The 258,052-nt window shown below is 43.2% G+C and overlaps 9 protein-coding genes and 6 gene segments (V, D, J or C); 8 read left to right on the top strand and 7 right to left on the bottom strand.

Moving 5' to 3' along the window:
- Nucleotides 1–21,868: 21,868 nt before the first annotated feature.
- Nucleotides 21,869–22,996, top strand: LOC117594970 (vegetative cell wall protein gp1-like; the record flags this gene model as incomplete). The annotated part of the gene is made up of 1 exon (XM_034294717.1): nt 21,869–22,996. A coding segment is annotated over one exon (1,128 nt), but the record flags the coding sequence as incomplete, so codon positions are not given.
- An 18,779-nt stretch (nt 22,997–41,775) lies between these two features.
- LOC105006979 (F-actin-uncapping protein LRRC16A) lies at nt 41,776–64,079 on the top strand. 3 transcript variants are annotated; one of them, XM_010865727.5, is made up of 38 exons: nt 41,776–42,152; nt 43,427–43,524; nt 46,931–46,981; nt 48,786–48,845; nt 48,943–49,064; nt 50,493–50,587; nt 50,674–50,744; nt 51,155–51,228; nt 51,631–51,706; nt 52,190–52,278; nt 52,500–52,594; nt 52,864–52,950; nt 53,030–53,133; nt 53,356–53,433; nt 53,994–54,070; nt 54,211–54,315; nt 54,809–54,878; nt 55,135–55,216; nt 55,300–55,399; nt 55,498–55,552; nt 55,664–55,836; nt 55,964–56,032; nt 56,147–56,240; nt 56,380–56,478; nt 56,689–56,817; nt 57,098–57,226; nt 57,643–57,818; nt 58,162–58,249; nt 58,541–58,687; nt 58,785–58,851; nt 58,980–59,170; nt 59,323–59,435; nt 59,632–60,043; nt 60,413–60,473; nt 61,042–61,209; nt 61,375–61,491; nt 61,667–61,819; nt 63,283–64,079. In XM_010865727.5, exons 1-38 carry the CDS (start codon nt 42,113–42,115, stop codon nt 63,483–63,485), a joined length of 4,218 nt encoding a protein of 1,405 aa, XP_010864029.1. In that variant the 5' UTR covers nt 41,776–42,112; the 3' UTR covers nt 63,486–64,079. The 3 variants fall into 3 exon arrangements, with proteins under 3 accessions (XP_010864029.1, XP_010864028.1, XP_010864030.1); XM_010865726.5 differs by having other exon boundaries at nt 60,413–60,482; nt 63,283–64,078; XM_010865728.5 differs by lacking the exons at nt 41,776–42,152; nt 43,427–43,524; nt 46,931–46,981 and adding an exon at nt 48,433–48,555 and having other exon boundaries at nt 60,413–60,482; nt 63,283–64,078.
- A 122-nt stretch (nt 64,080–64,201) lies between these two features.
- scgn (secretagogin, EF-hand calcium binding protein) lies at nt 64,202–68,748 on the top strand. The gene is made up of 11 exons (XM_010865735.3): nt 64,202–64,551; nt 64,704–64,774; nt 65,017–65,109; nt 65,396–65,485; nt 65,597–65,653; nt 65,987–66,064; nt 66,656–66,711; nt 66,806–66,851; nt 67,153–67,212; nt 67,727–67,795; nt 68,058–68,748. Exons 1-11 carry the CDS (start codon nt 64,482–64,484, stop codon nt 68,184–68,186), a joined length of 819 nt encoding a protein of 272 aa, XP_010864037.2. The 5' UTR covers nt 64,202–64,481; the 3' UTR covers nt 68,187–68,748.
- A 9,842-nt stretch (nt 68,749–78,590) lies between these two features.
- Nucleotides 78,591–122,757, top strand: LOC105006983 (MTSS I-BAR domain containing 1). 10 transcript variants are annotated; one of them, XM_013132691.4, is made up of 16 exons: nt 78,591–79,072; nt 82,247–82,308; nt 83,938–84,011; nt 111,452–111,536; nt 111,797–111,888; nt 112,710–112,784; nt 113,046–113,057; nt 115,021–115,178; nt 115,667–115,774; nt 116,125–116,222; nt 116,757–116,967; nt 118,249–118,374; nt 118,797–119,057; nt 119,335–119,487; nt 119,835–119,988; nt 120,142–122,757. In XM_013132691.4, the coding sequence occupies exons 1-16, from the start codon at nt 79,001–79,003 to the stop codon at nt 120,774–120,776; spliced, it is 2,376 nt and encodes a 791-aa protein (XP_012988145.2). In that variant the 5' UTR covers nt 78,591–79,000; the 3' UTR covers nt 120,777–122,757. The 10 variants fall into 10 exon arrangements, with proteins under 10 accessions (XP_012988145.2, XP_012988146.2, XP_012988144.2 ...); XM_013132692.4 differs by having other exon boundaries at nt 116,754–116,967; nt 119,838–119,988; XM_013132690.4 differs by having other exon boundaries at nt 116,754–116,967.
- A 121-nt stretch (nt 122,758–122,878) lies between these two features.
- On the bottom strand, nt 122,879–127,096 carry ndufb9 (NADH:ubiquinone oxidoreductase subunit B9). Its single transcript, XM_010865731.5, has 4 exons — nt 126,958–127,096; nt 126,382–126,574; nt 123,361–123,474; nt 122,879–123,290 (listed from the first exon to the last, which is right to left on the bottom strand). Exons 1-4 carry the CDS (start codon nt 127,044–127,046, stop codon nt 123,159–123,161), a joined length of 528 nt encoding a protein of 175 aa, XP_010864033.1. The 5' UTR covers nt 127,047–127,096; the 3' UTR covers nt 122,879–123,158.
- On the top strand, nt 127,074–134,048 carry tatdn1 (TatD DNase domain containing 1). Its single transcript, XM_010865730.3, has 12 exons — nt 127,074–127,411; nt 128,246–128,311; nt 128,480–128,529; nt 128,672–128,735; nt 129,491–129,634; nt 129,799–129,841; nt 129,947–130,032; nt 130,115–130,155; nt 130,269–130,345; nt 130,627–130,697; nt 130,793–130,919; nt 133,931–134,048. The coding sequence occupies exons 1-12, from the start codon at nt 127,345–127,347 to the stop codon at nt 134,031–134,033; spliced, it is 939 nt and encodes a 312-aa protein (XP_010864032.1). The 5' UTR covers nt 127,074–127,344; the 3' UTR covers nt 134,034–134,048.
- A 1,110-nt stretch (nt 134,049–135,158) lies between these two features.
- Nucleotides 135,159–139,686, bottom strand: LOC105006980 (calponin homology domain-containing protein DDB_G0272472-like). The gene is made up of 4 exons (XM_034294817.1): nt 138,931–139,686; nt 135,967–137,602; nt 135,510–135,630; nt 135,159–135,351 (listed from the first exon to the last, which is right to left on the bottom strand). The coding sequence occupies exons 2-4, from the start codon at nt 137,547–137,549 to the stop codon at nt 135,250–135,252; spliced, it is 1,806 nt and encodes a 601-aa protein (XP_034150708.1). The 5' UTR covers nt 137,550–137,602; nt 138,931–139,686; the 3' UTR covers nt 135,159–135,249.
- A 5,886-nt stretch (nt 139,687–145,572) lies between these two features.
- rnf139 (ring finger protein 139) lies at nt 145,573–149,129 on the top strand. The gene is made up of 2 exons (XM_010865733.4): nt 145,573–145,912; nt 146,665–149,129. Exons 1-2 carry the CDS (start codon nt 145,750–145,752, stop codon nt 148,509–148,511), a joined length of 2,010 nt encoding a protein of 669 aa, XP_010864035.2. The 5' UTR covers nt 145,573–145,749; the 3' UTR covers nt 148,512–149,129.
- Nucleotides 149,130–150,334: 1,205 nt separating this feature from the next.
- Nucleotides 150,335–165,650, top strand: tmem65 (transmembrane protein 65). Its single transcript, XM_010865734.5, has 7 exons — nt 150,335–151,759; nt 160,375–160,419; nt 160,939–161,006; nt 161,214–161,268; nt 161,549–161,591; nt 161,784–161,889; nt 163,397–165,650. The coding sequence occupies exons 1-7, from the start codon at nt 151,501–151,503 to the stop codon at nt 163,517–163,519; spliced, it is 699 nt and encodes a 232-aa protein (XP_010864036.1). The 5' UTR covers nt 150,335–151,500; the 3' UTR covers nt 163,520–165,650.
- An 11,970-nt stretch (nt 165,651–177,620) lies between these two features.
- LOC114839985 lies at nt 177,621–180,330 on the bottom strand. The segment is given in 3 exon segments: nt 177,621–178,135; nt 179,169–179,252; nt 180,324–180,330. Coding segments are annotated over 3 exon segments (411 nt in total).
- Nucleotides 180,331–190,018: 9,688 nt separating this feature from the next.
- LOC109616179 lies at nt 190,019–191,396 on the bottom strand. The segment is given in 2 exon segments: nt 190,019–190,470; nt 191,291–191,396. A coding segment is annotated over 1 exon segment (249 nt).
- Nucleotides 191,397–199,843: 8,447 nt separating this feature from the next.
- On the bottom strand, nt 199,844–201,449 carry LOC105010135. The segment is given in 3 exon segments: nt 199,844–200,465; nt 201,040–201,076; nt 201,406–201,449. Coding segments are annotated over 3 exon segments (366 nt in total).
- Nucleotides 201,450–210,804: 9,355 nt separating this feature from the next.
- On the bottom strand, nt 210,805–212,496 carry LOC114839961. The segment is given in 4 exon segments: nt 210,805–211,158; nt 211,941–212,035; nt 212,365–212,375; nt 212,464–212,496. Coding segments are annotated over 4 exon segments (459 nt in total).
- A 5,156-nt stretch (nt 212,497–217,652) lies between these two features.
- On the bottom strand, nt 217,653–257,847 carry LOC106024155. The segment is given in 4 exon segments: nt 217,653–218,145; nt 218,970–219,007; nt 257,319–257,613; nt 257,758–257,847. Coding segments are annotated over 4 exon segments (705 nt in total).
- Nucleotides 223,714–224,453, top strand: LOC117594980. The segment is given in 2 exon segments: nt 223,714–223,824; nt 224,001–224,453. Coding segments are annotated over 2 exon segments (363 nt in total).
- Nucleotides 257,848–258,052: the final 205 nt, after the last annotated feature.

Here is a 258,052-nt window from a genome sequence, read left to right as displayed (position 1 = left end):
CACACTCAATCAAACAGACTCCAACTTCTCCACAATGGCCAAGACCAGAGAACTGTGTAATGACATCAGGGATAAAATTGTAGACCTGCACAAGGCTGGGATGGGCTACAGGACAAGAGGCAAGCAGCATAGTGAGAAGGCAACAACTGTTGGCACAATTATTAGAAAATGGAAGAAGTTCAAAATGACGGTCAATCTCCCTCGGTCTGGGGCTCCATGCAAGATCTCACCTTGTGGGGCATCAATGATCATGATCTGCCCAGAACTACACAGCAGGACCTGGTCAATGACCTGAAGAGAGCTGGGACCACAGTCTCAAAGAAAACCATTAGTAACACACTACGCCGTCATGGATTTAAATCCTGCTCAAGCCAGCGCATGTCCAGGCCCATCTGAAGTTAGCCAATTACCATCTGGATGATCCAGAGGAGGAATGGGAGAAGGTCATGTGGTCTGATGAGACAAAAATAGAGCTTTTTGGTCTAAACTCCACTCGCCGTGTTTGAAGGAAGAAGAAGAATGAGTACAACCCCAAGAACACCATCCCAACCATGAAGCATGGAGGCGGAAACATCATTCTTTGGGGATGCTTTTCTGCAAAGGGGACAGGACGACTGCACCGTATTGAGGGGAGGATGGATGGGGCCATGTATCGCGAGATCTTGGCCAACAACCTCCTTCCCTCAGTAAGAGCATTGAAGATGGATCATGGCTGGGTCTTCCAGCATGACAACGACTTGAAACACACCGCCAGGTGTGGCCTAGCCAGTCTCCAGACCTGAACCCAATAGAAAATCTTTGGAGGGAGCTGAAAGTCCGTACAGCCCCGAAACCTGAAGGATCTGGAGAAGGTCTGTATGGAGGAGTGGGCCAAAATCCCTGATGCAGTGTGTGCAAACCTGGTCAAGAACTACAGGAAATGTATGATCTCTGTAATTGCAAAGGTTTCTGTACCAAATATTAAGTTCTGCTTTTCTGATGTATCAAATACTTATGTCATGCAATAAAATGCTAATTAATAACTTAAAAATCCTACAATGTGATTTTCTGGATTTTTGTTTTAGATTCCGTCACTCACAGTTGAAGAGTACCTATGATAAAAATTACACAGTTCTACATGCTTTGTAAGTGGGAAAACCTGCAAAATGGGCAGTGTATCAAATACTTGTTCTCCCCGCTGGATATCACAATCCAACTTATGTTGCTTTCTCCCTAACATGGTCCCATTATTGCTATGCAGATGACTCTCAACATTTATTTATATTTCCTTGACACCCTGGTGGCAACGTGCATTTCTGTTCCAACTTTGGGCCAGAAAATCAAGCTAAACCTTGTTGTTCATCATCCAGGGGAAGGCCTGTAAAACAACCTGCAGCTCTTTCATTGGTGAAAGCCTAGAAAACACCCCATTTTTCTCTGCAAAACAATCCAGGTGTTCATTACCCATGTTTGGACTAATGCAACTCACTTTGGGTACGGCTCCCTTCTTGTCCTATTAAAACTCCTACAGACTAGCCTGAATACTGCAGACCCTCTGGTGTTCAACCTTCCCATGTGAAATGTCACCAACTGTGAATTTTGGTCAACTAATGCTTGCATGATTACTTTATTTATCTTCCTTATATCACTAACATTGCTGATAAATAATTCACTAATATAGGTTTCTGCATTAGATACATTTATAGCACAGGCTACAACACGTTACAGCAACAATGTTAACTCCCAAATGAACATAAATGTGAATATTTTAATATTACCAAGTAAATTTAATTTCTAGAACATTTAAAATTCAAAAGATTGGTATAACTGTATAAACGCATAATTCTACTCTGATTACCGTCACTAGTGGTCAAAACCTTAAAGTGTGTTTCTTTAGGTTGGTCTGAAAGCCCATTGAACAACCTAACTACATGTCAGCCCATCAGCCGTCCCCTGAGTAGTAAACAGAGATGGAGCTGTCTTCGCCCTCTTCCTGTCACGGTTGAGGAATTCATTGACTCTTCCTCGCGCTGTGTTTATGTGTGTGAATGAGCGCGTGCGTGGGCGTGGTCGCTGATCATCATCAGGAAGAATCAGCCGCAGCTGTTTCTCATTATTTTGCCTATTTATACTCACCTCTCGCGCCTTGTGTTTGTCAGACTGTTGTTTGTGGATGTCTCCCGTGCTGTTTAGTTCCTTGTGTTCCTGTTTTCGTTGCCTTGTCTTCACTTCTGGATCATTCCCATACTCATCATCCTGTACTGACTGATTCGTCTGCTGTATACCTGCGCTGCCAGGCCGCCTGCATCCCAACGTGCCTTCCAGAGACTTTGTTCAGCTCTGTGATGTCTCATTGTCTTCATTAAATACCAGTTTTACTTGCAATTGCCTCTGCCTTATTTTCCTGTAAGAGAACGGTCTGACCATTATGGAGGCAGCAAGAGAACCCAAGCTCACGCAGTATCTCGCCCACAACGCGGCTCGCATGGAGAAACCGGAAGAGAATCTCGCCGTGACGGGTCGCGCGGTTCAGGCACTGGTAGCGCAGGTGTCCGGGCTCACCCAGCAGATCCAACGCCCCCACCCACTCCACTCGCACCCAGCCGTTCAAACGAACCACGATTGCCCACGCCAGAGAGTTATTCGGGTGAGCCTAATTATTGTAGAGCTTTCTTGACCAAATGCTCTATGTTTTTTGCTCTTCAACCACAGACCTTTGCCACGGAGGCTTCTAAGGTGGCTCTGGTGCTTACATTGCTGACTGGACGTGCAGCTCTGTGGGGGACGGCGGTGTGGGAGAACCATGATCCCTGTTGTTCCTCGTTCACGACACTCTCAGAAGAAATGAAGCAAGTCTTCGATCGGGCGGTCGCAGGAAGAGAGGCGGCACGACAACTCGCCGATATCAACCAAGGGGACAGATCTGTGACCGACTACTCCATTGAGTTCCGTACCCTCGCTGCTGAGTGCCATTGGAATGAGGAGGCGCAGTGGGACATGTTCCTGCATGGGCTGGATGACCGTATCCAACAGGAGATTTACACTCTGGATCTGCCCACAACCCTCAACAACCTCATCAAACTGGCGCTCAAGGTGGATGCCCGTTTGCGTCACCGGGAACAGCGAAGTCGCACTGTGCCGGTTCCCAGGGTTTTCGGACTTCCTCAGGCCAGCGGTAATGGCGCGGTCAGCCTCATCGACGTTCACGAGCCCATGCAGGTGGGTCGAGCCCGGCTCTCCCGGGAGGAGAGGGAGAGAAGGAGATCCCGAGGACTTTGCCTCTATTGTGGTGAGGCTGGTCATTTCCTCAATAACTGCCCGGTAAAAGACCGGGCTCGACACTAAAGAAGAGGATTCTGTCGGGCGGGGTCTCCATTCAAAAACCCTCTTCCACCCTCCTCACGGTGAGACTGCAGTGGGCGACTCGGTCACATCACTGCCAAGCGCTGCTCGACTCTGGTGCCGAAGGTAATTTTATGGACTTTAGCACGCAAGCTACGGATACCCACCATGCCGCTGGCTAACAAGATTTTTGTCAACGCCCTTAATGGTCAGGAGCTTCCCACCATATCTTCCACCACCATTCCGCTGACACTAATCTCTTCTGGCAACCACTCCGAGGACCTTTCCTTTTATTTACTGGACTCCCCACATGCACCCGTTGTCCTCGATCATCCCTGGCTCGTGCATCACAACCCCAGGGTTGACTGGGGACGTAATTCTGTTTCGGCCTGGAGCAAGCAGTGCTATGCTTCTTGTTTGGTGTCTGCTGGTTCGTCTCTGTCTTGTCCTGTGTTGCAGGAGGAGCCGGTGAATTTGTCAAACGTGCCCGCTGAGTACCTCGACCTGAGGGAAGTGTTCAGTAAGTCCAGAGCTGCTTCTCTTCCTCCGCATCGTCCCTATGACTGTGCTATAGACTTGCTGCCAGGTACGTCTCTGCCTAAGGGCAAGTTATACTCTCTTTCTGTTCCCGAGAGGGAGGCCATGGAGAAATACATTTCTGATTCTCTGGCATCCAAGTTCATCCGCCCTTCCTCCTCTCCAGCGGGGGCGGGGTTCTTTTTTATGGGGAAGAAGGATGGGTCCCTGCGACCATGTATTGACTACCGATGGGCTGAACGACATCACGGTAAAGAATACTTATCCTTTGCCGTTGATGTCTTCAGCCTTCGAGCGGTTGCAGGGAGCCTCTGTCTTCACAAAATTGGATTTACGTAATGCTTATCATTTGGTTCGCATCAGGAAGGGGGATGAATGGAAAACCGCTTTTAATACCCCCAGGGGGCACTTTGAATATTTAACTAGCCGCGCCTCTGACAGCCTTGACCTCCCCCAGAACGACGTTCAGGTGGTCCGAAGCAGCCGAGACTGCATTCGCCAACCTGAAAAGCCGCTTAGTTTCGGCTCACATTCTCACCACCCCTGACCTTTGACGTCAGTTCGTGGTGGAGGTCGATGCGTCAGAGGTGGGGGTAGGTGCAGTGCTCTCTCAGCGCTCTTCCACAGACGACAAGATGCATCCCTGCGCGTTTCTTTCTCATCGTTTATCGCCTACCGAACGTAACTATGACATTGGTAACAGAGAGTTCTTGGCGGTCAAGTTGGCGTTGGAGGAATGGCGACATTGGTTAGAAGGGTCGGGGGTACCTTTTATCGTTTGGACTGACCATAAGAATCTAGAATACATTCAATCTGCCAAAAGACTCAACTCCAGGCAGGCTCTTTTTTTCGGTCGTTTTGATTTTACTCTTTCGTACCGCCGGGGTTCCAAAAACATCAAACCCGATTCTTTATCTCGTCTTTTTGATCAATCCGGACGCCCGTCTACTCCCGAGTGCATTTTACCAGAGACTTGATTCGTCTCCTCACTCCGATGGGTGGTTGAATCGAAGGTCATGACTGCCTTAGAAGGGGTAACGCCTCCGTCCCGGTGCCCACCAAACCGTTTATTTGTGCCGGAGGAATTACGGTCCGACGTCATTCAATGGGGTCATTGTTCTAACGTAGCCTGTCACCCAGGAGTACACCGTACCAGGTTTCTGGTCAAGCAACGTTTCTGGTGGCCGTCGATGGCTCACGACGCTCACGAAGATTTTGTTTTGGCCTGCTCAATCTGTGCCATTGGTAAGACTTCCAATCGGCCCCCAGATGGGCTACTCCAACCGCTGTCTGTCCCTTCGAGACCCTGGTCCCACATAGCGCTAGATTTTATCACCGCCCTCCCGCCTTCCCAAGGCAATACGGTTGTTTTGACCTTAGTGGACCGGTTCTCGAAGGCGGCCCATTTAATTCCCTTGCCTAAATTACCCTCAGCCAAGGAGACAGCGGTGACTGTCGTTGATCACGTCTTTCGGTTACATGGCCTCCCGATGGACGTGGTCTCTGACAGGGGTCCCCAATTTATGTCCAGATTTTGGCAGGAATTTTGTAGGTTACTGGGGGCCACTGTAAGTCTATCCTCGGGTTACCACCCCCAGAACAATTATTAGTCCGGTATCAGTCCGACTCAAACTTCATCCCGCGTACAGGAGACTTCATCCCGTGTTCCATGTCTCCCATTTGAAACCCGTATTTTATACACCCATTAATCCGCCTACCCCGGTTCCCCCACCGCCGCTACTCGTAGATGGGGAACCTGCGTATTCAGTGAATCGTATTCTGGACTCGAGACGGAGGGGGCGCAGATTCCAGTATTTGGTGGACTGGGAAGGTTACGGTCCGGAGGAGAGAAGTTGGGTTCCTGCTGGGGACATTCTGGATTGTTCCCTTATTGATGATTTCCTTCGGCAGGTGGGTTCTCCTGGGAGCGCCAGGGGGCGCTCCTAGGGGGAGAGTCATCGACTCTTCCTCGCGCTGTGTTTATGTGTGTGAATGAGCGCGTGAATGGGTGTGGTCGCTGATCATCATCAGGAAGATTCAGCGGCAGCTGTTTCTCATTATTTTGCCTATTTATACTCACCTCTCACGCCTTGTGTTTGTCTGACCGTTGTTTGTGGATGTCTCCCGTGCTGTTTAGTTCCTTGTGTTCCTGTTTTCGTCGCCTTGTCTTCACTTCTGGATCATTCCCGTACTCATCATCCTGTACTGACCGAGTCGTCTGCTGTATACCTGCGCTGCCAGGCCGCCTGTATCCCAACATGCCTTCCAGAGACTTTGTTCAGCTCCGTGATGTCTCTGATGTTGATTCTGGTTATCTGATCACTTCATTAAATACCAGTTTTACTTGCAATTGCCTCTGCCTTATTTTCCCATAACACTTCCACTAACCCTCACACAACATGACAGAACAGTACAAACTGTTATGTGGACTGTTTTGTCTGTACTTTGTTTTTGAAAGAAGAACTGGGATGTTTTCAGCTTCCAAGAATTGGGTACAGATCCTTGCAACATGGGGCCGTGCATTATCATGCTGCAACATGAGGTTATGGTCATGGATGAATGGCACAACAATGAGCCTCAGGATCTCGTCACAGTATCTCTGTGCATTAAAAATGACATCATTAAAATGCACCTGTGTTCGTTGTCCATAACACACGCCTGCCCATACCATAACCCCACTGCCACCATGGCCCACTCGATCCACAACGTTGACGTCAGCAAACCGCATCACATCAGCAAACCAGCAAACCGCACCATACAAGCTGTCTGCCAACTGCCCTGTACAGTCAAGAGAACACCTCTCCAAAGTGCCAGATGCCATCGAATGTGAGCATTTTCCCACTCAAGTCGGTTATGACGACGAACTGCAGTCAGGTCGAGACCCTGATGAGGACGGCGAGCATGCCGATGAGCTTCCCTGAGACGGTTTCTGACAGTTTTCTTTGGTTACGCAAACCGATTGTTGCAGCAGCTGTCCGGGTGGCTGGTCTCAGACAATCTTGGAGGTGAAGATGCTGGATGTGGAGGTCCTGGGCTGGTGTGGTTACACGTGGTCTGCGGTTGTGAGGCTGGTTGGATGTACTGTCAAATTCTCTGAAATGCCTTTGGAAACGGCTTATGGTAGAGAAATGAACATTCAATTCACGAGCAACAACTCTGGTGGACATTCCTGTAGTCAGCATGCCAATTCCACTCTCCTTCAAAACATGCGACATCTGTGGCATTGTGCTGTGTGATGGAACTGCACATTTTAGAGTGGCCTTTTATTGTGGCCAGCCTAAGGCACACCTGTGCAATAATAATGCTGTCTAATCAGCATCTTGATATGCCATAACTGTGAGCTGGATGGATTATCCCGGCAAAGGAGAAGTGCTCACTAACACAGATTTAGACAGATTTGTGAACAATATTTGAGAGAAATAGGCCTTTTGTGTACATAGAAAAAGTCTTAGAGTTCAGCTCATGATAAATGGGGGCAGAAACAAAAATGTTGCGTTTATAATTTTGTTCAGTGTATATATACAGTTTTTCAGTGAGTACACCCCTCACATTTTTGTAAATATTTGATTATATCTTTTCATGTGACAACACTGAAGAAATTACACGTTGCTACCATGTTAAGTAGTCAGTGCACAGCAGCTTGCTGTCCCCTCAAAATAACTCAACACACAGCCATTCATGTCTAAACCACTGGCAACAAAAGTGAACATTTTAAAATTGGGCCCAATTAGCAATTTACTCTCCCCAGTGTCATGTGACTCGTAAGTGTTACAAGGTCTCAGGTGTGAATGGGGAGCAGATGTGTTAAATATGGTGATATCGCTCTTACACTCCCTCATACTGGTCACTGGAAGTTCAAAATGGCACCTCATGGCAAATAACTCTCTGAGGATCTGAAAAAAAGTTGAAGGGGTGGGAGAGTCAGCCTGTCAGTGCTCAGACCATACGCCGCACCCTGCATCAAATTGGTCTGCATGGCTGTCGTCCAAAAAGATGAGGCCCAAGAAAGCCTGCAAACAGTTTGCTGAAGACAAGCAGACTAAGGACATGGATTACTGAAACCATGTCCTGTGGTCTCATGAGACCAAGATAAACTTTGATTCAGACTGTGTCAAGCGTGTGTGGTGGCAACCAGGTGAGGAGTACAAAGACAAGTGTGTCTTGCCTACAGTCAAGAATGTTGGTGGGAGTGTCAGGGTCTGGGGCTGCATGAGTGCTGCTGGCAATGGGGAGCTACAGTTCATTGAGGGAACCATGAATGCCAACATGTACTGTAACATACTGGATCATAGCATGATCCCCTCCCTTCGGAGACTGGGCCGCAGGGCAGTATTCCAACATGATAATGACCCCAAACACACCTCCAAAACGACCACTGCCTTGTTAAAGAAGCTGAGGGTAAAGGAGATGGACCGGCCAAGCATGTCTCCAGACCTAAACCCTATTGAGCATCTGTGGGGCATCCTCAAACGGAAGGTGGAGCGCAAGGTCTCTAACATTCACCAGCTCTGTGATGTCATCATGGAGTAGTGGAAGAGGACTCCAGAGGCAACCTGTGAACTCCATGCCCAAGAGGGTTAAGGCAGTGCTGGAAAATGATGGTGGCCACACAAAATATTGACACTGGGACAAATATGGAAATTTTCACTTAGGGGTGTACTCACTTTTGTTACCAGCAGTTTAGACATTAATGGCTGTGTTGACTTATTTTGAGGGAACAGCACATTTTATACAAGCTGTACACTCACTACTTTATATTGTAGCAAAGTGTCATTTCTTCAGTGTTGTCACATGAAAAGATATACTCAAACATATACAAAAATGTGAGGGGTGTACTCACTTTTGTGAGATAATATTTTACCACAAATTTCACCCCCTCCCAATTTTGTGTTTGTGAGATTATGGCTTTGCTTTTTTTGCGACACCACACCAGGTGCAGGCAAAATTACAAGGTTGTTTAACTAAGCAGTTGTCTTACTTATCACACTGTTTCCTCAACCAGGAAGTGCAAAGACCACAATTCCCAGCTAACGTGACAAGGTGGCCTTGTCCAACATTCTGTTGCTGACTAAGCTCTGAGTCAAAACATATTCAAACACCTGGCCACAATGACGCACTTGCAGCCTAATGCGAGGCACTGATGAATTTGGTTTTCAGCAGCTTACGTCTGATCAAATGCCATTGTAATGTCATTGTTTAGAAAATATAAACACCGCCACTTCTTGTTCCAAACACTGTCTGCACTGGATTAATATGGTGTAATGTAAAACCAGTATGTGTAATGTTGTCAATGACCAGGCACGTGTACTCCATGGCTAGAGAGGGCTGTAGTCATGTCACAAATCTGCGTAGCCCCGGTTCAGCCTCCTCAAGCATTTTTGCTTTCTAAAAATGAACACTTCCTTATAACTCTTATAAAGTCAGGGAAATCAGCTATTTTTCTCCCACGTGTTGGCCAAGCTCCCCCCAAGAAATCCTGGCACCGTGCCTGTCAATGATGTAAAGGAAAAATATGAAAACTACTAATCACTGTAAATTTAACACATGGGTATCCTGTCACCACCTTCATCTGAGCTCTTCATTTCACTACTGTACCAGAGAGACCTTTGGTAGCTACGTGCCACCTCGCATAGTGCCTCACAGGCAGATGTTTACAATTCAACCCAAGTTTAAGTAACTACACCCATTCTTCTATATCTCCAAAATCTAACTAAAATAAAATAAAGTTGCTGGGGCTTGCTTCACTTTTTTTTTTTATATATAAAATTGGTGTGTCCCTTTATCTTAAATAGTTTCAAAGATGCTATTTTAGGATTTATTGATGCTAATTATGGAAATGTGTAGACGCTTAGACTGTATGTTTATTTAAGTATTTTAACTTGAGATAGACTAAACATGTGACATGAAGTTGGTTTGGTATCTTTAGCTTGAAAGCTTCAGGACATGGTCTAAAGGTTAATTAAATGTCAGGTTTTGAGCATATTAGACCTCATTTCCCCTTTCAGTGTTAAAGCACCATCCACACAGAAGTTCCATTTATGACATTTATTTAGTTGCAAGGTCACATGCATGAGCCATACACTGTAGTGGTCTGACTCAAATGTCTAAAATGCCTGCAAATACATTTCAAAGGGAAATAAAACGACGGGGGGTGGGACTACATATTTTAGCCATTGTACATTCAGCATTGTTCTCTGTACTGATGAAAGGAAATAAGCTTGTCATCTCGGGCTTGCCTACACAGGCTATGTGGGGGGCACATGTTGGATCATGGGTTAAATGGTGTAATGCTGGATTTAGAAATGAGCACTAAGACAAGGGCAAAGAATGAACTTAGCATTGTTTGAGCGATACTCATGAACATAAGAGTGGAAATAACCAAATGTTTTTACACTAACGTGCCTTAATAAATCTCAAAGACAGAAGACGATTGTGCTCATAAATCAAACTTAGACAACTGTAAGGATGACGCTTTAACATTAAATGTATCTGGATTATAAAAATGTACACACATTTATATCTTCATAGTTGATGCCCATCTAAGCATTTTGAGTTGGGATAGCCACATGTTTAGGCTATCCTAACTCAAATGTATGCGGTTATTGTCAGTGCACGTTCAGGTACTTTAACTTGGGATAGCGTAAACATATATATATAAAAAAAAACTTGGTTTGGTCTCTCTAGCTTGAACTGTTCAAAATATACTGTTTTAGGGTTAATTCACACTAACTACGCATATGTATTCAAATGTATACCGTTATAATTGGAAGTAGATAAGAATATGCTATATTTTTGTAATTTGAAACAGGTAATTTGTATCAAAAGTGGCTTCTCTGCATTCAACATTGATCCAAGTGTTAGAGCTGATACGGTAGAGTTATATCATGCTCAGGTATCTCATTGAAGTCACTGTAAACTTTTTTTTAATGCTATATCTTTACCTTTCCCCACTTTTCTGCCATTCAAAATGGCTGAAAAATACATGTAAAAAAAAGACATTCACAGCTAGGGCATCCAAAAGGTTTGGCACATGGCATCCCAGAACACCAACTTAGGCTAAGCTGCTTTCCTGCTTTTCGATTACATGAGCTGACCTTGGGCTAAGGTTATGGTTAGTATTTGAATTTATGATTTATGTTACGGAACAATGTGCAGAGTTTCTTGAACAGCAGCCTTGGCAGCACGCAACTCCTATGTGCATTTCAGGGCACTCTTGTTACTAGCGCTGCAACCACCAGCTCTGGAACTTGATGATGCTCTTCAACATAATAAGTATCTGTTGCCATCTTGTGGCCACATAATGAACAAAAATCGAACAACCAGGGCTTGAAATTGGCAGCCGCCCACCAGCCAAATGCGGGTAGAAATGCAGTCACTCTTACTAGCCACTTTGGCGGATGACATTCTATCTAAACACAGGGTTTTTCCTGTATTCAAAGCTCAAAGGCAACACCTTTCCCAAAACCTTACTCCGCCTCTGTGTGTTGGCATGGTAGATAAACAGGTCCCTGGTTATGTCCAAGAAACTAAAGACCAGACAAGCCTAGTTCAGCCGGCCGCAATAGAAAACTTTCCCACCTCGAGATTCGCCCACGTAAAAGGCTGTGTCATTAACCACAGAGCTGTACATTTAGGGGTGTCAGTATTGCATCTTGTCTCTATCCTGAACAAATCCTCTTTTGCCACTGTTTTAATAGTTATTTTTGACATTCGTGAATGACAGTGATACAGTTTAACTGACTAACGTTTCTAACTAAGTTTATCTCCACCACAAATAGCGGCAATGTATTGCATTTGCCTCTGACCGTTTTAAAACAGCTTATTAGCCAGTAATAAACTTTACCGGTATCTACTCACTTACTGGAATTGTCATAAGAATTGAGCAATTGTTAACGAGTCTGCCAAAGCTATTTCATTTCATGGCATATTGTATTTTTTTCTTTAGTGGCAAAACAACATACCTTTTTCTTTCATTCGTGAATGACATTTATACAATAACTATCAATTACCTCCACCATAGCGTCTATGAACTGTATTGCTTTTGCCCCTGGTCGTTTTAACAGCTTATTATCTAGTAATAGGCTTACTAGTATCTAATAACTTCCTAGGAATAATCATAGGAATTGAGTAATTGCTAGCGAGACGGAAGATGAACTATTCCATGCTAGATACCGTCCCAATACAACCGTATAGGCTACAGTTTCAGGTTTCAGACAGTGACGTTTTTATCAATATGTTTGGAGTAGTAGTTAGCACGCCATGACTGTGGAACAATGGTTACTTTCGCAACCCAAGTTCTATGAGTGGCGCGCCGCCCATAGGGGCTTCGCTCCTATTGGTTTGCCCTCTCTGCCAATAGTCACTGAAAATTTTTATCCTTTGGCGTGTACGATCACACCGGTGTGATCAATCTAGATCACACACTGGTGTGATTAGAATGTCATGTTTAGAACGCACCATTAGCATGCCTAGCTACAAGTAACGTAACAATGGCTGGTCAGACCGCGCTGTTATTTACTCACATTTAGCTCAAACAGTGTTTATAACTTTATTTACTGATTGTAATTGTTTCAAGACCATACTATGATATTAACCAGGTAGAAAGCATTCAAAAAAACTCACGCTGGGGGGTCGGTAAAGAATATTTGAAACTCACGCGTGAAAAGATTAATATGCAAATCGCACCTCTCATGGCCATCTGCCCCATGGCTATAAAAGAGGTCGTCACACCCCAATCTGCCTCCCGACATACTTTTCTTCACGAGAAAAGCAGTCAGTGACAGGTCAAGGCATGAACCCTATGGGCGACACTCCACTCATAGAACTTGGGTTACGAAAGTAACCATCGTTCTATGTCGTGAAGCTTTGCCCATAGGGGCTTCGCTCCTATTGGTTTAGGGCAAAGCGAGCGAGCCCAAGATGTACTCCTTGCCTGTCACACAACTCACAGAAGAGATAAGTGTCAAACAGGACGGCCCAGGCATGGAAAAACCACGACAATGAGCCTCTTCCAGAGCAGCAGATGGACCCAAGTCAATAGTGCCGTCCCTGTAGCTCAACGGACCCAACTCACATCCCAGACTCAGTCACACTGAGCACAGAGTGAGCCAACGTGCCTGTGGCCATGTCACGTAAGTAGAACCGGACAAACGGCGACAGCGTCCCTCAAGACGCGGCAGCACAAATGTCCTCCACCCCCACGCCCCTGAACAGCGCGGCCAAGGCCACCACCCCACGTGTGGAGTGGGCCCCAAACCCACCGGGCGTAGAAGTACCATGTGACTTGTAGGCAAGATCAATCACCTCACACAACCATTGAGACAGACGCTGTTTCGACAAAGGCTGGCCCACCTTGGGGCCACCGTGACACACAAAGAGCTGGGGCACGGTCCGCACCGCGGCCGTGCACTGCACATAAGTAGTTAGTGTAGGGTATAATGTGTCAGAATGGAGAATTTTTGGCACTGGGGGGCGGGACTTCCATATTGATGTGACAGGTGGGCGGGACATCCGGTTTGTGGGGTGGGACTTCCGTTATGACGTATGTTAGGGTGGGACTTCCTGTATGACGTGTGTTAGGGCGGGACTTCAGGAGTGACATATGCATGTCCGGTGACTTTGTAATTTATGATTACATTGATGTGTCAGTGTTTGATGTTTTACAATGCCTGATGAGCAAAACAGACTATTGTTATAACAGGTGGGTTATGATTGATGATTAACAAATGGGGCTTAGGGTTCCGGAATGTTAAATTCCCAGGCAATAAATAAGTGTTGTGTCTGCGGTCAGATGATTTGGTGTTCAACAAATGGTGTTCAGCAAATCTAAAACCCAGGTGTTTTATCTTCTGACAAGTGGTGCAACAGCTGGCATACAGCCGGTGGTTGTTAACCATTCATGTTTTATGGGGTGATTGGTGTGTTCTGTGTATTTAAATCACGCAGACATCGGTGATGGTCATTCAGTCTTGCCTGAGCGAACGTACCTACACATTACAAAACATGGAGGATTGTGCTGTGATCAATGTTTTGGATGAAACACCGGTGAAAGCTAACAGCTTAAACGCTGCTCAGCGATTTGGTAAGAAATTACAAATGGACCGCAGAGATGCAATCAACATGCCAGCCCCGAAGAAACCGATGCAGAGTTTAACCCGAATCCATCAACTACACCAGGATGTTGACACAGGAGTGGAAATTGGACGATGGTCGGATCGGTAGATACATCTTCAACCCAGAGCTACCGGAGGTGGCATTTTATGAATTACCCGAAGGCTATGTGTTTAAGGCTGGTGTGACTGATCAAATGGTTTTTAATGCCAGTTTATGGGTCACCTTTCGAAAAGTGTTTTATTTGGGGCCAAAACAAGGCCCACATAATACAGTAGATGTACTGTTTAAAGTTGTCGAGGGGCTGAAAGAGTATGACTGTTAGATTGGAGTTATTTCCGGAAAATGTCAGTGGGTTAGATTGTGACTGTGGACGGATCGACTGACCTAAGATCCTGAAGCCCAGCCTTAAGCTAACACCGTCCTCAGCACAGCATAAAAACCGACAGACCGCCTATGACTATCAAGCAGTCGGAAGAATTTACAAAACATGTCTCAAGATTACAACCAAGCGGTGACTGAAGAACCCAAGGCTGAGGACTGGCTGTGTGACGCCTGGGATGACAACGCTGAAGCCTTCTACGGAACCCCTGACCCAGACAGCTCGATTCCACCGGCATACCCCGCAAGAAACTACCACTGGATTGACAGGGTTGGTGATCAGCTAGGTCCTCTTAACCTGTCATACCTTTCAAATGCTAACAAGAGTTATCACAAAATGGACACCTTGCACCAAAAATTTTAAAGATCATCAAAGCAACAATGGGTATGATTCTAGAAAATGTTGTTGGGGCTATTCTACACAAAGCATGCATCGGATGTGAAGTGGACCGCCCGAGCCAGACAAGACATTCATGTCTCGTACCGCCTGAGTATTTTTTTGAGACCCATTATGATGACATTGTGGCGACCGTTTTAACACCGCGAATGAAACGTGTTGGTCAAGACTTTGAACGCATCAGGTTTTCACACACACCGATGACTGATGTTCACAAGGCCGCTGAGAAATTTCTGCATGAGCTCAAGTTGGAGCCGAACATCACACAGACTCAGTGAGAATAGGGATGAATACATGGACAAATTTAATGAGGATGCTGTATGTGACGCAGCGGCGTCATGGTGTGACGAAAGCAAAGAGTCTGTTGTCTAAGAACAGGGTAACTTCAGTTCTCATGTTAACATGAATATAAACAAAGACTATGAGAAATCTGAATGTTTGTGTAACTTTTCTGAATATCTTGGTTGTGTAATTTCGAAAACTCAAATAAAATATTGTTAAACATGTATTAATTCTCCTTATTGCTTGAACACTCTACGATGTCTGAACAGGTTATGAATAGTATTTACAATGACCCGGCAAACCCTGGTACTTATGTGGGTAGAGAGGGTTTGAAAAGAGCATACTTGGAAAAAACCGGGGAGATCCTCAAAAATGGTGAGGCCGATGACTGGCTGCTCGCCCAGGATACATACACGCTACACAGGCCTGTAGCTATACATTTTAAAAGAAATAGAGTTATTGTTCATGATATAAATTAGCAATTTCAGCTGGTTTTGGTTGACATGAGTGCTAACAGTGTGGAAAACGATAACATGAAATTTATGTTAACATGCTTGCGTGCTGAGAAATAAAAGCGCTATAGAGGTAAAGAGAACACCGCAAAAAGTCCAAACGGACAAGGGGAAGGAGTTTTTTAATTCACATTTTGAAATGTTGATTAAGAAGTACAACATAAAACATTTTGCTACAGGAAATGATGTCAAAGCGAGTATCGTTGAGAGGTTTAATAAATCAATTAAATCACGAATGTGGAGGTATCTGACAGCTGCCAACACTCATCGCTATGTTAAGGTTATTCAAGATTTAGTTCGTGGGTACAACCATAGCTACCATCGGTCTATTAAGATGAAGCCTGCTGACGTTTGTGAAGAAAATGTTAGATTACTTCTCAAGAACCTGTATGGCACAACATTAACGAGTAAAATGGTAATGGTAATCAAAGCTACAAGTTCCAGGTTGGGGATACTGTGAGACTCTCAAAGCTGAGACGTGTGTTTACAAAAGGCTATGAAAAAGGGTACATAGATGAATATTTTACAATAACAGAATGCATTCCTCGGGTACCTCCTGTATATAGAATAAAAGATTACGATGGTGATGTGATAGTTGGGACCTTTTATGAACAGGAATTGCTGAAAATAATTGTGGCTAAGGATAAAACTTTTAAAGTGGAAGCAGTTTTGAATGAGAAAGTACAGAAAGGGAGGAAAATGTGTATTGTGAAATGGCTTGGTTGGCCTGAGAAATTCAACAGCTGGATACCATCGGAACAAGTGATTGACCTAGAAACTGGATAAAACTCCAGGATTTTCAGGATCACGTCATTTACATTGACTGCGATCACTTCTACATAACGCTCCCCAGTAACTCATCGAGACATGTCTATCCAAGCAACACGAGTTTGAACTATACCACTAAATTTGCCAAAGGTATAGATTTAAAAGGCGATTGGGAAGTATCTTTGATAGAGTTCCAATACCCGCATACGTGGAAGACTTTTACATGGGGTGAAAACGCATTTGAACTACAAGACTTGAATAATGACCAAACTTGGAAATATGAACTCAACACCGGTTATTACAGCAGCATATTAAAACTAGTGATAGAGCTCAACAGTTATATAAAAACACATGGTATATCGGTGGGGTACGATGAATTTAAAAATAGAATGTTTCTAAAAGGTGAGCCCCAGTTTAGTTTGAAATTTAGTGCAAAACTGGAACAGATATTGGGGTTAAAACCAGGCAAGTGGTGGTACGCCCCATGGTACGGAACATACCCCACAGATATTCTGGCGGGGTTTAACACCCTATACATTTACACAGATATAATTGATTATCAACGCGTTGGTGACAGTCATGTCCCACTGCTGCGAACTGTACATATTGCAGGGAGAAAGAACGAAGTTGTCACAGTGACGTACGACAAGCCACACTACGTACCTCTTAGTAAGAGTCAATTTGATGAGATCTGTATTGAAGTAAAATCTGATCAAAACCAACTGGTTTCATTTTTAGTGGGGAAGGTGATTGCAAAATTACACTTCAGACCCGTCAAACAATCTTTTAGAATTTAAGATGCAGCCGCAGAAGCTCTATGATGATCCTCGAAGGTATGTTGAATACTACACAACACAGGCCGGTAACGGTTTACCGGGGTATTGTCACGTCCTGGCTGTGCCCCTAGCCATCTCTGCGCTGGGCTCGGGGCATAGCCAGGACAGGACAGGAGGTGGCCTTTAGCCACCTCTACTCCTTTTTTTGGTTTCCCCAATTGGAGGCAGGTGTTAGTCATTGCCTCCAATTGGGGACCCTATTTAAGTTTAGTTTGTAGGCCCCAAGGCGTGGTTCATTTTGGTAGTGTTTATCCTGTGTAAGGAATACCCACGTCACTGGTTGCTGCTTTTTGTTTTGTTGGAGTCCTGCATTCTTTATTTTGTATTAAATGGATTACCTTACCTACCTCTACTCTGCGCCTGTGTCCTCTTCATCCCACAACCGTGACAGAATGAACCACCACCAAGAGACACAGCAGAAATGGACGGTAGGGGAACTCCTCGGTTGGCCGGACAGCGACACCGAGGAGGAGGAGAACCCCTACTGTCCTCTGCGGCACACCGGGCCTCCACAGCATCCACCCCGGAGGAGACGTCGACGGAGGCGACGTAAGCAAACCTCCGTGTGTCCGCCCCAAGAATTTCTTGGCGGGGTGCTGTGGGGGCAGGCGGAATGGAAGGACGCGGCCGTGCCACCCGTGCTCACGTGTGGGGTAGTCCAGGTGCCCCAGCCCTGCCCGGTGCCAGCTCCTAGGCGTCGGGCAACAACGCCGGGGGGGCCTATGAGGGCTTTCCCTGATGTTGGGAGATGTGAGGACTGGTGGGGCTATCGGGACCCGCCGTACCGGTTCTCGCAGCCAGCGCCCCCTGCTGCCCGGGAGCCGCAGCCGGCGCCGCCAGCGCCCCACACTGCCCGGGAGCCGCAGCCAGCGCCCCCCGCTGCCCGGGAGCCGCAGCCAGCGCCCCCCGCTGCCCGGAAGCCGCAGCCTGCGCCCCCCGCTGCCCGGAAGCCGCAGCCTGCGCCCCCCGCTGCCCGGAAGCCGCAGCCTGCGCCCCCCGCTGCCCGGAAGCCGCAGCCAGCGCCCCCCGCTGCCTGGGAGCCGCAGCCAGCGCCCCCTGCTGCCCGGGAGCCGCAGCCAGCGCTCCCCGCTCCCTGGGAGCCGCAGCCAGCGCCGCCAGCAACCCCTGCTGCTTGGGAGCCGCAGCCAGCGCCCCCCGCTGCTTGGGAGCTGCAGCCAGCGTCCCCCGCTGCTTGGGAGCTGCAGCCAGCGTCCCCCGCTGCCTGGGAGCCGCAGCCAGCGCCACCAGCGCCGCTGAGGCCGGGAGCCGCCACACTGCCCGGGAGCCGCAGCCAGCGCCCCCCGCTGCCCGGGAGCCGCAGCCAGCGCCCCCCGCTGCCCGGAAGCCGCAGCCTGCGCCCCCCGCTGCCCGGAAGCCGCAGCCTGCGCCCCCCGCTGCCCGGAAGCCGCAGCCTGCGCCCCCCGCTGCCCGGAAGCCGCAGCCAGCGCCCCCCGCTGCCTGGGAGCCGCAGCCAGCGCCCCCTGCTGCCCGGGAGCCGCAGCCAGCGCTCCCCGCTCCCTGGGAGCCGCAGCCAGCGCCGCCAGCAACCCCCGCTGCTTGGGAGCCGCAGCCAGCGCCCCCCGCTGCTTGGGAGCTGCAGCCAGCGTCCCCCGCTGCTTGGGAGCTGCAGCCAGCGTCCCCCGCTGCCTGGGAGCCGCAGCCAGCGCCACCAGCGCCCCCTGCTGCCCGGGAGCCGCAGCCAGCGCCCCCCACTGCCTGGGAGCCGCAGCCAGCGCCCCCCGCTGCCTGGGAGCCGCAGCCAGCGCCCCCCGCTGCCTGGGAGCCGCAGCCAGCGCCGCCAGCGCCCCCCGCTGCCCAGTGGCCGCAGCCGCCAGCTCCACCCGCTGCCCAGTGGCCTCAGCCGCCAGCTCCTCCCGCTGCCCTGTTTTCGCCGCTGCCAGGACCCGCCGTGGACTGGCCGCCGCCCGGGCCTGCGGATGACTGGCCGCCGCCGCCCGGGCCCGCGGATGACTGGCCGCCGCCGCCCGGGCCCGCGGATGACTGGCCGCCGACTGGCCACCTTGTCCCGCAGCGCCTTCACCTGCCCAGGAGCCCCCGCATCGTCCTACGGCGCCCTCGCCTGTCCCGGCCTCAGCGGCGCCCTCGCCTGTCCCGGCCTCAGCGGCGCCCTCGCCTGTCCCGGCTCTCCCTGACCCTCCGCCGGCTCTCCCTGACCCTCCCCCGGCTCCTACTCCTCCGCCGGCTCTTCCGCCGGCTCCGGACCCTCCGCCGGCTCCCCCGGCTCCTGCTCCTCCACCGGCTCCTATTCCCCCGCCGGCTCCCCCGTCTCCTGCTCCTCCGCCGGCTCCTACTCCTCCGCCGGCTCTTCCGCCGGCTCCTGACCCTCCGCCGGTTTCCCCATCTCCTGCTCCTCCGCCGGCTCTTCCGCCGGCTCTGGACCCTCCGCCGCCTCCCCCGGCTCCTGCTCCTCCGCCGGCTCCTATTCCCCCGCCGGCTCCCCCGTCTCCTACTCCTCCGCCGGCTCTCCCGCCGGCTCCGGACCCTCCGCCGCCTCCCCCGGCTCCTGCTCCTCCGCCGGCTCCTATTCCCCCGCCGGCTCCCCCGTCTCCTGCTCCTCCGCCGGCTCTTCCGCCGGCTCCTGACCCTCCGCCGGTTTCCCCGTCTCCTATTCCTCCACCGGCTCCCCCGGCTCCTGCTCCCCCGGCTCCTCCCCCGGCTCCTGTCGACCCTCCGCCGGTTCCCCCGGCTCCTGCTTCTCCGCCGGCTGTCGACCCGCCGCCGGCTCTCCTGCCGGTTCCTGTCCCTCCGCCGGCTCTCCCGTCTCCTGACCCTCTGCCTCCCTGGCCTGTCCCTGCGGCTCCGCCTCCCCGGCCTGTGCCGGCGGCTCCGGGCGCTGAGCCTCCGCCGGTCCGGGTGTGGTCGTCCCGGTCTTGCGGTCGGGAGCCCGCGCCTTTGGGGGGGGGTACTGTCACGTCCTGGCTGTGCCCCTAGCCATCTCTGCGCTGGGCTCGGGGCATAGCCAGGACAGGACAGGAGGTGGCCTTTAGCCACCTCTACTCCTTTTTTTGGTTTCCCCAATTGGAGGCAGGTGTTAGTCATTGCCTCCAATTGGGGACCCTATTTAAGTTTAGTTTGTAGGCCCCAAGGCGTGGTTCATTTTGGTAGTGTTTATCCTGTGTAAGGAATACCCACGTCACTGGTTGCTGCTTTTTGTTTTGTTGGAGTCCTGCATTCTTTATTTTGTATTAAATGGATTACCTTACCTACCTCTACTCTGCGCCTGTGTCCTCTTCATCCCACAACCGTGACAGAATGAACCACCACCAAGAGACACAGCAGAAATGGACGGTAGGGGAACTCCTCGGTTGGCCAGACAGCGACACCGAGGAGGAGGAGAACCCCTACTGTCCTCTGCGGCACACCGGGCCTCCACAGCATCCACCCCGGAGGAGACGTCGACGGAGGCGACGTAAGCAAACCTCCGTGTGTCCGCCCCAAGAATTTCTTGGCGGGGTGCTGTGGGGGCAGGCGGAATGGAAGGACGCGGCCGTGCCACCCGTGCTCACGTGTGGGGTAGTCCAGGTGCCCCAGCCCTGCCCGGTGCCAGCTCCTAGGCGTCGGGCAACAACGCCGGGGGGGCCTATGAGGGCTTTCCCTGATGTTGGGAGATGTGAGGACTGGTGGGGCTATCGGGACCCGCCGTACCGGTTCTCGCAGCCAGCGCCCCCTGCTGCCCGGGAGCCGCAGCCGGCGCCGCCAGCGCCCCACACTGCCCGGGAGCCGCAGCCAGCGCCCCCCGCTGCCCGGGAGCCGCAGCCAGCGCCCCCCGCTGCCCGGGAGCCGCAGCCTGCGCCCCCCGCTGCCCGGAAGCCGCAGCCTGCGCCCCCCGCTGCCCGGAAGCCGCAGCCTGCGCCCCCCGCTGCCCGGAAGCCGCAGCCTGCGCCCCCCGCTGCCCGGAAGCCGCAGCCAGCGCCCCCCGCTGCCTGGGAGCCGCAGCCAGCGCCCCCCGCTGCCCGGGAGCCGCAGCCAGCGCTCCCCGCTCCCTGGGAGCCGCAGCCAGCGCCGCCAGCAACCCCTGCTGCTTGGGAGCCGCAGCCAGCGCCCCCCGCTGCTTGGGAGCTGCAGCCAGCGTCCCCCGCTGCTTGGGAGCTGCAGCCAGCGTCCCCCGCTGCCTGGGAGCTGCAGCCAGCGCCACCAGCGCCCCCTGCTGCCCGGGAGCCGCAGCCAGCGCCCCCCACTGCCTGGGAGCCGCAGCCAGCGCCCCCCGCTGCCTGGGAGCCGCAGCCAGCGCCCCCCGCTGCCTGGGAGCCGCAGCCAGCGCCGCCAGCGCCCCCCGCTGCCCAGTGGCCGCAGCCGCCAGCTCCACCCGCTGCCCAGTGGCCTCAGCCGCCAGCTCCTCCCGCTGCCCTGTTTTCGCCGCTGCCAGGACCCGCCGTGGACTGGCCGCCGCCCGGGCCTGCGGATGACTGGCCGCCGCCGCCCGGGCCCGCGGATGACTGGCCGCCGCCGCCCGGGCCCGCGGATGACTGGCCGCCGACTGGCCACCTTGTCCCGCAGCGCCTTCACCTGCCCAGGAGCCCCCGCATCGTCCTACGGCGCCCTCGCCTGTCCCGGCCTCAGCGGCGCCCTCGCCTGTCCCGGCCTCAGCGGCGCCCTCGCCTGTCCCGGCTCTCCCTGACCCTCCGCCGGCTCTCCCTGACCCTCCGCCGGCTTCCCTGTCTCCGGCTCCTTCGCCGGCTCTCCCACAGGGTTCTGACCCTCCGCCGGCTCCCCCGGCTCCTGCTCCTCCACCGGCTCCTATTCCCCCGCCGGCTCCCCCGTCTCCTGCTCCTCCGCCGGCTCCTGCTCCCCCGCCGGCCGTCAACCCTCCGCCGGCTCCCCCGGCTCCTGCTCCTCCGCCGGCTGCCGACCTGCTGCCGGCTCCTATTCCTCCGCCGGCTCCCCCGGCTCCTACTCCTCCGCCGGCTGCCGACCTGCCGCCGGCTCCTATTCCTCCGCCGGCTCCCCCGTCTCCTATTCCTCTGCCGGCTCCTATTCCTCCGCCGGCTCCCCCGGCTCCTACTCCTCCGCCGGCTCTCCCGCCGGCTCCGGACCCTCCGCCGGCTTCCCCGGCTCCTGCTCCTCCACCGGCTCCTATTCCCCCGCCGGCTCCCCCGTCTCCTATTCCTCTGCCTGCTCCTATTCCTCCGCCAGCTCCCCCGGCTCCTACTCCTCCGCCGGCTCTTCCGCCGGCTCCGGACCCTCCGCCGGCTCTTCCGCCGACTCTTCCGCCGGCTCCGGACCCACCGCCGGCCCTTCCGCCGGCTCCGGACCCTCCGCCGGCTCCCCCGGCTCCTGCTCCTCCACCGGCTCCTGCTCCTCCGCCGGCTCCTACTCCTCCGCCGGCTCTTCCGCCGGCTCCTGACCCTCCACCGGTTTCCCCGTCTCCTACTCCTCCGCCGGCTCTTCCGCAGGCTCCTGACCCTCCGCCGGCTCCGGCTCCGCCGGCTCCCCCGTCTCCTATTCCTCCGCCGGCTCCCCCGGCTCCTACTCCTCCACCGGCTCCTATTCCCCCGCCGGCTCCCCCGTCTCCTGCTCCTCCGCCGGCTCCTACTCCTCCGCCGGCTCTTCCGCAGGCTCCTGACCCTCCGCCGGCTCCGGCTCCGCCGGCTCCCCCGTCTCCTATTCCTCCGCCGGCTCCCCCGGCTCCTACTCCTCCGCCGGCTCCTATTCCCCCGCCGGCTCCCCCGTCTCCTACTCCTCCGCCAGCTCTCCCGCCGGCTCCGGACCCTCCGCCGCCTCCCCCGGCTCCTGCTCCTCCGCCGGCTCCTATTCCCCCGCCGGCTCCCCCGTCTCCTGCTCCTCCGCCGGCTCTTCCGCCGGCTCCTGACCCTCCGCCGGTTTCCCCGTCTCCTATTCCTCCACCGGCTCCCCCGGCTCCTGCTCCCCCGGCTCCTCCCCCGGCTCCTGTCGACCCTCCGCCGGTTCCCCCGGCTCCTGCTTCTCCGCCGGCTGTCGACCCGCCGCCGGCTCTCCTGCCGGTTCCTGTCCCTCCGCCGGCTCTCCCGTCTCCTGACCCTCTGCCTCCCTGGCCTGTCCCTGCGGCTCCGCCTCCCCGGCCTGTGCCGGCGGCTCCGGGCGCTGAGCCTCCGCCGGTCCGGGTGTGGTCGTCCCGGTCTTGCGGTCGGGAGCCCGCGCCTTTGGGGGGGGGTACTGTCACGTCCTGGCTGTGCCCCTAGCCATCTCTGCGCTGGGCTCGGGGCATAGCCAGGACAGGACAGGAGGTGGCCTTTAGCCACCTCTACTCCTTTTTTTGGTTTCCCCAATTGGAGGCAGGTGTTAGTCATTGCCTCCAATTGGGGACCCTATTTAAGTTTAGTTTGTAGGCCCCAAGGCGTGGTTCATTTTGGTTTTGTTTATCCTGTGTAAGGAATACCCACGTCACTGGTTGCTGCTTTTTGTTTTGTTGGAGTCCTGCATTCTTTATTTTGTATTAAATGGATTACCTTACCTACCTCTACTCTGCGCCTGTGTCCTCTTCATCCCACAACCGTGACAGGTATCATGGTAGCTCAGCAATGTATGGGGCTGGTCTAGGGGGCCTTTTCCGAGGGATTTTCCGGATGGCAATACCTTTGTTGAAGCGCGGATTCTCCATAGCAAAACCACATCTGAAGAGTGCAGCTAGGAATATAGTTGGCGATGTTGTCAACAGTGTTATGTCACGACAAACAAAACAGCAGGATGGTTCTGGATTGATGGTTATGTCTCGAGGTGTTAGAAAGAGACCACCTGGTAGGCGGAGCCTACCCAAGAGTAAAAAACGCAAGAATGAGACAAAAACAAGAGCCAAGGTTAAAAGAGGACATACACCCCGGAGGACACTCAAAGGGAACACGGCAAAGCTGATTAAGAATATATTTTAGAAAGATGGCACTCCTACACCGTATGTCTGGCGAATGTATGAAGACAGAGTTGAATTTATTCAGTCCCCTTCACACAGACATCTATTGAGAAAAATACATACATTGAAATACCGACCCTATCAGCAATATCAGACGCAGCCCCTCTGGAGTTCTTTATTGCCGGGAATGGCGAAGACTACGTTGATCTAAACAATACTTTGTTGTACCTACATGTAAAAGTCACTAAACCGGATGGAACTAAAATTGATGCCGGAGCACGTGTTGGGGTTATCAACTATCCGATAGCCACCCTATTTTCACAAGTGGATGTCTCCTTGGGTGATTGTTTAATTAGCCAGAGTAGCAACACATACCCCTACAGAGCTGTTATAGAGAGCATTCTGAATAATGGATGTGATACATTAAAGACACAGTTTTCAGCTGGGTTGTTTTACAAGGATGCCGCAGGTCAGATGGATGTTACGGAACCTGCAGGCGAGAACGATGGATTTACGAAAAGGGCAGCCTATTCAGAAGATAGCACAACATTTGAAATGATCAGCCCTGTTCATAGCGATATCTTCTTTCAAGAGAAACTTATGTTAAACGGCGTTGACATAAAGGTTAGGATGGTGCGCAGTAAAGATGAGTTCTGCCTTATGGGTGTCAGGGATGTGCGTTATCGTTTGCATATATTATCAGCGTCACTATTTGTCAAGAAAGTGTCTGTTTCGCCTGCTGTGAAACTTGGACACGCTCAAGCGCTACTCTCAACCAATGCCAAGTACCCGATTGAAAGAGTGTGTATGAAGACTTTAGTTTACCGGCTGGGGGTCATGTTTGCAACCAGGAAAACCAATTTTTAGGACCTCTGCCAAAATGTATTGTAATCGGATTGGTGGACAATGACAGTTTTACCGGAAGTTACACAAAAAATCTATTCAATTTCAAACATTATAATTTGGAGTTTATGGCTATGTATGTAGATGGTCAGCAATTTCCTAGCAAACCATTCCAACCAAATTACACAACAGGGTCAGCAGTGCGTGCATTTTACCAATTGGCTTTAGCTTCAGGAAAACACCTAAAGGACCAAGCCTTGGCTATTGACAGGTCGGACTTCTTACATGGCCATGCTTATGCATTCAACTGCGCGCCAGACGAGGAATGTGGTCAGCACATATCCTTGATCAAGTCAGGGAATGTACGACTTGAGAAGAGGTTCAGACAACCACTACCCCACACAATTAATTTAGTTGTTTATTCAATCTTTGACTCCATTTTCGAAGTGTCAAACCGGCGACAAGTCATGGTTGATTACTATTAGGAAAACTGTGTGGAAATGAATACAGCAGAGTTGACCAGTGTGGTGAACCAATTTTCATTTTCTATGGTGTGCTGGCAAGCGACCAACTACCTAGGGTGCCTGTCCGAGATGTTGCATCAATGATGATTGTTAATACACACCCAAGCCATCACCCTGGGGAGCACTGGCTGGCTATTTACATAACGGATGATGGCATTGGAAGGTTTTATGACAGTTTTGGAAACCCCCGAGATTTTACATATTTTCCCAAGTCAATCAATGCCTTTCTGAAAACCTGTGAGAATGTGGAATACAGTTCAAAACAAGTACAGGACCTGGTTTCAACCACGTGTGGACAGCATTGTGTGTTCTTTTTTATTTCTAATGACAAAAGGTTTGAGTTATATAGATTTTATGTCTTTTTATGTTGATGATTTACAAGAAAATTATGCCCTAGTCTCAAAGTTTGTAGCTAAGATGTACCAGAGTAAGCTTGATAAGCAAATGTTTAATTGCATACAACATGGTCAATCTTGTGAAATGTTTAATTTGTGCCATGGTTGTTGAAGAAATAGAAAAGCCAATCATGTGTATGTCAACTTTATTATTCAAAAATAAAAACATTTGTAAAACCACATCAATGTTTACAAAGTATTTTTCATACAACATTTATTCAAGGTAAAACAAACATACAATGAATCACAAATGATTAAAAAAGCATAAAATAAAAACATTAAAATGGAAGCCATTTTGTGGGGTCCGTGGTAGGGGGTTCAAAGAAAGCTTTGGTTGGTTGAAAACCAGTTGCTGGTGGTGTGGCTAAATCATCCATTGTGTCACCAGACGTTTGTTTATACAAATAGATTTTACGTCTTACATGCGCATTTGGAATAGTTGTAAAAGGCATGTTGAGACATGCCATGGCCTCTAAAAACACCCCCCACCCCAACGGTCTTCTATCGTCAGCAATTTTATTGGTTGCTGTCACACTTTTAACAAGATCCAACCGGTGCAAGCCCTTGATTAGCTCTCCTTTGAAAACGAATTCACCATTTGAATTCCATGAAGTCAAATCTTTAGACCTGTGCATTCTATTAAGAATATATTAAACATTCTTTCTACGCTTCACAGGCACATTATCCAAAAGTTCATCAACAAAGGTCAACATTTCAGTCAACAGTTTGCTTAGTCTCAGTCACGTTTACTACATCAGACCCTGTCTCAGACACGGGGAGACTTAAAGTCAGGGTGTTTGTATCAAGCTCCCCCTGTCGCACAACAGCCAAAAATCTTTGTCAAATGGCAGAGTATCTTTTAGCTTTCTCATTTAAATCCATATCAGGCTTCAACAGTATATTGCGAATCGATGAGTCCAAATAATTTTCAACAGATTGTCTTACATCGGTGCTAGTCGTTTTGGATTCTCGCAGTTTTTCTAACTGATGTTGTGGCACCAGAAACATTTTCTGAGCATGCTCCATGTTGTTTAACCCTGTCTCGATGCAATTAGACTGGTTAAGAATGGAACTGCAATGCTTAGTAACGGCAGTAGAAAACCTCCAGATTGGTTGATGGTTTTTCTTTTCCTTGCGACTGAAGTGTTCTTTCTAGACATGTATATAATTTTGGCTTTTTGTCTCTTTACTTTTCGGAGCTGCAATTCTGTTAAGGGTATATTTCCGCGCCTTAGATTAAGCGCTATTTCACAGGTTATGGTGGGATGAATATTGTGTGAAAACTCTCTCCATCTCCAAACTCTCTGATGCACTTTTCATTAAATCGTCAATAATTAAAAGGTTGTTTTTCTGAATCGGTAGCAGATTGTCATCACACAGCGATGTTGGTAGACCTTCTATAAAATGTATCTCCCTTACCTTCAACATTTCATCATACAGCGGTTGCCAACATGAATAACCCAGACGATATTTTGAATTTCTTTGGACAAAACAACCTCAGCTTTATCCAACAACATCTTCACAAAATATGTTTTACCAGAGTTACTGGGGCCACTAATGACACAGCTGAGCAGGTGTTGTAGTCGTGGGTCAAAACCGCTATCCATCCTAGACTGTGGTTTAGTACCCGTAAGGCCTTTTGCTGTATTCAGGGAGCAGTACACGCTTGTTGTACACAACTCTGAAACGCTTAGACACTACTCGGTTTTTCAACGTGAATGTTCTTTTATCTCTAGCAATTGTGTCTGCATTAGCAAGGACATGATCATCATCACCGCCCTCACCCCATACTAAGTAATCAACCAGTCCTGTCAGCGTCTCCAAATTAACAATGGTTGTGTTGTAGCTGTTGAGCGTAATGCCTTTTGCTTTGAGACAGGTCAGACCTTTAACGGTTTTGTAACCGTATGTCTTTGGCCCACCACTAACAAATTGAGCTATGCTGTCATCATCCGGTAACTCATTGGTCAAGTCACCCAAGAACGGGCCCAGTGGGGGCACCCAATCCCCATGGCATGTGACAAAGATCACGGAATCAGTGTCTGTGTAGAGTACACGTCTATCTAACTTCTCCAAGAGTGAATACAACTCGAGTCTAGCATAAGCGGTTGTGAACACAGCAATAAAAATGTTGCCGTTACGTAGTTTGATTGGTGTCTGTTTTGTGTAACGCCACTGTACCATCGCAACAGTGTCTGAGATAAACAAGAAATAACCAAGGTAGAGGCTAAACTCCTCCGGATCTGTAATTAAACATTGTGTTCATAAGGTTAGTCCGCTCACCCATCTTACCCCAAAGACTATTCATTGCCAATTTAGCTAAAGATCGCCTAGCACTGTTTAAAACAATGTTTTCCTTGTCAAGCTGCACACCCTCCTTTTCATGATATTCACGGATATACCGGTCTTTAGCCTCATCGTCAACCACAGTTGGTGGGAAGCCACTAGCTTCCTGCTTGTGCTTCAGGAATGTTCTCATGTAATCTGCAAAAAGATCATCTGATGTCCTGGTGAAATCCCAGACTTCAAATACTTCCACAATGCGATAACCTCTCAACAGCCTTAACCAGCTCAACAGAAACCCAGGTACCGGTTAAAGATCTTTCAGAATCAGTATGGGAACAATCTGTTACCTGGTTTTCAGACTCTGCACATAATCTACACAATGGAAAGAACAGCTTACCGCCAAATCGCAACTTCAGATGAATCACATTAGTACGACCGCCAAAAAGAGCATCAAGAGGGTCAAGGCGCTCTGGAGCACCAAAGGTCTTCAAGAAAGCTTTGACATCTGCGGATGTGTTTTTAAGCTGATTCCACTTACACTCCCATATGTATTGAACATGTACGTTGTGTTGTTCTTTTAAAGCCTCTAGCTTTGTCAACCATTGCTGGTGCATCAACCCATACTGAATCTTTGTCATTGGATTGATGCTTGTTGAACAATGACACTTTGGGGGACCATGCCAGAAACAACATAGAAATTCATAGACCGTGCTAAACCCATCACGTTCAGCATATCCATCAACGTAGTAGGTGCCGATTTTCTCTTCACCCCTGTTCAGGGTGTGCTGTATTGATATATTCTCATCGGAGGCCACATATTCAAGCCACTGGATTGAGCGGTTTGAGAATGTCTTCTGATAACAGTTGTAGTTGTCTGAGGGGACCAATGCAATGGTGTCCTTGGTGAGGAATCTGTTGCAAAAGACTTTCATGCAAGCCAAAGCAATCGTAATTGACCGGAATGGGTCAACACCACCACACTCCAGGAACTCGAGTCTGTAGTGCATACAACCCTCTCTCAAGATGACCACATCATTCACACAGTAAGCCTTTATTTCATCCTGCATGACAAAGGGGTCTGCGGAAACAGTTGCATACCATTGCAAAAACTCATCTTTTTCTTTAGCCATCATGGTATTCACACCATAGTAATGCGGTTCCGGATGGGGGCCAACATAGTTCTCATTCTCCTTGATGTTAAACTTGTAAGGAAAGTAGGCTTTTTTCGAATCCTTAAAACCCATAGCACGTGGCAAGTCTGACAGCTTCATAGGTAGAAAGCAATTACTATCAATGTATCTCTGATTGAATGTGCTGTCTGTAAAAATCATGAGCTTGCTACCATTAGCAATAAGTGTCATGCCAATTAGCAAGGTACTGCATCAAGATGTAACCATCGAAACCTTTAGAGTTGTGTGCTATAAATGTGTAGTCATTATATTTCGGTTGCCTAAACTTTTGAAAAAAAGCAGTGACACAACCATCTCTGGCTGAACACCACGTCTTGTGATCAAAGCTTATTGTGCACACAAAATTTGCAGTGTGTACACCATTAACCGGATTGGCAATAGTTTCAAAATCATAAAATATGTAGCGCTCACTGGGGTCCTCGGGCTTGGAGGGTTTTATAAAACACTGATGATTCATTTCAACCGCCAGATCCACATTACAATTGTGACATATGTTAGCCATGCACCTGTGCGCTTTATAGTTGGTAACACTAACATTGTAATAACGGCCGCAATCGACACAGTATTTCTTCTGGTCACAACTGCTAGCACAACGATCCACACTTTTGTGGTGCTTCAAACGTTTATGCTGGCTATAACAAAAATCTGAATAACATATCCGTTTACAGTCAGGGCACTGCTTTGTGTTACGGGGTTGGGTATGACAATCTTCATGAAGACAGACACTACAGCTTATGTTTACAACCATGATCACCACGTGTGTTTAAACCGGTATAGCACCAGTCACAGACATAAGACACACCCAGAAAACCCTTCAGATTCATGATGCCATAGAAATGGTTATCGTGTAAGTAGATAAAGACAGTTCTAGGGTGGGTGTCCTCGCTGTTTTGAAACATGGTAAAGTGACCATCTCGTGTTCGGTGAAAGACAACAATTTTACACCCTGTCATTTCTTCAAACCGAACAATATCTGTGAATGCCACACAATCAGCTAATGCTAAACCAGCGCTCTTATGTAACTCACGACCACTAACCAGGGCCTCAGGATATGTGTACTGCGGGTTCAACATACCCATCAAACAAACAGAAAAACACGTAGAATCTTTATTCACAGCCACATATAAATGTCTTCTTTTTTTATTGATAATCGGATCTATCAACAATGTTTGAGCTTTACGTCGCGGGGCACCACCCTCACGGTTTTTGACAATTTGTACCACCAGTTCTAGTGATTCATCAATCATAATCTCGGCATTACTCTGCATAACACTTTCAAGTAAATTACCAAACGTGCGTTCATTATATTCATCCGCTCTCATGGTCACATGTACGGGGTCTATCAGAGATTCACCAATCAACTCAATCTGCAGACGATCACCAGGCCCGTGTACAAAGTCTGAAGCTCTAACAATCAAAGTATCCAAGCCTGCCATAATCCTTGCGTAGAATGTGCCAAAATTTTGCCCTATAATGCAACTTAGATGTTAATGCTGACTTAAACAACCATTTTTATTATAAAACTCACCATTGCTCATACATACACTTGTTTTTATTTATAACAATATTTTAAAACCCAAATTGCGACACAATCCACCTATGCGTAATGTGTGGTTGGCCCGGGCCATGGATGCTCCTTCAAAATAATAGCATTGCTCATGCGATGTTAGTTTGCTGTAGTGCTGTGTTGAACTACAAACCGTGAGACACGGGATGATTTCTAACCTGCATATACTACAGTTTGTATTAGTGGTTATTAAGGGACCATTACTACAGGGCAGATATCACCTTAAGGCCCATCTCTTGTTAAAATGAAAGATGGGCTGAAACTATCCTAAATCGTAAGTCCCTACCCCCCCTTCTTTATATCTTACAGAAAAAGCATGTCTCTCACGTGTAACTCTGTGCTTGTGGAAAAACACCATGTTACAACCGCATTGTAAAACATGGAAGTTTACATCTGTACCACATTTATTGCCTGGGAATTTAACATTAATCTTCAAACATAACCCACCTGTTATAACACTAGTCTGGTTTGCTCATCAGGCGTGGTAAAACATCAAACACTGACACATCAATGTAATCATAAATCACAAAGTCACCGGACATGCATAGGTCACTCCTGATGTCCCGCCCTAACACACGTCATACAGGAAGTCCCACCCTAACATACGTCATAACGGAAGTCCCACCCTACAAACCGGATGTCCTGACAACCTGTCACATCAATATGGAAGTCCCGCCCCCCAGGGCCATAAATCAACGCACCCACATGGGGAGGGGGAGAAAACGCCCACAACACCATCGTCATGGAACGAAAAGACGCCTTGATCACCTTGGGCAGAAAAGCCGGGTTAGGGAGCAACACGGCCAGGCTGCGTCGACAGCGCACAAAGTTCACTGACCCTCTTAGCAGAGGTCAGAGCCAGAAACCGTCCAACCGTCCACGCGTTTTGCGCTCGAAGAGAATACCACAGGGGGCAGTGCACAGATCCACCTGCGCCTTCCCAAAGCATCTCCAGATCTCGTACACAATGTCGGGATGAAGACGCCACTTGTCGTCCCGGGGACCTCCCCAAGACAGCAAGTCCGCGCCTACATTGAGTTCTCCGGGAATGTGAAGGGCCCTCAGAGACCTGAGGTACACCTGCGCCCATTCCCAAATCAGCACCACCAACAGGTGGAGGGGCAGAGACCTGACCCCGCCCTGCCTGTTCACGTAAGCAACCGCCGTGCAGTTGTCTGACCACACCAACACGTCCTGGCCCCAACTCCAGCCAGTTGATGTGGCGCTCCGAAGGCACGTTCCACTCCAGCCCGTCAGGGTCGCGTCCGTAAACACGGGGACTCAAACCAACACTCTGCCCATGGGAACCCCACGCAGCAGAGTGCGCGGGTCTCTCCAGAAAGCCAAATCCCGCGCCAGAAAGACCGGGATCTCGACCAACTGTGGCGTACCGGATCCAAACGGAGGCGGGCAAACCAGCGTTGAAGGCCCCTCATGTGTAGCAGACCCAGCGGGACCTCCGCATGGGCAGACGACATCAGGCCCAGGAGAGACATGACCGCGTACACCGACACCGTGCGTGACGACCGGACATGAGCCAAGGCCAGCAGAATGGCCTTTCTCCGCACCTCGGATATCCAAGCCCTCATAGAGACTGTGGATAACTGGAGCCCCAGAAATACCACCAGTTGACTGGGCTGGGGGGCACTCTTGTTTCGCCGAATGCGCCAGAACCAACAGGTCGTCCAGGTAGGCCAGAACCCTGACCCCCTGGCACCTCAGCGGACCCAACGCAGCCTCTACACACTTAGTGAAAGTGCGGGGGGCCAAAGCGTACCCGAACGGAATCCTCGTGTACTCGTATGCTTGACCCTGAAAGGCAAAACGCAGGAACTTCCTGTGGCGCGGCAGAACAGGAACATGAAAGTAAGCATTCTTCAGATCAATGCAGACGCAAAAATTCCCGGGATGCACACACTCCAGGAGATGTTTCGTTGTGAGCATGCGAAACGGCCGCTTTGACACACATTTGTTTAAAACACGCAAGTCCAGAATCGGTCGCATGCCCCCCATCTTTTTGGGCACCCTTCTGCCCCAACGGGACTAGGGACACAGCCCCCTTTTCTAGAAGGTCCGCAATCTCCCCCTCGACCTCCGCGAGGCCTCAGCAGGAGTAGAAGACGCCGCCGACGAAGAAGGGACGGGTAGGAGGGGACCCAAATGGAGACGCTCCTCTCTGTCCTTTTTCTGGTGTATCAGAGTCTCTGTGACCGCGGCACCGAACAGCGCGTCCTCCTGAAGCGGAGCATTCAGGAACTGGACCTTTTCCGGCTCTTTCAGGGAGGTCAACGCCAGCCAGAGGTGCCAAACCTGCACCACCGACGTTGCCATCACCCGACCCGCCGAGAGGGAATTGGCCTGCGTCAACTTCAAAATGGCCGCCGACGCACATGCCACCTCGCTCACCTCAGCCGGGTTCAGAGAGGTGCGGCCCTCCGTCATTCCGGCCACAGCTGCAGCCAGAAGGCCCACATTATTGCAGGCCGCGAGGGACTGCACCGACAGGGCGTATTGTTTCTCTGCCAGGCTGGCAGAGAGACGGTCCCTCACCGAAGGCAGGGCAGGGCGCTTGTCGGACCAGGTACTCAGGCCCGGAACCAGGGAAGACGCCAGAGCTGTTTCCAGGGGCGGAATGCCCCAGCCCAGCACCTCCAACCTCCCCTCCACAGTAGTGAAGGCGAGGTGCGACTTCACGGTCACCCTGGTCATGAAAGGCGCACCCCATGCCTCCTCTGCGTATTTACGTCTTTGGGCCGGTCCCCTCAGCCAGCGCCTCAAACTCCTGCCAGGAGTCCTCCTCAGAGAGGAGAGAGAGGACGTCGGCGAGAGGGACCTCCTCAGTGAAAAATGCAAGCCACTCCATCCTCACCGGTAAAGGGAGGACGGCGCAGGCGGTGCACACAGGCTCCTCAGTAGCACCCTCACGAGCGTGCAGCGGCCCAAGACACGCACAGCACAATGTATGTGTGTCTTCAGCCGGGTCCAGCTCGCTACAGAGGCAGACTGACAGAGAAGTCAGAGGCCGGGGTGCTACTGCTGATGAAGCCGCTCCAGCGGCTGAAGAAGGTGAAGCCATCCTTGGCTATTGTAGAATCACCAAATTGCATAAATCTAAACTTTCTCGTGAAGAAAGAAGGGAGGTAGATTGGGGTGTGACGACCTCTTTCATAGCCATGGGGCAGATGGCCATGAGAGGTGCGATTTGCATATTTAAATTTTCAGTGACTGCCTATTGGCAGAGAGGGTAAACCAATAGGAGCGAAGCCCTTATGGGCAAAGCTTCACGACATAGAACGTAAGGTCATAGAATCGAAACACCACCTTGCCCATTGTCCATTTTATTTAGAAATGCATAAAATAGTTTTCACTAATATATTTAAGCGGCCAATTTCAAACATTTTGACATACATTTTGAGGGTGGGTCTTTAAATTTGATTTAAAATTGTCAATGGTGGAACGGGACATAATTTGGATGGGGGACTATGACGGAGCATGGGAACAGCAACAGACAAAACTATGTTACCCCATCCTTCCTGGAAGGTGGGTTCTTGCTTCTTCCAAATATACCAAATAGTTTATTTTGATAAACCAAATATCTTGCCAATGTGTATGATCTGATGTTTTAATCCTTAATATAATTGATGCAACTTTTCTTTACTAATATTTACTCTATTTCCATTACATTAATGTTCACAGTACCAGAGCACTTTGAAAATGATGCTTAAAAGAACAAATTGGTGCATAAAAATTCACTAGAATGCAGGAAATGAAGCATCTAACCTTCTGATTTGGGGGGACCCCCAGACCCCGCTTCATTTGTGTCCCTCAGGTTTGGGGCCGTTGGCAATGTGTCCCTTAGTTTTCCACTTTGAAGGTGGCAACCCTAATCCCAGTTTTCTTTTACACCCAAACATGTCAAAATATTCCATTAAAACATTATAACCTCAAACTACATCTAATCCGCATAACATTTAAAAAAAAAATTCATGTGACTTCTAGTAGCCTGAAATGACAGATTTGTTTTTCAAGAGAGATCGCAAGACAAATGAGGATGACTGGTGAAAAGACCACCAGATTAGGGTATGTACTATTACCAAAAACATATATGCAATATATAGAGTAAAAATATATATAATTAACATATTTAAGTTACTAACAATATAAACATATGAACGTGAAGACGCTGGATAAGCGACAGCAGCAGAGCCAAGTACAGCTGATGGAAGTCGAGGAAGATTAACGATGTGGCGTCAAGGCAAGGATGGGGAATTTTGTTCTTGACAAGGCTTTAATAAATACCGCGGTTTTGTTTTTTATGCAAGTCTATATTAACAAGAACATAGCATAACAAAAATAGATAACAATAATATTGACTGCGATTAATTATAAAGCTGATGGGTGATTTCATATTTCTTTTTAAATAACATCTGAATATATCTAGGTCATGTTAAGAATAAATATATAGCTTGCATATTTTGGTTGATTAGGGAGGACATTGTACTGTGCATTAGCTGCTAAAGTGGACATGGACAACAGGGCAGATTTAACACTATAATAGTTGTCTTTTTCAAGTGTGTAACCACGTTATATAAAGTATTTCACAGGGGTGGTGGGGTGTCCGGTAGAGTAGGGTACCACCTTTGCCTAATAGTGACTGAACCAGTGAACAAGTCAGGCAAAGATGTAGCACACCATAGTCAGATTTATCAGCATGATGCATTCAGTGGAATTCACTATTTGATGCAAGACTGATAACCTCTATACCCTCTGCTAAAGGCCATCTTTTATAGTCTAAATGTAATTTGAATGGTATAAGTCTTGAATGGAAAATGATCAACATTGATTAATAACTTCTATCACTTATACAGACTGAGTCACTCAATGCTTCAAACTGTCCAGCATCCAATACAGTCAATTGGCTGTTTTTGTTTCATATAATGATCATTGCGTGGAAAAATAATTAGTGTTTGAATTCTTATCATTGAAAAGGATTTAATATTTTTTATTTTATTCCAGATACATTTGTTTTATTATTAAAAAAAGTATACAAAAATAAAGAACCCCTGCCATTATGCCAACTGACATGTCATTCAACACAATGCTGCTCAACTCCTTATTTGGTTGGGAGTAGGGCTGGTTCAGGGGAATGGGGATAGGCAAACAGGGCTGCTGAGCCTGAAGTTTCATCTGTTGGGTCTGGTAACAGGCAGGGACAGGGACAACTGATTTAGTATCAATAGCTTGCTGAAATTTTCCTGCATTGATTAGATGTTAACAAAAAGAGGAACGAAATATAAACACTTATTCTTTGAAGATATTGAGTAACTAATAGGGGAGCAAAAGAAGCCTATTTTACTATGGACTAAGCTAACAGGTTCATTTCCACCACTCATGGACTATGCCCACCTTCCTTTTTGAAACCCTTTTCTTTTCTCTCTCCTGTCTTTCTTTTCATTTTAGGAAACCAGATTTGTCTTTAGTAAACTGAAACATTTACTGAACCATTTTGTCAGTTTAGTAAGTTTGGAGACAGGACTGAAACATTTACTGAACCATTTAGTCAGTTTAGTAAGTTTGGAGACAGGACTGAAACATTTACTGAACCATTTAGTCAGTTTAGTAAGTTTGGAGACAGGACTGAAACATTTACTGAACCATTTAGTCAGTTTAGTAAGTTTGGAGACAGGACTGAAACATTTACTGAACCATTTAGTCAGTTTTGTAAGTATGGAGACAGGAGTGAAACATTTACTGAACCATTTAGTCAGTTTAGTAAGTTTGGAGACAGGACTGAAACATTTAATGTGGGCAAAATATAAGAAAATAGGATTGTGGATAGGTTAATAATTTAATGTCGATTTTTTTTTAACCTAATGTTCTAATAATGTTTGAGTGTTGGATTGCTAAGAAAATTGAAAATTGGGTTTAATTGATGTCCATCATTTCCTAAAAAAACACAACAGTATTCTTTCCTTGCAAAACAGTAAGTTGTCATTAATTTCACACACATTCCATGTAAGTAGATTATACTCTATTGACTAGTTCCAGGGAAGAAAAGAAGACAATACAAATAATAAACAATAAAAATAAAAATGTATTCACAAAACAAGCATTAGTTCATGAGTTATTTGAGGAACTTGTTGAAATGTTTTTGAATTATTTCCTAAAAATGTTTAGAGACACCAGCATCTTCACCCCAAGGGGAAGCTGGTTCCACCACTGGGGTGCAAGGAGCGAAAATAGTTTTGACGGCAGATCGGGGGCAGAACGGCCAGAACAAAGAGGGTTGTGATGTTGGGTTTGAGCATTGCCTGCTTTAACCTGGGTACCTGAAAAAGCACTTGACTGATGTAAAAAGGGCTTAGTAAAATAAATGTGACCATGGCCTTGTAGCAAAGGCAAGCTTGAACTGGAAGCCAGTGGATTAAGCAGAGGAGCAATCAATCAATCACATTTTTTTATAAAGCCCTTTTTACAACAGCAGTTGTCACAAAGTGCTTTACATTGACACCCGGCCTTAAACCCCAAGAAACCTAGAGAGGACCCAGGCTCAGAGGGGTGACCAGTCCTCTTCTGGCTGTGCCGGGTGAGATATTAAGAGTCCAATTGGAATAATAAATACATTTTTCTGGACTAAATCCAGACTAGGTCAGAAGTATGACCAGGTGGACAAGGACAGGGACAGCAACGGGCCCCCCAAACCAGGTAATCCGTAGGTGTGGACCAGGACCTCATCTCCTCCTAAAATTTAAAACTGGAGGAGACTGAGAAAAGTTAGTAATACATCCCTCATATCCCCCAGCACAATAATATAGCAGCGTAACACCTTGGAACTGAGGGTTGGGGCATGTGACAACTTGGGAAGATTAAAAACCAGGCAGGCTCCAAGATTTTGGCAGCTCCGTTTGAGCTGGTGGGCCATCATCCAAGCGGAAATACCAGCCAGGCATGCAGAGGTGTTGCCCCTCAGTATGGGGAGAAGAGAAAACAGTTGAGTGTCATCCGGATAACAATGACAGGAACAACCAGGTGAGGATATGACAGAGACATGTGACTTATTGCATAGAGACCTAGAACCAAGCCTTGGGGAATGCCAGTAGTAAGTGGTCGCTGGGCAGATACAAATCCTCTCCATGTTACTGGGTAGGAGCCGCCTAGCAGGTAGGAATCAATCCAAAAGTAGGCTGAGGCATGGACACTCAGATCCAGGGCAATGGAGTGTTGGATGGGAAGGAATGGGAAGAGGTCTCTGGTGATGATCTGGAGAAGGCAGGATCCAGGGCGATGGTGTGTTGGATGGGAAGGAATGGGAAGAGGTCTCTGATGATGATCTGGAGAAGGCAGGATCCAGGGCGATGGAGTGTTGGATGGGAAGGAATGGGAAAAGATCTCTGATGATGATCTGGAGAAGGCAGGATCCAGGGCGATGGAGTGTTGGATGGGAAGGAATGGGAAAAGATCTCTGATGATGATCTGGAGAAGGCAGGATCCAGGGCAAAAGAGTGTTGGATGGGAAGGAATGGGAAGAGGTCTCTGATGATGATCTGGAGAAGGCAGGAGGTGATAAGTTCAAGTGGGCAACCAGATATCACTAGCTGCAGGGTATCATTGGAGAGTACAGGATAAATTGTCTGTTTTTTATGTTATGCTATTCTTGCTATTTTCTTGCTATTGCTATTCATCTTGTAATTTTGGTCAAATGCGTTTTAGTTTGGCCTAGATATTAATTGTTTTAGAAAAGTTCATTCCGCTTAGACAAATTTGCTCAAGCAATCAAGAAAAACTGCAACATAAGATGGTTAATAGGCTTAGTCAGTAGACATCGACTTTCAGGCCTAGACACAAATACAACTAGACACTGACATTTAGGGCTTCCACCATAATTAAATTGTCAACTGGTTTGGACTTGGTTTGGAGCAGGGTTTCCAGAACCTCTCCTCAGGCCCACAAGATGTTTACCTTTTGGTTTTAACCCTGAAATGTTACACATTTAATCAAAGGCTTGATAATCTCATCTCATCTTCATCCGCTTATCCGGTATCGGGTCGCGGGGGCAGCAGCTCCAGCAGGGGACCCCAAACTTCCCTTTCCCGAGCCACATTTGCCAGCTCTGACTGGGGGATCCCAAGGCGTTCCCAGGCCAGTGTCGAAATATAATCTCTCCACCTAGTCCTGGGCCTACCCCGAGGTGTCCTCCCAGCTGGACGTGCCTGGAACACCTCCCTAGGGAGACGTCCTGGGGGCATCCTTACCAGATGCCCGAACCACCTCAACTGGCTCCTTTCGATACAAAGGAGCAGCGGCTCTACTCCGAGTTCCTTACGGATGGCTGAGCTTATCACCCTATCCCTAAGGGAAAAGCCAGCCACCCTTCTGAGAAAACCAATTTCAGCTGCTTGTACTCATGATCTTGTTCTTTCGGTCATGACCCAGCCTTCATGACCATAGGTGAGGGTAGGAAGGAAAATTGACCGGTGTATCGAGAGCTTTGCCTTCCGGCTCAGCTCTCTTTTCGTCACAACGGTGCGGTAAAGCGAATGAAATACCGCCCCTGCTGCTCTGATTCTCCGGCCAACCTCCCGCTCCATTGTCCCCTCACTCGCGAACAAGACCCTGAGATACTTGAACTCCTTTACTTGGGGTAACATCTCATTCCCTACCCGGAGGAGGCACTCCATTGATTTCCTGCTGAGAACCATGGCCTCAGATTTAGAGGTGCTAATCCTCATCCCAACCGCTTCGCACTCTGCTGCGAACCGGTCCAGTGAGTGCTGAAGGTCACAGACCGATAATAAGATGACTAGGCTTGATAATAAGATGACTAATTAAATCAGGTTTGCTAGTTTCCTTTTACAGGTACACGTCCTTCTACAGATACCAGTCCGTCTAAGGGAGTTGCAAAGAGACAAGTAATCTCTGATGACGATAGCACCGCCACATCTCATTGTCCACCACCTCCTTCCTGTCCGTCGCCTCCTGCTTGTCCGCCACCACCTTCCTGTCCGTCGCCTCCTTCCTGTCCGCTGCCTCCTGGTCCTAGTCCTGAATCTCCACCTTCTCTAGCTCCTCGCCTCCACCTGCTTCTGTTGCCCGTTCCTGTCACGCCTGCCCCTGGTGCCGTCTTGTCATCCTGACCCCACCCCTCCCTTGTTCTGCACCTGGAGCCACGCCTTCAGGGAGGGTACTGTGCTGGCTGTTGCTTTTCTATGTTCTGTGTCTTGTCGTTCTAGTTGTTTTGTTTCTTTGTTCTCTGGTGTTGATTGCGTTCACCAGTGTCTCGTTTGCCCCTCGTTGTCTCTCTATATTGGTTCCCTTATTCCCTGTGTTGGGTGTCAATCATTGTGTGTTTCATGTACATCTCAGTCATGTCCTTGTTCAGTCCTTGTAAATACATTTTGTTGGTGATACCCAGCACCTGTGTCCTGCAACTCCACTAGCAGACGTTTTGTTCTATGGAGCTCCCAGCCAAGCATGAGCTTTACTTTTCTCGAATGCGGTGGATAGTGTGCAAATGTGTCAGGAAACATAATCTTCAGTTTTTCTCAGCATAGACTCAAGATTAATGCATTTTTCTTTGGATTTGTTTGGGGGAACTGGTGTTCTTTTGATAAATGTAGCAGTTGTGAAAGGATTATTTAGCTTTGTTTTGAGAAGGCAACAAGTTTGAAAATGTACTCATTATTTTCAATAAAGGCCAGAGAGTTCTTTATCTTGAGCACACTTTTTAGAAAAAACCTTGTTTCAATATATGCTTTACAAGATATAATAAATATGTTGAAAAATATAGGGTAAAGATGGCAGCCCCCATCACTTTAACATTGCCATCTAGGATTGAAAATGATCATGTTTATGCTAACTATGTGCCAACTAATCATAGGGTTATACTGTTATTATGTTAGCTAATGGTCCATCCTTTCTTCATTAAACGGTAGTATAAAAATATAGTAGCACATTTCCTCTTTACGCTTTTAAGTGTGAACAATAAATTCTCTATTAACATGTAGTTAATATGTAAAGTTACCTTGCTATTTGCCCAGTCAAACCATCGTATGCTGCATTCTTTATTACCTATTTAAGTCAGTTGGAAACCATTCTGGGCCAGGGACACACTGTATCTGTAACACTGTATGTTAGTGCTGATTACGTTCTGTACGGCGCCATGGCCAGACACTGCTGTTGGAACGGTAGCCTCTTACAATCTCTGTAATATCCGTGCACACTGAAAATAGATACATAGTATACTGATGGTCATGTCCTGGGTAACAGAACCTGGTTCTACCCAACACCCTCAAATTTCATCTCCAAGGTCTAGTACTGTACACTTTGACCAGAAAAGGTCTCGATAACCAACCTGATTAACCCGTAAAGGACAATAACTGCACTGCTCTCTCGTTAAGTCTTACTGCTATTTGTTCTTATTGCCATTATAGTACATTACCCTATTACCCTATTAGCTTACCACCATCATACCAGCAGGCGTAGTCTGTTATTACACTGCTCACCATCATACCAGCAGGCGTAGTCTCTGTTATTACACTGCTCACCATCATACCAACAGGCGTAGTCTCTGTTATTACACTGCTCACCATCATACCAACAGGCGTTGTCTCTGTTATTACACTGCTCTTCCTATTAGCTACCACTCGGCTATTGTCACATTGTGGCCATTGCAATATTGCTGCATCTCATTCTACACCACTGTGTAACGTGCCGCCTTCTTATAGAAAAAATATCACTCTCACTTTTTTCTACTAACATTTAGCAACCTCTTACTGGGTGTTGCCAGCTGCACAATATAGAAACCACCTGCACAATATCACTCTCACTTTTTTCTACTAACATTTAGCAACCTCTTACTGGGTGTTGCTCTCTCACACATACTCGTAACTGTTACGACAAAACTAAAATACCTGCACCGAAATGTTATGTTGCATTATGATGCCACCAGGTGTCTCATTTCCCCTTAGTTTACTATGGCGAGTAGCATACCTTTTTAGAAGGGAGGGATTATTCACTAGTTGAAGTTCGTGATACTTTCTGCAGGAGCCCCATACAGTATGCCAGTCCTTGAAAAACGTAATATACAATATCCTCTTGTATAATTAGTTTTGCCACCTCCGCGCTTGAATTATGTTGTATTGCGTCGATATACGTAGGTCCTCTGATGCGCTCGAAGAGTAATGGAGAAAGTAAACGAAACGACCCCAGGTGGCCAGGACGCTGGACTACCCGTCTTTGGATACATTTTTAATTAATGTGGTGTTTGGTCTTAGTTGTTTTGACTTTTTGAATACAAAACGACCCTCCTAATTCTCAAAAATGACTGAAGAAAATACGGAATTTCCTAACGATTTGCTGGGTGAGATAAACTTATTAATAATTTTGCAATGTCAGTTTGTTTGGTCTAAAATGACTGGTGTTATTCGAATTGTTAGAATTAATAAACGACAATGATAAACAGTTATATATATTATCAAATTAATTATGTTTTCGAGGTGCATCTATAATTGCCATATACCTCACTACAGAGAAGAGAGGTGTGTCTTGCGAAATTCCCCGTGTGATGACGCCAATGGAATGGCAGTGTTCTCCGCTAGAATTGCCCATAATAAATGCAAGTGTAATGCAACGCACAGGACATTGAACAGCCTTAATAGACATCTATACCCTTTCTTTTTGAGTTTTCCTTAAAGTTTTTTAAGTTATTTAAATAAACCGACACCAAAACAATATTACTAAATTTACATGTGGATACATAAAAAAGCAATCCGAAGCAGTCTGGGAAATCTTTGGAAATGTCCTTGTCTGTAAATGTTTTGCTAAGTTTATGACCTCATGTCCAGAGAGTGGAGAATTCCAGAGGGATATAGTTATTCCCACCATGCTCTTCTGCCAGAAAAACAAGACAAAAACCAGGCCCAGTCCCACCCTCAGCTGGTTTCCTGGTTGGCATTTGTAATAAGAGATTTGACAACAGTGTGACTCATGAAATCTGTGAGAGGTCTAAAGCTGGTTAAAGCTCAGTTGGGTTCAAAATAAAGCAATACTCTCATTCTGTTGTTGTACAATATCCAGTTCAATATTAATCTCTAACCTCTCTGTCACTCTTTAGTTAGTGTGATGCCCCCCCCCCCCCCCCCTGTATAGGAAATACAGGGTTTTGAATGTAAACACTGGAGGAAAGTTTTGATGTACATGCTAGCAGCCTACAAGTCTACATTGTCACGGAATTATAAATTAATAGATATGGGGCTATATTTTATAAATGTTTTGTGGGTCAATTTGAGATCCAGGGCTTTCATTAAAGATCCGGCTATAGCCCCGGACACCCAGGCCCAACAATGCCACTGGTGTTGTGCTTACAAACCAGACATTAGGATCACACCTGATACAACATCTTTTTTAAAAGCACTACAATTAAGGCAACATGCATTCCAATTCATTTTTTTTTCCCGTCAGAAGATATCCCAGATCAAGCAGACTGAACATGGGCTGTTTAGGAATTAGTAAAATCATCCAAAAACCTAGCTTTGACAATACCATGTGTTAAAGGAAGTTTTGTGAGTGCACAAGATAGACAATTGCTGGATAGTATTAATCTTTCAGTGTTAATCTTTCCGTTTCTCCTTCTAGAGAGTGTGAGAGATGCTCTGGAAAGAAAGATCAAGCTCACCCTGAAGAAAATGGTGAAGCTGGAGGTCAAAGGTGACAAAGTGGAGAACAGAGTTCTGGTAAGAAACCAGGGCTGTATTTCTGACCTGTGTAATCGGTTCCATATTGTGCCATACCTGGTCATTTTGAGCGTTCTAGATCCAGACCTTTTAAGTTGGCTTCCTGACATCCTGATGTCATGTGTCATTTAAATAATATATTGCTTTCTATAGAGAATAGTGACTTTTTAATGTTAAGCTACAACGCTGTTTCCAAAAAAGTTGGGACGCTGCATAAAATGCAAATAAAAACAGAATGCAATAATGTGCAAATCATTTAATCCCTATATTTAATTGAAAATAGTACAAAGACAATATATCAAATGTTGAATCAGAGAAATGCCAATGTTTTTGGAAAAATACTTGCCCATTTTGAATTGGATGCCAGGAACACGTTTAAAAAAGATGGGACCGGGGTATGTTTATTACTGTGTTGCATCTCCTTTTATTTTAAAAACACTGTAATTGTATGGGAACTGAGGAGACCAATTGCTGTAGTTTTAAAGGTAAAATGTTTTCCCATTTATACTTGATATGGGATTTCAGATGCTCAACAGTTCGGCTTCTCCTTTGTCATATTTTTTGTTTCATAATGCACCAAATGTTTTCAATGGGTGACAGGTCTGGACTCCATGCAGGACAGTTTAAAACCCAGACTCTTTTACTACAGAGCCATGCTGTTGTAATACGTGCAGAATGAGGTTTGGCATTCTCTCGCTGAAATAATCAAAGCCTTCCCTGAAAAAGACGTTCTCTGGATGGCAGCATATGTTGCTCCAAAACTTGTATCTATTGTTCAGCATTAATGGTGCTTGCACAGATGTGCAAGCCAGGTGCACTGATACACCCCCATACCATCCCAGATGTTGTCTTTTGCACTGTGCGCTGAGGTTCCCTCTCCTCTTTAGCCCAGAGGACGCAGCATCCATGATTCCCAAAAAACATTTTACATTTTGATTTGTCAGACTACAGGACAGTTTTCCTCAGTTCATCTTAGATGAGCTCGGGCCCAGAGAACATGGCAGCGTTTCTGGATCTTGTTTATGTATAGTTTTTTCTTTGTATTGTAGAGTTTTAACTTGCATTTGTGGATGCAGGGACAAACTGTGTTCACAGACAGATGTTATTGGGAGTGTTCCATGCAAGGATTTCTACTACGGAATCGTACCTGTTGCAGTGCCACCAGAAGGCCAGAAGAACACGACCATCCAATATTGTTTTTTGGCCTTGTCCCAGAAATCAAGTTTTCTCTTTTAATGATATCATGTACCGCAGATGATAATATCCCCAAAATCTTAAAAATTATTCTGAAATTGTTGCACTATTTGCCTGCGCAGTGTTTCCCAGAGTGGTGATACCCTCCCCATCTTTACTTCAATTAATCTAATTAGTTGTGAGATTTTCCATCAGGTTTTTGTTTTTTAGCATTACATAACATTTCCAGCCTTTTGTGACCCCTGTCCCAGCTTTTTTTAAATGTGTTGTAGGCATCAAATACAAAGTGGGCATATATTTTTCAAGAAACAATAACATTTCTAATTTTCTACATTTGATATGTTGTCTTTGTACAATTTTCTATTGAATATAGGGTTTAAATGGTTTGCATATCATTACATTCTGCTTTTCTTTACATTTTAAACAGCATCCCAACTTTTATGGAAATGGGGTTGTACATTGGAATTGCTACAAAATGACCTTTTGCAACTGTCCATTTATTTTGAAACTTTAAAAGGTAGCCAAAACATAGTGTGTTTTAACCAGAATAGCAGTTGCATCTTTGCATTTTTAGAGGATCTAAGTAAAACAGAAACAATTCTGCTGTTTTCATTTTAAACAAACAAAAAGTTTTTACAGAGTTGCAAGCTGGTCCTCTTCAACCCTAAATCCTGAATATCGTTCGTTAGGCACTGAGTGAAAGAGAAAAGACTGAATTGAGTAGGGACTACAAACAAGAAACACTCTTTTTAGTTTTCCGTTGTGAAATGTTTTCCAATGTACTGTATACCCAAATGAGCACATCCCTGTATACAACTGCTATTCAGTCTAACTTCATAATTCTTTATAACTACAACATCCTTTAACCCTTTCCTCTAATCCCTGGGCATGCAAAGACATGAACGGCCTCTGACCAGCTTCCAAAAGACATTTGAGCCCTCAGTCTCAGTGAATCATTGTGATAGAGGAAGAACAATGGATTAGAGAGGGTGGGGGAGCTCTACTGGATTTGGGCCTATCTCGTTTCATGCTGTTACACGTCTTTCAACCCCCAGACGCACGTGTGTGTCTGTCTGTCTTTTACCACATCGTTGTTTGAGTAGAGATGAGAAAAATGAAGATTGTTGAACAGTCAGCCACCCTGAAGAGTAAACAGACACAAACACGTTTTAAAACATATGCAGCTGACGAACTTAAGACAATGCTGATGGAAAACAAAGCTTTTAGGACTGATAACACGTTGTATAATGAAAGTATAATGGGACGTCCCCTGGTCAACTCGTGAAACAGTGTGCCATTTTCCATGTACTTTTCTGAAAGTTTTATTTTCAGATTAATTTGAAAATGGGATTGAAATGGACACACTGTAGGTTTTGGGCAGCAGCTCACACTGCCAGTGTGGCGGTATGTATTTTCTCTGTTTCCACCTGCCTTGACTTGACATAGCTCCTCCCCGCAGGTCCCTGACTTTGAGAATCAGACACTGATGAACACAGCCCACCACCATTTCGTGGACTTGCCTGTAGAGATGTAATCGCCTTTTTCTAATTGGCCGAAGTGAATCATAATCTTGTTGGTCCCTTTTTATCTAGGATTTGTCTTAAATTTGTCTTAAATGTCTTAAAGATTTTCCGTCTGTCTGTGTATGTGTGTACAGGTGTTTGGGTGAGCGTACCGTGCACCTCCCCTCTCCTTTCACATTAAATACAGTCAGACCTTAAAGGAGGAACTAATCAGGCAAGAGAAAAGAGGGGAGGGGTCTCCTCCCTCACACCTTTCCACTGGCTCACTTCACCACAGTCAATGCTCATATTTGGCCTAAAATGACCTCTCTCCAAAACCCCACATACCACAGCTATCTGATCCACAGTCACTCTTCTCTTTCTCCGTGTATTGAACTGTTCCATAAGTCACCATGATGCTGTTGTGTGCCTATTTGAACAGTCAAAAGTACAACCGCTGTGGGATTGCAGTTTAGCTTAGAAAGGTAGAAAGGTTCTAAAAGGTAGAAAGATTTAAACCATTCAAAACCTCATTACACATGCCTTGGCCCATTTCTCCGTCACTTGCCTTTGCATTTCGTATGTATGTTTCCTCTATATACAATAACGGCTGACGGAAAGACAAACTTACTCTGTCCAGTTTGATTTGGACCCAACTGTACTTCCTTTGTTAGTTCCGGTTGCTGATTTTTTTATGTCTTCTTCCGCAGGCTTTGGCAACCCATCGAGTCTATCTGCTTACTGCAAGGGTCCCCTGCAAGGTAACGAGAAGTGGTTGCGGTTGTGGGTAACCTTCCTATGAAACCAAATGTGAACAACAGGTATAGACTGACAGTGAAATGCTTACTGTTCTGACCACGCAAAGTTCAAAGGGCAAGAGATAGGAATAGACAGCAGGCAAAATAAAACTCTATTTATTAATACACAAATATTTAAACAAACGTAAAAAAAGGAGTAGAATTCCCACAATCCAGGGCAGCTTAAACCTTTACTGGATGGTTCCGCTTTTGTGACACCCTGAAAACAGAACAAGAACAGTATGGTGAGAGTTGCTATCAGTATGACTCAAGGTCAGTTCAGTTCTTGTGGAGTTTAAATGTCTGCGACTCCCTGATATGTGCTCTCTTGCGATGAGGACAGGGAATTGACCCCGTTACAAGAGTGAAGCTGAGGTTTGAGTGACATAACGTCTGTCAGTATGTGTTGAGGAAATTCAATTAGACCATCGTCCTCAAGCCACGATAATTCCAGATGGTCTTTCTTGGGAATGTTTGCTTAGTGAATCTCTGGGCGTGTTCTCTCTTGTTTTTGAGGAGCGCTTTTGGAATTCTTCGTGGTACAGTGGCTGGCCCAATGAGCAAGTCCCTACAGATTCTCTCACATCTATTTCTGTTTGCCTTCTCTTTCTGTGTCACATTGTCTCAGTTTCCCCCAATGTCTTTCTATCCCCCTCTCTCTCACTCTCTCTGTCTCACTCTATCCCTCTCATTTTAATCCCCTCTCTCTCTCTCTCTCTCTCTCTCTCTCTCTCTCTCTCTCTCTCCCTCTCTTTCACTGTCCCTCTTTCCCCCCTCTATCCACTCTCTCTCTTTTTCATTCTCTCTTAAGGTTGAAATTCTTCTGAAAACCTTGAAAGTGTTTCTCACGGGCTGTATATGTTCACAGCTGCATTGTGGGTATAAATATCCGATGTCATGACATATGGTGTTTTTTTTTATATTTGTTCTGGGCTGTAATGTGCTCACGATTGCATACCAACTGCAATTCAATGCAATCCTTGGATTTTGTATTTCATGAATGTCGTCAATTAAAAATAGTTCCTCAGATGGTTGTTAAACCATGTTCTTTAAAAATACAGAGTGAAGCAACACACTAAATACTGAGCCTTAAAGTATTCATGCTATTTCCTGTTTCAGGTGAGTTTTAGTGCAAGACACATAGCCTCAGGAAAGATAATATACATGTTTAGAAACACTAGGCCTCTGTGCTTGTTAGAAATTCTACCCATTTTCATGTGAAGCATTATACAGGTGAAAGTATTCCAAGTATCTGTATCCTGGAAAGAAGGAAATGCAAAGTAACCTTTTAACACGATTATACACTCTGGTCTTTGGAAGACAGAGGCTCAGTTGTTCCTGGGAGTAAATCTTGACCGAGGAGTTTTGAGTGCCGGGCAAAGACAAAGGAGGGATTCAGCAGCTGAAGGGGGAGGTTCTCTCTTACACCCCGAGTCTCTGGCGTCAGGGAGATAGAAGTTCTGGATAGGTTTGACCTCCTTCACTCCCTCTCTCACCCCTGTCTCCCTGCCAGCTGTGTCCATGAGAAGGCCAAGGCTGTATGTATGTGTGTGTGTGTGTGTGTGTACGACTTTCTATGTGTGTGCATTTCTACGTTACAGGTGCAGAAGATAACGTGGCCATGTGTCACCCATGTTTTTGATTTTATCAGAACGGTTTGCAATAGGTTCAAAGTTAAAAAACATCCCGAGTTTTGTGATTCAGTACCATTTATGTGCATTTTAAACGGAGTGTATAGTTCAGATGTGATTTTATTGTGTGATTTCAGATTGAACAAACCTTCAATTACCTAGATATACAAGGGATCACCAGTAACAAGCCCACTCAGGTAAGATACCTCTGGCTTCAAAACAGACTCTACTCGAGCCAGTCGTTTCACAGCAGAATATGCTATCAGTTGACACTGTGTGCTGCGCCCCCTATAGTTGTTGCTGGAGTATGACCGCGGCCAGCTTCCCCTGAAACTCGGCTCCGTGGAGGATGCGGATGAAGTGGTGGCTCACATCGGAGCCTGTCTCCACAGGATCTGTCCGGGCCTGTCCCCTGTGTAGGTTTCCCGCCACCTTTTTCACTTCACTCATCCTTCGCTCATCCAGTCATATGCATTGCTTTAATCAGCCGGTCCGTGGGTCAGCCAATCAGTTAGGTACTTATCATTCAGTTTAATCGCAGTCAGACGTTGTGAAATGGCAATGTTATGGGTTCCGGGCGGTGACCTTTTTGCGACCTTTTACCCTGGGTTGTTTGTATTAGGCTGCGGTAGTGTGAGCTACATGTGGAACCTTGATCAAATTGTCCTCTTTTTATGAGGTTAAAATCTGGATTTTGGACAAACATTATTCCTGTAATAAAAGTGTCTGGCCGTCCCAGTACTCGTTTCACTGTGAGGAGCCTGTGGCTGTGTGTCTAGCAAGAACACTCTCCTCCATCTTTCCCGGTGGACAATAATCTCTCTGGGAGAAAACGTGCACTGTGATTGTGTAACATTTTCTTTTAACCCAACTGGTAAGAGAACAAATCTATTTTTTACCATAGTTAAGGAGATTCTGAGCTTTGTGCCAATATGAGTTCCACAGCAACTGTTTAACAACATGTATTTGATATGCCTTTGAAATGGAGTGTGTGAAATGAGTATTGATGATTGGAATTGCCTAGGCTTCTTTGAGTAGTAATCTGTTTAGACTACAGTTTTTAAATTAGTTTGGTCCTGTTGACTAACATGATAAAGTGACAGTGTTCTGTTGACTGACATAGTAAAGTGACAGTATTCTGTTGACTGACAGTAAAGTGACAGTGTTCTGTTGACTGACATAGTAAACTGACAGTGTTCTGTTGACTGACAGTAAAGTGACAGTGTTCTGTTGACTGACAGTAAAGTGACAGTGTTCTGTTGACTGACATAGTAAAGTGACAGTGTTCTCTTGACTGACAGTAAAGTGACAGTGTTCTGTTGACTGACAGTAAAGTGACAGTGTTCTGTTGACTGACAGTAAAGTGACAGTGTTCTGTTGACTGACAGTAAAGTGACAGTGTTCTGTTGACTGACAGTAAAGTGACAGTGTTCTGTTGACTGACAGTAAAGTGACAGTGTTCTGTTGACTGACAGTAAAGTGACAGTGTTCTGTTGACTGACAGTAAAGTGACAGTGTTCTGTTGACTGACAGTAAAGTGACAGTGTTCTGTTGACTGACAGTAAAGTGACAGTGTTCTGTTGACTGACATAGTAAAGTGACAGTGTTCTGTTGACTGACAGTAAAGTGACAGTGTTCTGTTGACTGACAGTAAAGTGACAGTGTTCTGTTGACTGACAGTAAAGTAACAGTGTGTTCTGTTGACTGACATAGTAAAGTGACAGTGTTCTGTTGACTGACAGTAAAGTAACAGTGTGTTTTGTTGACTGACAGTAAAGTAACAGTGTGTTCTGTTGACTGACGAGGTAAAGTAACAGTGTGTCCTGTCCTCTACGCTGTGAAAGGAAGGTGATGAAAAAGTTGATCCTGAAGCCTCCGGAGAGGATGGCCACTCTACAGTCCCTGTGGGAGGACCAGGTCACAGACATGGGGCCATGTGGTAATGTTCTAACTTTATAATCAAGATCCAGGACAGAAAAACCAAGTATAACTCTGTATTCATCCCTCTCATTCTCCATCCATTAGGTGGTTTCTCTCACCAATACTGGTGTCTCTGTGACCATCTAGGTCTACCGTTCAAAGAGGAGGTGCAGTGGGTAAGTTCCTTCTTCCATTTCAGCTGAGATTGCAAATTAAAGTGTAGGTGTGTTAAAGATATGGTCAACTGTAGCTCTTTGTACTACCCCTGCTAGTTAGAGCTGCAGTAACTGTTTTACATTTACATTATAGTTTTTTGGAAGATGCTTTGAACTCCCGAGAAACAGATTTGTCACAGTGACATCTCAATGACTGAAACCAGCAGCCTTGAGCTACCAGTCCAATGTTCTAACCGCTAAGTGTATTTGCTGCCCCTTTTCATGTATACTGTAATTTGAGCACAGATTACTAAGAAGGTCTTTCTTGAAAGATGACCTGGATTGATGTTTATTACTTTGACTATTACACCCCTGCCATTGCAATTCTTTGAATTATTCTAACTTCCCATCCATCCCAACCATCCCAATAGGATGTGGACACAATCTATCAAACGCAGGACACGAGAGAACTGAACATACAGGATTTTGTACATCTTGAGAACAGGTACCCTCACTTTTAAAATGAACTAACCCTTTGCTGCACATCATATCTAGGGCCCTGTGCCTTTGCAACAACTCGCAATGGATTTGGGAGAGTTGAAGATCATGTAAAAACTTTCCTCATCGGCATCTGTGTTTACACACCAGGAAGTCACGTGGGTCAACGCGAGGGCACGCTCTGATGACCTCAGTTAGCTTAGTAGGTGTCCTAGCTGTTTTGTGGAGTTGCAAGAGCACAATACCTCCCCATCCCTGGGCGATACCGGCTAGTTTTAGAAGAATGTCTTTGATTGCTGCACCACCTGGGAGGAGTCCTTTTTTTGTGTTAATGGTACCACCTATGTTTGCTAATTATTGCTTGTTTTCCCTTTTATATATATATATATATATTGTAATTTTTTTACAGAGACTTGGTGGCCATCATTGGGGTCCTGGAGTATAACCAATGGTTCACTAAGCTCTCCACAAAGGACTACAAACTGGTACATTCCCATTGTTCTTTTTACGTTAAGGCTCTTGAGGGAAAACATTATGCCTGTGTCAGTTGCAGAAGGGGTTAGTTGGTGAAACGTGCACTCAGAAATCTGCGCGTCACCTGGAAAGGGCAGTAACACCTCACTACAGCCCTTAGAGAAGCGTTAAAAGACTTCCAAGGATGCGTGTGTACTTGTATTTGAATTGAATCCGCTGTTATCCCAGAATGTGTGAAGACCCTGCAAAGGGCCCACTGGCAGCGGACAGCTGTGTGCATTAAGCAGTGTGTTTCTGTGGGGTGGGGGGGGTGGGTACAGGCAGCGAGGAGGTATGGCGATGATAACAAGTCAACAAGCCCTGTATTTGCCAGAGATTGCTGCCGATCGAACACAGTGGATCAATGCACTGATCATTTCTTACGCTTTTTTGTACAGTACGTTATGCATCTGGGTTTACACAGGCTGAGCTTGCTGCTTTTTTTTGTCTTGCAGCCCACAGATGTGTGCGAACAAATCTTGCGAGTGGTGGCCTGCTCTACTCGCTTAGAGGAGCTGGTTTTAGAGAATGCAGGTCTCAGGAGGTATGCACTGATCACTGGTACTGAGCTACACTGGCTTCATTATGTCCAGCATTCACCGCGCACACACAGACTCTCCCCTAATGAATTGTGCTCTCGACTGCAACCGCATTCCAGACATGCGGTCACACCATAGTTAAACACATGACCGTGACCATAATCAGAAATGTACTTCATCCAGACGTGTTGTGTAGCAGTGTCTTTTCTATATGCTTTTCTTTCAGTGATTTTGCACAGAAACTAGCCAACACACTGGCCCAAAACCCTGCTACTGCCCTTCACACACTAAACCTCACAAACAACACCCTGGAGGACAAGGGTAAACCTCACTTTTGAAGCAGAGATATTCGATGTTACCCAGTGATTAGATATACACAATGCTCTGCTAATTTAGAATGATATCTTGTATTATGTGGCAAACATTTTAATGGATTATCTCAATGGCTGGCCTTTGTGTCATATTTTTGTCTCAAAAGTTTCAATGCTTCAAACGTTCAGGGCTTTATAACGCCATAAGTGGTTGTTAATGTGTTGTAACATCCACGTAATGTTAATTGTTTTGTTACAAAAAAAAATGTTTTCTCCCAGGTGTGTCTGCTCTCAGCACACAGCTAGCGAAGCTCCCACTGGGTCTCAAGCATTTGAACCTCTCGAAGACCTCCATGTCACAGAAAGGTATTGTAAATTCATAGCCAATGTTTATCTGACCATGTGTGATGTCACTTCCTCTGAACGTCTTGTTTTTGTGTTCCAGGCATTAACAGTCTGGCCCAGGCACTGAGTGCAAACCCAGCCATACTGACTACTCTTACACACCTTGACCTCTGTGGGAACTCTCTCAGAGGAGAGGACCTCCCTGTATGTGTCACTCATGGTAGAAGTTTCTAGTCACAAATGAGAGATCAGACAGCCCTGTGAAAAGTCTAATCCTAATGATAAAAGTGGGATTGTAAAACTGTTCTCAGATCTGTGTTGTACTGGCTAATAAATATCTTAAACAAAGCTTTAGTATGTTTTTCAAATACCTAATAACCTGCTCAATGTTTTCTTTTGTGGTTTTTATCATTTCTCTTTTCTCAGAATTTGTACAATTTCCTGGGTCAGCCTAACAGCCTAGTAACTCTGGATCTGTCCAACAGTGACTGCTCTCTTGATCAGGTGAGTGAACATTCTAATTTAGGGCGGCTCCACCCTGTTCCTGGAGATCTAGTGTATGTAGGTTTTCTCCAAACCTAGTTCTGATTAATCTGCTTCATCATCTATCTTATTATTTGAATCAGCTGAGCTAATTCAGGGTCGGAAAAAACTTACAGGGGAGTAGCTTTCCAGGAACAGGGTTGGGTACGTGATCTAATCTCAAACCTCAACCACACCTCAATCACACTGCCATTGCTAGGAAATTATTGCACACTTGGAATTTAACCCTTTTTATGGGTTAACTGAACCTAATCAAATGGTATAGTAATGAAAATGGTTCAGTTGTATTAATAACCAACAAAAGTTAACATTTGATGTGGATGACTGAGCACTGTTTATAAGTAGCATATAACTTTGGGGAAAAAGTCATTTGAAAATTATTTGTCAATCTTGTAGTTCTTTTTCTTGTTATGCAAATGACCAGTGCCGTCTGAAACATGTTGGGTGTAGTTCACTGGACCGTGAGTCTGGTTAAGAGCTACGATGCAACTTGGCTGAGCTGCGTGACTCCTTGCTTTCAGGTCTGTACTTCACTTCTGCGAGGTTCTGTGAAGAACCTCTCGGTGCTCAACATGTCCAAGTGTGTTTTCTCCTACAAGTAAGCCGTACAACAACAAAATAACTCGCCCACACTTGATCAATAGTTGCAGCCCCTTGCTATGTCCAAGCTTCCTTTACTACTCAAAGTGGTTTCCATGTAAACCTCTAGCAGGAATAACCGATATTGTCTCCCCACAGGAGAAATAAAGAAGTGCAGCCTTCCTTCAAGCAGTTCTTTGGCACCTCCGTGGCCCTGAGCAGTGTCAATCTCTCTGGAACCAGACTCCCTCTGGAGGCACTCAAGTGAGCGTGCAGTCAGCTCCACCTATCTCATTGACCCCATGGAAGTATATGTGTTCCACCTGGCGATGAATATGTATTTGACCAAAGAGAATCCCTGTGGAGTTTCTAGTGGTCTGTGTTGCTGCCTCTGGTGCACGTGCACCGCTACGTTGTGGATTTGAATCCACAGCTATTTCAGGACGAACTCTCTCCTCTACCTTTCCACACTGTTTCTTTTCATTGGAACGTGAAAATGCCAGAATAAATATAGACCTTTCAACTGTAGAAAAGAAACAGTGGGGAAAGGTTTTCTTCTTTTTGACAGGATGTTATACTCATTTAGTGTTTTATGGAATGTATTTTGGCTTCAATTTTAAAAGGGAAAAGCAAATAGTAAAGAAATAACTCAAAGCGGCCGTAAACAGAAAGCAGACGAACCACACCTAGTGTTTATTGCCAGCATACATAAGGCGCCTTTGTATGTTTAACTGAGATTGAATGATTTTCCCCTCAGGGCACTTTTACTAGGCCTTGGTTGCAATCCTAATCTCAGCGAAGTGTCACTGGATCTTAGCAGCTGTGAGGTAAGAGATTAAGGCCTTGGCTTCGGCACATTTATCTCTGAGGGTGAAATTAAAGGGAGACTAAGTCTAGACTAAAATGAAATGTTATCCTGACACCCCTTTATTACCTGGGGCTGGTGTTTTGACCATACTGATTTAATTATTTTATTTATCCCGCATAGAAACAAAATACATAATTTAACTACACATATGGTTATGATCCTCATTGCTGTTCTTTCTTTCCTTATTTCCTCCTTGTTTTTCAACATTACCTCAGCTAAGATCCGGAGGCTCTCAGATTCTGGAAGGCTGTATCGCCGAGATTCCCAATATCTCCAGCTTGGACATCTCGGACAACGGTGAAGCCGGAGCAGACACTGTATGTGCATGGATCTTAAATGTTTTCTACCTCTCGACTCACTACGTGTTATATGATCCCCAGGTTTGGATTCAGACCTCTCCACTCTGCTAGTGTGGCTGGCTAAAAATCGCTCCATCCGCCACCTGTCACTGGGCAAAAACTTCAACAACATCAAGTCCAAGTATGGGACTCCCTCACCTTGGAGTTAGAAATCCACCAGTCAATGAATTACACATTCTCCTGTATGGAATGTCATGAAACGTGTCTGTCTTCCTTCAGGAATATGTCTCAGGTCTTGGACAACCTGGTGCACATGATACAGGAGGAGGAATCGGTGAGTCAGCCGGAACGGCGGTAAACAGCTCAGCGTTTGAGAGCTGAGCATGAGCACAAAACGTGTCTGACTGTTGGCTACCGATGTTAAACCGCCATCTTCATCACACAGCCGCTGACGTCTCTCTCCCTGGCCGACTCCAAGCTGAAGGCTGACCTGTCCATCGTGCTGAACGCCCTGGGCAGCAACACCAGCCTGACCCGGCTGGACATCAGCGGAAATGCCATGGGAGACATGGGGGCCAAGATGCTGGCGAAGGCCCTACAGATCAACACCAAGCTTAGGTCAGAGGTCAAGGGCCACGGAGAGGCCCATTAGGTTAAACTGCTCCGGGTTTCAGTCCCGCAAAACATTGATTCTGCTGTCTTCCGCTGGTCTTTTATTTCCATTTCGTGTGCGTATTGTTTACAGGACGGTACTCTGGGACAAAAACAATGTCAGCCTACAAGGTCTCCAGGACGTGGCCACCGCTCTAGAAAAGTATGTCGCGGTTCAGTCTGTTCAGTTAGACTTGTATACTGTATGTCTTCACATGGATATCATGGTTAGGATATGAGAGGATACTACAGATTTTTGTTCTGTCTCCTCTTACAGGAACCACACCATCCGTTTTATGCCGGTCCCCATCATTGACGCTGCCCAGGCCCTCAAGGCCAACCCTGAGAAAACCGAGGATGCCCTACTGAAGGTTAAAGTTCACATTTGGCTTAGCGAGGGCAGATTTCTTATAAACATTCCCATAACAAGGCTTCAGTAGCCATGTTGACTGCCAAAAACGACATTTTTTAATTTGTTTTTTTAAATCTCTTTGAAATGTATCCCTGCAGATGGAGCAGTATCTACTTAGGAACCATGAGACTCGAAAGTACCTCCAAGAGCAAGCCTACCGGCTGCAGCAAGGCATTGTCACAACAACCACACAACAGGTGACCCGCCCAATCATTTTTTTTGATCTTTAACATTTTCTTCAACATTTTCTTTGTGTGGATTAATTTTAGTTCCGTTTGCACTGGGGTCATGAAAGTTCCACACTACGTACATGACCATTAACTATTACTTGACCTCTTTAATTGAATGATGAATGACCTCTCAGTGCTGTCTGGTGATCTGATCCTCGCTGCCTTCTGCTTCTTCAGATGATGGACAGGATCTGTGTGAAGGTGCAGGACCACCTGAACTCTCTGAGGTACACAGAGACAAATGTCATCCAGGAAGACATGAAGGTAGCCAGGAACCTAATGAAGGATGCCAGGAACTCTAAGAGGGTGAGCTGAGAGTCAGGCCTAGTTTTCATAGTACTGCTATAACAAGTGGTTCAGTGTGGACATCAAATTCTGGGCAAGAGAGACAAAATGACGAGACCAACAAAAATCGCAGTGTATGTGTGACTTCCTGGTTGAATCACATTTTGGAAAACTGAAAGCAACAATAACCTCAAGGCCAAATGTTAAGAGGAAGAGAAAACAGTCACATGTTTTACATTTAGCCTCTCACACATTTTTGGTTTTGCCTGACTTTCCCCACAACCCCTGTTTATCTTTCTAGCTGCTACCTAACCTGTACCACCTGAAGGGATCTCTGGGGGGCGTGGGTGGCCCCTGCATCGGCCCGATCCAGGAAAAGCTGGAGTCCATGGCAGGGGAGCTGGCCAGGGTCATGGATGAGCAGCTGAAGGTACAATGACAGTGTCTTCATCAGTATCTTTTTGAAGCAAAGATGTTTCACATTGATTTATCTTTGTGAACAGCGTGGTCTAATGCTAGACTTCTCAGCTCCAATCTTCAAGGTTATGTTTTCGTTCTTGTGATGTTAAGCAGTCATTTGTTTTTTTTGGTGTTTAAACAGAAAATTAGGTAATGAGAGGGGAATCACTATTCCATGCTTTTTCAGAACACCCACTGACACATCAAGGCTTTAATACTGTGAATTATTCCCGGACGCATGAACACATATTTAATAGTTGTTGTGTTTGTGTGTGGCTTCAAACAAAACTGGGCAAGTGGAGAAACACGGCTCGAGTCAATTTCAAGACAACACAGCAAAATGAAATAGGATCCATCCCCTTGTACCCAACCCTCTCTACGGTCCAGACTTTATTACAGCTGATGGTGGAGACCGCAGAGGGGGTCTGTCCCCACGTGATGAAGAGGAGCAACCTGCATCAGGAGCTGGTAAAGGGGAGCACAGCCCGGATTACCGTTCCACGTAGCTTTATCACCAAGACACTTCTAGAGCAGTCTGGAGTCGACATCATCAACAAGATCAGGTGATCATTACTGGGCCAGGTCAAGATACTGTAGCCAGCTGATGTCATCCAGAGTGACTTACAATACATATGTTCACCTATGGGAAGCAAAACAACCCATAAAACAACAATATCCCCAAAAAGTCAAAGGTGAATTGGGCTTTGGTGGTGTTCAATGACTACAAATGCAATCTGTGTAACAGTCTGTAAATGTATACAGTCTTGACTTGGGTTTCTTTCCCAGAAACAGATTTTACTTGTTGTAAGATTCAGGATTTTCCTTCTGATTCTGGGAATTTGGGAAAGTACTGTGCAGGTAGTAGACAGGCAGTGTCTGACCCATTTTCTGCTCTGTGTCATGCAGTGAGGTGAAGCTCAATATGGCGTCCTTCCTGTCAGACCGTATAGTGGATGAGATCTTGGAATCTCTGTCCTGTTCTCAGAACACTCTGGTCAGTACTGTGTACACTACATCAAAACATGTCTTTACTTCTCTCTCTGTCAGTTGATTGTTGTCAGGTTTAGGTCAATTCCATTTTATTTCCAGTCAAGTTAGTCAAAATCTACTAAAATTCCAATTATTTTCAAGGCATTTGCATTGAGTAATACTTGCAATTTAAAGTTTGGTTGGCTTTTTGATTTGACTGGAATTGAAATGGAGTCGACTCCAACCCTGGTTGTCATGCACGTCCGTGGCATATCCAAGTAAAACATGACACTTGTATGCCGGCTCAACACCCTAGGCAGAGCATCTGGCCAGGAAAGGTCAGCCTCTTCTCCACCAGGAGCCCCAGCCAATTGAGGTGCTGCAGGAGACAGTCCTTCAACCTGAGGCCCAGCAGCAGGACCTGAACCTTGCTGAGAGGCTGGAGGAGATGGACACCTGTGTGGTAAATGTGACTACTCACTGCTGCTACAATACCTTTCTGATGCCGTCTCTGAGAAGCTCTGACAGATTTCTTTCTTCACTGTTTTTGTGACCTTCAGATGACCCCCAAGTCAAAGAGGAAGAGCATTCTCTGCAGGATGCAGCGGCCTGTATCTGCTGCCTTCGGTGAGTTGATGTTCCACACCCAGTTAAAGGATATCCGGTCGTGTAGATTTACACCAGTCGCAGAAGTAATTTAATATTTCCGCACTGGAATGAGGGGTTTGCCTTGTCTATTCATGGTTGTCCATCAGAACTGGAATTTGACCTAGACAAGGCCCTGGAAGAAGTGCCCATACATGAGGAGGACCCGCCTCCTTCTCCCCCCTTGGACAAGAAGCAGATGTACTTTGGCGAGCTGCCCAATGTGGAGGCCCAAAAGCTAGAGCACCACACCAAGCTCCGCCCCAAACCAAAAAAGAGGAGTAAACCTAGCCGTGCAGCAGTAAGAGGCTGCCCACTCTCTTTTAATTCCTCCATATTCCCTCGCTCTCTCTCTTTCTCCCTCTCTTTCTGCCTCCACTTAATAAACTGTATAATTATTTTGTGATATTGAGTATGGTTTGATGGAGGCCTCCATATTTCTTTGATTTTCAGAGGGAATCAATCTGCACCTCTCCACTACCAGAAGTGGAGCAGAACATCCTGGTAAAAGTTGATGAGGGTGTTGATGAATTTTTCTACAAAAAAATCACCAAACTTAGTTTCAAGTGAGTCACATATTCCCTTTTGGTGAACACTTTAAAATGTTTTCTGTATGAAAAAATATGATTCCGGTTTCATCAGTTGCTATTTTGTTTTTAGGATTAATCGTTAACTCAATACATGTACTGTATGTGAAGGTTATTATTCATAGATGTTGTGAGCGTGCACTGTTCAGTCAAACCATTTCTCTAACATTTCCAGACGACCCACTCTGAGAGGCTTCTCGAACATCCAGGAGGGGTCGGAAAAGAAACGTGAATCACGGAAGAGCGGCTTCCTTAACCTCATCAAGTCTCGCACCTCCAGGTCAGAGAAGAGCCACGCAGCAGGTGCCGTCGCCACACCGGCTTCTCCAACGGTCCCTACGGTCACCACTGTGACAGAGGAGCCCCTGTCCCCCAAGTCTCCATTGCCTGACCACCATGAAACTCCCCCTGCTCATTCAGAAAAGCCCCCAACCCCTGAACCCACTGTGGAGCACCATTCTGAGAGTGAGCATAAGAGTAGTCCTCACGGTGTCCGGCACTTTGGAGTCCCCGTAATGGGCGCCGTAATGGGCCGGGACCTCTTGGCGGAGATAAGAGCCAAGCAGGAGAGAATGGCTGCCCATAAGGTGGGTAAACTGAACAAAAGTCTGCTTGTTTAAATCAGTTGGCCGGTGGCACCACTTAGCATTACCCCTTAGCATCCTCAGACACCACTGAATAGTTACAATCTTCCAGAAAAACACACAACCTCCCGTGAGAAAAGAAAGAGTGGAATAAACAGTGAGACAGTTGATAATATTTATTCTTTTTAAGCTGAATGGACACTATATGTGCTGTAGCTTTGCAAATTATTCGGACAACTGAAGTGCATCATGAGATGATAACTGTTTGACTGTGCTGCCCACTAGTGGCTCTAGAGGAAAACCAATCAATGTGCTGGAATACAGATTTGTGCTTCTAAAGCAGGTTTGGGACTCACAATTGTATTTTTACAGGCGGATTCATCTTCCTCCAATCTGACTCATCTTCATCACATTCCTCCAGACAAGCCTTACGGTAAACAAGGTGAATGGGCCTCTAAATCTTAGTCATATAATTATATTTAATCTATGTACACAAGGATGGCTCAACTTAATTGTGCCACATTGTCTGTTTTGCCATTCAACTAATTGTTTTCAGTGCGGAACAATAAAGTTAAGGTGTTTCCCTACTGGATCGACGCAGGATTCTCTACACTGTTTAGCAGAACATTCTGGAAATCTGTTCACCTCCTTACTATTTCTCAATGGCTATTTGATGTTATGTCTTTTTTTAGATCTGTGTTCCTTCAGGGGCTCCAGTGCTGTTTTTTCACACAAATGGCGTCCTTTTATTGAATAAGTTCATACGTTGCTGAGGCTCCCTCCTGATGTTGTGCTATAATGATTTTTAATGAAATGTATTATTGTAATTTTTTATTATTTTTTTGTGTTTGTGTGTTTTATAAAAAGGAAAAAAAGGTGTTTCATTGAATTAGCGCGCAAGGTGACACTAGGATTCGACTTGTAAAAGCTCGACCTGCCATCCACGCGTCTGGAACAAGTGTCAAATGTGGGTGTTTTTTGTTATGTCTGACTCTCTGCAGGCAAGCCAGAGAGTCAGACAGCGTCTGGAAACGTATCAGTAGCAGCCAAGTCTAAACCCACCGGCGCTGTAACTCTCAGCCCCCCAGCCCCCCGAAGGATCGAGCACCAGCTTGGACCACGCTCCCCAGGAGCACTGAGCCCTCACACTAGCAGCAGCCACAACCCAGGTAGGCTTATGTCTGAGGGCACTGTGGTGAACGTGACACTCAGTATTGAAAATATGGTCTGTCGCCAAAAAAACGAACACAGTTGAATTTTTTTTTTTTAAACTGTGATGTAGCTTTATTTGCCCTCTTGTCTGTAACTATTATCTGTTTCCTTTTCACCTTCAGATGAAACCCTTGACTGCCATTTTGGCAACTTATCCCCAAAAGTTCCAATGCCAGCGCCTCGCCTGAAGAGGGCGCCCTCAGACTATGAGAAGGAGGGGGAAAGTAGCCTCATTGTTGGTGGGTGTACAGTATGTCTGAGTGACCTAGGAACAGCCAACCATTGTTCAAAATGTGTATTTTGAGAGTCGCTTTGTTAAACGTAAAGCCAAAGGCATTAATCTAAGCTTGTCACTATGTGGGTTTAGTAGATTTGAATAGAGGCACTAAAGCATCAACCATCTCTCCCTGTCAGTTGAGGTCACAGTAGACTCCAGCCCATCTGATGTGGACCATGTGACGGACAGGTCTGCTGCTGGCGGGAGACAGTGGTCCTCCCTGGACAGATCCGCTTCCCTTGAAACGGAAGTAGAGGTTCGCGAGAGAACCAAGTCCCTCCCTGCATCTGGTTAGACCAATTACTTTCTCTCCTTCTGCTTTAGAACTTATCAATAATGAATGGTGCTGGCATTGTAAGTAGACAGTTTTGACAGGTCCAGTTGTGGCAGTACCTTTTTGAACAGCATGCAGTTGTAGTGACAAGTTGTTGTTGGGGTTTGTGATTGGTCTGTGTTATGTATCTAGCTGTTGCCGTATGTATTTATGAAATCCCATTTTCCTATGGGGAAAATGAAGTCCATGATGGTTATATACAGTGGCTTCTGAAAGTATTCCGATACTCCTCTTTCTCCACATTTTATCATGTTATAGACTTAATTTATAAAATACCATCAATTTACACACCATTCTCCATAAATACAAAAGCAAAAACCCTTTTTTTACATGAAGTCCAGGCTTTGGCTGGGTCACTCAGAATTTTCACAGACTTGTTCCAAAGCCGCTCCAGTGTTGTTTTAGATGTGTGTTTTGGGTTCTTGTCTGGCTAAAAGATTAATCTTGACCCCATCTGAGTTCCTGTCTACTATGGACCAAGTTTTCTTCAAGGACCTCTCTATTTTTGACTGTTCATTCTTCCCTCAATCCTTACCAATCTCCAGGTCTCTGACGTGGAGAAGCATCCCCATAGCATGATGCTCCCCCCACTATGTTTCACCATTGTGATGGTATTAGTCAGGTGATAAGTGGTACAATGTTTTTGCAAGGCGTATTGCTTGGCATTCAGGCTTAATGAGTCGTTTAAAAATATTTTTCAGGTGGCATGTCATGTCATATGCCGTTTATTCAGGAGTTGTTTCCGTCCAACCATTCTACCATAAAGGCCTGATTGATGGAGCACTGAAGAGAAAGCTGTCCTTTTGGCAGATACTCCCATTTTTAGTGACATTGCGTTCTTGGTCACTTCCCTAACTTTTTCCATTTCACAATAATGGAGGCCACTGTGCTCCTGTGAACTTTTAGTGTTATAGCATTTTATAACCATCCGCAGGTGATATACAGTACAGAGAGTTCCTTGGACATCATGCCATGGTTTTTACACTGACATGAACTGGGAAATGTGGGACCTTGTATAGACAGGTGTGTGACTTTCTAAATAATGTCCAATCAATTGAATTTGATACAGGTAGACTCCCAGCAAGTTCTAGAGAAATCTCAATGATAATCTAAGGACACAGGGTCTATCTGAGCTTAATTTGGAGGTTAATGGAAAAGTGTCTGAACACTTATGTGAGATATTAGTTTTTTTTCAGTAAATTGGCACATATTATTTGTCATTATTGGGTATTGCGTGCAGTTTATTGGCTCAAAAAAAATTTTAATTAATCATAAATGTAGTCTATTACACAACACAATGTGTGTATAGTGAAGAGGTCCGGATATTTTCTGAAGCCATCGTCAGCCACCGTTCACAGCTGACTCACAGGATATCCCCATATCAGCTCACACAGTGCTTTGTTGTCACTATCCCTACAGTGAGACCTCCATCTATGGTGGACACCACCCACTGCCAAAGCCCTGTGTTTGATCCAGACGACGGCAATGAGGAGGGCCTGCTTCCACGGTGTTATTCCCTTGACGTGGATGACCCTCCACCCCCACCCACTCCTGACCCAAGACCAGACCTCGGGCCTGACGACATGGAGGAAGACACCATGGATGAGATCAGCCCTGTGTAGAGAGAGATTCTACGTTTGGATTCTCCCTACTGTACCAAAAGTGTTCCACAGAGTGTGCAAGTGCACACTTTGGACAAACGCAGCCAATTAATAAATGAAATCTTATGGTGAAAATCGTGCCAGTATCGTAGGCTTTCATTCACCCAGAAATACTCTTGATTGGCTTATTCAATTAACAAATAAGGATTGCTGTCTTCTATGTAATTGGATGTAGTTTTTGTTTATGTAAATATGTATTAACATACTGAAATAGATATATATATGTCTTGTAAAATTATTATGGGATAGAAAATGTACCAGGGGCACATTGATCTAGTAAAAAAGGTTTATTACGTTTATTTGAATATGGACAGATACAATGACCAGAACACATTGCGTGCACTAATTTAAAGTGCCTTTTCCCAATCTTGAAGTGAAACACATAAAAGACAAAAAAAAACACAATTACAAGCATAATGCAGCCTTCATATAGCTTTGTTTAAGTTAAATACATGCATTGAGGGGCTTGGTGATGGTTCCAGTAGGGTAGTTGTACTACAGCTATATTGAATTATACTGAAAACATTTAATTATGTATCTTTTTTTACTACTCAGGTTTGTATATTTGTACCAATAAATATCATTTTTACTGATAATGTCATACATGATCTATTTATGCCTTACAAATTCATTCAAATGTATCATGATGCATATGTAACTAACTGTTTGATTGGATGTATTTGACCGTGCTTTCTTTGCGGTTGTCTCCAATTGTTTTGGGCAACCCCTATCGTGCATCTATTTTCAGCATCGTGCTCGAGTTGGTCTACGTCAATTAGATTTGGTGGTGTTTCGAATGAACTACAGTGAACGAAACATCATCAATACTAGTCTAGATAACCTAATATAGCTGTATCCGCGAAGAAAACCTATTTGAAATCCAAACGGATACAACTTTGATATTGATAAAACTTTTAAAATTTTGGATTCGAACTGCTGTGTTGGGCACAATATACCATGGACAGCGCTTTTGACAATCTAGATGCTGAAGGATTCCTACAAATTTGGCAACACTTTGATGCTGACGGTAAGGTTTTAATAAATGTCGTCTTTTGCTTACCTTTGATATCCGTGTTAGTATTTCCATTGCAAACCGCCTTTGAACTTGGCACCATCTCGTTGACTTAATTCTGAAATATATTTTATTTAATGCTTCCAATTCCATGTATTTGTTGTTAGATAATGGATATATAGAAGGAAAGGAGTTAGACGACTTTTTTCGACACATGATGAAGAAACTTGGGATGAGTGTAAGTAGGCTACTACAGGACTCTGCTCCTCTTCCTTGTCATGTCTGAGGCATTATAACACTATGTGCACATTAATAAAAGAAACTGATGTATCCTTAGGCTACAAAGTTAGTTAACCTCTGATTCCAATAATGAATCCACATTTCATCTTTCAAAAGTCAGAATTTGTGTTCATTTGCAATAGCATTCAAGGACATTTACATAAACCCAGAAGTTTACTCATACTTTTGCTTTACCTAAAGGATGAACTATCAGACGATAAAGTCAGAAGAATAAAGGAAAGGTTCATGTCAGCTTATGACACCACACCGGATGGTCGCCTGCAAATACAAGAGGTATGTTTGCTTGTGTTCACTACTGCTGTCCTCCTTCCCATTCTATTTGTATAGAACATTTACTTAGAACCCAACAGGTGTGTTCACCTGAGAAACTGTTTAATCAGTAGAGGTAATTCAGTTTGGTTCAATTGACAACTCCTTTGTGCGTGAAGCAGCCTTGAAACTCCCTATAAAAGTATATTTCTATTTTAATTGAAACAAATTACAATTATTTATCTCTGAGCGAGTAATGGCTGTGTATATTTCTATTATTAACAAATTTGATTGAACATAAATAATCCAGTTGGCCACCATGATGCTGCCGGAGGAAGAGAACTTCTTGCTACTGTTCCGCAAAGAGACGCCATTGGACAACAGTGTAGAGTTCATGAGGGTAAGGTTAAATTGAATGTATTATTAGATCAATGTTATTGGTTGGGTACTCTGCCTACCTCTATTATCTATAGCAAGGTAATCAAAAGATTTGCTTGTCACTACCACACAGATCTGGAGAAACTATGATGCTGACAGCAGTGGATACATTTCAGCCATAGAGCTCAAGGTACAGTCAAGAAATGCCCTTCTACCAATTTCTTTACTTTTAGACAAAAGGTGGCTATGCAAATTGGGTGAGTAACACCCAGGTAGTTGGGTGTGCCACCCTGGTGGATGTTGGACGTGGTTGCCATGCTCTAATGAGTCCTTGTAGTAGGTCAGGAGCCTGCAGGCTTAATAATGGTAAAACATCACGAAAATCGGCCTGTTATATATTGGGTTGAATTGACCAATACATTATAATTTAACCTCATATCAATTGTAAATCAGGATTAGAAACCTCTTTGTAAATGTCGGCCCAGGTTATCGTATTGGCCGTCTTCCTCTATGTCCTCAACAGGGCTTCCTACAGGACCTGTTCCTACAGCACAAGAAGACCATCTCCCCCAACAAACTGGAGAAGTACACTGACACCATGGTAACAACTAGCCCCTGCTATCTCTGTTAATCCCTCATGAGGACTCTTGAACCCCTATCACTGTTGGTCAATTGCCAAGAAGCGTTAATGTTTGTGACCTAATTGCAATTGCAGATGGCCTTTGAAGAGGTTGGAAATAATCAAATAGGAGGAGACATTGATCTGTTGTCTCATATGAGTGGATTAAACCAAGTACAATGGTTTATTCAATTTGAATGCAAAGCAGATTGTAATTCATGTTTATTTTCCTTAAAAGGATGATGTACGTGAGCCCATATGCATAAATGGTATCCTATCGATTTGGCGTACAGACAATGAGAAATACAATGTAGATATTTGATTTAGATTTTCTTTGTTGGTGTTGTAAGGTTATATAGGACATTAGTCTGTTATACTTGAGATTTGACACCATTTTTACTACTGTATTTTCTTTAGTGGACAGTCACCCTACTGTCATTTTTATTATCGATAGTAGAAATCAGAGGGACACAGGTGAAGTGGAGAGAAAGAGGTGAAGGATGAAATGGCTCTGCACACAATTTCTATTTATTCTGATGCTCTGTTCTGCCTCTCTGTTTTCTGTCTCAACAGATGAAGATTTTTGATAAAAACAAGGATGGAAGATTGGAGTTGAATGACCTTGCCAGGTACTAATTAACAGTTTTCCTTGCATTGTTAGGCACCTCTATGTGTGTCTCAAGCTGGTTTCCAATCTGCCACTAACTGTTTTTGTCCTCACAGAATATTGGCTCTTAAAGAGAACTTCTTGCTGAAGTTTGATATGGATGTAAGTAGAAAAACTACTGATGATTCTTACAACTCACAATCAGATACGACCAAAGGTATTCAATTCTCTCCTCAGGGACAACGAGATATTTAGGAAATTTGCTGCCCCAAACAAGTGCACCTGATAAGTCTAATCATGTGTTCTTGCTCTGGAAAAAATACAATACATATTAGGGCTGAGGGACTGTGAGGGAAGATTCCTACTGAGATAAGACTATAGTACATTGTCAAAATATGCTCAGATACTTATTGGCTTAAAAGAGAGGAAGTAAACGGTGCGTTTTGACACAACTTTTTTTCAGGCTTGCAGCCAAGAGGATCGAAAGAGGGACTTTGAGAAGATATTTGCTCACTATGATGTCGTAAGTCATTATACATTAAGCCACAACATGAAGCGTTCAACATAAGCTAACATTTAAGGTTCATAGTGACCAGCATATTAAATGAAATTGCTGAGTTTCTTATAATGACTCACTGTGATTTTTCTGATACTGCTGCATTGGTCTAAAATGTATTTGTCCCTTTACATGGTCAAATATAGTAAACTATAATATCAATACAAATGGACTAGAACACACAGCTGGATTGCAGTTGGATCAGCAGGAAGATATATTCACAGGATTAAATGCATGTGGTGATAGGAATTCCTTTTCCACATCGAGCTTCCTAATATCATTATTAACTGAAGTGCTGATCCAGTTGCATTGCCATGCTCCTCTGGGCTGCCTAATGTCGCTGTGTGATGTAGTTATACAATGCCCCATTACTGATCTGAATTCTAAGCAGATTGTAGATGTTGTTGTCTTTGTAATGATTCAAAGCACTTCTGGTGCTTTTTCACAAGTTTGGAAACGTTGTGGTTGTTGTTGTTTACAGAGTAAGACAGGTGCCTTGGAAGGTCCAGAGGTGGACGGCTTTGTCAAAGACATGATGGAACTGGTCACGGTAAAAAGAGTATATATGTTGTATATATGCAGTATAGAGTACTGTGCAAGTCTTAGACACCTGAAATTCAAGCTAAAGCTATATATTTTGGTAGTAAGTGTTTATTTGTAAAAACTAAATATGAAACAAAAAAACATTGACACAACGTTACGCTTAGCAATGGGACCAACACTATTAGATTGCAAATGGGCTGGATCTGTGATTTGTTTTCAGTTGTACGTTAATGGGTTGAAATAACACGTCCTCTTTATATTCACCATAGCCCACAATTACAGGAGCGGACCTGGACAAGTTCCGCAAGGTCCTGCTGGGCCACTGTGACCTGAATGGTGATGGAAAAATCCAGAAGAATGAACTGGCCCTGTGCCTTGGACTGAAATACACAAGTTAAAACTACTGGTGTTAATATTCAATAACAAGAATGGCAGTCATTTGACTTGCTTGAGTTAGCTCCACAGGCTAACTGCTAACTCATTGATAGCATGCCGTGTAGCTAATGGCTTTTAGACAGCTGAAGAGCATTGTGTGATGGTTAATTGAAAGGAAGTGCAGTGTATTGTAAAATAGACCAGTTTAGTTAGGGCTCTTTGGTTGAGAATTACATTTGGATTTAGATTTGTGAACCTTGATTATTTAATTTTGTGATTGTACTGTGTCGGATACATTTATGCATTAGCCTATAACTTACAAAAGAAATGTGGTGAATTAAGTGTTTAGAGATTTCAGTTTTTTAGGGACATTTACATAATATGTTATATTGGCTTTAAGACTTGCCTGGACAGTGTGGTTTTTGATGTGCCAAAATGATTATGAAAATAACTGTCATAACTGGTTTGACATTACACCTCCTACTGGATTTGAAATGGGTCAACAGTGAAAATGTAGCATGTAGCATGTCATGTAGCATGTCATGTAGCACAGTGTATGATAACATAAACAATAGTTTCTGCTTCCTGGGGCCTCAGCATGTTCCTTCAAGTTGGAACAACCGTCTGCAAACACAAGGCCATACAGCTCCACTATTGAACTTAGCATCAAAATATACATACAGTTGCTATAACCTTATTAGTAGTACATGTCTGTTGTAGGTTAGCAGAGGGTAAGTATGTTCCTGGAAACCATTTTACCAGTAAATTACAAGAATCAATGATTTTTGTAATATAACAAGGATTTTATGTTATCTGTCAAGGATTCTATGTAATCTAGCAAGGATTTGATGTGGCTAATGTGTTTGATTATCTTTTGTGGGCTTACAGGGTTGGAGTAAATTGGAATAGAAGACAGCCAATTCAGGAAGTATATTAAAAACTAGCCAGTGGTGTGTGAAAGTTGAAAGAGTTCATGTTAAATAGTGTGAAAATAATTGTATTATAATTGTATTAATTTTATTTTAAGTGCACATGACGAAAGAGTAATTTGAAAAAATATCTTTGCAATGCTATTGTGTATAGCCTTTGTATCAGAGCAGACAATATTGTGAGTCTTGGTCAGATCAGAAAAGAGACATACAGTCAACATGATGTCTGGGTGTTTATTCCCCATTATCTCAGTCCTTTCGTGCTGTTACAAATGTCCACACAGTTTAATTGCTTTACTGCTTGGTAACTGCAGTATTAACAAACCAGAACTGCCAAAATGCTATGGAAACTGATTGAGCAGCAACTCCAAACACCCATGAAAGAGATTCACAAAGCAAACATGGTCTGTAATAAGCGGACCATTATGACTTTAAAAGCTTTACACGTGTTCATTGTGTGCTGGGTTACTCTGTTAAACCAAGGCATAGTGTGCACTGTTGTTGTTATGCTGATATCATTGCTAAAAGCCTCACCTGATGCATTCCTTTTCACATGCAGGAAAATTACAGCAGTTGAGAGACTCATTGGACCCCCGTCTGTGCGTCTTTTTGCTGTCCCCTCTAAAATGTTTCACCAGTCTGTATTTGGTTGCTGTGCTCCCAATATATTAGTTAAGTCATGATACTTAACACAATTATTGTATTTCTTACAATACAACTAAATACAAATGAAAACAATGTGTGTTAGATTGTGTGCAGATCTTTCACTGTCCTTGTGATGCCTGAGATGTTTTTTATCGTGTATTTTACATTTTTGAGTAATTTGAGTTTTACTAGAGCAATTAAGGACGAAAGGGAGTTCCACATGTTCATAGCCAGGGTCGGTTCTAAGCATAAGTGATATTACCACTAGGGGGCCACAACCACTAGGGGACCACAACTGCTAGTGAGCCCCCAACTGCCAGGGGTGAGGGCCCCCAAAAGGCTAGAGACGGTACTGGTCATTGCTCTGTAGAATAATGTATGTTGCTGTGACTTTAGTTTTAGACTTGGGGACCGTAAAGCAACCCATGGTTGCATGTCTTGTGTGATATGTATGGGCATCTGTGCAGCATGTTATTTGATTATTTGTTGTATGATAGACAATTTGGACTCTTCATTACAGTGACATTTTCTCATAAAACTTGAAGAGAAGCAGTACATTTCTTGTCAATTTCTTTTCATGGATATTTGCAAAGTCCTGAATGCTGGGCCCCCTAGTTATTTCTAGTCCAAGTCCCGTATGCTTGGCCCCCTAGTAATTTCCACTCACTCCTGCATGCTGGGCCCCCTAGTTTTTTCCAGGCAGGGTCCTGCATGCTGTTGTAAACCAGTATTTTTCAGATTGCACATTCTGCCTGTCTCCACATCAAAGGTCCTGAGCTCTGGTAGTCCGTTCTATGTCTGAGTGCATTCTATGTCCACAGTTGCCAATACAGGTGGGTTCCCCCACACAACCTCCTGATTCCTGTTATTTCCTCCAGCCCAGCCGGCACTATGGGTAATAATACTGTGTGCTCTCTGTCATTAGCTCCACCGGCTCAGCGTTTAAGGTGCCAATCCAGGGCCTCTTTGGTTTTGCCAGCTAGCAGTGGGTCCGTCAATGCATCGGAAGCCTGTGCTGAAACAGAGCAGCCATGGAGGAAATTAAGACAGCCTCTAATCAAGATGTCTTTAGAGAGGGGATGATGGGATTGGCTCGGTTTGGGGAGTTGGGAGGATAGAGAGGAAAGAGTGGGATGCCAAAAGAGGGGAGCTGGTTGGGGCTCTGCAGCTGAGCCACAGAATAAGAAACAGTTGGTGGGGGTATGGAGACATGCTCCATTAGAGGCTGGGGCTGATAATGTGCCTGGTGATTCTCTGTGGTTCACAAAAAAATTACATTTTTTTCGTTTTTTGACCTTTTTACTGGGTCCAGGGAAATCCAACAGCTACTTGTTTTTTGGGGGCTCTGTATTCAAGCTGTGAATATGAAAATATAGTTCTGACATTCATCATAAATTTAAGGGTATTTCCATTTATATGGGATTAAACATTTGTTAATTACAGTACATTTTGTAAAAAATCCCCCTGAGGATGAATTAATATGAATACAAGTGGTGTCATTTATTTGTTTATAATTACATTTATAAAATAAATAATTTATGAATATATATAATGAGTTTACATATTACCGAAAATGTGTTGTATCTTTTATGAGGATTGACCAAAGATAGATTTTGTGCCGGCGATTAAGTGTTTTTTTCTAATTGTGTTTCTTGCCAGTGGCTTTCTTTGTACAGGAGGGGTAATTCAAAATGTTATAATGCTCAAACATAATTTTGTAAGCGTATTTAAAAAAACAAAGCACATCATTGTATTAACCGACTTGCTATGGCATGAGGTGTAATGGATCATGATGATTAGACATAAAAATTGTCAAGCAGAATTACATTCATTGACAACTCAATTGTAAAAGTAGACGTTACTACATTATCCTACGATGTGGTGTTTTTACTTACTGTTCTCTGTTGAGAACTGTTCTCAGCAGAACCAGCCAACTTAGGATAATGATCATGCACGTACAGTATATATCAAGTCCACCTGGTTGTGCTGTTGATCATCTGAACATGTAAATATATTTAATGAATGATTTAGCCTTAAAAGGTCATGTACTCTAATAATCTCCTCCCAGTACAGCCAGAAACCAGCTTGCAGTCAGGTTCTCTAAAGGTTTCTTCCTAATTTCCAAGCATACTAGGGAGTTTTCCCAAGCCACGTGTGCTTCTACATTTTTTGTTTACTGCTCTTTGGGCTTTAGGCGGGTTATCTATATAAGTACTTTGGGATTGCTGATGTAAAAAATTTTATAAAATAAATGTGATTGAGTAAATTAATTATTGAGATTAAAAGAGTTTTGGTTGTAGAATAGTGCAGCTGTTTAAATTGCAGTTAACAGTTCTTATGTGACATAGTTTTGTTCTTCTTCATGAGAAAGAAAAGTATAAACAGGTAGTACCTTTACAAAGCTAATAATTTGATTTATAAAACTATATTTTCTATAATTGAGAAAAATATTAGTCAAAAATAACCATAAACAAAAGGTAGAGATTGTCTCATCAGGTCCCATCTTTCAAGAAATCCAGGAAGATCCAGCAAAACTGAATTTGACAGGGAGAATGTATTTTATTGGATTGCTATGAATAGTATTCAAAGATGTGTGAGTAGACTAAACCAAAACCTCTGTTATTGGATACTAATGTTCAAGGCAGGGTAGATTAAGTGTTCACTGATCACAGATTTTCTGTTAGTCAGTCGGAAACCCTTTGAATCATACACTATAATAAAAATTATTCATAATATTAATTACAAAATCCAGGAATACAAGTTCCATCAGATACAAGAATGGAGGGAATACAGTGCAACACACAATAATTAGCTAAACTACACTTGGCTTAATGATATTGAGTAATAATTGATATTTTAGTAATAAATTCTAAATGTGTACTTTACAGTCTCACATATCCCACACTAAGTTAAAGCTGAATGACATATTCCTAGAAACAAAATAGCTACATACCTTTATTCACTTAGATCCCTCACATTTCTGAATTCTCAGACTCCATGGGTTTTAACTTTAATATTTCATGCCCAATGTGATTAATAGTGAGGTAAAGAAAGTTGATCGATGGTAGTAGCCAATGTCACTTTGTGTTCATGTGAGGACATCTTGTGGTTGTCTATGGTACACTAGAAAAAGTACCCACACTCATTCTTAACCAACAACCAGAACATGAACCTTCCCCTTAACCCTATCCTAACCCTAGCATATTGTCCAAATACAATTAAACACTAACCATAGCTTTAAACCACAGTCCAACCCTAAACCCTTGGTAAACCTACATTTTATTCTACTTTTTCCTTTGGACCTATAGCTCATTGATGTTCAGCTCTGCCTGGCTCTTCTCTCTGAGGCCAGAGTAGATGCATTTTCAAGTGCTGGCAGTCGCTGATTTGACATGATTTAAGGACTGGAAATTTGGAGACTGTAAAAAATAACACTTAGCAGCCTTCTGGATGGATAGCATTACTAGAATAACCACTAGGTGGCCATAGCGCCATTGGTTTTAGAGTAGACCACCACTTGAACATCATTAGTCTATTATGATTGTAGACCATCTTGGATTGTCTGTCAGAGGTTAAAATGTTACTGATGAAAATATATATATATATATATATATTTACACTATTTTTACATTTTCTTTATCCCTGTTCCTAATCACCTTTTCACAATTCTCTTGATCTGCGTATCACCATTGCCAAAGTAGTGGAATTACAGGATCAGCAGTGGGGTCGCGAAGATTATATTAAAAAATTAAAAGTAAACTTTTCATGTTTAGGAACAAATAAATGTAAATTTTTAGTCTTGAGTACGTTCGGAATAGCAGAGTAATAGTAGTTTCTGCCCCAAACAATAATGTAAATATAATGATGGTTTACATCAGGGATGTCACTAGAAAATCATGGATGGGGGGGCTAAGCCTCGTTTTGGGGGGTCTGGGCATACTCCCCAAAACATCTTTTCATCATGTATTTTTAGATTAACAGCGTGCGTAAAATCTATCAATTTTTAGTCACGGTTGGCTAAAAGTATACCTGTCTCATAGTTTGTGTTAGAAACTGATCTAATATGACTTAAATTCTATCTAAATTAAGAAAATAAAGTCTGGTCTGTCTTCATCCATCCAACACCAACAAAAGTCACAAAAACGGCTGTACTATTTAGCCAAAATACTTTTGTCAACTATAAATGAAAATCTACATACAGTATATTCTGTTTTGTAAGCGAGATTTCTCTGAATCATTTAAAAAACAGATTTAGTCATTAGCCCATTCATCAAAAGTGTATCATAATTTAAAAAAGAAAACTCTAACAACCGGATATCTCACCTCCTCTGAACAGAACACGCTGCAATAGGTTAACTTCAAATCCAAACAAACATGAATATGTGAAACACGCACTGTTTTGCAAATGTGTTCATGGTGATTATTAGTGACATACAAATGTTAGATAGCATGTCATTAATAGAAAGTTATATTTTCAGTCATTAGTGTTGTCGCTGAAAAAACTACGACCCCCTATCAGCCGCCGTTATTGGCCACCTTACTATTTTGTTGAATTACATTATAGCATAGCATAGCATCATCTTCCGCTTATCCGGGGCCGGGTCGCGGGGGCAGCAGTCTAAGCAGGGATGCCCAGACTTCCCTCTCCCCAGACACTTCCTCCAGCTCTTCCGGGGGGACACCGAGGCGTTCCCAGGCCAGCCGGGAGACATAGTCCCTCCAGCGTGTCCTAGGTCTTCCCGGGGTCTCTTCCCGGTGGGACGGGACCGGAACACCTTCCCAGGAAGGCGTTCCGGAGGCATCCGAAACAGATGCCCAAGCCACCTCAGCTGACCCCTCTCGATGTGGAGGAGCAGCGGCTCTACTCTGAGCTCCTCCCGGGTGACCGAGCTTCTCACCCTATCTCTAAGGGATCGCCCAGCCACCCTGCGGCGAAAGCTCATTTCGGCCGCCTGTATCCGGGATCTTGTCCTTTCGGTCATGACCCAAAGCTCATGACCATAGGTGAGAGTAGGAACGTAGATTGACCGGTAAATCAAGAGCTTCGCCTTGCGGCTCAGCTCTTTCTTCACCACGACAGACCGATACATCAGAAGCTGCACCGATTCGTCTGTCAATCTCCCGTTCCATCCTTCCCTCACTCGTGAACAGGACCCCTAGATACTTAAACTCCTCCACTTGAGGCAGGCACTCTCCACCAACCTGAAGTGGGCAAGCCACCCTTTTCCGACTGAGGACCATGGCCTCGGATTTGGAGGTACTGATTTTCATCCCCACCGCTTCACACTCGGCTGCAAACCGTCCCAGTGCATGCTGAAGGTCCTGGCTTGAAGGGGCCAACACGACAACATCATCCGCAAAGAGCAGAGACGAAATCGTGTGGTCCCCAAACCTGACACCCTCCGGCCCCTGGCTGCGCCTAGAAATTCTGTCCATAAAAATTACGAACAGAACCGGTGACAAAGGGCAGCCCTGCCGGAGTCCAACATGCACAGGGAACAAGTCTGACTTACTGCCGGCAATGCGGACCAAGCTCCTGCTTCGGTCGTACAGGGACCTGACAGCCCTTAGCAAAGGACCCAGGACCCCATATTCCCGAAGCACTCTCCACAGGATGCCGCGAGGGACACAGTCGAATGCCTTCTCCAAATCCACAAAACACATGTGGACTGGTTGGGCAAACTCCCATGAACCCTCCATCACCCTGTAGAGGGTATAGAGCTGGTCCAGTGTTCCACGGCCTGGACGAAAACCACACTGTTCCTCCTGAATCCGAGGTTCTACTATCGGCCGTATTCTCCTCTCCAGAACCCTGGCATAGACTTTCCCGGGGAGGCTGAGAAGTGTGATCCCCCTATAGTTGGAACACACCCTCCGGTCCCCCTTCTTATATAGCGAGGGACCACCACCCCGGTCTGCCATCCCAGAGACACTGTCCCCGACTGCCATGCGATGTTGCACAGGCGTGTCAGCCAAGACAGCCCCACAACATCCAGAGACTTGAGGTACTCAGGGCGGATCTCATCCACCCCCGGTGCCTTGCCACCGAGGAGTTTCTTAACCACCTCGGTGACTTCAGCCCGGGTGATGGACGAGTCCACCTCTGAGCCCTCATCCTCTGCTTCCTCAATGGAAGACGTGACGGCGGGATTGAGGAGATCCTCGAAGTACTCCTTCCACCGCCCGACGACATCCCCAGTTGAGGTCAACAGCTGCCCACCTCTACTGTAAACAGCGTTGGTAGGGCACTGTTTCCCTCTCCTGAGGCGCCGGATGGTTTGCCAGAATCTCTTCGAGGCCAGCCGATAGTCCTTCTCCATGGCCTCACCGAACTCCTCCCAGGCCCGAGTTTTTGCCTCCACAACCACCCGGGCTGCAGTCCGCTTGGCCTGTCGGTACCCGTCAGCTGCCTCTGGAGTCCCACAAGCCAACCAGGCCTGATAGGACTCCTTCTTCAGCTTGACAGCATCCCTTACTTCCGGTGTCCACCACCAGGTTCGGGGATCGCCGCCTCGGAGACCTTATGGCCACAGCTCCGAGCGGCCGCTTCGACAATGGCGGTGGAGAACATGGTCCACTCGGACTCAATATCTCCAGCCTCCCTCGGGATCCAGTCAAAGCTCTGCCGGAGGTGGGAGTTAAAGATCTCTCTGACAGGAGACTCGGCCAGACGTTCCCAGCAGACCCTTACAGTACGCTTGGGCCTGCCGAGTCTGTCCAGCTTCCTCCCCCGCCATCGGATCCAACTCACAACCAGGTGGTGATCAGTTGACAGCTCCGCCCCTCTCTTCACCCGAGTGTCCAAGACATGTGGCCGCAGGTCAGATGAAACGACAACAAAGTCGATCATCGACCTGCGGCCTAGGGTGTCCTGGTGCCACGTGCACTGATGGACACCCTTATGCTTGAACATGGTGTTCGTTATGGACAAACTGTGACTAGCACAGAAGTTCAATAACTGAACACCGCTCGGGTTCAGATCAGGGGGGCCGTTCCTCCCAATCACGCCCCTCCAGGTGTCACTGTCGTTGCCCACGTGTGCGTTGAAGTCCCCCAGTAGAACGATAGAGTCCCCAGTCGGAGCACTTTCCAGCACCCCTCCCAGAGACTCCAAGAAGGTCGGGTACTCTGCACTGCCGTTCGGCCCGTAGGCACAAACAACAGTGAGAGACCTATCCCCGACCCGTAGGCGCAGGGAAACGACCCTCTCGTTCACCGGGGTAAACTCCAACACATGGCGGCAGAGCTGGGGAGCTATAAGCAAACCCACACCAGCCCGCCGCCTCTCACCATGGGCAACTCCAGAGTGGTGAAGAGTCCATCCTCTCTCAAGGAGTGTGGTTCCAGAGCCCAAGCCGTGCGTAGAGGTGATCCCGACTACCTCTAGTCGGAACCTCTCAACCTCACGCACCATCTCAGGCTCCTTCCCCGCCAGCGAGGTGACATTCCACATCCCTAGAGCTAGTTTCCTTGTCCGGGGATCGGGTTGTCTAGGCCCCCGCCTTCGACTGCCGCCCGATCCTCTCTGCACCGGCCCCTTATGGTCCCTCCTGTGGGTGGTGAGCCCACGGCAGGGTGGCCCCATGTCGCTCGTTCGGGCTGGGCCCGGCCGGGCCCCATGGGGAAAGGCCCGGCCACCAGGCGCTCGCGAACGAGCCCCAACCCTGGGCCTGGCTCCAGGGTGGGGCCCCGGCTGCGCCATGCCGGGCGACGTCACAGAACACATGATTTTTTTCTTTTAATTACATTATAATTTATTTTTATTTGTATAACAAATGACAGATCTTATCTTCTCTGAAGTGTTTACTAGAAAGTTGTAGCTAGCTTTCTTGCCTTCTGGAAAAAAATAAAAAAGACTGATCACTTTCATATTACATGACGTCTGGTCTGTCGCTCAAGTCGAATTTCACGAACGGCAACTTGTCAAAACAATTTACATAAATTACATTTTTACGATCAAATCATTTTTTTCTAACCTCCATAAATTTCCATAAAAAGTGTGATGGGCTAGCTGAAAGGTTATACTGATTAGCAAAACTTACAGTTGCTTTCCAATGCTATTACATTTTGAACTTGAGAGGATTTACTTTTCCGACCACTAGAAACGTTAGCTACTATACAGCTAGCTTCAAATGAGGGAGTCACGTTCAAAGCATCAAACTCAATCGAACATGCTGTCAACTAAACACGATTCTATACAATTTCTATACAATTTGTAAAAAGTATACATAAAGGTATATATACAAAAAAGAAATCACGGAGAAAATATATTGAGTCATATATTGATTTATTTAGGGGGGGCTAATTCATATTTTAGGGGGGCTAAAGCCCCCTAGGGACATCCCTGGTTTACATTTTAGGTGACAATCCGTAGCCTACAAAAATAAAACTCGCCCCAAGCCATTGTTTAGAACGAAATAATCATCTGTGGTCTTATAGTTGTGTAAAACCACTTAACATATTGAGATAATTACTACTTCCCACTCAGAGTCGTACGTCACCAATTTGTCCATCCGAGCTGCCTTTAGTAGCCTACATTTTTACGACAAACTGTGACTAGCACAGAAGTTCAATAACTGAACACCGCTCGGGTTCAGATCAGGGGGGCTGATCTGAACCTGAAACATCTAAACAACGTGTAAATAGAAATATGATTTGTAGAACCAACAGGTCTTTCTATGTAGAATTGGGAATTACGTTTGCTCTATTAATGCTATTCCAATGTGCAACGTTTGATAGCATTTACCAATTCAACGTGGCCCAAGCGTGTGTGTATATCACCCCCACCCCTCAAACCTCTAAAGGCGGGGCGACGCGACGCGGACGCGCGTTGCAGGTTGCTCTGTATGTACGCACGCGTTCATGGGTTGCACACTTGCTGTTCGCACATCAGCTGTGCTAGGAAACTTCAATAAAACCTCGACCATGTCGTGGTAGTAGTCCAATTCGTTTCGTTTTTTTAATCACAAGTTTATAACAGTTATTTTCGTCTTTACAGTTTTATTTTCATTATGGTCTCAAATGCAAAAACATGGAATTTACCTATGTGTGGAAACTAACGTGGAGTTTAAATCTCACCGCTGTTTTGCTATCCCTCGTTCGGGAGTGCTGCGTACAGGATACTGCAGCAAGTCTTTGAAATGATATTTGCCCTTAAAAGAGACTGTTTTACCAGAGAGTTTCTTTTTTAGTCACATTTGGAGGCCAGAATAAACGTTTTTATTACAGTTTTGAAAAGAGACAAAATCCATACAGGGCTGAAAATGGAGACTGTCATTGAAAGAGAATGCAGTGCGCTCGGAGGACTTTTTCAAACAGTAATAGGCGACATGAAGGTAACACCTCGGCGACTATTTCTATGTGTATTTTAGTATTTACGTTTCATATGTTATAGCTTTTGTTTTTGATATTCTAAAGAATATTGCGTTTTGTTGATGATACTGTGGCAGGAGGTTGCCCTTATGGTGACACCTAATCGATGTGACGTTGACTAATAGACGGGCTAAACACAATTACGCCACATTTGATGTGCAGATGACAACGTAAATTATAAGGTAGAATTGCAAATGATTGTGTATGCTACAGTTGAGGCCAGTATGTGCAAGGCTCATCTTTCATTCTGGTTACTAAATTGTGCTCGCTGAGGGACTTGCATAGATTAGAGGTCCGCGCAGTGGGTGTGTTCTGATTCATTAACAACAATCTGGTTCATAGAAAATGGTAATGATCCGGAATTATGCTATCATAGAATGGTATCTCAAATCACGAAAGTAGAGTAGTGGAAAACGCGGAATGAAGAATTGCCCTTGAGTTTTTTTTACATGCTCGGAATAAACCAAGAAGACACTCGCTATGTCACTGTTTCTACACATCTTTTAATGCTTTGTAACATTCAACAGTTGGATATTTATTTTTTAAAGCTATTTTTAATACTGTCATATATTTAGCCTAAATGAAATATATCTCACTAAAACATGACAGTCCATATCTTTGTGTACTGTATCCTATACTACTGCGCAATGGTCAGTAGACGGTCATTTGTGCACGTGCCTCCATTCGGCTAAAAATTGTTAGAATCGGACGAGCGCCTGTTCACACCTGTTCCTTTGACAACGGAATGCGGCCGAGAAACGCGGTGGCAGATGACTTGAAAAGGGTGTCAACTGGAAGGGATGACTTAGCTGTGTCTGAGTGGAACAGCGTACCACCATTTGGGTGTGCTGTGTCGAAAGGTTTCATTTAGATAATATAGTTTTAGATGGAGATAAGTAATAAGCCATAATATCTTTAATCAGGTATGAGAAACCTTTACAAAGCCTAATATCAAGCTCCATTTGGAACTTAAACCAAAATAGCTTCAGAGTAAACGAAAATAGATTTTTAAATTAGGATTGATGCTATCATTGTCTATCATAAGGCAAAAAAAGGTACATTTCTTATAGTTTTCTATAACCATTTAATCAGGAGGTTTGTCTGGACTTGTGTAATATACAGTGTGCGTGGTTGGAGGGCTTTTTCAAAGGACACCATGAATTACTCTTGTCTGCTGGCTCATGTGTACATGTGTGGGTGGGATTTGTGTGCCTGTATTTGCTCGCCTGTGTGTGTGTGTGTGTGTGTGTGTGTGTGCGCGTGCGCGTGTGTGCACGCATGTGCTAATATATCATCTAGACACTTCGCACATACCTTATTGTGAGAGCAGACTTATTACCATCTGTTTACTGGGAACAAATCCTCCATGCCCTTTTCTGAGCGATATGTGCTCTTTAAACTGATTATACATACAGCAATTGAATAACTTTAGAATTGTCTGAAAGTTTTATGCAAGTTTTGCTTCTAGGTTATATTTGTGAGTTAAATGCCCCTTCATGAATCTGAATTTAGAGATGTTTTTTAGGCCAAAAAAGCACTGTCTAATGTGTGTCTGGGTAACCTGCTGATAATGCTTTACTCTATTACTCCTTCAGTGTACATGTTTGAGGACCATTACATTCAAGTCGGTTGGCCCTTTTCAAGGTGATGCTATGAAGCACATTGGATGGAAGCCTACTTTGCTTTATTACATGGAAATCAGAGTGGGCCATCATAATCGCTCTGGATAAAAATAATCCTCTCACTGGGGGTTGGGGAGAAATGTCTAGATGAACCATAGAACTGTGGTAGATGGAAGAAATAACCAAATCCAATGCAGTGCTCCAGCATTCATGACCATATATAGATGGATCCATGGCAATTCTTGGTGACTGTAGAAACAGATGAGCTGTGTATTCCTTACCTTGTTCCATTTCTGAGTTCGGCACTGTGCATCAGGATTGCCTGAGCCGAAGCCTGATATTTCGGTTTGCTTGATTTAACGCATTTATTCAGTCATTGCATTCAATCTAAAATGACATTCCCTCAGTAGGAAATCAACATGTAGACCTGTAACCGTAGGAGTGAGAGGCATGGTGAATTCGTGCGATGTATTTTTCATGGTGTCCCTGGCCCAGAAGTAAATGATGTCGACGGGATTGAAGTGCAGCGTCATTGCCTCTGTCATGTTGTCACGGTAACCACGGCGGAGGGCTAGTGCTGTGGATGAACAAAAGGGACCCGAGTGAGGCTCTGAGAGATGGCAGACGTCACCTGTGTTCTTTGTCAGGGGGTTTTCACCCTACTGCCACATAATCTGTTGGTTTGGCTTCATTATCAGCTATGGTTGCTTATCACAGTAAAGTCTTACCGTTGCCTATATTGTCAGCTGTATGTGGACAACGGTAACGTTTGGGGGAAGTGATTTGGACTACTCAATCACATACATTTGAAATAGGGTTTTCTTGAATCTGTAAAGTTTAACCACACACACTCAGTCGTCCTGTCTTCAGTTGGCTGCTTGTTCCACAACCAAAATACTATAATTAAACATTATAATGGGTATTTTGTTTTCAGGACAGCCTTCATCCGTAAGCTGACACGTTTACAGGCTAATTATGCTAGCCCCAGTGCTTCAATATTGACCTCTGGTATCTAGCCTTCCAGCTGTGGTGAGGCCTCGTTAGCTTGACCCAGGGTGCCCTGGTGACAGATGTTTCCTGCATGGACCCCAGAACATTCCGCTTTCAAAGCAGCATGCTACTTTAGATGGCTGTCACTGGTATTTCAACTCTACAGCCCTTCATTTAGAAGCCTGGGATGTGTGGACAGGGCAATTTAACCAGAGGCCAACAGGAGGTTTAGATCCCTACAGGTGGTCTTTGGGATTCTGGCTGGTTAAGTTTTCAACATTTTCATCGGTTTTCTATATGCGTCTTTTGCACTGCCCAATTTAATTCTAAGTTTATCCTTTCTCCTTTGAGCTATTGTTTCCATACAATGACAATGTTAGCGAGATCTACAATCAGACTGATTCTATACTTGAATTGTGGCTCTTTTATCTGAGACTTTACCAAAAATGGATGCTGCATGAGCTTGCAGACATGTCTGTATGTCCGTGAGCCTCGTCCTCACACTTCCTCTCTTTCTCTCTTCAGAGCAGTTACCCAGTGTGGGATGACTTCATCAGCAAGGCCGGGAAGCTACAGTCACAGCTGAGGTAAACAAACAGAAAACAAAAGCGCACACTTACTGTGTCTGTTTTTCAGAATACATGCAAGTACAGACACACAAACAAAATGTTCCCTTAAATCAGTCCCTCTTCAAATGTTCCTTGTTGTCTGTCTAAAATGTCGCTGTGTTTGTGGATTGTCGGGCCTGGCTCTGGGCTTTACAGTTGTGTACAGTCACAGCTGAAGGTCATGCGAGTGAAGGGAGGAAGCAAAGGAGAAAACCCCATTAACCTTTCATCAGCCGAGATTAATGCTAATCATAAAGTCATTATCTCTGCGCGGTAGATCGTCGCAGCGCGCCCAGCGCTTTTATTTTGGGCCAAAGTTTATTTGCTAGTTAACCCGTTTTAAAGCATTTCTTTTTCATCCTGCCGACAGGTTGTGGGTAAAAGTCAAACCTCACTATCCGCAGGTGAAGTGAGAAGTTTCTACAGTATATGTATTTCTCTAGTTAAATCTCTGAGCATTGTCCCGTTTGTTTCTCACCGCACAGTGAAATGTGTGTTCAGTAGTGTATGGGTACAGATGCTTAGGTGGCACACCTGTTATCTAGAACAGTAGCCATGTCACCGCAAACCCACTTTATGTGGAAGGGAGTGAGATCCCAAAGAGCCAAAGGGCAGATATCCACGCCCGCAGCCTTGCCGGTTATGTGCGACCTAGTCTGGGTGTTTTCCTAAGACGGTTTGAAATAGCTCATCTGAATGTAGAGAAGACGTACACACTCTTTAGGTTACTGTGGCCTCTGCTTTAAATAACTAGGAATGCGTGTCTCCACTTAGCTTTATGTTCTTCAATGGTGGTTACTTTGTTAAGAATCAGAGAGACACATTCTTTCAATTGGCTGTTCTACAGTGGAACACCAACGTTGCTCGGTTGCATTTCCTAGCCTGAAATGATTTATGACATGGAATTGGTTGCACATTACTTACCAACTGAATTCAATTTCCGCTCAGATTCTTGTCAACAAAGGGCATGTAGGCATACAATTTCAGCGTCTCATGTTGGCAAAAGTGGACCCGACAATTCAGTAATATGACCATGGAGAAAAACGGTAATCCAGATTTAATCTATAGTGAGTCTTTATCTGTACATTGTCACCCCCATGCAGTGTGGTTGCTTATGGTTACCAACTAATGGGCTTTGAAATTGTATAAATATTGGGATTGGTTGAAGGTTAATCTGTTCATATTGTTACATGGTGAATAAAGCTGAGGAAACCATACGTGGGAATCCGCTCAGACCCAAAACCAGCCAATTTCCTAGTTTAATTTTCAGGCGACGTGCAAAGGCCCCCAAAGCAGTGCCTGTTCCCTATCCTGGCTCTCATCAAATTTTCAATTGTAACCAGTAGAAGCATATAATTCTTTTAGATGGTGGGGCAACAAAGCTAGATGCAGGGACCTGTCCTTTCTATACAACTGTAGGGGGAACACTGCCCGACCATGACTGGACTACTAACTCCCTTCACCTTTAAAATGTTGGTATGCTAGTTGGCTTATTCCAACCATAGTCTGTAGGGTTTGGTTGTAAGCTTATATTATATATATATATTGTATGTTCTGCTGCCAAAAACCATCAGACCCATGACCTGCTGTGTCTGTCTCATCTCCCAGGACGACAGTTGTAGCTGTAGCTGCCTTCCTGGAAGCTTTTCAGAAAGTGGCTGATCTGGCGACCGGCAGCAGAGGTAAGCAGATGTAACTTATAGTTGGTGGCTCGTGTGTGTGGTTGTTATCAAGTTTTCTCCTGGTTGCTGTTGTAGTCCTTTGTTCCCTTTATTTAATGGTCCCTTTAAGACCTGGTTGTCTTTGTCATTTACAATGATTTGGCATTATCTACTACACAATGGATCTGGTCCTTTTTTAGCCGTCTCGCCGCTTAGCCTTTCATTTGGACTTCAAAGAGCCTCTAATAGTCATGTTCACTCAACCCCCTGTTAACCTGGCAGACACTTGAGTCGTGAGTCCTGCACGTCATTGAAGGATGCGTGTACAGTAAACGTATGTGACTTTTTACGTGTTTAACTTCAGCAAACAGCAACTGGTTATGTGGGGAGTGTTGTCGTTCCATACACACGCTTGTTTATATGTGGTCATAATGGCCATATTACAGCTCCGGAGAAAATGAAGAGACCACTGCACCTTTTTCTTTCCTTCCCAAAAAAAGTCGAAAAGGAAGGTTTTGAGTGAGGAACAGAAGGGTTAAAATTGAACGCTTCTGCAAATGAAACGCTTCTGTTCCTCACTCAAAACTTTCCTTTTCACATTTTTTGGAAAGGAAAGAAAAAGGTGCAGTGGTCTCTTAATTTTTTCCAGAGCTGTATATGTTCATGTCTGCCTTACGGCCGCTCTGTGAATGTCTTCTGAAGGAGTAGTCTACATCCCCCTCACCAGCCTGTCAGCGTAATGCAACGTGAAGCGTTCATCAACAGTATATATGGTCCTAATGCGGTTGTCAGAGTGGCGGGCAGAATGGGGTGCTCTGTGGTTCGGTCGGGTTGGTCTGTCTGCCCACGAGTGCTGTCACGGTCACTGACTGTCAGCGTGACAAAGCGAGCCGCAACTGGTCAACCACTCATCACTGGGCTAACTTTAGGACTGGCAGACCCGTGGGGCTTCTTGTCCTGTTGTATGAAGGGCGCTCCTGCTTAGGAAGCGGTTTCCTAAAACTGACGTTCCCTCCAAAGATTTTTCTATTTTTTAATTGAGGTGGTTCGAAAACATGACCGCACCTTCCCGATCAGTGGAACTGGAAATTGTGGCTGCGGTTGACTGTGACAACACAGGATGGTTTCGTGGCCACTTACACGTGGTGAGACAGAGAACCTCAGAGTTTACACGGAGTGCATGTCCTGAACAGAATTGACTTCCTTTTAGGGACTTTTCTCATTTCTGAGGTCAGATGCGATACATGGCTTAGACTGAAGTGACCTCCTTTTCCCCTTCACTCCTTCCTTTCTCTCTCCTCCCACGGTCAGTGCTCCTTCAGAGTACCATACCCACAGTCATTTCCAAGGCTTTATGACTATAAAAAGGAAACCTAGACAGGCAATATCCTTCCGTAAAATGTAAGCAAAATGTTTGATTTGTAATCTTCTTTTCTTTATGAAATCCTTCTGATACTTCAATAATATAAGCTCCTGCCTTTCAATCTAAATACCTCTCTAAGCTTTTATTCATTCCAATAATGGCTATTGCATCTGGCTGCCAGAGGTGTCGTCCCATCAGGAGGACGGTGTCGTCCCATCAGGGGTAGATTTGGTGCCATTTTACACACGTCTTCATAAATTCCCACATATATCCTCTGCTGTAATTTATTGGTCCCAGTCAAACGCTCACTGCTCATTGGCCACAGTGAGAACAAATAAAACTGATCCAGTCCCATACCTTTCATGATGTATTTGGGTAGATGAACCCGACACGGTGGCGTCACAGTGGAAAACAGCCACCATTGATAAATAAATGCATTTTGTTGCAGAGCACAGAAAGTTAGACCACTGTGCCACTTGGGGCCCAACCCAGGCTTTTTTTTAAAGAACGAGCCCAGATGGGTGACCCAACACCTAGTTCCCAGCAGCTGGGTCATACCAAACAGCCAGGTATCCTGAAGATCTGTCTGCACCAGCGTGGACCTGGTGTGTAAGGAGCCTACGTACGTGTACGTTTCGCAGTTGGGTAATTTAAGCTCCATGTTTTCATACACTGCCTTAAAGACAAGTGATATGACACGTCAATGTGGAGATTAACCAAGTTGTTGGGTAGGAATGGAAGTCTTCAGAACCCAACCCACTGTATGTAGGGTCTGGTTTCAAGGATGGAGTCCTGGCCAAGAAGAACTACGTTATTGTCTACGTCACACTTTAATCCTCCAAGGAAATGCTAACCAGCCAGATGGAGGTCAGGGAGGTTGTTTTTAATGAGTGCGTTTTGCTAGTGGCTGGTTTGCATTAACCACCCATGAACTTGATATTGAATAAACTTAGAAACTTCAATGCGTGCTACTAGTTAGTCAGCTATTAGAACTAGCTGTTCCATTAACTGGATTTGCATGTTAATTTCTAGGTTTCTTATTGCGTTTCAGGTAAGGTTGGGATACAGAAGAGCACCATTATATACAGTATCTCACAAAAGTGAGTACACCCCTCACATTTTTGTAAATATTTGGTTGTGTTCATGTGACAACACTTAAGAAATGACACTTTGCTATGTAAAGTAGTGAGTGTACAGCTTGTAAAACAGTGTAAATGTGCTGTTATACAAGCTGTACATTATACATTGTAGCAAAGTATAATTTCTTCAATGTTGTCACATGAAAAGATATACTCAAATATGTACAAAAATGTGAGGGGTGTACTCACTTTTGTGAGATACTGTATGTACTGTAGTAGTCCATTACCCAGCTGAGATGGTTTGGGATAAGCTGGACTGCAGAGTGAAGGAAAAGCAGCCAAACATGCTCATCGTATGTGGGAACTCCTTCAAGAGAAGCCTTACACGTAAATTTGTTCAGCTCTTTTTGGGTTACTAAATTATTCTATATGTGTTATTTCACATATTTGATGTCTTTGTTATTATTCTATCATATGGAAAGTGGTCAAAATAAAGAAATACACTTGAATGTGTAGGTGTGTCCTAGCATTTGACTGGTACTGTAAATAGGTACATGTTTAAATCCCTTCTAGAATAATGGGAAATTGGGATGGGTGGGGAGAATGTTTGGAGCAACACCATCTAACATTTTCACAATTTAGCATCCAGATGCATCATAGCAATCAAAACACTCTGTGAACTAGCTGCAAGAAATCATGGTGTCACCAAATGAGACTTTGCACTTTGACCCTGCTCTTCTAAGCCAGTGATTACAATAAAGGATCACTTGCTTGACACTTTGTTTAGCCATACACAACACTTACTGTTTGAAAACCTCTCAAATTTGCTAACGTCAGAAAATGACAACATGACCATATCAGGTACATTTGTCAACACGACAATGAAGTCAAACATGTTTCCTAATAAGTATTTTCCTGCTTTATCAATATTATTTACAAGCCTGTATACTGCAGTTTAGAGAATGGTTTAAGCGGGTTTGTAAAAGGTTTCCACTTTCATATTGTCCTTATCAAATAGCCTCCTAACTAGAGATACTGTCCTTATCAAGTAGCCTACTAGCTAGAAGTTGTCCTCCAGATCCAGTTGGGGTTTTCGGTCTGTATATTAAGAATGAGATTCATTCCAACCCATGACAGGTATTTGCCATACTCCATTATATCACTGATGAAAGCAAATATGAAAATCTAGTATAGTATTATCATTATTCATCAGTCATTTAGTTGTGATGGCTTACATTATTTAGCTACAGTACTGTCCTTGCTGTATTGAAGGCTCTGGCATCCTCCCTTTTTGATTGAGAAACACAGATATTGATATTTTGCCAATATTAGTTATTTTTCATGTATAGGCCACTATCCTAGTATCTGTCTTTGTAGGGACAAAGTTTACCAGATTAGTTAACCCCAGATCATATGTTAGTGATACCATTCAGTTGGCCTGGGGTATAGGATCCGATCACCTTGGTTGTTTTCACCGGCTTATAGTTTCGCATTCCGAGGGCTGTAATTCTAGCTACCGTAACGTCAGCTATAATGTTATATGTGACATTCAGATGGTTCGTTGTTACAAGCGGTTTCTCCCTTTCCCATTAACGAGGTGACAGGGTAGCCCAGTGGTCGAGCGTTGGTCGCTGGTTCTAATCCCTGCGCTAACAAGTTGAAAGGGGTTTCATTCAGTCCCTGCGCAAGACAGTTACTCTGAATTGCTCCCAGGTCATTGCTGTAAATAAGAATGTGATTTTAACACGCCTGGTAACTTGCCAAACCCAACAAAAAATAAAAGTTTACTTTATTTTACTGAGGTATCTTGGTTGTTTTTGCCAGCGTCAGCAACCTAGCAGTGGCTGTATCCATAACAACGCCCACTTAACCTAGTAAGAGGGAAATATTGTGAACTCACACATTACTTTGAAATGCATTCTTTTTGTGAATGCATCTACTATAGACTACGGAAGAAAACGAAACTACTGGTAAAAAACAGTTAAGTTGTACAACCGTTGCAAATGTTTTACCTGCGAGCTATGTTTTTGAATTGTGACGTGCTGGTGCATCTATCTCGTGATTGTTTGGGAGATTCCCCAGAACAAAACCTTTCACCTTCCCGATTTAGCCAGTGACAAAGTTGCTCTACGCCGAAAGAGTTAATAGAAACCAGACCTGTGTCATAATGTTGCCTTGGGTCAGGTTTTTCGAGACTAAGTAGGGGAATTTTCAATCAAAAGTGAAGCACACCTAAAATAGCAGAGCTTTGCCCTCCTCCCTTTACTCTGTCTGGCTGCCTGGGTGTGGTGGAGGCCAACGTGGACCTACGGTAAGGGTGGTGATCACAGTCAGGGCCAACGCAGTGTCACACAAGGCTTTGTTGTTAATCCAACGCACAGGGCCAATAATGTGTCGCTCTTTCCTGGCCTTTTTTATGCCTTGTCCATCTAACGTGGTCATTTGTTCCAGTAGGGGTTCCAAATGATCCACTTACACAAAGTCACACAGCCTTTCATTAACTGTAAGCTTCCTGAATCGTGGACAGCCTTCTACTGTCAGTGCCCGGCCCAGATTGTTTGAACCTAATGTGCTCACACTACACCATTCAACGCCTCTATCCTTTCTTCTTAATCCGTGTGGGATTTCTCCTGCCAACACTCTTTCAGTAGGCTACACTATACACCCCTACCTCATTTTCATATTTATCTTTGTCTCCAGGAAGCCATCACAAGCTGGTGGCCATTTGCGCTCTGCCCTTGTTGTATCCGTCCACACGGCAGCTAGTCACAGCCAGCCCGGTGATCATGGCAACAAGTATGGAAATCAGAAGGGCTGGTCCCACCACTGGAGTCAGGCTGCAGGACTCGTCAGCAACTCCGAAGTGGGATGCAGCACAACAGAATTACTGTATTTCTACAGAAGGAACTTTAGATGTGCGCCGATCGGATGGGACAAACATAAGCAATAGAGAATATGGGTCGGGTCATTATGAAGAACAGTGCACATATGATTACATTAACGTCCATGAACCCTTTAGGGTGGTAAAAATGTGATTTTAAAATGCTCTGTTGATTTATGCGGTGTTGACTCACCGAGGTTGGTGAAGCTGATGATGCCTAGCATCAGGTCATGTGATAAGCCCATTGGGTTGTTTTATGGATGGAGGGCTCAGATGTGCGCACAAGTCATAAGCTAAACGTATCATAGGCATACTGATCATAGACCATATTTATATTACCTAAGAAATGACTTTGTCACTCAAAGAAATGTTAAACACGTCTGCTACTTCACCGCCCTTGCGTTCGAGTTCCTCTGATGCAGCACAACTTATGTCTTTTTATGAGAACCGGGAGACAGTCATTCTGCCCGCTCTATTTTGTACGTCCAGCACTTATTTGCTATGTATTGTGTGGCTGTGGTTGCCATGGCGCCCAACTGCCAGGAAGGATTCCTTTCTTTAAGGGCTCTGTGTTGTGGCAGCAGCAGCAGATGTCAACAACCATTCTGGGTTGCCATGGAGACAATTGGACCCTGCAGGTAAAGAAGGGCTTGCCTGGACCAATATACGTTGGCGCTGAATTGCCAACTCACTTCTGCTACAGTGAGTAAAAGAGTTATCAAGACAGCACAAAAACGCCCAGAACCAGGCTAAGAAGGAACCTGAATGTATGTGAGACGTGTAGATTTGGTGATTGCCCCAGACCCACTATGAGATTCAGGGGTATGGAGAAATTACTGATGTAGGGAGACTTAATTAGAAAGCCTGGAGCTACACCTCCTTAAGGTTCAGAGGAAACTGTTTAGACAGGTGACAGAGTTCTACTGTGAATGTGAATACATCCTCATCAAAACATAACTGATTGTATATTGTAAATGTACTACAATACCCATAAGACGCTTTCCGATGACACTTAGTTGTCATGGAGATCGATTGGTAGCATTCCGCCCAGTCATGGCCTTTTTGTTGTACGTTGGAGCACATGCAAGTGTTCTGAGCACAGGGGGGATACGGCTTTAAATCATATTTACGGCATCACACCAGAGAGGGCATTGGTTTTCCTCTCAAGGGAATTTCTGTGCCCATTTTCAATCTGTGGGTTGATGTGTTGAAAGATTTGTGCTAGTGGAAAGGTAATATAACATAACTAGTAGATCTCTATGATCAAAGTCCTGAGGCCTAAAGTTAAGAACATAGACTGTAAGTCAGAGCAACTTCATCTAGCCTAGCAGATCTAGCATCTGACCAGTAACTGGAAAGTTTCTAGATTCAGATTCTGAGCCGGCAAGTAAATCAACCCTGTACTGCCCTTGAGCAAAATGTTTAACCTTAATTACTTACTTTGGCAGCTCACTGCACTTCTCCAATCCAGAGGGGCTGTAATAAATGGGAAGGCAAAAATATTGTTTGGATCTTGTGGGTACTGACACATATCCCCTTTACCCATTTAGCATTGTTTTTGATAGGTTTTCTTTAGGCCCTTTTTAAACATGTGTACCAGTGTATCTTCCATTGGTAAATCACGTTTCTGTAAATCCAATTCTGTGAACAGATTGTTTTTGGGGTTTCCTTTCCTTTGTAGCCTGGTTGGTTAGACTAAGACTTGCCTGAAAAATATGGCCGCTGTCCACTTTTAGCCAAAGTCAGAGCCAAAGAATCTAATGGCTCATCCCGAAAGTAAACCTTGCCACAGACCCCACCATCTCTCATTCTAAGCCCTGGGCTTCGCTTCAAACCTTCGTAGCCCTACTCATCCCATCCCCCTCCTATCAAGCGGGTGAAATCTACAGCAAAATGGCTGTTGCTTACCAGTATTCTGCATGAGTTGTTTACCACTAGGTCATCAATTATTCAATTAGAGAAACCTCAGTATATTAGAAATGTATGTGTATATTAGAAATAAGTAATGGCTAAGAGAAATCTTAGGATTTGCACTTGACTTACAAGAGCATTTTATTCTTTTCACTTAAAAGGCCCTGCATTTTAACAGTTGAGCAAGGCAGGCTCTGGAAGTAAGTTAGCCTACATTTTGCATCAGAGCATCGTGCTCATTTCTAAACTAAAGAGATGTGGGGTCCTCCTTAAGCTAACTAGGTTTATTCCACTAATCACATGCTGTTAAAGTAATCCGGTCTCTTCCTGTTGCGTGCCCAAACTGCCCTGCCTTGCCCCAGCTGGCTGGTTTCTCCCTGAACCCACATCCTATAAGGTGACTGAAACACGAGAGCCCAGTCACTACTGTACGCGTCTACTCTCAACTCAGTGGCCACGTTCCAACAATCTCATATCCTCCTTATCGTGGCTCCTCTCGTTCGCTGCCTCCGAAACAAACTGACCTAACGGTCTCAAATGTCCCCATACCCATTCTATCCTCCCTCGATCTCAAACCTGAAAGGATGTGATAGGGGAAAGCATCCAGGTAAAACTGCACCCTGTCCCATTCACATGTCGAAGGTCAGAAAGGAGGCGAGGACAGGAAGTCGATTGTTTACCACTGTGTGTGGTCTGACAGGGTTCACGGGTCAACGAGCCCCACCTGCTCCTATGGTATAGATTCCGCCGTCATTAATTGAGGCTGTGTAATAATAGAATTGGAACTGGGCAGCGTAGCGACGGTCGATGGAGTCCCTGACGTCACGGTGCATTTGATCTCCTGTCGGTATGTTTGGAGGTGAGGGAATGTGACATGCCTCTCTACAGTAAACGCATACTAGAAGTGCCTCATGCAGAGTCAGGGCTATGTATATGATGCAATTTACACGGTCGGCCAGGCCAGTAGAAGGAGTGATGCTAGTTTAGATCTGAGGCATACAGTATTCCCAGACTGCCTGCGACGTGGACTTGAATAGGTTGTGTTGACAGGAACCCATCGCTTGTGAAACCAGATGATATAGCCTACTGTAAGAGCGTGGCACGACAACTCTCTCCTCAATGCATCCATTTAACTGAATACAGATACAGGTATTCTTGAAATGTCCTCCATTTAGACACCCCCAAACATTTGACTTCCAATTCCCTTGGATGCAGTGAGTGCCTGGCAGCTACACTTGACATATCAAAATAACTAGCGTCAACCCCCAACAAAGCCTATAGAGAAAATAGCATAATGCTAGGCTGTATCCAAGTACCAGTGTTGCCCTTACTCCTGTTAGGTGTTTGGCAGTGTCCTCCCCAGCTAGCCGTACAGCCAGAGCTGCCTGCTGTACATTATTAAGTAGGATCACCCAGCAGGTGATTCTCTGTGTTGTTTCATCTGTTTCACAATGCTCCCTGTTTAATTAGTCATGAAGCCTCTGCTCGTCTCTGCTCGTTAGCGTGAATCAAACAGCATAATTTACCGTCCTTGAGCCTTGACGCATCACCAAGGCCCTGTAGCTGAAGCCACAGCACAGTTCGGTGGCGACGGGTCGTTTGGGCAACTGTTCCCCGTTTGCGTTTAGGTTTGTGATGCTAAGGTTAGCGTTTGTGAATTTTGTTAAATGTATTGCTCTAAGACTCCATATAGGTAGCACACTCTCTCATTAACATACCCTAACCACGGCACCTTTTTTAGGCCTGGGTTTTGTCGTGTTTGATTGGCAGATTGGTAATAGGTGGGGCTAATTAGTCAGAAGCACCCAATATCAAATATTTTAGAATTTTCTTTAATGTTGAAAGTGGAATGTCTTTTTCTGTTTGTAACGCTGAGTGATTCCATCCATTGCAGGCCGCTACTGCTAAATGAACAGAAGGGTAAAAACTGTCTTCCAATCTTCAGACTCAAAAAGCGCAGTCCACACGATGAGATGCTACTTAGTATTTCTTATTCATAGCTTGTTATTCGTGGTCTGAAATATGGCTGACACAAAATGGTAGTCGACAGGGGTTGTTCACAGAGAAGAGAGACACCAGGGGATCCTTAGAGGAGAGCTTAGAAGTCACCAAGGCCACAGAGTGTTTTGTAGAGGTTTAAGAGGTATTCAATAAGTATCAAGCTGCAAGGCTGATTTACAATGTCTAACCCGGTCCAGGTGGCCCTGTTGGGTTATCGTGACCGTAGCCCTGCTTCTGCCGGTTGTTACATTTGAAACATTTCAAAAATAATGTTGAATATAGGTAAAACCTAATTGACAAAACCAACTTCTGTTTTATGAAATGTTTCCGTGGGTGTTAACTGGGTGGACTGCTGTCCAATTATGTTAGCCACAGTGCTTGGTGGGGAAGTATAAGATATACACTAACCACTTTTACCTTTGTAAATGCTTGTTCCATTTACAGTATGTGGGATTCAATGCCTGCATTGCCCTAACATTTTTTTTTTTAAATGTCTCGTGGAAATTCCTATAAAATAGTTATTAAATCTTCCTTAACCGTGCTGTCACATTATAGCCTAACATTAATGTCCCTAAAGATCATATGACCAGGCCAGCAGCATTAGCACCCTGCATCTCATTGCTGACTCACCTCTGAAAGAGCCGGGTCAGTCCTTGTCAGTCTCCGGATTGGATACCAGATACTGCTGATGGAGGTGGTGCTGCAGGGCCCTGTGGATGGTGCTGTGTTTCAGATAGGATGTTCAACTGGTTCCCTGACATTGTGGTCAGTAAAGGTTCTGTGGTACTAAGAATAGGGGTGGGCTACATGTCCAGTCAGGCCCTCATAACATCATGATTACGAAATCATCCCCAGCTTGCAATTTTCTCATCCTATGTCCTCCAACATGTAACAAATGAAAAAACACATAGGTACTATAATACACAATCACTAAGTGAAGCAGGTGTGTCTGCTAAATGCCCTAAGCGTAATGTGTTCTTCTGGAAAACTTCACATAATTCATATTTTATTCCGTAAGGGTGGGACTGTTTACAGTATACCCAGTAGAGTGTTTATATTAAGTAGCAGAATACCTACTCCTTGCATGCACTGTTGTCCTCTGCGAATGTAGTCTAAATGATGGTGTTCCTAGAACATTGTAGCCTAGCATTTCAACATGGAGTACCTCAGGGACAGACACCGTTACTGTGTGTCTGGGAGTTTTGTTTCACGCCACAGTACATAACAATCCATTACTGCTTTTGCGGTACTTGCGGCACAAACCCATGCAGTTGTCGAACACAATTTTCACAAACGGCACGGCCCACTCACATGTTGGCAAGCCTTCAGATAGCAAGCCAGAGAGAGCAGAACTCTAGATACTGCAGGTTGTCTTAATTCCAAGACATCCTCTGTAGCTACACTAGACCCTGGAGGCAGATTGAAGCCATAGGTTTGGTGGTGGAGTGTACAGTAGCAGTGCCAGAAGCCAGGTCTGTATAGTAAACATAACTGAAGAGGAATATGAATCACGATGTAAACACAGGCCTCCCAGTGAGTTGGATGTCGGTATGTGTGCGTTCGTATTACACAAAAGCTCTTTCTGGGTTCTAGGAAGTCTGGAAATCAGTTGGGTAACTTTTGAATGCACGCCATGTTCTCATTGGACGCGACGGCACACAGGTAAACAGTTTTATATGGCCTCAGTAATGTATCACGGGGAATTCTGACCAGGGTTGCTAACGGAGTTGTTTTCACGCTGGGAGCAGCTGAGCCTGGACATAGACGTTCCTCCATGCCTCCCTGTTACACTCCCTATGTTCCTGATCTACTATTGTTTATAGAGGCAATAGTACAGGGCTTCAACATGCTTCAGTCCTGCAGACCACACACATTTTGGATATGGCCCAATACTCTTAATAGGGCTAACAAACACTTGAATACAAACACTACAGTCTCTCACTCACTCTCACACACACACACAAACACACACACACACACGGTTTGTTTAGTAGGCTTTCATGCTTTCGAGGCTAGCCAGGGATCTAGAAGCCAGCCAGTCAGAAGTGTGCTCAGTCCCTGTCCGGAAATTGGCCGTTGTTAAATCCATGCCACCTCGAGGGCACGATCAGCCCCGATGCACTAGGCTGACGACTTCCATATCGGTGTGTGTGTGTGTGTGTGTGTGTGTGTGTGTGTGTGTGTGTGTGTGTGTGTGTGTGTGTGTGTGTGTGTGTGTGTGTGTGTGTGTGTGTGTGTGTGTGTGTGTGTGTGTGTGTGGTAGGCACACTGACTAACACACTGAGACACGTGTACATTTTGATGACGGGGCAGGAACTGATTAGGAATCTATTCATGCTTATTGGTTGAGGGCCAGAGAAGTGGGATGGATGGATGGACGTGACCTACATCCCACTCATCCTGGTTCCCTGTCTAATTTCAACGCCCCCATGGAATTCATGAAACAGACAGGAGGATATCTGGCTTCACTAGAGACTGAAGGAGAAGAACAGTGTCACATTTTTCAGAAATAACAAAGCTATTTCCATTGGGGCATTTTACCTTAAATTAATTAGCCGGTGTATTCATTGTGTGTAAGAGGCTTTTTCTTTTTCCACCTCTTTGAGCTTCACCTCAAGTATTATTTTTTTGAATAAATTAGCGCTAATTAAAGGCATGCAGCGTGCAGGAAGCGGGCCCGCCGGTACCACCAGCGCCCAATTGGAGCTTCAAAGTAAAAACATCCCGCCAATTAACCCCCTCCCCAAAAAACAAGCATTCCACACGCCAGCCCGTCGTCGGGGGAGATAAGGCGGGCAACACAGCGAGAGCCACCCCACATTATGCTAATCACAGCTGATTGTGAGGCTACGATACAGTAGAATTGTCTCCAATGCACATTTAAACATTGTCCTTACAAACCTCCATTACTCTCTCATCATCTTCCTCCTTCGCTTATTCCCTCGTTTCATCGCGGCTCAGCTTTTCTCACCCCCTGCCCATTGACATTGATCTGTCTATAGCTCAATAGAGGCTCATCATCGCGTTGTATGGTCTAATCCGTGTCGGAGACCTGGCTTGCTAATGTGGGTGATGTTCAGACGGGATATAAGAGTGTGATTCGGATTAGGGGCAAACTTATTTTAACCCCCCTGAGGCCTTTGAGCTTCCACGCGGGTCTGTTGGCAACTAGGACTAGACAGTGTCACAATGTCGCTCATCACAGCCAGTGGACAACACCCAGGCTCAGATAAGTGGGTCAAAGACCGAGGGATACCAAGGCAACCAGGCCTAGAAGACATGGAGTGGGAACCAAGTGAAGGGATTAAGGTGTGTACTTCATTCTTTTAGCGTTCATTTGCAGGACTCACAGGACACTGAAAAGGGTGTCATAGTAATGGGCAAGAGGCTGACTTAGACTGTCAGTGAAAGAGTGTTTGGCTGTCATCGCTCAGATTTAGCTACTGGTTACCGCTCTGGAAAGGTCATTGTTTTTTGGTTAGAGAATTAGGTCCTGTTTTGCAACAGAAAAGGGAAAAACTAGCATTTCTTATTGGCAATTTTCTTACTCCATGTTTTCATTTTTCGCACTTAATGAACTGGTCCCTAGATGGGAGTAACATGGGTGGAAGGGATTCATTGGATTAATAGGTCATTTTTCTTGGTTGGTTGACGGGCTTAGTCAATAAAGCAATTAGGAAACAGTAAGCCGAATCCTGTGGAACTGAAGGTTATTTCAAGCCACACCCTAACTGTTCCACGTAACAGATGGAATATCATAACCTCACATTCTTCCTCGGTTTCTCTCCCTCAGTTAATAAGGCCCCGTCTCCATCCCAGAAGTCTCATAGTATTCGAGACATCTTTAAAAGCCCATATGAGGAAATACTGAGAGACCATGAAGACTATCATACTCCCCTGCCCAGCCGGCTTTGCGTTTACTCTGGAGCTGCCTGCCTGCATTCCCCTAGCCGTCCTGTCTACCACCCCTACATTCAGCTGTCAGTAGCGGTACAGTCTGCATGCCTCCAAGCCCCAGGCCCCTATAGGACCGCCAGGTGCCAATGTAGCTAATATAGAACGGAGAGCCTTTTTCAGTCTTACGGTGGCGCGCAGTTGCATAGATGACAACATCTGTGTTCACGTGGCCTAGTTGCCTGTGTTTTTTTTTTCTTTTCAAATATGTTTAGTGTTTGGAGTCTGCTGAGAGGAGGGTGGGATTTGTAGTTTAGTACATTTGGGACTGTAGTGCTATTAGTTGCCTTCTTTCGGGTGAGCAAGCTCTGCTTAAGGGTTTGAACCATTTTGTGTTTGAATCTGGGTCTACGTAACATGTCTCACGTAATCATACCTCCAAACATGTTGTCACTGTCATGCCTGGAGGTGTGGTGGTCTGGAGGTGTGGTGGTCTGGAGCCTGGAGGTGTGGTGGTCTGGAGCCTGGAGGTGTGGTGGTCTGGAGCCTTGAGGTGTGGTGGTGTGGTGGTCTGGAGCCTGGAGGTGTGGTGGTCTGGAGCCTGGAGGTGTGGGGGTCTGGAGGTGTGGTGGTCTGGAGCCTGGAGGTGTGGTGGTGTGGTGGTCTGGAGCCTGGAGGTGTGGTGGTCTGGAGCCTGGAGGTGTGGGGGTCTGGAGCCTGGAGGTGTGGGGGTCTGGAGGTGTGGGGGTCTGGAGGTGTGGGGGTCTGGAGGTGTGGTAGTATGGGGTCTGGAGGTGTAGAGGTGTGGTAGTATGGAGCCTGGAGGAGTGGAGCCTGGAGGTGTGGAGGTTTGTGCATTAGTGGCTGGACTGGGTTGCTACGCGTTATGTTTGTCGCCGTTTTAAGACCGGATACAACACATTTGGTAATATGTGGAGTTGCTCCCTATGATATTTTGCAACCTTGCTGAAAATAAGAAAACAGTGAGGAGAAAGTGAAGTATTTTTGCCAAATGTGGGTTTGATACGGAAACTCATCTTACATCAACACAGCCTGATGTTTAAGCAGCGATTTCCGGGCCATTGCAAGACAGAAAACAGTCTAGGGAGAACCATTCAACTGCTGCCCGAGAAAAGCATTTGATTAGTTTGAAGATTTGCGAGGCATCACTGATTTACCGCGTGCTTAATGCTATTCATACATTTTCCTAACATATTTCTCTTGGTTTTTGTTCAGGGAAGCCTGGTTTTCAAGGCTAGGTCTTATAGACTATACTGCACTCCGTCTTGGATTGACTCTGCAGTCGCATAGACACCACCTGTCTATGACTTGACTGACGGGGCTCAACAGGACTATAAGCTGGGCTAATGTGGTGATAGGAGGAGGGGGAGGGAAGGACAGAGGTTAGGGGGTTTTGAGGATCCTATTTAAAGAGTCTTGGCGGAATGTGAAGACTGTACCCCCACCCTTGAAGCTATGTGGAATGTGTGTTTCATTAGTTTCCGCCCTCACTGTTTGCATGAGGAACACCCCTGGTAAGGAATTTAAAAACGTAGTTTGACTTCGACTTCTGTATCAAACTGATATACCATCTTGCAAAATGTCTGCAGTGTTTTGGAACCGACAGCCATCAGATACAGCACAATCAACTGATGGTGCTGTGCCGTCATCCCTCAGCCAATCAGAGTTTCCTCAGCAGTAATTGGGACATCACAATGAGATGTTTTGGTTGACTTCACAGGTTGTCATGACAGTTAGCACGGAGGTGTTACTTGCGATTTTACAGAATTTGCATTTACCCAACCTCAGCCAGACCTACTGGCCGCAGTTGTCAGTTCAACATTTAATTTTGATTATACATTTGAGTGTGTTGTCCATTAATGTGAATTTCTTATCAAATGAAAATTTGAATTTTTTTGGAGTACTTGTAGAGGATAATGTTGATCCTAGTTCTGGATGACTAAATGGCTAAGACCTTCGAGCCTGTTTGAATCAAGAGCTTAGGGTGGTTTTCTATTTCAAAGCAGGTTCTTTACCGTGTCCTGGGTCCTCCCAATAAACCTACAGTACCCTGTTTTCAAGGGAAAGTTATTCAAACATTACCGCACTACTCAAACCTGATAAAAAAGAAATAAAGCCCAGTCCATTTATAAACGGTAGCTTCAAAGTGGTGCACTAAATCCAACCGTGGCCACGTTGTGACACCCTCATGGAAACCACTGTGTCAGGTCAGTGGCTCTGTCTGTCTCTTTCAGCCTCTGCCATGTCTTCATTTGCTCCAATTCCCCGTCCCCATCCTTGTCCCTTATCTGCCTTCTCATCCATAGGCCCCTGCGGCGCCGTGGCTGGGCAGGAGCTCCCAGACTCCCTCCCGTATCACCAAAGGGAAGACTGTGTGCTTTATCTAAGCGATACATTCTGCCAATGACCACAGTGGAAATTGATTCAGTACACAATCGCAGCAACACTGAAGTAGACGATCCAGGGACATTTATTGAAACGGACTGAGCTCTGACCAAAGTTTTTGAGCTCAACAATTTCAGTGTTTGTCCTCGGGGGTCATTGGGTCGGTCGGCGTCCATCTCTCAGACTCAGCCGGTCCTAGTCGGCTGCGGTTCCTTATCCCAGTGCCTGTTGTCTGGATCCACAGCAAACCCTGCGGCGTGTCGGCTGAGATAGTACTGCCACTAGCGTAGTGTTGCACACCAACACGGGGAATTCTGCCTGTCTTCTCCGATGCCCAGAGTCAGACTCATGTCTCATGAAAGGGTCATTGTTGGACACTGCTGTCTAGGAGTTTTATTTAGAGACCACTGCACCTTTTTCTTTCCTTTCCAAAAAAGTTGAAAAGGAAGGTTTTGAGTGAAGAACAGAAGGGTTAAAATTGAGACCACTGCAAATTGAACGCCTCTGTTCCTCACTCAAGAAAAATGTGCAGTGGTCTCTTAATTCTTTCCGGAGCTGTATGTACATATATCGGCAGAGTTATTTCACTCACTATTAAAAACTGGTTTATAGGTGCTTTAGTACTTAAGAGGTAGCAGTCGAGTATTTCTGACGATTCGTCCCTACAGCTCAGAAAGGAGCAATTCAGATTTCCATTAGCCAGCTTTGCAAATGTCCAAATCCATAGGGTACTTAACAAAATATGGAGATTGAGTATGCAGTTACATTATTTACTGGCATTATGAACAGAAAGTTATAATCTGACATTCATACACTGTCATAAAAACTATATATTTTGGGATATTGTACTGCTGCGGGATCAGACGTCCTGTGGGTGGCAGTAATGAGTTACTGGGTTTCTGGAACTTTATGGCAAGTCGAATGGAATATAATTGAAGAGCGAGCAGACACAGACAAGTGCTTTTGTTGAAGTGACTTGTTTCGTACCATCCCTCTCCAGAAATAATGCTGACATTCTTGTTAGTTTTAGGTTAAATTGGAATAAATATAAACATAATAAACCCTTTGTTTAACAAGTCAATATTGGTAGCTAACATTTATTTAAAGTTAGACTTCCCCGTTTATTAAGGCAACGAAAATACTATTCACAAACCTGGTTTAACATAACGCTTAAGCCCATTTTCACTGAGTTAAGTTAACCTTGAAAATAATTTTGAGCGGTCATTCGACTTCCTCCTTTTACCAGTAGGCTTAAACACATATTTCTTGTCAAAAGTGTGTGTAGTAGAGCAGCTCCCTTTCCTCCAAGTCCTCGCTCTTCCTGCCAAGATTTTCCTTCCATTGTGGTAATGATGCAAGCTTTTTGTTCATGCAACTAACATATTTTAATGTGAAAACCAACAATCCCGAAACTTTTGCTTGTATCCTGTGAAACTGAGGTATACGCCCACACCGTTTCGATAGAGGACGCTGAGTTATCGTCAAAAGTCAGACGAGGTGCGCTTAATGTTTTCACACTGTCCAGCTCATCCAAAGACTGATCTATTGCTGTTTGAACTAGCACTTTGATTCTTTACTATCAAAAAAATATTTGGTTGCTTTTACATTTCGAGTCTAACTCGGGATCTTCAACCTTTCTCTGCATGAAGTAATATAGTTGCTCAGCATACCTTGTATTTAAAAAAAATAATAATGTTTAAAAATTACACCTGGCTAGTGGAAATCTGAATTAGAGACAACCCAGAGAATCTAATCTGAATTAGAGACAAAATTCTGTCCTCTTCAACTCTTCTGCAGACTTTTGGTGCAGAAGTCATATTCATTTTTTCTCCGTCTTCCTCCAAACATTGCCTTACCACTTTTGCCCTCACCGAGAGCCAAAACAGTCTTTTAGAAACAAACCACAGACAAAACAATCCACACAACTGTTTCTCATTTACAGTGTATATGCTGTTGACTCTATTTCCCTTCCTGAGTGGGTCCCTGACTGCCAGTAGCAGTGTGGTAAGTCTTTATCCCTGTGGTCTGCACTTTTGTTTGGGCCCTGCCGTTGTCCCCTGACCACCCCACGCCTCCTCTACCACCACCACACACACACACACACACACATACCCGTGTCCCTGTGAGACTCCACCACACATTCCTCATGTCCTGTCATGTTGTGTGAGGGTTAGTGGAAGAGGGCGAAGACAGCTCCATCTCTGTTTACTACTCAGGGGACGGCTGATGGGCTGACATGTAGTCAGGTTGTTCAATGGGCTTTCAGACCAACCTAAAGAAACACACTTTAAGGTTTTGACCACTAGTGACGGTAATCAGAGTAGAATTGTGCGTTTATACAGTTATACCAATCTTTTGAATTTTAAATGTTCTAGACATTAAATTTACTTGGTAATATTAAAATATTCACATTTAATGTTCATTTGGGAGTTAACATTGTTTGCCGTAACGTGTTGTAGTAGCCTGTTCTATAAATGCATCTAATGCAGAAACCTACATTAGTGAATTATCTAACAGCAATGTTAGTGCTACAAGAAAGATAAATAAATTAATCATGCAAGCATTAGTTGACAAAAATTCACAGTGGGTGACATTTCACATGGGAAGGTTGAACACCAGAGGGTCTGCAGTGTTCAGGCTAGTCTGTAGGAGTTTTAATAGGACAAGAAGGGAGCCGTACCCAAAGTGAGTTGCATTAGTCCAAACATGGGTAATGAACACCTGGATTGTTTTGCTGAGAACAATGGGGTGTTGTCTAGGCTTTCACCAGTAAAATAGCTGCGGGTTGTTTTACATCTCTTCCCCTGGATGATGAGCAACTCAGTCTTGTTAAGGTTTAGCTTGATTTTCTGGGCCGATGTTGAAACAGAAATGTGCATTGCCACCTGGGTGTCAAGGAAATATGAAGAAATATTGAGTCATCTGCATAGCAATAATGGGACCATTTTTGGGAGAGAACATCATACACTCACCTAAAGGATTATTAGGAATACCATACTAATACTGTTTGACCCCCTTTCGCTCGCCTTCAGAACTGCCTTAATTCTACGTGGCATTGATTTCAACAAGGTGCTGAAAGCATTCTTTAGAAATGTTGGCCCATATTGATAGGATAGCATCTTGCAGTTGATGGAGATTTGTGGGATGCACATCCAGGGCACGAAGCTCCTGTTCCACCACATCCCAAAGATGCTCTATTGGTTTGAGATCTGGTGACTGTGGGGGCCATTTCAGTACAGTGAACTCATTGTTATGTTGAAGAAAACCAATTTGAAATGATTCGAGCTTGGTGACATGGTGCATTATCCTGCTGGAAGTAGCCATCAGAGGATGGGTACATGGTGGTCATAAAGGGATGGACATGGTCAGAAACAATGTTCAGGTAGGCCGTGGCATTTAAACGATGCCCAATTGGCACTAAGGGGCCTAAAGTGTGCCAAGAAAACATCCCCCACACCATTACACCACCAGCCTGCACAGTGGTAACAAAGCATGATGGATCCATGTTCTCATTCTGTTTTCGCCAAATTCTGACTCTACCATATGAATGTCTCAGCAGAAATCGAGACTCATCAGACCAGGCAACATTCTTCCAGTCTTCAACTGTCCAATTTTGGTGAGCTCGTGCAAATTGTAGCCTCTTTTTCCTATTTGTAGTGGAGATGAGTGGTTCCCGGTGGGGTCTTCTGCTGTTGTAGCCCATCCGCCTCAAGGTTGTGCGTGTTGTGGCTTCACAAATGCTTTGCTGTATACCTCGGTTGTAACAAGTGGTTATTTCAGTCAAAGTTGCTCTTCTATCAGCTTGAATCAGTCGGCCCATTCTCCTCTGACCTCTCGCATCAACAAGGCATTTTCGCCTACAGGACTGCCGCATACTGGATGTTTTTCCCTTTTCACACCATTCTTTGTAAACCCTAGAAATGGTTGTGCGTGAAAATCCCAGTAACTGAGCAGATTGTAAAATACTCAGACCGGCCCGCCTGGCATCAACAACCATGCCACGCTCCAAATTGCTTAAATCACCTTTCTTTCCCATTCTGACATTCAGTTTGGAGTTCAGGAGATTGTCTTGACCAGGACCACACCCCTAAATGCATTGAAGCAACTGCCATGTGATTGGTTGATTAGATAATTGCATTAATGAGAAATTGAACAGGTGTTCCTTATAATTATTTAGGTGAGTGTATGTTGGATTGTGATATATCTGGACCGATTGGGCCAGTCCATCTTAGATTCAGCGCACAGTACGAGTACAGTACAACGAAATGTTATGGAACTATTAAGTAAATTACTGCTAATTTGCGAAAACTGGGTAGACGCTGTGCCTCGCGAATTAGACGTACCGCCGTCTGCTGAAAATGTCTGCTATCGGCCGTGTTCTATCGGTCTCTCCTAGGGATGTCACGATACCAGAAAGGTTGAAGTCGATACCAATACCAGCGAAAATCCACAATTCTCCATACCCACTTCAATACCACAGTAAAAAAAACTAAAACAAAACAATAAATCCCATGTACTTAAGAAAACATGGCTACACATACATCCCTCTACTCAGTGTGTAAACAGTAGTTAAACTTTTCTGACTTGGTGACAGACCATTAGTCTGGAAATATTTATTTAAACCGCTAACATTATATTTTGATGACCGATGACACCGACTGGACGGTAGCTTACCACAACGAGCTACGGTTACGTTACGGTAGCCTTTAGCCATTGCTAGTCTCGCGAGGCCACACCTCCAATCTCGTCTGTCTTCCTAGCGACATTCCAGGCCTCGTCTCAGAGGTTAAGGCATTGCTAATGTTGTACGGAACATGCTTGACAGCATTGCCAGCGGTCTCAAACAAAATAATTGCACCATGTATTTCAGGGTAACGATATAACAAGGATAATGCTTTGGATACGTTGTTAATATAACGTGAATTGGAACTCAGTTTGAATTGTTTAAATAAATCTGAATGCCTGTCTTTGAGGTGCTTCGCTAAGTTGGAATTGTTACCTCTTATATTCTCAAAAGTTTGAAGGCACCGTCTAAATAATGTTTTTTGCGAATGTATTACTCCCTGTTCATCCGCCTCGAAGGCAAATGTCGCGACTCTTAATGTTTTTCTTTTTGTCGAGGCGGAGCTGCAGCTGCACTTGCTGCCATCTGTCACGTTTTGGAACCCCGGTACCTACAGAACTGTACAAAAATGAGTACTTTCGTCTTTTCAGAATTTTGGCATCGACTTCATACCGAAGTGTCGGTTCTCGTGACATCACTTTTCTCCAGTATTCCCTTTTATAGCATATCATAGTTCAACCTTTAGTGTTGCCCCTAACAACTGCTGTGTGTCTTTATAATGCCATAGTGACCCAAATTGAATTCCTGTCCCAAATATTTGTTTAGTTGTACAACCCTGTTTCCAAAAAAGTTGTGAGGCTTTATAAAATACAAACAAAAACAGAATGGAATGTTTTGCAAATCACTACAAACCTATATTCAATAGAAAATAGTACAAAGACAACATATCAAATGTTAAAACTGAGACATTTGACTGTTTCTTGAAAAATATATGCCCGCTTTCAATTTGATGCCTGAAACATGTTTCAAAATGTTGGGGGAATGCTATAAAACTAAACCTGGTGGAATATCACAACTAATTAAGTAAATTGGCAACAGGTCAGTAACATGATTGGGTATTTAAAGATCATTCCAGAGAGGATGGGTCTGTCAGAAGAAAAGATGGGGAGGGGCTCAGTACTCTGTGAAAGACTGTGCAGGCAAATAGTGCAACAATTTAAGAATAATGTTTCTCAAAGTGAAATTGCAAAGAGTTTGGGAATCATCATCTACAGTACATAATATCATTAAAAGATTCAGAAATTCCGGAGAAATCTCTGAATTCAAGGGAAAAGGCCGAAAACTAATATTGGATGGCTGTGATCTTCAGGCCCTCAGGCGGCATTGCATTAAAAACAGATACGATTCTGAAGTGGAACTCTTTGCATGGGCTCAGGAACACTTCCAAAAACCATTGTCTGTGAACACAGCACATCGCTGTATCCACAAATGCAAGTTAGGACCATAGCATGCAAAGATGAAACCATATATAAACAAGATCCAGAACCACTGCCGCTATTTCTGGCCCGAGCTCATTTAAGATGGACTGCGGAGAATAGGTGAATAGAGGATGAGAACAGTGTTTTGGAAAGGAAAGACCTGTCAATAGTTTTTCATGTCAGATGGATTGTTGGTTTCTTGAGGAAAGGAGTGAATCTGGCCATCTTCAAGTGAGAGTGGTCAGGGATGAGATGATCAGGGAAGGGAGGAATTGTATAAGGTCGATGGGGCAGGTTGTTGGGCAACCAGCACATTACTAGCTTCAGGATTTCATTTGGAGAGTGTAAGGAAAAGAGCGTAACGCATAGTCTGGTGCCTGACGGACGGACAGACAGCAGCCAGGCAGCCCTGTCCAACATCTACCTTCAGCAGTGCTGAGCCAACAGAGTGCTGAGGAGTGGGCTGAGCCGACTGGGAGGGAAGCTGACTGTGAGAATCACAGGATATGGTGGGGGGAGAGTCGGAATGAAGAAAACCAGGGAAAGAGATTTAGCCAATGATGGGAGAGATGATAGAATAGAAGAGAGTAGTTGAGAGAGAACAACTATTGCGATGGCGCCTGACCATCTGGATAAGTGGATGAGCGGTTCGAGTTGGATGAGAAGAGAATGAGACCAAGCAGTGATCAGGGACTTGGAGGGTTGTAATAGGGAGAAGTTGACATTCTTGTAATGAATTACTATTAATGAGGTCAGTTGCATCGCCAGCGTTGCATCACTCCCACCACCAAGCTTCACTGTAGGGATGGTATTAACCAAGTGAAAAGAGGTGCCTTTTTGCCAAAAAATTTTGCCAGACGTGGTGCATGGCATTCAAGCCCAACAGTTCAGTTTTGGTCTCATCAGACAAGGGAATCTTTTTCCTCATGTCAAATGCATTTTACTCAGGAGTAGAAATGTTGCAGAAATAGTTGTCCTTCTGGCAGGTTCTTCCATCTCTGCAGAGGAACTTTGAAACCCAAAGCCCGGCCTGCCTGGTTACGTAGTTTGGCTGCAAGGACAACACCATGAGTCTTGAAACTTCTTCCATTTCTAATTGTTGAAGCCTACTGTGCTTTAGGGAACTTTCAATGCTTTAGCATTTTTTTCTTTGTGAGATCTATAGAGTTCTTTGGCCTTCATGGCTTTTGGATCTCTGTCATGGACTGTGAAGTGTGGGACCTTGTGTACATGTAAATAATAAGTCAGCATTCCTAATCAGTTGAATTAAAAAAAAGATGGTAGGAAACTGTTTGTTGCTTTATCTGTTAGCTAGCTATCATTGTAAACATCTGTATATTGACATCTTGCTCTCTTGTCTAGAACAGACCAAATGATGGATACAGGAAATGTAAACACACTGGACTGTTGACTGGTTTTGGACAAAGGTGAATCGATCAGGCTGATTGTCATTACTATGCCATGGACTCTGCTGTGATCAATACGAGTGTGGCAGTTGTGGCCTGTTTGGAGGGCGTTGGCCAGCTTGGCAAGTTAGAACACCGTGGCAACACTAAACCGCCTCCATGCTTTTATGCAATGCTCTGGTCGGAGGAATATCACTTTATAGGGATGTAGGGCATAGAATGCCATTTTATACAACTGTTGTTGCTTCCATTGTATATTTTTGCCAGTGTTGGGAGCTTGCGTTCTGTGTGGTTTGGTTGGTAGAGCATGGTGAATAGAAGTTGTGGGTTCAATTCCCTCATGACACCAGTGTGAAAATGTACAAATTAAGTTACTCTGGATAAGTGTCTGCTAAAGGACTGAAATGTAAAATGTCTATGTACTCTAGCTAGCTTTATAAGCATTTCTGATTGTAGAATTTTGATGGCATGTCTTATGTAGGTCCCTTTCCAACTATTCTGGGCCGATTGTACTGCAACTAGATCAAACCTTTATACATATTTTTACGACTAAGCTCATTAAAAAACGTCTGCAAATCGTCTGTTGGTGTCTGTCTAGTAGGTTATTAGACATTTGGGCAATAGTTTGTAATCTAGGAATGATACCCATCATAGATACAGTTGCTAGTTGTCTCAACAGTAATAGCTAGTTTGTAAAATGGAAATTCTGTCATTTTGAAAAGACCAGACTGACAGAGATATCACAGGCAATCTTCACCCTGCATCAAAGAGAGGAAAGAAGAGGTAACACAGAAGGCGAGAGAAGCGAAGGGGGAGGGGGTGAGAGAGGGCGTGAGGACAGGGTGAGAGAGAGAGAGGGGAGGTGTTGCTGCAATGCAGTGCTCACCATACTGTACAACTGGGCCCCCATGTCACAGCTATTGATAAGGAATGCTATTCAATGCTTAAGCTGTTAATACGGAATTCTAATACTTCAGCTATTAATACGGAATTCTAATACTCCAGCTATTAATAAGGAATGCTAATACTCCAGCTATTAATAAGGAATGCTAATACTCCAGCTATTAATAAGGAATGCTAATACTCCAGCTATTAATAAGGAATGCTATTCTATACATCAGTAATAAATAAGGAATGCTGTTCTATACATCTGCTATTAATAAGCAATGCTTTTCTATACATCAGCAATAAATAAGGAATGCTGTTCTATAAATCTGCTATTAATAAGGAATGCTGTTCTATACATCTGCTATTAATAAGCAATGCTTTTCTATACATCAGCAATAAATAAGGAATGCTGTTCTATAAATCAGCTATTAATAAGGAATGCTGTTCTATACATCTGCTATTAATAAGCAATGCTTTTCTATACATCAGCAATAAATAAGGAATGCTGTTCTATAAATCTGCTATTAATAAGGAATGCTGTTCTATAAATCTGCTATTAATAAGGAATGCTGTTCTATACATCTGCTATTAATAAGCAGTGCTTTTCTATACATCAGCAATAAATAAGGAATGCTGTTCTATAAATCTGCTATTAATAAGCAATGCTTTTCTATACATCAGCAATAAATAAGGAATGCTGTTCTATAAATCTGTTATTAATAAGGAATGCTATTCTATATGTCTACTATTAATAAGGAATGCTATTCTATACCTCTGCTATTAATAAGGAATGCTGTTCTATACGTCTACTATTAATAAGGAATGCTATTCTATACCTCTGCTATTAATAAGGAATGCTGTTCTATACGTCTGCTATTAATAAGGAATGCTATTCTATACCTCTGCTATTAATAAGGAATGCTGTTCTATACGTCTGTTATTAATAAGGAATGCTGTTCTATACGTCTGCTATTAATAAGGAACGCTGTTCTATACGTCAGCTATTAATAAGGAACGCTGTTCTATATATCAGCTAAATAGAGGAATGCTTTTCTGTACATCTGTAATTTAGGAGGGATCCTGGCAACCAGAGTCTCTCTCAGCGCCAACCAACCAGCTGGGATATTTATAGATTTTGGTGTCGGGATTATTATTATTTTTTTTAACACTGTCAGTCAAGGAGTGTCTAGGTGCACAGGTGTGTGTGGATGTTTGTGCATGGTGATGTGCATGTTTGCTCATGTGTATGCACAGCAGGAAATATTCCCAGAAACGTATTATAATTTTTTTACTTCAACACTGCATCACCACTGAACTGTACATTGCAACTACTGCTCCCTGTGGAAGATAAGGACTGTATAGTGTGCCCCCCTACTAATCCATACATGGAAATAGGAAGTCAATGACAGCCTACAGGTGAATCAGCGGTGTCATGACTATGGCATCATGAATTTGGGACGAGCAGGAGCTTGACGCCAGAGGGAAGTTGTTCTGCAGGGAACGTCAGATACGTTCTGTATGTTGAGAGGGATGAGTGAGACGGAGAGGGGAGGAGAGATTAATGTTGACTGCTGCTGTCTCCATGGCAACCCTCCGGCATCACGGGGCGCTGCTGTCTGGCCCTGGGCAGGAGGTGACCAGTCCTACTGAAATGGCACGCGGGGCTGATGTTAGAAAGTCACAACTTTTCAACGCTACTACAGCAGTGCAGAGATTTGAAATGGAGAAGAGGTTTACTGGTCGATCTGCAGCGAACGTCTGAATGTGGCTTCTATAGGAGACAAATCTAGAACCGTAGTCATGGAATGGACTGTCCAGTAGGTACCTGATAATAAAGAGATCCAGATTCCATTCAGACATGACTCTAAATACAAGGACAGGGCTGAACAGGAGCCATTGTCATTGACCCCCTAACAATTATTGAACTAAAGCACTTCACAAAACACTGGAACACAATACCCCAACACTTCCAATAGCTGTAATTCTGCCCCATTCACTTACAAAAGCTTTACATCCGTCCATTCTCAGCTGGTGGAAATAACATATGGAAATGTCATAGCATGTCACTGAACGAAGGTTCATAGGGACCGGGTGATGACGGGCAGCCAGTGCACGGGGACCTCCTTCATGATGGATGGTCAAGATGTGAATAGGAGCTTATAACTTTAGAAGGGAGAATGTAAACCGTGACGTGAGCGCCAGTTCATGGGTTGATGAATTGACACAAATGGCATTTAAGAATGCATTGACGTAACCCTATGTACAGACTTTGAAATACATCACGGTACTTCAATGCGATTACTGATAGTCAAATGACATTTTGTATTTTGGTTAGGAAATTGGTTTGTTTGAAACCTGAGAAACCAGAGCACGCTTGCTTGAGCAAAATTCTTAAGAAAATAATAATTATAGTAATTATAGTGATAATTTGACCACAGTTTGAAATGACGGCCATCAGCAATAGTAAAGCCTTACAAATGCAGTAACACACTATAGCTAATCAGCTGACTGTAATATTGTATCTGACCAGTCCATTGTCCGCTGCACCAGGAAATCACACACCCACTGGTTATAATGGGATGTTTTGAAATTCCTGAGAGCTGCCCTGGATCTTTACTGATGAGGCCTGTAGGTCTAAGGAACAATAACCCAGGAGGGGGTCTCTGTTTAGGGAGAGAGTGGCCATCTGTCCTCTAGAGTCTGAATAGCGGTTAGGTAGTAGTCTGCTGCTGTTGAGAGTCAGCTGGTGGCGGGTCAGAAGGGAGGGTCGCTACGTTACTGTCCCTTGGGAAACCAGAGGGCTTTAGTGGTGAACGACACGACGACTTCTGGCTAGGAATTCTTTGAAACATGTTTTGGCACTTCGCACCTCCTCTATTCTGTCCTTTTCGGCCTAGGGGGGTGAGGTCATCAGCTTTGTTTGCCTTTTCCTAAAGACCCTCACAATCACACTTAACTGATGAGGGCTCTGTACTTTGTGTGTGCATGCGTGTGTGAGTGTGTGTGTGTGTGTGTGTGTGTGTGTGTGGGACGCAATGAAGAGTGTGCAACTTCTGCCCTCTGCAAGTTCCTGATAGTCCTGGGCTTACACAGACCGGGCCAAATGGGACGGGTGTGTTAAAAGTAGTAGCATTTCGAGAAACCACCATGTCAACTAGGTGATCTACACTGACTGTCCTTTGACCCCTGTCAAAAGGACCCGTCACTGCCTCGGCTGCACCAGCCCTCCACTGTGAAACAAAGCCTTCTGTTAACGTATGTTGTTGGGAAGTACGGCATCAAACTGCTTCAAGGGGCCCAGCATCAAATGACAGCCCAGTCAGTTATTTGAAACTCCAAGGCATTGACAATGGCATCTGCTGTAAACGTTGGTGTTATCGAACATGCCTGAAATAAATCTGGCCAGCGTTTTATCGAACGCTCCTCGACGCGTACTCTAAATGTTTGGGCTTTGGCATGTGAATACATTGCAGAACCTTGTTGAATGATAGAAATGTATTGGCGTGAATGAAACATCACCACAAAAGACCTGGTGAGACAAGCGTCACTTTCGCGGGACTCAACAGATTGTGTTGTTGGTCTGGTTTCAGGTGGCACCAGAGACATTGGTTCAGCCCTCACCAGGATGTGCATGAGGCATCGGAGCATCGAGGCCAAACTTCGTCAGTTCTCAGTGTGAGCCTGCAGCTTCTCCTTCACCCCATTCTGCCTTTTGTCCCTCTCTTTTCCATCCCACTATCTGGCGCCCATTAGCTCGCATTGCAGAGACAGTGAAATCAGCTCAATGATTTCATTGAGGGACCAGCTGATGTCCTGTACAGCGCGCCCGCAGACTGAGCCCCACACACTCAAATGTTTCCCCTTTCTTGGATGGAACCTTATCTGTACCCGTTATTCTCAGCTCAGTTTGACGTGCGTTGTAATCCCCACCCCAGGGTTTTTATTGACTGCCTGATTAACCCTCTGCAAGACCAGATGGAGGAGTGGAAGAGGGTGGCCAACACCCTGGACAAGGACCACGCCAAAGGTAGGGGCATAGCACCTCTTCCCAGTACCACCATTCAGACACACACACACACTCTCTCTCTCAAACCTCTCCATGCAACACTTCATACTCTCTCCCCCCATGACCACCAGCTGTGTTAATGTACAGTGGCTCTCAGAAGTATTCCATCCCCTTCAGCTATTCTACAATGTATTGTGTTACAACATGAAATGAAAATTGATTCACTCAGGTGTTTTTCTACTGATCCTTCACGATTTCATGTTGTAACACAAAATGTCCTTTTGGGAGCCACTGTGTACAGAAAGTCGTGAATTCCAGTATTGTACTGGTTAAATAACAATCTCCCATTTTGTTCCATTGCTTTCAAAACACTTAGGTTCCCTTTCAGCAGGTAAACTCTTAGATGCTCCCCACAGGGAGCTATCAGATCACAAAGATACAAGGCTTTCATCACTTCATAACAAAAGCTTACCTTGTTTTTAAAGGCATTGTTTTTCTTAGTCAACAGTTCAACTGTGCTTTTATGTGCTTCGGCTAACCACCTCAAACCCAATCCATTTGTCCCGCACAATTACATCAGAGGGGTTCAGTTCTCCTTCTAGGAAAAATTGCGATTCCTCTTCATGGGGTCTGATTCCAGCCACCGCTTATCGTAATTAAGTTATGTTGGAAAGGTCAATGAACAAAGATCAATGAGATTATATTCATTCTTTTTTTAAGAGTCCCCCCCCCACCACCACCACCACCCCCTCCCCTCTATTGGGTGTGCACCTCACTTCAAAGCGCTAACAATGGCAATGTGCGACTCATTGTGTCTGCTGTTTTTCCCCTTCCTTCCACAGAGTACAAGAAAGCCCGCCAGGAGATCAAGAAGAAATCCTCAGACACTCTCAAGCTGCAGAAGAAGGCTAAGAAAGGTAGAGTGATTTTGAAGGTGCCCAGTGTCTGGTCCGGACCGCTTATGACTGGAATTGGGTTCTCTTTTGTCTTATGACTTTGAAGCTGTTTGGGGGTTGGGTAGGAGACAATGCAGAAAATAACAAGGACCTGTGATGATTCTGCAACCTGCAGCCAAGAACAGGTTCCCTTCTTCTGGGTCTAAACTGACTGAGATTTTCCCCCCTCTCTACTCCAACAACTGCTGTGTTGCGTCCGATCACGCCCCTGTTGTTTTCCAGCCGACGTGTTCGGTAAGTTGCTGCCCTCCCCGGCTCCTGCTGTGTCACGGTTCCCTGTTGACCTCTGACCTTCCCACCTGCGTGTGGTCTCGTCCGTGTTCCCCCCATCCCCTGTCACATGGTCCGATGGTCTGTGTCATATTGTCAGGTCACATTCCTCACTCGATGGTTAAAAAAAACTCCTAAATGCCCAAAAGAGTTAATATCCCTCCTCTACTTTGGGTCTCCCCTGAGGTCAACGACCCCCCCCCCCCCTCCCCCAAACACCCAATCTGTGTCACGAGTTTGGTCTGATTCCAAATATGCCTCACTGACTCTTGGGCTTTTGGCTGCAGCTCCATTTTTTTCGTCATCTGGGACATCAGGACTGAGGCAACGTCACTAAATAATCATGGCTTCATTATCTGTCTAGCACCAATCTAGATCTCCTCCGAAAGCCCTTTAGAAGGAGACATTTATGCATCTCACAGTCCTAGTCAATATTTGGAGAATTTTCCTTGACAGCTCATCTAGATGTGTGAGAGGTTTGTCCTCAAAATGCCTTGCTGTTTAGATGACTACTGTACCACGTATCACCCTCCACTATGTCCTCCTGCTTGTTATTACACCCAGCTTGGTTTGGAAGCTTATTGTGCTTTGCCTGTTTCTACAACGTGTGGATCATAACCAGTAACATTTTAGAGGGTCGTAATGTTATTACATTCAGTCAGATGAGAGAATAAGGAAACATTTGGAATGGCACGCATCTGCCAAACACACAGAATTTGCAAATACTTATGAAAATCCGAACATTTGCCTTTTGAACTGGTCTGTTTGTCTGTCTCAGTAGCATAAAAACCCTATTATGATTGGAAACAAGACCGTATTATCCTGACCATCAAAAGATTTTGATTTCCAAACTCACCCGTAAGACAAAACAAACAGGCCCGAGGACTGACCCCTGAGGAACCTCAGATGTGGTCAGAACACTCTGGTCCAATAGCCTCCCTAGCCTGTTATTTTGCAGAGGGAAACTCCCCCAGTGCATTACTATGTGTGTAATGAGAGCAATGCAGAACAGAATTTGATCCTTAAGCGCACAGTAAATACTGTGGGAAACCAAATGTTGCATTTCGTGTCCTGTGAAGGAATTCCTCTACCGTGCTTTCCCTGGAAAATAAAATGGGCCTGTCTATCTAGCCTAAACCACATAACTAGTACTGGCTCTTCTGAGAAATCCAAAACTTTAATTGCATGTTTACGTCTCTAAAGTCTACAGTGGAGATTACGGAAACGTTTTTCTGCCAGTTGAGAAGTTTTGTCTTTCAGCACACAATTTCCTAATATTTCATATACTTTTATTTGAGTTCTTCAATAAAAAGGGTATTATTACTTACTAATCCAGACACTGTTTTATAAGATTAAGTGGTTGTATATTTGAAAGGCTAAATTGACCAATTCAGAACAATGCTTCATTTTGTAAAGAGCGGTTTTTGGAAAGGGTTCTTCACTGGGGGGGGGGGGGCAATATGCTTCTATAACTGTGTACCTTGCCCAGGGCTATGATTCTTCAGTGTGATCCTGAACCGATGCATTGTAATATGGTGAGGGTGTGACTAATATAAACAGTAACCGGTTCAACAGCATAATGTGATTTGTGTTTGAGACAAGACTGTGAGGATTACACTGTGATATGGGGGATAGATGGGAGTTGCAATTTACATGTTTGGGCTGGTTACGGTATCTATGGTAACTATAGAACCATGATCCTGATGGGGAGGACGACTGATGAAAACAACAGTAATTCAGTGACAACATCAGAACTGTGTGTGCATCCCTCTCACAGTCCCTTTTGTCAGAAACAACAATGACCTTTAATTTCCTCGGGGTTTAAACTGAACAAGCAGTATGTTGCTCTGGACGTAATCTCAACCCTGAATTAGGACGACAGTGACAAAGTGTGCTGTGTGTGTGTGTGTGGGTGTTGTGTGAGCAGGCCGGGGGGACATCCAGCCCCAGTTGGACAGTGCCATGCAGGACGTGAGTGATAAGTACCTGCTGCTGGAGGAGACGGAGAAGCAGGCAGTGAGGAAGGCCTTGGTGGAAGAGAGGAGCCGCTTCTGCACCTTCGTCTCCATGTTGAGGCCCGTGGTGGTGAGTCCCTACCGGGCAACGGCTTGTGTAGCCAATCACCTGTCAGGGTTTCTGTGGAAATCAAGTAGGAATGGCATAACTGGTTTTAACAATCAGGGGTTAAAACAAACCTTGTCTTGAAATGTACTGGCTTTGGCGTTTTGATGAAGGTCTATGTGACCTCACTGCTGCATTTTTTAACATGCATTTCTTAATGTTTATTCTGTAAGAAACTAATGGAGCAGGTCAGTTTATTTTAGATTTTGCTTCTTCGGTGCCTCTGTGAATGTGATTGTAGTATTATAGTGGGTATCTGTTCTAGGTTTTTCTCTTGCCATTGAGCCTTGCTCTCTAAAGATAGGTGGAAGAATCCCAGTAGATCAGGATGACCTGCTTTAATTTTCCAAGTCTAAAAGTAGAACCATTCATCCTGGTTTTACTTTTAAATGATGGCAACATGTTAGAAGGTAGGACAAACCCTTCCACCAATTGTTGTTTATGTCCATCAGGAAGAGGAGATGTCTATGTTGGGTGAGATCACTCACTTGCAGACCCTCACTGACGACCTGAAGGCCCTGACAATGGACCCCCACAAGCTGCCCCCCGCCAGCGAGCAGGTCAGCGATTTTGGTCTGCGCTCTCAGGACACCTCTCAAGTTGTCATTTTACAATTTACTGTTGCATTCATTATATTGAATTCTAATACAGAGCGCTTGACAGCAATGAAGATAAAATCTCTTGCTTTATTCAATCACTCGACTCAGGGATTCAGTATAGCAACCTTACAGTAACTCGTCAGATGCTCTGACTGCTAGGTTATCTGCCACAACTCGTGTCTCTGAAGTACAGCGGTAAATAAGGGAATGGACCTCTAGTAACAGAGCAGCCGATTGTGTCTTTACAAGAAGCCTTGCTAATCATCTGTCTGTACCTCAAACCAAATCCTAGTTCTGATTTTTCCCACTAGGTCATTCTTGACCTGAAGGGGTCTGAGAGCAGCTGGTCATATCAGACCCCTCCCTCCTCCCCTAGCACCACAGCATCCAGGAAGTCCAGCATGTGCAGGTTAGTGAGCATGCCCGCTGACATCCACCTCTACGCCCAAACCTCTCTACCGAGTGGGAACTGTGAGTGACGCATCAGTCTTGAATTGGTCCTCCTACGCCATCTTGTGGATTGGAGTGGGCGCTGCAGGATCTGGCATTGTTGACGTAATTGGAGTGTTTGCCAAACCTGAGGCCGCGGTGGCCTTTCCACATCGTTTTCAGGGAGGCCTGTTGCGTGAAGCTGTAGAGGCCAGGGAGGTCATTTAAATTGCTGCACCAGGCTGGCCTGTTTAATTGTGCAAATGAACTATGTAAATGAGCTAGTTAGCAACCCCTACTAGTAGTTGGCACTGGGCCAAGTCCAAACTGTTTTATAATGTGCCTAGGAACTGTCAGTGGTAGAAAAGCCATTTGCTGGTCTGGATGGTTGGTTGCATTTTATCTGGTGTGTAAACCCATAAAAACAAAAAGGTAATTGTTTTTGAATCAACATTTACTTAAGAACCAGTAACCAAATATTGGTAGTAACCGACTGACCCCTTGTTTCCAGCAGTAGTCTGAACAGTGTCAACAGCAGCGACTCTCGCTCCAGCGGCTCCCACTGCCACTCCCCCACCTCCCACTACCGCTACCGGAGCTCCGCCCTCCCGCAGCAAGGCCCCGCCCGCCTCTCCAGTGTCTCCTCCCATGACTCTGGCTTCATCTCCCAGGACGCCTACCAGTCCAAGTCGCCATCGCCCATGCCCCCCGACGGTCACCCACAGGTACCAGTAAGAGGCCAGCCTGGGAAAAGGCGTGGCCACGCAACGTTCATCTTAACGCCGTCTTTTACATGTGACATTTAAGACGATTTGTGTTTGATCCGTTTTGTCAATACAGCTCCCCGCTGTCCCAAATGTCACAGTAAAAGGTTGGCTATTTAAAGCAAACTACACGCACGCTCCTCATCTGCATTTCCAGTACTAACATGTCGGGTATTTCCACCTGATCATATAGCCGTTACCACTGCTTGATGTCATCCACTCAAAAGTGCGTACGACCCCAACCAGAGACCCACTAAGTGGCGGAGAGATAGGCAGACGTGTAGTTACCACAACCGATATTCCCATTTATATCCGGTACCGGCTCCGTTGTCTCCACCTGGACTCCGTCAGTGGTCAGAGAGCATCTCCCCAGGTTGCTAGGTAACAGGTCTCATTAGAGAGCAGCAGTGGTGTCCCTCTGGGAGGCTGTGCAGATGGATGTTTATGAGGCCCTCAACCCAGTCACGCTACAGGAGACTAGTAGAGAGCCATATGCTGGTGGGGGAGCCCTGGTCACAGGCACAAGACATCTAACTGTATCTATAGAACATCTACTGGTTTAAACTGCAGCGTCGCTCACATTAAAAGGCTTTTGTGGTCTCTGGTGGGTGGAGGTTTAGGCCTGTTTTGCAGCTCATCGGCTCAAACAAACAGGTAATATTTCTTGCCACTGAACGTGACTGCTATGTGAAAGGCGTTTAGTAGCTGAAAACCTGATGCTCAGGCGTTTTCTTCCCAACATAAAACACAGGCCACATCTGGTCTGCGAGAGGTAAATAATCACTTCAGGTCATTCTTACATTTCAAAAACAGCATTTAAATGATAATGGACCTACAGTAGACATTTAAAATGAACTGCCCCTCTTCTGGTCCACAACAGAAACAAAATCCTGATCATACCATTATTAATGAAGTCCATGGAAATCTGTGTAAGCTGTTTAGTGTGTAACAAGTCACACTTATGATACATAACCTCCATGCTTTGCTTTAGTGCTTCTAGTTTTGATGTTTGATATATTTTCCTTCTCAATCTTGTAAATCCATAACGTGCTTCTTCTGTTTTTTCTCCTCCTTCCCTCTGTCCGTACATCTGGTCTTAATGTATGTCTTTGCGCCACTCCGCTCGGCACGTTCTCAACTGCTACTTTTGTGTGTTTCTGTGCATGTGTGTGTGTGTACCTGTGAACATTTTCTTGTGGGTGCCTGTCTGTCCACACTTTCTCCTGCACGGCTTTGCTGTAGACCTCTGGCTCTTCATCCTCGGCCGTCTCTGAGACTTGCCAGCCTGTCAGCGAGGGCAGCTCCTCCTCCTCTTCCTCTTCCCCGGCCTCCTCTAAGGAGACCTGCTCCAGCACTAGGGTGGACCAGGTGACCTCACATACACACACGCAAGATGAGACACATATTGACACTGTACACTCCCCCAACACGGTAGCAGCGTTACACGTACGCAGTGTTGGATTGTCGTGCCTCCGTCATTACGTTCACAGACGACACAACAGGGCTGGAATGTAGCACTCTTATTGGACGGTTTTAGGTAGCAGCGGACCGTGTTGATTTCACTTTGATTCAAAATGTGTTTTTCCGACCATGACCCAGATGTCTGCTGCCAATTAAGATTAGGTGTCATGATTTTATTCCATTTGACGTGATTCGTGCATATCGTTTTGATTTCATTCTAATTGACTTGATTCGTGTGTATTGTTTGGACCTTGTTTCAACACCAGCAGCCGCCCGTTTGAGTTCTGATTTGTCATTGTTTTGTCGCTGTGTCCTCCACTCACATTTAGCTTTCAAACGGGTACGATCATCATCCTCATCTTCATCACGGGCCCTCCACCGCCCCTGATCTGTGTGGCGGGGGCATTCAGGAGGGCTACCCTCACCTCCCTCCATCTTCTCCCTCCTCCACCCCCCTCGCCTCGCCATCCTCTCCCTCCTCCCCCATGTGGGCGTGGTCGAAACCAGGCTCTGCCCTCCTTGTGGACCGCCCCCCCTATTGCACCCAGGAAACGGGCATGATCCCGTCCTCCAAGGTTCCCACCTGGAAGGTGCGTCCGTTCTGTTATCACTGCCTCTTCCTCCTTTCTTTGTTTTCCGACTTCTCCTCCTGTCTGTCCCATGGATGATCAGACACAGACTGACTGAAACACAGGGAGACTGCAAAGCCTCAGGTTATATTAAGCCAGTATTTCTATGTGGATCTACGTAAAGTCCTGACAGTCAGTTTTGTTTCTTTTCCTTTGTTTAATGATTACAACAGTGGTATCAGAGCTAGGCCACAGAGTACAGGGTTACTAAAGAGCTCTGTCTCTCTGTACCTCGCAGGACTGGGCCAAGCCGGGCCCGTACGACCAGCCCATGGTGAACACCCTGAGGAGGACTAAGAAGGAGACTCCAGATCCCAGCAGCCCCCCGGCCACGACACCAGGGGACGAGCCCCAGCGAGCCAGGGGCACCAATGCAGTCACAACACCCAAGGTGACATTTTCAGAGATGTGCTGGAGCCACACCTTTTATTAACAGAAATGTTCTACACAGTACGCCAATGTTCTACACAGGACGCCAATGTTCTACACAGGACGCCAATTTTGTTTGTGAATGCCACAGGTTTTCATTGTACAACACCTGCGTCCCATACAAATATAAAATATTGCTGTATGTTTTATGAATTTACATAGAAACCGACCCAGACATAATGTAAATAGACATAACATGGGCTTAAGTCCACATTTATTCCCAACACCAATTGGTGGCTCTGTTTATCATGCGTCTGAATGGGGCCCCTCCACATAGGTGCTGTATATCTGAAGGTGTTTGTGTGTCAGCAGGAGGAGGCCCATGAGGACCTGGCCCTGGCCCTGGCCCTGGGACTCCAGCTGGACATCCAGCGCTCCAGCAGGGACTCCCTGCAGTGTTCCAGTGGCTACAGCACCCAGAGCACCACGCCATGCTGCTCTGAGGATACCATCCCCTCACAAGGTGTGTCTCCACTGCAGTCGGGCTGTTGGACCGACGGTCATGTTTTGGCTGGATCTGAAACCTGTCCCATTTAATTCCCGTTGGAGTGTTTGACCTGTATGTGAACAAGATGACCGCGATCCTCATCTGCATTCTCCCCCCTCGCCCCTCCAGTGTCCGACTACGACTACTTCTCCGTGAGCGGCGACCAGGAGACGGACCAGCTGGACTTCGACAAGTCCTCCACCATCCCCCGCAACAGCGACATCAGCCAGTCGTACCGGCGCATGTTCCAAGCCAAGCGGCCGGCCTCCACAGCGGGCATCCCCTCCACAGCCCCGTCCCCCGCCTCTATCGTCACCCCTGGGGTGGCCACCATCCGCCGCACGCCCTCCTCCAAGCCCCACTTGCGCCGGCCCTCTGGGGGCTTGGGTCTGGGCCCCATCCCCATCAAGCCCCCCATGATCCCGGTCAAGACGCCCACTGTGCCCGAGCACCCCGGGGGGTTCTTCGGAGGTGAGGGCGAGGGAGCGGGAACGCTAAGCCCCCAGAGTCCGCGCTCTTCACCGGGGGACAACGGGTTGGTATCTTCCAGGTCAGCCCGGGACACTCAGGCCCCCTCTGATCCGCCCTCTCCCCCGCCTCAGCCCGGCGGCAGGTTGTCGGAGTGGGACCACGAGGCACTGCCGGAGGTTCAGGAGGAGGAGATTGGATGCGGTGAAGGGGAAGATGTGCTCTTGGCCATACGGAGAGGAGTCAAACTGAAGAAGACTATGACCAACGACCGGTCTGCACCAAGGATAGTGTGAGAGAGGCTTTGCTTAGTGTATAAGGTCCAAAGACCCTCGTCCATACAGCAGCTTGAATCACAGTCTGTAGTAACTTCGCCCATAGTTTTAAAGACGAGGGTGGGAGTCTAGATACGTGAAAATATGGAAGGTAGTTGAGGAGGTGGGAATGGAGCGCCAATACTTAGACTATTTTCAGATGACGAAAAGATCAAATCTTTTGTTTGTGTACATAGTTATATTTTGATGCGTTTGTATTTTTTGTGTTCGATGCGCGTCTTTCTTCCTTTACCTGTCCATTGTCATGAAAATGGCCAACAGGCTGAATTAACTTAACTATTTTGTTGAATATGATTAATCTTTTCTGTGAAAACACAGGTCTTGCAAAACATATTCACAGAGGAAGAAAGATATATATATATATATATATATACATAATTTAAGAATGTGCGGAGAAAATGGATAGATGGGGAAAGAACAACGGACAGCAGAATTTTTCCCCCCTGTAATATGTTTAATTTGTCTTTTACTATTGGGAAATTAACAGATTAGCACAACTGATTGGACCCTCAAAGTAGACCACCAACCATTCAGGAGAAGACATGGGTAGCTTCCTTATGTCCGTCTGTCATTTGGAAGCCTCTTAGTCTTCAGAGGAAAATAAGGACACCTTTTCACCCACCTCCTTGACAATCTAGTTTCTACCTTTGGTGTCAGTGGACAAAATGTTATTGCTTGTCAGCTATAGAATAGGAGCCTTAATGTACCTTCCTGTTCTTCAGTAGAAATACAGAAGACACTTCCCATTACGTTCAGATTGATCATAAGTGATTCTGGTATAAATGGTATCTACAGAGGATTCATACGCAAATATAACTGGAAAACATAAGTGCTTGTCCTGCTGTGAAAATACTTGTGCGGACTGTGAAAATTAGCCTAGTGGTGGTCACTGATAACTAAAACACAGTTCACCCTTACCAAATGATAGTATTCATAAATGTTAAAAAGTAGAATTGGAGAGGCGTCTAGTTAGTTAGCTTGTTTTCAGCACTGTGAGCTGAAGTAAATCAGAATTCACTATTGCAACTACCTGAGATGGCATTTCACAAGATAACATGGCCTAATATGTATAAACATTCAAAATGTCCAGTTATGTTTTTTTATTTTTCATCAAGGTCACGTGTTGCTACAAGGTGTAGAAGTTGATGCCCAGTTGTTCTGTCCAACACATTTCACAACAACACATTAATGTAAATGGAGTAACGCATGTTTTTGTGTTAACCCTCATTTTTATACCATACCCATAATATCCCCCAATACATTTCACCCTTTGAAACAAGTTTGACTTTCTGGGTTACGGCTCAAGCCTGATTTATTTTTACATTCACAAGTAGGACAGGGGAAACTAGTGTGGCTGATGCAACGCCATGCATATGATGCTGAAAATCCTGTATGGCTCGTTACTCAATGATTCTGTATAATGGTCTGATATTGTCCATGTAAAACGTAGCTGTAATTTACCGTAGGTGTTTTTCCAAGTACAGACGTTGATGTTGAGATACGTTGCCAAATCTTATGTATGCTAAATGGTTAGTAAGTAATCTAAGTTGATGTTTTTGGTCATGATCAAATGATCAGTAGTCTGAAAATGTTGACGACTTTCATTTCCTTACCAGTGCCAGATTGAAAAGGACTCTGCCTACTTATGTGAAAGAAAAGGTAATAATGTAAGATGTTAATCCAGTGTGTTAATAAACGTTTTGTCACAAGAACAGAGGACGGGAGCCCCGGGACACAGATTGTGGCTACAATGACAAACGTTTGTACACTAGCCTTAAGTCTGTTGCTGAGGATTTAGACATGCTTGGAGAGTTGACATCTTTCTGTAACACTGTACCATTGGTACTGACTAAGACAATTATTGTTGAGTTCTTTAATTCTGTCTCCAATTTTCTATGTAACAGTCCTTTCAGCTAAAAATAAAGATGTAGCATAACGTGCGTCTGTCAAAATTAGGGTACAGAAGATTATTACATTTCAGCTTTCAAAGTGTTCTGTTGTATGACAATGAGTAGAGAATGTAATCGCTTGCTCACTCGACAGAAGACACATTAAGCACTTCCTAATAATTATACACATTTATTTGAACAGATCCTTCTACAGGAAATAGGAACAGCTACAGTACATTTCAGAATCGCCTACCTTTACAGCTAAAGAAATACTCCGGCAGGGTGGAATACCCGTCAAACCATACTGCAACCTGTGTAAATCCACCACTGCCAAAACGTCTCCATTATATCTATATTTTACAGATGGGAAGTAATTCACAATGTGATTCTGCATGCTGTTTTGTGGTAGTAGGTACCACGGTGCTTTTCACCAGGTACTGTCAACCGGAGGCCCTTAGACAGGGCGCTCCCTGGGGCGGGTGACATACTGCCACCACAGAGGGGGGAGGTCACCCTCTTTGCGGGCTGGGGGTAAGGCCTCCGACTTGGGGCCGTCTGCAGGGGTCTCTTCCTGCAGCTGCTGGACCTAGAATGAGAGACACTGTCTTAGAACCGTTTCAATGACTCAATGTATACCAGACCCCTGCACAACCCACCTCTCTGTCCCAGCTCTGTTCTCGCAGCTTCTTCCACTGCTCCCGCTTGGCAAAATAGTCAGGATACATTGCCTTCTCTGATGGATGCCAGTGATCTAGAGTCCACTCAGGCACCTGCCAAAAGAACACAAATTGAATTTGAATTGAAATTGAATAAGCACACTACCAAGTCCTTTGGTAGAAGCCGGGTGGTGCTGACATACTGGAGTTATAACGGTACACACATTCAGCCTTAGGGTGCACTGTGACCCTAAGGTGTGTACATAAAGTATAATCAGAATATACACACTAGGTCCAATAAGCAATGCCTGAGCTGCACTGTGCGCCTAATTAATATAGCCAAGTAATCACCCGGCTGTATGGAAAGGCAGACCCATCTTATTGCTGGAACGTGTAATCGGAGCCGGCCTAGAAAAGCGAATCTCCCTGACTGGAGTGACTTCCCGTTGTTAAATAGCTTAGTGGTTAGAGATGCGGGCTAACGAACAGGTTCCACGATCGTCTCCCATCACAGTCAAAGCATATAATGCATTAGGATTTGAGCAGGATAGACAAACTTCACTGGCTACATGATTCTCTTCTTTTCACTTGACGAAGACATCAGTTATCACCTGTATTGATTGATACAATAACTATATAATTCACAAATGGCTAATAAGCTGTTAAAATGGCCAATGACAAAAGCCATGAAGTTCATAGACGCTATTTGTGGTGGAGGTAAAAATAATAAAAACCGTTAGTTTAACACAATGCTTGTCTAGTGAAATATTCAATCTTGGCGTGAAGTTGCGTGACGAAATGTTCTAACTGAGGGCAAAGGCATTGCATCATGGCCTAGAGGTTAAAGACACTTCCTCTTACGTGGGAGACCAGGGTTCGAAACCAGGCAGGACAAAAAAAATGTCACTTAATTGCGGGCCAACTGAACAAGGCTTGCCTGGTTTCTTGTTTTCCTTTAGTTTCCTTGTCTAAATACAACTCTGTAGAAAATTAAGAGACCAATCCACATTTTTCTTAAATCAGCATCTCTACATGTAGGGCAGCCATTCCATTCCAGTGTCTGTTAAATTCCAACACACACACCACATTTTTTTATTTTGAGGTACTGATTAGGTTATTACCTAAACCAAATCTAATTTAACAAGTATAAAAACCGCTGCTGTTGTCATCACTATCCTCTTGCAATAGGAACAGATGGATTGCAAAAACAATGCAAGTAGTACCTCAAAGGTAATCTGCACGACAAAAGAATTGAAAAGAAAAGCTTTGAGTGAGAAAAATAAGGGTTCAATTCTGGCTAAAGAGTAAGAATCAGGTTGCTTCCATCCTGAAGGTTTCAAAGACAGCAGTTCATAAGAACAAAGTCAAGCAACAGACATTGGGGACAACAAAGCTACAGACTGGCAGAGGGCGAACACAACTGTCCACTGACCAAGATGACCATCAACTCATTCGATTATCACTCAACAATCATAGGATGACATCAAGTGACCTACAAAAAGAATGGCAAACAGCAGCTGGGGTGAAGTGCACAGTGAGGACGGTTCGAAACAAGTCATGAAGTCATGCAAAGTTAGCAAAAAGCCCTTCATCAATGAGAAGCAAAGGACCATAAGGGTTGAATCGTAGAGGAATGGAGTAAGGTCATCTTCTCTGACAGATTTATCTTTGTGAAGGACGCATGAATCAAGCCAAGTACAAGGTTATTCTGGAAGAACACCTGCTTCCTTCTGCTCTGACAATGTTCCCCAACTCTGAGAATTATTTTTTCCAGCAGGACAATGCTCCATGCCACACAGCCAGGTCAATCAAGGTGTGGATGGAGGACCACCAGATAAAGACCCTGTCATGGCCAGCCCAATCTACAGACCTGAACCATATTGAAAACCTCGAATTTGATCAAGAGGAAGATGGATGGTCACAAGCCATCAAAGTTGAGATACTTGAATTTTTGTGCCAGGAGTGGGATAAAGTCACCCAAGAGCAATGTGACAGACTTGTGGAGAGCATGCCAAGACACATGAAAGCTGTGATAAAAAAAAAAAAATCAGGGTTATTCCACCAAATATTGATTTCTGAACTCTTCCCAAGTTAAAACATTAGTACTTTGTTGTTGAAAAATGGTCTGAAAACAATGCATATTTTTTTTGGTTATTTTGACCAGTTTTTGTTTGACAAATAAATACTCTAAATGACAATATTTTTATTTGGGAATAATGTTGTCAGTAGTTTATAGAATAAAACTAAACTGTTCATTTTACTCAAACACATACATATGAATAGTAAAACCAGAGAAACTGAATTTTGCAGTGGTCTCTTAATTTTTTCCAGAGCTGTATTAGCTGCATGGGACAACACAGCCGTGTATAGTAGCAGTCACCATTTATATAGTACAGTGTACTATATCATAGAGGGAATCACATCATAGGCTTGTGCCAATCTGAAAAACTCTCTCAGACTTTACCTTGCAGCTAGTATACAAAAAATAATATAGAGAAAATGTCTGGGATCTTATATTTACAGCCCATGAAACACTGGACCAAGACTACATGTTTATATTTTGGTTAAATAGTTGCAGTGTTAACTCAAAATAACATTGAAAAACTTAATTATTTCAACAAAATTAGTCCAGGTATTTAAGTATTCTACAGAAATACCTACATCACCCGCAAGAAAAACAATTATGGACGTACGATGCATGCACTTAAAAATATTTGGAAAGTTTTAGGCAGCAAACAAACTTCGCAGAGTGCAAGACGCTGTCAGGAGATATTGTATGTTTTTTCATTGCTGAATGTTACATCCCATAACACCAGAAAATACTCAACAGCCTTCTGGTTTACCTACTTTCAAGAGACTTCCCTGCCACTACAAATGGGTTGGGGTGCAATATTTGAATTAACAGTAAAAAAAGGTAAATGTTTCTCTAGACCCCATACTTCGTAGTTTCTAAGGTAATATCAGTGACTCAAACAGCTACGCACTGTACGGTGATATGGTGTGCATCTTCGTTTTAGTTACCTTGTACATTTCATATCTTTCATAAGATGTTCCTCCTGGCGAGTCAGGGAAGAGGTATGGCTGAGGGTGTTGGTTAGACCAGAATTCCTCCTCTCCTGCCTTCAGCATCAACGTGGCTTTAATCATGTCCTTTTCATCCTTGGCTTCGTCAAAGCGTGCCCTCAGCATGCACGCGTAGAAGCGGTACTTATCCCTGTAGGCAAAAAAAAAGCAATTCGTTACCAACACCATATCGTTTAACTAGCCAATACAGCTGTGCCGTGATTAGTATCTTTCAAGTGTGCGAGAGACATTAGTAACTTGCAAGTGTGCAAATATGACGAAGCTGGTTAGCAACCGTACAGGACACTAGAATACACTGCGTACCTCACCGAGCATATAATTATCTAGATAAATGACGCGGTTTACTATTTGACCTAAAGGCTAACTAGAATGTTACCGACGGATCGTAGCCAACTATACACAGAGCGAGCGACCTAGCTAGCTAGCAATACGTATTTGCTGGTCAATAAGATGGTTCCATAGAGTCGAATATAGTATTAAATATAATTCAGTACTCCTCAACAAATTGCTTACCTAAAAATACACCATGATTCAAGGTGTCTCAAGGACTTTTTGTACAGCCTCAATACTTTTTGTTGATGAGTAAGAAATACAGCGGACATTTTTTCTGTCCCCTGTCACCTTCGACGGCGTAGAGGATTGTGGGGCGTTGGATGTCTGCGATTTCACGTTACATTTTACACTTACTATACGCGCAATATAATCCTCACTTTTGTAGTTGTATTAACAATGCCAAATTATATCTCAAACTGTTATAGAATTGCTTAAATCTACAATCTTTGCATAATATTTCCTTGTACTGTCTTCATTCTTGTTTACCTAAGGCAACTATTTAAAACGGTAATAACGTATGCGCATGTATTTGGCTAAATATGGTAATGCGTTGTAGAATTGTTGCTAATGCTAAAGATTTCACGTGGAGTTTGCTTCAATAGCCTTGCGAAGATGGCACAATTCACTTTTATCGGTAAGATTTCTAAGTGGATAGGGCAGCATTGCCAATTGTCAGCATTATCTTAAATTATCTACGTTTTGTAAAAGAGGCTAAATGTAATTTCATGCAGCTTAGCTTCCTGTCAAAGTTGCCTCACACAGTACTCCACTTTGATATCCGAGAACAGATTCCATTAGAATATTGCCCCCAAAAATACTTTTTTTTCTAGTACACTTAGAACCGAACCCGACCGCTGGTCCGCAGTCAGATTAAAACTACAATAATACTAATGTATTCTAATTTATCATGTTATCCATGGGCAACAGCCTTAAACCTTCACTCTGATATTGGTATATACTTTTTTTCAGTGTATTAGTTATGATCGGATAGAATTCATTGTAATTTAAGCTTTAAAACCTCAAACCTCTGCCTAATGGGACAACGTGTACAATTGCAGGTTATTAATTTAAATGCCTGTAACGTGTTCAAAAGCCTCTAAGTCACTACCAAAATACATAAAATCACATAATACATTTTAGTAGTAAGGTACGAGGTGATGTGGTATACTACAGCTAAGATATGTTCTTAAGCATGACGCACCACATGTCCCTGGATACAGCACTTACCTGAGGGATATTGGAAAACATAACCGTTTGGTCCTCTCGAACACGGCCCTTCTCTCTCTTGCCAAAAGGCAGGATTTTTTAAAAGTTTGCCTTGTTTGTTCTGACATGCACTGCTGAAGTTTAGGTAAAACTCCATGAATGCTATGTATAACACACATAGCATTCATTAAGTGTAAAGCTTAAGTGCACAGAAGATCATTTGAGTTATGATGGCATACTAGTATGACATTCTACTCCACAGATATTGGTGTTAATCTAACAGACCCAATGTTTCGAGGAGTTTACAGAGGAAATCAAAAACATAAAGGTAGGTGTGTGCTGAAAATATGCATTTGGGCTACATACACTGTCAAATCAGACATTACCCATAACTGAAATCCATTACATTTTCAATGTATGAATACTCACTTGCCATTAATACTTGTTTCTTGAATAAATAGGCCTAGTGCAAATGGACTATATATCTTTTTTGCAGATGACTTTAATCAAATTATTGACCGTGCTGTCAAAGTTGGGGTTCAAAAGGTTAGATATTTTATTGTTTCATTTCATGTCAATATAATTATCAAATCACTCTCTGAAACACAGAAGTGAAATATTGAGAGATTATAATCAATTAAGGAGTGTGTGATAAGTGAATAGCCTACATGTTCTTTAATTGTTACAGTTCATGATCACAGGGGGGAGTCTTGAAGACAGCAAGGAGGCCCTGAAATTAGCAGGAACCAGAGGTAATAATGTATCAAAATAACTAGGATTACCATGATTATTTTCTCAAGCATTTACAGTTTATCCCCACCGTTATGACTCAGATATGGGTTGTTCCAAAAATTGATGCCTTTTGCCTCCCTTTGATATTTGAAGAGAACATTTCTTTCAAATCATTACATTTTAAAAGCCTGTTATTACATGGGTTGTCCATTTCACATGACAAATTTGGAGAATATTTATTTGCCCTCTACAGTAAAATTGGGGAGGGGGCTATGGATCTCAGAGTGTCATGCATATCTCAGCACTGGCCCAATTGTTTTAAGAAACTTGGGGGAATGATGTGTTTGCTATAAAGATCTGGCATTTTGTAAAATACACTAATGGTGACACAATTCAAATTTTTCACCCTGCTGACCATAGATAAACAGGCTTTTATTGGGTAAACATTGCTTTTAATTCCCTTTCCCAGTTGGAGTAGTGCTTATAGACACTACTCCAACTGTCACAAAGGAATTATTGGCTTATTCAAGGTGAAATAATGAATCTTGATCATTTTTGTCACTTAGTAGTACTCTTTGTAGTCATTCTTGCATTTAACCTTGAGATGGAAATCATGTTAATATGAGGTGCAGAAGTGCTTAATTGGTGGAATGTCCCAAATAGAACAGCGCTGACAATTAATAGCCTAAGATTGTCCAGTGGGCTGTCTTGAAACAGAAAGGAAAAAAAGACCAAACCATTTCATTATGGCCATACCCTTATTTTCTGCACATAGATGAATTTTACAGTACAGTTGGATGTCACCCAACACGCTGCAGCGAGTTTGAACAGAGCGGACCAGATCAGTATTTCACCTCACTGAGGGATTTGGCAACATCAAACAAGGGAAAGGTGGTGGCAATTGGGGAATGTGGATTAGGTAGGTTGGCAGTCATATCGCATTAACTTTAACAGACCGTTTTATTTGTGTATTTCAGTGGTGCTTACATTTTAAACATTTTGTCTGGCACATGTATAACAAAGTAAATTAATGATGTGTCAAGTTATTCAACCCACTGTATGCCTTTTTTCTTAACACTACAGATTTTGACAGGTTGGAATTCTGTCCAAAAGAAACACAAATGAAGTGAGTTACATTTCAATTTTAAAATAACCTTTCACAGAAACTGTCAATCCAAATATATGTATTCCACTTAATGCATTGAACCACCTTCTCGGTTCCACGTGACAGGTATTTTGAGAAGCAGTTTGACTTGGCTGAGGAAACCAAACTGCCAATGTTCCTTCATTGCAGAAACTCTCATATGGATTTCCTTGGTATGTTTGCTTAAATTATGTAAAACATCTGCGACTTGATGCAGGGGCTGATGTTTTGTGTTGTCCTTGTTTACATTGGCAGACATTATGAAAAGAAACAGAGACAGATGTGTTGGAGGTGTGGTAAGGAATTGTCTTTTTTTGTACTTGAGAGCCATTGAAATAATGGCTATATAATTTCATCTTGATTGCTAGACTTTATGAATCTGTGTCATTGAAAGCTTTGACTCCGCCAGGTTCATTCTTTTGATGGAACTAAAGAAGATGCTGCTGCCCTTATGGACCTGGATCTGTACATTGGCATCAATGGCTGGTGAGAGAATATTTCAAGATTGAATACTGAAAGAAAATATTAACCTGGCATGAAAAGTGTTGATCCCATGTTTTATGAATGAAAAATAAAAGATCCAGGATATTTTTGAAAGTCAAAAACCTTGTCTTCCACATTACATTTTTATATGATGTATAACATCATAAAATAGTATGTTGCATTTGTACTGTATTTTTGTTTAGGGGAGTTTTTCAAGTTATTATTAGGCTGGGGTACGTGTGTTAAAAATTTGTTATTTTGTTCTTGTTTTTTCTGCATTTCAGTTCTTTAAAAACAGAAGCAAATATTGAAGCAATGAAGTCCATTCCCAGTGAAAGACTGATGCTTGAGACAGGTTTGTGACCCCTTTAAGGAACTGTTTATATTCCTCAATTCAAATTTGCTTCATAAGAAAACAAGTTTGAGTAAATGTTGTCCTCACATTTATAGATGCTCCATGGTGTGGGGTGAAGAACACTCATGCGGGGGCAAAGCACATCCAAACTACCTTTCCTACAAAGAAGAGATGGGAGGAAGGACACTGCTTGAAGGACAGGAATGAGCCCTGTCATATCATGTATGTAAATACAGTTGTGCTCAAAAGTTTGCATACCCTTGGAGAATTGGTAATACAGGTGCTGGTCATAAAATTAGAATATCATCAAAAATGTATTTATATCAGTAATTCCATTCAAAAAGTGAAACTTGTATAATGTATACATTCATTCCACACAGACTGATATATTTCAAGTGTTTATTTCTTTTAATTTTGATGATTATCACTGAAAACTAATTCAGTATCTCAGAACATTTGAATATGGTGAAAAGGTTCAATATTGAAGACACCTTGTGCCACACTCTAATCAGCTAATTAACCACCTGCAAAGGCCTTTAAATGGTCTCTCAGTCTAGTTCTGTAGGCAACACAATCATGGGGAAGAGTGCTGACTTTTACAGCTGTCCAAAAGACGACCATTGACACCTTGCACAAGGAGGGCAAGACACAAAAGGTCATTGCTAAAGAGGCTGGCTGTTCACAGAGCTCTGTGTCCAAGCACATTATTAGAGAGGCAAAGGGAAGGAAAAGATGTGGTAGAAAAAAGTGTACAAGCAATAGGGATAACCACACCCTGGAGAGGATTGTGAAACAAACCCCATTCAAAAATGTGGGGGAGATTGCTACTGAGTTATGTTCTCTGATGAAAGTCAATTTAGCATTTCCTTTGGAAATCAAGGTCCCAGAGTCTGGAGTAAGAGAGGAGAGGCACAGAATCCACGTTGCTTGAAGTCCAGTGTAAAGTTTCCACAATCTGTGTTGGTTTGGGGTGCCATGTCATCTGCTGGTGTTGGTCCACTGTGTTTTCTGAGGTCCAAGGTCAACGCAGCAGTCTACCAGGAAGTTTTAGAGCACTTCATGCTGCTGACCAACTTTATGGAGATGCAGATTTCATTTTCCAACAGGACTTGGCACCTGCACACAGTGCCAAAGCTACCAGTACATGGTATCCCTGTTATTAATTGGCAAGCAAACTCGCCTGACCTTAACCCTATAGAAAATCTATGGGGTATTGTGAAGAGGAAGATGCGATACGCCAGACCCAACAATGCAGAAGAGCTGAAGGCCACTATCAGAGCAACCTGGGTTCTCATAACACCTGAGCAGTGCCACAGACTGATCGACTCCATGCCACGCCGCATTGCTGCAGTAATTCAGGCAAATGGAGCCCCAACTAAGTATTGAGTGCTGTACATGCTCATACTTTTCAAGTTGGCCAACCTTTCTAAAAATATTTTTTGTGTTGGTCTTAAGTAATATTCAAATTTTCTGAGATACTGAATTTGGGATTTATTAGTTGTCAGTTATAATCATCACAATTAAAAGAAAGAAACATTTGAAATATATCTTGTCTGTGTGCAATGAATGAATATAATATACAAATTTCACTTTTTGAATGGAATTACTGATAAAGAAACTTTTTGATGATATTCTAATTTCATGACCAGCACCTGTATATGTACCATTGTAAAGAAAACATGAGTGAGCAGGCAAAACAAGTCTTATTTCTTATGGGATTCACATTCAACTGCATGTTATAACAGAATGGCACAATCATAAAACAAAATAAGTCAACAAAGTGAACTGACCCCTGTTGAAAAGTCTGCATACCTTTAGTTCTTAATACTATGTATAGCATCAATGACAGCGTGCAGTCTTTTGTAAAAGTTGTCTACGAGGCCCCGAATTCTTGCAGGTGGTATAGCTGCCCATTAGTCTTAGCCAAATGCCTCCAGGTCATGCAAAGTCTTCAGTCGTCTTTCATGAACAGCACATTTGATATCTCCCCAGAGTGGCTCGATGATACTGAAATCAGGAGACTGGGATGGCCACTCCAGAACCTTCACCTTTTTCTTCTGTAGCCACTAGAGGGTCAAGTTGTCCTTGAGCTTAGGGTCATTGTCGTGCTGGAAAGTCCAAGAGTGTCCCATGCACAGATTTCATGTTGCATTCATGTTGCCATACGTTTTGAAAAGATTCCACATGCCTTTAGAGTTCACACCCCCCCAAAACGTCAGTGAGCAACCACCATTCTTCACAGTGGGGATGGTATTCTGTTCACCATAGGTCTTGTTGACCCCTCTCCAAACATGGTTGTGACCATAAAGCTTGATTTTTGTCTCATCACTCCAAATTAGTGTGCCAGAAGCTGTGAGTCGTGTCAAGCTGTTGTCAGGCATATTGTAACCAGGCTTTTTTGTGGCATTAGCACAGTAAATGCTTCTTTCTGGCAACACAACCAAGCAGCTAATTTTTGTTCAAATATCTTAATATTGTGCTCCTTGAAACAACCACACTGTCTTTTTCCAGAGCATTCTGTATTTCTCCTGAGGTTACCTGTGGGGTTTTGTTTGCATCCTGAACCATTGTTCTGGCAGTTTTGGCTGAAATCTTTCTTGGTCTATCTGACCTTGGCTTGGTATCAAGAGATCACTGAATTTACCACTTAATAAGTGATTGAGCAGTACTGAACGGTATTTGCAAGGCTTAGGATATCTATTCATATCCTTTTCCATCTTCATGAAGTTCCATTACCTTGTTACGCAGGTCTTTTGACAGTTCTTTTCTACTCCCCATGGCTCAATATCTAGCCTGCTCAGGGCATTCATGTGAGAGCTAACAAACTCATTGACTATTTATACACAGACACTAATTGCTATTTAACAAGCCACAGGTGTTGGAAATTCACCTTTTAAATGCCATTTTCACCTGTGTGTGTCACCTTGTGTGTCTGTCACAATACCAAACATTCAAGGGTATGTCAACTTTTTTAATCAGGTCCATTTAGGGTAATTTCTGTTATCATTATGATTTTAAAAGGAGCCAAACAACTATGTGATAATAAATGGCTTCAAATGATCACAGTCCTTAAGTAAAAAACAGTTTTTTTGCATGATCAACCAGTAGACATTCGTGTTAATCTGAGCATAATTTAATTGATTGGCCCTGAGAGAACTAGCTGTGTTGGTTTTTCAGAATGATAGTGTATCTTTTTTGTGATAACCCTAATGTTTTTACTCTTTCTGTTCCAGACAAGTGCTTGAGGTCTTAGCTACTGCGAGGAATGAGGATTCTATGGACATGGCAAAGACAATTTACAACAACACAATTAAAGTTTTCTTCAGTGGAAGCTGATTACATCTCCTAAGATACCCTTTCCCTAATGTTATTTGAAAATTCCTTTTTCCCTTAGGTCATTTATTTTTTTCATACAAAATCTAAATTCTAAACTGCAAAAAATATTTACATACAGACAGTTGACAAATTAAAGGAAAAGTGTTTCAGTAAGGTGTTGGGCCACCACAAACAGCCAGAACAGCTCAAAGTGCTTGGGCATTGATTCGACAAGTCTCTGGAACTTTGCTGGAGGGATGGAATAACCTTCCAAAATATATTCTCTAGTGTTTTGATGATGATGGTGGGGGAGAGTACTCTCTAACATGTCAGTCCAAAATCTGCCATAGGTGTTCAATTGGGTTGAGATATGGTGACTGCGAAGTCAATAGCATATGATTGACATAATTTTCATACTCATCAAATAATTCGCTGACCGCTCATGCCTTGTGGATGGGGCATTGTCAACCTGAAAGAGACACTCCCATCTGGATAGAAATGTATGACCATAGTATAAAGGTGATCACAGTTGTGTAATTATATGCTGTGACACTTCCTTCCCTCTAACGGGACGAGTGGACCCACACCATGGCAGGCTTGGGTCCCCACGGAGCCTCCGACCCCCTCCCTGTAGGGGTCAAGCATTCAGGATTTTCCTTTCATTTGTCATCTGTATATAATCTCACTAAACCATAGAGGTCAATGATATTCCAATTCAAGCTTAATCTAAACAATGGAGTGACAGTTGATATGATCTATAATGTAATAAACCGGTTACTGTCATTTTATCACCTAAGTTCAAACGCTGTATTGTAAAAAAAATCATAGTTATTTTGCTACTTGAAAAATATTGGATATCTTTATTTTAAACGGAAACCCAGATCACGTTGATTGTTTACTCCTCCCTCCCTACGTGAGCCCCTTAAGTCATTGGTACCAAATATATAGTGGAAACAAAAGAATGTAGCCAACTATAGCATAAATCACCGGGGTAGCCCTGGTACCTGGGTAAAGCACCAGTGGAAATGCAGCATAATATTGTCTGTTAACCTTTGTTTACTGAGGTAAATGAAGCCCAGTTTTGGCCTGAATACTTTCCCTAAGGATGTGGTTTTACTGTGCATATTAAAAAAGACTAACAATAAATCAAGTTTATGTAATTTATTAATGTTAGTAATTACCAAAGTCTCATAGCAGACACCTTTTCCTGTGGGAAAATAAGCAAGGAGGATCTTGTTTAGAAAAAAGAAAGAAAGAATTCCAGGTTGCTGATCCTAAGCTTGTTCTCTTTCATCTTTTTCTTTTTTTGGCTGAAAAATCCCCTGCCACTGTCAATCATCTGGAAGAGAATATAAAACTATTTTCAATGCAGAATTCATGAAAACATACAGCAATATACAGTATTTAGCCAACTTTGGTATATCAAAATATAAAATAATCTGTAATTCTTTTAGCCCATTCAACTCATTCAGCAATTAACCAGGCCACACTCTTTACCTCAATCTTAATCTGAGACAACTCTTTTCGAGCTTTGGTTTTAGCCTTCGCCAGGACATCCATCTCCTGCCCCTTTTCCCTCAGTAGGACCTGCCACCTCTGCTCAGCCTCACTGCCCAGCCTCTCCAGCTCCAGGAGGCTGGCTCTGGCCTGTCCCCGCTCGTCCTCAGCCTGACGCTGGGCTGCAACAGTTTGACAGAGCTTCTCCTCCACTTCAGTAAGGTTTTTGGCCAGCTCAGTGTTGCTTTTGTCCCAGGCAATTTTCTCAGCCAGCCTTCTCTCTTTGACTTCTGCCAGCTCATTCTTGAGCTGGTCGCAGGAGGTCTTCTCGGCCAACATCTCCTTATCCAAGGCAGCCATCTTTCCTTCCAGCTCAGCCATGAACTGGTCAAACGCATTCGTCTTTGCCTGCAACTGCTCAATTTTCTCCCACCTCTGCTCAGCCTCACTGCCCTGCCTCTCCAGCTCCAGGAGGCTGGCTCTGGCCTGTCCCCGCTCGTCCTCAGCCTGACCCTGGGCTGCAAAAGTCTGACGGAGCTTTTCCTCCACTTCAGAAAAGTTTTTGGCCAGCTCAGTGTTGCCTTTTTCCCAGGCAATTTTCTCAGCCAGCCTTCTCTCTTCGGCTTCTGCCAGCTCATTCTTGAGCTGGTTGCAGGAGGTCTTCTCGGCCATCATCTCTTTCCCCAAGGCAGCCATCTTTTCTTCCAGTTTAGCTGTGAGCTGGTCAAACAAAGTCGTCTTTGTCACCAACTCCTCTGTTTTCTGCCACCTCTGCTCAGCCTCTCTGCTCAGCCTTTCCAGCTCCAGGAGGCTGGCTCTGGCCTGTTCCCGCTCGCCCTCAGCCTGACGCTGGGCTGCAACAGTTTGACAGAGCTTCTCCTCCACTTCAGTAAGGTTTTTGGCCAGCTCAGTGTTGCTTTTGTCCCAGGCAATTTTCTCAGCCAGCCTTCTCTCTTCGGCTTCTGCCAGCTCATTCTTGAGCTGGTTGCAGGAGGTCTTCTCGGCCAACATCTCTTTCCCCAAGGCAGCCATCTTTCCTTCCAGTTTAGCCGTGAGCTGGTCAAACAAAGTCGTCTTTGTCAACAACTCCTCTGTTTTCTGCCACCTCTGCTCAGCCTCTCTGCTCAGCCTCTCCAGCTCCAGGAGGCTGGCTCTGGCCTGTTCCCGCTCGTCCTCAGCCTGACGCTGGGCTGCAACAGTTTGACAGAGATTCTCCTCCACTTCAGAAAGGTTTTTGGCCAAGGCAATTTTCTCAGCCAGCCTTCTCTCTTCGGCTTCTGCCAGCTGATTCTTGAGCTGGTCGCAGGAGGTCTCCAACATCTCCTTATCCAAGGCAGCCTTTGCCTGCCACTCCTCCATTTTGGACACATTGGCTTGGTTCTCCTGTCGCAGCTGGTTGCAGTCTGTCCTAACGGACTCCAAATCGAGCTTTGTCCCGGCCAGGTGGTTTTCCAGCTCCATCTTCTGCAGTATGGTTTTTACCAAATGACTTATTGTCTGGTCATGGGCATTCTTCATCCTTTCCAGAGCACTGGCTAACTGAGTGGCCCTGCATTCATCATGGTCCACTCTGTTCTTGGCATTGTCATGAAGATCTCTGGACTCAGCGTCCTCTTTGCTAGGCCTCGACTCCATCTCTTTGATAGAACAGTTAATCTGGGAGGCCGGGGACTGCTCTTCTCTCAGCAGGTGGCATTTTTCTGCCAAGTCGCTCTTCAGCCTAGATGCTTGGACCTCCAACACCTTCACTTTTTTCTGCCAGTTTAGAATCTCCCTCTGCTGCTGTGCTGCAGCAACCAAGCTGTTCCTATGAAGGGCCTTGGTCTTTTCTAGCTGTCCGCTCAGAACAGAAACCCGAATCTTTTCCCTCTCCAGGTCCTTCTCCAGGGCAGATGCCCGAAGCTCAACTCTCTCAAGCTTTGTCCTCCACTCTTCCTCGTCCTCCTTCTGCTGCTTCTCGAGACGCTCCCTCATTACACACATCCGAGACTTCCGCTGAGGTCTTTCAGCCTCAGAGGCATCTCCATTGTGGGTCTCCATTGACAAGGTTGTCGGGAGCCCCAGTGACTTGTAATGCTGGTAGCGCCACTAATCTGTAGGAAGGGAAACACAGTAAACATGGGAGAAACACATAAGAGCAAAGAACACAGGAGACTTGAGGACACAGAAGTCTAAACTATGTGAGGTCAGTTTCAATGATTTTGCCTCCATAACAGAATTAACTATATGAGGTCGGTGTCACCAATGGTGCCCCATTCTCTTCATAGGGCACTACTTTGGAACAGGACAAATGGTCAGTGGTAATGAAATTATTTTCTGAATAATTCCTAGTCCACACGTATGAAGAGAATTAGAAGGGCTGCCCAAGTAGAAGGCTGTGTCGTTAAGCACTACACCACAGAGCTGTAAGTTAGACGGGTTTCAGTTAGACTCTCTCTCTACCCTGAACAAATGCTCTTTTGCCGCTGGCCGTTTTAACAGCTAATTGGCCATTCGTGAATGATCCTGATAAAACTAAACTGACTAATGTTTCTTACTAAGTACCTCCACCACAAATAGTTTATATGAACTGTGTGGCGTTTGCCACTGGCCGTTTTAACAGCGTATTAGCCATTAATACTTACTGGAATAGTCATAAGAATTGAGCAATTGCTAGCCAGTCTGCCAAGGCTATTTAATTAATTTCGTATTTTTTTTCCAATCATGGCATAACAACTTACTTTTTTTAACCACTACTTGTCTTTAACCACTAAGCCACACATTACACATTTTAGCCGTCGCTACACCATTGAGCATTGTGTTCAACTAACGTTTCTTATTAAGTTCACCTCCACCATAGGGTCTATGAACTGTATGGCATTTGCCACTGGCCGTTTTAACAGCTTATTATCCAGTAACTGATAACTTCCTAGGAATAATCAAAAGAATTAAGAAATTGTTAGCGAGACTGAAGATGAACTTTTCCATGCCAGATACAGTCGCCATATACCGTTTTAGTTAAGGCATACTATTACGTAACTACTGTATGTTGCAGCCAGCAAATGTGTTTGTCTATCCTGACCCAAAACGCATGCACAGATGCATACTTCGAAAATCCACCAGAAACAGTCGCAATATAACAGTAAACTGTTTCATTTCAGGCTGAGGAGATAGGAAGCGGGACCTATAGTTTACAGGTCCGCTTCTCTAACCACTACGCTATTTAACAAGGGGGCTCAGTCAGTCAGGCACTCGCTCATTCACTCACTCAGTAAGAGACATTCGCTCTTCTTGGCCGACTCCTTACGAGGTCCAGCAAATACCAATGTGAGTGTGGATGAAATGTCAAAACGCATAGAAATCCCCGTTTTAAAAAATACGTGTAGTCTAGGCCAAAGACGCCATTGCGTGGACAGTCCGGTGCTGGTGACGATGTACTTACCTAGTGGTGTGCAGAAGCAAAATGATCTGTATTTCACTATAAAATGGTATTGTGGCTCACTTTCACAGTATCAACAGCGTAAATGATGTGCGAGCGCTTGGTCGCCTCCTTAAATACCATCCTTGTTGCCATGACAATAGTACGTCATAAAGGCAATCGACGTGTTGACCACTCCCCATTTACAGTCCACCCACTGTTTTGGGGAAAAACGAAGGAAAAATTGTTGAACTTTTTTACTAGTTATTCTTTTGATTCATACCTCATATTAATCTGAAGAAGGCCTTAAACTGTTTGAATAGTCTTCTTGCTGCAAAGAGATGTAGACATTTTAATAAATTGGATATTGTTTGGCTTCCCTGCTGGACCTTATCTTGCCCAAGTGGCGATCATATCTATACATTTAGTGGTACTTTATTGAATCTCTCGAATAATTTAGATAATGAATTGTTCGTTCATTTATATAAAACATTTTATAAATGGTTTGCAATTGGCAGCTTTTAATCAGCGATCTATTATGTCTATGTCTATCTATATGCTGTACAGTAGCCATGAGCTAACAAATGTTTCTAAGCAAAGGTCCTCGACAGGTAACATATAGGAAGTTAACTAATGTAGCCTACTTTTTTGATGGGTTTTACTTCAAGCTTTCGCTTGTAACCGATTGCAATGTAGGACTTGAGTGAATTAATTAACGTTAGCTGTTGTTTAATTCAGCTTTTTCGCTCAATGCATTGGTACGTCCCTATGAAATCTCTAATTCAGTTTTTTTTTGTTTTAACTTTTCGGAATTTAGTGTTTCACCATTTACAGTAATTATATCATATGGACATGTTATGTGAATGAATAATACTTCAACAGTTTAAAAGATATAATAGTAAATGTGTAATGATGCAACCCAACATTGCACTATTGTTTTGTTTTTATCAAGGCACAAGTGTTAACACAGTTGCCTAGATACAGAAATAGTCTGCTAGATGGAGAGCCAGACAGCTGCTAACGTTATGCATCGCTATATTCCACCATGATAGCTCATATTTTGGAATATCATCATTAATTTGTCTTGCGCAGGGTTTACAGTTTTTTAATTCCAAGGGAGGGTCTTTTAATTTTATAATCGATTACATTTCACCCCTCCTCCACATCGAGAGGGGTCAGCTGAGGTGGCTTGGTCATCTGTTTCGGATGCCTCCGGAACGCCTTCCTGGGAAGGTGTTCCGGTCCCGTCCCACCGGGAGGAGACCCCGGGGAAGACCTAGGACACGCTGAAGGGACTATGTTTCCCGGCTGGCCTGGGAACGCCTCGGTGTCCCCCCATTTCAGTAGTTTGTAAGACTTGTGGAATTTACATATTGACAGGAGAAACATACCTTATTTCTATATCACATTTCTATTGGCTATTAGTCCCTGGTTGTGCTTGGCGTAACCAGATAGTGTGGAAAGAAGTCTAGAAAATGCTTAAAAAAAATGACTTTCGGAAGGACCGCAAACGTGAAGTAAGTTCTCTACTCAATAATCTACGAGTTTCTTTGCAGTCTCCGTTCGCTTGTAGATTTCAGAGTGGAAGGGAAAAAAAGTGAGTGGAACGAATCGTGTGTTAGAGGAGTTGCTGGTACCGAATTTTGAGGACAGTCCATGTGGATTGGTTAGACTATCAGTATGCCTACGATTTGTTTTGCTAATTTTGTCAACGTCATGAAAGACTGTTTTTTTCTCATCTCCACAGAGTGGGTTGATGACATTAATTAAGGCCAGGAAACTGTGATGGCCACTCCAGAACCTTCACCTTTTTCTGCTGTAACCATTGGAGGGTCAACTTGGCCTTGTGCTTGGGGTCATTGTCATGCTGGAAAGTCCAAGAGCGTCCCATGCACAGCTTTCATGCAGAAGAATGCAAATTGTCTGTCATTTTTTTCTGATAACATGTTGCATTCATGTTGCCATACATTTACATAAGATTCCCCATGTCTTTAGAGCTCACACACCCCCAAACATCAGTGAGCCACTACCATGCTTCACCATGGGTGTGGTATTCTGTTCTCTATAGGCCATGTTTACCCCTCTCCAAACATAGTGCTTATGGTTGTGACCAAAAGGTTGATTTAAGCCTTTTCACTACAAATTAGTGTGCCAGAAGCTGTGAGGTGTGTCAAGGTGTTGTCGGGCATATTGTAACTGGGCTTTTTTGTGGCATTGGCGCAGTAAATGCTTCCTTCTGGCAACTCAACCATGCAGCAAATTTTTGTTCAATATCTTCGTATTGTGCTCCTTGAAACAACCACACAGTATTTTTCCAGAGCAGCCTGTATTTCTCCTGAGGTTACATCTGGATTTGTATTTGTACCCTGAACAATTGTTATGGCAGTTTTGTCTGAAATATTTCATGGTCTACTTGACCTTAACTTTGTATCAAGAAATCACAGAATTTCCACTTAATAAGTGATTGAGCAGTACTGAACGGCATTTGCAAGGCTTATCTATTCATATCCTTTTCCATCTTCATGAAGTTCCATTACCTTGTTATGCAGGTCTTTTGACATTTCTTTTCTGCTCCCCATGGCTCAGTATCTAGCCTGCTCAGGGCATCCACGTGAGTGCTGACAAACTCATTCACTATTTATACACAGACACTAATTGCTATTTAAAAAGCCACAGGTGTTGGAAATTCACCTTTAATTGCCATTTTTACCTGTGTGTGTCACCTTGTGTGTCTGTAACAAGGCCAAACATTCAAGGGTACATAAACTTTTGATCAGATCCATTTTGGGTAATTTCTGTTATCATTATGATTTAAAAAGGAGCCAATGTGATAGTAAAAGGCAGTTGTTTTGCATGATCAGTCATATTTTCAAAATCAATGCCAAAACTTTATAATTTCTGCAAGGGTATGCAAATTTATGAGCCCAACTGTGTCTTGTTGCTATGCTGTCAGTTATCATGCCTTTGGCCATGCCTTTGGCCTCATTGTGGATTTCAATTGAATTACCTTGTTGAATAAATAATAAATGATTTAAAAATGAATGTCACTGTCTATGTTGGAAGGGAATATACAATATCTGGGAATCTCATAAAGCTAAATTACTGTAAATTACAGTGCTGACAGTAGACACTCATGTTAATCTGAGCATTCTGAGAATAATTTAATTGATTGGCCCTGAGAGAGCTAGTTGTGGTGGTTGTTCAGGATGATATCTGAGGCTTTTTGTGAAAGCCTTAATTTGTTTAATCTTTCTGTTCCAGACAAGTGTTTGAGATCTTAGCTGCTGCAAGGAATGAGGATCCTATGGACATGGCAAAGACAATTTACAACAACACATTGAATGTTTTTTTAGTGGAAGCTGATTACATCTCCTAAGATACCCTTTCCCTAATGTTATTTGAAAATACCTTTTCCCCTTAGGTCATTTTATTAGTTTTTTTTGTCATTTTCATACAAAATCTAAATTCTAAACTGTTAGAAATATTTACAAACAGACGGTTGACAAATTAAAGGTAAAAACTAAGTGTTTCAGAAAAGGTGTTGGGCCACCACAAACAGCCAGAACAGCTTCAAAGTGCTTGGGTATTGATTCGACAAGTCTCTGGAACTTTACTGAAGGGATGGAATAACCTTCCAAAATACACTTACCTAAAGGATTATTAGGAAAACCTGTTCAATTTATCATTAATACAATTATCTAATCAACCAATCACATGGCAGTTGCTTCAATGCATTTAGGGGTGTGGTCCTGGTCAAGACAATCTCCTGAACTCCAAACTGAATGTCAGAATGGGAAAGAAAGGTGATTTAAGCAATTTTGAGCGTGGTTGTTGGTGCCAGACAGGCCGGTCTGAATATATTTCACAATCTGCTCAGTTACTGGGATTTTCACGCACAACCATTTCTAGGGGTTACAAAGAATGGTGTGAAATGGAAAAACATTCAGTATGCGGCAGTCCTGTGGGCGAAAATGCCTTGTTGATGCTAGAGGTCAGAGGAGAATGGGCCGACTGATTCAAGCTGATAGAAGAGCAACTTTGACTGAAATAACCACTTGTTACAACCGAGGTATGCAGCCAAGCATTTGTGAAGCCACAACACGCACAACCTTCAGGCGGATGGGCTACAACAGCAGAAGACTCCATCGGGTACCACTCATCTCTGCTACAAATGGGAAAAAGAGGCTACAATTTGCACAAGCTCACAAAAATTGGACAGTTGAAGACTGGAAGAATGTTGCCTGGTCTGATGAGTCTCGATTTCTGTTGAGACATTCAGATGGTAGAGTCAGAATTTGGCATAACAGAATGAGAACATGGATCCATCATACCTTGTTACCACTGTGCAGGCTGGTGGTGGTGGTGTAATGGTGTGGGGGATGTTTTCTTGGCACACTTTAGGCCCCTTAGTGCCAATTGGGCATTGTTTAAATGCCACAGCCTACCTGAGCATTGTTTCTGACCATGTCCATCCCTTTATGACCACCATGTACCCATCCTCTGATGGCTACTTCCAGCAGGATAATGCACCATGTCACAAAGCTCGAATCATTTCAAATTGTTTTCTTGAACATGACAATGAGTTCACTGTACTGAAATGGCCCCCACAGTCACCAGATCTCAACCCAATAGAGCATCTTTGGGATGCGGTGGAACAGGAGCTTTGTGCCCTGGATGTGCTTCCCACAAATCTCCAACTGCAAGATGCTATCCTATCAATATGGGCCAACATTTCTAAAGAATGCTTTCAGCACCTTGTTGAATCAATGCTACGTAGAAAATAAGGCAGTTCTGAAGGCGAAAGGGGGTCAAACACAGTATTAGTATGGTGTTCCTAATAATCCTTTAGGTGAGTGTATATTCTATAGTGTTTTGATGATGATGGGGGGGAGAGTACTCTATAACATGTCAGTCCAAAATCTCCCATAGATGTTCAATTGGGTTGACATCTGGTGACTGCGAAGTCAATAGCATATGATTGACATAATTTTCATACTCATCAAATAATTCGCTGACCGCTCATGCCTTGTGGATAGGGGCATTGTCAACCTGAAAGAGACACTCCCATCTGGATAGAAATGTTTGACCATAGTATAAAGGTGATCACAGTTGTGTAATTATATGCTGTGACACTTCCTTCCCTCTAACGGGATGAGTGGACCCAAACCATGCCAGGCTTGGGTCCCCACGGCACAACAGAGCCTCCGACCCCTTCCCTGTAGGGGTCAAGCATTCAGGATTTTCCTTTAATTTGTCACCCATCTGTATATAATCTCACAAAACAATGGAGGTCAATGATATTCAAATTCAAGCTAAATCTAAACAGTGAAGTGACAATTGATATGATCTATAATATAATAAACAGCAACCAGGGCCACCACTCTCTGCCAATGTGTCCATATACCATCCTTCTTCAATTTGCATTAAAGGCCATCTGCTCCCAAACCTAAGTTCTTGCTGCGGAAACATAAATGTCTTTGATGTGCTGCAAATATGTCCTCAGTATTTTCCCATGTACTTTTGTTTTGATGATTGCAACCCTTGTGGGCATCTGCACTGCTTCTAGCAGAGCGTGTATCTCTTTCAAATTCTTTACTGGTAATCCCAATTCTTCCAGGAATATCCAACTCTTCCAAATGTTAGTAGCGTTGCTAGTTTTCCTACTGGCATAATTGCAAGCTTCCGTAAGCATAGTATGTTCCCAAAGTGGGCTTGGGTCCCAGCAGGGAGAGTTCCCGGGACCATTGACTACCGTCTCCATTGACTGCCCACTCTGCTTTTCTCTCCCCCCTCCACAATGGGGAATTATCTGTATACAAAACCAGGTTAGGATTGTTGAGAGGCTTTGTTTTAGTAAACTTATCAGAGACTTGTGCACAATAGTAGTGTTAATAGATGTGACTTCTGGTTCTATCTGATGACCCAATTGGTCTCCCATCTTACCTGGGACCAGTTCAGAAAAGTCAAGCCAGTTAACATTTGCATTTTCAACTTGTTTCACAAAAAAGACAACTGATATGAAGGAGGTGGAAAAAATGTTTCATGCATCAGTAATAGTGTATAAAAGTTAATTTTATTTTTTCGTACTGTTACTAAAATCGGCATTTTTAAAATGTAATTCAATTATAATATTAGTATGTATATACAATACAAACATATTATAATGTAAAACCACAGTTAATTGTTATTGTATATATATACATGTGCACTGTATTTAAAGTACTATTCTGTATCTACATTAAATACCATAGCCCTTTTGTATTCTTAAAATAGATTATTACATTCGAATTTAATTGTGATCCGTAAAGGGTAGGTAATCTATTCAGTAGCCTACAGGTCCCCTATTTTACGCAAAGATGTTAGTGGATTAATCCCGTCGGGAAAGAGTGACCATTCCCAAAATGGGTTCATCAAGCTGTCCCACTAAAAGTATGGCAATGTCATGTGGCCATTCGGGAAATGTATAAACGATGTCTCCGTTCAGATATAATCGACGTAAAATTGTCAATATAGAAATAATTTGAATAACAAAAACGTCCTTAGGTTGGGGTTTTGCATTAACACACGTTAATGTGTGGTTTAAGATAAGCATGTTAAGAAAATCACATTCTAAGGGCAGAAATTGTGGAAGTGGGCGGAGTTTATAACTGGCTAATGACGGGATCAAAGACTGTAGTAACTTCCGCGTTCTTTGCATAGCAACAGGAGGGCAGCGAAGATGGCGGATTGTTGGGACCCTGTTAAATAACGTGTGGGAAGTTGAAACCGAAAGAATACAGAACCTGGGTGTTCTTAACCCATAAATCGGAGTCGTCGGATGCTCCGGGACCTAGGTCCGAAGCCATGGCGTCGGCTCACGCCCGAATCGGCCAACACGCCATGACGGTGTTGGATGTGGCACTTCGCGTACCTTGCATCTTTATTATCGACGCCATTTTTAACTCTTACTATGTTCCTGGATCAGGATGGGCCGGAACAGCGGGGAAGATTTTACTCCGAGTCATGGGTATGATCATTATTTGTTTCTCACTACTAATAGTTTAGGCGAACCATTCACTCTCTGACAGTTAGCTTGCTAACCTAGCTAATGTCAGTACCTAGTTAGCACCTCTCCACGCGGCTGGTGTGACTGAGCCGCGTCTCCTGTCAACGACGAAGGGCCTCTTTTAGTTTTAGTCTACTCTTTCTAAGCCGATTTAGCCCGTTAGATAATAACATTACACAGTCCTTATCCTTCCAGGTTGCCTATTATCGTTAATCAGCGATTTGACGTTTAGTGAATATTTTGGAAATATGCCTGACTATCTGAAAAAATGTCAACCAATTGTTTGCGCACCTCGCACCAAGTAACGTTAGTACTAGTATGAAATATGGGCATAACCTGACAGTGTGATCTATCAACACGGTCGCCTGCAAACATAGATCGTTCACTAGTTTGCCGACCTCAATGTTTGTTGTTGGCTACCTTTTGAAGCATACTGCCCTCAAGTCCAACACTTTGTTTGCATGACCCTTGTCATATTATAGCCAACGTTGCCTAAACTGAAAGCGACCATACTTGTCTGCAAACATGTTTAAAACCATGCACCAATGTTTTCCAGACATGTTTAAAGTAAAACAGGGTCGATGGATTCATATCTGCTAACAGTAGTCCTAAACCTAATCAAGCAGTTTGCACTGTAAACTGTGTTGGCATGCATATCAGAAATTGTTTAACTTGCCTTTCTTTGTTCTAACACTGGTTTTAATTTGTTTCAGGTATTATGGTCTCAAGTGTGATCCTGGTGTTGTCACAGAAAGCTCTGTTCAAGTTCTACACATTGTTCTTTGCTGTGCTCCTGGGAGCAGCGGCGGTTCTTATCAACTACTACGCTACATCTCACATAGACTTCTACAGCGCCTACTACAAAGCAGCACTGGGCTTCCGACTAGTTCCGCGAAATGGACCCACCCTGTGGCTGGGCATGGCCGTGGTGCAACTACTTTTCGGCATGGGCTACGTTGTGCTTCTAAATGTTCAGTCCGTGTTCGCTGCTCTGGTCGTTGTGGACATCATGATTCCGCTGTGGGGGCTCGTCCTGGAGCTTCCTGTGGACGTCCGGCAGCTTGTGGCAGTGGCCTCGGGCCTGACGCTGGCTTTTAACACGGTCATGTGCCTGGCCTTGAAGCTGAAGTGGTTCTATTACTCCTGCCGCTACGTCTACCTGCTGGTGCGTCACATGTACCGCATCTACGGCCTGCAGATGCTGGTGGAGGACACCTGGAAGAGGATCCGCTTCCCGGACGTGCTCCGTGTCTTCTGGCTCACGCGAATGGCGGCCCAGGCCGTCATCCTGGCCTATGTGGTGAAGGTGGTGAGGCACGAGAGCGGCGACCCCAGCTTCCTGACGCGGGACGTCTTCTGGGACCTGTTCAGCAACCTCATCATTAGCGGCTGCGACTCCACGCTGACGGTTTTGGGCATGAGCGCCGTCATCTCCTCCCTCGCCCACTACCTGGGCCTCAGCATCCTGGCCTTCATCGGCTCCACGGAGGAGGAGGACAAGCGTCTGGGCTTCGTGGCGCCAGTCCTCTTCTTCATCCTGGCCCTGCAGACGGGCCTGAGCGGCCTCAACCCTGAGGAGCGGCTGGTGCGGCTTAGCCGCAACATGTGCCTTCTGCTCACCGCCATCCTGCACTTTATCCACGGCATGACGGACCCGGTGCTCATGTCGCTGAGCGCCTCGCACGTCTCGTCGTTCCGCCGCCACTGCCCGGTCCTGCTGGTGTCGGCGGGCCTCTTCGTGTTGCCCGTGGTCCTCAGCTACTCCCTGTGGCACCTCTATGACCTAAATACCTGGCTGTTCGCCGTCACCGCCTTCTGCGTGGAGCTCTGCCTCAAAGTGGTGGTGTCGCTGACCGTCTACGCCCTCTTCATGGTGGACGGCTACTACAACGTGCTGTGGGAGAAGCTGGACGACTATGTGTACTACGTCCGCTCCACGGGCAACGTCATCGAGTTTGTCTTCGGCGTCATCATGTTCGGCAACGGCGCCTACACCATGATGTTCGAGTCGGGCAGCAAGATTCGCGCCTGCATGATGTGCCTCCATGCCTACTTCAACATCTACCTGCAGGCCAAGAACGGGTGGAAGACCTTCATCAACCGCCGCACGGCCGTCAAGAAGATCAACTCCCTGCCGGAGGTGAAGGGAAGTGAGCTGCGCGACATCGAGGACGTCTGCGCGATCTGTTACCAGGAGTTCACCGCGTCGGCGCGCATCACTCCATGCCACCACTACTTCCACACGCTCTGCCTCCGCAAGTGGCTCTACATCCAGGACACGTGTCCCATGTGCCACCAGAAGGTTTACATTGAGGAAGAGGCCCGGGATAGGACGCCGTTCTCCAACAACAATGGCTACGTTGCGCCCGGCGAGGAACCGGGCCCGTTCATGGAGCCTGATGGGGCAGAGGCCGCTGCCGCCGGGCCGGAACCTGAGAATGAACTGCTGGAGGATAACGACAGTATTGAGTATGACGAGGACGAGTGGGCGGGACTGAACGGCGGTATGCCTGTAGAGGAGGACTACATTAATGATGACACAGACTCTAACGGGGATTGATCAGGGTTTAGAGAAATCTAATATATATTTGTTAAAAACATCTTAATATTTTCAACATCAGGGATGCCAGTTGTTTTCTCTTTTTAGATTTGTTTCCTTTTTTGTTTGTCTTGGGGATAAGTCTTCTAAGGGCTCGCCATGGTGGAACTGCTATGATTGCGTGTGCCTACAGTAGGTGGTTGGGTGTCCCGAGAGGTGCAATTCAGTGGGAGAGACCCGCATTCCTCCTGTTTTGTTGGGATGCCGTTGGTCGGGTGTGTTTGCTGTTTTAACAAAGGTAAGCAGGAAGCTGAAAGGGCCTCTACCCGAGAGCTCTGCACCAAGAAGAGAGGTTTGATTAAAACGTGACGTGCTACTGTAATCACAGATATACCTCTTATTACTACTGGTCTGTTGTGTGACCTTGCTTAAATTGTGTACGTTATTGTACATGTAATAAAAATACACTTTCCTCTAGAAAAGAGAAGGTTGTATTCAAGTGTTTTGAGAGACGCTACTTTTACTTGACTTCAAAAAGTCTTACCTGGAAAGTGAAACTGCAACTTTTGCTATTGCTTAGTGAACTGTACATTTTTCATACAGCGATCAAATAATTAACCAAAATCATGCTTATCCATACTTGCAGTTTCAAAAGGCACTTAATTTTACATTTGTATCAATGCACTTCTCTAAGCACAACTTATCTTTTTTTTAAGGCAACAGCTTCCAACTAAAGATTACAATTATTTTAAATGCTGTAGTATATTGAAACATCTAATATTATTGAAAAGCTGTACTTTCAGTTTGTTTCAGTAATGAAGGACTTATTTTCTGATTACTGACTTAGTTGTTTGCTTTTTACAGAAAAGAAAATCAGTTAATTTTGTTTAAAAAATATTAAATATTTATTTATGTAAATAAAATTATTTAATATTGGTTGGTCCCTAAGAATATCATAACACTGTAGTGAAAATAGGATTCAATCTCATCTGAAACATACAACAATCACCGTCCCATCACAAGTCAGAATCTTGAATAAACTTAATTTGAACATCTACCTGTTCTGTGCTGATTTTTGTCATTAAGTAGGAGGTAGTCTGAGAACAAATTTCATGGGGAGTGTCTGTTAACCCTAATTTCCAAATGGTGGTCAGTATGCTTATGTTTTGATTTCTATTTTGTGAGATCCTGTGAAATTAGCCTTTGTTCCTTCTGATTGGAAGATAACTTTGTTTTGGCTGTTTGTTAATGTTTGGTGCTGTGGACATTTAATCTCCACTTCCTATCGGCCTAAGGACAAACAGGATGGACAACTGGTAGAGTAGATTTAAATGAAGTTTTATTCAACATATGGCTTGTAGTGTCAATTACCATTTCTCACATGACATGGTAATATGCTGATGTTTAAGCAATAGTAAATACACATTTTTATCACAGGGCGTATGCTTTGAGCTACTGAAAAGGATACTGACCAGGAAAAATACATACCTAGATGACAGCTCATGTACAGTGTTACATGCCACTGTTGCCTGACCTGATGTAATAATTAATGGTCAAGTTTCGCAAACACAGATTGAGCCTAGTTCTTGACTAAAAAAGCAAGCTCAATGGAAAACATCCGTTAGAGTAGATTTTTTTGTCCAGGTCAGGGTTTAATCTTAATCCGCAAAACCCAATGAGTCATTAAGTTTGGTCCAGCAATCCCATCTGCTGCAATACATTTTAGTAGAACATCCTGTTTATACCACAAGATGGCAACATAAGAGCAGTTATATACCTGGTTTTGGACCCCTGAATTTTTATTGGGAGAACGCCTGGGTACGTGAGACAACATTTAATTGTTGCGGTGGTTGGAGGTTTGTAATGGCAGCAAAGCGACTCGGGAGGTTGTGGTATATAGCCGATATACCACGTTTGAGGACTGTATCCAGGCCACAGCCATTAGCTGTGGTTTATTATACCACACATCAACATTTGCTGTACAAACAAGAGAGGAACAGAGGTTATCAACTTAGGGATCTTTTTGATATCCAACTATTTTGAATGCAATTTATGTGGACGCGCATGTGTCCGCACCCTTACGTGTTGCATTTTGGGAAATGTGGTTTACCATTTGAGGCGGAGCTCACTGATGGTCAAACTCAAAACGACGTCTTTGGATCGGTAGCTAGACAGTGGGACGATATAATAGAACACACATTGTCAGTGAAATGTCGGTTGCGGAATATAAAGTTAGTAAAACCTGAAGATTGAGGAACAATTTGACTAACCGGCATAATGAGCTTACCTATGGAGAAAAAAAACGACATGGTAGCAAGTCGAAGTAATCAATGAACGCTTCCTGAAGTCGACGAATCACCTCATGACATTGAACTGTTTTTTTGGGTCATTGGATATGGACGGTTACAGTACAACTGCTAAATCGAAGCTGAAAGGAAAATATTTGATTTCTGGTCCGTGACTCGAAGTGAACTTGTGGTTCGCGTGCGGGTTGGTACAATGCTGTGTTTTTTTCGTGAGCTGTTCCATTCATGCAACAATTTATATAGCCAATCTAATATAGCGATATTGTTTTTGTTGAAATGCATTATAGTATAACTAGTTTCTACATGATGATACTAGCCTGAGCGTTTATTTCCCCAAATGCCTTTAATGAGGACGTTCGACTTAGCTAGCTAGTTCCATGAGAAAAAGTAACTAAGCTATTTTACGTTGTCGTTAACGTTAGCAGGAATACTGACTGCCGTATTAAGCTGGCTTGTGTCTTGTGATGGTCACACTTGGCGATGTTGGCTTCTAGACAACAGTAGTTACTGTACAGTACTTACGAAAACACTAGTGACTGTGCCAAATCGACATTCCGGGTTCGAACCGCCGGGTTATAACGTCATATTTTTTTTTTTATTAGATAGCATGAAACCAGTGAATAACCCAGCGATCTAATATAAATGTTTTTCTGATATTCGCGTTTTTATTTGGTCGAAGTCATTATTGCTCCCATTTTGCCACGATGTTCAAGCTCTGTCTTCGGAGAGTTCTGCGGCCAACCGTCTCAACCAGAGCACTGGCCGAAAGTTTCACGGTGGAAAAGACTGTCAATGTGTTCCACGTGCGGCGCTGTTTGCTGGGTACGCATGTACGCAACGAGCCGCGGGAGCCCCTTAACTCACCCCAAAGAGCTAAAGAATTTATCTACAGCCTCCACGCCAAAGAAAGAACATGTTTACTCAGAGAACTGCAAAGCTTTGAGTCCATGGCCATAGCTCAAGGTAAGCTATAGGTACACGTGTTAGCACTCTTGCCGAACTCAATGTAAACATTGTCCCTATGCTGATGGTTACGATATGTTTTTATATCATACGTGTTTAACTGATGGGGGCTTGGGGATAATTGGGCCTCAAGTTCCCAAATAATTGTTTGGGTGTGTTGCTCTGGGGGTTATGACACCTGGGAGGAGGCCGGGTGTTCTTATTCTACCAGTGCTGCTAGGGTGGTTTAACACACTTTCCTTCTAACCAAGCTAAGATGGCCCACTAGATGTCATTTCCAGTGGTATGCTTATAAAGTCGAGTGGGCAGAAGGGTGGTTTAGCTGAGCAAAAGCGGGAGCTAGCAAGATCCTATTGGGCAGGTTTTGTCATATGAACATGAGCTACTCAAAGCATAAGCCATTTAATGATATTCTTACTTGCTGTTTTCATAATGACTTTCATAAAGTCAATGGAAGAAAAATATAAAGACACAAGAATATCGTTCCCAAAGGGCCGTGGTGCAGTCAGTCTGGAATGGATGGCAGTATTTTGAGAGGACCCAGGTTGGCATGCGACATTCGAGTTGGCTTAGGAAGTAAAGTCTCTGTTATGAACCTCTAGAACACAGCTTTTCATTTTGGTTTGATAACAGCAATGTTTACCTAGACATGTTTGCTAACAAGCTCATCACTAACAATTACTAGACTAAGCACACACCTGGTTGGTACAGAAATAACTGAAAAGGATGGGCTACTCACTGAGCTGGGGGTGAACGAGGATGCTTGAGGGTGTGGGACTGTGCTGTGTACAATGAAGGGCAAAGATACATTAAAATGTATTTTAAAATAAGATACCAAATACCTCCATTTTAAGTGGATCAAGAGAGACTACAAATACAGCAGCCACACCATGTATCTGAATAAACTACTGTATATCTTTTTAATTTTAAAATATTTTTACAAGGGAGCATGAAATCACTTTGCCAACCTTCCATCTATGGGCCTATTAGATCTATCCCTTCACCAGTACACTGACTCAGTTGATTCCGTCTATTTGATCTATCCCTTCACCAGTACACTGACTCAGTTGATTCCATCTATTAGATTCATCCCTTCACCAGTACACTGACTCAGTTGATTCCGTCTATTAGATTCATCCCTTCACCAGTACACTGACTCAGTTGATTCCATCTATCGGCCTGTTTGATTCATCCCTTCACCAGTACACTGACTCAGTTGATTCCATCTATCGGCCTGTTTGATTCATCCCTTCACCAGTACACTGACTCAGTTGATTAAGTAGACAATGTTTGATAGCAACAGCGTTTCACAAGTCATGTGATATATCTGACATGTAAACAGATCAAATATTCACATACCTGTGATCACCCATATGAAGGTTAGTTTTAAAGTAACCAACAGTTTAATGTTAAACTAACAGTTTGCTAATGACTCATAATTGTATCCTAATTTAGTTATTGGTGTTTGGTAATGAAGGACCTACTTTGCATCAGCAACGCTGACTCAGTGACAAACAAGTAATTCATAAGAAGACAACTGATGGCACCTTTATTCATAGCAACTAGTTTCTATGTAATTGATAATTTGATTGTATATAATATATTTATATAGTAATAAATTGTCAGGCAGTCATTCATGCAATGGTATGCAAAATCATGATCCTACTAAACCGCTACTTCAATTAGGGTACAATCCAATTATTTATCATTGGACACCTATTTGGAAGTTGACAACACATTTTAGCACTTCGTCAACTATTATTAAAGGCGTCTGCCTCGGCGTCTGCCTCGGCGTCTGCCTCGGCGTCTGCCTCGGCGTCTGCCTCGGCGTCTGCCTCGGCGTCTGCCTCTGTCTAGTCAATAGGTAGTTTTGAACAGCAGTGTGCACTGCAGCCACTTGCAGGGGGAGGCAGCTGTTGGCTTTTTTTTAAGCTTGTGAGGCCTAGCAAATCAACATCAGTTGCTTAGCTTGCTTTTGGTGAAACATTCAATATTACGTGGGCTGTCAACTTTGATTGTTTCACCAGTCCTTCAAAAGATTTGGGCTGATGTCTCAGGGAGCAAACTTGGCTAAGCTATAAACCCCACTTGTGCAACAACACATGAAAAGGGAAATGGCGCTCAGGAGCATACCAACAGCTTTTAAAATAGATCTGACATCAACCAGAAAAACACTGTTGATTAGTCCTGTTGTCAAGAAAGCATTTTCCTTATTTAATGCCCTTCTCTGTTGCCTAAACCAACGTAAAGGCAGCATAGTTTCTTTATAATTTGTAGCAGACCACATAATCTTAACCAAAACAAACAGTAGGGGGCTTGCTGATTTAGATTTGGTCGAGTCTGGATGTCTTTGTGGATATAAGGAAAATGTGAAATGCATTTTACAGTATTTTTATTTGGGCAGCAACTGTATATTTCTTTAGCTTTAAAGTTGTGGGTGTTATATACTGGACTCGCATTGGTTTAGGCTGTAGAGTAACATTTTTAAATGGAGTAAATGTGTTGTAAAAGTTAAATTGTGTTTTGTGTGATGTCTCAAGTATTTTGGAACATGCTGGTGTGGTTGTGAGCCGTCCATTGCAAATACTGTTTGTGTCTGGTGCTGCATTGTCAGCATTTGGCATAGCCTTTCTATGTTGTCCCTGGAGCGGTCTTCTCATTCAAACCTATACTGCACCATACTCTGTAGCTTACTTTAAAAATCAGACTTTTCAATCCTATGTGGATGCCACACCCCTGTTCTCTTTCTCTTTATATGGTACTCTGTTCTTTTCTCTGGTTTAAGCGTTCATCTCTTTCACTTTCCCTCCCACTGAGCCCAATTAAGCTGATCTGTTCTGTCTCTAATATGCAGCTTTGGTACAGGCTCACTGTCATGGGTCTTGCTCATGTGACATTATGACTCTCATGCATTTCTTAGTTTATTAAGATTAATCAACATGTTTAATACGCTCGTTTGGTTGAGCTGGGCCATGTACTGCAGAGTTCTGCCCATTTTAAGTATAAATGTTACATCAATCTGGGTTGTGGTTGACAATAGTCAAAAAGATATTGCTCTGTCGATACAAAACTGTCCAATGTTATAACACTGAATACAATTGATCAGGAAAGACGCTAAATTCATGTACAGCTGTAGGCTTTTTGACCACGTTGTCCTTCAACAAAAACAAGCTGATTGTTACTTAAAAAAAAAACGTGCATCAATTTGTTTTGAAATGGCATGCTAGATCGTACACAATCTTTTTTACTGGAAGTCAAATGTGCCCTATACACTGGTTATTTGACTAGTAGCCTACATCTTCTTACACATTTTGTTTCAACTTAAATCCCATGAGAAGTTTAGGAACACTGACCTTTTCCAGAGCCTAATCCAGACCCTCTCAAATGCCAACCATGTTCTTTTGGGGCATGTGTAACAGATGGGCTCCACCACCGAATATTTCAAGTGTCAAGGCAGCCTTCTGTTTATTTCCCAAGGAACTGCTAAATGTCGTTTTCAACACCGACATCCTTGTCAGTCGTTGAAGGGGGGAATTGAGCACAAAATCTTAGAAGCATTTCAAAGCCAAAGGCAACAAATGTGCATTTTTTCTTGCATGTTGGTCAGCAAGGTTAAGAGCAGTGCACAGTTTCATCTTCTACCCATATTTCTCCACTGTTTTTCTCCCCTGCCAATTTCGTGTTGTCTAACAGTGTGAGGGTCAAAGATCGAGACATTTCCTCCAAGCACATGCACAGAGTGGAACACGTTCACCAACTCCATTGAGGGGCCCCATATGTGAGCAATTTGATTATTTCCTGTGGTTATGGGGCATGAAAAATGTGGTTCATGAGAATAGATTTCATGAATCACACATGGGCTTCCCTCTCGTTTAAAGTTAGCAAAATCAAAACGACTTAGCAAGCTAAATATACCAATTTTTTAAATGTTTGTAGTTCTCTTCACATTCTAGCCTATGATTCAGCGATCCTAAAAGGATGGGTTATGATCCGCCTGTCTGTCTCAAGCTGCTAATGGTACATCGACATGGACCACTGTGTCTCCATAGGATGATTATGCAAGAGGTTGGGTCTCACCTGACTCATTTATTTTAGGGTACGTGGAGTTAGCTGCTCCATTTAACCTGCTCTGGAGCGGGTTTGTACCAAGAGTACACATTCTGTAGAAATTAGCATTGCTATCAGGATGCCCATTCTGTGACTTTGTATTCCAAATTTGAACTCCGAGCTGGCCGTAGTTACCTTATATGCCCTTCAGGTTTGAATGTTACGCACTGTGCACAATTCCCAAAGATATATTAAGCTTGAGTAATTTAAATAATGAAATGGATTCCCAGTTTGTTTACCTAAGAGTTGTGCAGAGTTGGTAGAATATTACTGAAAAATCATTTTACCGCTGTTAAGACTGACCGGTGTTCTGCAAAGCGTTAACTCTGAGGTGAAGACGCTACATAATTTGGTATTCAAACAAGTTTCTGTTTTGGTTATGAGGAGAATCTGAATCACTTTTTAAATGTACATATTTAAGGAAACAAAATGTAAAGACAAGGTGTGTGTAGCTGTAATATTGACTCTGCGAACTGCAAATAACAGTCCTGAGTTATGGACATATTTCTGCAGTAATTTCACGGTCTCTTTGACATCAGTGAACAAAGCATAGAAGCATGGTGCATGCAATTACATTTTGTTTGTGTGGTTTGAGAGACGGATCGGTGCAGCTTCTGCAGTAATGCGGTCGATGTATCTGTCTATCGTGGTGAAGAAAGAGCTGAGCTGTAATGCGAAGCTCTCGATTTACCGGTCAATCTACGTTCCTACTCTCACCTATGGTCATGAGCTTTGGGTCATGACCGAAAGGACAAGATCCCGGATACAGGCGGCGGAAATGAGCTTTCTCCGCCGGGTGGCTGGGCGATCCCTTAGGGTGAGAAGCTCGGTCACCCGGGAGGAGCTCAGAGTAGAGCCGCTGCTCCTCCACATCGAGAGGGGTCAGCTGAGGTGGCTTGGGCATCTGTTTTGGATGCTTCCGGAACGCCTTCCTGGGAAGGTGTTCCGGTCCCGTCCCACCGGGAGGAGACCTCGGGGAAGACCTAGGACATGCTGGTGGGACTATGTCTCCCGGCTGGCTTGGGAATGCCTCGGTGTCCCCCCGGAAGAGCTGGAGGAAGTGTCTAGGGAGAGGGAAGTCTGGGCATCTCTGCTTAGACTGCTGCCCCCGCGACCCGGCCCCGGATAAGCGGAAGAAGAAGATGATGATGATGATGATGATGATGGTTTGCTCATGTATCCTGTGCAAATGACTATTTAAAAATGTGACTTGATGGCGTATTTCCATGTCATTAGTTCTGAAAATAATTCCCATGGCTACTTTTTCTAATAAATTGGCCCTCAGAATAGACCAGCGCCTGTCCAATTGCGTCCTGACATCAGGTACTCTCTTCCTGTTTTCTGATGGTTTTGGGTTGTGGGAGCCAGTTCCTCAGAACTGAGACAGCAGGCAGATGGTGCATTCAACAACCACAGACAGCTCTGTCATTTGGCTGTTTCAGATGGACCACTCCAGCTAAGCACTGAGGGGGAAACAAACAACTTGTCTTCGCAACACTGCTGCTGTCTGCTGTGCCAGTGTTTCTAAAAGGTAATTTAGTGCCAGCAGTTAATATATGGCTACACAGTTATATGGCATTTAAGTTACACTAGTTCTACTGAAATCACTTTTTTAAATCAAAGTTGTAAGATATTTGTCCATTCTAATTATCAACCAAGTATTTTATCCCAGCTTGGCCATACAATAATTTTTTGACGCCAGTAAACCTTTGATGTTACACATGGCTTTGTTTCATTAGTTTATACTAGAGCCCGACCAATATATAGGTTGTCCGATATTATCAGTAAGTATTAGTAGTTTACCGATATATTTGTATCTGTGATATTTTCACCGATAAGAGACCGATGTATTTGCTTGCAACTCATCACTTTCTGTCCGGAAGAGGGCGTTCTTTCACTGGATACAAGTTTGAGCACTACAAGAGGACATCTAAACTTTAAAGCAGTGAGACTGTAGAGAAAACAAGCTGTATATAAAGGTGAGTTGAAAAACAGCTTTCCGGTGTAAAAGTCCCAAAAATTGCACACAAAGTTTAGCGTTGCATAAAGTTTTTACAATTAATCTAGATAGCCGGTATGGCCTAACTCAGTTACTGAGTAGGCTAACTACGCTTCTGTAGTTAGTTACTGAGTAGGCTAACTACGCTTCTGTAGTTAGCTACTGAAGCTATATTGTTTCTGAATTTGACTTTTAAGTTAAGTGCCTGTAGTGTTAACTAATCCAGCTCTGGCATGAAAATATTTTACAGAACTTGTGGTTTTCAAAAAGTCAACACTTGCATTTCACCATTTCATTGACATTTACTGTACCTAGCTGACTAACGTTAGCTCCCTTGAAACGTAGTGAACGCAATAAGAGAGCACCGCAGGTTTGGCTAAACCATTTACCTTGGAGAAGGTTGAAATAAGTTTTTCCTTTTTATCAAATAACATTTTATAAATAATAGGAGCATACTGTCATTGTAGCAGAGCTGTAAATAAAATGTCTTATTACATTTGTTTTATTCTATTTGTAATAAAACAATGATTTGGATTTCTAGTATAGCCTATCTCCCTTATTGGGAGACTAGTGATGGGAAGGTCAACTCTTTCTACTGATATCTGCAGATATTATTGGTATCGGCAAATATTTCCCACTTAAAATCAGTATCGGGTACAAGAATCCCATATCTGTCGGGCTGTAGTTTTTCCCAACCTATTTGAGTTTCACTGCTGGAAAAGAGCTTCTGTACATTTCCTGTTTATCTTCAAGCCCATGTCTTCTGGTTAGGACTTAAACAGTCATAAGACCATCCACCTGATATTTTCTTCTCTCTGAAATGTCCCTCCTTGCATCCTTGGTTTAGAAGACAAAATGACATTGAATTCTATTCCAGAGAAACAGCAGTGTATCCCTGTCCCCAAACAACCTGTTGCACACAAACCTAATTTTGTTTCAAGAATGTGATATGTGATATGTCTGAGGTGAGGTGAAGTCATTTTAAGAATGTTGTGTTGTTGGAGGATATTGGCCAGTTGAATGTGACCGTATCCCCCTCATTTTTGTAATGACCAACTGTGCACTCCTGACCAGATTGGCCTGCTGTTGTAATCCATTATTTAATTACTTTATTCAATTAAATCTACATTAAAGGGATTTTGTGTAGCCATAGCTACAAAGGAAGTTTCCTGTCTACCTGGGTCTGGAGAATGTTATATTTCTTATAATGGGTTAATGCTTTGCTGACTTCCAGCAAAATGTTTATTGAATTATCTTTTCAAAAACCCTCCCCTTACTGAGAGGTTAAACATTTTAATCTGGAATGTCACTGCCATCCTACACACTGTTGCACCTATGGTACTAATCTAGCAATCATTTCTAGAGCTCCACCCTAACCAGGGATTTGATTTGTTGGACACTGGCAGTAAGGTTCAGTGTTTAGCTCTTAGTCATTGAATTCCTCCGGCCTGCGTAGGGAAGCCTGGGAGAGGGTCCCGTTAAAGCAACCCAGTCCTCTGTCTTTGGTTTCTTCTACAGAAATAGGCCCCAACTGTCTCGGGTGTCCTTGACTTTTCCAAACCACAGTCACTTTCTGTTTATTGCTGTGCTAGGATATGGTTTTTGAATTATACACTACAAAAAATGCTTCCACCCAAAGAACTTGAAAATAATTAAATGAGGGACAATTCAAGCCCCTGTCCCTATTGGGATGTGAAATGTTGCTTGTAACCACGCAAATGTCTGGACTCAAGCTGCACAGTCTAATTCAGACAATAAAAAAATCTTAACTTTCTTGTTTTCTAATTTAATGTCTTTAATTTTGTGGAATTTTTCTTTTGTGAAATTACTTAGTGAATTATTTAGTTGGTTCTGCTCTGGAACTGCCAAAAATATCTGCATTATGCTACTGCTAGTATTTCCACACCTGCTGCGAACACTACTAGACCTACTTCAGCTATACCTACTACTGCATCTACTGCTACTGTCACTAAACATACTACTATCATTGCAGGTACACCTACTCATGTAACTACTAGCCTACTACACTGGTACAACTTTTGCTTCTGCTATTACACCTACCACTTCTACTAACACTCATTTTCAGGCTATAGTAATAGCTGCTTAAAGCTCAATGTTTTTACTGGTTGAAGTTTGTGGTTTTTAGTTATACAACAGGTCATTTGCAATGACCTAAACACAGTATTCATACAAGCATTATAATTCAGATGTTGTTTGTAGTTGCGACCTGTGTATGATAAGTCATGTGTTTTGCCTCAAGGTTGTGTTCATAACCTTTCTGTGGCAATGTTTGCAAGAAGAAAGCGGTTTATATTGTGCATTCTAAAGTAGTTCAAGCAACATTATGCAGTTAAAAACATTGTTTATATTTGTGCTGGAAGTTTACACCTTGGTGCCAGGGATGTTAGGAGAAGATGCATAAATGCTGATTGGGACCTGAAAGATTCCCCCCAGTGTGCATAATTTTGCAGCTATTCATTTTAATGTTTTTGATGTTCATGTCTTTCAGAGACACAAGAGACTTCACCGCTTACGCGAGCTCAGATCAAATACGGTAAGATAATTCTTCTCTCATGAGGATCAACCAAATGTTTTTGTACCGTACAGATATTTATAGCTGAAATGTTTTCAGTGGAATCAAAGGGTACTGTGCTTCCATAGTCACATTATATACCCTACAGATAAGATTTACTAAAATGTCTCATCAGCTTGTTTACACATGGATTCTGTATAATGAGGGGAAAATGTTTGAGTCAGCTATTGAAAATAAGTCTTCAATTGACCCTAACGTACAGCTGTTAGCTTTCAAGCTGTGCTGAGCTAGTCTTTTGTCCAAGCTCTCTGGCAGTATGAAAATGAGGATTTTCCTGAATGTCAAAACACCTCCATAAGCATAAGGTAGATAAAGCACACAAAAGTGTCAATCCGTGACCGGTGGATCTACTGGCTGTCACTTACACCACTGATCTGGAACATTCCTTTTCATGTGATGGACAACCTCAAAGTCAAGTTGATATAAACATCTATATATAATAAAATGTTTTTTTAATAGTGTGTACCATCTTGATTGCAGTGCTTCTACACAATGCGATCCCCTTTATTGGTTTTGGATTCTTGGACAATGCCATCATGATTGCAGCAGTAAGTGATATGGCTTTTTTAGGTGGCTAGGTTAATTTGTATTGTTTAATTTGAATTAGCTTTTTAACAATTGCACATTTCATTTTCTCAGTTATTACAGGCTTTTGGGATGAATGGGTGGAAGCAATTTTGTTTTTGTGAAGACCTTTTGATGAACTAATGCCAGAAACAGTTGTGAATGTGAATATTCCCACTTTTCCCTTTTAGGGAACCCAGATTGAATTATCCATAGGAGTCACCTTTGGAATATCAACCATGGCAGGTAAGGGTCAATGTAGTCTAAAACTTAAAATGAATCATTAGTTGATTTTGAATGCTTTTCAACATACATGAGCGGGTCAATATTTTTTTTCCCAGTGTGACAATGATAATTCAGTCGCTACCCCATATTGTGTTATGGATTGTATTGCAATTTCCAGCTTTTAATGTTTTATGGGGGACTTTTGCTGTCATTGGACAGGTCTCTTGTAAAACAGAATGTCTTAAGCTCTTTCTTGTTTAAATAAAGAGATTTTGACCCTGTCCCTTCTCTTCTGTTACAGCTGCAGCTCTTGGAAACCTGGTGTCAGACCTTGCTGGACTGGGGTAGGGGGACCTCTGTCTGATATTTAGGCTGATCATTGATCTGTCAGTCTTGCTAGTACTTCAGCGGCGTTGTCACTCGCTAATAGGGCTATGCTTTTATTTTATTTTTTCAGGAGGATGTAATATTGAACCACTGATAAGTTGCCGTGACTAATTTGGCTGTGTTTCTCATGTCGTCTGTCTTGTGGGCAGTCTAGCGGGATATGTGGAGGCCCTGGCCTCACGGCTGGGGATGCAGGTGCCTGACCTGACCCCGAAGCAGGTAGACATGTGGCAGACCAGGGTCAGCTCCCACATGGTGAGTGGGTCAAATAAAGATTGGTTCTATGGACTGCTCTACTCCTGGATGAATTATTGTAGTTTGGGCTCAGGGAAGTTATTAGCTGGGTTATCCATCCTTGTTTTATGCAACCCGGTTTCCAAAAGAGTTGGGACGCTGCGTAAAATGCAAATACAAAAACAAAATGCAATGATGTAAATTTAATTGAAAATGGTACAAAGACAACATATCAAATGTTGAAGCTATGACACTTTATTGTGTGGGGAAAATACATGCCCATTTGAATTTGTTGCCAGCAACACGTTTCATAAAATGTTGGACCGAGGCCTGTTTACCATGGTGTTACATCACCTCTTCCTTTCACAATACTCTAAGTGTTTGGGAACTGAGGAGACCAATTGCTGTAGTTATGAAAGTGACATGTTTTTCCATTCTTGTTTGATATAGGATTTCAGCTGTTCAAAAGTTTGTGGTCATCTTTGCTGTATTTTTCGTTTCCTAATGCGCCAAATGTTTTCAATGGATGACCGGTCTGGACTGCAGGCAGGCCAGTTTAGCACCCAGACTCTTTTACTATGGAGCCAGACTGTTGTAATACATGGTGTAATATATGGTTTGGTATTGTCTTGCTGAAATAAGCAGGACTCCCTGAAAAAGACAATCTACATGGCCGCAAATGTTGCTCCAAAACCTCTATATATTGTTCAGCATTAATGGTGCCTTCACAATTGTGCAAGTCACCCATGCCATGTGCACTAATGCACCCCCATGCCATCACGGATGCTGGCTTTTGAACTGTGTGCTGATAAGAAGTCAGATGATCCTTCTCCTCTTCAGTCTAGAGGACGTGGCGTACATGATTCACAAAATGTAACATCTTAAGAGTTTGTGCCCAGAGAAGGCAGTGGCGGTTCTGGATCTTGTTCATCTACCTTGTCTCTTGCATACAAAGATTTCTCTGGATTCTCAGATTTTTAAAATTTTTTTGATATCATGTACAGTAGACGTTGAGATCCCCAAACTCTTGGCAATTTTACGTTGAAACGTTATTCTTAAATTGTTGCAAAGTTTGCCTGCGCAGTCTTTCACCGAGTGGTGAACCCCTCCCCATCCTCACTTCTGACAGACCCATCCTCTCTGGAATAATCTTTAAATACCCAATCATATTATTGACCTAATTAGTTGTGATATTCCACCAGGTTTAGTTTTTTAGGGAATACACATTTTCTAGTCTTTTGTTGACCCTGTCCCAACGTTTTTGAAACGTGTTGCTGGCATCAAATTCAAAGCGGGCATATACTTTCAAGAAACAACATGTCTCGGTTTCAACATTTGATATGTTGTCTTTGTACTATTTTCAATTAAATATATGTTTTAAGTGATTTGCACATCATTGCATTCTGTTTATATTTTACGCAGTGTTTTTAGGAAACGAGGTTGTAGCAAGATGCTATATTCCGATATGAAAAACATTTTTCCATTGGAAAATGTCTTAACATGTAGTATTCTCCCGTTTTGTGTGCAGGGAAAAGGCATTGGAGTCACAATTGGATGCATTCTTGGGATGTTCCCCTTGTTCTTCCTAGGCGATGAGGAGGAGGAGGAGAGCAAGAGAAAGGAAACAAAAAGCAACTCTGTAGATTCTTAACAGCATGTGTAACGTCTCTATGGTCTCAGGTTTAATAGCGTCAAGCATCATCAAACTGATTTAAAGCTGAGATCTGCATAAGGTGAAACCGCACCACAGTCGTTGGAGGCAAAGGTTATTTTCTGGCAATTATGACATAGTACATACTCTGTGGTCATCACGCATGCAGTGATGTCAGAAGTGAAAAAACATTTTTGAAGTTAACGTCATTGACGCAAACCCACGTGGCTGCATTTACAGCGGATGCCAGCTGTCAGATATCTGACTCTGAGATATTCTGTTTCATAGTCTGGAGGTTAATTATAAGAATCACTAGGCCTTATAACACCTCGCAACTGGTATCTCAAGTTGGCTCTGATTGAAGGAATTTCTGTTTGAAATGTCAGTTGTTGCACTAATTTCGAAAATATAGGATATATTCAAAAGATGGATCTTTCTGTTAAGGTTTTATTTGTACTTGCTGTTTGCTGTTTTAACCATTCAACTTTTGATTTTGTTTAACAATGTAAAGGGTTTTTTAGCAGTACCTCAAACCCAGTTTTTCAGAGGCATGATTACAATTACAATCTCTACTATACGCACGATACACTTACTAGGCATCATCTCTTGCGTTCCTTGCATGTCTGAGTCTTAGGAAGCCTATCCAAAAAGTTGATCGATTTTCCCATTGCCTTGATTTATTTTAGCAAAGTTAATTTTCCCAGTCCATACCATGAAGTGCCTCACTTTATTTTCCGTTCACTCTGATCAAATGTCTCTTTGATGTTTTTAAAACAAGCACAAGTGGTTTTCCTTTGTGTTGACGTATTTCACTTTGAAATGATTATTTTTGTTTTGAAGAAATTAAGGAAAGAAATAGGTTAGTGATGTCAGCTGATCAATAAAGAGTAGAACTACACACTTAATACTCTAAATGGTTAGATTTATGTGCACAAAAGAAAAGCAATATAATGTTTCTATAATTGCAGTTACTGCAACTATTATTCAGTTACCAATATTATGAATTTAGGATAGTAATTGATTTTGTTTCTGATAGACCACCTTTTATTGTATTGGGGTGTTTGTTTATGATTTTTTAATTTTTACCTCTTCTGATTTTTCATCAAAACCGTAACTGCATGATTGAAAATCTTACTAGTTGTCCAACTGCAGAACTTTCTCCTAAACTGAGATGAATTTTCATAATGGTCTATATTATTTTATCTACGACTGCCAAATGCAAAGGACATGGGTGTGACAAATGGAAAAAAGGCATCTTTGTGTTACAAGTGTGTTGATAATTATGGTCTAAGTAAATGAAAGTTATTTTCTCATTTTTGCCATTTAGTCTTGATCTCACTCCTGCAGTAGTTGCTAAGTTTTTATATACCTCTCCTGCCCTCTGGTGGACAAACAATATTCTTTGTCCACCAGGGGGCAGGTTAATCCCACCACTACTATACGTCCTGATGTCCACTCTTGCCTTGCTGATTGTACCTTTTGTTAAGGGGTTTGCTGGGTACTCATTTTCGCATCAATGCAGCCTTCAGCTGCTTTAATGTGACAAAGGCCATATGCTTCATCTGGTCTGTCCTCTTTGCTGTTTGTCTAAATACTTTGTTTCAAATCCAGAACCTTCTGTCGAACCGTCAGCCACTGTTCCTAAGGATTTTAGCTCTAAGATTATTATAATAATTTTTTGCTCTTTATTTTTCTCCCTGTATCTTCATTGGAGTTCTATTAATAACTCCATCCTCAACAGTTTCTCTCTCAGGCATGCTAATTTAGTTCTTAATTATCTTTTGGTCATCGGTTTTTCCCATTAAATACATTTTGTGGGAACCACCATGGCGTTGCTATCTGACTACCTTCTCTGCTCTTGGTCCACCATGATGGTTTAGTCCTCTCCCATCATGGCGTCCATCTCCCCTCATCTCTTTCCTTCTCTATGGATCACCATGAATGAACATGCTAGAGTCTCCTGCAAATTAGACAACTATAACTGGAGTATGACTTGACACCCTTCCTCACTACCACATGAATGACAGCTACATAAAATGTATCCGTGTCGCTGTGTTCAGATGTTTTGTATATTAAATGTATAATTCTGCACACTGATGACTGCCGTGGAATAAAAATGGGGTAAAATGACTAGGTTTGAGTGCTCTTGTATATTGTAACAGGTTATTAAAACATGAAGTGTATATTCCTTCTATATCCCTTTCCACTCCTCTGCTTGTAGGCTGTGCAAATGCTGACGGGGTGATCTGCTTCATCCAAGCCGTCGAGGGGAACGCCGATGTTTCTCACTGTTTATTTAAGGATGCGACCATACAAGCGTCGAGGTTCATTGTTAGATCTGCCAATAAAAAAAATTAAAATAAAATGAGCACCTCTGGATTTTTTTCTGAGTTTTAAAGCAAAAAGTTTAGTCCTATGTCCAAAACACATGCTTCCATAGTTGCTAGTTTTGAGGCATCTGAATGTTTAAATGAAATATACAACTGTGTGTAATCAGCATAACAGTGAAAATTGACATTGTGGTTCTGGATGACATCTCGCAAGAGGCAGCATATATAGGTGCTGGTCATATAATTAGTTTATTTATTTCAATAATTCCATTCAAAAAGTGAAACTTGTATAATGTATACATTCATTCCACACGGACTGATATATTTCAAGTGTTTATTTCTTTTAATTTTGATGATTATAACTGACAACTAATGAAAATGAATTAAATACTGAATTTGGGATTTTTATTAGTTGTAATTTATAATCACAATTAAAAGAAATAAAAATTTGAAATAAATCAGTCTGTGTGTAATGAATGGATATAATATACAAGTTTCACCTTTTGAATAGAATTACTGAAATAAATCTACTTTTTGATGTTATTCTAATTATATGACCAGCACCTGTATAATGAAAACAATAGTGGAAAATAAAGTTGAGTTGTTGGGAAAATGATTTTACTAGGATTTTTTTGAGGAACGGGAGGTTAGATTTTGGCCTGTAATTGCTTAATACACTCACCTAAAGGATTATTAGGAACACCTGTTCAATTTCTCATTAATGCAATTATCTAATCAACCAATCACATGGCAGTTGCTTCAATGCATTTAGGGGTGTGGTCCTGGTCAAGACAATCTCCTGAACTCCAAACTGAATGTCAGAATGCGAAAGAAAGGTGATTTAAGCAGTTTTGAGCGTGGCATGGTTGTTGGTGCCAGATGGGCCGGTCTGAGTATTTCACAATCTGCTCAGTTACTGGGATTTTCACGCACAACCATTTCTAGGGTTTGCAAAGAATGGTGTGAAAAGGGAAAAACATCCAGTATGCGGCAGTCCTGTGGGCGAAAATGCCTTGTTGACGCTAGAGGTCAGAGGAGAATGGGCCGACTGATTCAAGCTGATAGAAGAGCAACTTTGACTGAAATAACCACTCGTTACAACCGAGGTATGCAGCAAAGCATTTGTGAAGCCACAACATGCACAACCTTGAGGCGGATGGGCTACAACAGCAGAAGACCCCACCGGGTACCACTCATCTCCACTACAAATGGGAAAAAGAGGCTACAATTTGCACGAGCTAACCAAAATTGGACAGTTGAAGACTGGAAGAATGTTGCCTGGTCTGATGAGTCTCGATTTCTGTTGAGACATTCATATGGTAGAGTCAGAATTTGGCGTAAACAGAATGAGAACATGGATCCATCATGCTTTGTTACCACTGTGCAGGCTGGTGGTGTAATGGTGTGGGATGTTTTCTTGGCACACTTTAGGCCCCTTAATGCCAATTGGGCATCGTTTAAATGCCACGGCCTACCTGAACATTGTTTCTGACCATGTCCATCCCTTTATGACCACCATGTACCCATCCTCTGATGGCTACTTCCAGCAGGATAATGCACCATGTCACAAAGCTCGAATCATTTCAAGTTGGTTTCTTGAACATGACAATGAGTTCACTGTACTGAAATGGCCCCCACAGTCACCAGATCTCAACCCAATAGAGCATCTTTGGGATGTAGTGGAACGGGAGCTTCGTGCCCTGGATGTGCATCCCACAAATCTCCATCAACTGCAAGATGCTATCCTATCAATATGGGCCAACATTTCTAAAGAATGCTTTCAGCACCTTGTTGAATCAATGCCACATAGAATTAAGGCAGTTCTGAAGGCGAAAGGGGGTCAAACACAGTATTAGTATGGTGTTCCTAATAATCCTTTAGGTGAGTGTATATCTGGATCCAGATGTAAAAAAAAAATTAGTTGTGATACTTTTAGTGTGTCAAAACCCCTTAATGAAGAATACAATTTTGAGTACCGTGACATCGCCCGGTATGGCGCAGCCGGGGCCCCACCCCGGAGCCAGGCCCGGGGTTGGGGCTCGAATGCGAGCGCCTGGTGGCCGGGCCTTTCCCCATGGGGCCCGGCCGGGCTCAGCCCGAACGGGTGACGTGGGGCCGCCCTCCCGTGGGCTCACCACCCACAGGAGGGACCATAAGGGGCCGGTGCAAAGAGGATCGGGCGGCAGTCGAAGGCAGGGGCCTAGACAACCCGATCTCTGGACACGGAAACTGGCTCTAGGGACGTGGAATGTCACCTCGCTGGCGGGGAAGGAGCCTGAGTTAGTGCGTGAGGTTGAGAGGTTCCGATTAGAGGTAGTCGGGATCACCTCTACGCACGGCTTGGGCTCTGGAACCACACTCCTTGAGAGAGGATGGAGTCTTCACCACTCTGGAGTTGCCCATGGTGAGAGGCGGCGGGCTGGTGTGGGTTTGCTTATAGCTCCCCAGCTCTGCCGCCATGTGTTGGAGTTTACCCCGGTGAACGAGAGGGTCGTTTCCCTGCGCCTACGGGTCTCATCTGACCTGCGGCCGTATGTCTTGGACACTCGGGTGAAGAGAGGGGCGGAGCTGTCAACTGATCACCACCTGGTGGTGAGTTGGATCCGATGGCGGGGGAGGAAGCTGGACAGACTCGGCAGGCCCAAGCGTACTGTAAGGGTCTGCTGGGAACGTCTGGCCGAGTCTCCTGTCAGAGAGATCTTTAACTCCCACCTCCGGCAGAGCTTCGACTGGATCCCGAGGGAGGTTGGAGATATTGAGTCCGAGTGGACCATGTTCTCCACCGCCATTGTCGAAGCGGCCGCTCGGAGCTGTGGCCGTAAGGTCTCCGGTGCCTGTCGAGGCGGCAATCCCCGAACCCGGTGGTGGACACCGGAAGTAAGGGATGCCGTCAAGCTGAAGAAGGAGTCCTATCAGGCCTGGTTGGCTTGTGGGACTCCTGAGGCAGCTGACGGGTACCGACAGGCCAAGCGGGCTGCAGCCCGGGTGGTTGTGGAGGCAAAAACTCGGGCCTGGGAGGAGTTCGGTGAGGCCATGGAGAAGGACTATCGGCTGGCCTCGAAGAGATTCTGGCAAACCATCCGGCGCCTCAGGAGAGGGAAACAGTGCCCTACCAACGCTGTTTACAGTAGAGGTGGGCAGCTGTTGACCTCAACTGAGGATGTCGTCGGGCGGTGGAAGGAGTACTTCGAGGATCTCCTCAATCCCGCTGACATGTCTTCCATTGAGGAAGCAGAGGATGAGGGCTCAGAGGAGGACTTGTCCATCACCCGGGCTGAAGTCACAGAGGTGGTCAAGAAACTCCTCGGTGGCAAGGCACCGGGGGTGGATGAGATCCGCCCTGAGTACCTCAAGTCTCTGGATGTTGTGGGGCTGTCTTGGTTGACACGCCTGTGCAACATCGCGTGGCGGTCGGGGACAGTGCCTCTGGGATGGCAGACCGGGGTGGTGGTCCCTCTTTTTAAGAAGGGGGACCGGAGGGTGTGTTCCAACTATAGGGGGATCACACTTCTCAGCCTGCCCGGGAAAGTCTATGCCAGGGTTCTGGAGAGGAGAATACGGCCGATAGTAGAACCTCGGATTCAGGAGGAACAGTGTGGTTTTCGTCCGGGCCGTGGAACACTGGACCAGCTCTATACCCTCTACGGGGTGTTGGAGGGTTCATGGGAGTTTGCCCAACCAATCCACATGTGTTTTGTGGATTTGGAGAAGGCATTCGACTGTGTCCCTCGCGGCATCTTGTGGAGGGTGCTTGGGGAATATGGGGTCCTGGGTCCTTTGCTAAGGGCTGTCAGGTCCCTATACAACCGAAGCAGGAGCTTGGTCCGCATTGCCGGCAGTAAGTCAGACTTGTTCCCAGTGCATGTTGGACTCCGGCAGGGCTGCCCTTTGTCACCGGTTCTGTTTGTAATTTTTATGGACAGAATTTCTAGGCGCAGCCAGGGGCCGGAGGGTGTCAGGTTTGGGGACCACACGATTTCGTCTCTGCTCTTTGCAGATGATGTTGTCGTGTTGGCCCCTTCTAACCAGGACCTTCAGCATGCACTGGGACGGTTTGCAGCCGAGTGTGAAGCGGTGGGGATGAAAATCAGTACCTCCAAATCCAAGGCCATGGTCCTCAGTCGGAAAAGGGTGGCTTGCCCACTTCAGGTTGGTGGAGAGTGCCTGCCTCAAGTGGAGGAGTTTAAGTATCTAGGGGTCTTGTTCACGAGTGAGGGAAGGATGGAACGGGAGATTGACAGACGGATCGGATTTACCAGTCAATCTACGTTCCTACTCTCACCTATGGTCATGAGCTTTGGGTCATGACCGAAAGGACAAGATCCCGGATACAGGCGGCCGAAATGAGCTTTCTCCGCAGGGTGGCCGGGCGATCCCTTAGAGATAGGGTGAGAAGCTCGGTCACCCGGGAGGAGCTCAGAGTAGAGCCGCTGCTCCTCCACATCGAGAGGGGTCAGCTGAGGTGGCTTGGGCATCTGTTTCGGATGCCTCCGGAACGCCTTCCTGGGAAGGTGTTCCGGTCCCGTCCCACCGGGAGGAGACCTCGGGGAAGACCTAGGACACGCTGGAGGGACTATGTCTCCCGGCTGGCCTGGGAACGCCTCGGTGTCCCCCCGAAGAGCAAGAGGAAGTGTCTGGGGAGAGGGAAGTCTGGGCATCCCTGCTTAGACTGCTGCCCCCGCGACCCGGCCCCGGATAAGCGGAAGAAGATGGATGGATGGATGGACTTTTAGTGTGTTTGGTACACATCCAGAGGAAGGGGAGCAATTTATTATGTTCGACATCGGCAGACCAAGCACAAGGAACTAGCTCCTTAAGTAGTTTAGTTGGAATCCGGTCCAGTTGACAATTGGGTTTAGAGGTCGTTACTAATTTAGTGAACCAACTCCCCACCATTGGGGTCCATTCACATTCACCCATCCCAATCATCCCCAACCCTGCCACTACAATGAAACTTTCAATCCTGGAGGGGGGCGTTAACAGACTATTCAAGACCCCCGAAAAGCAGCAGGACCTGACGGTGTCTCCCCATCCACCCTAAAGCACTGTGCAGATCAGCTTTCTGCTGTGTTTACTGACATCTCCAACACCTCACTGGAGACATGCTGCATCCCGGCTTATTACAAGTCCTCCGTCATCATACCTGTCCCCAAGAAGGCAAGGATCACAGGACTTAACGACTACAGGCCCCTGACCTCTGTGGTTATGAAGTCATTTGAGGGCCTTGTACTGTCCCACCTCAACACCATCACCTATCCTCTACTAGATCTACAGCAGTTTGCCTACAGAGCCAACAGGTCTGTGGACGACGCGGTCAACATGGCTCTTCACTTCATCCTCCATCTGGAATCGGCTTTGCTCCAGGACAAGCTATTTCAACTGGGTCCACATGCAGATGGATCACAGTCTTCCAACAGAAAGCAGCATGTGAGGCTGGGGAAGCAACTGTTTGACCCCCTGACCATCAGCACCGGCTCCCGTGAGGGCTGTGTCCTGTCCCCCCTACTCTTCTCCCTGTATACCCGCAGATGCACCTCCAGTCACAACACTGTCAAGCTCCTGAAGTTTGCAGATGACACCACCCTCATTGGACTTATTTCTGATGACGAGTCCACCTAAAGGTGGGAGATTGACCTTCTGGTGTCCTGGTGCAGTCAGAACAACTTGGAGCACAATGCCCTAAAGACTGTGGAGATAATAGTGAACTTCAGGAGAAGCCCAACTTCTTTCCTTTTTCAATCTGATTACTGATTCTGAACGTGTCGAGCGAAATAGGTTAGAAAAAATCAAGTGGCCACATTAATACCAGGTCAGGGCAGTTCTGTGCATTCTCAGGACAACTGAGTATATGAGGACTATGCCTATTTAAGGAGGAGTCTGTTATTTATTTTCTAATGGTGATGATCTTTTCATCAAAATTCATGTATTCATCACTGTTGAAGTGAAGATCAACTTCACTTGCTGAGCATTGCTTTTTTGTATTTTTTTTTTGCATCAATCAGGTTGGAGAAACAGGCTGATTGAGCAACCTCATTCCTTTCTTAATGATGGTTTTTGGAACTAAAGCCTGGGCCGTGTGTAACATGTCTTCTGTATCTGCATCATTGGGCAAGTCTGTGACACTGAAACGTGTTTTGAGAATAGCCTATTTCCTTTTCTGCCAAGAGCCTAAGCTATTGTTGTCATTTTGTTGATCACATTTTTTACCGACAAGCTGCATTTACACTAGCCCAATTCTGTTCCAATATTTAGACTTGACCAATCGGCTCAGTTGTTCTGACAATAATCTAGCCAAATATCAGTTGCAATGGTTGTGAAAATGCATTTCTGTATGACTTTAATTGTCTTCTATCTCAATACAGTATTTTGAATCCTAGACATTTACCACTGACTAGATTTTGGAGCCTTGGTTCTTTCAACAGGTGTCAGTGTGTCACTACTGTCTTCACCCTATTATGTAAATTTGGAGGTTTTGCATTTCTGTCATGTCTCACTGCTTCACACACTTAAAGAGTCCAGTGTTGATCAGTGACTGTTCAGTCCTTTCAGAGACACTGACACACAGTACAATGATGATGATGTCACTGATTCTACTGGGGACCTTGGGGCTCCTTGTTCAGGGTAAGAGACACTTTGACCAACTTAGATTCATTCATCATTGGACTTGGTTCACACAGACACATTGTATATGATTATATGTATTTGAGTTATATGTGATTATACTTGGACATCAGATCATTTGGTAGATATTCAATCATTAGATAACCAAACTTACCATTTTCTTCATATTTATTTTTCAGAATCTTCAGCAGATACATTGTTAATGATGTATTTGGATAATAGGTGTTTACATTTGGACATTAGGGGATTTTTAATTTGTAGATATTCAAACATTTGATAACCAGTTTTTTCATATTTATTTTATTTTTCAGAATCTTCAGCAGATATACTCCTGACCCAATCTCCTAAATCTCGGTCTGTTAGTCCAGGAGAGACTGTGTCCATCAGCTGTTCAACCAGTACAAGTGTTACTTATCTCCAGTGGTACCTGCAAAAACCTGGAGAAGCTCCTAAACTTCTAGTTTATTATGCTACAAACCGTCAGTCAGGGATTCCAGATCGTTTCAGTGGGAGTGGATCTGGTTCTCAATTCACTCTGACCATCAGTGGAATCCAGGGTGAAGATGCAGGAGATTATTACTGTCAGCAGGGTGACAGCTATCCGTTCACACAGTGTTAGAGCGCCGTACAAAAACCTCCCTCTGTTAAAGAGGAACTGCTCTGAATCAACAGCTGCAGAACTATTAAAACATCAGGTATATAAAAGTGTCTTAGTTGTAAATATGACACATTTCAGGACAATAATGAGATTAATGACTTTTTATTGTACCAACATATTCATATTCTATCAGTATGTATTAGGTAATAGATGGAACTACATGTACAAACACACTGGGACAATTATCAAAATATGCAGTACATTTAGTGCATTTATTTTTAAGACACTGAGCAAGTGCAACAAAACGGGTTTATTTATCCTAATTGTGCTCTGCTACTTATTGGCCCCTATTCAACTTCCCAACTACTTGTCAAACTGTTTCTTCTCCACCACTATTTACACTTTCACTATATTTACTGAGGTTTTTAAGAAGATCAGGGGTTAGGTTCATGGGAAAACATACAATATTGTTTAAAAGAAAAGATTTACTTGAATGCAGAGCGCTAAAATATTTTGGTAACACTTTATTTAAAGACCATATGTGTAACGCCCTATACATGTCCTCGTAATGCAATGTAATACAGTAATAATGCAGTATAAGCATAGTTATAGACGCTTGTAAAGACTCATGATGCTGTACACAAATACACATAATGCACTATACAGTATGTTTAATTGTAATAACCTTCAATGTACAGAAACATTGTGCTTCACAATTACTGGGAAATCTTTCCTCATGTATCATACAGCATCATAATTATCAGCACCGTGATTCTAAACAATGGTGTTAATGAGCACCAAATCACTATTAGTGCATCATAGTCTTTATCATGGTGTGTTATAGCAACCTTATAAGGTAAAGTAATTATATTTCTAATCACACATGCATAATACACCATAAGACACTACTATAACATTATAAAGTGGTCATTGTCTGCATTCAGTAAAATGAAACGTTCCGCAAATTTCATTTTTGTAGCATCATCAAGTATATTATTATTATTTAGAAATGTTAACAAAATAATAATTTTGGTCATAGCCATCTTCTATGTGATTTTTGTGATCTTTCATTTCAGTGTCCAAGATGTGTGGTTGACCTGGGGGATGTTGTTGCCTGGGTAAATGCCAACATGGGCCTCTTCTGACACTGCAGGTACAAATCCTCCCCCTGAATGATGAGGAAATAGAGGGTGAGACCGGTACAAATCCTCCCCCTGAATGATGAGGAAATAGAGGGTGAGACCGGTACAAATCCTCCCCCTGAATGATGAGGAAATAGAGGGTGAGACCGGTACAAATCCTCCCCCTGAATGATGAAGAAATAGAGGGTGAGACCGGTACAAATCCTCCCCCTTGAATGATGAGGAAATACAGGGTGCTATGCAGATGCTCAGAGACAATGTTAATTAATATTGTTGATGAGGATACCTATTAGCTGTCTTTAAACCACCAGCTAATGTTGGTTTCCACACAACAGAAATTACAAGATCCAGAAATAACAATACAGTTTGCCAAGACAAAGAGACAAGAAACGTCATTTGTTTAGAATGGCTTAACAGGAAAGTGTTTACCTGGCCATATAGCGCAATAGGATGAAAAAAGGCCTACAGAATCTGGATAAAGCTGAATGCACAGTACATAAAGAATGTAGTTTTGTCAGTGTTGAAATGTAAAGTTTTGAATGTTTGATGGTGTGATTAAATGTTTAATTGTCTAACTGGCAAATCTTTTGACCGTGTATTTCTTTTCGGTTATGCCATTAACTTTAAGATTTTGGACTACATTAATTGACTTTCACTATGCCTGTTGTGGACCTTTTTCTACTAGTAATTTATGCTAATCACCTTTTAGGGTAAAAATAAACATCAGATTATCAATCAATCAAATCAAAACATGTAACATTTTATATTCCTTCCAACAATGTTTAAAGTCCATAACCACTTCATTGATCTTGAATTATAGAATGTAGTAGTTCCAGGCCCCCCCTGGGTAAATTCCTATTTCTGTAAACAGATGTTCATCTGACTTCTACATGGTGCAATTGAAACTGGTCACCTTTCTGCAACAATTCAACACTTCCAGTTACCAATTTCAACCTATGGAAAATGCATAAATGGTAATCCTGTATGCAAAAGGGTGTCTTGTTTCACTTTGTATCATGAAGAACTCAGATCAACTATATTGTAACTACAATAAGCAGCATTCTCAACCATCAACCTCCTAATGATGGTGCTCTATCACATATAACCAAGAAATGGCGACTCAAAGAAAAACTGACCATGGCAGGCATAGTGAGTATGACTGTGCACGTGTATGTATTATAACTGCACTCAGCAGTTTTCTAAACCACCCCTGTCTCATTGACTGTAACCAAAACGTATACAACTATTTGTAGAGGCACTTGAGTCTACAAATTAATATATTTCAGTTGTATGTTCTCAAAACTATATTAATTCTGAAACAAAATACAATGAAATGGCATTTCAGTCTCTGCAAATGGTCTTGATATTAAGTACATAACTGATAAAAGCATAATCCGACTAGAGGGCGTTTTCAACGTTCAGTCGAAGCAAACACACATTTGCTTCAACAGCAGAGAGGATTTACTCGAAATTCTGAAGGCCTCAGGGTAGATCTTTCACCCAGAGATAGCACAGGTGAAAAATCTGATTGGATAAAAGCTCAGATTTATCACAATTTCACGCATAATCAGCCACTCTGATGAATTTTTATTACTGTGTTCAACAAGTCAATGTTGTGCAGGTTTCGTCAATATTCAACATTGTGACCGTCACCCCCTTGCTCAAGCAACCATCCCTGTGATATCCCAGAAGGGTCTGTGTTAGAACCTATTCTATACCTTCTCAAAAAAATCCCACTTGGCCAGATCTTCTGATAGCACAGTGTCCAATTCCACTGCTATACAGAAGACACATAGATGTTTCTTTAAATAAAAGCTTGACACAACATCTGCTCTGTCAAGCCTGTCCAAATGTCTAGATGAGGTAAAATGTTGAATGCAGAACAACTTCCTCCAGTTCAATAGCAGCAAGAGAGGCAATGTGGATATTCACTCCACAGCCAATCAACTCATGCAGCATCTGCACTGCATCTGCACTGCCATAGACAGACAGCTCATTCTCAGTCTTCACCAAACTGGGTGTGAAATTCAACCCTGCTCTCTCTATATATGCCCACAATCGTCTTGTCTCTACACATGTTTTATTATTATTATTGGCACTTCTAATCTTGCCAGGATTACGGTTTTGAGTTTTCTAACATCTTTGATGAGGTAGGAGAACCAACAACAGGGGATCTGTGACCAATCACCTAAGCAGAATCTCTGGAGTTCTTGAGACCTAGCATTATTAACTCAAAATGTACCAATAATCAGGCAAGACTACAACTTTGTGGTACCAAAGTTATATAGTCAGAAGACTCAAAAGAAAACCGTTAGATAAAATCATTGACATATTTTATATAAATGTTAGTACAGTAACTGTGTTACTTTATTCCAAAACGTAATCCCAGACCTTTACCACTCAGTAAGTTTTGTTATTTAGGGTTGTCAGTAAATCACTACTGTCTTCACTCTATGTAAATATGTTTTGCATATCTGTCATGTCTCACTGCTCCACACACTTAAAGAGTCCAGTGTTGATCAGTGACTGTTCAGTCCTTTCAGAGACACTGACACACAGTACAATGATGATGATGTCACTGATTCTACTGGGGACCCTGGGGCTTCTTGTCCCAGAGGTCAGACTATTCAACCTGGTCTCAGAAGGAGGACGTAGACTATTTTACGTATATTTTGGACTATTAGCTGGACAATATTAAACTTGATCAATGGGTTGGCACAGAATTTATCTAAATCATAAAACACATTTGCATTTCCTGTAGTAACATATTTAGCAGCCACATAATAGTTAAATTAAGATCATACAGTTGATTACACTTAAATGACATTGAGGATCCCATGGAACTGAATGGGTAAACAAGGCACTTGTAATACAATAGTTCTGGGTTTGATTCCCATGAGGGTTCATTACTGTAAGAAATTCTGGATGTCTGCTAATGATACCTTTGATCTGAGATCCCAATATGAATATTATTCAGTGTGAAGTTCTGGCTTCCCAACTCATGTTCATTTCTCTAATGAGACTCACAGCTGCCTGCACCCAGAGGATTTGAGGCTGGGACATTGTGACCTGTGAGGGTGAAACTCAGATTTGCATGAGCAGGATGACTGTAACGCTCCCATAGTAGAACAGCACAAGATGTTCATCTGTCCCCAGAGACTTCTAGTGAGTTTAGAGCATGAGGCTTCAGTATTAGTATATCATGAAAACCAGTGTGGGTTTTATATTAGAACATACAGCTTCAGTTTTAGTATATGATAATAAAGACCATTGAGTTTAAAGATCCTGGTTTCTGTATCAGCAGTTTATAGGAAGAACTTTGTGAACTACAGAACATTGTTCATTGTTTAAATAATTTCCAATTGTTGGGCTGTTCATATTTGCTGAAATAAACAAGGAAACTTAAACCATTCATGAAGAATTCTTATTTCTATTTTATTCAACAGTGATGTCCAAGGACGTGGTTATGATTGCAAACACCTTTACAATTGTATTGTTACAACATATAAGCCAAGATGCAAATACATTAAAACATGATATGAAAAGGCCATGAAAATAAATGGTAAAAGCTCCATGCAGCTGGATGAAGGATTCAGAGGAGGAGCTCATTCAGAACAGTGGTCTCTCCTCAGTGTCTCAGAGAGAGGAGCCTGGGAGCCCTGGTTGGCCTCACAGGTCACAGAGCCCACCTTCTTCCACTGGTCCACAGGGAGGGTCAGCGTGCTGCTCCAGCTGTAGAGGCCATTCTTGTCCAGGACCCCGGGGCTCCCCGTCACCTCCCTGGTGGTGCTGACTCCATCTACCTTCCAGTTCAGACTCCAGCCTGAGGGGAAGCCCTTGTTAGCCAGACACATGAGAGTGGCCTTTCCCTGCTGCAGCTCCACACTGGAGGGGGGAAGGACTGTCAGGGTGGGACGGACATCACCTAGAAGACAGGAAGTTAGAGAGAGACGACTGAATGAACAGACTTAGTAGACCATAATGATGCAACAGTTAACTTCAGTTATAAATTATTATTTAAAATGTTCATCAGTTTGTTCCTGTTCCTCAAACAGACTATTTAGTTGTTCTGTCACTCCTTCATTTCCCTTTGTGTCGCTACCGAAGCATGTAACTATATGAGAAGACTGAAAATAGATTATTCTAACTATTTCAGCATAATTCTTCCTCTTTCAAACTACAGTTCCTTATGAATATTCATTATTTTAGAAGACATTGCACAAAATATATTTACAATTCTTGTTTAATTATTAGAATATCTGTTAAAAATAAGAATGCTGATTATTTATGTTCTGGTTGACTGTAGCAATACAACTGTAAAATTAGAAGACAGATTAAATCATTGGACTGTTTTTCTGACTATTAAAGGATTATGAGTACATTTATATTGCCATTTGACTATATTGCAATACAGAGCAGGACTTTGCAAGATTGCATAATTGCAATAGATGGGAAATTCTGAAGAAAATAAAAACAAAGTACCACCTTGCAGCAGTAAAAGTCGATTTTAGTTGATTAGATTATAAAAATCCAATATATATCAAGAAGATAAAATACATGTTATCATACTATCTCATTAATCTTAATCATGAAAGGTTTTTTAGTAAAACCATGACTGTTTCTGTTATTATTGAAAGAAAATGATTAAGTTTAACATATTTTGTTAGATTCATAGGAACATTTGGTCTTTGATTTGAAACAGAGTTTCTTAACTCCACATTCAACTAGGTTTTAAACAAAAGTATGTTCTGCTTTAACCAGATATTGACTTCTATGAAGAGAATACCTATTTAACAAACACAATGTAATAATCCATCGTTTTAAGTGGTTTCTCATTTTACAAGAGTATTAGTGTTTCTGAATGAATAAAATACATCAATAATAAATCAAATATATTACAAAGTACACTTAATTTAATATATATTGAATTATTTGATATAGTATGGGTAAGTGCTTACTTCCAATGTCCAGTCTAGTGCCTCCACCAAAAGTGTACCACAGTGATACAAAGTCATTCAGTGGCCGTACAAAAACCTTTGACTCTACAGACACAACTCTGCCACTTTGAAAAGCTCAATTTAGCCAAACCTCTCAGTTTTACACACTTGTAATAAATACACACTGTCAACACTGTTAGATACATTAAATATTATTAATTTAAAATGTACAATTCTCAATGCAAATAAAGGAATCACAATGACTCCTAAATTACTGCTTTTGTACTTTTAATTTTTAGGGAGTTACAAATAAAAATATTTATATGAGATTTATATTTTTTGTTTATATTTCAGTCAAGTGAAATCAAAGTTTTATCAAAGTTTTATGTGACGACTTACTAAGACTTACTACAACACAGTTTGGTTCCTCCACCAGAAGTTCACCAGAGTAATTAAGTATCTTGCTGTACAAAAACCTCCCTACAGACACAGAGGGTAACAGAGACACTGGACTGCTAAATAACTCCTCATTACTCCTTTATCACTGAGTGTACCTACTGGTACACTCTGGAACTTCAGTGGTATTGAAAGTACTGAGGACTAAATTGATACAGTAACTCAACCCATTGAATCAACTCATCATACAATTAAAATAGAAGGGAGGCGCAAATGTAATATTAATTCAACATAAATAAAGAGGATTAAACAATCACACTGAGTTTTCGTGACATTTAATTTGGCTTTATTACCCTGTCTCAACGCACCTCATCTGGAGATCTGACCCCCGTTCAAAAGTCTGCATACTGTGGATAATTAATTTATTATATCATTATTTATTCATTATTCTGTTAGAAGGTCTTTGTAATCTGTATGCTTGAAACATTACGTATACTAATAGACTTGTCTTTCCTTATCAGCAACTCATGATGTCTCTAGGACATGGGCCTAGCAGAAACCACTAGAAGAATTCTCCCTTTTCTTAATAGCAGCAGTAGGGCTCCAGCTCCTTGTATTATAGAGGTGAACAGGACTCTATTCCTTATGGAGAGAGCTGGGTTAGCAAAACCACTAATAGTAACATGCCCCTGCTGTCGTGTGTGAGCTTTCATCAAGTTGTCTGGTCAACCGACATTCTATGATTACCTATATCTCCTGGATCTATGTCTGTATGCAAACCTTGCATTCCCTAGGCTCCATCACAGCAAAAACAATTCTTTGTATGTACATTTTGCAAGTGCTGATGTTGTCACCTGTCCAGATGAAAAGGAATATAAGTTTGAAACTTGGCATTGTAAAAGGAGAACAACTGTCATGACACTACTCTGTGTTGGTCTCTGTATTTGTACTTGTTTTATCATTATGCTTGTGTCCATATATACAATTAAACCTGAAATAACTGTTATGCTAACAACTGACGAGTAATACTTGATAAATTGCAAATATTCTCCATCTTCCACAATTTGGCACCCCAGATGGGCCGTCAATATCTCCATGGCAACGGTGTCCGTTTTACAACTCTCTCAGGCTGTCTGAACTACATGCACCATAAAGTGAAGCCTTTTGATTTTTTGCAGTAGTTAATATCAGTCTGTTTGGAGAGTTGCATTATTCACACCGAACTGGGAGTGACAAAGTCAATTTATTCAAGCAACATAACAGTCGATCACGGATGTGGCATTTGTTGTTTCATTGTAATATTGTATTGTACAAGATGTAATATATAGAAAACCCTTCGATAAAAGTTAAAGAACAAAAAAAGAGATGAGATTAGAAACTGAGATGAAACCGTTGATGTAACTTTGTAATTGATGTGACAACATGCTATATGATTTGGAGTAATGATCATTTACAGAGATACCAAAACTTAAATTAGTATAGCCTATCTGAGATTTCCAAGATTCTGTTTGTAAGGGAATAACTACTGTAATTCAAGATTCCCAAGAACCTATAAGAGGGAAATTATAACCATTTGAAGGTGAACCGACTGGTTCTCAACTGTTATTAAGGTGGTTAGAGTCCACTAAGGGTGGTTACAGTCCCCCTTGCATGACAGGTGTGTGGAACAAAACGTTTTGGGTCACATTACTCCCCTTGGTGGGTTGCAGAAGCGGCGTCTGGAGAATCCCTATAGCCAAGCCAAGGCCGGTCCTAAGGGAATATTTAAGAAAAATCTGTTATATCCAAGATGCATTAGGTGAGCAGCAAAATAAAATATCTACACTGTTAACAGAAGTTTGAATGGCCGGCATTGAATGGGTGTTTGAGTGAGCGAGCGATTGAGTAAGTAATGTGTGTGCGCTCAACGCAGTGAGGCTTGGGATATTGAAGAACTTACATAACTGTCATGGGGAAATCCATGTGTGAAACCATTGCAAATACACCACTGTACTTGTTTTATTGCTATGATCTGTGTTCTGTTAGAAAACAGTAGCAACAGGCAGATACCAAAGACAGCTATATTTGGGAGCATATGGAACTTTTTCTAAGACACTTCAAGCACTGACACCGCCATAGCAAATTATATGCCAAGTATGCTGGTGATTTTCACTTAATCTTGCCTATTTGAAGATATTTTGAAAGTTATTATTGTCCTATTGTCCTTATTTTAGAGATGTAAATCAAGTAAGTGATTAAAAACATTGTAACGTTTAGAGTAGAACAGGATCCAAGCGCGAACACGAAGTGCAAAGAAAAGGCTTTTAATCAGGGAAAAAACACAAGGAACCAAAAACACACAAGGAACAGTCAGGCAGGAAAACCAAGGACTGGTGGAGGGGACCGACATAAATGAAGCATACAACACAATGACTGACAAAGTTAACAGAAGAGGGCAAACTATAGGGAGCTAACGAGAACTAAACGACAAACAGGTGAAACCTATCAGGACCAAAAAATTTAACTAATTATCACAAAAAGCTAACCTTATCACAACTACTCCAAGCCTGGGCAGTCTTTGTCACTCAGATTTAGGCCATTTAAATAAAAATATTTTTTTTTATTTTAAAAAGGGTAAACGTACGGGTCCATACGCTTAACTCATCTGGTGACAAACAAACCTTGGTGAAAGCCGGCAAACGGTATTGCTTGGTAATAGACAAACTTCAAAGTTGGGTGGTGTTCAGAATCCCAGGAGGAAGACAAATTCAAGCACAGAGCGCTGGTTCAATAGAGGCAACCGTCTCATCTCATTTTCATCCGCTTATCCGGTATCGGGTCGCGGGGGCAGCAGCTCCAGCAGGGGACCCCAAACTTCCCTTTTCCCAAGCCACATTTGCCAGCTCTGACTGGGGGATCCCAAGGCGTTCCCAGGCCAGTGTCGAAATATAATCTCTCCACCTAGTCCTGGGCCTACCCCGAGGTCTCCTCCCAGCTGGACGTGCCTGGAACACCTCCCTTGGGGAGACGTCCTGGGAGCATCCTTACCAGATGCCTGAACCACCTGTCGATGCAAAGGACCAGCGGCTCTACTCGGAGTTCCTCATGGATGGCTGAGCTTCTCTATCCCTAAGGGAGAAGCCAGCCACCCTTCTGAGAAAACCCATTTCAGCCGCTTGTACTCGCGATCTAGAGGCAACCGTACAAAACGTTAATACAAGAGAATTGTCAGTCAAAACAGGTAATGGTCAAAACCAGGAGAGTCCAACCAGCGTAGGCGAAGGTACAGGAGGAGTAAGGCAATGCTCGTGGTCAGAGAACTGGCTGAAGGTCGAGGTAAGGATCTCTGTAGCGAAGGCACAAGAGGATTAGGCAGAAACGTGATCAGTGAGGGAGGACAAAAGGCGATTCGGTACACGGAAGACAAACTGTAAACCGCTACGATCAGGACTGGAGCTGGACTGCAAAATAATATCTCGCGAGGTCTGAATAGAACTAAATAGCGGTGCTGATGGATAACAGGTGAGTGAACAGGTGACTAGAATTCCGGTGATTGGGATCTGTGGAGCGAGTTGCAGTTGCTGTTTTGATGTTGCTGCTGAGGGAGCAAGCCGGTACGTGGCGTCACAGGTGGAAGCTTTTCCAAAACAAAACAATGACTGTTGTGAAATGTTTTATGAGAGAGGTCATACCAAGGTTTGGGGATGACCCCAGAAATTCTTCCATCTGATCAAGGGAACTGAAGAAGTATCTGTAAACCGGTTGTTCCCAATTTAGGTAAAATATTCTCTACTGTCTCTATAAGAAAAATGGATGACTAAATAAACAATGGAATGGTCTGCTATATTAACAGTAAGCTGGATATTTGGATTTTATTTGACTTCTGTGATTTAAAATGCTGCAATATAAACATGCTGGTTAAAACTAATTAGGAAGGGATTTCTGTATGTGTTTACAAATCCAGACGTGCAGACCCAATGTTAAACCCCACGTCGTCACAAATACCTTTAGGTGAGGTCATTCGGGTACATAAAACATACTTAGATCTTGGAGTTGTAGTAACAATGTATTTCTCCCCTCAGCGTGGAGAGAGGGGTGTCCACATGACATGCGTTTGATTGGTCAGTATGTGGGTGGAAAATGGGGGAGAAGAACTTTGTTAACTAATATATAGAAGAATGAGGTGGAGTAGGAGTTATCAGGTCTATGATAAACTGAAGCAGTTGAGAGGAATTTGTGGTATCTCTATGGGCATTTTCTCATATTTTATTTGGCAAGCTAGCCAGGAGACTGTTGTTTTGTCTTTTATTTTGTTCCTAAATGACCCAGTCTGGTTCAGAAAGTGTTGTTTGTTTTTATTGGCCAGTATGGGTTAGATAGGCTCTAAAAAACATGCATTTTCTTCAAAAAAGTCTCCTCAATCAGAACATATATCAATTGGATAGGATTTTGAATTGTTGCCTGGAGTATTTTAGAGGGTACATATTTGAATCATGATCTTAAGTGAGCCTATTTTGCATTGATAACAACTTTTCACATTACACATCTACAGTTAAATGATCAAAGGGATACTTAAATTTCATTTTAAATTTAAAATTTTTGTAAAAATCAAAGTAAAAAATAGGAGAGGTCCAAGGCTGGACCATTGACATCAGCCAGGAGCTGAACTCTATGAAAGAGAGGTAACCATCTGGACTGACTCATAGGAACAGGGACTCTCGACTACGGGACTTTGGGGTCATAGGGGGGTACAGCATAGACAGTAGTGGACACACATCAAATGTGGGACACCAAAATGGCTGCCAACATCACAAGAGGGAAACAGTAACATCAATAAGGCTTTAAAGCACCGCAGTTTTCCCAAGGAACAAGTAGGAAGGTTGGATGAATGGAGAGGACCATGCAACACAACAGACTCCAACACCAGCCAGGAGCCAATCGTCAGGACAAGGGGAGATCAGGGAGCAGAAGGGAGTTGGACTTTCATTTCTTAATTATTTTATTTGTATTTTTAATCAGGGTCTTAGCAATTCACTGGCAAAACCCTACTACATTTCTTTATTTGGTATTTCTTCACTATTATTATTCTTTTAGCCAATTTTGGTCTTTTGTATTTTGGCCGTATATTTGTATTTTTGCTTTGCAAAACAATACCCATATAGCATCAAAAGACCAGTCTTTATTTATGTTGATATTTTTAACTTACTATCCATAAAAAATATAGAGAGAGAAGTCATAAATCTTTGATAATTACACAAAAAAACACATTTTGTATTTTTTCTAAATGTGTCATCGTCTGAAGAAATTGTAAAACCCTTGTGATAATTTTACACAACTCAGGTATTTCTTTGTAACATTCAGTCCCACCTTTTAATTATTAGTTGAGTATTATGTTTAGTATAATTTATTTGTATTTTTAGTATTGCAGTAGCCTTTATATTAGGAGAATATGTAAACTGATGCAATGTTTTGTCTTCTCCTTTCTCCTGTAAGGACTGTGTGACAGACCTCTAGCTCAATGCAAGGACACGAATTGGGAACAATCATTTGAAGTGAAACCTCCCTTTCCCTTTGGTACCTTCTGAGTTCCAGGATCAGATTCATGGCATAACAGACATTTTGCTGGGGAAAAGGCAGAAGGCCTGACCTCTTTGTTGTGTCTGGAACACATCTCCAATCAACGGTGAGACAGAACAGCACAACTTGAAATTGAACCTTGAGCCTTGTGCCCAACAGCAACAGATCTGAGGCACTGAGTGGCTTGCTATAGAAGGAGATGAGACTGTTTATACAGCATCAAGATCAAGGCAGAGAGGCCTTTGTGTCGATAAGTCAACGGACAAGAACAACAACAGGACAATGTGCCAGGTGAAGGGAGAGGACTAGGGAGGAACTTCACACTTACATTTAGACTTTGACATGCATTGGTAGAGAGGTTGTGTTATACTAGATCAAAGTGGAGCGGGAGATCAAAACCTGTAACTAAAATGTATTAGCTAAATTAATATTCAAAAGCTAGAGGCATGAAAACGGTGGAAAACAGTGGAAAACGTAACTGATCCAGGTTCCTGCGAAGGAAGCAACAACTAACAGGTCACTGCAGTTGTCCTGAATGGATGACAAGACAGATCTACGTCTCAAGGAAAGACACCTGGATCCAGGCCAGCCAACATTTACCAGATCAGAACAACATTCCAGCTCTAGGAAGTACGAACATCAGCGGACCCACCAACCCAAACAACCAGACAACTCAGAGGGCCTCATCAGAAATGAAAGGGAGAACCGGACATTATCATTAGTAACTGCCCTCACAACACCCACTAGAAGCTGAAACACACACACACTCCACACCGAGTTCATTGAAGAAGGGGAAAGACCGAATGGGAAAAGCATATAATTTTAACTGACATTAGTCAACAACAACAAAAGATTTGTTAAAATGTAATTTTCTGAAAGCATCCCAAGCATGGCTGCAACAGAGTATGTGTAGATGACAACTTAGACTTCCCTCATTGGTTTTACTCAGTGTAAAGGTCTATTACCATCACTGAAAAAAGGAGAGGAAACAACAGGGATAAATGAACTTTAGTAAAAATGTCATTTTGTGAATGACAGAAGGGAGAACGGGTTATTCTATGTCTGCTAATGATTCTTCTATGCTTGTGGTGCAGAATTGACATCCACAGAAACACCCCTGATCAGTTTAATATATTAATGTGAAAACAATCTAACATTTGATCTGTAACCTTGAGGAAAACCTTCACTCTGCCTGTTTCATACCCACTGATTTTTACTTACAAGGCCAAACTTTCAAGGGTATGTAAACTTTTAATCAGGGCCATTTGGGTGATTTCTGTTATCATTATGATTGTTAAAGGAGCCAAACAACTAAGAGATCATGAATGTCTTCCTATGATCACTATCCTTAAATAAGACATTTACCAATCAAAGACATTTCCCAATCAATGCAAAAATGTCAAAAATGTTGCCAGGCTATCCAAACTTATGAGCACAACTGGTGTTAACCCCTAAGGGACTGTAAGGTTCTGTTCTGTTTGGTTTGGCTTTGGTTTGTGAATGTAGACTGTTGTGTTTGGTTTTTGCCTTTTGTTCTGGTATTCACCCTGTCCTTGTCTTCATTGTTTCCACCTGGGCCTTGTTTGCGCCCTCGTTGTGTCCCTATTTAAGGTCCTCCTGCCATGGTGTTTCTTGTTGGTCATTGTCCTCAGTGTATGTGATGTTGATGGGTCCTGTTCCTGCAGTTCGGTCCCTTTTATTTTTGTACTTTGAGTTCATTAAACACCCTTTTGCCTTTTTGGAATCCTCTACACCTGTGTCCCCCTTCCCATGCTCAACAGTGACAGCAACGGTAGGAGTCAGTGACCCCACCTTGTCAGAAATCACCTCCAGTCCCGTTCAAAATGACTCTAAAGAGGGGGGGGGTGCTCACTCTCATTTAATAGGCAATAAAATAGGTGCCAGTGTATCACTACTGTCTTCACTGTTATGCAAATTGAGGTTTTGCATATCTGTCATGTCTCACTGCTCCACACACTTAAAGAGTCCAGTGTTGATCAGTGACTGTTCAGTCCTTTCAGAGACACTGACACACAGTACAATGATGATGATGTCACTGATTCTACTGGGGACCCTGGGGCTCCTTGTTCAGGGTAAGAGACACTTTGACCAACTTAGATTCATTCATCATGGGACTTGGTTCACACAGACACATTGTTAATGATTGTATGTATATGGATTATTGGTGTTTACATTTGGACATCAGATGCTTTGGTAGATGGTAGATATTTGATCATTTGATAACCAAACTTACCATTTTTTCATATTAATTTTTCAGAATCTTCAGCAGATATAATCCTGACCCAATCTCCAAAATCTCGGTCTGTTAGTCCAGGAGAGACTGTGTCCATCACCTGTTCAACCAGTACAAGTGTTGGTTCTGAACTCGACTGGTACCTTCTAAAACCTGGAGAAGCTCCTAAACTTCTAGTTTATCATGCTACAAACCGTCAGTCAGGGATTCCAGATCGTTTCAGTGGGAGTGGATCTGGTTCTCAATTCACTCTGACCATCAGTGGAATCCAGGGTGAAGATACAGGAGATTATTACTGTCAGCAGGATTACAGCCTCCCGTTCACACAGTGTTAGAGCGTCGTACAAAAACCTCTCTCAGTTAAAGAGGAACTTCTCTGAATCAACAGGTGTAATGCTATAAGAAAATTACAGAAACGAATGTTACTTTTCCAGAATACAATGGAATACAACACAAAAATGTATCTAAACTTCACAATTTAACATTTGTTTTAAATGTCATTATTTTAGTAAATGACAGAACAAACAAACACACTGGGACCACCACAGGATTCAGATCTGTAAAATATGATTTATTTTCAGCTACTCTCCAGCTGATCCCCGGTGGGCACAAACTGGTTGAATCAAGTTGTAAATATTCCTGTTCATTTCTGTTAAAAAATTCAATGCTATGACAGTCAGTGACTAAGACTGATTCCACATTGAGTTTGTTAGTTATCTGTTTGACCAACTGGAGAAAAACAACTAGATATTTAAATTATGATGGACAGTTATTCTTTTAATCAACTATTTATTATATTTTTTCCATTTCAACCTCTCTATACTATCCAACCCTGACAGATTGACTGAAGGTTAAACTACATTCACATTAACCAGACCATCTTATCCAAAACAGCTTTTAGTAACAAATGCATACAGATTCTATGGAAATCCCAGTGGAAATGTAACCCACAACCCTGTCATAGCAAGCACTGTGTTCTAACAACTCAACTACAAAACACCCAGTGCCTCATTAAAATAATTATTATACAGTACTTGTAAGTCACAAATAAATGTATCTGTTCTGTAGGATCAAATTTGACCAGTTTTGTCACAGCAAAATAATCCTGTGAGAAACTGATTTTAACAGTCTTCTTTGTTTATTAATCTGTGGTCAGGCAATAAGCTTGCAAACATAGAGCTGTGACACACTGTCTGAAAATTATACTTTAATGCTTTTACTTAAAGAGGTTTGATCATAAATGAAGCCATTGAGGGTTCTCTGTAACTCAACTGGTAGAGCAAAGGACCTGGGTAACAATAGATTTTGAGAATCCCAAAAGTGTGTGTGGATGGTCTGTGCCACAGTGTGGTTTGGTTTTAACCGCACGGAAGGCCCTGCCATGGGTGGTGAAAACTGCCCAGCACATCACTGGTGCCCAGTTCCATCTACGTAACCCTGCTGAACTCTGTGACCCATCACTATCAATACCCACCCGCCCAACGCTTAGTACTGCCTTGTACTTGTTGTACTGTTTCTCCTATGAATTTCCATATTTCGAGAAACCAAATATTCACTGCACTCTTTTTTTTCAACATGGTTAGCTACAGTATTTCTCTTCTTGATCACTTGATGCTGAAATGATAGGTCACCTTTAACCTTGTCCTCCGAAGACATCTCATGAGCAATTAGCCATTCATGGAGATGTTAGAAGAGTTAAAGTTTAAAACTACAACTGCAGTTTAACCAGATGATGCTGCACTCACTCTAGCTTGACCCAGAGGTCCATAAGTGAGAGAGTTGTGAGCGTAGAGAGAAAGTCCAACAATTCCTTCCAACACATTTTGGATATTTACGTTGTTCCCCTTTAACTATTCAGAGGTCATATTATTAAACTGCCAGTATTTAGTCATTTCAATGGGTTGGCAGGGAATTTATGTGAAACAGTAAACGCATCTGTATTTCCTGTACTGCAGTGACAATTTTAGCAGCAATATAGTATATTTAAATAAAGATCCTACAGTTGATTATAAATAAAAGACATTGAGGATCCCATGTTGATCAATTGGTAACAAGGTACTTGCAACACAATAGTATTGGGTTTGATTCCCATGAGGGGTCAGTACTGTAAATCACTCTGGATATCAGCTAATGATACTTTTGATCTGAGTTCCCTATATGAATATTATTCAGTGGGAAGTCTGGCTTCCCAACTCATGTTCATTTCTCTAATGAGACTCACAGCTGCTTGTACCCAGAGGATTTGAGGCTGGGACATTGTGACCTGTGAGATTGAAACTCAGATTTGCATGAGCAGGATGACTGTAACGCACCCATAGTAGAGCAGCACCAGATGTTCATCTGTCCCCAGAGACTTCTAGTGAGTTTAGAGCATGAGGCATCAGTATTAGTATATCATGATAACCAGTGTGGGTTTTACTTTAGAGTACACAGCTTCAGTTTTAGTATATAATCATAAAGACCAGTGATTTTAAATATCCTGGTTTGTGTATCAGCAGTTTTTAGGAAGATCTTAGTGAACTACAGAACGTAATTACTAAGTGTATGAATAATTTCCTATTTGTTTTGCTGTTCATACTATCAGAAATAAATAAGGAAACTTATACCATTCATAAATAAGTCTAATTTCAATTTTATTCAACAGTGATATCCAGGGAAGTGGGAATGATTGCAAAAACCTTTATAATTATATGTTGCAACATAAAATAATTTTCAGCCAAGAAGCAAATACATTAAAACATGATATGAAAAGGCCATGAAAATAAATGCAGCTGGATGAAGGATTCAGAGGAGGAGCTCATTCAGAACACTGGTCTCTCCTCAGTTTCTCGGAGAGAGGAGACTGGGAGCCCTGGGTGGCCTCACAGGTCACAGAGCCCACCTTCCTCCACTGGTCCCCAGGGAGGGTCAGCGTGCTGCTCCAGCTGTAGAGGCCATTCTTGTCCAGGACCCCAGGGCTCCCCGTCACCTCCCGGGTGGTGCTGACTCCATCTACCTTCCAGTTCAGACTCCAGCCTGAGGGGAAGCCCTTGTTAGCCAGACACATGAGAGTGGCCTTTCCCTGCTGCAGCTCCACACTGGAGGGGGGAAGGACTGTCAGGGTGGGACGGACATCACCTAGAAGACAGGAAGTTAGAGAGAGACGACTGAATGAACAGACTTAGTAGACCATAATGATGCAGGCCTTTTACATGTTAAAATAGTTTTAATTTATTCTTGTGTTCATCTGTTGGTTTCTGTTCCTCAGACACTTTTTTCTTTGTCAACCATTCACTTCCTTTTAATTGGCTAATGAAGAATAAAAAAATAAAATAAAAAATATTTCGCCATACTCTTTTTTGTTAGTAGATCAAATAATAATCAGTGTTGTATATTCATTTCAATATATTCATAAGAAAAGCCACAACATTGCACTGAAGGAATGTAACATGAATCTATCCTAAAACTGTAATGATTCGCACTCACATGTTGTCTGTTGACTCAATGTAACTGACTCAATTTGGTTAAATGTGTATTTTTTAAGTTGGATTTTACCTATTGAAAATAATATCTGTTCAAATAAAATATTAAACAAAATGGAAAAATGAAACAACACTGCAGTATAAGGAGTCGATTTTTGTAAAACGTAATCACACATTTAATATTTTAAAAACAAATATTTCAATATTATAGAGATGAATTAAGACATAATTTTCAGGCCAGGTTCTCCCTGCACCCACTCAAAAAAGCTTAAACTTCAAGTTTTAACAAAGTTTTAACTTTTTTGAAGTGAAGACTGCATTGTTTTCTAAGGACATTGTCCTGTTAGAATATATAAAATATTCTGAATGCAGAAATCATGTTGATTCAAAAAGAGTTGCAACACTAACAAATATATATTCATTTAAACATCTTTTTTGTCAACAGTTATTATATATTCTGTAGGCTAATTACTTACTTCCAACGTCCAGTCTAGTGCCTCCACCAAAAGTGAGCCACAGTGATACAAAGTCATTCAGTGGCCGTACAAAAACCTCTGACACTACAGACACAACTCTGCCACTTTGAAAAGCTCAATTTAGCCAAACCTCTCAGTTTTACACACTTGTAATAAATACACACTGTCAACACTGTTAGATACATTAAATTTTACTAATTTAAACTTACATTTTACAATTCTCAAGGCAAATAAAGGAATCACAATGTCTCCTAAATAACTGCTTTTCTACTTTTAATTTGAGGGAGTACTCTTTGAAAAGAGCTACATTTAGCCAAATCACTATAAAACTGCAAACAATTATTCTGTTTGAATTTTTTTATTAAAATACACACCATATAAGTAATCTTTAATACATTAAATATTTTGTATACATTTACATTTTTCACTTCAAATTGTAAATGAAGACAACATAAAGTCTCCAAATAATATAGATCCTACATTTCTACTTTATATGATGAAGTTGAAAGACTGTGCATTGCATTTTCAATATCAGAAGTCATAATATAGATTAAAGACTTACTGCTAACATGCCACTAGAGTTCCTCAACCAACGGTCCACCACAGTAATGTACTCACTGTACAATAACCTGCTCACAGACAATAAGGGGAATAGTAACAGAAACATGGAACTGATCATTAAGGCCTCATTAATGCTTTCTAACAGATGCCCCCTACTGGTTCACTCTGGAACTTCAGTAGATTGGACATGTTCCCCAATGAACTTTCTACTACTGTAAACTATGCTGATCATGTCTCATCATATTGTATCATCACATCATACCATTACATTAAAAACACCTCAATATATAATGTGTTTAATATTAATTGCTGTCCAATGAGTTCACCACTTCCTATGACCTAATTCATGAATGGATTTATACACAATACACATGAAATGTAATGCTAATGTATAATTAGTGACAATAAGATATATGCATGTGTTAGTACTGATCATTAGGGCTGTTATGGTCATGTTATATTGATCAGTGGTATGGATTGACCACTCTCTACTGGCCTCAGGTTTGTTGGGGAGAACCAGAGCTCCCGACAGTTGTCAGTCTTGTATCAGTGATGGTCTGGTTTTTCATAATTAGATTCCTGGCCCTCTCTGTATTTACAACTGGACCAAGAAATGTAATGATAATGTGGTATGTTTGTTCCCTTTCTTCTCCACATGTTCCTCTTGCCATCACTCTGGTACATGATCCTCTTTTTCCTCAACAATACCTTTTCCCAAAACTCTGCAGGTTCTATTTGAAATTCTAATCAGACCTTGAACATTGCAGTCCAGCTTCTGTAGTTCAGATGGTGAAGTCTGCATGTATCTGTTCCTGAAGCATAAAAAATCCTGAACTGTATTCCTGCTGAGTTGGACTGTTGTTCATTTTTTGCGTGTGTCCGTAGGCGATTCACTCTGATTTATCTGCCACATGATAGCCAACATGACATTTGCAGTTTTTGGTTGTCGAACAGAAGCACCAGACTCCAAATGCATAGACTAGAATTACGGCATTGACAGCTTTGTAGTGTGTGCTAAAGGACCAATCACACTGTGAAGTAATTTAACCAAATACTTTTGAAACCCTAACGGGGGATGTCCACAGCGTGTTGTAAATCTGATTGGTTCATCCAATATGTCCCCATTTGAAGAGGCCAATCACAGCAGCAGCTTTCCAATTCTGGGGGATATTAGATATTGTAGTGAGAGTTTGAACAGGTGGGCAATAGGAGCAGCAGAAATATTGTAAAGGTGGACAGCTTGTGAAATAATGAGTTCAGATCATAGAGCACAGCAGACAGTCAATTGTCCTCCCCCAGTTTCCTTAATATGTTCCTCAATTGCAATTATTGGAACAAACTACATTTAATGATCTCTAAGTAATTCCTAGATTAATGCACAATCAACATACTGCTACTTCCACTCGTATGCAGAGAGGTGTTTTTAGAAGCAGGGATGTCACTAGACCTACAGTGGCGAGAACGAGTATTTGATACACTGCCGATTTTGCAGGTTTTCCCACTTACAGAGCATGTAGAAGTCTGTATTTTTATCATAGTGTGGCAGATTACAAGGAGACACCCCCGAGCCTTATATGGACTTCCTCTTCCGACACAGACAGGCTGGGATTAATTGGGTAATTAGGTATTGGAGGGTAAAAGGGAAGCAGCTAGTTTTAGGGAGAGAGAGAGGATAGAAGAAGGTGGGACAGCGTGAAGAGAGAGGTGACGAGGAAATATAGAACTGTGTGACTACTTGGTGTGACCTGGACTGGCTGACTTACCCCCTGTGTACCGAACTGATTTGGATGAGGACCTGTTGGTGGATTACCTGTGGACTCCCTGTGGATAGAAGACGATGAGAACGGAGTGTGAACCGTGAAGCAGTGGACGGTGAAGTAGTGGTAAAATCCCCTCCTACGCTGTGAATTGTCCTTAATAAACTTGCAAACTGTGTTCAACTGTACTCCTGGTGCCGGCTTGTGTTATTGAACTGGTGACGTGGAAGCCCACACCCCCGGGCTTGCCACAATAGGTACTCTTAAACTGTGAGTGACGGAATCTAAAACAAAAATCCAGAAAATCACAAAAAAATAGATGATAGACTTTCTTTTAAAAAACTTTACTGAACTGGGAAAAAAGGAACAATTAGGTAAGGATCCTTTAAAGAAACAGGGCTTGTATGTCCTCTGCTAAAAGAAGAAAAGATGTTCAGGCTTCTTTCATGTCCGTCTTAGATAATGCTAATATTATCTACATGCACACTTCAGCAAACACATTAAAACCCCTGGATGCTATTTACCATTGAGCACTCAGGTCTATCGGTGATAGTTACAGAACTCATCACTGTATTCAATATCAACATGTGGGTTGGGCCAGATCACAGACGTGGATTGCATTAAAGACTCCAGCAGTCTCCACAGAGTTGGGTATGTTGTGAAAATTTCTAATGGGAAAGGCACAGAGACTGTAGATTATTTTCACAATTGATATGTTTTGCATATTTTTAAATGTTTTTATTTTAATTTTGTTTGTGTGCCTAACTGGACATGTAAACATGACTTCACACCGCCTCAAAAGAGGTCCAGGTCTCAGTCTATTTTCCCTGTTAAAATAATGTTTAAATGAAAATAAATGAAATAACCTTTCAGAAGGGTTCACATTGTTTTGCGTCTGAGCTACATGAAAGGAGAAATGGATAGAGAGATGTACTGCAAGTCAAAAGTTTGGACACCCTTGCCCATTAGTTTGGAAACCCTTGCCCATTAGTTTGGACACACTTGCCCATTAGTTTGGACACACTTGCCCATTAGTTTGGACACACTTGCCCATTAGTTTGGACACACTTGCCCATTAGTTTGGACACACTTGCCCATTAGTTTGGACACCATTGCCCATTAGTTTGGACACAGCCATTCAAGTGTGTCCAAACTTTTTACTAGTAGTTTATTAACCTCCTGAGAGCCTGTATCCACATATGAGGACACTGTTTTAGGCCTCCTGCACCATGTACTTCATTCTGCTTAACCTAAACCTATTGTCCTTATTGGAGGACAGTCAGTGCCATGCTTAGATAGCATACTCATATCAGGTCCACCAATCCCAAATAGTTAAGAGAAATAGAAAATGCATACATTATCAAAGCTCAGGTCTTAGGAGGTTACTATAAAATGTAACGTGTTGTTTATGTGTGGGTTATTATTATTATTATTATTATATTATTCTAATCAACTGAATTAAGTTGATTTTGTTATTTAGTTCTGTTAGGCGTAGACACTTAATCACTACTGTCTTCACTCTATGTAAATATGTTTTGCATATCTGTCATGTCTCACTGCTCCACACACTTAAAGAGTCCAGTGTTGATCAGTGACTGTTCAGTCCTTTCAGAGACACTGACACACAGTACAATGATGATGATGTCACTGATTCTACTGGGGACCCTGGGGCTCCTTGTTCAGGGTAAGAGACACTTTGACCAACTTAGATTCATTCATCATGGGACTTGGTTCACACAGATACATTGTATATGATTATATGTATTTGGGTTATGTGTTTACATTTGGACATCAGATGATTTGGTAGATGGTAGATATTTGATCATTTGATAATCAAACTTTCATATATATTTTTCAGAATCTTCAGCAGATATTATTCTGACCCAATCTCCTAAATCTCGGTCTGTTAGTCCAGGAGAGACTGTGTCCATCAGCTGTTCAACCAGTACAAGTGTTACTTATCTCCACTGGTACCTGCAAAAACCTGGAGAAGCTCCTAAACTTCTAGTTTATTATGCTACAACCCGTCAGTCAGGGATTCCAGATCGTTTCAGTGGGAGTGGATCTGGTTCTCAATTCACTCTGACCATCAGTGGAATCCAGGGTGAAGATGCAGGAGATTATTACTGTCAGCAGGGTAACAGCCTCCCGTTCACACAGTGTTAGAGCGTCGTACAAAAACCTCCCTCTGTTAAAGAGGAACTGCTCTGAATCAAAACCTACAACCTACTGTACAAAGATAATAATTAATCATTTTCCTGGTAATGTCTGTTAAAAAAACTAAAAGTTATGACAGTCCGTGAGTAGATTTTCAAAGTCATCACTGTTTTCACACGACAATTAGCTGAAATCCAATATTATGATGTGTTGTTTATTCCACATTGAGTTTGTTAGTTATCAGTTTGGCCATCTGGAGAAAACAAACTAGATGTTTACATTTTATCTGTATATATAATGAATCCTTATTCATCTCCCCAAATATTTATTATACTTTTCCTTTTCAACCTGTCTATACCATCCAATCCTGAAGAAGTGACTGAAGGTTAAATTACATTCACAGCAGATGTTCTAATCCAAAACTACTTTTAGTAGTAAATGCATACAGCTTGAATTATAATCCCAGTGTAAATGTAACCCACAACCCTGTCATAGCAAGCACTGTGTTCTAACAACTGAGTTACCCAGCTCCACTTTAAAATAACAATTATACAGGAGTACTGTATAATAATAAGTCACAAATAAGTGTACATGTTATGTAGGATCATAATTTGACCAGTTTTGCCACTGCAAAATAATCCTGTGAGAAATGGATTTTCACTGTCCATTGTGTTCATTATTCCATGGTTAGGCAATATGTTGGCAAACATAGAGCTGTGGTACACTGTCTGAAAATTATACTTTTACTTTTTGTCATAAATGAATCCATTGAGGGTTCTCTGTAGCTCAGCTGGCAGAGGTGGGGGACTCGAGTCACATGACTTGACTCGAGTCTGACTCGAGTCACAATTTTCAGGACTTGTGACTTGCTTGATTAAAGTATGAAAATGACTTGACTTGACTTTGACTTGAGAACAAGTTTCTTGAGACTTGACTTGACTTGAAGTGGAAGACTCGACAATGACTTGAACTTATAATAAACAAACAGCAATACAATTATTTTACATGTTGTGACATCAGCACCACTAATCAGCGTATGTGCCTTTAACGCTGCACAATTCAAACCGCGCAAAACATGGCAGACAGTAACGTTAGTCGAGCTCCACAAATAGTATCGTTTGGATACAAAGACGTTGAACTGGACCGTGTGAATAAAAAAATGATTTGCCAGATGCAAAATATGCAACAACGTCAAATTTCATTCGTTATTTTAAGAACCACAAGGAAAGGTATGAAAGTAATCTCTTTATATTCAGTTTCACTCTATTACGATTAAGTTACTAATGTAATTAATTAATCTTTTGTTTGTCATAATTTGGCCTTGGTTGCATATTATGTTTTTTTTTTTTTCTTGTTAGAAATGTGACCATTATCATTACTGAATACGTCTGGTAAATAGATGTAAGGAAATTTGACTATAACAGTGGCATAGCCTGAATTTTAATGTTGATGGGCATCTTAAAATGAGCGGGCATGTATATTATTACACGTAGGCTATAATGTCTGTATTAAATGTGGGCATTTTCAAGTGTTTGTGGACTGCGTGTGGAAACTAAAAAGCATTAACTTTATTGTATGAAAGGCTAACATGGAGGCGCCGATGTGATTAGCACCTAAACATTTCGAATAGTTATTTTTTTTACTCATACAGACAAGAATAATTACAACGTAATTACATATTAGGCAGTTTTTCCAGTCACAATAATTAGTTTATAAGGTTGTTGTTATTATTAGCCCTTATTACATGGATTGGCTGAATTCCAGTGCAGAATGCGTGTTATTTCTTGATAACAGACCGTTGCCATGAAAAACAGCGCGTTGCAATTGACGCAGCAGGATTCTAACCAGAGACGGAACGGACAATTTTCTTTAGAGGAAGCAATACAATCGTTTTGAAATCAAAAAATTCCTTTTGAAATCAATATTTTGTGTGAAATTATAGATTTATTTGGTAGGTAGCCATGTAATAAGCGGGATAAGGTATAGCGAGGCGGTTGTTATAGCGAATACAACCCCTTCAGGCTGATTCAAGATCCTTCCGCTTCGTCTCCCCAAAACATAGTACCGCGGAGGAGAAAAATATTTGATTTTGAAATCGAGCTTCGCATCGAGCGCACGTCAGAAACAGAGGACAGTGTGTGTGTGTGTTCATTTCTTTAGTACTTTGACTTGACTTGACTTGAAACTTATAAGGACTCGACTTGACTTGCTTAGGGTGAACCCTTGACTTGACTTGACTTGACTTGATGGTTTACACTTGAGACTTGCTTGGACTTGACCATGTGTGACTTGTCCCCATCTCTGTCAGCTGGTACAGCAAGGCACTTGGGAAACACATGATTTTGAGAGTCCCAAAAGTGTCTGTAGATTCTCTACAGTAAATGTACTGACTAATGGTAACATCTACTCACTCTAACTCTAACCTTATGCATTGTCCTATCACTAAGATTTTTTAATCTTACCCTAAACCTTCTAAACATAATCCTTAACTTACCCTTACTGTAGCAAGATTTGATTCCCATGAGGGGCCAGTTCTGACAGTTACTCTGGATTAGTGTGTCTGGTAAAAGGATTGTAGTTGAGTCACTAAGTCTCCAGGCCCAGATGAGTCCCAAATCCTCTGAGCTCAAGTTGATCTGGAGTTACTATAGCTATGTCTGTGTCTGGGTCGTGTCCTCATTTGTCAAAAGGCCAATTCCAGAAGTCTAGTTATTGGGTCATTGCCATTGCTATTGGATCACTGCCATTGCTTTATTTGAAAAATAAGTTTGGTAATGGACATTCTGTGAATATATTTGGATTCTCCTGTGATATTCCATGTTTAGAGTAACCTAATATTCACTGCATGTACATTATAAGGCAAACTTTACATTTCTGGATTAGATTGTTTAAATAATAATGTACATACTGATCCTTTCAGTAATATGTCATTGTTCATTTTATGTAACATTAATTCAAATAATTTATATTAAGTTCTAAGAGGAACAACCCTATATGGATTAGGATGTTTTTGTTTTGCTCAAGGAGACCCTCCCAATGGTTAAAAGGAGGCTGGCATGGACTGCACATCACAAGATATTGACCATGGAATCCTTATTGGTATTTATATATTTCTGACATTGTGCTACACTCTTTTCACCATCTACTCTAAAACAGTTACTTAAACGATATAAAACATATTTCTTGTATTTTTCGACATGGTTAGCTACAGCTGTTCTTTAATCACTGGATGCTTAAATGACAGCTAACCTTTTCTAAAGATCTATGTCCCTGAAGAAGTCTCATGGGCCTATGTAGTAAATATAACTAGATGATGCTGCACTCACTCTTGCTCGACCCAGAGGTCCCTGAGTGAGAGGGTTGTGAGCATAGAGAGAAAGTCTGACAATTCCTTCTTGCAGGTTATGAGCTTAAACGTATTGTAGATATTTTTCTTTATTTGTGTTTTACTAGTCAGAAGTCAAACAATTAGGTTGCCAATATTAATATATATCGATGGGTTGGCAGGTAATGTATGTAAATTATTAAACACAACTGCATTTCCTGTGCTGCAGTGACATATTTAGCAGCAATATAGTATTTAAATTAAGATCCTTCAGTTTATTATACTTAAAAAGCATTGTGTGTCCTGTGTAGCTCAGTTGTTAAACAAGGCACTTGCAACACAATAGTTTTGGGTTTGATTCCCATGAGGGGTCAGTACTGTAAGTCACTCTGGATGTCTGCTAATGATACCTTTGATCTGAGTTCCCAATATGAATATTATTCATGTGAAGTCTGGCTTTCCAACTCATGTTCATTTCTCTAATGAGACTCACAGCTGTCTGCACCCAGAGGATTTGAGGCTGGGACATTGTGACCTGTGAGGGTGAAACTCAGATTTGCATGAGCAGGATGACTGTAACGCTCCCATAGTAGAGCAGCACCAGATGTTCATCTGTCCCCAGAGACTTCTAGTGAGTTTAGAGCATGAGGCTTCAGTATTAGTATATCATGATAACCAGTGTGGGTTTTATTTTAGCACACAGCTTCAATTGTAATACTTTAATATGAAGGCCAGTGAGTTTAGAGAACCTGGTTTCTGCATCAGACGTTTTTATTAAGACATTAGTGAACTACAGAACATAATTGTTCATTGTATGAATCATTTTTGGGCCCGTTCATACTATCAGAAATAAACAAGGAAACACCCCTTTCATAAAGAAGTCTTATTTCTATTTTTATTCAACATTGATATCCAAAGTTATGATTGCAAAAACCTTTATCAATGTATTGTTACCACAGCCAAGAAGCAAATACATTAAAACATGATATGAAAAGGCCATGATAAATAAATGCTAAAAGCTCCATGCAGCTGGATGAAGGATTCAGAGGAGGAGCTCATTCAGAACACTGGTCTCTCCTCAGTGTCTCAGAGAGAGGAGCCTGGGAGCCCTGGTTGGCCTCACAGGTCACAGAGCCCACCTTCCTCCACTGGTCCACAGGGAGGGTCAGCGTGCTGCTCCAGCTGTAGAGGCCATTCTTGTCCAGGACCCCGGGGCTCCCTGTCACCTCCCGGGTGGTGCTGACTCCATCTACCTTCCACTTCAGACTCCAGCCTGAGGGGAAGCCCTTGTTAGCCAGACACATGAGAGTGGCCTTTCCCTGCTGCAGCTCCACACTGGAGGGGGGAAGGACTGTCAGGGTGGGACGGACATCACCTAGAAGACAGGAAGTTAGAGAGAGACGACTGAATGAACAGACTTAGTAGACCATAATGATGCAGGCCTTTTACATGTTAAAATAGTTTTAGTTTATTCTTGTGTTCATCTGTTGGTTTCTGTTCCTCAGACACTTTTGTTTTTGTCACTTTTTCACTTCCTTTTAATTGCTACTGATGCATAAATATATTAAATGAAAATAGATTTATTTAAAATATTTCAGCAAACTTTTCTTTTTTTGAAATTTGATAATATATTTATCTAACTGCGATATTTGTTAATTTCAATATATTAATAACAGTAGCTACATATTGCACTGAAGAAATGTAACATTTATTCATCCTAAAACGCTAATGATTTGCATTCATGTTGTAGGTTGACTGAATGTAAATTATTTTGTAAGTTGGATTTCACCCATTCAAACTTATATTTGATCAAATAAAGTACTAAACAAAATAGTCATTGATTCCAAAACATGATTTTTAAAAATACACTTGCAATACTAACATATTATATATTAATTTAAACATCTTTTCACAACAGTTATTAGATATTCTGTAGGCAAGTTACTTACGTCCGATGTCCAGTCTGGTGCCTCCACCAAAAGTGACCCACAGTGATACAAACTCATTCAGAAGCCGTACAAAAACCTCTGTCACTAGAGACACAACTCTGGCACTTTGAAATAAGCTACATTTAACCAAAACACTCAAATGTTTAACCAACAATCCTGTTTGAAATACATAAACATCAAATAAGTACTCTTTGATACATAAAATATTTTCTGTACATTTAGATTTTTTACTTCTAATTGTAAATGATGACAACATAAACTCTCCCAATAAAATATATCCAACATTTCTATTATTTTTGATGGAGTTGAAATACAAAGTATTCTGTTTTCATTATCAGAAGTCAATATATAGGTTAAAAGACTTACTGCTAACATGCCACTTTGGTTCCTATACCAAAAGTCCACCACTGTAATGTACTCACTGTACAATAACCTGCTCATAGTCAATAAGGGGAATAGTAACAGAAACATGGAACTGATCATTAAGGCCTCATTAATGCTTTCTAACAGATGCCCCCTACTGGTTCACTCTGGAACTTCAGTAGATTGGGCATGTTCCCCAATGAACTTTCTACTACTGTGAACTATGCTGACATGTTTCATCATATTGTATCATCAAATCATACCATTACATTAAAAACAAGTAACTATACAATGTGTTTATCATTAATTTCTGTCCAGTGAGTTCACCACTTCCTATGACCTAATTGATGAATGGATTTATACACAATACACATGAAATGTAACACTAATGTATAATTAGAGACAATGAGAGATATGAACACTCACCTAAAGGATTATTAGGATCACCTGTTCTATTTCTCATTAATGCAATTATCTAATCAACCAATCACATGGCAGTTGCTTCAATGCATTTGGGGGTGTGGTCCTGGTCAAGACAATCTCCTGAACTCCAAACTGAATGTCAGAATGGGAAAGAAAGGTGATTTAAGCAATTTTTGCGCGTGGCATGGTTGTTGGTTCCAGACGGGCCGGTCTGAGTATTTCACAATCTGCTCAGTTACTGGGATTTTCACCCACAACCATTTCTAGGGTTTACAAAGAATGGTGTGAAAAGGGAAAAACATCCAGTATGCGGCAGTCCTGTGGGCAAAAATGCCTTGTTGATGCTAGAGGTCAGAGGAGAATGTGCCGACTGATTCGAGCTGATAGAAGAGGAACTTTGACTGAAATAACCACTCGTTACAACCGAGGTATGCAGCTAAGCATTTGTGAAGCCACAACACACACAACCTTGAGGCGGATGGGCTACAACAGCAGAAGACCCCACCGGGTACCACTCATCTCCACTACAAATAGGAAAAAGAGGCTACAATTTGCATGAGCTCACAAAAATTGGACTGTTGAAGACTGGAAAAATATTGCCTGGTCTGATGAGTCTCGATTTCTGTTGAGACATTCAGATGGTAGAGTCAGAATTTGGCGTAAACAGAATGAGAACATGGATCCATCATGCCTTATTACCACTGTGCAGGCTGGTGGTGTAATGGTGTGGGGGACGTTTTCTTGGCACACTTTAGGCCCCTTAGTGCCAATTGGGCATCGTTTAAATGCCACTGCCTTCCTGAACATTGTTTCTGACCATGTCCATCCCTTTATGACCACCATGTACCCATCCTTTGATGGCTACTTCCAGCAGGATAATGCACCATGTCTCAAAGCTTGAATCATTTCAAATTGGTTTCTTGAACATGACAAAGAGTTCACTGTACTGAAATGGCCCCCACAGTCACCAGATCTCAACCCAATAGAGCATCTTTGGGATGTGGTGCATCCCACAAATCTCCATCAACTGCAAGATGCTACCCTATCAATATGGGCCAACATTTCTAAAGAATGCTTTCAGCACCTTGTTGAATCAATGCCACGTAGATTTAAGGCAGTTCTGAAGGCGAAAGTTTGTCAAACACAGTATTAGTATGGTGTTCCTAATAATCCTTTAGGTGAGTGTATGTGTTAGTACCGATCATTAGGGCTGTTATGGTCATGATATATTGATCAGTGGTATGGACTGACCACTCTCTACTGGCCTCAGGTTTGTTGGGGAGAACCAGAGCTCCCGACAGTTGTCAGTCTTGTATCAGTGATGGTCTGGTTTTTCATAATTAGATTCCTGGCCCTCGGTGTATTTACAACTGGGCCAAGAAATGTAATGATAATGTGGTATGTCTGTTCCCTTTCTTCTCCACATGTTCCTCTTGCCATCACTCAGGTACATGATCCTCTTTTTCCTCAACAATACCTTTTCCCAAAACTCTGCAGGCTCTATTTGAAATTCTAATCAGACCTTGAACATTGCAGTCCAGCTTCTGTAGTTCAGATGGTGAAGTCTGCATGTATCTGTTCCTGAAGCATAATACATCCTGAACTGTATTCCTGCTGAGTAGGACTGTTGTTCATTTTTTGCGTGTGTCCGTAGGCGATTCACTCTGATTTATCTGCCACATGATAGCCAACATGACATTTGCAGTTTTTGGTTGTCGAACAGAAGCACCAGACTCCAAATGCATAGACTAGAATTACGAAATTGACAGCTTTGTAGTGTGTGCTAAAGGACCAATCACACTCATCTGCACAGAGAGAAACAGCTGTGAAGTCATTTAACCAAATACTTTTGAAAACCTAACGGGGGATGTCCACAGCGTGTTGTAAATCTGATTGGTTCATCCAATATGTCCCCATTTGAAGAGGCCAATCACAGCAGCAGCTTTCCAATTCTGGGGGATATTAGATATTGTAGTGAGAGTTTGATTAGGTAGGCAATAGGAGCAGCAGAAATATTGTAAAGGTGGACAGCTTGTGAAATAATGAGTTCAGATCATAGAGCACAGCAGACAGTCAATTGTCCTCCCCCAGTTTCCTTAATAAGTTCCTCGATTGCAATTATTGGAACAAACTACATTTAATGATCTCCAAGTAATTCCTAGATTAATGCACAATCAACATATTGCTACTTCCACTCGTATGCAGAGAGGTGTTTTTAGAAGCAGGGACGTCGCTAGACCTACAGTGGGGAGAACAAGTATTTGATACACTGCCGATTTTGCAGGTTTTCCCACTTACAAAGCATTTAGAAGTCTGTAATTTTTATCATAGGTACTCTTAAACTGTGAGTGACGGAATCTAAAACAAAAATCCAGAAAATCACATTGTATGATTTTTAAGTAATTAATTTGCATTTTATTGCATGACATAAGTATTTGATACATCAGAAAAGCAGAACTTAATATTTGGTACAGAAACCGTTTTTTGCAATTACAGAGATCATACGTTTCCTGTAGTTCTGGACCAGGTTTGCACACACTGCAGCAGGGATTTTGGCCAACTCCTCCATACAGACCTTCTCCAGATCCTTCAGGTTTTGGGGCTGTCGCTGGGCAATATTGACTTTCAGCTCCCTCCAAAGATTTTCTATTGGGTTCAGGTCTGGAGACTGGCTAGGTGATGTACTACATTGCTCCTTCAGCTGATCAATCATTAGGGATGTTGGAGTCTGATTATAATATTGTACATATATCTCTTTGACAGCTTAAACTTGTTTTAAATTCAAAGAAAACAAATGTTATGTTTTTTTCTATTATTTATTATTATTATTATATTATTCTAAACAACTGAATTAAGTTGATTTTGTTATTTAGTTCTGTTAGATGTGTCTGTTTATCAGTTCTCTCTTCACTCTATGTAAATATGTTTTGGTTTGCTCAAGGAGTATTTGGAACATGTTTGATAGAAAAGCTGTTTAAAGTAAGCACATGTATTTCACAGACACAAGTGGTCACACAGACACATCTGAATAAAACCTAAATTGGTCTCAGTCCTGATTATCTAAAGGTTATAAGATTGTGCCAGTGAACCTTGATATGTGAGTCCTCATAACCATGTTTGCATTACTAAAGACCCTCTCAATGGATACACAGGAGTCTGGCATGGACAGCACATCAGTACCAAGGTGTTACACTGCTATATTATTGTGCTGGGGGATATGAGGGATGTACTAACATTTTCTCAGTTTCCTCCAGTTTTAAATTTTAGAAGGAGAAGAGGTCCTGGTCCACACCTGCGGATTACCTGGTTTGGGGGGCCCGTTGCTGTCCCTGTCCTTGTCCACCTGGTCATACTTCTGACCTAGTCTAAATTCAAATAGACTCTATAATTAGCCCAGAAAAATGTATTTATTATTCCAATTGGACTCTTAATATCTCACCCGGCACAGCCAGAAGAGGACTGGTCACCCCTCTGAGCCAAATTATTCTAGGTTCTTTCAACATGGTTTGCTACTGCTGTTCTTGGATCGCTTGATGCTGAAAAAATAGCTAACCTGGTTAAAAGAAACTATGAGTTAACTCTAACATTTAACTGTCTCCTCTGAAAACGGCTCATGGCCTTTTGCAGAAAATGTAACCAGATGACGCTATAATCTCTCTAGCTCTCCCCTGCTGTCCCTAAAGAGGAGAGTTGTGTGCATAGACAGATTGTACAACAATTACGATTTCTGAATTTAAACAAATTGTAGATATTGTTCATTACTCTCCTTTAACTATACAGAGGTCCAATTAGCCTGCCAGTATTTAACCATATCAATGGGTTGGCAGGGAATTGATGTAAATCATAAAACACATGCATTTCCAGTGGTGGAGTGAAAAAAGGAGAGAAAACAACAGTGATAAATGATCATTTGTGACTGACAGAAGGGAGAACGGGTTATTCTATGTCTGCTAATGATTCTTCTATGCTTGTGTTGCAGAACTGACATCCACAGATACAGCCCTGATCAGTTTAATATATTAATGTGAAAACAATCTAACATTTGATCTGAAACCTTGAGGAAAACCTTCACTCTGCCTGTTTCATACCCACTGATTCTTACTTACAAGGCCAAACTTTCAAGGGTATGTAAACTTTTAATCAGGGCCATTTGGGTGATTTCTGTTATCATTATGATTTTTAAAGGAGCCAAACAACTAAGAGATCATGAATGTCTTCCTATGATCACTATCCTTAAATAAGACATTTACCAATCAAAGACATTTCCCAATCAATGCAAAAATGTCAAAAATGTTGCCAGGCTATCCAAACTTATGAGCACAACTGGTGTTAACCCCTAAGGGACTGTAAGCTTCTGTTCTGTTTGGTTTGTCTTTGGTTTGTGAATGTAGACTGTTGTGTTTGGTTTTTGCCTTTTGTTCTGGTATTCACCCTGTCCTTGTCTTCATTGTTTCCACCTGGGCCTTGTTTGCGCCCTCGTTGTGTCCCTATTTAAGGTCCTCCTGCCCTGGTGTTTCTTGTTGGTCATTGTCCTCAGTGTATGTGATGTTGATGGGTCCTGTTCCTGCAGTTCGGTCCCTTTTATTTTTGTACTTTCAGTTCATTAAACACCCTTTTGCCTTTTTGGAATCCTCTACGCCTGTGTCCCCCTTCCCATGCTCAACAGTGACAGCAACGGTAGGAGTCAGTGACCCCACCTTGTCAGAAATCACCTCCAGTCCCGTTCAAAATGACTCTAAAGAGTTTCTGGGGGGGGTGCTCTGCTCTGCTCACTCTCATTTAATAGGCAATAAAAAATAGGTGTCAGTGTATCACTACTGTCTTCACTGTTATGCAAATTATGAGGTTTTGCATATCTGTCATGTCTCACTGCTCCACACACTTAAAGAGTCCAGTGTTGATCAGTGACTGTTCAGTCCTTTCAGAGACACTGACACACAGTACAATGATGATGATGTCACTGATTCTACTGGGGACCCTGGGGCTCCTTGTTCAGGGTAAGAGACACTTTGACCAACTTAGATTCATTCATCATGGGACTTGATTCACACAGACACATTGTTAATGATTGTATGTATTTGGATTATTGGTGTTTACATTTGGACATCAGATGCTTTGGTAGATGGTAGATGTTCAATCATTTGATAACCAAACTTACATATTTATTTTTCAGAATCTTCTGCAGATATAATCCTGACCCAGTCTCCTAAATCTCGGTCTGTTAGTCCAGGAGAGACTGTGTCCATCAGCTGTACAGCCAGTTCAGATGTTAGTGATTATCTCAGCTGGTACCTGCAAAAACCTGGAGAAGCTCCTAAACTTCTAGTTTATAATGCTACAACCCGTCAGTCAGGGATTCCAGATCGTTTCAGTGGGAGTGGATCTGGTTCTCAATTCACTCTGACCATCAGTGGAATCCAGGGTGAAGATGCAGGAGATTATTACTGTCAGCAGGGTAACAGCTTCCCGTTCACACAGTGTTAGAGCGTCGTACAAAAACCTCCCTCTGTTAAAGAGGAACTGCTCTAAAACATACACAGCTAATAAACCTTTATAGAAATGTTAGTTCATCAAAACACATTGAAATACAACACAATAATGTGATTAGACTTTACAATTTAACTTTATATGTTTCATTAATTTAGTCAGATCTCCCTTCACAAACACACTGGAACCACCACAGGATTCAGACCTGTACAATATTATTTATTTTGATATATTCAGCTACTCCTCAGTTTCTCCCCAGTGGACACAAACTGGTTGAATCAATGTTGTTTCCTGGTCATTTCAGTTAAAACATTATGAGATGGTGTCGCAGATGGATTAAGCCTTGTCTAGAACTAAAACATCAAGATCTATAGAAAACTCCATTGAGCTTCTTCTTTAGTCCCAGACTAGGCTTAATCTGTGTTTGCGAAACCAGTCCTAAAAGTTATCACAATCAGTGAGTAAAACTATCATCACCCTTTTCACCCAACCTTTACTGAAATCCAATAACATGCTGTTGTTCGTTTATGATTCCACATTCAGTTTCTTAGTTCTCAACTCGACCATCTGGAGAAAAAAATACTAGATGTTTAAATTATGTCTGTACACATGATGAACCCTTATTCATTTTCCCAACTATTTATTATACTTTTCCTTTTCAACCTCTCTATACCATCCAATCCTGAAGGAGTGACTGAAGGTTAAATTACATTCACAGCAGATGTTCTAATCCAAAACTACTTTTAGTAGTAAATGCATACAGCTTGAATTATAATCCCAGTGGAAATGTAACCCACAACCCTGGCATAGCAAGCACTGTGTTCTAACAGCTGAGCTACACAGGACCCAGGGCCTCAGTAAAATAATTATTATCCAGTAGGCTACTTGTATGTCACCAATAAAAGTACAAGTTATGTAGAATCCTCATTAGACCAGTATTGTTACAGAATAATTGTCCTCCAAGAGAAGGATTTAAACAGACCACAGTGTGAATTGATCCCTGGTCAGGCTATTAGCTGGCTAACATTGGACTATGATAAAATATGTGAGAAGTGACCTACTTTTACTGAAATAATAAATGAATCTTTTGAGGGTTCTCTGTAGCTCAGCTGGTAGAGCAAGGTACCTGGGTAACACCTGATAATGAGAGTCCCAAAGGTCTCTCTAGATGCTCTACAGATTATCTAGTGACGCTCACTAACAATTTATCTAATTATCCACCAACTCTAACCCTATCATTAAGCATTATCCTGTTTCCAACTTTACCTCTTAACCCTTAACTTCTTAAACTAACCCTATTCTTAACCTTTGCAAACGAAGAGTTGAATGTTTGTTGATAGTATTATTATCATTAGAACATCTACAGATGGAAATAAGTGTATCTGCTACATAGTGTTGTAGTTGAGTCACTAAGTCTCCAGGCCCAGTTGAATCCCAAGTCCTCTGTGCTTAAGTTGAGCCAGGAGTTACTATAGCGATGTCCGAGTCATGTCCCCATTTGTCACAAGCACAATGACAGAAGTCTATTCATTGGATCTGTTTATTTTATACCACATTGACATTGCTTTATTTGCAGGTAAGTTTGGTAATTTGCATGTAAATTCTCTTGGGATTTTCCTAATTTAGAGACTAAATATTCAATGTATGTCCATTATAAAACATACTTTACCTTGATGGATTAGATGGCATGGATTAGATGGCAAGAATAGCATAATCCTTTCAGTTTTATGCTATTGTTTATGTTATGTAACATTTAATAAAATCACATACACAGATCTGCCATAGCATTATTACCACAGGCCCAATATTTTGTAGGTCCCCTTTTGCCGCCAAAACAGCCCTGACCCGTTTAGGCATGTAGACCTCTGAAGGTGTGCTGTGGTATCTGGCACCAAGATGTTAGCAGCAGATTCTTTAAGTCCTGTAAGTTGCGAGGTGGGCCTCCATGGATCAGACATGTTTGTCCAGCACATCCCACAGATGATCGATTTGATTGAGATTGAGGCCAAGTCAACAACAACTTGTTTTTGTGTTCCCCAAACCATTCCTGAACCATTTTTGCTTTGTGGCAGGGTGCATTATCCTGCTGAAAGAAGTCAAAACTATCAGGGAACACAGTTGCCATGAAAGGGTGCACATGGTCTGCAACAATGCCTAGGTAGGTGGTATGTGTCAAAGTAACATCCACATGAATGGCAGGACCCAAGGTTTACCAGCAGAACATTGCCCAATGCATCACACTGCCTCCTCTGGCTTGCCTCCTTCCCATAGTGCATCCTGGTGCCATGTGTTCTCCAGGTAAGCAACGGACACGCACCCAGCCATCCACTCCACTAGACATCTAAAGGGTTACATTTAAGAGACCACTGCAAATTGAACGCTTCTGTTCCTCACTCAAAACTATCCTTCTCAACTTTTTTGGAAAGGAAAGAAAAAGATGTAGTGGTCTCTCCATTTTTTCCTGAGCTGTATAACCAGATGCTATTGCCCTCCCTCTAGCCAGACTGGGAGGTTCCTGAGTGAGATTGTTGCATGCATACAGAAAAAGTCCAACACTTTGCTAACCTTAAGATATTGTTTCCTTATTGTTCTTTTAACTATTCAGAAGTCTGACTATTAGCGTGCCAGTATTTAACCATATCAATGGGTTTGCATTTATTTAAATCATAAAACACATCAGCATTTCCTGTAGTGGCATTTAGCAGCAAAATAGTGGTTAAATTAAGATCCTACAGTTGATTACACTTTAAAGACAATGAGGATCCCATTTAACTCAGTTGTTAAACAAGGCACTTGCAGCACAATAGTTATGGGTTTGATTCCCATGAGGGGTCAGTACTGTAAGTCACTCTGGATGTCTGCTAATGATACCTTTGATCTGAGATCCCAATATGAATATTATTCAGTGTCTGGCTTCCCAACTCATGTTCATTTCTCTAATGAGACTCACAGCTGCCTGCACCCAGTGGATTTGAGGCTGGGACATTGTGACCTGTGAGGGTGAAACTCAGATTTGCATGAGCATGATGACTGTAACGCTCCCATAGTAGAGCAGCACCAGATGTTCATCTGTCCCCAGAGACTTCTAGTGAGTTTAGAGCATGAGGCATCAGTATTAGTATATCATGATAACCAGTGTGGGTTTTACTTTAGAGTACACAGCTTCAGTTTTAGTATATGATCATAAAGACCAGTGAGTTTAAATATCCTGGTTTGTGTATCAGCAGTTTTTAGGAAGATCTTAGTGAACTACAGAACGTAATTATTAATTGTATGAATAATTTCCTATTTGTTTTGCCGTTCATACTATCAGAAATAAACAAGGAAACTTATACAATTCATAAATAAGTCTAATTTCCATTTTATTCAACAGTGATATCCAGGGAAGTGGGAATGATTGCAAAAACTTTTATAATTGTATGTTGCAACATAAAAAAAAATTCAGCCAAGAAGCAAATACATTAAAACATGATATGAAAAGGCCATAAAAATAAATGCAGCTGGATGAAGGATTCAGAGGAGGAGCTCATTCAGAACACTGGTCTCTCCTCAGTGTCTCAGAGAGAGGAGACTGGGAGCCCTGGGTGGCCTCACAGGTCACAGAGCCCACCTTCCTCCACTGGTCCACAGGGAGGGTCAGCGTGCTGCTCCAGCTGTAGAGGCCATTCTTGTCCAGGACCCCGGGGCTCCCCGTCACCTCCCGGGTGGTGCTGACTCCATCTACCTTCCAGTTCAGACTCCAGCCTGAGGGGAAGCCCTTGTTAGCCAGACACATGAGAGTGGCCTTTCCCTGCTGCAGCTCCACACTGGAGGGGGGAAGGACTGTCAGGGTGGGACGGACATCACCTAGAAGACAGGAAGTTAGAGAGAGACGACTGAATGAACAGACATTTACATGTTAAAATAGTTTTAGTTTATTTTTGTGTTCATCTGTTGGTTTCTGTTCCTCAGACACTTTTGTTTTTGTCACTTTTTCATTTGCATTAATATATTAAATGAAAATAGATTTATTTATAATATTTCAGCAAACTTTTCGTTTTTGTAATTAGATCAAATAATAATCTGTGTTGTATGCTCATTTCAATATATTCATAAGAAAAGCAACAACATTGCACTGAAGGAATGTAACATGAATCTATCCTAAAACGCAAATGATTCGCACTCACATGTTTGGTTAAATGTGTATTTTTTAAATTGGATTTTACCCATTGAAAATAATATCTGATCAAACAAAATATGAAACAAAATGGCTAAATGAAACAGCACTGCAGCTATAAGGAGTTAATTTTTGTTAAACGTAATCACACATTTTATATTTAAACAATGATTAAAATATTATAGAGATGAATTAAAACATCATTTTCAGGCCAGGTTCTCCCTGCATCCACTCAAAAAAGCTTAAACTTCAATTTTTAACAAAGAGTACATTCCTAACTTTTTTAAGTGAAGACTGTATTGTGTTCTAAGGACATTGTCCTGTTAGAATATATTAAATATTCTGAATGCAGAAATCATGTTGATTCAAAAACATGATTTTTACAAATAGAGTTGCAACACTAACAAATATGTATTCATTTAAACATCTTTTTATCAACAGTTATCATATATTCTCTAGGCTAATTACTTACTTCCAATGTCCAGTCTAGTGCCTCCACCAAAAGTGAGCCACAGTGATACAAAGTCATTCAGTAGCCGTACAAAAACCTCTGACACTACAGACACTCTTTGAAAAGAGCTACATTTAGTCAAACCACAAAACAACTGCAAACAATAATTCTGTTTGGAAAAAAAATCTAAATAAAATTCACACCATATAAGTAATCTTTAATACATTAACTATTTTGTATACATTTACATTTTTCACTTCAAATTGTAAGTAAACACATCAAGTCTCCCAACAATATAGATCCTACATTTCTACTTTATTTCATGAAGTTGAAAGACTGTGCTTTGCATTTTCAATATCTGAAGTCAATATATAGATTAAAAGACTTACTGCTAACATGCCACTTGTGTTCCTCAATCAAAGGTCCACCACAGTAATGTACTCACTGTACAATAACCTGCTCACAGACAATAAGGGGAATAGTAACAGAAACATGGAACTGATCAGTAAGGCCTCATTAATGCTTTATAACTGATGCCCCCTACTGGTTCACTCTGGAACTTCAGTAGATTGGGCATGTTCCTCAATGAACTTTCTACTACTGTGAACTATGCTGACATGTTTCATCATATTGTATCATCAAATCATACCATTACATTGAAAACAAGTAACTATACAATGTGTTTAATATTAATTGCTGTCCAGTGAGTTCACCACTTCCTATGACCTAATTGATGAATGGATTGTATACACAATAAACATGAAATGTACTGCTAATGTATAGAGACAATGAGAGATATGTATGTGTTAGTACTGATCATTAGGGCTGTTATGGTCATGTTATAGTGATCAGTGGTATGGACTGACCACTGTCTACTGGACTCAGGTGTGTTGGGGATAACTGGAGCTCCAGACAGTCTTCAGTCTTGTATCTGTGATGGTCAGATTTTTCATAATTATATTCCTGGCTCTCTATGTCTTTACAGCTGGACCAGGAAATGTAATGATGAAGTGGTATGCCTGTTCCCTTTTTTCTTCACATTTTCTCTGGTACATGATCCTCTGTTTCCTCAACAATACCTTTTCCCAAAACTCTGCAGGCTCTATTAGAAATTCTACTCAGATCTTGGACATTGCAGTCCAGCCTCTGTAGTTCAGATGGTGAAGTCTACTTATGTCAGTTGCTGGCGCATAATACATCCTGGACTGTATTCCTGCTGAGTTGGATTGTTGATCGTTTTTAGCGTTATGTCCATGGACAATTCCATAGACTTCCCAGGAAGGCGTCCCCCACCTCAGCTGACCCCTCTGGATGTGGAGGGGCAGCGGCTCTACTCTGAGCTCCTCCCGGGTGACCAAGCTTTTCACCCTATCTCTAAGGGATCGCCCAGCCACCCTGCGGAGAAAGCTCATTTCGGCCGCCTGTTTCCGGGATATTGTCCTTTCGGTCATGACCCAAAGCTCATGACCATAGGTGAGAGTAGGAACATTGATTGACCGGTAAATCGAGAGCTTCGCCTTGCGGCTCAGCTCTTTCTTCACCACGACAAACCGATACATCGACCGCATTACTGCAGAAGCTGCACCGATCCTTCTGTCCAATAACTGAACACCGCTCGGGTTCAGATCAGGGGGGCCGTTCCTCCCAATCACGCCCCTCCAGGTGTTACTGTCGTTGCCCACGTGGGCGTTGAAGTCCCCCAGTAGAACAATGAAGTCCCCAGTCGGAGAACTTTCCAGCACCCCTCCCAGAGACTCAAAGAAGGTTGGGTACTCTGCACTGCCGTTCGGCCCGTAGGCACAAACAACAGTGAGAGACCTATCCCCGACCCGTAGGCGCAGGGAAACGACCCTCTCATTCACCGGGGTAAACTCCAACACATGGCGGCAGAGCTGAGGAGCTATAAGCAAATCCACACCAGCCCGCCGCCTCTCACCATGGGCAACTCCAGATTGGTGAAGAGTCCATCCTCTCTCAAGGAGTGTGGTTCCAGAGCCCAAGCCGTGCTTAGAGGTGATCCCGACTACCTCTAATCGGAACCTCTCAACCTCACGCACTAACTCAGGCTCCTTCCCCGCCAGCGAGGTGACATTCCACGTCCCTAGAGCCAGTTTCCGTGTCTAGAGATCGGGTTGTCTAGGCCCCTGCCTTCGACTGCCGCCCTGATCCTCTCCGCACCGGCCCCTTATGGTCCCTCCTGTGGGTGGTGAGCCCACGGAAGGCGGCCCCACGTCGTAACCTTCGGGCTGAGCCTGGCCGGGCCCCATGGGGAAAGGCCCGACCACCAGGCGCTCGCGTACGAGCCCCAACCCCGGACCTGGCTCTTTGGTGGGGCCCCGGCTGCGCCATACCGGGCGACGTCACGGACCTCAACATTTTTATCATCATTAAGGGGTTTTGTCAATATGTTATTTGTTGTTGATTCTATATGTCTGTACACATTATGGATCCTTTCTCATTACATCAATAATTTATTTTACTCTCCCTTTTCAATCTCTCTATGGCAGCTCTGAAAGGAACCCAAATGCAGACCGGATGAGTGAAGTGCAACAAAACCAGTTTATTATGAGCGGGGAAGATCGGGGAAGGAGAGCGGTAGATTGGAGGGCAGGAGCAGGTGCAGAGTAGTCCTGGGCAAGCAGGGGGGTTGGTACACAGACTGGCGGCAGAGGTACAGGCAGGGAGTAGGCAGAGTAGTAGTGGACAGGCAGGAGGTCGATACAGGAGCTGGTGATGGTCGTCAGGTGGACTCCTAAAGTCACAGGAAGACAAGGTAAGTAAAGACTAAATAGCAAAGTGTATATCTGGATTTCATTTGGCTGGGGCAACGTAACACATACGAATGAGGATCAACGATCCGGCAGGGACGGGTCGTCAGGGCTTCTCTGAAATACAGCCAAGCGGGAACAGGTGTGTGATAGGTAATAGGGAACAGCTGGTACCGCCTCTACTCCAAGGAGTGATGCCACGCCCCCTAATTCGTTGCCCCGACAACCGGGAGAAACCAAAACAAGGCACCTCAAGGGAGGGAGGACATGACACTCTATACCCATACAATCCTGACAGAATGACTGAAGGTTAAACTACATTCACATTTAGCAGACATTCTTATCCAAAACAACATTTTAAGTAATAAATGCATACAGTTTCTTTGGAAAACAGATTAATGTATCTGTTATGTATGATCATAATTTGACCAGTTTTGACACTGCGAAATAATCCTGTGAGAAACAGATTTTAACAGTCTGCTGTGTACATTAATCCGTGGTCAGGCAATAAGGTGGTGAACATAGAGCTGTGATACACTGTCTGAAAATTATACATTCATACTTTTACTTAAAGAGGTTTGATCATAAATTAAGCAATTGAGGGTTCTCTGTAACTCAGCTGGTAGAGCAAGGCACCTGGGTAATACTAGCTTTTGAGAGTCGCAAATGTGAAATTCTACAGAACAACAACATTAACTACCACAGCTTTGATACCCAAATATATATGGCCCTCGAACCATATGAGAACAGAGCACATCAATCCGGTTCTTATATCTTTGCATTGGCTTACAGTCAGTTACAGAATAGATTTTAAAGTGGTGCTTTTAGTTTATAAATCTCTGAATGGTTTAGGCATTGAATACATTTCTGATATGTTTGAAGAATATAAACCGAGCAGGGCTCTTAGATCCATTAACACATTTCAGCAAGTAAAGCCCAGAGTCCAAACTAAACATGGAGAAGCTGCGTTTAGCAGTTATGCTGCACACAACTGGAATACACTACCAGAAGATCTTAGACGTGCCCCAGATGTATACATTTTTAAATCCTGGTTTAAAACACTTCTCCTTTCACGTGCCTATGACTGAGCTCTTAAACTTAACCACACTGTTCAGCCTTATAGCTTTCTTAGATGTTTTTATATTTTCTTGTTCTAGTTTTTATTATTATAATGTTGTTTCGATGTTTTCATTTGAGTATGTTATTGTATTTTTATATTTTTTTTTTTTTCTTTGTAAAGCACATTGAATTGCTTCGATGTATGAATTGTGCTATATAAATAAACTTTCTTGATTGCAATACTGACTATCAGTAACATTTTAACTACTCACTCTAACCCTCACCCTAACATTAAGCATTATCCTATCACTAACATTTTTAACCCTAAACCTTCTAAACCTAACCTCGGCCATAACCTTAGCAAGTTTTCATTCCCATGATGGGCCAGTTCGTTAGGTTAGTCTGGAACCATGTTGTTGTTCAATTATTAAGTCTCGAGGCCCTGTTGAGTCCCAAGTCCTCTGCAGTCAAGTCGAGTCACAAGTTACTATAGCTACAGTGGCGAGAACAAGTATTTGATACACTGCCGATTATGCAGGTTTTCCTACTTATAAAGCATGTAGAGGTCTGTTATTTTTTATCATAGGTACTCTTCAAATGTGAGAGACGGATTCTAAAACAAAAATCCAGAAAATCACATTGTATGATTTTTAAATAATTCATTTGCAGTTTATTGCATGACATAAGTCTTGGATCACCTACCAAACTGTAAGAATTCCATCTCTCACAGACCTGTTTTCTTGTCACAGACATTTTTCTTTAAGAAGCCCTCTTGTTCTCCACTCATTACTCGTATTAACTGCATCTGTTTGAACTCGTTACCTGTATAAAAGACACCTGTCCACACACTCAACCAAACAGACGCCAACCTCTCCACAATGGCCAAGACCAGAGAGCTGTGTAAGGACAATTGTAGTCCTGCACAAGGCTGGGATGGGCTACAGGACATTAGGCAAGAAGCTTGGTGAGAAGGCAACAACTGTTGGCGCAATTATTAGAAAATGGAAGAAGTTCAAGATGACGGTCAATCTCCCTCGGTCTGGGGCTCCATGCAAGATCTCACCTTGTGGGGCATCAGCCCAGAACTACACGGCAGGACCTGGTCAATGACCTGAAGAGAGCTGGGACCACAGTCTCAAAGAAAACCATTAGAAACACACCACGCCGTCATGGATTAAAATCCTGCAGTGCATGCAAAGAATGGGAGAAGGTCATGTGGTCTGATGAGACAAAAATAGAGCTTTTTGGCCTAAACTCTACTCGCCTTGTTTGGAGGAAGAAGAAGGAAGAGTACAACCCCAAGAACACCATCCCAACCGTGAAGCATGGAGGTGGAAACATCATTCTTTGGGGATGCTTTTCTGCAAAGGGGACAGGACGACTGCACCGTATTGAGGGGAGGATGGATGGGGCCATGTATCGCAAGAACTTGGCCAACAACCTCTATCCCTCAGTAAGAGCATTGAAGATGGGTCATGGCTGGGTCTTCCAGCATGACAACGACCCGATACACACAGCCAAAATCCCTGCTGCAGTATGTGCAAACCTGGTCCAGAACTACAGAAAACGTATGATCTCTATAATTGAAAACAAATGTTTCCGAACCAAATATTAAGTTCTGCTTTTCTGATGTATCAAATGCTTATGTCATGCTTTGCTTTTCTGGATCTTTGTTTTAGATTCCGTCACTCACAGTTGAAGAGTACCCATGATAAAAATTACAGACTTCTACATGCTTTGTAAGTAGGATAACCTGCAAAATTGGCAGTGTATCAAATACTCGTTCTCCCCACTGTATGTCTGAGGCATGTCCCCATTTGTCACACGCCCAATGACATGTTCATTTTATGAATAATTTTCGGGCCCGTTCATACTATCAGAAATAAACAAGGAAACACACCTTTCATAAAGAAGTCTTATTTCTATTTTTATTCAACATTGATATCTAAAGTTATGATTGCAAAAACCTTTATAAATGTATTGTTACCACAGCCAAGAAGCAATTACATTAAAACATGGTATGAAAAGGCCAAGTGCTAAAAGCTCCATGCAGCTGGATGAAGGATTCAGAGGAGGAGCTCATTCAGAACACTGTTCTCTCCTCAGTGTCTCAGAGAGAGGAGCCTGGGAGCCCTGGTTGGCCTCACAGGTCACAGAGCCCACCTTCCTCCACTGGTCCACAGGGAGGGTCAGCGTGCTGCTCCAGCTGTAGAGGCCATTCTTGTCCAGGACCCCGGGGCTCCCTGTCACCTCCCGGGTGGTGCTGACTCCATCTACCTTCCAGTTCAGACTCCAGCCTGAGGGGAAGCCCTTGTTAGCCAGACACATGAGAGTGGCCTTTCCCTGCTGCAGCTCCACACTGGAGGGGGGAAGGACTGTCAGGGTGGGACGGACATCACCTAGAAGACAGGAAGTTAGAGAGAGACGACTGAATGAACAGACTTAGAAGACCATAATGATGCAGGCCTTTTACATGTTAAAATAGTTTTCATCTGTTGGTTTCTGTTCCTCAGACACTTTTGTTTTTCTCCCTTTTTCACTTCCTTTTAATTGCTACTGATGCAAAAATATATTAAATGAAAATAGATATTTTTTAAAATATTTGAGCAAACTTTTCTTTTTTGTAATTAGATAATATATTTATCTAACTGCGATATTTGTTAATTTCAATATATTAATAACAGTAGCTTCATATTGCACTGAAGAAATGTAACATTTATTCATCCTATAACGCTAATGATTTGCATTCATGTTGTAGGTTGACTGAATGTAAATTATTTTGTTATTTGGATTTCACCCATTCAAACTTATATTTGATCAAATAAAGTACTAAACAAAATAGCAAAATGAAACAACACTGCAGCTATGAGGAATAGATTTCTGTAAAATTTAATCACACATTATATATTTAAAAAACAATAAGAATATAATACAAATGAATTAAGACTTAATTTTCAGGCTAGGTTCTCCTTACCCCCCTACCCAAAACAGATCAAACTTTGAGTTTTAACCAATAGTATATTCTGTATATATTCTAGTATGTTCTGCATTGTTTTGTAAAGACACTGTTCTGTTAGAATATATTAAATGATTCAGAATGCAGAAATCTTGTTGATTCAAAAACATGATTTTTAAAAATACACTTGCAATACTAACACATTATATATTCATTTAAACATCTTTTCACAACAGTTATTAGATATTCTGTATGCAAGTTACTTACGTCCGATGTCCAGTCTGGTGCCTCCACCAAAAGTGACCCACAGTGATACAAACTCATTCAGAAGCCGTACAAAAACCTCTGTCACTAGAGACACAACTCTGGCACTTTGAAATAAGCTACCTTTAACCAAAACACTCAAATGTTTAACCAACAATCCTGTTTGAAATACATGAAAATCAAATAAGTACTCTTTGATACATAAAATATTTTCTGTACATTTAGATTTTTTACTTCTAATTGTAAATGATGACAACATAAACTCTCCCAATAAAATATATCCAACATTTCTATTATTTTTGATGGAGTTGAAATACAAAGTATTCTGTTTCCAATATCAGAAGTCAATATATAGGTTAAAAGACTTACTGCTAACATGCCACTTGTGTTCCTCAACCAAAAGTCCACCACTGTAATGTACTCACTGTACAATAACCTGCTCACAGACAATATGGGGAATAGTAACAGAAACATGGAACTGATCATTAAGGCCTCATTAATGCTTTCTAACCCCCTACTGGTTCACTCTGGACCTTCAGTAGATTGGGCATGTACCCCAATGAACTTTCTACTACTGTGAACTATGCTGACATGTTTCATCATATTGTATCATCAAATCATACCATTACATTAAAAACAAGTAACTATACAATGTGTTCATTATTAATTTCTGTCCAGTGAGTTCACCACTTCCTATGACCTAATTTATGAATGGATTTATACACAATACACATGAAATGTAACACTAATGTATAATTAGAGACAATGAGAGATATGAACACTCACGTAAAGGATTATTAGGATCACCTGTTCTATTACTCATTAATGCAATTATCTAATCAACCAATCACATGGCAGTTGCTTCAATGCATTTGGGGGTGTGGTCCTGGTCAAGACAATCTCCTGAACTCCAAACTGAATGTCAGAATGGGAAAGAAAGGTGATTTAAGCTATTTTGAGCGTGGTATGGTTGTTGGTTCCAGATGGGCCGGTCTGAGTATTTCACAATCTGCTCAGTTACTGGGATTTTCACCCACAACCATTTCTAGGGTTTACAAAGAATGGTGTGAAAAGGGAAAAACATCCAGTATGCGGCAGTCCTGTGGGCAAAAATGCCTTGTTGAAGCTAGAGGTCAGAGGAGAATGTGCCGACTGATTCGAGCTGATAGAAGAGGAACTTTGACTGAAATAACCACTCGTTACAACCGAGGTATGCAGCAAAGCATTTGTGAAGCCACAACACGCACAACCTTGAGGCGGATGGGCTACAACAGCAGAAGACCTCACCGGGAACCACTCATCTCCACTACAAATAGGAAAAAGAGGCTACAATTTGCATGAGCTCACGAAAATTGGACTGTTGAAGACTGGAAAAATATTGCCTGGTCGGATGAGTCTCGATTTCTGTTGAGGCATTCAGATGGTAGAGTCAGAATTTGGCGTAAACAGAATGAGAACATGGATCCATCATGCCTTGTTACCACTGTTTAGGCTGGTGGTGTAATGGTGTGGGGGATGTTTTCATGGCACACTTTAGGCCCCTTAGTGCCAATTGGGCATCGTTTAAATGCCACGGCCTTCCTGAACATTGTTTCTGACCATGTCCATCCCTTTATGACCACCATGTACCCATCCTCTGATGGCTACTTCCAGCAGGATAATGCACCATGTCACAAAACTTGAATCATTTCAAATTGGTTTCTTGAACATGACAAAGAGTTCACTGTACTGAAATGGCCCCCACAGTCACCAGATCTCAACCCAATAGAGCATCTTTGGGATGTGGTGGAACGGGAGCTTCGTGCCCTGGATGTGCATCCCACAAATCTCCATCAACTGCAAGATGCTATCCTATGAATATGGGCCAACATTTCTAAAGAATGCTTTCAGCACCTTGTTGAATCAATGCCACGTAGAATTAAGGCAGTTCTGAAGGCGAAAGGGGGTCAAACACAGTATTAGTATGGTGTTCCTAATAATCCTTTAGGTGAGAGTATGTGTTAGTACTGATCATTAGGGCTGTAATGGTGTTGTTATTTTGATCAGTGGTATGGACTGACCACTGTCTACTGGCCTCAGGTGTTTTGGGGAGAACCAGAGCTCCCGACAGTTGTCAGTCTTGTATCAGTGATGGTCTGGTTTTTCATAATTAGATTCCTGGCCCTCTGTGTATTTACAACTGGACCAAGAAATGTAATGATAATGTGGTATGTCTGTTCCCTTTCTTCTCCACATGTTCCTCTTGCCATCACTCTGGTACATGATCCTCTTTTTCCTCAACAATACCTTTTCCCAAAACTCTGCAGGCTCTATTTGAAATTCTAATCAGACCTTGAACATTGCAGTCCAGCTTCTGTAGTTCAGATGGTGAAGTCTGCATGTATCTGTTCCTGAAGCATAATACATCCTGAACTGTATTCCTGCTGAGTAGGACATTTGTTAAATTTTTGCGTGTGTCCGTAGGCGATTCACTCTGATTTATCTGCCACATGATAGCCAACATGACATTTGTAAGTTTTTGGTTGTCGAACAGAAGCACCAGACTCCAAATTCATAGACTAGAATTATGGCATTGACAGCTTTGTAGTGTGTGCTAAAGGAGCAAACACACTCATCTGCACAGAGAGAAACAGCTGTGAAGTCATTTAACCAAATACTTTTGAAACCCTAAAGGGTGATGTCCACAGCGTGTTGTAAATCTGATTGGTTCATCCAATATGTCCCCATTTGAAGAGGCCAATCACAGCAGCAGCTTTCCAATTCTGGGGGATATTAGATATTGTAGTGAGTGTTTGAACAGGTAGGCAATAGGAGCAGCAGAAATATTGCAAAGGTGGACAGCTTGTGAAATAATGAGTTCAGATCATAGAGCACAGCAGACAGTCAATTGTCCTCCCCCAGTTTCCTTAATAAGTTCCTCAATTGCAATTATTGGAACAAACTACATTTAATGATCTCTAAGTAATTCCTAGATTAATGCACAATCAACATATTGCTACTTCCACTCGTATGCAGAGAGGTGTTTTTAGAAGCAGGGATGTCGCTAGACCTACAGTGGGGAGAACGAGTATTTGATACACTGCCGATTTTTCAGGTTTTCCCACTTACAAAGCATGTAGAAGTCTGTATTATTATCATAGGTACACTTAAACTGTGAGTGACGGAATCTAAAACAAAAATCCAGAAAATCACATTGTATGATTTTTAAGTAATTCATTAGCATTTTATTGCAAATTTTAATTGATTTTCTATTAGGTTCAGGTCTGGAGACTGGCTTGGTGATGTACTCCATTGCTCTTTCAGCTGATCAATCATTAGGGATGTTGGAGTCTGATTATAATATTGTACAGAGATCTCTTTTACAGCTTAAACTTGTTTTAAATTCAAAGAAAACAAATGTTATGTTTTTTTCTAGGTCCAAATTCTCAGTTAGAAACATATTTGTACTCACTAGCTTGGATGCTATGCAAATCAAACAGGTCTCTGCATATAAATACTTAGGGGCATGGTTAGATGATAGGCTTTCTTTTAAAAAACTTTACTGAACTGGGAAAAAAGGAACAATTAGGTAAGGGTCCTTTAAAGAAACAGGGCTTGTATGTCCTCTGCTAAAAGAAGAAAAGATTTTCAGGCTTCTTTCATGTCCGTCTTAGATAATGCTAATATTATCTACATGCACGCTTCAGCAAACACATTAAAACCCCTGGATGCTATTTACCAGCACTCAGGTCTATCGGTGATAGTTACAGAACGCATCACTGTATTCAATATCAACATGTGGGTTGGGCCAGATCACAGACGTGGATTGCATTAAAGACTCCAGCAGTCTCCACAGAGTTGGGTATGTTGTGAAAATTACTAGTGGGAAAGGCACAGAGACTGTAGATTATTTTCACAATTGATATGTTTTGCATATTTTTAAATGGTTTTATTTTAATTTTGTTTGTGTGCCTAACTGTACATGTAAACATGACTTCACAGCGCCTCAAAAGAGGTCCAGGTCTCAGTCTATTTTCCCTTTTAAAATAATGTTTAAATGAAAATAAATGAAATAACCTTTCAGAAGAGTTCACATTGTTTTGCATCTGAGCTACATGAAAGGAAAAATGGAGAGAGAGATGTACTGCAAGTCAAAAGTTTGGACACCCTTGCCCATTAGTTTGGACACACTTGCCCACTAGTTTGGACACACTTGCCCACTAGTATGGACACACTTGCCCACTAGTTTGGACACCCTTGCCCATTGGTTTGGACACACTTACCCAATAGTTTGGACACACTTACCCATTAGTTTGGACACAGCCATTCAAGTGTGTCCAACCTTTTGACTAGTAGTTTATTAACCTCCTGAGAGCCTGTATCCACATATGAGGACACTGTTTTAGGCCTCCTGCACCATGTACTTCATTCTGCTTAACCTAAACCTATTGTCCTTATTGGAGGACAGTCAGCGCCATGCTTAGATAGCATACTCATATCAGGTCCACCAATCCCATATAGCTAAGAGAAATAAAAAATGCATACATTATCAAAGTTCAGGTCTTGGGAGGTTACTATAAAATGTAACGTGTTGTTTATGTGTGGGTTATTATTATTATTATTATTATTATTATATTATTCTAATCAACTGAATTAAGTTGATTTTGTTATTTAGTTCTGTTAGGCGTTGACACTTAATCACTACAGTCTTCACTCTATGTAAATATGTTTTGCATATCTGTCATGTCTCACTGCTCCACACACTTAAAGAGTCCAGTGTTGATCAGTGACTGTTCAGTCCTTTCAGAGACACTGACACACAGTACAATGATGATGATGTCACTGATTCTACTGGGGACCCTGGGGCTCCTTGTTCAGGGTAAGAGACACTTTGACCAACTTAGATTCATTCATCATGGGACTTGGTTCACACAGATACATTGTTAATGATGTAATTGGATAATAGGTGTTTACATTTGGACATTAGGGGATTTTTATTTGGTAGATATTCAAACATATGATAACCAGTTTTTTCATATTTATTTTATTTTTCAGAATCTTCAGCAGATATAATCCTGACCCAATCTCCTAAATCTCGGTCTGTTAGTGCAGGAGAGACTGTGTCCATCAGCTGTACAGCCAGTTCAGATGTTAGTGATAATCTCAACTGGTACCTGCAAAAACCTGGAGAAGCTCCTAAACTTCTAGTTTATTATGCTACAGAGCTTGAGTCAGGTATTCCAGATCGTTTCAGTGGGAGTGGATCTGGTTCTCAATACACTCTGACCATCAGTGGAATCCAGGGTGAAGATGCAGGAGATTATTACTGTCAGCAGTATGACAGCACCCCGTTCACACAGTGTTAGAGCATCGTACAAAAACCTCCCACAGTTAAAGAGGAACTGCTCTGAATCAAAACCTACAAAGCGAATAAACCCTTATAGAAAGGATTGTAACTTCATCAAAAACAATGGAATAGAACACAATAATGTAACTTTACATTTGCATACAAATCAACTTTTGCTACATTTATTTCAATAATTTAGCAAATGACAGAACAAACAACCCCACTGAGACCACCACAGGATTCAGACCTAGTGCACAAACTGGTTGAATCATCGTTGTTTCCTGGTCATTTCAGTTAAAACATAACACATTATGAAAGTCTGTGAGTAAAACTGATTGGATTTGGAAAGTCAACATTGTTTTCAATTATTATACAATATTTGTAAGTCACCAATAAATGTACAAGTTATGCAGGATCTTAATTTGACCAGTATTGTTACAGCATAATAATCCTGCATGAAAAGAATTCACCCAGACCACAGGGATAGTTGATATGTGGTCAGGCTAATAGCTGACCAACATTGGACTATGATGCAACATTGAGAAAATTATCTACATACTGATCCTTTCTGTAAAATGTTATTGTTCATGTTATGAAACATTAAGTAACATTATTTACACTAAGTTCTAATAAGAACAATAGTATCTGGGTTAAGATCCTTTGGTTTGCTCAAGGAGTATTTGAAACAAGTTTGTTAGAAAAGCTGTTTAAAGTAAGCACATGTATTTCACAGAAACAAGCGGTCACACAGACACATCTGAATAAAACCTAAATTGGTCTCAGTCCTGATTATCTAAAGGTTATAAGATTGTGCTGGTGAACCTTGATATGTGAGTCCTCATAACCATGTTTCCATGACTAAAGACCATCTCAATGGTTACACAGGAGTCTGGCATGGACAGCACATCTCTGACCACTAGAAATGGGCCAGGGAATTATTGGTATTTATTTGGTATTTGGTATTTATAAATATTTTCCATTGTGCAACACATGTTCCCCTTCTACTGTACAACTTCCGAAAGTGGAACAAATTATTCTAGGTTCTTTCAACATGGTTTGCTACTGCTATTCTTGGATTGCTTAACGCTAAAAAGATAGCTAACCTGGTTAAAAGAAACTATGAGTGAACTCTAACATTTAACTGTCTCCTCTGAAAACGGCTCATGGCCTTTTGCAGAAAATGTAACCAGATGACGCTGCAATCACTCTAGCTCTCCCCTGCTGTCCCTAAAGAGGAGAGTTGTGTGCATAGACAGATTGTACAACAATTACGATTTCTGAATTTAAACAAATTGTAGATATTCTTCATTACTCTCCTCTAACTATTCAGAGGTCTGACTATTAGCCTGCCAGTATTTAACCATATCAATGGGTTGGTAGGGAATTGATGTAAATCATAAAACACATGCATTTCCAGGGGTGGAGTGACATACTGAGCAGCAAAATAGTATTTAAATTAAGATCCCACAGTCCATTATAATTAAAAGCCATTGATGATCCGTGTAGCTCAGTTGTTAAACAAGGCACTTGCAACATAATAGTTTTGGGTTTGATTCCCATGAGGGTTCTTTACTGGAAGACATTCTGGATGTCTGCTAATGATACCTTTGATCTGAGTTCCCAATATGAATATTATTCAGTGTGAAGTCTGGCTTCCCAACTCATGTTCATTTCTCTAATGAGACTCACAGCTGCCTGTACCCAGAGGATTTGAGGCTGGGACATTGTGACCTGTGAGGGTGAAACTCAGATTTGCATGAGCAGGATGACTGTAACGCTCCCATAGTAGAGCAGCACCAGATGTTCATCTGTCCCCAGAGACTTCTAGTGAGTTTAGAGCATGAGGCTTCAGTATTAGTATATCATGATAACCAGTGTGGGTTTTATATTAGAACATACAGCTTCAGTTTTAGTATATGATAATAAAGACCAGTGAGTTTAAAGATCCTGGTTTCTGTATCAGCAGTTTTTAGGAAGAACTTTGTGAACTACAGAACATTGTTCATTGTTTAAATAATTTTCAATTGTTGGGCTGTTCATATTTGCAGAAATAAACAAGGAAACTTAAACCATTCATGAAGAATTCTTATTTCTATTTAATTCAACAGTGTTGTCCAAGGAAGTGGTTATGATTGCAAACACCTTTACAATTGTATTGTTACAACATATAAGCCAAGAAGCAAATACATTAAAACATCATATGAAATAGGCCATGAAAATAAATGCTATAAGCTCCATGCAGCTGGATGAAGGATTCAGAGGAGGAGCTCATTCAGAACACTGGTCTCTCCTCAGTGACTCAGACAGAGGAGCCTGGGAGCCCTGGTTGGCCTCACAGGTCACAGAGCCCACCTTCCTCCACTGATCCACAGGGAGGGTCAGCGTGCTGCTCCAGCTGTAGAGGCCATTCTTGTCCAGGACCCCGGGGCTCCCCGTCACCTCCCGGGTGGTGCTGACTCCATCTACCTTCCAGTTCAGACTCCAGCCTGAGGGGAAGCCCTTGTTAGCCAGACACATGAGAGTGGCCTTTCCCTGCTGCAGCTCCACACTGGAGGGGGGAAGGACTGTCAGGGTGGGACGGACATCACCTAGAAGACAGGAAGTTAGAGAGAGACGACTGAATGAACAGACTTAGAAAACCATAATGATGCAACAGTTAACTTCAGTTATAAATTACTATTCAAAATGTTTATCAGTTTGTTTCTGTTCCTCAAACAGACTATTTAGTTGTTCCGTGACTCATTTCATTTCCCTTTGTGTCGCTACCGAAGCATTTAACTATATGAGAAGACTGAAAATAGATTAATCTAACTATTTCAGCATAATTCTTCCTCTTTCAAACTACAGTTCATTATGAATATTCATTATTTTAGAAGACATTGCACAAAATATATTTAAAATTCTTGTTTAATTATTAGAATATCTGTTAAAAATAATAATGCTGATCATTTATGTTCTGGTTGACTGTAACAATACAACTATAAAATTAGAAGACAGATTAAATCATTGGACTGTTTTTCTGACTATTAAAGGATTATGAGTACATTTATATTGCCATTTGACTATATTGCAATTCAGAGCAGGACTTTGCAAGATTGCATTATTGCAATAGATGGGAAATTCTGAAGAAAATAAAAACAAAGTACCACCTTGCAGCAGTAAAAGTCGATTTTAGTTGATTAGATTATAAAAATCCAATATATATCAAGAAGATAAAATAATTGTTATCATACTATCTCATTAATCTTAATCATGAAAGGTTTTGTAGTAAAACAGTTGACTGTTTCTGTTATTATTGAAAGAAAATGATTAAGTTTAACATATTTTGTTAGATTCCTAGGAACAGTTGGTCTTTGATTTGAAACAGAGTTTCTTAACTCCACATTCAACAAGGTTTTAAACAAAAGTATGTTCTGCTTTTACCAGATATTGACTTCTATGAAGAGAATACCTATTTAACAAACACAATGTAATAATCCATCGTTTTAAGTGGTTTCTCATTTTACAAGAGTATTATTGTTTCTGAATGAATAAAATATATCAATAATAAATCAAATATATTACAAAGTACACTTAATTTAATATATATTGAATTATTAGATATAGTGTGGATAAGTACTTACTTCCAATGTCCAGTCTAGTGCCTCCACCAAAAGTGTACCACAGTGATACAAAGTCATTCAGTGGCCGTACAAAAACCTCTGACACTACAGACACAACTCTGCCACTTTGAAAAGCTCAATTTAGCCAAACCTCTCAGTTTTACACACTTATAATAAATACACACTGTCAACACTGTTAGATACATTAAATATTATTAATTTAAAATGTACAATTCTCAATGCAAATAAAGGAATCACAATGTCTCCTAAATTACTGCTTTTGTACTTTTAATTTGAGGGAGTTACAAATAAAAATATTTATATGAGATTTATATTTTTTGTTTATATTTCAGTCAAGTGAAATCAAAGTTTTATCAAAGTTTTATGTGACGACTTACTAAGACTCCTCCACCAGAAGTTCACCAGAGTAATTAAGTATCTTGCTGTACAAAAACCTCCCTACAGACACAGAGGGTAACAGAGACACTGGACTGCTAAATAACTCCTCATTACTCCTTTATCACTGAGTGTACCTACTGGTACACTCTGGAACTTCAGTGGTATTGAAAGTACTGAGGACTAAATTGATACAGTAACTCAACCCATTGAATCAACTCATCATACAATTAAAATAGAAGGGAGGCGCAAATGTAATATTAATTCAACATAAATAAAGAGGATTAAACAATCACACTGAGTTTTCGTGACATTTAATTTGGCTTTATGACCCTGTCTCAACGCACCTCATCTGGAGATCTGACCCCCGTTCAAAAGTCTGCATACTGTGGATAATTAATTTATTGTTATATCCTTATTTATTCATTGTTCTGTTAGAAGGTCCTTGTAATCTGTATGCTTGAAACATTACGTATACTAATAGACTTGTCTTTCCTTATCAGCAACCCATGATGTCTCTAGGACATGGGCCTAGCAGAAACCACTAGAAGAATTCTCCCTTTTGGTGGTACGTCTTAATAGCAGCAGTGGGGCTCCTGCTCCTTGTATTATAGAGGTGAACAGGACTCTATTCCTTATGGAGAGAGCTGGGTTAGCAAAACCACTAATAGTAACATGCCCCTGCTGTCGTGTGTGAGCTTTCATCAAGTTGTCTGGTCAACCGACATTCTATGATTACCTATGTCTCCTGGATCTATGTCTGTATGCAAACCTTGCATTCCCTAGGCTCCATCACAGCAAAAACAATTCTTTGTATGTACATTTTGCAAGTGCTGATTGTCACCTGACCAGATGAAAAGGAATATAAGTAATGATCATTTACAGAGATGCCAAAACTTAAATTAGTATAGCCAATCTGAGATTTCCAAGATGCTGTTTGTAAGGGAATAACTACTGTAATTCAAGATTCCCAAGAACCTATAAGAGGGAAATTATAACCATGTGAAGGTGAACCGACTGGTTCTCAACTGTTACTAAGGTGGTTAGAGTCCACCTCGGGTGGTTACAGTCCCCCTTGCATGACAGGTGTGTGTAACAAAACGTTTTGGGTCACATTACTCCCCTTGGTGGGTTGCAGTAGCAGCGTCTGAAGAATCCCTATAGCCAAGCAAAGGCCGGTCCTAAGGGAATCCATCCATCCATCTTCTCCCGCTTTATCCGGGGCCGGGTCGCGGGGGCAGCAGTCTAAGCAGGGATGCCCAGACTTCCCTCTCCCCAGACACTTCCTCTAGCTCTTCCGGGGGGACACCGAGGCGTTCCCAGGCCAGCCGGGAGACATAGTCCCTCCAGCGTGTCCTAGGTCTTCCCCGGGGTCTCTTCCCGGTGGGACGGGACCGGAACACCTTCCCAGGAAGGCGTTCCGGAGGCATCCGAAAAAGATGCCCAAGCCACCTCAGCTGACCCCTCTCGATGTGGAGGAGCAGCGGCTCTACTCTGAGCTCCTCCCGGGTGACCGAGCTTCTCACCCTATCTCTAAGGGATCGCCCGGCCACCCTGCGGAGAAAGCTCATTTCGGCCGCCTGTATCCGGGATCTTGTCCTTTCGGTCATGACCCAAAGCTCATGACCATAGGTGAGAGTAGGAACGTAGATTGACTGGTAAATCGAGAGCTTCGCCTTGCGGCTCAGCTCTTTCTTCACCACGACAGACCGATACATCGACTGCATTACTGCAGAAGCTGCACCGATCCGTCTGTCAATCTCCCGTTCCATCCTTCCCTCACTCGTGAACAAGACCCCTAGATACTTAAACTCCTCCACTTGAGGCAGGCACTCTCCACCAACCTGAAGTGGGCAAGCCACCCTTTTCCGACTGAGGACCATGGCCTCAGATTTGGAGGTACTGATTTTCATCCCCACCGCTTCACACTCGGCTGCAAACCGTCCCAGTGCATGCTGAAGGTCCTGGTTAGAAGGGGCCAACACGACAACATCATCTGCAAAGAGCAGAGACGAAATTGTGTGGTCCCCAAACCTGACACCCTCCGGCCCCTGGCTGCGCCTAGAAATTCTGTCCATAAAAATTACGAACAGAACCGGTGACAAAGGGCAGCCCTGCCGGAGTCCAACATGCACTGGGAACAAGTCTGACTTACTGCCGGCAATGCGGACCAAGCTCCTGCTTCGGTTGTACAGGGACCTGACAGCCCTTAGCAAAGGACCCAGGACCCCATATTCCCCAAGCACCCTCCACAAGATGCCGCGAGGGACACAGTCGAATGCTTTCTCCAAATCCACAAAACACATGTGGATTGGTTGGGCAAACTCCCATGAACCCTCCAACACCCCGTAGAGGGTATAGAGCTGGTCCAGTGTTCCACGGCCCGGACGAAAACCACACTGTTCCTCCTGAATCCGAGGTTCTACTATCGGCCGTATTCTCCTCTCCAGAACCCTGGCATAGACTTTCCCGGGGAGGCTGAGAAGTGTGATCCCCCTATAGTTGGAACACACCCTCCGGTCCCCCTTCTTAAAAAGAGGGACCACCACCCCGGTCTGCCATCCCAGAGGCACTGTCCCCGACCGCCACGCGATGTTGCACAGGCGTGTCAACCAAGACAGCCCCACAACATCCAGAGACTTGAGGTACTCAGGGCGGATCTCATCCACCCCCGGTGCCTTGCCACCGAGGAGTTTCTTGACCACCTCAGTGACTTCAGCCCGGGTGATGGACGAGTCCACCTCTGAGCCCTCATCCTCTGCTTCCTCAATGGAAGACGTGTCAGCGGGATTGAGGAGATCCTCAAAGTACTCCTTCCACCGCCCGACGACATCCTCAGTTGAGGTCAACAGCTGCCCACCTCTACTGTAAACAGCGTTGGTAGGGCACTGTTTCCCTCTCCTGAGGCGCCGGATGGTTTGCCAGAATCTCTTCGAGGCCAGCCGATAGTCCTTCTCCATGGCCTCACCGAACTCCTCCCAGGCCCGAGTTTTTGCCTCCACAACCACCCGGGCTGCAGCCCGCTTGGCCTGTCGGTACCCGTCAGCTGCCTCAGGAGTCCCACAAGCCAACCAGGCCTGATAGGACTCCTTCTTCAGCTTGACGGCATCCCTTACTTCCGGTGTCCACCACCGGGTTCGGGGATTGCCGCCTCGACAGGCACCGGAGACCTTACGGCCACAGCTCCGAGCGGCCGCTTCGACAATGGCGGTGGAGAACATGGTCCACTCGGACTCAATATCTCCAACCTCCCTCGGGATCCAGTCGAAACTCTGCCGGAGGTGGGAGTTAAAGATCTCTCTGACAGGAGACTCGGCCAGACGTTCCCAGCAGACCCTTACAGTACGCTTGGGCCTGCCGAGTCTGTCCAGCTTCCTCCCCCGCCATCGGATCCAACTCACCACCAGGTGGTGATCAGTTGACAGCTCCGCCCCTCTCTTCACCCGAGTGTCCAAGACATACGGCCGCAGGTCAGATGAGACGACAACAAAGTCGATCATCGACCTGCGGCCTAGGGTGTCCTGGTGCCACGTGCACTGATGGACACCCTTATGCTTGAACATGGTGTTCGTTATGGACAAACTGTGACTAGCACAGAAGTCCAATAATTGAACACCACTCGGGTTCAGATCCGGGGGGCCGTTCCTCCCAATCACGCCCCTCCAGGTGTCACTGTCGTTGCCCACGTGGGCGTTGAAGTCCCCCAGTAGAACAATAGAGTCCCCAGTCGGAGCACTTTCCAGCACCCCTCCCAGAGACTCCAAGAAGGTCGGGTACTCTGCACTGCCGTTCGGCCCGTAGGCACAAACAACAGTGAGAGACCTATCCCCGACCCGTAGGCGCAGGGAAACGACCCTCTCGTTCACCGGGGTAAACTCCAACACATGGCGAATATTTAAGTAAAATCTGTTATATCCAAGATGCATTAGGTGAGTAGCTAAAGACAATCTCTACACTGTTAACAGAAGTTTGAATGGCCGGCATTGAATGGGTGTTTGAGTGAGCGAGCGATTGAGTAAGTAATGTGTGCGCGCTCAACGCAGTGAGGCTTGGGATTGTGTGTGTATTGAAGAACTTACATAACTGTCATGGGGAAATCCATGTGTGAAACCATTGCAAGTACACCACTGTACTTGTTTTATTGCTATGATATGTGTTCTGTTAGAAAACAGTAGCAACAGGCAGATACCAAAGACTGCTATATTTGGGAGCATATGGAACTTTTTCTAAGACACTTCAAGCACTGACACCGCCATAGCAAATTATATGCCAAGTTATGCTGGTGATTTTCACTTAATCTTGCCTATTTGAAGATATTTGGAAAGTTATTATTGTCCTCTTATTTTAGAGATGTAGATCTTTTTAAGTAAGTGATTTGAAACATTGTAACGTTTAGAGTAGAACAGGATCCAAACGCGAACACGAAATGCAAAGAAAAGGCTTTTAATCAGGGAAAAAACAAAAGGAACCAAAAACACACAAGGAACAGTCAGGCAGGAAAACCAAGGACTGGTGGAGGGGACAGACATAAATGAAGCATACAACACAATGACCGACAAAGTTAACAGAAGAGGGCAAACTATATAGGGAGCTAACGAGAACTAAACCACAAACAGGTGAAACCTATCAGGACCAAAAGGGACAGGGCACAAACAAAATAGGCTACGTACAAACAAAATGAAGAGGAACCAAACAGAACTTAAAATTAATTTTGGGTAATATTGACAAGAAACCTATTTTATTTGGCAGAATAATAAGAAATCAAACTAATTACCACAAAAAGCTAACCTTATCACAACTACTCCAAGCCTGGGCAGTCTTTGTCACTCGGATTTAGGCCATTCATTCATTCATTCATTCATTCATCTTCTTCCGCTTCATCCGGGGCCGGGTCGTGGGGGCAGCAGTCTAAGCAGAGATGCCCAGACTTCCCTCTCCCCAGACACTTCCTCCAGCTCTTCCGGGGGGACACTGAGGCGTTCCTAGGCCAGCCGGGAGACATAGTCCCTCCAGCGTGTCCTAGGTCTTCCCCGGGGTCTCCTCCCGGTGGGACGGGACCGGAACACCTTCCCAGGAAGGCGTTCCGGAGGCATCCGAAACAGATGCCCAAGCCACCGCAGCTGACCCCTCTCGATGTGGAGGAGCAGCGGCTCTACTCCAAGCTCCTCCCGGGTGACCGGGCTTCTCACCCTATCTCTAAGGGATCGCCCAGCCACCCTGCGGAGAAAGCTAATATCGGCCGCCTGTATCCGGGATCTTGTCCTTTCCATTTAAATAGAAAAAAAAAAAAAACATGAACATTTAAAAAAGGGTAAACGTACGGGTCCATACGCTTAACTCATCTGGAACACGTATTACTCTACAGGTTGGCGACTTATCAAATGCCCCGCACGTACAGGTGGTAACTACAGGGTGTCCGTAGGTCCGTGGCAGACAAAGCTGCGAAGGAGGCTGCTCAGATGTCTCTTATTGGTGCTGTAACTCGTTCTGCTACTAAACATTTCATTGTCCATGTTACACTGTTGACCATATCCGTGACCTGCAGACGGCTGTCGCCGAGGCTGACAAACAAACCTTGGTGAAAGCCGGCAAACGATATTGCTTGGTAATAGACAAACTTCAAAGTTGGGTGGTGTTCAGAATCCCAGGAGGAAGACAAATTCAAGCACAGAGCGCTGGTTTAATAGAGGCAACCGTCTCATCTCATTTTCATCCGCTTATCCGGTATCGGGTCGCGGGGGCAGCAGCTCCAGCAGGGGACCCCAAATTTCCCTTTCCCAAGCCACATTTGCCAGCTCTGACTGGGGGATCCCAAGGCGTTCCCAGGACAGTGTCGAAATATAATCTCTCCACCTAGTCCTGGGCCTACCCCGAGGTCTCCTCCCAGCTGGACGTGCCTGGAACACCTCCCTAGGGAGACGTCCTGGAGGCATCCTTACCAGATGCCCGAACCACCTCAACTGGCTCCTTTCGATACAAAGGACCAGCGGCTCTACTCTGAGTTCCTCATGGATGGCTGAGCTTCTCTATCCCTAAGGGAGAAGCCAGCCACCCTTCTGAGAAAACCCATTTCAGCCGCTTGAACTCGCGATCTAGAGGCAACCGTACAAAACGTTAATATAAGAGAATGGTCAGTCAAAACAGGCAATGGTAAAAACCAGGAGAGTCCAACCAGCGTAGGTGAAGGTACAGGAGGAGTAAGGCGATGCTCGTGGTCAGAGAACTGGCTGAAGGTCGGGGTCAGGATCTCTGTAGCGAAGGCACAAGAGGATTAGGCAGAAACGTGGTCAGTGAGGGAGGACAAAGGCAATTCGGTACACGGAAGACAAACTGTAAACCGCTACGATCAGGACTGGAGCTGGACTGTGAAATAATATCTTGCGAGGTCTGAAGGGAACTAAATAGTGGTGCTGATGGATAACAGGTGAGTGAACAGGTGACTAGAATTCCGGTGATTGGGATCTGTGGAGCGATGTTGCGGTTGCCGGTTGAGGTGAGGGAGCAAGCTGGTACGTGGCGTCACAGGTGGAAGCTTTTCCAAAACAAAACAATGATGCGAAGACTGTTGTGAAATGTTTAATGAGAGAGTTCATACCAAGGTTTGGTGTACCAGAAATTCTTCCATCTGATCAAGGGAACTGAAGAAGTATCTGTAAACCGGTTGTTCCCAATTTAGGTAAAATATTCTCTACTGTCTCTAAGAAAAATGGATGACTAAATAAACAATGGAATGGTCTGCTATATTGACAGTAAGCTGGATATTTGGATTTTATTTGACTTAAAATGCTGCAATATAAACATGCTGGTTTAAACTAATTAGGAAGGGATTTCTGTATGTGTTTACAAATCCAGACGTGCAGACCCAATGTTAAACCCCACGTCATCACAAATGCTTTTAGGTGAGGTAATTCGGGTACATAAAACATACTTAGATCTTGGAGTTGTAGTAACAATGTATTTCTCCCCTCAGCGTGGAGAGAGGGGTGTCCACATGACATACGTTTGATTGGTCAGTATGTGGGTGAAAAATGGGGGAGAAGAACTTTAACTAATATATAGAAGAATGAGGTGGAGTAGGAGTTAACAGGTCTATGATAAACTGAAGCAGTTGTGAGGAATTTGTGGTATCTGTTTGGGTGATAGGATAATGTATGGTGTGATAAGGTGACTCATTTAGCAGTTTCTCATATTTTAATTGGCAAGCTAGCCAGGAGACTGTTGTTTTTGTCTTTTATTTTGTTCCTAAATGACCCAGTCTGGTTCAGAAAGTGTTGTTTGTTTTTAGTGGCCAGTATGGGTTAGATAGGCTCTAAAAAAACATGCATTTTCTTCAAGCAGTCTCCTCAATCAGAACATATATCAATTGGATAGGATTTTCAATTGTTGCCTGGAGTATTGTAGAAGGTACGTATTTGAGTCATGATCTTAAGTGAGCCTATTTTGCATTGATACCAACTTTTCATGTTACACATCTACAGTTAAATGATCAAAGGGATATTTAAATTTAATAAAAAAATAAATAAAAAAATCAAAGAAAATTTGGAGAGCTGGGTTACAGACTATGTTATATACAACAGAGGGTCCAAGGAGAGGTGGGTGACAGACTATGTTACATACAACAGAGGGTCCAAGGAGAGGTGGGTTACAGACTATGTTACATACAACAGAGGGTCCAAGGAGAGGTGGGTGACAGACTATGTTACATACAACAGAGGGTCCAAGGAGAGGTGGGTGACAGACTATGTTACATACAACAGAGGGTCCAAGGCTGGACCATTGACATCAGCCAGGAGCTGAACTCTATGAAAGAGAGGTAACCATCTGGACTGACTCATAGGAACAGGGACTCTCGACTACGGGACTTTGGGGTCATAGGGGGGTACAGCATAGACAGTAGTGGACACACATCAAATGTGGGACACCAAAATGGCTGCCAACATCACAAGATGGAAACAGTAACATCAATAAGGCTTTAAAGCACCGCAGTTTTCCCAAGGAACAAGTAGGAAGGTTGGATGAATGGAGAGGACCATGCAACACAACAGACTCCAACACCAGCCAGGAGCCAATCGTCAGGACAAGGGGAGATCAGGGAGCAGATGGGAGTTGGACTTTCATTTCTTAATTATTTTATTACTATTTTTAATCAGGGTCTTAGCAATTCACTGGCAAAACCCTTCTACATTTCTTTATTTGGTATTTCTTCACTATTATTATTCTTTTAGCCAATTTTGGTCTTTTGTATTTTGGCCGTATATTTGTATATTATGCTTTGTAAAACAATACCCATATAGCATCAAAAGACCAGTCTTTATTTATGTTGATATTTGTAACTTATTATCCATGAAAAATATAGAGAGAGAAGTCATAAATCTTTGAAAATTACACAAAAAAACACATTTTGTATATTTTCTAAATGTGTCATCGTCTGAAGAAATTGTAAAACCCTTGTGATAATTTTACACAACTCAGGTATTTCTTTGTAACATTCAGTCCCACCTTTTAATCATTAGTTGAGTATTATGTTTAGTATAATTTATTTGTATTTTTAGTATTGCAGTACCCTTTATATTAGGAGAATAGGTAAACTGATGCAATGTTTTGTCTTCTCCTTTCTCCTGTAAGGACTGTGTGACAGACCTCTAGCTCAATGCAAGGACACAAATTAGGAACAATCATGTGAAGTGAAACCTCTCTTTCCGTTTGGTACCTTCTGAGTTCCAGAACCAGATTCATGGCATAACAAATATTTTTTTGGGGAAAAGGCAGAAGGCCTGACCTCTTTGTTGTGTCTGGAATACATCTCCAATCAACAGTGAGACAGAACAGCACAACTTGAAATTGAACCTTGAGCCTTGTGCCCAACAGCAACAGATCTGAGGCACAGAGTGGCTCGCTATAGAAGGAGATGATCAAGATCAAGGCAGAGAGGCCTTTGTGTCGATAAGTCAACGGACAAGAACAACAACAGGACAATGTGCCAGGTGAAGGGAGAGGACTAGGGAGGAACTTCACACTTACATTTAGACTTTGACATGCATTGGTACAGAGGTTGTGTTATACTAGATCAAAGTGGAGCTTGAGGTCAAAACCTGTAACAAAAATGTATTAGCTAAATTAATATTCAAAAGCTAGAATTGGGATGGGAGTTGTAAAGATACACTGAATGCCTGAAAGAAACCTCTACTGGAGGAAATGGAAGGATTCCATTGGGAGGCACGAAAACGGTCCTGCTGAGCAGGAAAACAGTGGAAAACGTAACTGATCTGGGTTCCTGCGAAGGAAGCAACAACTAACAGGTCACTGCAGTTGTCCCGAATGGATGACAAGACAGATCTACGTCTCAAGGAAAGACACCTGGATCCAGGCCAGCCAACATTTACCAGATCAGAACAACATTCCAGCTCTAGGAAGTACGAACATCAGAGGACCCACCAACCCAAACAACCAGACAACTCAGAGGGCCTCATCAGAAATGAAAGGGAGAACCGGACATTATCATTAGTAACTGCCCTCACAACACCCACTAGAAGCTGAAACACACACTCCACACCGAGTTCATTGAAGAAGGGGAAAGCCCGAATGGGAAAAGCATATAATTTTAACTGACATTAGTCAACAACAACAAAAGATTTGTTTAAATGTAATTTTTTGATAACATCCCAAGCATGGCTGCAACAGAGTATGTCTAGATGACAACCTAGATTTCCCTCATTGGTTTTACTCAGTGTAAAGGTCTCTTACCATCACTGAAAAAAGGAGAGAAAACAACAGGGATAAATTAACTTTAGTAAAAATGTCATTTTGTCCAAACTTATGAGCACAACTGTTGTTAACCCCTAAGGGACTGTAAGGTTCTGTTCTGTTTGGTTTGTCTTTGTGAATGTAGACTGTTGTGTTTGGTTTTTGCCTTTTGTTCTGGTATTCACCCTGTCCTTGTCTTTATTGTTTCCACCTGGGCCTTGTTTGCACCCTCGTTGTGTCCCTATTTAAGGTCCTCCTGCCCTGGTGTTTCTTGTTGGTCATTGTCCTCAGTGTGTGATGTTGATGGTTCCTGTTCCTGCAGTTCGGTCCCTTTTATTTTTGTACTTTGAGTTCATTAAACACCCTTTTGCCTTTTTGGAATCCTCTACGCCTGTGTCCCCCTTCCCATGCTCAACAGTGACAGCGACGGTAGGAGTCAGTGACCCCACCTTGTCAGAAATCACCTCCAGTCCCGTTCAAAATGACTCTAAAGAGTTTCTGGGGGGGGGGGGGGGGGGGGTGCTCTACTCACTCTCATTTAATAGGCAATAAAATAGGTGCCAGTGTATCACTACTGTCTTCACTGTTATGCAAATAGGAGGTTTTGCATATCTGTCATGTCTCACTGCTCCACACACTTAAAGAGTCCAGTGTTGATCAGTGACTGTTCAGTCCTTTCAGAGACACTGACACACAGTACAATGATGATGTTGTCACTGATTCTACTGGGGACCCTGGGGCTCCTTGTTCAGGGTAAGAGACACTTTGACCAACTTAGATTCATTCATCATGGGACTTGGTTCACACAGACACATTGTTAATGATTGTATGTATATGGATTATTGGTGTTTACATTTGGACATCAGATGCTTTGGTAGATGGTAGATGTTCAATCATTTGATTACCCAACTTGCCAATTCTTTCATATTCATTTTTCAGAATCTTCTGCAGACAAAATCCTGACCCAGTCTCCTAAATCTCGGTCTGTTAGTCCAGGAGAGACTGTGTCCATCAGCTGTTCATCCAGTTCATCTGTTAGTAATGATCTCCAGTGGTACCTGCAAAAACCTGGAGAAGCTCCTAAACTTCTAGTTTATAATGCTGCAACCCGTCAGTCAGGTATTCCAGATCGTTTCAGTGGGAGTGGATCTGGTTTTCAATTCACTCTGACCATCAGTGGAATCCAGGGTGAAGATGCAGGAGATTATTACTGTCAGCAGGATAACAGCACTCCGTTCACACAGTGTTAGAGCATCGTACAAAAACCTCCCACTGCTAAAGAGGAACTACTCTAAAACATACAAAGCTAATAAACCTTTATAGAAATGTTAGTTCATCAAAACACATTGAAATACAACACAATAATGTGATTAGACTTTACAATTTAACTTTATATGTTTCATTTATTTAGCAATAGTCAGAACTCCCTTCACAAACAGACTGGAACCACCACAGGATTCAGACCTGTAAAATATTATTTATTTTGATATATTCAGCTATTCCTCAGTTTCTCCCCAGTGGACACAAACTGGTTAAATCAATGTTGTTTCCTGGTCATTTCAGTTAAAACATAATGAGATGGTGTCGCAGGCGGATTAAGCCTTGTCTAGAACTAAAAAATCAAGATCCATAGAATACTCCATTGAGTTTCTTCTTTTGTCCCAGACTAGGCTTATTCTGTGTTTGCGAAACCAGTCCTAATAGTTATCAGTGAGTAAAACTATCACCCTTTTCACCCAACCTTTTACTGAAATCCAATATCATGCTGTTGTTCGTTTATGATTCCACACTCAGTTTCTTAGTTATCAGCTCGACCATCTGGAGAAAAAAAAACTAGATGTTTAAATGATGTCTGTACACATGATGAACCCTTATTCATTTTCCCAACTATTTATTATACTTTTCCTTTTCAACCTCTCTATACCATCCAATCCTGAAGGAGTGACTGAAGGTTAAATTACATTCACAGCAGATGTTCTAATCCAAAACTACTTTTAGTAGTAAATGCATACATCTTGAATTATAATCCCAGTGGAAATGTAACCCACAACCCTGGCATAGCAAGCACTGTGTTCTAACAGCTGAGTTACCCAGGACCCAGGGCCTCATTAAAAAACTTATTATACAGTACTTGTAAGTCACAAATAAATGTACAAGTTATGTAGAATCCTCATTAGACCAGTATTGTTACAGAATAATAGTCCTCCAAGAGAAGGATTTAAACAGACAACAGTGTGAATTGATCCCTGGTCAGGCAATTAGCTGACTAACATTGGACTATGATAAAATATGTGAGAAGTGACCTACTTTTACTTAAATAATAAATGAATCCATTGAGGGTTCTCTGTAGCTCAGCTAGTAGAGCAAGGTACCTGGGTAACACCTGATAATGAGAGTCCCAAAGGTGTCTCTAGACACTAACATTTTGTCTAATTATCCACCAACTCTATCCCTATCATTAAGCACTATCCTGTTTCCAACTTTACCTCTTAACCCTTACCTTCTTAAACTAACCCTATTCTTAACCTTTGCAAGCAAAGAGTTGAATGTTTGTTGATAGTATTATTATCATCCGAACATCTACAGATGGAAATAAGTGTATCTGCTACAAAGTGTTGTAGTTGAGTCACTAAGTCTCCAGGCCCAGTTGAATCCCAAGTCCTCTGTGCTTAAGTTGAGTCAAGAGTTACTATAGCGATGTCCGAGTCATGTCCCCATTTGTCACAAGCACAATGACAGAAGTCTATTCATTGGGTCTGTTTATTTTATACCACATTGACATTGCTTTATTTGCAGGTAAGTTTGGTAATTTGCAGGTAAGTTCTCTTGGGATTTTCCAAATTTAGAGACTAAATATTCACTGTATGTCCATCATAAAACATACTTTACCTTGATGGATTAGATGGCCAGAATAGCTTAATCCTTTCAGTTATATGCTATTGTTTATGTAATGTAACATTTAATAAAATCACATACACAGATCTGCCTGTGCAACATCGCGTGGCGGTCGGGGACAGTGCCTCTGGGATGGCAGACCGGGGGTGGTGGTCCCTCTTTTTAAGAAGGGGGACCGGAGGGTGTGTTCCAACTATAGGGGGATCACACTTCTCAGCCTCCCCGGGAAAGTCTATGCCAGGGTTCTGGAGAGGAGAATACGGCCGATAGTAGAACCTCGGATTCAGGAGGAACAGTGTGGTTTTCGTCCGGGCCGTGGAACACTGGACCAGCTCTATACCCTCTACGGGGTGTTGGAGGGTTCATGGGAGTTTGCCCAACCAATCCACATGTGTTTTGTGGATTTGGAGAAGGCATTCGACTGTGTCCCTCGCGGTATCTTGTGGAGGGTGCTTGGGGAATATGGGGTCCTGGGTCCTTTGCTAAGAGCTGTCAGGTCCCTGTACAACCGAAGCAGGAGCTTGGTCCTCATTGCCGGCAGTAAGTCAGACTTGTTCCCAGTGCATGTTGGACTCTGGCAGGGCTGCCCTTTGTCACCGGTTCTGTTCGTAATTTTTATGGACAGAATTTCTAGGCGCAGCCAGGGGCCGGAGGGTGTCAGGTTTGGGGACCACACAATTTCGTCTCTGCTCTTTGCAGATGATGTTGTCGTGTTGGCCCCTTCTAACCAGGACCTTCAGCATGCACTGGGACGGTTTGCAGCCGAGTGTGAAGGGGTGGGGATGAAAATCAGTACCTCCAAATCCGAGGCCATGGTCCTCAGTCGGAAAAGGGTGGCTTGCCCACTTCAGGTTGGTGGAGAGTGCCTGCCTCAAGTGGAGGAGTTTAAGTATCTAGGGGTCTTGTTCACGAGTGAAGGAAGGATGGAACGGGAGATTGACAGACGGATCGGTGCAGCTTCTGCAGTAATGCAGTCGATGTATCGGTCTGTCGTGGTGAAGAAAGAGCTGAGCCGCAAGGCGAAGCTCTCGATTTACCAGTCAATCTACGTTCCTACTCTCACCTATGGTCATGAGCTTTGGGTCATGACCGAAAGGACAAGATCCCGGATACAGGCGGCCGAAATGAGCTTTCTCCGCAGGGTGGCCGGGCGATCCCTTAGAGATAGGGTGAGAAGCTCGGTCACCCGGGAGGAGCTCAGAGTAGAGCTGCTGCTCCTGCACATCGAGAGGGGTCAGCTGAGGTGGCTTGGGCATCTTTTTCGGATGCCTCCGGAACGCCTTCCTGGGAAGGTGTTCCGGTCCCGTCCCCGGGAGGAGACCCCGGGGAAGACCTAGGACACGCTGGAGGGACTATGTCTCCCGGCTGGCCTGGGAACGCCTCGGTGTCCCCCCGGAAGAGCTAGAGGAAGTGTCTGGGGAGAGGGAAGTCTGGGCATCCCTGCTTAGACTGCTGCCCCCGCGACCCGGCCCTGGATAAGCGGAAGATGATGGTATGGTATGGTACACAGATCTGCCATAACATTATTAGCACCGGACCAATATTTTGTAGGTCCCCCTTTTGCCGCCAAAACAGCCCTGACCCGTTTAGGCATGTAGACCTCTGAAGGTGTGCTGTGGTATCTGGCACCAAGACGTTAGCAGCAGATTCTTTAAGTCCTGTAAATTGTGAGGTGGTCCTCCATGGATCAGACTTGTTTGTCCAGCACATCCCACAGATGCTCGATTGGATTGAGATTGAGGCCAAGTCAACAAAAACTTGTTTTTGTGTTCCCCAAACCATTCCTGAACCATTTTTGCTTTGTGGTAGGGCGCATTATCCTGCTGAAAGAAATCAAAACTATCAGGGAACACAGTTGCCATGAAAGGGTGCACATGGTCTGCAACAATGCCTAGGTAGGTGGTACGTGTCAAAGTAACATCCACATGAATGGCAGGACCCAAGGTTTCCCAGCAGAACATTGCCCAATGCATCACACTGCCTCCTCTGGCTTGCCTTCTTCCCAAAGTGCATCCTGGTGCCATGTGTTCTCCAGTTAAGCAACGGACACGCACCCAGCCATCCACTCCACTAGACATCAAAAGGGTTAAATTTAAGAGACCACTGCAAATTGAACGCTTCTGTTCCTCACTCAAAACTTTCCTTCTCAACTTTTTTGGAAAGGAAAGAAAAAGATGTAGTGGTCTCTCTATTTTTTCCTGAGCTGTATAACCAGATGCCATTGCCCTCCCTATAGCCAGACTGGGAGGTTCCTGAGTCAGATTGTTGCATGCATACAGAAAAAGTCCAACACTTTGCTTCACTATATTTATTAACCTTAAGATATTGTTTCTTTATTGTTCTTTTAACTATTCAGAGGTCTGACTATTAGCTTGCCAGTATTTAACCATATCAATGGGTTTGCATTTATGTAAATCATAAAACACATCAGCATTTCCTGTAGTGGCATTTAGCAGCAAAATAGTGGTTAAATTAAGATCCTACAGTTGATTACACTTTAAAGACAATGAGGATCCCATTTAACTCAGTTGGTAACAAGGCACTTGCAGCACAATAGTTATGGGTTTGATTCCCATGAGGGGTCAGTACTGTAAGTCACTCTGGATGTCTGCTAATGATACCTTTGATCTGAGATCCCAATATGAATATTATTCAGTGTCTGGCTTCCCAACTCATGTTAATTTCTCTAATGAGACTCACAGCTGCCTGCACCCAGAGGATTTGAGGCTGGGACATTGTGACCTGTGAGGGTGAAACTCAGATTTGCATGAGCAGGATGACTGTAACGCTCCCATAGTAGAGCAGCACAAGATGTTCATCTGTCCCCAGAGACTTCTAGTGAGTTTAGAGCATGAGGCTTCAGTATTAGTATATCATGATTACCAGTGTGGGTTTTACTTTAGAGTACACAGCTTCAGTTTTAGTATATGATCATAAAGACCAGTGAGTTTAAATATCCTGGTTTGTGTATCAGCAGTTTTTAGGAAGAACTTAGTGAACTACAGAACGTAATTATTAATTGTATGAATAATTTCCAATTTGTTTTGCCGTTCATACTATCAGAAATAAACAAGGAAACTTGTACCATTCATAAATAAGTCTAATTTCAATTTTATTCAACAATGATATCCAGGGATGTGGGAATGATTGCAAAAACCTTTATAATTGTATGTTGCAACATAAAATAATTTTCAGCCAAGAAGCAAATACATTAAAACATGATATGAAAAGGCCATAAAAATAAATGCTGCTGGATGAAGGATTCAGAGGAGGAGCTCATTCAGAACAGTGGTCTCTCCTCAGTGTCTCAGAGAGAGGAGCCTGGGAGCCCTGGTTGGCCTCACAGGTCACAGAGCCCACCTTCTTCCACTGGTCCACAGGGAGGGTCAGCGTGCTGCTCCAGCTGTAGAGGCCATTCTTGTCCAGGACCCCGGGGCTCCCCGTCACCTCCCTGGTGGTGCTGACTCCATCTACCTTCCAGTTCAGACTCCAGCCTGAGGGGAAGCCCTTGTTAGCCAGACACATGAGAGTGGCCTTTCCCTGCTGCAGCTCCACACTGGAGGGGGGAAGGACTGTCAGGGTGGGACGGACATCACCTAGAAGACAGGAAGTTAGAGAGAGACGACTGAATGGACAGACTTAGTAGACCATAATGATGCAGGCCTTTTACATGTTAGATGGAAAATAGTTTTAGTTAATTGCATCCATTGGTTTCTGTTCCTCAGACACTTTTTTCTTTGTCAACCTTTCACTTCCTTTTAATTGGCTAATGAAGCATTAAAAAATAAGATGAAAATAGATTAATCAAAAATGTTTCGCCATACTTCTCTTTTTTGTTAATAGATCAAATAATAATCAATCTGTGTTGTATGTTCATTTCAATATATTCATAAGAAAAGCAACAACATTGCACTGAAGGAATGTAACATGAATCTATTCTAAAACTGTAATGATTCGCACTCACATGTTGTCTGTTGACTCAATGTAAATGACTCAATTTGGTTAAATGTGTATTTTTTAAGTTGGATTTTACCTATTGAAAATAATATCTGATCAAATAAAATATTAAACAAAATGGCAAAATGAAACAACACTGCAGTATAAGGAGTCGATTTTTGTAAAATGTAATAACACATTTAATATTTTAACAACGATTTAAATATTATAGAGTTGAATTAAGACATAATTTTTAGGCCAGGTTCTCCCTGCACCCACTCAAAAAAGCTTAAACTTCAAGTTTTAACAAAGAGAAATTTTCTTAACTTTTTTGAAGTGAAGACTGCATTGTTTTCTAAGGACATTGTCCTGTTAAAATATATATAATATTCTGAATGCAGAAATCATGTTGATTCAAAAAGAGTTGCAACACTAACAAATATATATTCATTTAAACTTTAAAATTCATTTTTATCAACAGTTATTATATATTCTGTAGGCTAATTACTTACTTCCAACGTCCAGTCTGGTGCCTCCACCAAAAGTGAGCCACAGTGATACAAAGTCATTCAGTAGCTGTACAAAAACCTCTGACACTACAGACACAACTCTGGCACTTTGAAAAGCTAAATTTTGCCAAACCTCTCAGTTTTACACACTTGTAATAAATACACACTGTCAACACTGTTAGATACATAAAATATTACTAATTTAAACTTACATTTTACAATTCTCAAGGCAAATAAAGGAATCACAATTTCTCCTAAATTACTGCTTTTCTACTTTTAATTTGAGGGAGTACTCTTTGAAAAGAGCTACATTTAGCCAAATCACTATAAAACTGCAAACAATTATTCTGTTTTATTTTTTATATTTTTTATTAAAATACACACCATATAAGTAATCTTTAATGCATTAAATATTTTGTATACATTTACATTTTTCACTTCAAATTGTAAATGAAGACAACATAAAGTCTCCAAATAATATAGATCCTAGATTTCTACTTTATTTCATGAAGTTGATAGACTGTGCATTGCGTTTTCAGTATCAGAAGTCATAATATAGATTAAAGACTTACTGCTAACATGCCACTTGTGTTCCTCAACCAAAGGTCCACCACAGTAATGTACTCACTGTACAATAACCTGCTCACAGACAATAAGGGGAATAGTAACAGAAACATGGAACTGATCAGTAAGGCCTCATTAATGCTTTATAACTGATGCCCCCTACTGGATCACTCTGGAACTTCAGTAGATTGGACATTTTCCCCAATTAACTTTCTACTACTGTAAACTATGCTGACATGTCTCATCATATTGTATCACCACATCATACCATTACATTAAAAACACCTTAATATATAATGTGTTTAATATTATTTGCTGTCCAATGAGTTCAGAACTACCCATGACCTAATTCATGAATGGACTTATACACAATACACATGAAATGTAACCCTAATGTATAATTAGTGACAATAAGATATATGTATGTGTTAGTACTGATCATTAGGGCTGTTATGATCATGTTATATTGATCATTGGTATGGACTGACCACTGTCAACTGGCCTCAGGTGTGTTGGGGATAACTGGAGCTCCTTGGGGTTTAAGGCCGGGTGTCTCTGTGAAGCACTTTGTGACAACTGCTGTTGTAAAAAGAGCTTTATAAATAAATTTGATTGATTGATTGATCTCCAGACAGTCTTCAGTCTTATATATGTGATGGTCTGGTTTTTCATAATTACATTCCTGGCTCTCTATGTCTTTACAACTGGACCAGGAAATGTAGTGATAAAGTGGTATGTCTGTTCCCTTTCTTCTCCACATTTTCCTCTTGCCATCGCTCTGTTACATGATTCTATGTTTCCTCAACAATACCTTTTCCCAAAACTCTGCAGGCTCTATTAGAAATTCTACTCAGATCGTGGACATTGCAGTCCAGCCTCTGTAGTTCAGATGGTGAAGTCTACTTATGTCAGGTTCTGACGCATAATACATCCTGGACTGTATTCCTGTTGAGTTGGACTGTTGATCGTTTTTTGCGTGTGTCCGTAGGGGCGATTCACTCTGATTTATCTGCTGCATGATAGCCAACATGACATTGGCAGTTTTTGGTTATCAGTCAGAAGCAACAGACTCCAAATGCAAAGACTAGAATTACGGCATTGACAGCTTTGTAGTATGTGTGCTAAAGGAGCCAGCAAACTCATTTTCCTTGTGAGAAACAGCTGTGAAGTCATTTACCCAATTACTTTTGGAACCCTAACAGGGGGATGTCCACAGCGTGTTGTAATTCTGATTGGTTCATCCAATATGTCCCCATTTGAAGAGACCAATCACAGCAGACAGTCAATACTCCTCCCCCAGTTTCCTTAATTAGTTCCTCCCAGAAGCAGAGGTCCTGGCTGCCCTGCATACCACAGATACTAAAACATCCTTAGGCACCGACAACTTAGACCCATACTAAGTGTGCTGCACCCTTCATTGCTGGTTTAGTTATTCACATCTTCAACTTCAGTACAGGAAATATCCCCAAGATGTTAAAGGAACGCTTGTTCTGCCATTACATAAATACAGGAAATATCCCCAAGGATTTAAAGCAGCTCTCGTTCTACCATTACATAATGGAGGTGACAGTAGTGACTTGGATAATTATTGACCCATTTTTAGGCTCCCTAGAGTCTTTAGTCAACAAGCAGACCTAAACACAGTACCACTATGGCCTCCACGCATGTTGTAAATTATATTGCTAATGTCTTATATGATAGAAAGCACTGTGGTGTGCTGTCAAAAGCTTCTGACACTGTAGATCATGCTATCCTTTTGAGTAAACTATCATTTAAAGCATTGGGCACTGATGCCGGCCGATGATTTTATGACTATCTTAAAGATTTATTTTTACTGAACTGGGAAAAAAGTAAAAATTCAAGCTAGATTTCCTTTATAGAAACAGGGCTTATCTGTCCTCTGCTAATAGAAGACAAATTGTTCAGTCAACTTTTCTGTCCGTCTTAGATAATGGTAATATTATCGACATGCATGCTTCAGCAAACACATTAAAACCCCTGGATGCTATATACCATTGTGCACTCAGGTTTATCACTGGTGATAGTTACAGAACTCATCACTGTTTTCAGTATCAACATGTGGGTGGGGCCTCTCATTCTGTGAGGCGTGAGCAACATGCTCTCTTGTTGATCTACAAAGTAGTACTTTTAAAATAACCTCCTTATGTATCATCTTTAATTTCCACTAGACAAATTTCAAAACCAGATCACAGACGTGGATTTCAAGAAAGTCTCCAGCAGTCTCCACAGAGCTGGGTACCACTGTTTTCAGTTCCTTCACTCCTTATTTATGGAACAAACTCCAAACCAAATGTAAGTTATTAAACACTGTGGTGTTCCTTGCCCATTTTAAAAATCCAATGGAAGATACATATCGTGTTGTCTGTGATTGTTTTTGATGAATTAAATTGTATGTTCTTTATGTTTTGAAATTTGTTTATTTAAATTTTGTTTGTGCGCCTAAATGTATTTGTAAACATGACTTCACACAGTCCAGGTCTTAAGAGGTTACTATCAAATGTAATGTGTTGTGTATGTGTTTGTGTGTGTGTGTGTTTTGGCCTCCAGAGCAGACACCTACTGTACAAAAGGGGTTGTTTCTGAAGTGAATTAAAGAAATAGACAGAGGGTTTGGAGCATGTCCGAATGATGAATGACCGCAAACTGAAGAGCAGCAACACAAACAACTGACTCAGAACAATGGCCGACAACTGAAAGCTAATCTAAAGCAACTTCAATAAGGTCCCCAACCAGAGGCAATTGGGAGCAGCTGCCATTGGTTGGGGATAATTAAAACATAAATGCAGAGATGCCAAAAAGCACACAAGCCAGGACCTGACAGGACCCCCCCAAGGCACAGGCTCCAGGACGTGCAACCAGGACCACCTGAGGGGTAGGGAAGGGGCAGGACGCCGATGCCCGGTCTTGGAAAATGTCCGCCCCAGGGGCAGGTCGAATTAACTAATATTCCTCACTCTTCCAGTCCATTCATATGAAGCCCCAATGAGGGATTGTATAAATCCATAATTTGGATCAGGGTTCAAAATAAGCTTGTGTCCTGATTCATCACCCTCCACCCAAAGTGGTCTCTAGTTCAATGTTCATCATTCTTGGTCCTGAAGGGCAGAAGTTTGGAAATTGTCATCTCTATCTGCTCTAAAATACCTCACTGTTGTTGTACAACTCATTAATAGTAACTGAAAGATCAACTGAATTCAATTAATCAGTATTGTATTACAAGTTAATTTAGTTATTTAGTTCTGTTAGGGGTTGTCAATTTATCACTACTGTCTTCACTGTATGTAAATATGTTTTGCATATCTGTCATGTCTCACTGCTCCACACACTTAAAGAGTCCAGTGTTGATCAGTGACTGTTCAGTCCTTTCAGAGACACTGACACACAGTACAATGATGATGATGTCACTGATTCTACTGGGGACCCTGGGGCTCCTTGTTCATGGTAAGAGACACTTTGACCAACTTAGATTCATTCATCATGGGACTTGGTTCACACAGATACATTGTTAATGATGTATTTGGATAATAGGTGTTTACATTTGGACATCAGATGATTTGGTAGATGGTAGATATTTGATCATTTGATAATCAAACTTTCATATATATTTTTCAGAATCTTCTGCAGATATAATCCTGACCCAGTCTCCTAAATCTCGGTCTGTTAGTCCAGGAGAGACTGTGTCAATCAGCTGTTCATCCAGTTCATATGTTAGTGATGATCTCCACTGGTACCTGCAAAAACATGGAGAAGCTCCTAAACTTCTAGTTTATGATGCTACAACCCGTCAGTCAGGGATTCCAGATCGTTTCAGTGGGAGTGGATCTGATTCTCAATTCACTCTGACCATCAGTGGAATCCAGGGTGAAGATACAGGAGATTATTACTGTCAGCAGGGTTACAGCACTCCGTTCACACAGTGTTAGAGCATCGTACAAAAACCTCCCTCTGTTAAAGAGGAACTGCTCTAAAACTTACAGAGCTAATAAACCTTTATAGAAATGTTAGTTTATGAAAATACATTGATATACAACACAATAATGTGATTAGACTTTACAATTTAACTTCATATGTTTCATTAATTTAGCAAAAATCAGAACTCCCTTCACAAACACACTGGAACCACCACAGGATTCAGACCTGTAAAATATAATTTTTTTTGAAATATTCAGCTACTCCCCAGGTGCTCCCCAGTGGACACAATCTGGTTGAATCAATATTGTTTCCTGGTCATTTCAGTTAAAACATTATGAGATGGTTTCGCAGATGGATTAAGCCTTGTCTAGAACAAAAAAATCAAGATCTATAGAAAACTCCATTGAGCTTCTTCTTTAGTCCTAGACTAGGCTTAATCTGTGTTTGTGAAACCAGTCCTAAAAGTTATCACAATCAGTGAGTAGAACTGTCATCCCCCTTTTCAACCAACCTTTTACTGAAATCCAGAATCATGCTGTTATTCGTTTTTGATTCCACATTCAGTTTCTTAGTTATCAACTCGACCATCTGGAGAAAAAAAAAACTAGATGTTTAAATGATGTCTGTATGTGAGAACTGCGACCTCTGCTGGTTCACCTCCCCCTGCAGCGGGCGGGCCCCAGCGGTCGACGTCACCGGCCTTCTGACACCACGGTCTCATCATACATTTCACCTGTGTCTCGTTTAGTGCACCTGTTCCTCATCATCGCTGTTTCCCCCGGTATATATGTTCCCTCTTCTCCCCCTGTCTTTGTGTGTGATTGTCTCTACCTGTGTTTAGAGCTGTGCTACGCTTTGTTAAGCTTATGCTGTATATTTTCGAGTGGATACTATTAAATATCCTTCCACCACGCCTTCTCCTGCTCATCCTTGCTCCTCAAACCCCGAAGCCGTGACAGAATCACACACCCAAAGAAAGACAGCAAGGATATGGAGCCTACAGGAGCCACAGGTGAGGTCGGTGTTGCGGAGGCGGTCCAAGTACATTCAACGATGCTGGCCAGCCTAGGCGCTGCAATGGACAACGTCTTAAAAGCGGTACAGCGCCTAGAGCTGAGCCAGCAGACCCCCGCAGCACCGGCCGTTTCTCCGCGTGCCCCTGCCTCGCCGCCAAGCATGGGGGCACTGCATCTCCCCTTGCCCAGGGACTTCGACGGGGCGGCGGACCGCTGCCAGGGATTCCTCCTACAACTGGACATCGCGCTCCAGGCGATGCACCCTGCGCCGACCGAGGCTCAGAAGATCACCTCGCTCGTCTCCTGCCTGTCCGGAAAAGCCCTGGAGTGGGCCACCGCCGTCTGGAACACCGAGCAGCCCACCCAGGGCAGCTACGCCGATTTCACCCGCCCGCTTCCGAGCCGTGTTCGACCATCCACACGAAGGAAGAGAGGCGGGTGAACGGCTGTTCCACCTACGGCAGGGGACGAGGTCGGCGCAGGAGTTCGCACTGGAGTTCCGGACCCTGGCAGCGGGATCAGGGTGGAACGAACGGGCTCAAATCGACCACTACCGTTGTAGCCTTCGCGAGAACGTCCGGAGGGAGCTAGCTTGTCGAGACGTGTCCCTCTCCTTCGATCAGCTGGTTGACATGTCCATCCGTCTCGACAACCTGCTGGCTGCCCGAGGACGTCCCGGAAGAGGCCCGTCCGTTCCACCCTACCAACCCTACCAACCCGACTCCGCCGTCCCCATGGAATTGGGGGCGGCTGCACTGCCGGGCAGAGGTCGGGGAGGACAGGTGCGGAGTGCCTCCAGGGGGCAACGAGGCCGTTCAACTGCACCACACCGCACCTCCCTCCCCGAGTCGAGAGGCGACAGGCATGGTACTTCCGAGTCACCCCGGGTAGCACATGCCCATTCACCACTTACCTCTTCCCTCTCTATGTGCACGGTCCCTGTTAGGTTCCCCGGCTTTCCGCTGCTTTCCCGGTATAAGGCGCTGGTAGACTCAGGCGCAGCTGGGAACTTCATGGATAGGTCTTTTGCCCTGCGGTCACGCATACCCCTCCAGGTCCTCACCACCCCCCTGCCCGTGAGAGCTTTAGACAGCCGGCCACTAGGGTCAGGTCTAGTCACAAGTTGCACTGTTCCCCTCCTCCTGATTACCGACAACCGACACAGCGAAACCATTTCATTTCACGTGATCGACTCACCCACGTTCCCAGTCGTTTTAGGTTTCCCCTGGTTGTCCCTCCATGACCCCGCCATCTCCTGGTCTAGTCGACGTCTGTCGGGGTGGTCGCGGAAGTGCCAGGGTAGGTGTTTGGGTGTTTCCGTTGGCTCGACCTCGGTGGAAAGTCCAGACAGTGCTCCCGCCGTGCCCATTCCCCCCGAATACAGGGACTTAGCTGCGGTCTTTTCCAAGGCTAAGGCCGCTGTGTTGCCACCACACCGGCCGGGGGATTGTGCGATAGACCTCGTTGACGGAGCCGCACTCCCGACGGGTCACGTGTATCCACTGTCCCGCACCGAAACGGAAACCATGGGCACGTACGTTACGGAAGCGTTGGCACAGGGCTACATTAGGCCCTCCAAGTCACAGGTCTCCTCGGCATCGATTACCGGGCGCTGAACAAGATCACCATCCCGTTCCGCTACCCTCTCCCTTTGATCTCTGCGGAGGTGGAGAAGATGCATGGGGCCCGCTTTTTCACTAAATTAGACCTCAGGAGTGCCTATAACCTGGTGCGTATCCGGGAAGGAGACGAGTGGAAAACGGCCTTTAGTAACACATCCGGCCATTACGAGTATTTAGTGATGCCGTACGGGTTGATGAATGCTCCTTCAGTCTTCCAGTCCTTCGTTAACGACGTATTCCGGGACTTGTTATGCGAAGGCGTGGTGGTGTATATCGATGACATCTTGATATACACTGCCACCCGCGCCAAGCATGTCTCGTTGGTGCGCAGGGTGCTGGCTCGACTGTTGGAGCATGACCTGTACGTTAAAGCCGAGAAGTGTCTGTTTTTCCAGTCGTCTGTGTCCTTCCTGGGTTATCGCTTTTCCAGCACCGGTGTGGCGATGGAGGAGCCTCACATTGACGCCGTGCGTAATTGGCCGACCCCAACCACGGTTAAGGATGTGCAACGTTTCTTAGGCTTCTCTAATTACTACAGGAGGTTTATCCGGGGCTTTAGCCAGGTCGCGGCTCCGATCACCTCCCTTCTGAAGGGGGGGGCGACCCGGTTGCGGTGGACCGTGGAAGCGGAGCGGGCGTTTGTGGAACTGAAACACCGTTTTACCACCGCTCTGGTCCTGGCCCATCCCGACCCGTCGCTCCAGTTCATCGTGGAGGTGGACGCGTCCGATTGTGGGCTCGGTGCCATCCTCTCCCAACGGACGGGGTGTCGTAACACGCTCCGTCCCTGTGCCTTCTTCTCCCAGAAGCTCAGTGCGGCGGAGCGGAACTACGACATAGGTGATCGTGAGCTGCTGGCCGTGGTTCGAGCTCTGTCGGCGTGGAGGCACTGGTTAGAGGGGGCTAAACACCTTTTCCTCGTCTGGACTGACCACCGGAACCTGGAGTCTCCAATTCACATCCAGGGTGTGGAAAGCCTTCATGCAGCACCTGGGGATCTCGGTCAGCCTGACCTCGGGCTACCATCCCCAGTCCAACGGGCAGGTGGAGCGGGTGAACCAGGAAGTGGGTAGGTTCCTCCGGTCCTACTGCCAGGACCGGCCGGGGGAGTGGGCAGAGTTTCTGCCGTGGGCAGAATATGCACTGAATTCTCTGCACCACTCCTCCATGGGCGTGTCGCCATTCCAGTGCGTGCTGGGCTACCAGCCGGTCCTGGCACCCTGGACGGCGAGCCAGACCGGTACCCCTGCGGTGGACGACTGGTTCCAGCGGGCAGCGGGCACGTGGGAGGCAGTACAAGCCCGCCTCCGGCTCACTGTCCGCCGTCAAAAAATCTCTGCGGACCGCCACCGCGGGGAGGCCCCGGTGTATCGGCCGGGCGACCGGGTCTGGCTCTCGTCCAGGGACCTGCCCCTCCGCCTGCCCTGCCGGAAGCTGGCCCTGCGGTTTGTGGGGCCCTTTAACGTCCTGAGGAGAGTCAACGAGGTAACATACCTTCCCCCCGACTTCCGTATTAACCCCTCGTTCCATGTGTCTCTCCTCAGGCCGGTGGTGGCTGGTCCCCTTCAGGGGTGTGAGGTGCGGGAGGTTCCCCCTCCCCCTCTGGACATCGAGGGGGCCCCGGCGTACTCTGTCCACTCCATCATTGACTCGAGGCGCCGGGCGGGGGGCCTCCAGTACCTCGTGGAGTGGGAGGGGTACGGCCCGGAGGAGCGGAGCTGGGTTCCGGTGAAGGACGTCCTGGCTCCCGTCCTTGTCCGCGACTTCCATCAGCGTCGGCCGGATCGCCCTGTTCCGCGCCCCCCCGGTCGGCCCCGGGGCCGGTGTCGTCGCGCGGCTAGGGCCGCGCGTCAGAGGGGGGGTACTGTGACAACTGCGACCTCTGATGCCCCACGAGGTGAGATCTTGCATGGAGCCCCAGACCGAGGGAGATTGACCGTCATCTTGAACTTCTTCCATTTTCTAATAATTGCGCCAACAGATGTTGCCTTCTCACCAAGCTGCATGCCTAATGTCCTGTAGCCCATCCCAGCCCTGTGCATGACTACAATTGTTCTTACAAAGCTCTCTGGTCTTGGCAATTGTCGAGAGGTAGGAGTCTGTTTGGTTGAGTGTGTGGACAGGTGTCTTTTATACAGGTAACGAGTTCAAACAGGTGCAGTTAATACAGGTAATGAGTGGAGAACAGGTCAGAAAAACAAACAGGTCTGTGAGAGATGGAATTCTTACAGGTTGGTAGGTGATTCAATACTTATGTCATGCAACAAAATGCAAATGAATTATTTAAAAATCATACAATGTGATTTTCTGGATTTTTGTTTTAGATTCCGTCTCTCACATTTGAAGAGTACCTATGATAAAAAATTACAGAACTCTACATGCTTTATAAGTAGGAAAACCTGCATAATCGGCAGTGTATCAAATACCTGTTCTCGCCACTGTAGCTATAGTAACTTGTGACTCGACTTGACTGCAGAGGACTTGGGACTTAACAGGGCCTCGAGACTTAATAATTCAACAACAATATGGTTCCAGACTAACCTAACGAACTGGCCCATCATGGGAATTAAAACTTGCTAAGGTTATGGCCAAGGTTAGGTTTAGAAGGTTTAGGGTTAAACATGTTAGTGATAGGATAATGCTTAATGTTAGGGTGAGGGTTAGAGTGAGTCGATAGTTAAAATGTTACTGATAGTCAGTATAGCAATCAAGAAAGTTTATTTATATAGCACAATTCATACATCGAAGCAATTCAATGTGCTTTACAAAGAAAAAGAAAAAATATAAAAATACAATAACATACTCAAATGAAAACATCAAAACAACATTATAATAATAAAAACTAGAACAAGAAAATATAAAAACATATCTAAGAAAGCTATAAGGCTAAACAGTGTGGTTAAGTTTAAGAGCTCAGTCATAGGAACGTGAAAGGACAAGTGTTTTAAACCTGGATTTAAAAATGTATACATCTGGGGCACGTCTAAGATCTTCTGGTAGTGCATTCCAGTTGTGTGCAGCATAACTGCTAAACGCAGCTTCTCCATGTTTAGTTTGGACTCGGGCTTTACTTGCTGAAATGTGTTAATGGATCTAAGAGCCCTGCTCGGTTTATATTCTTCAAACATATCAGAAATGTATTCAATGCCTAAACCATTCAGAGATTTATAAACTAAAAGCACCACTTTAAAATCTATTCTGTAACTGACTGTAAGCCAATGCAAAGATATAAGAACCGGATTGATGTGCTCTGTTCTCATATGGTTCGAGGGCCATATATATTTGGGTATCAAAGCTGTGGTAGTTAATGTTGTTGTTCTGTAGAATTTCACATTTGCGACTCTCAAAAGCTAGTATTACCCAGGTGCCTTGCAGCCTCAATTGCTTCATTTATGATCAAACCTCTTTAAATAAAAGTATGAATGTATACTTTTCAGACAGTGTATCACAGCTCTATGTTCACCACCTTATTGCCTGACCACGGAATAATGAACACAGCAGACTGTTAAAATCTGTTTCTCACAGGATTATTTTGCAATGGCAAAACTGGTCAAATTATGATTCTACATAACAGATACATTAATCTGTTTTCCAAAGAAACTGTATGCATTTATTACTTAAAATGTTGTTTTGGATAAGAATGTCTGCTAAATGTGAATGTAGTTTAACCTTCAGTCATTCTGTCAGGATTGTATGGGTATAGAGTGTCATGTCCTCCCTCCCTTGAGGTGCCTTGTTTTGGTTTCTTCCGGTTGTCGGGGCAACGAATTAGGGGGCGTGGCGTCACTCCTTGGAGTAGAGGCAGTACCAGCTGTTCCCTATTACCTATCACAAACCTGTTCCCGCTTGGCTGTATTTCAGAGAAGCCCTGACGACCCGTCCCTGCCGGATCGTTGATCCTCATTCGTATGTGTTATGTTGCCCCAGCCAAACGAAATCCAGATATACGCTTTGCTATTCAGTCTTTACTTACCTTGTCTTCCTGTGACTTTAGGAGTCCACCTGACGACCATCACCAGCTCCTGTATCGACCTCCTGCCTGTCCACTACTACTCTGCCTACTCCCTGCCTGTACCTCTGCCGCCAGTCTGTGTACCGACCCCCCTGCTTGCCCAGGACTACTCTGCACCTGCTCCTGCCCTCCAATCAACCCCTCTCCTTCCCCGATCTTCCCCGCTCATAATAAACTGGTTTTGTTGCACTTCACTCATCCGGTCTGCATTTGGGTTCCTTTCAGAGCAGAAATAGAAAGATTGAAAAGGGAGAGTAAAATAAATTATTGATGTAATGAGAAAGGGTCCATAATATGCACAGATATATTAAAAAATAATAATAAAATTAAATCAATCAATGGTTGATTTGACAACTAACAAACTCAATATAGGTTCAACAACAAAAAACATCATTGGATTTCAGCGGAAATTTGTGTGAAAATGGTGATGACTTAAGCAATCCAATAAGTTTAACTCAATGACTGTCAGAACATTTAATTTTTAACAGAAATTAACAAGAAACTTAAAAACCTGATTTAACCAGTTTGTTTCCCACTGGGGAGCAGCTGAAAAAAGTCTGAATCCTGATGTGTTTCCAGTGGGTTTGTTTGTTCTGTAATTTGCTAAATTAATGAAATATAAAGAATATGTTCAATTGCAAAGTTCAGAAACATTATTGTATTGTATTCCATTAAATATTGATAAAGTGACATACATGTCAGTAATGTATTTTTTTTTAGAATTTAAGCTGTTGATTCAGAGCAGTTCCTCTTTAACTGAGGGAGGTTTTTGTACGGCGCTCTAACACTGTGTGAACGGATAGTTGGCAGACTGCTGACAGTAATAATCTCCTGTATCTTCACCCTGGATTCCACTGATGGTCAGAGTGAATTGAGAACCAGATCCACTCCCACTGAAACGATCTGGAATCCCTTGCTGACGGTTTGTAGCATAATAAACTAGAAGTTTAGGAGATTCTCCAGGTTTTTGTAGGTACCAGTTGAGATAAGAACTAACACTTGCACTGGTTGAACAGCTGATGGACACAGTCTCTCCTGGACTAACAGACTGAGATTTAGGAGACTGGGTCAGGATTATATCTGCTGAAGATTCTGAAAAATAAAAAAATGATTGAATATCTACCACATCATCATCCAAATGTAAACACAACCCAAATACATATAATCATTAACAATGTGTGTTTGTGAACCAAGTCCCATGATGAATGTATCTAAGTTGGTCAAAGTGTCTCTTACCCTGAACAAGGAGCCCCAGGGTCCCCAGTAGAATCAGTGACAACATCATCATTGTACTGTGTGTCAGTGTCTCTGAAAGGACTGAACAGTCACTGATCAACACTGGACTCTTTAAGTGTGTGGAGCAGTGAGACATGACAGATATGCAATTTGCATAACAGTGAAGACAGTAGTGATTAAGTTTCAACGCCTAACAGAACTAAATAACAAAATCAACTTAATTCAGTTGATTAGAATAATATAATAATAATAATAATAATAACCCACACATAAACAACACGTTACATTTTATAGT

The sequence above is a fragment of the Esox lucius genome, chromosome 10 (genome assembly GCF_011004845.1).
Source record: "Esox lucius isolate fEsoLuc1 chromosome 10, fEsoLuc1.pri, whole genome shotgun sequence".
Classification (NCBI taxonomy): Eukaryota; Metazoa; Chordata; class Actinopteri; order Esociformes; family Esocidae; genus Esox; species Esox lucius.
This window is presented reverse-complemented; position numbering and strand designations above follow the sequence as displayed.

Coding starts and splice junctions, on each gene's coding strand:
- LOC105006979 (XM_010865726.5), top strand. CDS start 42,113: ATGACTGAAGAAAATACGGAATTTCCTAACGATTTGCTGG. Junction 43,525..46,930: donor AAGTGGAGAACAGAGTTCTG/GTAAGAAACCAG, acceptor CTTCTTCCGCAG/GCTTTGGCAACCCATCGAGT. Junction 56,241..56,379: donor CCGAGGATGCCCTACTGAAG/GTTAAAGTTCAC, acceptor GTATCCCTGCAG/ATGGAGCAGTATCTACTTAG.
- scgn (XM_010865735.3), top strand. CDS start 64,482: ATGGACAGCGCTTTTGACAATCTAGATGCTGAAGGATTCCTACAAATT. Junction 64,552..64,703: donor GCAACACTTTGATGCTGACG/GTAAGGTTTTAA, acceptor ATTTGTTGTTAG/ATAATGGATATATAGAAGGA. Junction 65,110..65,395: donor GTCGCCTGCAAATACAAGAG/GTATGTTTGCTT, acceptor TAAATAATCCAG/TTGGCCACCATGATGCTGCC.
- LOC105006983 (XM_013132690.4), top strand. CDS start 79,001: ATGGAGACTGTCATTGAAAGAGAATGCAGTGCGCTCGGAGGACTTTTT. Junction 79,073..82,246: donor CAGTAATAGGCGACATGAAG/GTAACACCTCGG, acceptor TTCTCTCTTCAG/AGCAGTTACCCAGTGTGGGA. Junction 111,537..111,796: donor AAACTTCGTCAGTTCTCAGT/GTGAGCCTGCAG, acceptor TCCCCACCCCAG/GGTTTTTATTGACTGCCTGA.
- ndufb9 (XM_010865731.5), bottom strand. CDS start 127,046: ATGTCCGCTGTATTTCTTACTCATCAACAAAAAGTATTGAGGCTGTAC. Junction 126,575..126,957: donor GAATCATGGTGTATTTTTAG/GTAAGCAATTTG, acceptor TTTTGCCTACAG/GGATAAGTACCGCTTCTACG. Junction 123,475..126,381: donor AAAGATATGAAATGTACAAG/GTAACTAAAACG, acceptor TTCTTTTGGCAG/GTGCCTGAGTGGACTCTAGA.
- tatdn1 (XM_010865730.3), top strand. CDS start 127,345: ATGCTAAAGATTTCACGTGGAGTTTGCTTCAATAGCCTTGCGAAGATG. Junction 128,312..128,479: donor AGGAAATCAAAAACATAAAG/GTAGGTGTGTGC, acceptor TCTTTTTTGCAG/ATGACTTTAATCAAATTATT. Junction 130,920..133,930: donor AATGAGCCCTGTCATATCAT/GTATGTAAATAC, acceptor TTTCTGTTCCAG/ACAAGTGCTTGAGGTCTTAG.
- LOC105006980 (XM_034294817.1), bottom strand. CDS start 137,549: ATGGAGACCCACAATGGAGATGCCTCTGAGGCTGAAAGACCTCAGCGG. Junction 135,631..135,966: donor AGCCTCCTGGAGCTGGAGAG/GCAGGGCAGTGA, acceptor GGAGCTGGAGAG/GCTGGGCAGTGAGGCTGAGC. Junction 135,352..135,509: donor TGTCTCAGATTAAGATTGAG/GTAAAGAGTGTG, acceptor ATTCTCTTCCAG/ATGATTGACAGTGGCAGGGG.
- rnf139 (XM_010865733.4), top strand. CDS start 145,750: ATGGCGTCGGCTCACGCCCGAATCGGCCAACACGCCATGACGGTGTTG. Junction 145,913..146,664: donor GATTTTACTCCGAGTCATGG/GTATGATCATTA, acceptor AATTTGTTTCAG/GTATTATGGTCTCAAGTGTG.
- tmem65 (XM_010865734.5), top strand. CDS start 151,501: ATGTTCAAGCTCTGTCTTCGGAGAGTTCTGCGGCCAACCGTCTCAACC. Junction 151,760..160,374: donor GTCCATGGCCATAGCTCAAG/GTAAGCTATAGG, acceptor CATGTCTTTCAG/AGACACAAGAGACTTCACCG. Junction 161,592..161,783: donor TCAGACCTTGCTGGACTGGG/GTAGGGGGACCT, acceptor TCTTGTGGGCAG/TCTAGCGGGATATGTGGAGG.